This window comes from Pelmatolapia mariae, linkage group LG10_11, assembly GCF_036321145.2.
Source record: "Pelmatolapia mariae isolate MD_Pm_ZW linkage group LG10_11, Pm_UMD_F_2, whole genome shotgun sequence".
NCBI lineage: Eukaryota > Metazoa > Chordata > Actinopteri > Cichliformes > Cichlidae > Pelmatolapia > Pelmatolapia mariae.
Window position 1 is genome coordinate 7,397,788 of NC_086236.1, and position 207,257 is coordinate 7,605,044.

At 40.2% G+C, this 207,257-nt stretch overlaps 7 protein-coding genes and 1 non-coding gene across 16 annotated transcripts; 4 read left to right on the forward strand and 4 right to left on the reverse strand.

Annotated features, from left to right (window-relative positions):
* Positions 1–6,364: 6,364 nt before the first annotated feature.
* On the forward strand, positions 6,365–6,528 carry LOC134638046 (U1 spliceosomal RNA). Its single transcript, XR_010095220.1, has one exon. It is a non-coding gene; the product is annotated as a U1 spliceosomal RNA (small nuclear RNA).
* Positions 6,529–8,789: 2,261 nt separating this feature from the next.
* On the forward strand, positions 8,790–29,754 carry rsf1b.1 (remodeling and spacing factor 1b, tandem duplicate 1). Of its 2 annotated transcripts, XM_063486091.1 has the most exons (17): positions 8,790–8,955; positions 11,255–11,346; positions 13,989–14,081; positions 15,144–15,349; positions 15,432–15,523; positions 18,935–21,195; positions 21,518–21,565; positions 21,668–21,949; positions 22,476–22,580; positions 22,876–22,955; positions 23,934–23,988; positions 24,089–24,201; positions 25,355–25,422; positions 25,631–25,844; positions 25,942–26,153; positions 26,734–26,913; positions 28,158–29,754. In XM_063486091.1, exons 1-17 carry the CDS (start codon positions 8,802–8,804, stop codon positions 28,721–28,723), a joined length of 4,821 nt encoding a protein of 1,606 aa, XP_063342161.1. In that variant the 5' UTR covers positions 8,790–8,801; the 3' UTR covers positions 28,724–29,754. The 2 variants fall into 2 exon arrangements, with proteins under 2 accessions (XP_063342161.1, XP_063342162.1); XM_063486092.1 differs by lacking the exon at positions 21,518–21,565.
* Positions 29,755–33,204: 3,450 nt separating this feature from the next.
* Positions 33,205–36,634, reverse strand: LOC134636682 (aquaporin-11-like). The gene is made up of 3 exons (XM_063486782.1): positions 35,889–36,634; positions 35,347–35,463; positions 33,205–35,076 (listed from the first exon to the last, which is right to left on the reverse strand). Exons 1-3 carry the CDS (start codon positions 36,475–36,477, stop codon positions 34,970–34,972), a joined length of 813 nt encoding a protein of 270 aa, XP_063342852.1. The 5' UTR covers positions 36,478–36,634; the 3' UTR covers positions 33,205–34,969.
* A 7,836-nt stretch (positions 36,635–44,470) lies between these two features.
* Positions 44,471–60,962, forward strand: LOC134635875 (glycerophosphodiester phosphodiesterase domain-containing protein 5-like). Of its 2 annotated transcripts, none has more exons than XM_063485510.1 (16): positions 44,471–44,576; positions 45,544–45,730; positions 47,511–47,614; positions 47,794–47,887; positions 49,774–49,833; positions 51,199–51,297; positions 51,408–51,501; positions 52,000–52,145; positions 52,797–52,879; positions 56,120–56,270; positions 56,912–57,136; positions 57,273–57,430; positions 57,513–57,660; positions 58,922–59,004; positions 59,122–59,201; positions 60,781–60,962. In XM_063485510.1, the coding sequence occupies exons 2-16, from the start codon at positions 45,575–45,577 to the stop codon at positions 60,861–60,863; spliced, it is 1,764 nt and encodes a 587-aa protein (XP_063341580.1). In that variant the 5' UTR covers positions 44,471–44,576; positions 45,544–45,574; the 3' UTR covers positions 60,864–60,962. The 2 variants fall into 2 exon arrangements, with proteins under 2 accessions (XP_063341580.1, XP_063341581.1); XM_063485511.1 differs by having other exon boundaries at positions 44,494–44,583.
* Positions 60,963–62,291: 1,329 nt separating this feature from the next.
* Positions 62,292–113,618, reverse strand: myo7ab (myosin VIIAb). Of its 3 annotated transcripts, none has more exons than XM_063485507.1 (50): positions 113,344–113,618; positions 112,054–112,156; positions 106,351–106,419; positions 103,711–103,824; positions 102,215–102,367; positions 101,307–101,491; positions 100,959–101,080; positions 100,708–100,850; positions 99,632–99,745; positions 98,755–98,908; positions 98,585–98,661; positions 98,322–98,441; positions 97,480–97,622; positions 97,174–97,384; positions 96,953–97,088; positions 94,783–94,889; positions 93,876–93,917; positions 93,153–93,290; positions 92,148–92,306; positions 91,338–91,430; positions 90,429–90,523; positions 90,123–90,207; positions 89,470–89,688; positions 86,122–86,439; positions 84,591–84,800; positions 83,315–83,491; positions 83,140–83,229; positions 81,992–82,119; positions 80,802–80,928; positions 79,528–79,647; positions 77,821–77,994; positions 77,304–77,531; positions 76,367–76,537; positions 76,168–76,285; positions 75,942–76,068; positions 73,633–73,802; positions 73,357–73,544; positions 70,825–70,949; positions 70,582–70,739; positions 69,847–70,000; positions 69,216–69,371; positions 68,830–68,935; positions 68,513–68,626; positions 67,628–67,715; positions 67,413–67,519; positions 67,005–67,190; positions 66,008–66,124; positions 65,770–65,853; positions 65,205–65,324; positions 62,292–64,727 (listed from the first exon to the last, which is right to left on the reverse strand). In XM_063485507.1, the coding sequence occupies exons 3-50, from the start codon at positions 106,366–106,368 to the stop codon at positions 64,635–64,637; spliced, it is 6,582 nt and encodes a 2,193-aa protein (XP_063341577.1). In that variant the 5' UTR covers positions 106,369–106,419; positions 112,054–112,156; positions 113,344–113,618; the 3' UTR covers positions 62,292–64,634. The 3 variants fall into 3 exon arrangements, with proteins under 3 accessions (XP_063341577.1, XP_063341576.1, XP_063341579.1); XM_063485506.1 differs by having other exon boundaries at positions 73,357–73,547; XM_063485509.1 differs by lacking the exon at positions 93,876–93,917 and having other exon boundaries at positions 62,293–64,727; positions 73,357–73,547.
* Positions 113,619–115,965: 2,347 nt separating this feature from the next.
* On the reverse strand, positions 115,966–180,885 carry capn5b (calpain 5b). 4 transcript variants are annotated; one of them, XM_063485462.1, is made up of 14 exons: positions 180,679–180,885; positions 165,026–165,199; positions 154,162–154,293; positions 142,138–142,346; positions 140,837–141,029; positions 134,736–134,929; positions 131,853–131,930; positions 130,703–130,898; positions 130,496–130,618; positions 130,211–130,407; positions 128,661–128,782; positions 128,499–128,552; positions 126,950–127,086; positions 115,966–123,580 (listed from the first exon to the last, which is right to left on the reverse strand). In XM_063485462.1, the coding sequence occupies exons 2-14, from the start codon at positions 165,188–165,190 to the stop codon at positions 123,398–123,400; spliced, it is 1,983 nt and encodes a 660-aa protein (XP_063341532.1). In that variant the 5' UTR covers positions 165,191–165,199; positions 180,679–180,885; the 3' UTR covers positions 115,966–123,397. The 4 variants fall into 4 exon arrangements, with proteins under 4 accessions (XP_063341532.1, XP_063341533.1, XP_063341534.1 ...); XM_063485463.1 differs by lacking the exon at positions 128,499–128,552; XM_063485464.1 differs by lacking the exons at positions 115,966–123,580; positions 128,499–128,552 and having other exon boundaries at positions 126,956–127,086; positions 128,639–128,782.
* ompb (olfactory marker protein b) lies at positions 145,053–145,535 on the forward strand. Its single transcript, XM_063485466.1, has one exon. It carries the CDS (start codon positions 145,053–145,055, stop codon positions 145,533–145,535), a length of 483 nt encoding a protein of 160 aa, XP_063341536.1.
* Positions 180,886–184,878: 3,993 nt separating the features above from the next.
* LOC134637043 (cullin-5) lies at positions 184,879–202,643 on the reverse strand. 2 transcript variants are annotated; one of them, XM_063487365.1, is made up of 19 exons: positions 202,593–202,643; positions 197,254–197,363; positions 197,065–197,164; positions 195,009–195,185; positions 194,766–194,907; positions 193,335–193,480; positions 193,028–193,108; positions 192,370–192,463; positions 190,987–191,117; positions 189,690–189,797; positions 189,540–189,604; positions 189,315–189,447; positions 188,890–189,021; positions 188,532–188,655; positions 187,842–188,017; positions 187,230–187,391; positions 186,954–187,072; positions 186,070–186,193; positions 184,879–185,915 (listed from the first exon to the last, which is right to left on the reverse strand). In XM_063487365.1, the coding sequence occupies exons 1-19, from the start codon at positions 202,614–202,616 to the stop codon at positions 185,721–185,723; spliced, it is 2,343 nt and encodes a 780-aa protein (XP_063343435.1). In that variant the 5' UTR covers positions 202,617–202,643; the 3' UTR covers positions 184,879–185,720. The 2 variants fall into 2 exon arrangements, with proteins under 2 accessions (XP_063343435.1, XP_063343434.1); XM_063487364.1 differs by having other exon boundaries at positions 192,325–192,463.
* Between the last annotated feature and the right edge of the window lie 4,614 nt (positions 202,644–207,257).

A 207,257-nucleotide genomic window follows, 5' to 3' on the forward strand; every position in this document is an offset into this window, starting at 1 on the left:
AGAAGAGAAACAAAGAAACTTTATAGGATCAGATTATCCTGCTTGAAGACATGCTCAGGAAGGAAGTCAGCAGGCTCCAAAAAGAGGTCATATAAATGGACGAGCTTTTCAAAGGTGCCTAAGAAGGACGGCTCACACTCAAGCCAACACAGACCTCCTGTAGGACCGCCTGAAAAAAGAAATGAAAAATTAAAGAGAATCAAACTTATCAGCAACCAGCTGCAGGTATGCTGCCTTGACTCATTATTATACCTTACAGTGATGTCACTTATGGTCGTAATAACCTGTTTCAGACTGATTCACTGTTTGTTGGAATATAATATACATTGTGTTTCTTTCTACAGAGGAGCTTGCATCTAATAAAAGCAGCAGGAACAAACCCAGGAAACAAATACTCAGAAGGAAAAAGTGAAAAACAATAGTGTCTCCCATTCAGAGCAACATTTGGAAATTTGACATTTCAAATCTACACATGCTGCTCCCTCTGGTGGTTACTGCACTACATTCAGCCCCAGACCTTTACTGAGTTTACAGAAAATGTTGCACTGATGAAGAACTGTGATCTATATCCTATTATGTAAACAAAGTAACACAAAGTAACACAATGCCCTTTCAAATAAATATGCTAACAGTAGACTAAGCTTTTATTTTTCTTTCATTAACTTAACTATAAATTAGCATAAATAAATATCAGACGCCTAATTAACCTGTTAAGCCCCAAAGGGCTTTCTGAGCTTCCTGCTCAAAAATGACATGCCCAAAATAAATGGAGTATTTCTCTGCAGTTACAAACTGTGTAAACAATTGTGGTATCAAAATAAGGCTAACACTTGTGAGATTTCATCAGAGGTGTAAATATTACACCAGATGTTACTGCGTGAAAGTTACTGAGGCTGGAACACAGAAAAAGTAGATCTTTTCCTTCGCCTAATTTATTTGTTTATTTCTTAGCATATAACCCCTTTAAAATGTGCTTTAGTTCACATTTTAATCCAGTAAGTCAGTAGTCAACATATAAACATCATCTGTGCAAAGATGTATGCTTCTGAAGTGAAACAGTGAAAAATGACTGCACTTTTAATAAATACATATTCAGGCATTTTGCAGTTTGTCCAATTTTGGAAAACTTTGGATACCATGTGTGCTGCCATACAGCAGAAATGATCCCCAGCGGTCTTTTATTATCACACTAAACCTTGAAGAAGGCTAAATCTTGCATTGGAGTAAGTAGTTCGGATCTCTCCCACAAGTTTCATTAGATATTAGTGAGTATCAGAAGCGTGCCATCTAGTCTAACCTCCCTGGTACCTCTCCTAGCCTGTGCAACATGGGCTTCCTCCCATCTGTAGGGTTGCAGCGAGACCTAATGCTTGCTTCACCTTTACATAATATCACCCCTTATCATAAAACTGAGTGACTTCATGTCTAATTTTTGCAAACATTAACTGAGCACAAAAAGTGAGACAGTTAGTGTTTGGTCATTTTTTTTCTTTGTTGTAAACATGCTTCTTGGCAATAAATCTTATACTGCTGGAAAGCCTGTTTATTTCCCCTTAAATGGTGTCACATTTGTAAGGAAAATATGGGTTGAGCAGCAGAGTTGAGTATGTGGGTTGTGGCCATGAAAAAGTAGGGGCCTCAGTAACATGTGGAAGAACCATACACAGCCGCAACAGCCTGGCACCTCCTCCTCATGCTGGTCACCAGCAGTGTGTGACTGAGGTTGCGTTGGTCACTGTGTTAAGTGGAGTTGAGATCAGCCATCAACATGTGTGTCCTCGTTTTGTTTTTTACATTTTTGGAAAAACCAAACTGCAGGTACAGAGAGTGTTTCAACAACAGCATGTCATTGATATCTATGATTAACTACTTATTCCAAGACCAAACCAAGTTCCCAAATAATATACTAAAAGATATTCTGAGTGTAGATAACATCCGAGATGTGGGGCCTAAATACCCCCATTATGAAGTTTTACCAGAGTATTGCACTCAAGCTTGTATCTTGTTCTGACTTCCACAAGTTCATTTTTAGATCAGATTTATCCTCAAGCCTCAAACACAGTCATTTTATCCTGTTTTCCTACAACAGAAATATTTCTACACTTACTCGACACATTTTGACACACTGATGAATGCTTTTATTTTCAAACTTGTCAATCCAGGAAAGCCAAATGGAAAACATAAAGTATAGATTTGATTTGAACAATAGAGTCAGCGTCTAATTAAACAAAAGGTTTTTAGCCCATGAAGCAGTTCAGCAAACATGTAAAGCAGCAAAAATGCACTTTAGGTAGTAAAGTGTTTTAAATAATCAATTACTGATGAAAGACTCACCCTAGTTTCCTTAAGTTAATTTATTTTATTCAGCCAGAAAGGAAAAAGAAATGATGAGGAACAATGTTCCCTCTAAGCTGCGCACGTGCGCAATTGCGCACTGCCGGCACGGTCTCTGCGCACAGAAAATCTGCGTTGCGCACAGAAAAAAATCTAACCTGAATTGAAATTAAAATTAATACTTAATAATTCTGTTTTGCAGTGTTAGTCAGTAAGTGACTGGCTGCTCCAGTATGGGATTAGAACGATGCCACCTTATCCCATAGTCCAGCCAATGATGCGATTCACATTCGTATACGCAGCCAATCAACGTCGTTGACAGGCTATGACAGCGTCCTTATGTGCCGACACCGGTGTTTTAGCAAAGCGGCGTGGCTGATGTGGAGTGAAGCCACGTTAATGACAACGTGTACAACCATTGGAGATGTGAGCAGGACAGACGAACAATTGACGGAAAAAGTGTGGACTTTATACCAGTTTTTAAACTGTGTTGATAGGTCACGTAAAACCAGAGTTATGATAAAAAAATATGCAATGTTTGGTTTTCTTCCTGAATACTGTCGTTGTTTATATTTACTGCGGGAAGAAACGGTAAAAACGGCGTTTTATAAGAAAAAAGGCTCGAAAGCACTCTCCGCCTCTGAGCAAAAACAAACCCCCACCCCCTCTCTCTTTCCTATTCGTCCAAAAAAGTAAACCTGGTCGACCAATCAAAAAATGGTATGGCAACGTGGCATCTAGTTGTTAAGAAACGGGGGGAGGGAGGGGGGGGAGTTTTAGGAGTGACGGCGGTGTTTTGAGATGTGAGAGATTTGAGGCGTTTAGCGCAAATCTTGTGTAGTTAGTGTGTAGTGTAGTCAATAGTTTTGTTGTGTGTGTCAGAACAATGAGGCGACTGCTGAATGTTACAGGTGTTACAGGAGTGATACATCTGCTGTTGTCAGGCCTGCAGGTATCAGGCTGTTGTTCTCCTTTATCTCATAGTGGACAGAAATTATTTTTTGGAGTGGCACAAATAATTTGTGTGGCATCAAATTTGATGCAGAACAGCTGATTGTTCTGTAAATAGTTTGAAATGTTTATTTAAAAACGCATTGGCTGCATTAAAAAAATAGCTGCAAAAAACTTTGTTGTTTGCCAAACTGAGTTACTTTTTTGAAGAAGTAACTATATAATTAATTTCCCAACATTGGTCATTATATACTGTATTTTGCAGACAGAGAATTACAGGACTCTCTCCCAGACCACAGACTCATACTCATAATACAAGTCAGAGCTTTATAAAAAAAAAAAAAAAGAAGAAGAAAAGAATAGAAAGAAAGTTGTGTTTTTCGAAATTGGAGTTCAAGTTATTTTTACTTCCAATAGTGTTAACATACTACACAGGCCAATGGCTAGATTTTTTTTTACATTTTCATTGTAAATGGGCTAAAGAAGTTTAAAAGTAGTCTAACATAAATGTAAACGCTGTAATTTGATTATTTTAATAAACCATGTAACTTGGATGGATTAAATGCTGGCGTGACCACAGTGCACACGTCTGATGTCGCTCACAGTGGTCCAAGGGACCGCTCAGGGAGTTTGTGTGTTCGCTCAGACACATGAAAAATTAGAGGGAACATTGATGAGGAATACTTTAAACACTCATGGAGTGGTGTGAACATAAACCAAACAGCCAACAGGTGGTATCCACTACGTGAAAAATGGCGCCATCTTGTGGCCTCTTTCTGTCACTATAATTCATTCAAAGCTTTGTGGAAAATGTTTCACCTGTAAAAGTTTCAAAGTCACCGGTGACATTTTTTCACCAGCAGAACGTTCAACGGCTTCATCAAAATGAACCTGACTCCGCGCTCAAACCAGCGTTCCTCCCTGTCCAGGATGTGCGGAGTCAAGGAGGCCATTTATGTGAAAAGGGAAAGACCATCTCTGAATCGAGGAGGGGGCCTAAGGTTACATCTTTCGCCATCTTACAATGCTGTGATTGCAGCCATTTCCCAACTCTCTGTGAATGGTACTCATGGCCATTGATCAGTGGTTGTTGATCAATGGTCATGAAAATTTCCATAATTATGATGAAGGAACTGACCTCACAGCCCATTGTTCCTTCAGTGGTGCTAGTTTCAGTCATTATGCAAATAATGCATTATGCTGTTTATAAGATTGGGGAAACCTGCAGTCAGCTGAGACTGATGAAGTCACTTGGATGAGTGACGAAACGTTTCTCCCACTGAAAACACTACGCCCAGATGAACAGATGAATCAACTTTTGGAGATTTACTTATCTGGATGACTGAGCATGCATCAAGACCATTTAAAGCTTTGTGGAAAATGCTTCACCTGTAAAAGTTTCAAAGTCACCGATGTCTTTTTTTCACCAGCAGAACATTCAACAGCTTCATCAGAATGAACCAAAGTCGATGACATCACAAGAGTCAGAACACAGAGCTACCAAGAAAATCTATGACGTTCATCTCTGCATCATTTAGTTTGGATGTAGTTGGTGGAGAAATATCATTAAACAGTTTGCAGCGTTCCTCACAGCACTCAGTGGACACCGGGCTTGGACACAGTCAAATCCGTATGTGGGATAGCTGGCTGCTCAAATAAGTGTTCTCCTTTTTCACCAGGCTCATCCTCCAGCTGTGATTCCTTCCCTGTTCTCTTTTTTCCCTTCTTTCTCTACTGTATATTTATAAACACAAAATTAGCTCAGGTTTAGAGAATAATTCCAAAATCTTGGTAGTGAGAAAAATATCAAGATTTATTTCACACAACGTGTTCAAACCACAATACACAAATGAAAGAAGCTCAGTGAAATAGAAAAAACAATGTTCAATAAGTTGAAAACCAATAGAATACAAGTTTTGGTTGTTGTGTCTTTGTTTTTGCTGTCAGTCCCTTTGTTTGTCTAAGGCAAAAAGAAAGAAAAAAGAAGAAATGATCATTACTGAAAGTCTTTCAGGTCCTCTTAGAAAAACTGATGGGATCCAACAAATAAACATGTGCTGCTGACATCTGTGGACAACCCGTTCTCACTCCCAAATCGTAACATTTTACGCTAGGTGACAAATCGTCAACATATTACGTTTTCGGGCACCCAAGGCGTTCCTACGTCACGACATCGGGAAACTGCGGACACATGAGAACCGTTTGGACTCAATCTACACATCTTCGCTTTTTCCCTTAAAATCGCTTTAGAAAACACTATTTCACCTCATTAAAGTGCTGGTTAAGGTTAGGAATAAGGTTATGGTTAGGTTTAGCGATAAGGTTAGGTTAGGAATAAGGTTATGGTTAGGCATAAGGTTATGGTTAAGGTTAGGCATAAGGTTATGGTTAGGCTTAGTGATAAGGTTAAGTTTAGGGCTGCAGTACAGGGCTGGAAACCGCCGCGTACCATAACAACGTGGAAGGTCACCTTTCGCGTTCCTCAGGAACGCCGCAGGACGTGACAAAACGTCGGGATGTTACGCCTCGGGAGTGAGTCATTTCATCTGCCGGGTGAATATCAGATGTCAGAAATGTATTAAACTTTAGGTATTCTGACATCATCGACCATGGCCAATCACAATTATAAACACAAACACAACTACATCTTCAAAACTACAATTCATTTCAATAAAAATAATATATAAACAAATTGTTTCACGTGTGCATTTGTCCTGTGCGGCTCAATATCCAAAGTGTTGTTCCCACTCTAGAGCAGCAGGTGCACCATGACACAAAGTAAGCAGAAGTCGCTATACTGGGATTATTCTGCTTTTTTATTTATCTTTATTTAACAAAAGATGTTGATTAAAGAGTTTTTTGTTATAGTTTAACCTAACTTGGGTTCAGCTGAACTTAATGTCGGGCTTTTATTAATTGCTGAAGAAGCCACAAAGATTATGTTTCTGATATTTCCAGGTTAGCTGTAGAGTTTGAAACACAGCACTGCATGCTGGGAAACGCTGTCTGTAGCCTCTGAGCACCATCAGTCAGCGCTGTGTGCCTGTGATGGAGTCCCCCATGAGCGAACATAATACTTTTACTTATCTGACAGAGATGATACCGTGATCATGAAGGTGATTCATCCAAAGTGAGGTTCTCCTCTCACACACTGGCTATTCTGACCTTTGGGAATTCTCAAAACGCGGGACTGTCAACTGCACAATTTATGTTGGTGGGGAAATGCGTGCGCGCTCTCCCCCCGCAATCATGTCTAAGACAAGCAAGTGTTAATTGGATGACGAACCATCGTTCTTTTATGCTGTATAGCCAAGAAATTTTGCTGTAAATGACCACATCCGTTGATAGAAGTCATTTGTAATGACAGGTAAGAACATTTAAGAAAGATGAGGTGGAAGAGGAAGGGTTAGATCCTTCACCTTTTATCTTGCATTTTTATTTTCATTTTATTGTAATTCTGAGCATTTTGTTGTTCCTTTTGGTGTTTTGGGAAACTGTAAATATTGACCAAGAGGCAATAATAATAACACAATAATCATAATTATAATAATTAATAGTATTAGAACATTTCTCTGTTTCTCTGTCTCATGGGGGCTTTCTTCCTGGGTTTCTCTTGTGTGCCCAGTAACCTGACGTACTGAGTGCGTGCAGCTCTGTTTTAAATCACACTAAAAGTTACGATCTGTACGAAACACAGGAGATGTTTGACTAAATAGCACCCCGAGATATTTAAAGCCAGCATCTTTAAATGCATTTGCAAGATAAGGATTTCTTTGTGGAACATTACTTCGAAAAGGGAGATGGAGAAAAGACAGAGATTAGTAGATAAATAGAAATAGAAAGTCTCTGTACTTACTCCCCGGCTACAATCAGTCATGCTTGCCATGAGGGTGCAGCGTCTGGATGTGCATGCACACATTTGATTAGCAGCTGACTCTTCTCTGGCTACGAGTCAAACTGCCTGTAACAAAGTTAGAAAATGCTCTGGTAATGTGCTGTCTGGGGCAATTTGTCCGTGACAGGGTCGCTGAAGGTACACTGGTCCAGACTGAGTGTTATTCAGAAAACTCCAAAGGAAAAAAAAAGCGAATTGAAGGATGCTGATGCCTGTCTTGTGAGACAGGTTTCAGTGATCCAAACATGACCCTGTGTGCCCCTTAAGCCTAATAACTGGTTTTGCCACCCTTGGAATAAAAGAACTGCAGTTAAGTGTTTGTGATAACTGGCAATGAGTCTTTCACATTGCTGTGGAGGAATTTTGTCCGGTTCTTCTTTGCAGAATCATTGTATTGCAGCCACATTGGAGGATTTTTGAGCATGAACGGCCTGTTTAATGTCACGACAAAGTGTTTCAGTCTGATTTAAATCCAGACATTCAATAACAGTGCTCAAAAACCTTCCTTTTTAAATTGTATTTAATTGTATTTTTTTTTTCTAGCCATTCAGAGGTGGACTTGCTCGTGTTTTGCATATTTGTCCTGCTGCATAACTGAAGTGTGCACCTGCATTTTGTATTCACTCTGGTTATTTTTGACCAGCAAAGAAAATTTGTTTAATGATTTGAAAAAACCCCTAACAAAACATTAATTAATGAGGAATGGGGCGAATCCTTTTTTTCACACGACTTTATGCTTTGTAAAAATGTTTCTCTTAAAATGCTTAAACCAGAATTAACTGAAGATCAGTAAAGACATTACAGTTCCAATACAGAGCATGAAACTGATATGGATTTGTTGGACTATTTAGTACTATACCTTACATTACACAAGGACCACCACGGTAAAATCTGCTGCCTGGTAGAAAATAAATTGCATAAATTAGCCTCATTTTAGAATTGGAGGACAACTTAGGCCTAACCTTTGCTCAGATACACCATACATACATACACCATTCAAACTATTGCAAAGGCAATAGATTGTGAGTTGTGAGTTTAAAAAAGCATTCATGATTATTTTGCATGTTAGCACACTTATAAGAGACAAATATCGACAAAATTAAAACAACAACAACAACAACAACAATGTAAAAAGGAATAACTTATATAAAAATGATATATTTGGCCTACAACTTGGCAAAAATGGCTTTTGGGAGTCCTCAAGAACTTTTTTGTATTTTAAATCATATTTTGGACCAACTTTTAAAAAAATAGGTTTACATTTTGTCTCTGGACGAGTATAATTTTTTTTTTAATGTATGTTTTTATTTTTCTGTGCATGGACTGCTTTCAAATTCACGGGTGGGATAAAAATGCAACTGTAGAATTAACCATTAATAATCTGATGTACACCTTTAAATACGTGATTCTGTTGCATAAATGACATATGTTAAATAGCCAATGCAATTCAAGCAACTTTTTTCTGATTTGACACAGAGGAAGTGCAACTGTAAATAAATAAATATTAATGCAGACGGAAAAATCTGTCTTTTCAGGACAGGTTACAATCCCAGCGTCTTATTTTGGTAACACTCGGAACTCATGCATTTAATTCCGGCTGGCTTGCACTGGTGTGGAAAAGATGGCTGCTTCGGCGGCAACGGCGAGTTCTTCCCCCGGTTTGTGTCCAAATTACGCTGTGATTTGCTCTTTTCTTGAGCGCTACGGAGCGTTGTTGGACTTGCCGGAGCTCACCTTTCCTCAGCTGGAGAGGTATCTGCAGGACACATCCTCAGGTAGGGCAGAAAAAGGTCCCGCTGCTCACGGGGAGGAGGAGGAGGAGAGACTTCACCGCTGCATTAATGATAATGGTAGCGAGCTAGCACGTAGCAGCTAATGTTAGCTGGCTGTGTTATTGTGTTGGTTTTTTAACCTTCTCCTTCACTTAAATATAACTTAACTCCGCCCTGAAGCTGCCATTCGAGGTAGAAAACATGTCTGTGCTCATTCTGATAGTTATTCAGCTGCAAACGGGCCGAATTATTCGAGGTTTTCTGTCACTTTTTTAGCTTTTGAATTGGGCTTAATTTTTTTCAAAGCAGCCTTTATCTGCCGTTGTAACGTAAAACAACACAACACGCACACAAACATGCGGCCGTGACAGTGCTCGCGAGGCGGTGAACGTGAAGATGGCTCACACAGCGCGGCGTGGATTCAGTTAAGTGGTCTCCGAAGGTGTCAGTGTGTGAAACGAGCACGCATTTGTGCACTTTATTTACACTTAAAATATTTTGCCTTGTGGTGCTTCGCGCAGCTACCGTCAAGCCACACAAAAACAGAGGACAAATGCGTAGGCGCTTTCAAAATAAAATAATTTAAAGCCTTAGAAACGCAATAGTTTTGCTGGTTACTACGAACTATATGCGCGATTTTGATGTGAAATTAAATTAACTGTGACTTTTATTGTTTCCAAACTCTTAGCGATAACCACATCATAGAAAACGGTGTTTAAGAATTTCACGGTAATTAAGAAATTGTTTTCTTCTTCCGCTCCCGCTGCTAATTGTGGTCGACTTGACTGTTTTTCTTATCCCGTTGCGTCGATTAGCGCATGCGCGTCCTCATCTGAAAGTGTTCCTGATTGAGTGTGTATTAATTAGCATGTGCCATCACCTCGTGTGTTTTAAAAGGACACCACGGACACATTTTTTCTACGTTCGATATTCCCATTAATTATTGACAGTTTCAAGCTCAATGCTTTTATTTGATTCAAATTAGACTTTTTAAAAATGTATATGCTTTTTCAAATCGAGGGAACAATATATGTTGTTATAAGGATATAGTGTGTATTTGTATTTATCCTAGAGACCTTCCAGTGCATGTTGGTAAACAGCAAAAGGCGGGCATGTGTAAAGAATAAACTTGTTTTATGTGAAAAACAAAGATAAATAAGGCTCTGTAATGTGTTGACACTGATTCCCGCACAGCGAAGGCTAGCAGCAAGAGTGAAAGAGAATGTTTACAAGGCGGTAGTGAGACGTGCTATGATCTATGCACTAACAGAAAGATAGGAAGCAAAGCTGAAGGTGCGAAGAGTGACCAGGATGGGCAGGATTAGAATGAGTACATCAGAGGAGAGGCGCGCCTGAGATGGTTTGGATATGTGCACAGAAGGGATAGTGGATATACTTGATGAAGGATGTGGAAGATGGAGTTTCCAGGCAGGAATTAAACAGGAAGACCACAGAGAAGGTTCACTGATGCAGTGAAGGAGGATGTACAGAGGTTCAGTGTGGTTAGTGAGGATGCTAAGGATTAGGTGAGATGGAGGCAGTTGAGCTCCTGTGGTGACCCCTATAAAGAAAGTAGGAGATGAAAATGAAGTATGTCAAATATTAATCCTATTTATCTGCGCATTTTTTTTGACTTCGTCCTAGATATATTTTATGTTAAGTCAAAGGCTTTTTGCTTTGTTTTTGGTTTAGATGGTTTGCTGCAGATGCTCTGATAAATGATTCTTTTGTTGTCAATTAAAACTCTTCATGAGCATCAATTAGAGCATCTCTCAGACTTGGTTTGATGTAAATATCACAGTGAGGAAACACTTGGTGACAAGTTTAATTGCAAAATAATGTTATAAAATAAAAAATGTATTTAATTAATGAAATGTGAGCTTTTAAAAAAATGTAACCGAAGATGAAAGGATGAAGTTAATATCAATAAAATGGGCAGAAGTTCAGTTAGAAAAACATACAAGAATCAGAGTTTTTTTCTTCTGCATTCACATATTAGAAATTGTCAAAAGGGCCATATATAGCATGAAAAGCCCAATAGCGTTACATAGACATTGCATACATTGTTGCCTGGCTGTTTTTGTCTGCACTCTGGTTTTGTTTTGTTTTTTTGTTTGTTTGTTTTTTTTGTCAGCTTTTCCCACGATTCGATAAATTTCATTTCCAGTCACAGCAGCTGATGCCGTTACCAGACAGTGTTACTTGCTTTACGGCTGTTTTAAACTCTGCTCAACAGTTGTAGCATCACACCTAAAATGCCTTTCAGACGCTAACGGGTTTCTCTGTTTTATTGTTTCCGCAGTTCCAAAGCTGCTGGTTGATCTTCACGTCAAGTTGCTGAGGAAGATCGGCAAATCGGTGTCTGCAGACAGATGGGAGAAGTATCTCGTCAAGGTAAGCGGTTGACACGCAGCACAACAGAACAAAAGAAGTACCGCCACAGTATTTTGGCACAGGACAATCTAGAATATTTATTTAACATTTAAAATAAATAGAGCCATATTCAGACAGCTCCTACTTCATCCAGAGTACCTAAAAGGGCTTCTTTCAGGAAGCTGAAATGTTCTTTCAGACCATTTTCTGTCTGTACTTTCACAGCCATGAAGATTAGCCAGACATCCAACACCCCCCCCCCCCCCTTTTTTTTTTTTTTTTAACATACAGCTTTCCAAAAACGTGCTTTTTAATAGAAAATGCTTCCCACATGGTTATGCAGAGGTCTGGTTTTATAGAGATCATCTGGTCATTTTACAAATTTGGAAAATAAAACCCAGTTTAATAATCTGATGGACAGGTCTGTTTTAGCAGAGAGACCCATCCTGCAGTAACCACCCTAGGAGCTGGAGCTATTTGCATGAATAAACAGCAGTAATCCCAGCGCTCAGAGTAGAAAAAGGTACTCGGGGTGATGTCAGCAGGTAGCATCAGGGTAGCGGGGTGGGCTGGTAATTTTAGCAAGGGGCCGCAGGAGAAACTGTGGCTGTTGTGGAGCCCACACCAATAAGGTGCTCAATATTAGTGAGATGTAGATGTCACAGTTAGACAATGAAAATGTGAAGCAGGCATAGTAAAGTCATAATTTAATCAACAATTGAGAACAATGTGCGTGTTTCTGCAAAATTATAAATATGTTATATTATAAATTATACAAAGTGCTGTTGCTATTTTGGCTCCAATTACATGTTCTCCAGGTATTCAGTTTTTGCTTTTGTTTCGTTTTCTTCTTGTTAATTGAGAGAAATTTGAGTTGTTGTTTTTTTTGGCTTTAACAAGTGCTTTAAAGTCAGGTGCAGTGTCTGAGGTGTAAATGTGGGCAGGTGACTGTGACTGAGAGACGATCTGTGTCTGGATTAAACTTCATTACTGAGAACGATTGTTCACATATGAAGGCAGATCCAAAGAGAACCAACATCTTTTGAGAAGGTCTCCTTATGTGTAGAAAGTTTTCGCCACCTGCTGTATAACAGATACAAAGATACCAGTTGCATTTATGGTTTCATTTATTTCTCTTTATATTACATCCACTTCAGAAGGCCAAACATTTTTCCTGTCAGATTTGAGCAGCCATTGGCTGGAACACCTGCCAGTTTGTCCCATTTCAGCCATAGCCCTTCCAAGCAACCGTTTTACCTCTGTGAAGAAGTCGCAGTCCCTTTCACTGACTGCACTGCTGCCAGTTCCTCTGTGATCTTAAGTCTGTCGCTTACCACATATAGAAAGATGAGAAACTATGCTGTGTAGTCAGACAGCACAACTCTCATCCACAGTCAAGGAGAAAAAAGTCACAATAGTCTGTTTTGTTTTTAAACTGGAGCTCCAGATTTCCTGCAGTGTCCTCACCTCAAGCAGTCTTGTTATGGTTCACCTGGATTGGACACATTCTCAAATGCTTCTTCTGAAAACTTCTTGTATTTCTGGGTGTTTAGTATCATAATGGTGATTGAAACTGCAGCCCTTAAACACACCAGTCTGCTGTCCACAGACTAAACTCACAGCTTGACCTCCGACTTCAATGGATAAATACTTAAAAGTATTTAAGTAGTGTTGTTGATTAAAAAAAAAAAAATCTTTCTTTCTTTCTTTCTTTCTTTCTTTCTTTCTTTCTTTTTTTTTATCGTGAGCTGACTTCTTTCGGGGCTATTACAGTGTATTTACAGTGATGCTGCATTTGCTTACTCACACATGAGTATGTAAAAATAAATTATCAGTCACCTTCAAAATCAAAGCAGTAAAAATGTGTTGTCCTTTCCCACAAAACTGCAAAAAACAGTAAGCCATTCTTTGATGGGGAGTTTATCAAAGAGTGCTTGGTGACTGAAATGAGACAAACTGCATGATGGATACTTACTTATCTTTGAATCCTAATTTCACACTGACGTCACACTGGCTGGTCAGGGACAGCCAAAGGGCCGAATGTGCCCCACAGGATGTACAATGCCCGGGTCTGCTTTTAAGATAATTTTTTTAGTAGATTAAAAAAAGAAAAGTACAGGGACGGTTAACAATTTAGAAAAAATGAGGGAGAGGAGACAAATGGTCCCAGTAAACCAGCATGTGATGCTCTAAGGTGGTTGCCTCTGTTGTTATTGTTTGCTATAACAATAAAGAACAGTTAAACACAAACATGCAAAAACATTGTGAAATAAAAGAAATGGGCATGACACACATTACGGCAGTGTATATGTGTAAAATTTATGTTTTAAATAATCAGAATAGAAGTAACAAAGTTTTACTGGCCAACCTCATCCTCTCACTCTTGCTTTGTGTTTATTTCTCTGACCAAAAAATGTAACCATTGTTATATTAAGACTTGAGAGCCTGAAATATCATCTTTTTTTTCTACTGTCTCGGAAACATGGCACTTTAAGTCATCTAAACGGAGGCTCTTATTTATTTTTTATTTTTTTACTCAAGAAGTAACTGTGTACCCTCTATTAATTGACTAATGTCTCCAGTTTGACTTTTTTCTGAAAATAAAGGTTAACCATGTGATGTATTTTAATGCCACTTTGTTGTGTTACTTGTTTCCCTTGCAGGTCTGTCAGGAGTTCAACACAACCTGGGCATGGGAACTCGAGCAAAAAGGATACAAGGAGTTGACGGTGGAGTGCAAGACGGGGATACTTAAAGTGAGTTTTTTGTTGTTGGTGGATGTCAGGATGGCTGTCCGGTTTCCTCTCAACTCTTAGATATTATAAATGAACATTTTCTCCTCCACTGGCCCGCTTTTACACACCCATGCACATGCTGCAGGTATCACCCAAACATAGACGAGTGGGACAGCTGCAAATGGAGCAAAGTTCTCAAGAAGTCAGTCAGATTTAAAGATGTAGGCAAACATGTGTTTGAACTTAATCTCCACTTGTTGCTTTGTAAAATAAGCCAGGGGTGGGAGGAAGCAGCTGAAAAAGATTGCCTTTTGTCTCGTTTTAAACGTTTAAAGGTTTTGATTGTGATTATTAACTGTCTCTAAAAAATATTATTTGTCAGTTGAGATATGCTCGCTTCCTCAGTTGTGGCACTCATCATTTCTAGAGGCTGCATCAAGCTTTTTATAGAGAAAACTGAGGCTTGAGTCTTGTATTACTGCTTCCAGGCTACTATAGGTCTCTATCAACGGTAATTATTTGTTTTACTTATGGAACTAAAAAGCTAAAAATTGTGACTATATTATATTTGTGTAGTGAGTAAATACAGGAGCAGTAATCAGCTGCCTCGTCTCCTGTGGACAGACGACAGCTCCACACTCTTGAAGGTTAGCTCGAACCGAAGTACTGGTTCTTCCCTACTCAGTGTAGCTTCACCAACTCTCCGCCTGTCGAAGGTTCTGGTCGGGGCAGAACGCAGACTGTGGCCACATAGTCAAAATTTCTGTAAGAAGTTCCTGAGTGAATGAAGTGACCCAGAAGTAGAAGTGGTAGCCTTTATAAGACCTGGTTGGGTTAATACATAGTGACGCAGTATCAAACTATCAGCATAACTTAAATGATTCAGTCCATGTAAATGTTAAATAATGGTGTATTTTCCCTTTCACACAGGCTGAGGTTTTGAACCTTCAGCTGAACCATGAATATTCAAGTTTCTGCTCTAAAATCTTTTTAAAATATAATTCTGTGCCTCTGTGAGGTAGTTTTGACTTTCTTTGTGTCTGAATAAACTTTCCTTTATTGGGCCTTTTCTTTTTTCTCCAGTATTTGTGTGAGTGTCAGTTTGATGACAACGTCAAGTTCAAAACTGCCATCAACGATGAGGACCCAGATAAAATGCGCCTGCAGCCAATCGGCCGGGACAAAGACGGACAGATGTACTGGTTTCAACTGGACCAGGACAACAACGTGCGCGTTTATGTGGAGGAGCAGGACGACTTGGACGGGTCATCGTGGAAGTGCATCGTCAGGTAAAACGGACAGAAACGTCCTACAGGTGTGAAATAAACATTTTTTTTGTTTTTAAATGTGTGTTTGTCTCTCTCCTTGCAGAGATAGAAACGATTTGGCCGAGGTTGTCGCTCTGCTGAAGACGCAGATTGATCCTGCGCTGTTGAAAAAAGAACAGGAAACGAAGCCTGAAGGTAAGAGTTTTTCAGCAGTTACAATTTTTTCTGGATTGCATTTTTAGTTTAGATTGTTGCAGAAATGTTTCGACTTCATTAGGAACCTACACCTGAATATTTGAATAATAATATCTTTGATCAGCTTGAGCTGCTGGCATTGCTCACGCTCAGAGCAGTGATTATCACACTTCAGTTGACCTCTCTTGTCCAGTTAGATCATAATTTTCATACCCCCTTAGCAGCTTTTTTCCCTGTTTTTTTTTTTAGAAAGGCTTGGTGCCTTAAATAAAGAACTCCAATTCCTCTTCAAATGACAACTCGAAGTGCTGAGAGATCTTTTAAAAAAGGAATTTGGAGGTCTTGCTCTTGAGATTGCCAATAAATTTCCCAAACCCTGAATCTACTTGGTGCCCATGTGCACTTGTTTCTAATTTAATGCTGGTGTATATACTTTTCTCCTTCATAGATGTGTATTATTGACATTGACTAGTGTCTAATTATCTATATAAATATATAAATTTGGAATTAATCTATTAAAAATATGGTTTGTGGAGGCCACCATCTTGACGTGCCATCTTGAATACAGTGGCTGTTTTGCTGTTCACGTTTTATGTTTGTGACTAGAGACTGGCCACATGCGTAGTACACCAAAGGTGAAGAGGAAGAAAACTCGTAGGCATCCCTATGTATTATCATCTGAGAAGGAGGCCAGCACCTGAATAAAAGCTCAACCTCATCTCCTGAACTGAAGTCAGGGCTTCAACAAAACATGCTCGCTTATTCCTGATATTGTCACAGCTGTCAGCAGATTAGACCTGTGAGCCTCCCGTCTCTGGTCGTTTGACAATGAGGTGGTTAAACAGCAACTGGTTAAATGCTAACATTATGTCAGCTAATGTCAGGCTGGAGTGTCCTATAAATCGTACCTTACAGTTTATTTGCTAAGTATCTGATTCCAGCAATGTTAGATCCAGTGGCTAACAGCAGCTAACCGAGGCTAACAGTGGCAAAAACAGCAGCGCTTACCAACAGAAGTTCAGGATAATCTCAACAACTCACCTCAGTATCGCTGTCAGAAGTGAGTTCTGCTGACTAATTGACTTGTATCGGACTTTCACATAGTTTTACGTCCCACAGAGTAAATGGATGTGGACACCAGTCTACACGCACTTAAATTAATTGAAGCCAGAGTTCTTTGTCTTACAGTGGCCACCGTAGTTGGGATTATGTGCTTAAATGGGAGAAGTCAGAAAACAAAACTCTGTTGACTTTAATGTGCAATCTACTGACACCATTGTGTCTTTAACACTAAATTATCTATGTTGATACATTTTACATGTACAAAATGATAAAGAAAGAAATTTAATGAAATTCCAAATGATGTGATGGCTTGAAATATTGCTTCAGACTGTAAAGGCAGAAAAGAGGCGGAACAACCAGAGTAAAGCTTTATTTATAGTAAATGATAAACAGACTGGCACTTACTTTAATTAATCACTCAAAGCTTTTACTATAAGTCTTATTCATCCAGCCACACACACACATTCATACAGCAGTACTGAGCACCTTGTCTAACACTCTAATGAATGAACTGGGAGCACCTCAGGGTTTGGCATCTTGCTAGTTTAGACATAAGCAGTTTTCTTGTTTTCATAACTTGGATGACAAGTATAAATGTAAACAAGGAAAGCTTATACTCCACAAGGATTTAACGCAGTAAAATAATTTAGCCCTGCAACAGACTGCGACAGACTGGCGACCTGTCCAGGGTGTACCCTGCCTCTCGCCTATGGTAGCTGGGATAGGCTCCAGGCTTTTTTTGTGCTATCGAAGTTCGCTGGCTTTCATTCAAAATCTGTTTATCATGAGCACCTACACATTGAGCAACTTAAAAATGATAAATGGCTTCAAGCTGACATTGACACCTGTGGGGCACTATCAGCCACTAAGACAACAGACAAACTTAAGTGTTTTAATATATGATTATTTCATACTTTAAGGCTGCCTGTTTATTTAAGGGAGATGAACGATACATTATAATTTTACATAATAATATCACAGATGATAGACTAAATAAATAGATTTTAGGTAGATGCTTGTGCATTCTCAAAGTCTTATATGTTGAATTGAACTGAGTATGTCATCTGTTCAAAGCCTCTCCCAGTCAGTGCTGTTCTCTATGCCTGTCTCACTGTACATGATGTTATTAGCACAAACACTTTAAAATGATCATTTAGGACTTTAACAATAATACAGACAGCAGTGTAGTCAAACATCTCACAGTTAGTTTTATTGGGAATTAACTTTAACCTCTTAGGCCCCCAGGAGTTTTCTGAGCTTTCTGCTTGGAAATGAAATGACCAAAACAAATGAAGTATTTCTCTGCTATTGCAAACTCTGTGTAAACAGTCTGGGTATCAAAATAAAACTAACACTTGTGAGATGTCATCAGAGGTGTAAATATTATTGCAGCTGTTACTAAGTTACTGGGACTCAAACATAGAAAAATTTGATTTTTTTTTATTTGACTCACCTAATTTATTTAAAAGTATTTTAAAGCATATAACACCTTTGAAAATATACTTTGGTTCACATTTAACTCCAGAAAATCATAAATCAAAATATGGATGTTACCTGTCCAGATTCATGGTGACGTAACTGCTCTTTTAACTGTTTGGTGTCTTTGCTTTGTTTGGTGGTTGTAGAAATGGTTTACATGAGCTTTTAGCTGAGATTCAGAGGTTTCTGCGGACACTACTTATGTCAGCACTTACATTTTTGACCTCTTGTTATAACTGATTAAACATGATCTCCTCCCTTTTGCCCCCATTTTTGGGGGCATGGGTGCTTAACTAGTTAAAAAAACAAACATCTGTCTCCTATTTTTGTGTCACATAGGAAAGAAGCATCAATATCTGATGAGAAGACTTAATTTAGCCTTGCTGTGTATTATTGTGGTGTTTGGGGCAGTTTTCTTGTTTTGTGGGGTGGTTGTTTTTTTTCCCAAGTGGAGATGAATATCTCTAACAAGTTGATTTGTTCACGTTTGCACATCGTAATTTTTAAGAGAAATGTGTTTTTTGAGTTACACTATATGCATATAAGGCAACCATTTCCTTTTTCGGTATTTTTTTTGTGTGGTGCATTTTTCTCTGTTTTAACAAAAGGGAAAGAAAGTTTATTTAAGTCGACCTAAGATGATTTGTTTTAATTTTTACATGGTCTTAACTGAGGTGATGCAAAGTGAAACATGCATTTGTTTTTTTAGGTAATGTGCTAGAAAAGCTTGAAAATGGACCTTAAAAGTTTTTAAAAAGTGCTTGAATTTGACCCTGAAAAATGTCTACTTACTTTGAGTATTTAAGTACATCAAAGCTCCTAGGAGCCATTTAATCTTTTTCTCTTTTTTTTGTATTTATTTTGTTACAGGTGAGACCAGAAAGACTGAAGATACATCAGATGAAGACAGCAAAGACTCCACCAAGTCAGTCTCTCCAAAGACGGAGAGCAGTGAAAAAGTAACACAGAACACGAAATCGGAAAATTCAGAAGCAAAATCTGCGTTAAATGGTGTCATTGAAGGTAAAGCGGAGGCAGAGCTTGACTCAGAAAATGTCAGTAAAAAAGCCCAGAACATCAAAGAAGAGCCGATGGAAGTTGTAGACACTAAATCTAACTCAAGTGAACAAACACCGGCCTCTGAGACGTTGTGTATATCATTAAAGGAGGAAAAAGAGGAACCGAAGAAGACCAGTGCAGAGGAAATGCAGCAAGCCATGAAGAATGACCAGCAGGCCAAGATCCCTTTGAAAAAAAGGGGAATGAAGTTCAGTGAAGACTTTGATAAAAATAATGCCGTTATAGTGCAAAATCCATCTCTTTCTAATCTGAAGGAGGCTGCAAAAGACGACTCGACTCCTGACCAATCAAAGAAAGCGTTGGGTATAAATGATCATATTAATGGTGAAGTTACCCAATCAGAAAAAGGGTCACCAGAGCGAGTAACAGAAGCTGTGGAGAAATCTGTTGACATTAAAGAGAAAGACGCTCCGACCACCGACGAGGAGGTTAAAAAGGACAAAAAGGACGAGCCACAGGGAGTCACCTCACACCAAGCGGATTTGGAGAAGAAAACTCAAGATGAAAAGGAAACGGAAAAAAGGGAAACATGCGAGTCTTCGCTGCCCCCGACAGAACCGACACCTTTATCTAAAGAGATAAATAATGCAGCAGAGAAATCCTCTAATCATGAAGAGCACGAAGAAATGAAAGAATCCAAACCAGCAGACACAGAGGAGTCTTGTAAGGTGAACAAGACGACATTAAAGGAAAGTCATAAAATATTAACTGCTGATGAGTCAGGGAACCTAAACTTAAATCACGAAGTCGAATCCAAAGAAGCCGAATCAAAAGTTTCAAAAAAATCAGAGGAAAAGCTAGACTGCACAGACATGGACACGTCCGAGTCGAGTCAGACTGAAGAAGCCAAGGCGCCCGAAAATATAACACACAAGCAAACAGATACAAGTGACTCTAAAGAGACTGGATCATCTGAGGGTAATTTGGAGAAAACTGATAGCTTTGCTCTGAAAGAGAAGCCCGAAAGCTGTAAGATAATGGAGACACAATCTGCAGACACACCAGAGAAATCTGTAGACTCTGAAACCTCGGAATCAAAGTCTGTCACTAAAAAAACAAGTGAGAAAGTGGAGGAAACAGCCAACACTAAGGAGAGCGTGGACCAGCCTGTTATCGAAAAGGTCGACAAGTCAGACTCATGTAAAGCTGCAGAGAAGCACGATAGCATCAAAGATGCAGAGATGGCTCCCACAGTCTGTGAGACAAAGACGGAAAAGCCAGAAGACATAAAGAAAACTGTCAACTGTGAAGATGGTACGGTACGTGATGCTTCCAAGATAAGCAACTCTGAGTCTGGGCCTGTGGCTGCAGAGGCACAGGGCGCAAAACTCGATGTGACAAAACCACAAAAAGATGACAAAGCTGAGATGAACTCTGTCGCACAAAAGCCAGAAGAGCAGCCATCTGAAGGGCAGGATAAAACGCCCAGCCCTGTTGAGAAGACGGATGCCTCCGATGAAAAACCTGAGACTGAACAAGAGAAGGATTCTGAGAAAAACCCCAGCGCAATCGAGGCAGAGCATCCATCATCAGAAAATAAAAAGGATGCTGACAGGGAAAGTGAAAAGGACACTGATAAAGAAAAGCTTTCAAACTGCAAAGAGGACTCCACAGCAGATGAACTCTCAAAAACTGAGGAGAGTAAGGGCAAAAGCGAGGATGTGGACTCTCAAGCAAAAAAAGATGTGGCGAATGGCGGTGAAGCTCCAGCAGATGTTCAGGAGGAGGGTGTCTGCCGGAAAAACAAGCGCCCAGTCCACCGAAGGAAAGTTGAGTTCCAGCGGGAGGAGCGACAGGTGGACTCAGAGTCCGACACAAACGTGGGGAGATCCCTGCGAAGATCGCCGAGGATCTCTAGGCCGACGCCAAAGGCAGTAGAGATCCAGGACAAGAAGCAGGAGAAGTCGCAGGCGCCTCAGAAGCGTGACGAGGAGAAGGGTGAGAAGGAAAAGTGTGAAGACGAGGAGGACAAGGAAGAGGAGGTGGTGAAGGTCGTTCAGAAGAAGCCAAGAGAGAAAAAGACGGATCAGGAAGGCCAAACCAAACCCAAGGTAAGACCAGGCATTCATTCCATGTACTGTATATAAAAGATGGACATAGCCACTGTGACATTATTCCACATCTGAAACTTAGAGGTGAATGAGAACCTGAGGGACACCGGCACTCATGGTAGTCAGGAGTTAAGCCCACCCTAAGGTGTAACCTGCTTCATCAGCCTTTCTGACTTTTATTGGGGAGTTTAAATTGATGACCATAAGAAAAGATATTAAGACTTGAAATGTCTTTCCTGTAGATTTCTGTAGTAGTGGTTTCTACCTGGTGGGCCATGAAGGTCCTGCAGTCCTTAAACTTGGGAATAACCTTTTTTTGCAGCCAGTGGAGTCGCCCTCTGCTGGCCACCAGAAAGAATGGAGGTTTAAGGTACTGCAGCCTTTGTCCATCTTTTATGTAGAGACTGGTCATTTTCCAGATTGCACAGCTCTATTTTTCCTCCGTTAACATTTTCATTACTGCTTGTTTTAGGCGAGAAAGAGGCGAAGGGTTCGGTGGTCCAACACTCGGACGCGCCGCAGAAAGAAAGACTCGGAGGACGAGGACGAAAACAGCGACGAGGAGTCCAGCGAAGAAGACGAGAGCGAGGAGGAAGACGACAGCGATGAAGACTACAAGGTTGAGCGTACAAGAAAGAGGCGGAACCGTAACCGAGAAAGGCGAAGCTCGGACTCCTCGACCTCATCCGACGAAGATCTACCTCCCAATGACGACCCTTGCAAACACTGCGGTCTTTCAAATCACCCAGAGCTGGTGGGTAAAATCTGTAAAATCTCACCCGCATATATTTATATTGAAAAGAGACTCAAATTATAACAGCAAGGACAGACTGGAGTATTATCCAGGAAGGTTTTAATAATGAGACTGTGAGGGTGTTATTGAATCGGGGGCAGTTTTTAGCCGTGAGGTTGGAAAATAAACAATTTCTGAGGCTCCTCCTAGTGGGGAGAAGGCAGAACAACGCTTGTTTTTTTTTGTTTTTGTTTTTTAAAGATGTAAATGTAGCCCAACATTTAATATCAGTACAAATGTGAGAGGAAACTAGGGCAGCTGGGGAGTTTTTGGTTAGAGCCTGAAGCAGAAAAACACCTTCTAACCGACAGTGATTTCACATAGAGTAGCATCAACGTCACTTTTGGCAAGCAGGAAAAAACAGCCACTGATTTATTTCCTCAATACTGTAATTTGATTCTATGGGTTGTGCTAACTTTGCACTCTTCTTTCTTTGTTGAGAGAAATACTTTTGTTGTGTTACGATCTGCCTGTATCTCTTTCTCAGATCCTGCTGTGTGATTCGTGTGACAGCGGCTACCACACAGCCTGTCTGAGGCCTCCGCTCATGATCATCCCCGATGGAGAGTGGTTCTGTCCACCCTGTCAGCATGTACGTACCAGTCAGTGCACTCAAAATTAAATGTATAGTTAGCTCAGTGTTTCTACATCTGTGGGGCGTCAACGACTGGGAGGAAAAAGGCAACGTAAACCACGAGTAAATGTGTTTTTAATGTAGATTAAAATAATGCAACAAGAGTCCACTGATGCTGTTTTTCACGGTTTTTTAAGAAGTCTTAATGATGGCTTTAAAACTTGTGTGGTGTTTGATATCATGAAGCTGAAGTGCAGTTTGAGAGCTACTAGATTAACTAAAGTTCAAATGTATCACTCTCCCCCCTCTGTAGAAGCAGCTCTGCGACAAACTCGAAGAGCAGCTCCAAAACCTCGATGCTGCTTTGAAGAAGAAGGAGCGGGCTGAGAGGAGGTGAGACAGTTTGTGTTTCAGCTGTTGTTGAATTTAACAGTTTGTTTTACTTTGAAGCCAGTGGTTCCCAGTTTGGGTATGACTTTGAACCATTCCACATTACATACATATTTTTAGGGAAGGTAAACAGTCCTTTAGACGGTCTGCGTTTCCGCTGTGGCACAGACGTAGCAACAGCATCTTCCCACAGATTTGAGTGGAGATGGACAATAAAATACAATTTGAAAGTAAAATTTAATCAATTTTTGTTCTATTTCCTCTCTCTGATTTGAAATCTCTCTGGACTTCAGCAGTGGTGTAACAGGTCTTTCCAGAAAGCAAAAAAGAAAAAAGCTTGCACCTGTTAACTGTTTGTTTTTCACCTGGCTTCATTTGGAGCTTGTTGCAGTGGTTTTCCGTTCAGTCGAGGAAGAAGGATTTTGTGAACGCGACCTACTTTTTACCTACAAATTACCTACAGTGATGTAACATCACAGGAACCATTTGTAAGTCAAATGGTGATTGGTTGGTTGATAAGTGGGCTTGACAGGAAGTAAGCAGCAGTAGAGTTCACCATAAAGGGAAAGCAATTCACAAAAATGTCACAGAGCTGCTGCAGAGGAAAAATTTTCATTGGTTTTAACATTTAGAAGCTAAAACAAGAATATCCCACAGGCATGTTTCCCTGTACATTTTTGACACTGCCCCCTGGTGGTATTGTACAGCTGTGCACAACACTAGTGCACACCCATGGTGTTGCCTTGAAGGTGCAGGACTCCCAAAAACCATTTTATTTCCTGTTCTGGAAAAGATCTGTGTTATGTAGTGTTATGAAAATTCTGTCCACTTTCTGTAGATGTGAATTCCAGCTTTTACTCTGAAATTGCAGCACTTTAACTAAGCACTGCAAAGCTTTTACAAGTTTGCACTATTTGACACACAGAGGACACTCGGATTAACTTTTTTGTGTGATCATCTTACTGTGTTTTTCTTCTCCAGGAAAGAGCGTCTGATTTATGTTGGAATCAGTGTCGAGAACATCATTGCGCCCTCTGTGAGTACTTAGTGAGGTCATGGGGTCTTAAATAAAAACACAAAAAACATTGACCTGCTGCTGATGTTTGTGAATGTAAGTGACGCTGAACTCTTTCCAGGTTGAGGTCGAGGAGGAAAAACCAGAGATCATTATCAAAGAGAAGAAAGAAACAAAGAAGAGTAAGAGCTGGGGTCGGAGGTCAACGAGGGCGAAGAAAACCATCAGCTACAGGTACGAGACATACTATTTTGGCCACACAGCTGTATGTTCAGGCAACCAGTCCATGTCAGTTGATGTTGATGACATCAGTGTTTGTAGCTAGTAGCCAATCACGGATAATATATAATTTCTATAGAGCTGCAGTCATCACAAGAAAATCTTGCCTACTTCACAAACAGTTGATGGCCTGGGTTTGTTGGATAAGCTCGATCTGCCACAGTGTGGGGAGTTACATCTGCCTGCCAGATGTTTTTTGGGGTTTTTTTGTTTTTGTTTTTTTACCCTAAATAAATCATAAAAAGATTACCTATTATTTCCAGTATCTACAAAAAAAAAGGTTTTGTTTACTGAAAAGAGACCCTGGTCGACATGGGGGGTGCTGAATGTTCATCTGTGTGAGATAAATGTTATCACATCTCTTTTGCTGTGAGCCATTTAGGGTGTTTTCACACCTATAGTTGGTTTACTCTGGCCCGAATCAGTTTGTAAACTTCTAGCTTTTTCCTGTGATTTGGTTTGTTTTCACACAGAGAAAATTCTACATTAATGTTCAGTCTGCTTATTGGCCAGGAGTGTCTGGGCTGGACCAACAAAAGTAAACAGGAACAGGAAGAAGGTGCTGTGTTCTGGGACACTCGAGAAAACAGAGAATTTAGGTTCATTTCAAAGCTGGTTGCTAGCCTGTAAAGACCTTTGCAGCTCTGTAGTAGTAATGTACACCTAGTCGCACCTAGTAGTTGGTTCAGATCGCAGTCGGATCAGGTTTGCACCATAAACAATTGTGTGGACTTCATTTGAAACTGCATTAATACCACCCCCTCTAAAAACTCTCCGTGCGGTTGTTTTGGTCAGCACCTGCGTGTGATTGCCAAACCACAGTTTCATTTAAACGGACTAAACGCTTCAGGTGTGGAAACACCCTTGGAGTCAGTCGGCAGTTGGACAGGTGATTGTGTAAAGTCGACTTTTCCTGCTAACTAGTGAAATTAGTTGTTAACGCTCCTGATGGGTCCCTTCCTCCTGCAGGGCTCAGATCTGGCAAGTTAAATGCCTGTTGTTAGTATTTATTTATTTTAAATCCGGTGTTGTTATTATTGGCAGAGACGCATTTAAATTCTCCAGGCAGCAAAAAATATTCTTGTCTGTGTTGATGTAAACTTTGCAGATTTGATGAGTTTGACGAGGCCATCGAGGAGGCTATCGAAGAAGACATCAAAGAAGCAGAGGGTGGAGGTAGGAGGAGAAGAAACTGTACTGTGTAGTTTGCTGAAAATATTTCTGGCTCTGAAGATCAACCCAAAATCTGAAGCTCATTTAACATGTTGTATCCGGCTTGTTTGTAATGCAGAAGAATGTAGCAACTTGTCATATTTACACATGAAGCGGTTCAAATGTGAAAGAGATGTGAAGTATTTAATGTAACTGTGAGGTGTTTTTGCAGGAGCGGGTCGGGGTAAAGATATGGCCAACATCACAGGGCACAGAGGGAAGGATATTTCTACCATCCTACAAGCAGAGGAGGGCAAGGAGAACGGCCAGCCGCCGCGACCCAGCACCGGCCAGCGCAGGAAAAAACGCCGGCGACTCAACGACCTGGACAGCGACAGCACCGTGGACGAGGAGGAGAGCGAGGAAGAGTTTCGCCTCAGTGAAAGGTACAGTTTGACTTTTGGTTTCCAATCTCATAAATCTGTCAGTTTTGTTCACCAGACACTGAACTCTATCTGCGTTCGCTTGTTTGCTCGGATGCAGCTCAGAAGAAGAGTTTGTTGTGACGGACAACGACACGGAAGCTGAATCGGAGGCAGACTCCAACAACAGCAACGGTAGCGGTAGGCATCGAAAGTCTTCGCGGAGCAGACTGCTGACATGCAGACGGAGCTCCAGAAAGCGGCGGCGACCGAGAGGGTACTCGGATGATGAGGAGGACGAGACGGATGAAGAGGATGATGAGGATGAAATAGGTATATCTGTTTTACATTATACTTTTTTTTACTTATTCTCTAAAACCTGAAATAAAGAGGTGACTACAGGTTAAAAGGTGCAAGTTGTAGTTGAGTTGTCTGCCCCACAGTTTCCAGCCATCCACCCAGAGCATCTTTGCTTATAACCAGAAGTTTCAGAGCTTAGATCGCTTCTGAAACGCCGCTATTACAGTGCTTAAACCCAGAAATTACTCACAGAGACCTAACACAAATGTTTGAGGTTGGAGCCCCTGGTAAAACTATAAACAAGACTAATAATAAGCTCAACTAGTAACTAGTACACAAAACGGCAAAGAAAGTTAAGAGAAAAGACCAGTGCTGGTGCAGGAAAGAGACCCAGCATTAACCCTGCTCTTGATGGTGAGCCTCCTTAGGATGAACTACAGAAACAGAGCAGGTTAAAAAGGGGAATGTGTCGGGTTACACAAGCAAGTCAGAATTACAGTTTAAATGTCTGAGCACAATGTCATTTAAAATTTGTTTCTAAGAATATTCCTGCTGCAGGTCGTCCTCTGATTTTTAACCCCTTCTTTGTTGTTTTTTGTGCGTTTCTGTGCAGTGACCGAAGGCTCCAGTGAGTACAGCGACAGTGATCTGGATATGAGCCGCCGGCGGTCGAGGCGGAGCCAGAAGAAGCAGGTTAACTACTGTGAGACGTCAGAGTCTGAAGGCTCTCAGGCCGAAACCAACCGGGCCAAAACGAAACCCAGACGTCAGCAGGAAAGCTCCGACAGCGACGGTCAGTCAGAAACACTTGAGTGATTAATTACTAATCTAAATAGATTAATCAATCAGATGAGTTAAAAGTGTGGAGAGCAACTTTGGTTTCCACTAATTTATCTTAAAATATTTCAAACTCATTGGTTCTGTATTAATAACAAATCCTTTAAAACAAATACAAAAGTTTGGTGTCTTTCTAAAAAAAGAACTTTTTCATCCAGTTTTGATAATATTCAGCAGATTGCAGTATCTAAGCTTTATTAACTCCCTCCTGTACCCATGACATCTCTTTGATCTTAAAATAGTTAAGACCAGAGTCACTACATAAATCAGTAGTGATTTATCACTAAATAAATCACACCGGCTTAGAGACTGGTTCATGACCATCTGGCACACCTGCCATTCACGAGGGAAAACTTCCGTGTGATTGCTTTGGTTGCTTGCACATTTACTGTTAGTAGAGGTGATGGACTTGCAAACGGAGCTGCTCTCTGAGCTGTAGTGAAACTCAAAAGTATGACCCAAACCATAAACTATATCTTGCATATCTTTTACTGCGAACGCGAGCTTTTACTGGTGACCAGCAGTAGTACACCTCAGTCTCCTTGTAGCCACACCTATGGTATCAATTTAAAAGTCTTTTTCTTTTTTCTTTTCTTTTTTTTTTTTTTTTTAAGTTGACCTCTGACCTCTCTGAGATTTTAACTCATCCAAGATTTTTGGTAGTTTAGTTTTTTAATAGTATCAATTTGAAACTCCTATGTGGCCTCATTGTTGATTTGGTGAACGACCTTTTATGGGTGAGGTGTTTAAAAACTACAGGCAACCCCAACAATCTGCTAGAAACCAAAGCAATCGCTGGGAGTTTTTTGGTGCAAAACAGTCTTTGCATCCAATTTCACCCAGCGAGATGGCAGACAACTGTCAAGCAATGAGATCTTGATGTCATGTGAGAAACTTCAGTTTTAACTCTGACAAAGTGCATTCACTTTCAGCACCATGGACAGCGACAGCAGAGAAGTGTTGGTTTAATGCTGTCTTTTAGAGATGAAGCTGATTCAAACTTTTCCTCAATTGATTTTATTTAAATTCTGACTGTTTGACACACACACACACACACACAGTCTTATTTCATTATTTGCATCAGTTTTAAGTTGCTGAGTTTTAACTGATTGAAAAACAAAACGCGTAAATGAGGCAATGTTGACGTGAACATGATTGATCACAGCAAGACTAAATGTGACTCTTGTTTTCTCTTCCCAGCGAGTTTCTCCAGAGACTCCGAGGAAGATTCGAGGGATTGGAGGTCGAATAGAATCTCATCGGAGGAAGATTCCCGGCAGCGACGCAGACGCCTAGCGCTAAAACGCAGGAGAGCGTCGGAAGATGACGACTCCGACGATGACTCAGACGAATCTTCCGAGGAGGATCGACCCATCCGTAAACGAGTGAACCGCATCGACTCGGACGACGACGATGACGAGGAGCAGCAGGAGGAGAAGCCGAAGGAGAAGAAAGCAGAGGAGGAGTCAAAGGGAACAAATGCATTGGACTGCGGCCTGGTAGAGCTGCCGCCCACCAACGGGCAAAGCCCCATAAAGAGCCTCGAGGGTATCATCAGCCGGCCCGCTGCCACCATCGCTACCATCACTGCTCCAGGCATTATCCCACATCTGGAGCCGCCCAAAAGCATCAGTGCCACACCGGCTGCTGCCATAGCACCAAACGGGCTGGTGGGGCAGGACATTGCGGCACAGGACGATGACGAAGACGACCTGTTAGGAGTCACAGACCTCGTGGACTACGTCTGCAATAATGAACAATTGTAAAAACAAAAGTGGTGTACTGTTTGTTTGGTTTTTTTTCTTTGTTCTTTTGTTTTTTTTTTTTGGTGGTATTGTATTTTTATATTGCTTAACTTTATTATTCCCTCCCATGCCAACAACTCCTCCTCCATGTCCGTTTTTCTCATGTCACCTGGAAGCCTGGACCGCACCCCCACACCTCCAGTGTGACGCTGTCCCCATGGGATCCTGCAGCCAATAAGGGCACCGACATATCATTCCTCCCAGTTGACCCGCCGAAGCACCGTCGTCCCCCCGGTTGTCGTTATCGTTGTCCTGTTTTCAGTTTTGGTTTTAATCACTTTTGGCTCTGAAACTGTGGGGAAAAAGTTGGTGTCTGTTTGAAAGCTGAATAACTTAAAAAAACAAACAAACCCCACATCATTCCATAATTGGCACCAAGTTCTGGACATCTGTTTATCATTTTATGGCTTTTTAAAGAAATGCAATCATATGTTGATTGAAACGCACTTCACCGGGCAGGGTTAGATGAGATGATAGACGCGGCCGTTTAGCTCGGCACAAACACGGCGCGATGAGCTACAAGGAAGCGGGTTTAGCTTGTTAGTCTGCTTTAATTAACCAGCTGGCACGCTGACCTTTCACAGCAGCTTTTAGCACCAGATGTTTTTTTAACGTTAACAAACATGCTTCCAATGTTACAATCGACGAAAGCCGGGGCAGTTGTGGTGCGGCACTAATTTAGAGGTTTTTGTTTGTTAATACTTTTAAAAAAATGTATGTTTAATTTCCTAAACATGATATTTTCTGCCACAAATCCACCTGTGAGCATTTTTAAAGCTCTTTAAAGCTCACTAATTAACCCTTTATGCCCCGTTTGTTGCAGGAGGAGCTTTAGAGGAGCTACAGGTGGATTTTTGTTTTTTCAGGCTTCGTGCTGAGCTAACATGAGCTGCTGCTTCATGTGAGGGATATATTTGATAAGCTATTGGTTCTTTCTGATCATATCCGGTGTGTACTTTGTTATTAAAACACGTTACTCCCCCCCCCCCCCCCCCCCCTCTTTTTTTTTTTTTTTTTTTTACCTCCATGCTAAACAGTCAAATATACCCCCCCCCCCTTTCATCGTATGAAGGTGTGAATGTATATATGTGACCAACCTTCGTTTCCCCCCCCCCCCCCCCCGAACCTAATTTTTTGTCATTGAATGTTAGAGTAGCTTTTGTATATTGTATACATATATAATTATTTTAACTACATGCGCACTGCCATCAGCATCAGAGGTTGAACTTTCAGGTTATAGTTTGTTTGGAGAAACCAAATCAAAAGGTGAAACTCTCCTTCCCTCCTGATCCAGACTAGCCTCTTCTTATCGCTTTCATGTGATTCATGGTTTCAGTAAATCTATTTTTTTGTATATCTAAACCTTTATTTGTTGTTGTCTCTTTGAGGAAATGATGTAAAGTGTCTTATTTTCTTTGTGGGTGGAGATGCCTGCAGGTCTTTAGATTTTTAGTATCTTTAAATGGATGAAGGAGTGTTAGGGTTTACATTAAAGAATGGGGTTAAAATATCCAGAAAAAGATCACCTAGTTGAAGCAAAATAACTCCCTAGTTTGACTTTTTAAAAGCATCCTTTGAATATATATTTTTTTTAATGTAGACATAATACTCCTTCGTTATAAACAACACTCGGCTCTGAAAGCCTGTTTTCTCTCTTATTCCCACTCCCCTGGATCTTCCTGTTTCCTCTGACATGAGCCGTTTCCAGAATCCTGAGCTCAGGTTCGGATCAGATCAGGATCATGAAAACCAAATAGTTTTAAAGCGATGTGTCGGGTTGCAGGGGAACAGGGGGAAAAAGACAAACCAATGACTTCACTGACCTCTGCTGGAACCAGTCTGTGTGTATATCTGTAGTTTTTGCTGTAATATATTTAGAGGCATTTTTTTAACCATGGAAAAATATATCGAGCAATTCTTTGGGATTGCATGAGTTTCTTATAGTTTTCTTTTGTAGGGAAGTAATATTGGCACAACAGTTTTTGTAAGAAAATCGCAAAAAAAACTCTGGCATGCTTTCAGGATCTCCTAACCTGGTGCATTTGTGCTGAAGGACTCGTGAGGTAGGCGTGTTAATTTGCAGTGAAACTGCATAGGGGGTAAGCATGCGCTGACCTGCTAAAGGCGTGTTACAGAAGCTCGAGGGGGAAGAACGGGACGTCGCCGTGGAAAATAATCGAGGACTGAGAGGGAGTGAAGCCTGTTTGTAAAATATTTTGTAAATTAGTCTCAGCATGGTCTTCAGAGGATAAACCACTCTATTTATCATACCGTTTTGATACTGGCCACGGCCAAAATATGACTTCCAAGACAAAAACCTATACGTGCCGCTTGCACAGCATAGGCATCTATACACGATATTTAGCTTTTAGATTAGCTGGGCAGAATATAGAAACCCGGTTCTACAGACGTAACAGAGGTGCGTGTCCTGGTGGGTCGAGACGGAGCAAAGGAGTATCTGTGTGCTGTGTGTAACCCTGTTTATATTCTCCACAGAGATAAGGAGAATGTATAAATATGTATCTCATGGTTATGAAATAACCCGTAGCGAGACCTGCATAGGGATGGAGAGAAATAAAAGCTTAATAAAGAGAAAGAGGAGGTCGGTGCCAATGACTGAAGTGTTAACAGTTTTCTATTTACCTCATGATGAATCTGGGAGGAAAGACACCCTGTCCACTGTGTATAGATCCTAGTAGACTGGTTGGTGATGTTTTGTCTGCTCCTTACATTTTTTTTTTTTTTGTTAACTTTACTGTTATTTCTTATGAATCCGATCTTGTACATTTGTCATAATAAAATGGCTTTTAAGCCTGATGTCGACTGTGCTCGTTTTACAAATGCAAAACATGCACAAACAGCTGACCCTTATAACGCTTAAAATACACAAATGATACATAAAAAAAATAAAAACATGCTAGAAACGAGTTGCAATTGCACCCTTTGTTATTTGAGCTGCTAACAGGACATGAACATGTACCAAAAAGCCCTTGACCTCCCTGCCTCACACACACAGATAAGAATAAATAAATACTGAAGCCACCACAGAAAAACATTAAAAACTGAACTGAGGAAGAAGAGACTCCCCGAAAACATTAAATAAATACGATAAATTCCAATGTATCATAAAGCAGTCTAAACCTGGAGTATTTATTGAACCTTGTGGAAATTTTTAAAAAGTAATTGAATATAAATATGCATATATGAGCTTTAATTTCTGTCATTTTTGCTACATCTGACATTTTGTTTAGCTTAAATAAACATTAACATATAAAGGGGTTAGGGTCAGATCTTCAGGATGCCTTTTCCCCAGACGTAGGTCACAGTGACAGATAAATTGTCTCACTGTGGGTTTTACCGCTGACTTTGGGGAAAATTAAAAGCCCCGACCTGGAGGATTCTGGTCCTAAAGTGCAGATGGCCAAGGTATAAAAACAGCTTTGTTCCATCTGTTGTGTTGACGCTTCTAATAGGCCCATAATATAAAAGCAGTATAAAAGCTCTCTGAAGATCCCCAGTATTAGACGGCACAGCTGCAAATATTTAGTGGTCTGGTGTTTGTGTTTATGCATTCACTTGCCGACCAAAAGATCACGGGATCAATAGCAGCCAGACACACAGATCCTCGTATCTCTTTTATATAATAAAACATGAAAGTCCACTTAAAGCTCAGAGCCACATAAAGCTGCTCGTCACCATCGTAAACGCTGCTGAGATAAAATAATCTCTTGTGTCATGTGAGTGAGGGTCAGAGTTTGTTGCGGCTGTGAACTTTAGCACCACTCTTCTAAAACGGCACACTGTGAGATAAACTGTAACCACGTCAGCAGGAGGAAGCTTGTTTACAAACCATTGAGCACGTGCCGCTCTGTCAACCAAGCAGCAGGTCTAAAGGAACGCCGTGCATTCGTTTAACAGGCTGAGGGGTCAAAGGTCACATGTTTGTCATCTGTTCTGCGCTGACGATGATCCATGCTGAGGAAAAACAGAGACGCTGGTGTTGGGCATTTGTTTGGAGAGTGTGAGACGGCCGAGGAAGAGGAGGAGGAGGCGGAGGAGAGGACACAAAGGTCGTGTTGTGTAACCGGCACCACGTGAGCCCTGGTTGGGGGTGTGGGGGGATTTTATGGGATCTCTGTTTCTGTGATAATCCAAACCTCAGAGAGAGGAGATTAACCGTCACTTGGTTGCGTGTTTCACTGATGAAAAGACCCCAAATGACACATTTACTGTATGTATGATATATAAACTACACTACACACTCATTCTAGGCAGTTTTTGTTTGGCTAGTCTTCCTATTGATCCTCAAATTTGATCTAAATGACTACAATTCCTCATCCGAGGACCCACGAATGTCTGAGTGGCTTCCAATAAAAACACAGCATTTAACATTTTTCAGACACATATTTTTAATCAAAATACTGCATTTAAATTACAACATTATAGAAAACCACTATACATTTTGTTCACAGACAAATGTTTTAATCACATTCTTATTTAAAATAATTATCCCAGTTTTACAATCAGAAACTCACACTGTAGGAGGTTTTTAAGATCAGTTGTCTTTATGCACAGAAACTTCAGATTCAGTGTTGTGCCCCAAAAATAAAATACCAAAGTCCCACCAGCACCACATACAGTATAATTCTAGCACCTGAACCTTTAAATACAGTAAACTACCAGACAGACACGTTATCCGAGCCAAACGTGAGATTAAACCAATAAAAGATCAAAGGTTTGGTCACCCAAAACCAACCATCACCATTAGCATGTCCTACAACTGAGGTCCAATTTTCTTTAATATGCTACATGAAGTAGAAAAGCAAGACATCTGAAGGTTTAAGGCTTTGAAAACATGGTTACTAAAACCAAACATCTGCAGTCCTTTTCTCCAACAACACCCAGTTTGGCAATAAGAGTGAATTAAACCCTTTTATAATGTTGTTTTATGGCATTTGGAGATTGCACGTGGCTGTATGTGTCTTAGATTCTTTCTGCTGCTCTCTTATTAACGAGAGATTGCCACAGCTGATCCATACACAGAATAACCTTCCAGGCACAACCTCAAATGGATTGGAGTCTTCTTCTGGTCTCGAACCGGGGATCTTTCTTCACACCTCTGAAAACATGTCCTTATATCAGTAATATCAGGCTTAAGAAAAGGCTTGGAATGTGGCTCCCCCAATCCAGAACAGACCCAGGCTATTGTACTCCTAATGGCGTGCCAAACCAAAATAAATGGAAGGGTCGTGTAAGCCGGATCCATCCGCTGTGGTGACGCTCATGGGAAATAAGGGAGCAGCATAAATAATTAAAGTGCTTCCAATTAATGGCCCACAACCCAAAAAGTCATGAATCTACCAGACTGCATAGAGAAAAAGATACATTTTAGTAGGTGCACCATCACACCTACTTGTTTGCATATTAACCACTTAGCTGCTTGTGCTTTGTCCGTATTTTTAAAATCTGTGTGCTTCTGTTGTTCTTCAGCTTCGTCACATGTGCGATGACATAAGCACAAATATACATTCAGCATAATAATAGTGCATACATTCATCGTTGTTGTGCTTATGACAATTTTCACGTTATTTTTTGGCAATACTTTAAATATTTGTGCTTAAATCTTAAGACTATAAGATTCATGAAAATAAAAAATGGCACTAACCGTGCATATCCACGGCTGTTTTCCTGTTAAATGTAGGGTAACTAGAAAAGCACACTAGTGTATTTTATGCTTTTTGGTAGCTGCAGTCGCATTATAGCTAACATTTAATTGCACATGAAGAAAGAAGAATTAAGATTTTAGGTCAACCTTAAGCCACAGAATGCATATGTTATTTTTAACATTTAAAATAGTGTTTTAACAGCAGGTTTGAGCCTCTGTATGAAGCACATTTGTCATCTTTTAGTGAGAAACTGAAGCCACTTTTGTGTTCTGATTAGATGCCAGCTTTCTAACAGTGTATTTGACATCTTAGCTGACATTTGCTGTTCAGTGACAATAAAAGTGCGTTTTACCCTGACAGTACCCATACATTACAGTGTGTATTGTTTTTTTATGTGTTCACAGACGTTTTGAAGGTGAGGCAACCCTGCACTGCAGCATTAATAACAAAAGAAAAACAAAAGCTGGCTGTGCTGCTGTTATCCGTTAAGACATGAGGAATAAAAAGCTTTAAAAACAGGCACGGTTTTTCCCACTCGCACCTACTGGGTCTTCTTTTTTTGGACGGCAGGAACGTCCAGACCAACGGTACTCCCACCAAACAGGAAAGGGATGATCTTCTCAAACAGCAGGATGCAGCTCACCACGCCTGCACACACACATGTTAGACACAGGACGTTATTTTGGCAACAACAAGCAGACATATGTCAGGTATGAGTCATTTAAATGACAGGCCAAGCTTCTTTATTTAGAGGACAGTCACCCTAATCGAACCATGGAGTAGCTTGTAGTGCAGGTCGGTCCTGAGCTCTTAGTCGGTTTTCTTATTTGCCGAGAGTTAGAAAAGACAACAAATACCACTCTCACATCTAAAAGTGGACGTGAGATCATAAAGAGTGGACTCCAGTCCGCTGCTTACCTAAAACTGGTCCCAGCCAGTACACAAAACAGTACTCCAGGTAGGTGTGGCCGCTGCAGGGGAACTGAACGGAGAAGGCCAATACTGGGTTGAAAATGGCTCCGGAAATCTCTCCACCTGCACAAAACAAAAGATGGAAGAATAATTAATTTACTTTATGCACATGGAACCATCTGCACTTTTTACCCACATGCTGAGGAGGGTAAATATGCATGCTTGCTGCATTTAATAATTGCACTTTTGCAAGCACAAAGGCTCACAGGATGGTTTAAATTCTGGATTTAGTAGGATTGTGATCAGTATTTTAGTTGTGCCGTTTAGATTTTGATTCTTGTGGGTCTATGTTGTGGTTCCCAGGACAGTACAATGTTTTTGACAGAAACCATGGCATGGTGATTGCCAGTATTCAAAAAGAAAGAAAAAAAAAGTTTTCCGTGTCTGTGTGGTGTACGGGGCACAAACTGTGACCCTTTCTGTTTAAAGGGGGTTTCATTTACTTGTTTAGACTTGTGAAGAGTGGGAGGTGCCCCTCATTAACACACCTGCATAAACTGCTGCAGTTACAACAGCAGCGATGAAGTGCACCTGGAGTCTTTCGTCCAGTTTGTGGACGTGCATGCAGGCAGCCTGGAAAACGAAGGCGCAGGCCAGCTCCACCACCACGGCCTCCAGCAGCGTCCCGCCTAGGGGATCGAAGCACCTGAAGTCAGTGCTCTGGTGCTGCAGGTGGATGTCGGAGAGACCCTGCGACCACACGGAGGCGACATAAGACTGCGCGGCGACGGCAGCTGCGAACTGGAGCGTAATGAGGACGCCGGCCGCCCTTAAGCTGCGGGTTCCGCGGCACACGCTCTCCAGAGCTGCGGTGGGGTTACAGGTCGCGTCCTGGAAAGTTACCACGTGGACAAGAGTCACCGTGTAGGTGAGAGCCAGGCCGTAACTGAGCTCCAGCTGGGCCGAGTCTCCCAGCAGTTTGAGTTCATGCGTACAGCAGCAGAGCTGGAATGTGGACGCCGCCTCCAGCAGGTAAATCCGGTAATCTCTCGGGAACAGACGCGCTGCGGAGCGGATCAGCTCGCTGAGGAGCACCGAAACCCCCAGCACCGCTACGGAAACCCACAGGTCGGTCATCTCCCGGCTCTTCACTGCCCCACACGGTCTGACCTCAATGCATAAGCCGCTCCTCGTGACGGGGGCAACTTTCAGGACTTATCTGTCAGAGTAAAGTCCACTTGATCCACGCTGCTGCGTCAAGGCGCACGGATTGAGACCGCCTTCAAAATAAAAGTGGGGATTTGCGTGCCTGATAATTAAAAGTATTTAGACTCAAAATACTTCAGTGCCAGCGAGGACACCGCTTTGTTCCACATGTTCAGTCAGAATATAAGCATGAAAAATGGAAACTCCATAGAGGTGTAATATGTTTGCGTGGTAAAAAGAAATAAATAAATCCACAGTGACTCTAAAGGCCAACTACTAAAAGTGGGCAATAAATGGGGAGCTGCAGTGATTGGCGGGATTACTCACAGCAAGCATCCTTATCAAACCGGTTACAAGAGTCAGCCTGAGGGCACTTTCTCTTTCAGTGTTTTGCCACCCGCAGTTCTAATTTAGTGTATTATTCTTTCATATATATTTAATTCTAAACAAATGAAAACCGGCACATACCTGTGACAGCATTAAAACCTGTATAATGTGATGTAAATGCAAAAAAATGAGGTAAAAACGCAGAATATTAATTATAAACATTGTAAAACATGACTGATCTCTGAAATGTATCGAGTCTGTTTTCAACGAGTCTCTTTAGATATGATGCAGTCATCATTTCTCCCATTCAAAGCTCAAATGTGGGGACAGTCCTCTTCTTTTGCTGCTGTAACTTTTTATGCAGGTCATGTTCCTGCTGATCACACCACACATGCCTGTAAAGACACATATTTCCATGCTCTTTCTGTAAGAAATGCTTTTCCAATAAGTGGCGAGGTTTTGTACAAAACCAGAAAAATGAGTCAAATTACCAGCAGCAGATTTTGTTTTAGTTAACTATACTCACACTGCTCTCTGGCTTCCTTCAACAGCCCAAAGACACGAATGTTAGCTTAACTGGTGATTCTAAATTGTCCCTAGACGTGAATGTGAGTGGGAGCGGTCTCTTTGTTGGCCTTTTGATGGACTTTTGCAAGTCAGAATTTTTGGATTAATAATGACATTAAATGTCCACCACTGTGGAGGGCCTCGAGTGCCAAAACAAGTTAAATAAACGCATAATTACATATTTAATAAAATGCATCAAATTACAATGGGAAATTGATTAAATATATAATTATGATTAAATAATTAAATATTTCCAGTTTTAATTGATACATTTAATTAACAATGTATTTGTTCATGTTGTCACTCATAGTCCTCTGTAACTACGAACTGGTCTGTTTCTTATAGCGCTTGGTTCCATTTCTGTCTACAAAGTGTTAAATAACAAAACAAAACAGGCATGATTTCATCCACTAACAGGCAGGGTGGAGTTACTTCAGCTGACACAGTTAAAGGCGGGGTGCACCCCAGACCTGCTGACTATTAATTTTCCTGTTTGGCCTCGAGTTATTTTTAGTGTCCCACAGGAACCCATGCTTTATTTTGAAAAGTCAAATCAGGAACTGGGAGGTAAATATTTTGAAGGGCTTAACATTTGACCTTGCTACCAGTGAGAAGTTCAGGCAGAGGCAGCAGAAATCAGACAGTTCATTGAAAACCTGTTCTCTGACAGGTTTTCATTAAACATCATGCAGGTGTGTGGACATGAACTGTAGCAGGAGAAAGAAAGGCATAGGAGCACTTTTCATACACCCTGTGCTAATATCCAGGGTGCAGTGGTGGTGATCCTCCACATGTAGAGGGGGGAGTTCCATGTTTTATGGATATGGTGTTACTGTGTAAGAGAGAAGTTTTCAACAGTCATGAAAACTGGTTTTCTGTTTGCACAGCATCCTTTGACCTATATTAACTGGCCACTTTATTAGGTATACCACGCTAGTGCCTGGCATAGACATAGTTCTGATCCTACCATCCAAAAGTCACAGCAGAAATGGAGGCCCATCAGATCAGGCAACATTTTTTGTCCAGTGTCGGTGAACTTGCCTTTGAGCTTTTCTTTTAGCTGGCGTGGTCTTCTGCCGCTGTAGCCCCTCTGCTTCAAGGTTCTACATGTTGTGCATTCAGACTGTTGCCTTTCTATTGGCTCAAAGTGGTCTGGTCATTGCCCAGAGAGCTGCACTCACTGGATAAACGCCAGGAGATCAGGAGGTTCTGAAATACTCAGACCAGCCTGCCATGTGCAGTCACTTTTCTGCCCCATTCTGATGCTTAATTAGAATTTCAGTAGGTCCTCTTGACCATGTCTATGTAAGACTTGCATAGATGATGAGATGTAAGCAATAATTCTATACAGCTGTGCTTATCTCTGCTTCACAGAGTGAATGGGTTAAATGCAGAGAGGAATTTCCCCACAGGGATCAATAAATAAAGTATACATTATGCATATTTGCCCCCAGTGTTCCCAAAAACACTGGATAATTGCTCCAGGGGGCTGCAGTTACACTAATGCAATATAAAAATGGAGTACACTGACATTGAGATGTAAGATTTGCATAGTAAGTAATAATTCAGACAGACAGTAATAATATACAGTCTGTCTACATCCCTCTGTCCTTTCTCCAGCTCATGCGGTGAGCTGTACTTCTGTTTTCTGTACCAGCTCCCTTTACAGGCCTCCTGTGTCCACAACCATTATGCTCAGCCATAATCATTGCCCATTATACTAATTAGTAACTCACCAACCTCATATTCTTCAGATACCAATTTTACCAATCCCTGTAATAAGGGCAAAATGATCACATTTCTACTTCCGGACCTAATAATTTCATTCCTGTGCCCTGTAAATCACAGCCCCCAAAACCTGACAGTTTAGCAGTTATTGGCCTGCTTAACTGCAGATCTTTGTCCAATAAATCTTTTACTCTAAACGATTTCATTATTTATTTATTTTATATTAAGCAGATTTGGCTGGGGATTGCTGCCCCCTTGTGGAACTTTGTCCACCCAACAATTTTTAAAGAATTAGTTTGCTCAATTGTTTATCAGCAGCCTCCTAAACCCCACTCTGAATTCTCCAAGTTCTGAAATCTGCTTTCATCTGATCTTACATTTAATCTATAATTCTTCTAATTGTGCAGCTCTTGATAATGTGGCCTCTTTAAAATCCAAATTTGCTCCAGCCGTTACCTTGGATCAATGATCATATTTGTCATCATAGATGAGAGAGCAGAAAAGCTGAACCTAGGTGGAAAAAACCTCCATGTGGGCTACCAGCACACGAAGTAGTTATTAACCTCGTTCAACTGACTTAAAAGATGCAAGAATATCCCGTTTCTCTGGCTTGATTAGCAATAATAGGCACAATCATTAGTTCCTGTTTAACACCACCAACAGGGTCTGGTTTTCCTGCCATGTTGTCTGATTGTGAAAAATTTCTTGTTTTTCTAGTAAGCTCCATGTATGAGAACAGTTCACGCAGACTGATTTTTAGTTTTGACAGCCATTAAGCAAAGATGCGATGATCATTTATGTCTGTTTATTCAACATGCCAAGTATTTGTCTTTCTGTGCAAGAAAAGCCTACACACAGTGTGATACAATTTTTCTATATGCATTCAACCTATAATGTGAGAAAATTAATGTCAGAAGTTCCCTTCAGGTGCTGCAGTGTCTTTAGAGTCCAAAGGCATGCAAGTTGCCTGAAGTATACATTTTCTGATGTTGCATCAAAATGACATTTCAACCAGGGATACGGAGTTATCATCTATCATCTGGGTGCATGCCAGATTACTTAAACAGCCACTGTCATCTGTTAACTTAAAAGAAAAAGCATCATAGATCCCACAGTTTTCGACTACAGGCCCATTTCCAAACTTCTAATAATTTTTTAAAATCCTCAAAAGCTGTGGACCATCAGTTACTTGGACTGGTTGAGGGCAAAAACACATTTTGATATATTTTCCAGTCAAATCATTGATCATACCATTCACTCTGACAGACTGGAGTTGGATTGGTTTCTCTGACACTTCTTTAAAATGACTTTTCATCATATTTATCAAATATTTCAGAAATCATAATAATTGGATAGCCTCATCAGTGACCCTCGGGGATGAATTTCTGGACACATTCTCTTTGTATGCATTTCTTATATTACTATGCAGACGATATGCAGTTGTTCTTTTCTGTTAAGACAAAGATTAGATTACTGACACTAGATTACTGCAGCTTATGTTAAACTGAGCAAAGCACTAATTAACCGATTTCATCTGGTTCTGCTGGACTCCTGACTAGTAGATGGAAATCTGTTTCCATTTTGCATATTAAATGTTATACGTGACTCCCTGCGATCCATAAGATCATTTTATTGTTTATATATGCAGATTGTTTTATACATGATTTTTTTAAATTGTCTAATTATATTTTTTGTCCTTACTATTGTTCTAACTGGTTCTTAATGGTTTTGTAAATGCATTTTTTATATCAGAATCAACCTTTTGGGGCTTAAGGTTAGGACTGATTTTTAATTGAGATGCTGTGGCATGATCCAAAAACCCGTAACTCATTCGATCAAGAGATCCAAACAATTGAACGTATTTTAGTCTGACGGGCAGCAACAATGAATGCCTGGAGGAAGTTTGCAGTGTTGGACATCAAATAGACTTTAATGACCAGTTTCCCTGCATTTGACATTTGCATCCACGCGTGTAGCTCCCTCACGTGACGTCTATAAAAGCTCAGGCCTGCAGTACAGAAGTGCTATTACCATGGTGGGATTAGTTGGGCCGCTGCTGCTTTGGTCTGGAATGTAAAATGAGCTGTTCCATCCATTAATTACCATTTGATTAGCATTTCAACGATGGAAAGAAAATGAACTTTGACTTAAAAAAAAAAATCTGCTCAGTAATATCTCATCAACCTCCCCTTTACTTTATATAAAGGCTGAACTCAAGCTGCTTTGCACTCTTAAATTTTCATTATGTTAAATTGAATTAGACTGCCACAGCAGCTTTTTCTACCATTGTCCTTCACATGCTGCTGCTTGTGATCTGCCTGACTTGGTATTTCCTATTTGTGCAGAATTTGTTAATATTTACAAAGTCTGTCCAGCAGCTGCAGTGGGAGTCAGTCCACCGAGTGGGAATGAAAGTTCAAGTAAAACGAGATGAGCTACTAGACATTTATTCTGTTTATGGTGTAAAAGCAGCTATTTATCTGCTTTAATAGGTTCATGTAAACAAAGCTCTATCTGCGGGGTGTAGATGTTAGTGAAGGAATCACTTTGTTTGGGCTTTAACTTCACTTGACATTCAGAAAGCAGAGTCCCTGTCTGGACCGGAGGGATGACACATTAGCCATTCAGGGGGCAGAAGAGCATGATGAGATGGAAAGCATGACCAGACTCAGGGGTGCACTGCAATCCGATGAGAACTCTGTACACACTGTTAACTGTTTCATTAGGGAAAAAAATGAATCAGGATGATTTTTTTTCCCCTTTTCTGCTCTCTTGTATTCAGAATGCATTCACCCCTTAGTTGTGCTGCTGAAGGACTCACCTCTTGTCACTCCCCTAGTGTTTTTATGCCATCCATTTGTGTCATTAAATTTTTCTCTTCTCTCTCTCGTGATGTCTGTGCTCTTTTCCTCTTCTTTACCTTCACCTCCAGATGAAGCAGATCCTGACCCTTACTGAACTTGCTGCTCAAAGATCATCTATTGTTCACTTAATAAAACTAAAGCACCTTAAAGCAACTGCTATGAACGTATGCAAAATCAATATAATTGAATTTCTACAGGTTTGCAAACAGATGACCAACGATACAGATATTCCAAGACTGTTCATTAATATTGGAAGGGGGAAAAAGACGTGCTCACCTAAATTTTTCTTCTGTTTGTTAATATTTTGTCATGCTTTATTGTTAAGGAGGAGGTGGTTCAGAGGAAGCGGGAGCTTGTTGCCATCATGGGCTCATCTGATCAGAATGAGAATGAACAGTCATCAATCACTTACAGGTTTCTCATTTAACTGAATAATCAGTATTGAAGGACACACATGGACTGCTAACTCTGAAAAGAAACAAAGTTTGATTTAAGTCATTCATTAACTTAGAATAATATGTGAACTGAGGAGAACCAAACAAAAACTCACCTCAGCTGACACCCCATGTGGGAATGAAGAAAGAGTGAGCTGTAGGTGACTGCAGTCCTTATATAATGTGTGACAGGTGAGTGCAATTAAGGGCAAGCACCAGACCCAATCAAGTGTGCTGAAAGGTGAGTCTTTACAACATTTATGATGGTTTCCTCATTTATTTTTTTTCATATAATGTAAAACAAGCTGAATATTTGTACAGTTTTATGTATAAAATACTTAAACAATAAATATTGGGTTTGTCTTTCTTGAGACCCCCATCTCTGACATGAAACTGGATGAATCACCTAAATTATAGTGGATAGTAGATGTTTTCATACCAGTAACATGGCTAGCCGGAGTAGCCTGGGATGGACTCGGATTGATCTTTCAGTGACCTGTGAAATTAAAGATTTATACATGTGTCTCTTAGGCAGTATCATTAGAAGTCATAGCATACATTTTCACTGCTATGCAGATGACGCCCGACTTTGCCCTCCAGTAACACTGTGAGAAATCTCGTAGTCATTTTTGACCAGGATATGTCCTTCAGTACACATATTAAAGAAATATGTAGGACTGATTTCTCCTCTTCGTGCAAAAGAGTCTCAGAGTGACACTAAAAAACTAGTTCATGCATTCTAGGCTGGACTACTGTAATTTGTTATTATCAGGATGCCCTAAAAACTCCCTGAAAAGCCTTCAGTTGGTCCAAAATGCTGCAGCAAGAGTACTGACAGGGACTAGAAAGAGAGAGGGCATATTTCTCCTATATCGGCTTCTCTTCATTGGCTTCCAGTTAAATCCAAAATAGAATTGAAAATCCTGCTCCTCACATACAAGGTCTTGAATTATCAGGTGCCATCTTATCTTAATGACCTTATAGTACTGTATCACCCCATTAGGACACTTCGCTCTCAGACTGCTGGTTTGCTTGTGGGTCCTAGAACAGGCACCATCTCTACTTTTAAGGCTAGGCTTAAAACTTTAATTTTTGAAAAAGCTTATAGTTAGGGGTGCATCAGGTGACCCGAATCCTCCCTTATGCTGCAATGGGCTTAGACTGCTAGGGACTTCCCATGATGCACTGAGTGTTTCTCCTCTCACCCGTTTTCACTCACTATGTGTTTATACACCTCTCTGCATTTTATTATGAGTTATTATGAAACTATGGCTCTCTTCCACAGCATGTCTTTGTCCTGTGTTCCTCCCCTCACCCCCAACCAGTCTCACCTGGTTCTGCTGGAGGTTTCTTCCTGTTAAAAGAAAGTTTTTCTTTCCCACTTTCGCCTAAGTGCTCGGTCATAGTGGGTTGTCTGATTGATGGGGTTTTCTGTTTTCTCTGTGTTACTGTTGGGTCCTCACAATATTAAGCGCCTTGAGGCGACTGTTGTTGTGATTTGACGCAAAATAGAATTGAGTTCCTTTACAATAACTGCCCCAATAAATGTTTGGAAATAGTTTATTTATTTCTTTATCTACTCGCTTATGGGACCTGTGTATTTTAAAGCCAGCCTGCAAACCAAGCTTTCCTTGGGATGACGACGACGACGATGATGGTCGCAGTGTCTTTCCACGACTGCGGCAACAGGTGGCGGTGGATGACACAGAGGTGCAGGACATCAACAGCACTAAAGCAGAGAAACATTTACAATCTTCTCATTTCCGTGTTAATTTCAAAATAAAGCCGCTCTGTTGCCTCATACTTGAAAATATTTACTAAATATTCTCGATACATATAAAATCTCGCTATGGAGTGTAAATAAAAGCTAAATGGGGAAAAAATAATGCACAAGATTGTATAAAACAGCTAAAACCCTACTGCAGACGTTTTTTAAAAAAATGTGTGCCTGTATTTTTGAAGGCAGGGCCTTTCCTCTGGTCCCCGTGTTAGTAATTCCCGCTGACTTGACCCGTTTTCCGAGGCCACCTGCTCCGGACGACCACCGAGGAAGGGCTGCACACTGCGGCTTCTTGTCTGCCGTTTACCCGGAGGGAGAACCGGCCTGGAGGTAGGAGGTCTGTCCTTACGACATAACAAAAAACAGGCTGAAGTGGAAGCTGCACAGTGTTTTTGTAACGATCCGCTGCTCGCTTGAGCTCTGAACAGGTCCCTAGGTCCCGTTCTTTGTTTTATGGAGCGTTCATCACCAGAATGCGTTAAATAAATGTACAATTTTAATATTTTCATGCTGGTTTGCGAACGCGCTAGTGTGTTTTACTCATTTAGCACTGTTTATGATTAAATAGAGTCTAAATCTTTAATTCGGCCACGATACAACACACGAAGGAAAGCGTTAAGTGAATCAAAAAAGTGAGATTTGAGTCGGATTAAAAGTTTGCAAGATTTAGCACCATAATCCCAGGTTGCTTGTCTTTAGTTTCGTGATGACTGGTGGATATTTTGTCATGTCATGTTTTTATGATTTCCAAGAAGTGCACCCATGACAGACAATCTGGCATGAAATGCCAGTAATCCGGAAATCAGGAAACCATTGTTTCTTTATTTCAGTCAATACACAAGTGCACTATAAGTAAATCTGCCTTAAAGGGGGGAAACACAACTAGTGAGACTTTCTTTGTTCTCCTGTAGTGATAATGACCCACTTGAGTATCATATAAGAAGAAGCCTGCCAGTGATGGACAAAACAGACCAGTGAGCTGTGTAACTTTAGCTTTCTGGGAGCTGAGCCCAGAGGAGTTAGAAGGTTTCTCTTTTATCCTATTTAAAAAACAAAACAAAACAAAAAGACAGTAAATAATGAGCTCAGGTTTAGCTTGCACACATTGTATGCTACAATACACCCTAAAAGTGATGCTTTAGTAGCTATTGGACAATTCCAATGCAAACTTAAGACCCTTTTGGCCTCTGTTTGTACCTGTTTTACTTGATTTGCCTCTTTTTTGATGTTTTAGCTTTAATTCGAATTTGTCTCGTTGTCTTAGTCGATTTTTATTTCTGTGTGTGCATTGGAGCAGGATGGAGGCTGTGGTTGTGTGTGTATGAGCCATGGCGTCCACGTTGTCGCAGTGGTTTCGTAGCCTTCGTGTGAAGTTGCTGCAACGTTATGAGCACCAGCCTTTCGTGTCATGTTTGGCTGGTTTGTACGGCTGCCAGTGGAGACACTACAAGAGGAGTCAGCCTGAGGGCTGCTGCTGCAACAAGGTCAGGAAGCAGCAACACAAGAGCCACCGTCTGTTTATTATCACTGGAATTAATGAATCATACTGTGGTTAAGTTTACAGGAGTTTCAGTGTTTTGTGGGTTTTTTATTTTAAGTTCTAGCGGTCTTACCAAAATTAAAGTCCAGGGAAACTGAATGTTTTGGAATTTATTTTTGAAAGATTCAATATAAGAAATCAGCACAGAACTCTAGGCCCTATACATAAGCCGTCTCTGTGGCCCCCTTTCCTTTCTCGAGTCATACAGTGCTCTGAAAAAGCATGTACCCCCTTCCTGTTCTCTTATTTTTTGTTTTGCATGTTTGCACCCTTACATGTTTCAGATCATCAAACAAATTTTAATATTAGACAAAGATAACCGGAGTAAATAGAAAATTCAGGTTTAGGGAAAAAAGCTATCTTAATCCACAAAGGCTCAAATATATACATACACTCACTTACATATTTGAATAAGTGGTCCTGAAGGTTCAACAGTGTCCTTTAACTTAATGAGGCCAAGCCCTATTAACTTCTAATTGGTGATCATGATTGACTACAGCTGGTAGTTACAAGCATAAAAAGGATTTGTTTGACAGCACTCAATGGATTGATGAATACTCAAAATAATAGGGAACTGCAAGGAAATCCGAGATCTGGAAGAAGATCCAAACTGTCACCTTCAAATGTGAGTAAACTGGTTAGGATGTTCAGGAGCAATCCAGGAACCACCAGGGCTCAAGCCTGTAGCAAGTGTCAAGCATGGTGGTGGTAGCATCATGCTTGGGGACTGTGCAGTGGTTGGAATAGTGAACCTCCAAATTCTCCACTTTCACTTCAAATCAACAACCAACAGGACATTGATCCCAAACGCACAAGAAAACTATTTTTGGAAGGGATAAAGCTGGATGGATCAGCCTTCCCAGAGACCCGACCTCAACCCCTTTGAAATTTTGTGGACTATGCCTAAAAGCCAGGTCTGTGCAACAAATTCAAATGAACTCAAAAGAGTCATCAAATATTTACCCAAAATTATGCCAGAAACTTGTTGATGGATACCAAAAGGATCTAGTCGAGGTACAACTTGCTAATGGACATTTAACCAAATATTAGTAGGAGTCTATGTGTATGTTTGAGCTGGTGTATATATATACTTTTGACTCTGTGGATTAGAGGGACACACTCAAAAATTGAAACCGGTGCACCCAATTCTTTTTCTAAAGCCATCTAAAGTTGAGATGCTGTGTTTGGAAAGAGAGAGGAGTAAAAACACTCAAAATATGCTGAAAAAATGCAGAATAATTAAATTTAGAGACACATGTGTTACACATTATGTGGTCAGCAACATGAATTTTATTGTCAAACCAAACGGCAAACAGGAAAAAAAAACACTAATAAATCGTTGTGGGAGAATATAAATCAGCTACAGTTGGAGGAAAATAAAACAAATCAATAAAAAGAAATGAGGTAAGGGTGACGTGTCAGTGTGTTGATTCTTTGTTTTGTTTTCTGCAGTTATTGACTTCAGTATTTGCATTTCTACAACTGTAAAAGTCACCAAATAAGAAATCATTTTCAGACATTACAGTTAAACAACTTTATTTCACTTTTTTATTGTGCTGATGCTGAACAGAGCTGTCCAGTTGGAGCTCCTCAGTCTCTGTAAAACTCAGAGGAAGTCTTAAACTGCCACAAAAACAGAGCGGTAAACAGTGCGGGGGGCTGGATTTAACTCGGGGAATAACAAAAACAAATTTCTCTCATTGTTTCGTCTCCCCTGTCGTCAGTTGGAGGGTGCCAGCTTTGCTGTGCTTGTGGCGGCTTTCTGCTTGACGCTGCTGTTCCTCTACTTCTGGGGGCAAGCCAAGAATGACTACAATGACTTTGACTGGTGGGTGGAGCGACTCCTGCACTTATAGTACTGTCGTAGGTAAACATAGAGCTGTTCACATTAATCTGCTGCAGGAATCATTGGTGCTAAATTTACGTTCACATGTCTTTGTTGACTGAACATGTAACAAACGTTTTTCTGCCTTCATGTCTGTTGTGCTTCCTCTCATTTGGCTGAAGGTTTAACTTCGGGAACCTGGGCTTCTGGTTCCCGTGGTCTGTGGTGCTGCTGGCTGTCGCTGTGGTCTTCTTCACCTACGTCACAGTGCTAGTGGTGAGACACAAACGCTGCATTGGCTTTTCATCTCTCATCTCGATTTGTTCTACTTGTCTTTTTAGCTGATTGGATAATTTATTCAAGTGGTGTCAACTTTTTACTGTTGCTTTTTTTAATCTTATTTTTTAGTGTTTTTGGAAAGTTTTTTTTTTGTTTTGTTTTTTTTTTTAGAAAAAAAGTCTTAAATGAACAGTCTGTGGTTCTCTTTTATATTTTATTGATACAACATCATTAAAACATGCAGGTAAAAAATAAAAATAGGAACCTCAATCGCTTTTAGTAATTTCCTTTCAAACAAAAATTTGAAGCAACTGATTGATTGTTTAAAACCCGAAAAATCAGAAAAATAAAAGCAAACACTTAAATATTGTATATATTTAAGCCATCGTCACTGAAATTCATTTATCTTGTAACTTGTAACTGCAGTTGTTCGCTCCAGCAGCCACCCAGATTTGAAACATTCACTCTGCTCACTTCCTCATCCTCAGGCGCTGCACCGACTATACGGGGAGAGAGAATAATTAGCACTCTGGGTGTACCGCTCACACCAGCTGATGCCATGCCCTTAACCATCCTACCCTATCTCTCTCCCACAAATCATACCCTCCCCCCACCACAAGTAGATTCATGGGAAATCGATTGATCTGCAGCCCCGCAGCAGTTTTACGTTGGTGTTTTCACTCATTTCTGGGCTACTTTGACATTTTGACACCTTTGCTTTGCTGCAGAGTTATGCAAGAGGATCAATTTATTATTGCTCTCATAAATATGCAGGAAAAGCTGGGAGGCTGTTAGTCATAAAGAGTGGAAACATGGGAACCAGTAAGCCTGCCTTTGTTCGTAGTACAAAAATACACCTATCAACATTTCTACACACTTCTGACGTCACTAATCGCTCCTGTTTGGGATTTGCATATTTTCCCTATACTTTTAATCCTCCAGGTAGGCCAGCTTCCTCCCGCAGTCCAAAGGCACGCTCATTAAGTCAGTCATAAAGTGCCCACAGGCCAGTGAAACTGTGGTAGTCAGTCTTTCCGTGAGGTAGTCTAGTTATGTCATGCAACTTGCCTTTCTGTTTTCTTACCCCACAATCAGTCCCTGGTTCTGCTGGAGACCTCCTCCTGTTAACAGGGAGTTCCTCCTCCCCACTGTAACCATAAAGGGCTTCTCTTTCTAGCACTGCAGGGTCTTTATCATACAACATAAAGCTGCTCGAGACAGCTGCTGTGAAGTGGTAGATTAGAAAGCAAGTGCGTAAATGGTTCCAACTTATAACTCCAAACTGATGTAACACTTTCTTCTTCTTCATGTGCAGATGAAATACATGTTAGTTTCAAAATTTAAGTGGGTATTTGTAAATTTAAAAGAAACAAGATTCACTGTTTGTGTCTTTACTTTAAGTCGACGAGCTCATGAGAACCTGGCCAGATCATAAGTGTGAAAGCAGTTTTACAAAGGCAATGAAAGGTCAGGTTTTTATATAAACTCTGCTCTGGCTGCTTTAAACTTTGCCAAGCACCGCCCTTATGCATTCATGTGACGTTCCTGTGTGCAAGAGGAGTTTTATGTGCTCATCTTTAAACCCATAACCATGCCCACTTTGTTATGCTGTTATCTTATGTCCTTTCCTGTTTACAGTTAATGATAAAGATGGTGCAGAACCAGAACACAAAGAGCACAAAACAGGCTTGTCTGAGCACAAAAGTCAGTTTTATTATGGGAATTTTAAAGCCAGTACAGAAATGCAAGCATTTGGTGAATGCATTTATTAACTATATCTCACATAGACTTTGAACTATTCCTCAGACTAGCTCAGACTTTGTCCAGAAAGTCTCATCATCTCTTCCCAAGTTTATTTTGTCTGTGCTTTTCTGTCTCTGCAGCTGCTGGCTGTGTGCTTGCTGTCGGAGGGCCAGAAGCTTTATTTACACTGGAGTCACAAGGTAACTCAGTGATGTCTCTCATAGTTTTTATGGAATGTCGGGTCAATGCAGTGTCACTGGAACTGGCCAGCAGCTTTTTCATAGATTTTTGTTTGCAGACTTCAAATTCAATTCTGAGCTCAGACATGAATGTCTGCACAGTAATTATGGTGGATAATTACTGTGCTCAGTCTTAAAGGGACTTTTCTTTATTTTCTAGGTTAATAATTAATTTTTTGTTAAGCCACTTAACACTGACCTATGAATCATTCAAGCACAGTAAAATCACCTAACATATAGGGATGATCTAGTATCTACACATAAGAGAACCGATTTTAAATTTAATCTCCTGGCACTTTGCTACTAGCAGCCTGTGGCAAAAACATATTATTTGTGTCCCCATTACTTTAGCTGGATCTATGAAAAATTGCAAAGATAAAATAGTTTCAATGTCTGAAAGTCATTTCCTTAAGAAGTAGGAAAAAGAGAGAGAGAGAAATCTGGACCTTCAGTTGATTCATCGACTGCTCACTGAAGTCTATCAGAAAAAGTCTCAGTGGAAGGGTGGCCGTAACGAAGCCATTCTTAAGGAAGGTTAAAAAGGCTGAGGTATGCCACATTACTCAAGAGCTGGACTGAAAATTAGTGGCAATAGGTCTGATGGAGATAAATTTTTGCTTAAAATCGTCAGTAAGTACAGAGGAGGTCAGGATAGAGAGACAACAGCGAGTGTCTTCAGCTGTATTTAAAACACAGTGGATGCTCGGCCATGGTTTGGGCTGCATTTGACCATAGTAGTGTTTGGGACCTTTTCAAAACCAATGAAAAACGCCATCAGATTCTAATCCACCATGAAAAACCATCTGAAAACGTCTGATTGACAGAAAATTTCAGCATGGCAAACACACTGCTAGTGCAGTAAAAACATACTTGGATAGAAAACTATACCTCATGGATTGGCTTTCCCAGAGGCCTCAATATTATTGAATCAGTGTGGGATCATCTTGACAGATAACAAAGGCAGCCAACATCCAAGGAAGAGCTTTAAATGTCCTTTGAGAAGCCTGTCGAACTGTTCCTGAAGACTGCTTAAAGAAATTGTACCAAATATTGACTTTAAAGCTTGTTAGAATTGCACAAACTCTGTTGTTGTCATATATACTGCGGTTCCATGTTTGCTGTTCTCCTTATATTCACCCAGACGTCATCCTTAAAATTGACCTGCTAATTCTTTTCTCTGAGCTTATTAGGATGTTTTATTCACTGGATGCTAAAGAAAAAAATCACCAGAATGAACGAATTCTAGTCAGTGTCGCCAAATGAAGATGTTTTCTATCCATATGAAACATTTTTCATATTTCTACACTTTGACACTGTTTTTTGCAGATTGGGATCCTGGTGAGCCTGATGGTCTCTGTCATCGCCATGGCTGTCTTGTCCAACCTTTGGAGTAAAGAATGGAGGACGCTGCTGCTGTCCTTCCAGGTGACGCTCTTCTTCTCCTCCGCCACCCCTTACCTTGTTCTGTGTGTCCATGATTTCCACTTCTCGTGTTAGATTTTACTAGATTTTTTTTTTCTCTTCTTCCTGACCAGGTAACAGCACCTTTCTTACATGTGGGCGGAGTCTTACTGATGACATCACTGGCTTGGCCTGTTGCTTTGCATTTCTTTCGCATGAAAAGCAGAGGTGAGTCTCAGACGTGCTTTTAAAATGTTTGTTTTTATTCTGATATATGAAAAGATGATAAACATAAAAACTCATATTTAAAGTAAATTGAAAAATAAGTTTTCAAGAAACACAACACAAGAAAAGCACAATATGGGCAAAATACAATCAGCAGACACTTTCTTAGGTACACCTGATCAACTAACCAATTACATTAGAGCAACTCCGTGTATTTAGGCATGTAAAGGTGTTTAAACTGAGCATCAGAAAGGGGATTTAAGTGACTTTGAGTATTTCAGGAACTGATGGTCTTACTGGGATTTTCCAACTCATCCAAACGACTTCACAACGCTTCACTTCTCACCTATACATCCACGAACTGTGAAGCAGGTTAGATAAATACTGAGGGGAAAAACACACACACACACAGATTCCTTCATTTATTAGTTAGGAGCCCTCAGTTGTTTTTAATCTCTCTCTCTTCTTGTTTATGCTTTATATTGTGTTTTTGTGTTTTAGTACGGCGAGGCCTGATCATGGCCATGTACCTGACCATCCTGTTGTCCCTCTACTTGGTTCCCCTCGGGTTGTATTCTCCTTGTATCAAAGAGAAGGGGACCCTGGGCCCTGCACCGGCTCTCATTGGCCACAGAGGAGCCCCTATGGTGACCAAAAACACACTTACTGCTCTGTAAACCATTAAAGCTTGGACTTGAATCCCTTTTTAGCTTTGTTTTTCCATGATGCATTAAGTGTAAAATTTGATCTTTTCTATAGAAACAAGATAAACTTTAAATGTGCAAATATTTCACACATTTCTATTTATTTATTTATTTATTTATCTTATTTATATCTTCTACTACATGGATAGGTTTGATTTTTATAAATTCCCCATTGTGTCCTTTGTCTTTTCTCAGTTCTTCCTGTACACTAAAGTGAGAGAGCAGCAGTATTTCAATTGTCCTAGTGTCACATATGACAAAGTAAAACACAGAATTTTTCTTTCTTTGTAACAGAAATAAGCAGATTTTGATTTTCTTTTCATAAACAAACAGTTACTGTTCATGAGAGTAAAGGATTTTTTACATGCTGTTGTAAAACTTTTTGGTCTGTAAAAGAGTTTTAAGCCTGAATGTAACACAACATAAATTAGTGTAATGTGAAATATGTTCTTGGACACCGCTCAGGCCCTGAACTGACACAAAAACAAAGGAAAGCTCACATCCTTCCTGTGTGTTTTGTTCAGAGCTGAAAGTCCCCTGCATGCACTGACTGCTGCTGCAAGTTGCTGTTCTCTGTTGATTCTCATTCTGCAGCTCGCTCCAGAAAACACCCTGATGTCCTTTGAGAAGGCGGTGGAGGCTGGGTGTGACGGTCTGGAGACGGATGTCACCATCAGGTCAGCGAGGAGCTCTCTGCGAAAGCATGTGTGTTCAATTATGGTACAATGGCCCTGAGAGCCCAGTGCAATGCAGCCTAAACAGTATTTAGAAAACATGCTGCAAAGTGACAAAGCAATCACATGTCAGCAGCTTACCTTTTCACATAATCGCTGCACAGTCTCTCAGTTATTGTAAAACACTTTCAAAACTCTACTGAGCAGAGTACCCTGGGCTTTATTATGCAGGGTACTTTTTTTTTAATGTGATTTTTATTCTGTATTTATTGCTCATTTAGTGACTGTTATGTAAAGTGTATATTTTGAATAACTTGTTCAGCACTTCGGTCAGCTGGGGTTGTTTAAAATGTCCTGTAGAAACAAACGTGGCTTTAAAACCGCAACCAAATACGCAGATGCTGCAGAATCAACAGTGGGCGTGGCCACTGACTGTCTCGATTGATCATGTGACCAAACATTTGTGGATGTCTTGCCATCTTGTTTCACTTCCTGTTAATTGTGGTGTTTTTTCTGCTGATGACTGATCTGATTTCAGATTAATGTTACAAAATGTGAAACTCTGTAATTGCAACAGCTGCAACAATGAACCACAGTCTTCTTTATCTAATAGTATAACATTCATGATTCCTGCAGCGTTGGCTCTATTACTTTTGGTTCTTTTTGTGGCGGACACTTTTCTACCACATGGTATTTAATTATGTGTAAAATACAGTCAGATCCAGTGACATTTTTTGTAGTTTTGCTTCTCTAAACCAGCTCAGATTTAAAACCATTCAAGACTGTTTAATGCTTAGATCCATTTTGAAATGCAGTCCTCCATTTTTAGAGGCTTGACAGGAATTGGACAGTTGACTGATACGCAGTAACATGGGTGAGGGCTGTTCTTGTCCTTTTAGGGAGATAAAAGATCTGAAGTAGATTCCAAATCCGGTATGTTTTCACTGGAACATTCAATATGAGATCCAAAGAGATACTGCCAACGGTTGCTCCTGACTGAACCTGCTTCTGCCAGAGGTGTCTTCCTGTTAAAAGGGAGTTTTTCCTTCTCACCATCGCCAAAGTGCTTGCTCATAGGGGGTCTTCTGATTGTTGGGGTTTTCTATGTATTATTGTAAGGTCTTTACCTTACAATATAAAGAACCTTTAGGCAACTTTTTTAATTGATTTACAGTCAGGTCCATAAATATTGGGACATCGACACAATTCTAACATTTTTGGCTCTATACACAACCACAATGGATTCCAAATGAAACGAACAAGACATGCTTTAACTGCAGACTGTCAGCTTTTATTTGAGGGTATTTACATCCAAATCAGGTGAACAGTATAGGAATTATGACAGTTTGCAAATGTGCCTCCCACTTCTTAAGGGACCAAAAGTAATGGGACAATTGGCTTCTCAGCTGTTCCATGGCCAGGTGTGTGTTATTCCCTCATTACCCCAATTACAATGAACAAATAAAAGGTCCAGAGTTCATTTCAAGTGTGCTGTTTGCTTTTTGAACCTGTTGCTGTCAACTGCTAGGATGAGATCCAAAGAGCTGTCACTACCAGTGAAGCAAGCCATCATTAGGCTGAAAAAACAAAACAAACCCATCAGAGAGATTGCAAAAACATCAGGCGTGGCCAAAACAACTGTTTAGAACATTCCCAAAAAGAAGGAACGCACTGGTGAGCTCAGCAACACCAAAAGACTAGGAAGACCACGGGACACAACTGTGGTGGATGACCAAAGAATCCTTTCCCTGGTGAAGAAAACACCCTTCACAACAGTTGGCCAGATCAAGAACACTCTCTAGGAGGCAGGTGTATGTGCGTCAGAGTCAACAATCAAGAGAAGACTCCACCAGTGTGAATACAGAGGGTTCACCACAAGATGTAAACCTTTGGTGAGCCCCAAAAACAGGAAGGCCAGATTAGAGTTTGCCAAACGACATCTGAAAAAGCCGTCGCAGTTCTGGAACAACATCCTATGGACAGATGAGACCAACATCAACTTGTACCAGAGTGATGGGAAGAGAAGAGTATGGAGAAGGAAAGGAACTGCTCATGATCCTAAGCATACCACCTCATCAGTGAAGCATTGTGGTGGAAGTGTCATGGCGTGGGCATGTATGGCTGCCAGTGGAACTGGTTCTCTTGTATTTATTGATGATGTGACTGCTGACAAAAGCAGCACGATGAATTCTGAAGTGTTTCGGGCAATATTATCTGCTCATATTCAGACAAATGCTTCAAAACTCATTGGACGGCGCTTCACAGTGCAGGTGGACAACGACCCAAAGCATACTGCAAAAGCAACCAAAGAGTTTTTGAAGGGAAAGAAGTGGACTGTTTTGCAATGGCCAAGTCAATCACCTGACCTGAATCTGATTGAGCATGCATTTCACTTGCTGAAGACAAAACTGAAGGGAAAATGCCCCAAGAACAAGCAGGAACTGAAGACTGTTGCAGTAGAGGCCTGGCAGAGCATCACCAGGGATGAAACCCGGCGTCTGGTGATGTCTATGTGTTCCAGACTTCAGGCTGTGATTGACTGTAAAGGATTTGCAACCAAGTATTAAAAAATGAATGTTTGATTTATGGTTCTTATTCTGTCCCATTACTTTTGGTCCCTCAAGAAGTGGGAGGCACATTTGCAAACTGTTGTAATTCCTACACCGTTCACCTGATTTGGATGTAAATACCCTCAAATAAAAGCTGACACTCTGCAGTTAAAGCATGTCTTGTTCGTTTCATTTGGAATCCATTGTGGTGGTGTATGGAGCCAAAAATGTTAGAATTGTGTCGATGTCCCAATATTTATGGACCTGACTGTAGACGTCACTCATTAATAAACTACTGTTATAAGTGTTATTCCTTACAAAAAATATTGTTTATTAAAGTCGAGTATAAAGAATAAAAATCAAAGTATCCAATAAATCCAAGGATAATCGACTTTTTGAGGAATTCATTGGCATTTTAAATTCCCCAAGTTTGTCTAATAGTGAATGTAAAGTATTGATAAAAGAATTTGAGCATTTGAGCCAGTAGCTCTCTACATACATGCTGTCATGACATTATTATGTTCCAGTTCTGTTTCTAAAGACAATCACTGAAGACCAAGCACTTAGCCAGGTCCCAGTTAAGCCTATTAAACTTTAAATACAATAACCTTTCAGGCGAGCTGACTTTTCTGTTTCTGAAAAGCTCCCTGCCCCATTTAGAGTCTCATACTGTTGTCCTGTCCTTGTCCTCTAGTTTTGATGGCGTGCCTTTTCTGATGCATGACTACACTCTGCAGCGGACCACCAACATCCATGAAGTTTTCCCAAACCAGACCAATGCTCCAGCTGCCAGGTTCACCTGGAACGAGCTGGAGAGCCTGAACGCTGGGGACTGGTTCCTGTCTGTGAGTCTGCCATTTAATGACACCTTTCCCATGATAGTCATAGCTATTCTCTGATGTTTGAAAAATGTAACCATAGAAAAAAAGCTCTAAAAAAATAAACAAAAGGAAGAAGTATTGATTTTATTCACTGCATTTTTTTGGGGTCAGCTAATAACCTCTGATATTCTTTTACCTGCTGTTTACCATAGATGGGCTCAGAGCACAGCTGCTAATCTTTTCTATTTAAATAAGCCATTTGAAGTGTTTTGAGCATGTCTACCTGAGAGCACACACTGGGGCAAACCCAGGACATGTTGGAGAGATTGCATCACTTGGTTGGCCTGGAAATGCATCCCAGAAGAGGGTTAGAGCGGGAGGAGGTAGCTAGGGAGAGAGAACCCTGACCCAGATTAGAATAAGCGGCAGAAAATGGATGTACAGATGTAATGAAATGCTGAGAAAAAAGAAGATATTTGTTTACTATATTTGAGGTTTAAGAGTGTTACTATAACTACAGAATGGAGTTGAGCATGTTTGGACACAAATGAATTCCTCATGACAACAGCCAAAAATGGAAAAAAAAATCAGCTGGCCAATGAAAAGCATATCACATGTCATGTGAAATCACTGTATTGATTGGTTATTGATGGTCACCCCTGCAGCACAACCCATTTGGCACGGCTGGCTCTCTGAACGCAGACGACCGACAGCGAGCTGGAAACCAGTCGGTCTGTAGCCTGCAGGCCTTCCTCCAGCTGGCAGCTCAGACGGGCAAACTGGTGATCTTCGACCTCTATCGGCCACCCAGAGATCACCCTTTCAGAGACACCTGGATCCAGCGCACGCTCGAGGTCATCCAGAACGAATCATCCATCCATTCCTCACAGGCGAGGCTTATTTTGTTCTCTATCACCAGACTCCACTGTGAAATGTTGTAATTTAGCATTTTACCGTTTGAAAAGAGTAAAGAGTGCAGTTACTGTGAGTGAGCAGTAGGTAACACTGCTTGCGTGCCATATCTAGGTGCTTTGGCTGCCATCAAATCTCAGAGCTCTGGTCCAGGAACTCGATCCTGAGCTCCAGCAGACTTCAGGCAGTCGGCTCCCTCTAGAGGAGCTCCAGAGTAACCACATCGTCAAACTCAACCTGGACTACACTTTCATGTCCGCTGAGCTCATCAGGTAACACAAGTGTGTGTGCGTCTGTACTGTCCTCCTCCTTGTGTTTAGTAATATTCATGACTTTCTCCTCTCCTGTGTGTAGGGAGTACACTGCAGTAAACATCACCACTAACTTGTATGTGATCAGCCAGCCATGGCTCTACTCTCTAGCCTGGTGTGCTGGAGTGCATTCAGTCACCACTAATGCCCCCCAGCTGCTCAGCACCATCAGTTCCCCTTTGTTTATCATGGTGAGTTCAAGCAATGCGCTTCATTTCTGACATCGACCTGTTCCCTCTCTTTCTTACTGCAGAAGCTTTTATTTTGAAACACCTGACGTATTGATGATACCATATAGTTAGCAGTGGGGGGTAAGGGTGCCAATTTTGAGGTAGTTTGGATGAGGTGCGGTTGTAGTATCATGTAGTGGGGCTTTACCTTTTATGGTCCAAGCTGCTGAAGCAACCTACCAAATCATATCAGTCATCCAGCATAATCAGTGATTAAACCAAACTCATAGCAACTCCTATTTAACCTTCAGTGGTCCCGTTTCTGGTTTTAATGATTATTTTACCCTATTCCTGCTTGTTTAATGAATTGCAATTTTTAGGTTCTAATAATTGTTCATGCATGCGTGTTTTAAAGTGTCCTGCTGTTGAGTGTCTTATGTTTTTTATCTGTAAAAACACAACGTACACCGTGTATATCGTGAGCTTGTGCTACATAAATAAAGTTTTGCTTGCTTTTGCTGTAACATTTGTTTCTTAAATGTGTTTTAATACACTATTTAGTCATCTAAAGCAGCGGTCCCCAACCTTTTTTGCGCCACGGACCGGTTTATGCCCGACAATATTTTCACGGACCGGCCTTTAAGGTGTCGCGGATAAATACAACAAAATAAAACTAGTACCGGTACCGAAAAAAAGAAGATTTATTCATAACACACGTGAAAAGACCCAGGAAAACCGAGTTAACGATAAAAACGATAACAAAATAACGCTGAAAACCGATAAAAACCCTGAAAACCATACATTTCACACCTGAGCCTCAACTCTCGCGGCCCGGTACTAAATGACTCACGGACCGGTACCGGTCCGAGGCCCAGGGGTTGGGGACCGCTGATCTAAAGCACATCTGTAGCATGTTAAATTATGCTAAAATACAGATTATTACATACCATTGGGCAACTGTTTTACCAGAGAGGTGTTGTAATCTTGTCAAGTGTGTGCTGGGCTTAGATTAACTTTTGATATTTATTTTTCTAGTACTACAGCCGACAGGCCTCCTGGTGGAATAAGTGCTTGGTTACGTTAACTTGCGGCACCATCTTGTGGTAGAAATTAGTACTACAAGCTACAATCTGGGAACCTTTTAAACCATATTTGAACACAGGAATTTACAGAATGCTAAAATGAACTGTGAACTTTTGCCTATTTATTATTGTTTCATATATAAAAGATAATAATATTCACCTGTTTGCTTCCACACGGTCTCTTCTGATCTGCTTCTCAGACTCCCGATGAGTATAAACTGACGTGGATTCTTACTGATCTGATGTCCTTTGTGCTGATCCTCCTTATCTTCTTCTTCCACAGGTGGAAAACACACACACATGCACACACACACACCTACCTCGCATCCAATACATCCAACCTGTATTCTGATGTAATCGCCATGTTTCGCTCTCTATCAAGATGAAAATGTGTTTTCAGATGGAGAGAGAGGGAACTGGCCTTCTGCACGGGCAGCAGGATCAAGATGGAAGGTGGCACTTACAGCAAATTTAAAAAGGGTAACTTACCATAAAATAAACGTCAGACTTAAAAAAACAAAAACAAAAAAAAACTAGAAGAAAACTGGAGTCTAGATATGTGACGCACACAGACATTTTCATCTCTAGGCTAAATTAAAATCACCCCATTGAGAGTAAACAATTTTTTCTCTGTACATTATATTAAAAATCTGGTGTTTAAAACCCCATAAATACATCAAATTAAAGAATTAACTAAATGGAAACATAACCATCAGATTGGTTAAATTTCTCAATAAAAAATGAATTTGTCATGAACTATGTACTTTGTATTTATACATGGAGAAAATATAATATAGTATATATTGGAAAATTGCCATTATAAGGTTGTTTTCAGACTTTGTTTTCACAAAGATTTAATTATGAGATGAGGTATTAGACGTACACTGTAATCAGTGCAAAACAAACAGGTCTAACATCTTATTTGAAATGCAAATGCAATGATTATAAATCAACAATTGTTTTTCACAGTTGCAAAACATTTTTGGGGAGTCCTGTGTTAGTGATGGAATTAGTGTGATTTGTGATTATTTCTCATCTACCTCCTGTAGTTTAAGGAGCTGGTTTGATATTTCACACTGAGGACTGAATTAGAGGACTGAAAATGTTAACAAGCAAGAACAAAAAAGAAATAACACAAACAATTGTGTGTATAATGTTTCCAGCTTGTAAAAAAAAATGAGGATTACATTTTTTTTCATGGGGGTGTTTGAACTGTTGGTCAGAAAAACCAAAACATCTAAGATGCCACCTTTGGCTCAGAAAGTCTAAATGAGATTTTGTAGATTAAATTATAGAAAAATACTTTTACATTTTTGTTTAATTTATAGTTAAATTTATAGTTTAATACCCCCTTTAATAACTCCATGACCTTTTCTATAGCACCTTTCATTCTATTTAAAATCAATCAGTACCTCCCATCTGAACCCCTCAGAATCAGCTGATTTTTTTTTAATGACAACTTTAGTATATTTAATGAAGCCACACAAACCTTTACCTTCATACTAAGAAAATATTCCAAGAACACAAGGCTGGGTTGGACTCATTTTCATATTATTCATGTTTTTCCAGCATTTTGTGAGTTCTCATAACGTAAATATGGGAGATATCAATATGAAAAAGGGTTTTTTTTTAGGGCTAAAAAACACAGTTTAAAAAATAAACCGCGGATAAATCAATTCCCACTGCCACAATATATGTATCATATCCTGAGAACCTGCCTCTTTGGAGCTAAAAGAGGGCACCCAAAAACATGAGATATCATTGGAAAGATCAGCAGGACTTATTAGGGTAGCTCAATTAAGTCAAAAGATATAGACCAAAAACAAATGTTTTTGGTCCTAAATGATTAGGATCCGTCTTATGAGGATATAAGTAAGTGCATAAAAATGCCATATGTAGCAACTTAACTTAAAAATTGAAAATTCATATATGCAAAGTGAGATTTAATGGGGGGCTCCAGAATGATTTTTCTGGTCCAGGCTTTATAGGGCTAAAAACCCAACATTTTGACTTATGGACAGCTAATTTTTCTTTCTTCTGACTGTATCTTCTCTCTCAGAGCTGAGTGATATCTGGTCGGTCTCCAGTGGGAACTCGGCTGCGGAAAAGACGCCCAGCCTGGCGGCTGTAACAGAGCACTAATGTCTGCTGAGCCTTCGAAGCCAAATCACACACTGTCAACCTCGAAAAACTTCTGTGTCTTAATGAATTAAAGTGGCTGAAACAATGCCTCACTCTGTATTTATCTGGTTTAGCGTTTTAAATCATTTTACCGTTAGACTTCAAAAGGTTAGCAACAGCTGGCAGCTTAGTTTAGCTTAGCATAATGACTGGAAACACAAGGGAACAGCTAGCCTGGCTCTGGCTAAAGCTAACAAAAATCAAGTGTCTTATTAGATTGCGCTTGTTAAACCTTTCCCACAGGGGCCGTTTTAGTCAACCTGATTTTATATTCCTCTATTTAAATTAATGAGAAACTCTTTATATTGAGCTGTTCACATCTCCCTTCTGAAGACAGGCTGTGTGGACTAAATGTGAAATATCGATTCCTCCGATACCAGTCATTTATGTTCTAGAATCGATTCTCACATTAAACTATCGATATTTTAGTAATTTAGGGTAAATTTGTAGTTTATCATTAACAGGAACTCAGTGGAAAGAAACTATATCATTCGGATTGTCTACATTGGATGGAACTACTTCCTCTTCCGCCTTTCATAGTCATGTGCGAAATACGGCTGTATAAATGTGACGCAGCCCCTTGGTGTGCGCACTCACAACAATGGCTGAGCGTAATTGGAGTTATGTGCGGACGTATTTTACATCCACAAACGTGGTTTGCGATACATGTGGCAAGAAAGTGAGGTGTTGTGGCAACACCACAAATTTGTCAAACACCTCAGAGTAAATGATATCACAGAATATGACGAGCGTATGTTGAGGCGAACTGAAGAGGAGGAGTGGACAGGGACAGGTGCTGCTAGGGGGAGACACAATAAATAAAATACGTTTTTGTACAAAGTATCTGTATCGGATCAGTATCGTCGATACCACCCTGAATTTTACTTGGTATCGGATCGGAAAGGAAATCTGTGGTATCGCACATCACTATATTAAACAGTGTCAAATAATCAGGCGAGCTAGTAATGTAAGCCAAAAGCTCCGACTCCAGAGCGGTTAGCTCAACATGCTAACTTTTTTTCAGTGGCAGAAACAATCATCAATACTAATTTGGTTATGTTGGACACAAAAGCTAAGCCCACCTGCTGTTCAAACCAGTTTGTCTTAGGGAGCCAGTCAGAAGACAGTTGGCTTAAATGGGAAGAAGCTAAAACGGCACATGAGATGCTCATAATCCTGAGTATCCCTATTTGTATTTGAAATAGATTACTTTTAATTAAAATTTTGTAATTTAGACATGATTGTAAGGATATAGCTTACAAGTAAATATCAGAATGAAAGTTAATTTATAGCTGGATACTTGGATGTCTTTGATCATGCAGGGAAAATTCTCTGGCATCTAAAATCTCATGTTGCAATTTTCTTTCTTTTTTTAAAGAAACCAACCACACAGGACTCTTTGGAAAATGTTATTTATTCATTTCTACAGCATAAGATATGTGGTCGTATGGATGAAACAATTTCTGCTTCATAAACATCATCCAGAACAAACATAAAACCGTTATGACTTACAAATTAATACTAAATTCATATATTAAAAAAAGAAGAGACAAATACGAATCATTCACCAGCTACAGTACACATGGAGACACTGAAAAAAATCCCTACTGGATATAAAGAGTGCTTGAACTTTGTGGCACACACACGGGATGCTAACGATGAAGTAAAAGCAACATTACTCGTATTTCCTCCACACCGGTGCTATGTTCAAGTCCAGATAGTGTTCACAGGTTTGGAGATTGTTCCTGATGTGGCTGAGGTTGACTGCGAAAATTGGCAAAGTGTAACAAATCGATCAAATCAAAGAAGAAGAAAAAAGGAAGACATCTGAAACGTAAAATGTTTTTTTAAAATGTCATAACATTGATTTAATAACCTTGGGACAACTGTAAGCATAAATAGGAACACTACCTACAAGTTAAATAAACAAAAAGAACCAGAGGACTAATGTTATGGGGAGATGTTGCTTCAGAGAGCCATAGTTAAGTCAGGGATGAATGAAGCATCACAGAATCTCTTGGGATTATAAAGATTTGGGTACAATAACGGCACAAATTAACCCATTAATTCAAAAATAATGCAGCATCATTTTGACTTGACCTGCAGTCAGTCCGGTGGGGTTCCCAAGGTTCAAGTAGAGTCATCATTGATATTTATTAGTCCTTTATTTATCTAGGTAAAAAATCTCATTGAGATTAAAAATCTCATTTCCAAGAGAGACCTGGCAAGTCTTAAGTCTACAAACTTGTGAGTTGTGTAAATATCAGATTTCTAATGTTATTAGTCTGCCTAAAAACATATTTTTGTGATGAGGTTAGTGGCATTTTCCTTTGAACCAACTATATTAAAGAGACGCTCTGAGGCCGTGGGTGCTACCTGTAAAAAAACAAAAATATGAATCTTTTTAAAAAAGAATTTTCAAAAAGTGAGGCGGAACACCTTTACAAATTTTGAATATGCAGATAAAAAAAGAGTAGCTCCAGAGAAAATTCTGCTCAGAAAAGGTTTGGAAACGCCCCTAACGTCATCAGAAAAATAATTTGATGACCAAACTAGAGATGCAGAAGTTAAATTTGGCAGTTTTTCTGTGAGAAATATTATTGTAGTATTATTGAAGGGTCTGTACCTTACAATATAAAGCGATTTGAGGTGAGAGTTGTTTATCTAAATGAACTGAAGTGAATTTAGGAAGTGTATTATGATCCTTGAATTTTTCAGTGGAAAACAGATGGTGAGACTGGGAAATTTTCTTATATTGGATCATTTTTTAAATGTCTGTGAAGGTTCTCAGTCATCCAGGTCATCGTAGTTTGAGGAGCTTGGAAAGAAAAGCATCTGGAGAATGCTTTTCTTTCCAAGCTCCTTAAATCAGTTTCTAAAGAATGACTCTAAATTGTATAAATGGGAGTTTGTTCATGCCTTTAGGATTCTATTTGAACTTTTATGCCATTTTATATTCTTAATGAATTATAATCAAGAATATGATCTATACAGTAGAAGCAATTCAAAGATCTGCAAAATAAAAACTGTTGATTTGACACAAGAAGTGTGCGGGCATAAATCTCGTGCATACCTCTCTGCGTAAATATCACCAGGTCCAAGATAGCAAGATTTCTTTGAGACCAGGATGCTTCTTCAGATTTGAAACCGGCATGTTAAGATGGAGATTAATAGGACAGAAAATGATCTAACTGCTATTTCTTTTCTAACAGAAACACTAAAAATGACTGGCTCCAGATTTTAAATGTAGTGTTTTAAGGATCGGTTCATCGATGATGCCAAACAAGACATTTAACTGTGCTCCCCTAACACAGTTAAACAAGAACAGTTGCATTCATCACTTTCAGCCTATGTAGGACCAAGTTCCTACTTAGTGACACTTTATAAATACAGGCCCAGCTGTTTCAGTGCAGATGTTAATAGTATAAAAATCTTCATGGTCAGTTCAGTCAAGACGTGTGAAAAGTGGTTTCACTGAAAGTTGAACGTGTCACACTTTACAGCACAGAGAATAAACGTCACTGCTAATCACTGCAATTACACAAAGTCCAGCTTCAGGTAAAAGTCATTTAAAGGCAGCGGGTGAGTTTTAAGACAGGACCGATGTTATAGTGTGAAAACATTAGAGCGTCACAGTCAGCCATTAGCGCGTTTTTTACATTCTGCCGTGTGGGTGTGGGTGTTTGTGTCCAGCTTCGATCAAATGGGATCAATGACTTTCCAGCCTTCTGCTCACTTGCTGTTGCCCCGGGACGTTCGCTGTTTGGTCATCGTCGTCAGCATCTGGCTGATGTAAGAGGTCAGGAGGTCGTCCATTTTGTAGCCCTGATGGATGAGAATACATTAATGATTGCTTTGTGGGATGTGCGGCTCTTTTCACTGTATAAGGATCTATTATTATTCACACAAGATCACCGATTTGATTTTCTCATAAGTTTTCCTGTGACGTTAGAACTGTTACTTCACCCCTTTTCTCTGAGCTGTAATTAAGTTTGAAGTTAAAAAGAGAGCACAGGTAACCATGCAAAATCGTTTCAGACACCACACTCAAAAAATACTTGATTACACATGAAATAAATGAGCGATTCAAATGTGAACGCAAAGATTTTGCTTCCTGCAGAGCGTAATCTTGTTGGTGGGACACGTGATAAACGAGAGAGTCTACAGAAAAGACAGACAATTAAATCTGCTGGCACGCTCCTTTCACTGCTCAGGCTGTGCATAATCACATTAAAAGCAGCTTTGTTTGGAAAGCTAAATGCTCACACTCTTTGTTTCATGTTATAAAAACTAAGAGCTCACCAGGGACGTTTCACACAGCAGCTTGCTGCCTCGCACCAGGTTTCCAATGGTGATGTGAAAGTACGTGTTGCCGCTGCTCCAGTTGGAGATCTTGGTGAAAGGGTGAGTGATGAGGATGTCCTACAGGAAATTTTGATAAGCCGGATAAGAGAATAATCCAGTGCTCAAACTCATTCAAATTAGCTGAGCATAAACTTCACATACAAACAAATATTTCCAGGTTTAAATCAAAACTAATTGCGAAAAAAAAGTGCTTTGATTTAATTCAAAGGAACGGTCGCCTCAATGTGCTTTATATTGCAAGCTAACTACAATACAATAATACAGAGAGAAACTACAGTAATAGAAAAAAGCACCAACAATCAGAAGATCCCCTATAAGCAAGGACTTGGCAACAGTGGGAAGGAAAACCTCAGTTTTAACAGGAAGAAACCTCTGGAGGAAAACAGGCTCAGGGAGGTGCATCTATCTCCTGTGACCAGTTGGGAGTGAGGGGAGGGAACAGAGTAGTAAAGCGCTTTATCAATACAGATCGATTTAAATATCAAAGATAAATGTGTTCCACCTTAGACTTGGGATCAATCAGACTGACTCCATGTTTGTTGATTGCTATCAGGAGGGTTTCTGGGTAATTAGGATCAGTTGTTTGCTGCAGAAAAAGCAAAACAGAAAAACAAAAAATGTAAAGTTTGTCACAGTGTTGTGCTGCTTTTTTAAAAATGAAAGTAGATAAAATAGAGCAGGAAACAGTGAATGCAGAAGTTCCAAGCTTTCATAAACTAAAGAGTCTCTAGCGTCTTTACCTTGACTTCGAAGAAGGCAGAACCAAACGTGGGCCACTTGTAAATGATTTTGAGGAAGGAGAGTTTGGCTTCTTCCCGAGTCTTCCCTGAGTGCTTGTTGAACAGCGACACGATGGACTGAGACACACAACAAATGGAAGATGAAACACTCATTCATTCTTTTTGCACACAGACTTGTGATTACCTATAAAAGTAGCAAGCAGCTGTGGGTTATGTTTTGGATTTTAATGTTTTTAAACTCCTAGAGAACTCTGAAAACAGTAAAGCCTCTTTTTGGGGTTTGGGATGACGTCAGAGAGGGAAGCTGACGTGCTGCTACAGATTTAAATCTCTGCATATCCCCTGGTGATTGTCTCGAGTTCTTTTTAATCAGTACAATCAGCACACAACTTTTAGTTTGTTTCAGTTTTATAGATCATTTTAACTCATTTGAAACTTGAGTACCTACGACTAATTAAGGAATGTGCATTTAGCAGCATGGCTTAGGCCAAAACTCCTTTTTCAGGCCTCTAAAAATAGCATTTTTCTGAATCCGGTGCTTCAAAGGATCCTGTAAACACATGAGGTCGGCTCTTTTACAATAAAAGCTCCTGCATAAAACATCTGAGTCACCTAGGAGTTTTAATGTGCGATTAAAAGTTTGTGTCTCACTAGATTTCCACAACAAGTTCAATCTAACTTTTGTGTTTTTTACTTGTTGAGTAAAACTTTAACTGCCCAGCATAGGAGCCAAAAAGCACCAATCACCAGACCTTATTTCTGGATTTTTGAATGAAAGCATGAAAACATCTTAAATATGTAAGAACTGTGATCACTGAGGAAAGGTTATAAATGAATGAACACCCGAGGATTAAATCCAAATCTGATGTTTTAATTCTGCATCTGTGGCAACAAACTGAAGAGGAAATGATTTTTTAACGTAGTCATCATCAGCATGAGGCCATTCCTGCATCCAGACATTCAGTTTTTTACCATTTTTAAATCTGCGTGTGCTCACCCGCTTCCAGTCGTCGGGGGACAAATGTCTGATCTGGTCCTGGGGGACAAGCTCCTTCAGGATCTTGGAAATATTGTGGAAGTGGGATTTATCCTCCTCAAACTTCACCCTGTAGATCAGCGCTGCCAGCTGGTGCACCTCCTCCTTTGAGCACTTGTGGTAGCCACGCAGATACTTCGGCAGCTCCTGCAGAGAAAGACAACAGCTGGTCAGAAACCGATACCACACACAGATTTTCTTTTTTGAAGCTTTGCACAGCTGGAGGGAAGATAGAGACAGAGAGCTTTCAGCATGATTCAGAGTTTAGTCTACACCATCCATTCTATATCAGGCAAGTTTAAAATGTTTTATCTCAACATTTAACCAAGTAAGAGTAACCAGATATACTGATACTGCAGAGGGACTAACCTGGTAGTAGTGGAAGATGGAATCAGCCATGGAGTCCTTTCCAGGAAGTGTATTAGTCCACAGCTTCTTCATGAAGAACACCTGGTAGGTCAGAGAAGGCACTACACCTGCACACAGCACAAAGATGAAAAGACAAACTGGTAAAGAAAGAAGAATCAGCAAGAAGATCAAAGATAATCTGAGCTTCAATCTGAATCTGAGCTGATGGGCTTTACCATCTTTTACATGTCTGGCTTTCTTGATCCAGTCAGTCAGGTGCCTCACAAAGTCAAAGAAGAAGTCGCCGTCAGGCACGCTGATGACCTGGAAGTAAGCGAAGGATTTAATTGTGTAAAGAAGATCCATCTTGAATGGCTTCATGATCCCTTTTTCCTCAAAAATAAAGCTAATATTCAAAGCAAAAAGTTACGATTACATGTAAACGAATCACACGTACAGGCAAAGTCTGTACAGTTGAAAGCAAAGCAAAAAAAAAAAAAAAGTTAAATAAAAATAATTACAAGCAAACTGAGCAGCAAAGGACAACCTATGAATACCCCCCCGGAAAAAAAAACAAACGAGTACTAAACACAAAAGGAACCAGGAAGTCACGAACTGACAAGAAATCAATTAACTGATTACAGAGAGGTGGTAGAAGAACTTAAAAATGCAAAACCACTAAAAAAAAAGAAATAAAATGACTACAAACACACTAAAAGAATGATTAACAAATGCAAAATAACCACACAGAATCAAACATCTGCAACGAGACCCAAAACAACCAAGAGAAGACTCACAATTACCACAAAACAGGAAGAGGGTCAAACCAGTGAAAATAGGATGCAACATAAAAACGAACTGACTCCAAATTAATGAAAAATGACCAAAAATGTTACTTTTTATGAATCTGAAACAACAAATTCTTGGTAGAGAACCAAAGGTCTACCAGAAATATGACAGCAGAGAGAGCAACAACTACAAACACCACAACAAGAAGAGAAAGGTCATCAGCATAGAAACAGAAAATTATGGCTTTTTTGTCTAATCTGTCTATTTGCTGCCCCTGAGCTGAGCTTGTAGTGAATACGTTTGTACGATCGGGCTGCGGAGGGAGGTGTCACCTTGTCAGTGATCTTGACGAAGAGACTGAAGCCCTCGGAGGATTTGAGCATCAGACGTCCGGAGATGTTGTGGCAGAAGTCTTTGGCTTTCGTGCTCGACTCCACCTCAAACACCTGTGAACACAAACATAAACTAAAGTCGAGCTATAAGCAGAATATTTAGTAAATGTGCAGAAAAATGTGAACGATGCAAGTTCACTGTTTGTTTAAAGAGGTGGCACGTCTCAAATTACAGTTTTTTTGTCCTTAGTGTATAAAATGCACAGTTGTAAAATACCACATAACAATGTACTTTTTGAATGTTAATTGTCACTGACCTCGTCTGAATCATCAGGGAAGTAAACTTTGTGGAAGATTTGAGTCGTCTTGTGCTGGATGGCCTCCACCTCCACCAGGTGAGGAGGGTACTTCCTTGATCCGTTTCTAGCACAAAGGGCAGTGAGGATGAATAATGAATAAAATATAATAAAAACAATTACTAGGGGTAAAAATTGTAATTTAAAGCAATCATTTAATCACACACTGGGGTAATATGCACTATACAGTTTCTGTAACTGAGCTGTATGAACCAGCTGGAAACTAGAGGCTGCTTGCAGGTGCTTTTCAACTGAGCTAAAAAAGTGGTGTGAGACTTAAAGTTGTAAAAAGCAGCAGTGAAGAAGTTTTAACAGGCGTTAACAACAACTGTGTGTGTTTGTGTTACCGTAAGGCTTTCTGCAGCCGCTGCATGCAGTCTGGAGCCAGAGGATAGTGTTTCTTGGCTTGCAGAAACTTCTGGACGTGAGGCAGCAGGATATTACTGGGAGGAAACAAACCAGTGCAGAGCCACAGCAGCTCCCAGCCCTTCTCCTCACTGTACCTGCACACAAACACCATGACAAGGTAAACAGTGCACAAACTGAGGGTCAGGATTTTGGCTTTGTGGCACAGGAAAGAAAGTGTCCTTTAGTGAGAAACATCTAGAAGTCAGAAATCTTTTATGCATGTTCATATTCCATCATGCTTATATCATTATTTTCTTGCTCCTACCAGGCATATTTATAAGTGTGCAGGGATATGGTTTGTGGTGATGGTACAGCAGGCGAAAAATGTTAAACACCAGTCTCTGTGTGGACAATGAATAGTTTTGTTTGCTTGTGTGAATTTAATGAATTTCAAGCGGCAAAAAGACTCTAAGGGTGCTGCAGAGACTGTGAAAGAACCGCTGGGGTTACCAGGAAGGTGCATGTTACAGATGTAAGAGGTGAACACTCACAGCTTAAACTGTGAACACTGAGCTAAAATATTGATTATAGAAGAAGAGCTAGAAAAGACTGTTTTTTTCTTGGACTTACTTAATGTGATTGTCTGTCAGCTGTTTCAGAATCTGGCAGAAGATTTCGTCTTTGAGCGGCTCGGCCTTCAGGGCTCCTTCGAATATCTGATCGGTGAGCTCGTTGACAGAACGCACTCGTTTGGACGGGTAGTCGCCCATATACTTCATCACAGGTGCAAACACAGTCAAGGACCATTCACATAACGACAGGCTGGTACAGGTCAGGCAGTATGGCTGACTGGAAATAACCAAGCAGCAAACTTCCTCTGATGGCCACTTGGCTGGCTCCAAAAAACCGAGTTCATCCCTATAAACTCTCATGTTAAAATTACTAACCTACCAGCATTAAAAAGCATGTTTTCTTTGTATAGAGCAGATTAAATATTACAGTTTCAATCGCCACTACGAGACTAAAAAAGCAGCTAGACCTTTGCTAGCGATGGAGCAGTCAAGACCAGCTTATGAGTCCCATCAAAATCACAAACAACAGTGAGAAACTTTTGTGGGGAGTTTGGTCGACAGGTGTGACTGCAGGCTTGGATACCTGCAACATCCACTCTTACCAGTAGCAGTTTATAAAGACACAAAATGAATATTTATCAGAACTGAACTGAGCCCTTCACAACACTTCCACTTTCTCATATGGTCCCTTGGGAAAGTTAATTACCCACTCTGAAGTAACAAAAGCACCAGAGGAAAAAAGCAAACAAGAAAGCCAAACAAATGATCAATCACGCCCTCCGCTAAAGGATATCTATGAAGGCCAGAGAGGCCTCCTGGGAGAGCTCGTCGTGAGCCAGGACTTTTTTCAATAGAGGCTGTTTGAGAGGCTCGCGGGTGCAGCTCCACAGACGCTCCTTCCCTCGAGCTTTCGAGATCACCACCCTGCTCAGAGTACTCTTTGGAGGAGGCCTGAAGAACAGCGGTTAGAAGAAACTTTCACGCATATTTTTAACGTCATTTGTACTTAAAACAGCCTCACATTACACTTAGTCACCTGAAGTAGTCGTAGGAAAACTCCTCCAGAGTGTAGGCCTTGGATTTATCCTCTTGGTCCGAAAGGTTAATCTGGGACAAACCGATAGACTCGCGCCTCTGATCGGGAGTCATGGTGACGAGAGCCTGAGAGACAGTAAAACAGGACGAGGGTGAAAGAGGTAAGATTTGATTTTTTTTTCATATTTGACCCTTCCAATTGGTTAATTCAGCAAAGTACATCAACATATTTCAGAACATTTTCTAGGAAGAAAAAAAATGCTTTTGGGAATTTAATTTTCCTTTTAATGAGCAGCCAATACCTGGAGTTCAACAACCACATCCCTGTCAAAACCTTCCTTTCAGAATCCATGAGTTTTTTGTTTATAGCGTGTGGTTAAAGCACTTTTTTCTGTTACAGTATACCAAGCAGAAAACTAGTGATGTGCTTTTGATGATAATACAATGTGCAAATTCAATATTTTTGTAGTATTTTAGTGTTTGACACTTTGTAGACAGCCATTAAACACACAGCTGGCTGCACAGAGAGACTAGCATATATTTATTTTTGTGTTTTTTGTTAACTGGGGGAAAAACTGCTAAAAAAAATGGTGAACAGCTAATAGCCAACAATTGGAGAGACAGCAGCTGCTCACATGCTGCTTCAATCAGGTTGTTTTCACACATGTGTTGAAAATATATGTGCAGTGAGGATTTTTTGTGTGTAAATTTTAATTAATAGATGACTGGCAGTTTGGTTGACATTAATTAAAAAAAATAGCAAAGCTGGAGTGTTGACAGGTCAGATCAGCAGTTTACACAGTTTAAACGTCATGGTCATTTTTATTTTAAAGGATTTGTTTGACAGCACTCATTGCATTGGCCAATACTTACAATAGGAAACTTCAAGGAACTCTGTGAAACTCTAAGAGAATTTCAGGTTTACATAAGTTGGGAAGGCCTCTTGGAGCCATTCCTGAACAACTGCAGTTTCCAAAACCACCAGTTCACATAATTTTATGTAGGTACAAGCAGGGCTGGGCCATATCATACCGTTCACAGTAATACCGGTATAATGTTGGGCAATGATAAGAAAATGAAATATCGCGATAGAATATGGGTAAAACGCGCATGCGCAGTGCCTTTGTTTTCATACGCACATGCCGGAAAAAGCACGGCGGTGACGGAGAATGAGAAGGGCGAAAGCGGATTGTTGAATGAAATAGATGAACCAGAATTGGTTTGTAAAAATGCTGCAACTTCAGTGGTGTGGCACTGGTTTAGCTTTCGTCCCTCAGATACACAACAAAGCACTATTTTTGGTAGAGCATGCTAGCGGGCCGTCGTTATTACCATGTTGTTTGGAAAATACGGCACACTTAAAATCAATCCTTTGATTTTTCTGAAAATCGACAGTGCCCCTTATAATCCCGTGTGCCTTATGTATGAATTCTGGTTGTGTTTACTGACCTCAAAACGATTTTATGTGGTACACGGCGCTCGAAAATCTGTCAAATGTTTTAGTACGACTTTGCTAAGCTACGAAGCCGCACCGCTTGATGGATTGTCGGAGTACTACAGCTATCGTAGGCAGGAGCCTCGCGGAGTGACACGTACTGTGCTTCAACATAATATTACTGTATTGTATGTGTATAACCTCTTTTTAAGTTTTGTGGATATTATACATGGTTATGCTGAGGATATGTTGGCCAATTTCCACTGGAAATGCCTTTTGGTTAAACTGTCAGCAAGGAATTTGCATTTGCACTGTTAAATTTTTATATAACTTTAATGCACATAAAAAACAGCTGCTTGTTTAAGTGAAAATACATTAATGGGTTTTTTTGCACTAATAAAAGTTGTGGAGTTGTAAAGTATTTTGTCTAGTGTCAATTATATCGTCAGTTATATCGTTATCGCAAATTTTCTAATGTATATTGTGATAAATATTTTTGGTCATATCGCCCTGCTCTAGGTACAAGTTATTCGGATATGTAACCATGTTGCCAAGTTCTAGAAGAAGACCCAAACTGTCACCCTCAAAAATGAGAGAAAACTGGTCATGATGTTCAGGAACAATCCAGGAACCACCAAGGTTCAACCTGTCTCTATGTGTTAGCCATGCGACAGAGTGGCGGCCTGTCCAGAGCGTACCCTGCTTCTGGCCCTAAGACAGCTTGGAGAGGCTCCAGCGCCCCCGGGGCCCTAAATTGGATAAGTGGAAGAAAATGGATGGATGGATTGAGAAAGTACCGAACATTAAAGAAGCCCCTGACACCTTCAAGCTTGACTGAAATTTGCAGCTGCCCACGTGGATAATCCAAATGCCTCCTGGAGAAAAGTTTTGTGGTCACATGAAACAAAGATTGAGCTATTTAGCTACAATAACCAGGTATGTCTACACACTGTTGCACAGGGACATCCTGAAATCACTTACTCTGGAAGAACTGGTTAGACTTCCAGTTCTGTCCTGTAAAAACAACCTGCTGGATTAAAAAAAAAGACCTTCCTACAGAATCTGGAAGACAGAGATTATTTTTCTGACCGCACTTACCACTATATCATACTGTGGTCGGGTGATAGTAGGTAGCACATAGACACAGTCAGCAGGGAAGTCCCCTCTCTGTTTGGTCCTGTCATTGATGCCGTGTGCCCAGCCAGAGTTCATCACATGCTCTCCGTCATGTTCGTCCAAGATGATCAGATCTCCTTTAGCAAAACTCAGGAAGTTGGAATCTACCCCTACTGCCAGAGAGATGACAAACAGATTAACCGTTCTGCTCCTAAAATCACCTTTTTATTTCTAATTCATCATCATCATTCATCTTACCTGGGTTCAGGCAGTCTAGCAGTCCCACCACATATTTGGATCTCTTCCTTAGTCCCTCGAGGAAGGTGACCACCAGGTCGCGGATGTCCTCTGCATTGTTGGAGGTGAACGTATACTCGTCTCCTTTGATGGTGGCCAGGGTGAAGCTCTGTCCCTGGAGCTTACCCCCTCTGCAAAGTTAAACTTGATACTTCAAAATATGGACAAGATGCAGTTCTGACAAGCAGAAGATCCCTAAAAACTTAAAAATGATAAAACTATTGTTAGGGTTCAAAATATTAAAGGAGGGATGCAGGAGACAACTCAAGATAACACTCTTGGTACAACGAGATAAGGTCAAACGAAGATTTTAATGAACACACGTGTGGGAGATTAATACTGTACGCAGACAGCATCGATCTCGAAATGATGGAGCATTGCTCAAACTCTTATAGCCTCTAGTGGCCCCCACCTAGTCATACAAGCCTAAACATTCACATTCTTTCTCTCACCCGGCGCCTAAGTTATGACCTCGGCTCCCTGTTTATCTGCTTCCAACAAGGTGGTGGGGGTAAAACTCCTGTGGAATGTGGTCTGTCTCCTCTGCTATCAGAACAGAAAGGCCCTGACTCTCTGCACACAATATTCTCTTCATGATTCAGCAGTATGAAATGTCAAGAAACAGTGTAACACATTCACAGCAGTATCGGATAATGCAAATCAATTTAACTAATGTAATAGTTATCACCTTCTTCTAATTCTGGAGAATAATGCAAACTAAAACTACATAATAGTTTCCCAATCTTTACATGGCATAAGATAATACAATAATCTCACAATTCCCCCTTTTGATCTCTTTTTCAAAGAGATCACTTACATCTTGCAATCCAATATTACGAGGTCCATTTCTTCTTGCCCTCCAGGCCCTCTGTCCCCCTTTAACGGGTGAACCATATGTGGGATGACCTCTGTGTTTGTGCAGTTCAGATGCAAGAAAAACTAGATTTACGTCAACGACAGTAGTTACAGACGACACTCCCATCGCTCTCCAGTTCTCCCACAGTTTTATTTTGGTGCTCCAGTTTCCTACCCCCATTTTGGTGCCACCTTATACCTTCAAATGTACTCAGACTAGAACCTCTGTCTAAGGAGCTTTAAACCTTTATTTTATTGCTGCAGCTACCAGGGTCTTCCAGTTGGGTGATTCGCTGCTCCTCTTCTTTCTTCGACCTCAGGGGTTAAACCACCCTTCAGTCGTGGCACAGATCAGGGGATTATTCCACCCCAATTTCAAACAAAGATCTGTGTATTCTGGGGTCACCGCCGTGTCCCCCTTTTTACCAAGAGCCTCTCGAACCTCGTTGGTCTGGTGTTCCTGGATTTCTGCCAACCCCTTCATGGTTATCACTGCACCTCTTGGTGTATTAATTAATACATGCTTACAATAATTTGTATCAGCACAGAAGTGAAGAAAGTCTTGTTTGGAATTAAACGTTATGTATGTAAATATTTTTTTTAACGTATTAAAGAGGTATTAAAGAATGATACCTTCTCTGATTATCATGGTTCCCACCCAAAATGGTGTGGCTTGAGAATTAGCAAAACTGAATTTAGCTAGCTAGGGTTGAGGATCAAACCCTGTTTATTCTGGCTAATGTTAGCTAAAATATAGCTTGCCTGCTAGCATGTGCTAGTATTCATTGATTTGAGTCCCCATGACAGAACTGATTGAACACCTTGAATTTTCCACATCTTGTTTTGGGATGAAGTATGTAAAAGAGATTTAATTCAGATGATGCTTGAATGTCATTTTTAACCTGATATGACAAATGAGAAACCCATCTGATACTTCAGGCTTACATGTCTAGCAACTTGTCAATCACAAGCTAGACCCACTCTAATTCATACTATGACCTATTCTCCCATTTTATCTAAATGGGATGAGAGTTTACAAAATACACATCATGCTCTGTTCAACCAGAGGTGAAAGCAGCGATTAAGACCATGAACTCATCAGGGAAGGTTTTTCTGAGGTCATAAAGCAACACAAGAGAGCCATTAGGCTGTTTGCTTATAGACTTCTATATAATCAGATTTCTTCAGCTTCAGATTTAGAAGTTGTTGTGGGAAGACGCCATTAATAACCAAGATTTTCCTGATGTTAAGACAAACAAATCGATCGTTTGTTTGTAGAGAACCTTTAAGGTCAATATAAATGCCACGAAACCTGCAGCAACTAATTCACCTATTAACTTTGTACATCTCAAATATACTTTGTACTTTATTTTGGGGTGCCTGTCATTTGGTGCATTTGTGGCTGTTTGTCATACCTGCTGCTGGACACAGCCGTGATCTCTGGGAAAGAGAGCTCGAGAAGGACCTGCTCCTGTTCATCCACAAAGTAAACGCCGGTCCAGTTCACCGCTACGATAACGTCATTCTTGGGCAGGCTAGGCCCTGTGAGCAGATGTGGTCCCATCCATTAAAAAATATCCACAAACACTGATGGGAACAAAGCATCTAGTAGTTTAAAAAGAGGTACAGTGTTTTACCAACCAGAGAATTTGAAGGCCTCGTAGAAGCGTGAGAAGAGTAAAGGCCACTTTAAACGAGCAAAATCCACCACATCCTCCTTCACCTTCTGCGTGTTTACCCTCCTTTTCATTTGTACTCCCTGCACAGTGAGCTATAGTTAGATTCTCCCAGAACACAGCACAAAATTAAGACTGGTTTTCATCACTCGACCAGCAGGTACCTTTTTATGGGCACTGATGATGAGCTGAACCCACTTCTCTGCAGTCTTAGTGGAGGTGATTTCTCTGTCGGGGATGTAGGATGGAATGAGGCTGAGCAGACGATCCTGGAGGACCTCGGAGCCGTAATCCACATAGTACTGCTGAGAGGCCAGTTCTGCCAAGTCCTCCTCCTTCAAGACAGACACAGGGTGAAGCGATGGTCAGGAGAAAGCAAGCCCAACACCTGAAACCTGCCATCAACTGTTCTTTCAAGTAGATAAGATCATATCAGGAGAACCAGATGGGCTGATCAATATACAGTACTGTGCAAAAGTCTTGAGCTACCCCTCCATTCTGTATATTTGTAAATATGAAGTAGTTGTCTGTTACTCTGCGTTGGCCCTGCAATAGACTGGTGCCCTATCCGGCACTGGATGACGACCCTATGATCGGATAAGAAAACTGGAAGAACAAAGATGGATGGATGCGTAGATCAAAAAGCTGCAAAACTAGCTCAAGCTCTTCTGCACAGCGGCCTCTGCACGTCCCCCATCCTCTTTGCCTTCAGTCTGGCAGCTCCATCCTTTGTCCAATATCCACTATCCCTCCTCTGTACATGTCCAGACCATCTCAGTCTTGTCCCTCTGATACACTCAAGGCCTTGTCTTATATTGTTATAACAAAATGCAAACCTCGAGGCTTTAAAGTGCAAATTCCAGAAACCAGTGGGTGATACTACTGTCGTCACAACCATACATTACATAATGGTGCTTATAAAGTGCTTTTCTACTCTATTTAAATGCTCAAAAACTTTTCTTACTACAAGACTCATTCTCCCATTCAAGTGGGTTTAATGTAATATTCCCACAGTCATACTCCAGTGGATCCATATGGGGCGAACTCAACGTTCAGTAACTCACGCTCTTTTACACAAAGCAGCACAGCTCAGCAGCTCACCCTCTCACAGCGGTACTCTCCGAATTTCACCCCCCGGACGATCTGCTGATAAATGAGGTTTGTGGCAACGTAGTCCTCGGCAGGGTTGTGCCAGGGGCTGAAGATCTCCTTCCTGAAGAACAGCCTCCAGGGAGCATTCCTCTCCTGGGCGCCCTGCTCCTTTGCGTACTGCTCACACTGCGAGATGGCGTCCATGACGTGATCGTTACCGCTGCCCAAAGACGACACCTGATGAAAACATACTTGCAGTTACCTATAAACCCCATGAGATCTGAACAAACTGACTAAATGTTTTCATTTTAAAAAATATTGTTTATTTAAATTTAGTTTCAGTTAGTTCCAAGTATGAGTTTGATCATTTCACTTAAGTTTGTCTTGTATGTAAGATTTAGGAAATTCAGAATACACACTCATGTCGTGCAGACGTCCCAGATGAGCACCAAAGCACGTTTTCTGACAAACATCTTAGTTATAGTTTACTGACAGCGAGGTTATAACAGTTGAGCCTGTGTTTTACCTTGTCAAACAGAGCGATGTACAGCGAGAAGCCAAAGCGATCTTTCAGGTTGATTTTGTCCGCCAGTGCGTTGCACAGCTCGCTGGCTGTGGTGGCCGAGTCTGCGAGGAGTGTCTTTGTGGTGCCGTCCATGAATGTCACAGGGAGCATGATGGGCTTCTTAGACTTTGTGGCCTGGAGGGAAAAACAATGAGACTCATGTTCAGACAGGCAACAGTTAAGATGTCCTACAGCTGTGCAGCATTGTGCTGTTATAGGCTCACTTCAAAATATAAATATTACAACCTCTACCATCCAACCACCTGTAAAAAAAAAACCCCATTATTAATATTAAAGATAACTAACCTGTAGAGATGAAAAAGTATAACAAATTATAAAAAAAATCAAATTTAATTTCAGTTTTTGATCAGTCATTACAGATTTATTTTTTTTGTTAAGGTCTTTAATTTGTGATGTTTGATTGTGGTTATTTTGTTTTGTAGTTATTGGTTTTGTGTGTAATAAATAAACTTTTATCCTTTATTTTTGATGTCTGCCTCATGTTTTGGTTACTGAATAGGAGAAAGAGCGAGCTGCCTCCTGAGAAACACGAGTCAGAAACTGCTACAGTCCTCTTGATCCAAACTTTAAAATCCATCCATCCATTCGCTTCCGCTTATCCTTTTCAGGGTCGCGGGGGGCGCTGGAGCCTATCCCAGCTGTCACATGGCGAGAGGCGGGGTACACCCTGGACAGGTCGTCAGTCTGTCGCAGGGCTAACACACAGGGACAGACAACCATTTGCACTCACATTCACTCCCGCATTCACACCTATGGGCAATTTAGATTTTTCAATTAACCTATCCCCACAAAGTGCATATCTTTGGACTGTAGGAGGAAGCCGGAGTACCCGGGGAGAACCCACGCAAACACGGGGAGAACATGCAAACTCCACACAGAAAGACCCCGCCCTGATGGTGGAATTGAACTCAGGACCTTCTTGCAACAGTGCTAACCACCGTGCCACGTACTTTAAAATTCGATAAATAAAATTAAAATTAAAGAAGGACCGATCGCTTCTTCCAGAGCATATGAGTTGATGTTTTATTGAGAATTTAAGAGAGAATAAATATAGTAAAGAACACTGAATTTTAATAAACTAGCTACATTTAGCTGTTTTTTGTAAAGTTTTACAGTTTATGGTAATTTGATGTAAAACATCGTCAGGCTTTCTAGATATTTCTTCACATATGTAATGTAACATTTAAACACCTTAAAAAAAAGTATAAAAACAATTTTAAAATTATCTCCGTTTTCAAACCAAAGTATGAAAACCAGTGGAATGATATGAAAATATTTATTATAATATCATATTTAGCTCTCAGTTATTTTCAGCTAATTCTAGTTTCTAATATTTAATGCTGATATTTATTACAGTTATATAGTTATAGTTGTATTTCAACAAACAGTTATTATTTAATACAGATTTTAGCTAAACTGGAAACCACTCCCTCAGCACACAGTGAGCTTTGTAACTGTTAATCAGTGATAACAGTGATAGCATTAGCTAAATGCTCTGTAAATTCCTAAAAACCACAAACAAAACAACAAACACTGATCATCCCATCAATTTACTGTTGCAAATGCTTCCAGTTAAAAGATGAGACACTTGACAAACTGGATTCACTGGCTGGACTTGACGACACAGAGCAGAGAGACTTTTGGCACCTGCAGTTCCAACCAAGACGGCGGCTGCATCCGAGTGCGGTTGACGAACGTCCTCCTCAACCTCTCCTCGCAGTAGGGAGCGTAACCCGGAGGACCGTTTTTCAAAAATGTCCGTAGATACTGATAAAAGAGCAGAGAGAAGAGAAAATATTCATCATATTACTGACATAAAGGCTGTTTACTGTACTGAGCAGATTAAAGGTTAAAGGTGTGACATACCAAAGACACTGACACACTGCATACAGCATTATATTTGTCCTGTTTACATAAATGAAATCAAACTCATAACTAATTTTTTACTAAAATCAGTCAGAAAAAAGTTCATTAAAAGTTTCTAAAGCTAAACGTGATTTTCAGATGTAATATTATGTTTTGAGTCAGACCAGAAAACTTTTGCTATGTTTTTGTTAAAAATTAATTCTTGCAATGATCAAACTGCAGATGAAATCTTTGAGATTCTCCCTTTGACTACTTTATTTTAAGCTTTTACTTCTTCTGTGTCTGAGGACTTAAACTGATTTTCAGCCATCAGACCTGCTGATGGTGATGGTGGAGACGGACAGGCTGCTGTTTACTGACTGAATGCGAGTGTTTCGAGTTACAGATCTGTCCCATCTGCTCTCCTGGACTGAAATCCACTGCCAGAAAACAAGAGATTATATCTTTGTTCTTAGTGTATATGACTTTATCTTTTACACATGTCTGCTTTGGATTAGCTGGCTGATCAACATTAGTAAAAAGAAAGAAACATTGTTAGGTGGCTGATTAGAAACATCAGCCACATTTTAAACCCGGTCATGTTTTTTGTTTGTTTTAATCATTACATTTATCCTTAATGCACTCACATCCTTTATACCACTTTTTAAAAATTTACGTTGACATGCTTATTCATTGCAGTTTACCATTATTTCTTTATTTTATGGTCAAATTTAAATTATCTGTAATATATTATTATTAAATGTATTCTCTCTTAGTTCTTGACCTTTCATCTGTAGTACAATTACATGGATGAAAATAAAGGGACTGCAGAGGGCATAGGGCAGATACAGTGAGTACCACAAAACACTTTAATCAGGCAGTGGTGGGCAAATATTAGTAACATGAAGATACGAATGAAAAACTGAGCGTATAAAAGTGCAAAAATGGTGACACTGCAGTTACAATTGTGGTTATTTTTTCCCATTTCAGTTTTTTAAAGGTAAATGAGTTGCAGTTTTTGCCATTTAACCGTGAGGTTTTACCATTAAGTTTTCCATCAGAAATAAGTTTCTTACTTTGACGAACTTCTCGGAGGGGGCGAAGCAGCCCACGCAGAGGGACAGCAGGATCCATCCGCGGGCGTGGCTGCTTTTGGACGGGTTCTGGCTGAGCTGCTTGCAGATCTGACAATAGATCTCGTCTCTGAGGCAGAGGACAACATTCAACAAACAGATCAGAGGCCTTCTTCAATACACGAGACAGTCACCACAGCTAAATCAAATTAGACCCCATTTAAAAAATGTTCCAAAGAGGATCGGCCAGCATCTGTATGTAGGGACTGTGTTCCTGCAGCGAGGTGATCTATAGCCAAATATTCCATACAGAACATCCTCCAGGTCTGCTATGCCAACAGCATAAAATGGTTTCTATTTAACACTTACAGAGAAAAATAAAGTTGAATTAAAGTGAGAATGGACTAAACACTAATGTTTCATTTTGCCAAACATGTGGCCTGCGGGCTAAAACTAGCCCACCAAAGGGACCATTCAGGTCCACTAGAAGTTTCAGAAAGTAAGAAAATAGCAGTCGAGTCTTTAATATTTCAGATATATAAATAAAATGCATTTCTGTTGGTACAGTGTTGATACTCTGTAACAGTCATTCTCAACACACTGTTTTTACAAGCTTTGGTCATTAAGTGCGAACATTTCCAGAATGTGGATCTTTACAGTGAATCCACTAAACAAGCATTATCAGGCCAGACCTAAACATGTGAAAGGCTGGGTACTCGGCTCACAGCTGTGTCTTTAAATTGCTAAAGCCCAACGAACCCGAGCTCAACAGATGCTGAGGCAGGACTGTAGTAAATGCACAAGCCAGAATCATCTCAATAGCTTTAAATAAATAAGATATACTTTTAATAATCATGCTATGAAAGTAAACCTCTCTCCACACTAACTGTTCAAGCTCCACAATCACAGCATTAACGCTCTCCACACTCGAATTTAGCCGAAAAAGCCATCTGATTTCAACAAACCCATTCATTTTACTTCAGTGTCATCTTCAAGACAAAATCTACAATCAGAATAAATTTTGAAGTCTACAGTGAAAGTTTTTCATCAACTCCAGAGAACAAAAACATCAGTGCGTCATTTGCTTGGTCCAAAAACACCCATAAAGCATCCTCATGCTGCCACAAGCAACATCTTCATCCCTCGCTTCTAGGAGCAGCCTCTATTTAGTGCCGATGACACTCATGGGTCACCTGAGGGTGGGCCGCAAGATGCCGTTGCCAATGATGAAGTGAAGTTTCTCCAGGTTGGAGGTGGGTCGGTCTTCCAGCATGCTGTTTCCCTGGAGACTGTAGTCCCCCTCTGTCAGCCGCCTGGTGACCTGCCGCCAGCGTTACAGAGAAAAGCATTCATTTGAAGCTTTTGAGCTTAAATTTGCAGAATCCAAGAAACGTTTTGATTTTTTTTCAGTCTTTGGGCTGTCGGCTATAGTGGTAAAAAACTTCCCAACAAGAAGTCTACCCCAGCTGTCGTGGTTAAGAGGTGGGGTACACCCTGGACTGGTTACTGATCCATCACAAGGCTAACAAAGAGAAAAAACATTCACCCTCACATCCAACTGAGAAGCACCAGCTAACCTAACAAGCTTGTCTTTGGATATCTATGTTATCAAGTCAGACATTATCTATGTAGGTACAGGGAAAATATGCAAACATTACAGCAAATGTAGGACCTGCTCAAGGTGAGGTAACAGTGCAACACTGCACCGGTGTGCCACCTTGGCAACTCATCAGTTTCCCGGTGTCCAAGTGTCCCAGTGCTCAAAAAACCCCAAACAGTAATGCCTATAACTTCTGTTCCCTGAAGGAAAGGAATGAGGTACAACACAAATAACATGGGATATCACACCTCTGCATGTCCTGGCTGAAGAAATCTCTATTTGCAGCTTTAAGGCAGATGACCTGTGATGACATGCACACAGGCTCACCTGCACATATACCCCATCATCACAATCATCCCTCAGTTTGATAGCAGTCTTCACCAAGCCAAGTTGGGGCGGGGCAATCTTGTGTTGTACCCCGTTCCTCTCCTTCAGGGAGCAGAAGTTATAGGCATAACTGTTCATTCCCTTTCAGTTGATTGACTCGGTACAACACATATAATATGGGACACATATACACACCCCATAGAACAGCCACCAAACTGGAGTCTCCACTGACGGTACTGACTACACCGCCATTTTTGTCCAGTTTCTCCCATTTCTTTTGTTTAAGTTAAGACTCTTTTAAGGTTTGGTTATATACTGTTATCAGGTCACCCTGTGATTAAAAGTGGAAAACATGGGACATGTTAAATAAACTATTTACTTAGATCAGCTGAAAAGAAGTGATGTGTTTCTCACCTCCTCAGTGATCTTGGACTTCCTCTTCAGGGTGAGTGACACGAGTTTATGCCTGACGCTGTTCCTCTTCTGGCTGTCTATGGAGCTATTCTGTAGGTACAAACAGGAGATGACATTTTGGAGGCTCTGACCTGACAATCTGTAACGACTCATACAATCCCCAGCATCCTCTCACCTCTCCCTCCACCTGCAGCTCCTGCAGCTCTCGCTTGTAGGTCCTCTTGCCGAGGGTTTCATAGATCTTTGTCATGACGGGGATCTTCTCGCTGCCGTCGTTGATGACCATTGGGCATTTGGGTTCCGGGAGATCGCCCATGAACCTCAACACAGTGATCCATACAGCTAAAGCCGCCTGGAGGACAGGTCAAATATGGCAGATAAGAAAAACTTTTTTTCAAATCACCTGATTTTTCATTATACACGTTAGAGTGATTTCAAAATTATTCTACAGCATTATCTCTGATTTATAAAAATAAATAAAAAAATCACCAGCTTTGAGACTCTTTTTGTGCAATGTTCTTCCTCCCCACCATTGTGAGGTTATTGCTCGTGGGGAATCATCTGATCTCTATGGTTTCTCTCTAACACCGTGGGGTCTTTACAGTACAGTACAAAGCACTTTGAGATAAACTGCTGTTCTAAACTAATTTTGAATTCTGAAATGTATAACTGTGTGTGTGTTTTTGGTGAACTCTTATTGCTATTGGGGAACATTTTTTGCATGGTTATTTATTCAAACTAAAATTCTATGATTGTATTACTGCAGATCACAGATCAGCTGATCTCCATTACCAAAAAAGGCCATGACATTAGATACATTACTGAAAAGACACTGATAGTGCACTTGCTTGAGACACACATGGAAAGTGTTTGTGTGCAAATCAATCAGTGTCTCCATTCTCAGTTTTAGTAGTCTGGTGCATAATTATGCACTTTGTTTTATTCAGCTGCTATGCTGTAGGTTACAGCCTATATTGTAGCACCACTAGCAGTCAAGAGTAAAGCATTGCAAACATTTTTGTAGGCCAGTGTTCGAAGCTCAGAGGATTTTAGTTGATCCTTCACATGTCTGAACTCTGACTTTCTGCTAACGAGGAGTTACAAGGTCCCTTTGTGTAGGTGTGACTGTTTGCCGTCTCAGTAAGAACTTTCTAAGATGACTGGATTGTGTAATGTGTTATAATAAGAAAATTAACTATTTATTCATACCAAAACTAAACTGAAAAACCAACATTTTTGGTGATATGGTTGTGTTCTCTTCTTTTTCCAGAAAAAGGACAAAAAGAGTGACAGTTTAACTTGGTTTTTTCGCCCAAAACATATTGGTAATCGGCTCAGCAGCCGGTACGTGTGTAAATCTGCTGAGTCCATTAACACATAATACGAATAACTTAAACAGATGATCGGGGGCTGTAAAAGGCTTTGGGATTGAGATCGAAGGTCAGCCTCACCAGCTGGTCTCCTTCGTCCTCGTGGAAAAGCAGAGGTTGTTTCAGTGGCCGTCTGATGTAGGTGTGGGTGGAGACACCCTGGAAGTAGGTGGCTGCAAACTTGGAGAATTTATACTCTGACAAATCCTCCTCTTCCTCGTCAGGTAACGGGGGAGCCTCGCTCAAAACCTCCTCTTCAGCTTCCTCACCACGAGGCGTGTTTTCCAAATCCTGAGAAACAAAATTATATGTGAGAGAAATTTCTAGGAGACAAAAAACAGAAGAGCTGAAAGGACAGTGAACTATTTAAATCAGCCAAAGACCAGAGACCAAAACACTGAACACTGTTCTCGGTGAGGACCAAACAAACCATCCACTTCCTACATCTAAATAGTACTAAAACCCTCAGTGTAGACTAGGACCATGGCATCACTAAGGATAGAAGACACGCTGTGGAAGAGAGCCAGAAATTAATAACAAGTATGATTCAACACAGAGAGGTGACTGAAGAGTGAGAAAGGTGACTGAAGAAGAAATACTCAATGCATCATGGGAATCCCCCAGCAGTCTACACCTATTGCAGCATAACTAAGGGAGGATTGAGGGTCACCTGATCCAGCCCTAACTATATGCTTTAGCAAAAAGGAAAGTTTTAAGCCTAATCTTAAAAGTAGAGATAGTGTCTGTCTCCCGAATCTAAACTGGAAGCTGGTTCCACAGAAGAGGGGCCTGAAAACTGAAGGCTCTGCCTCCCATTCTACTTTTAAATACTCTAGGAACAAGAAGTAAGCCTGCAGTGCAAGAGTGAAGTGCTCTAATGGGGTGATAAGGTACTACAAGGTCATTAAGATGAGATGATTATTTAAGACCTTGTATGTGAGGAGCAGGATTTTGAATTCAATTCTGGATTTAACAGGGAGGCAATGAAGGGAAGCCAACTAAGAAATATGTTCTCTCTTTCTAGTCCCCATCAGTACTCTTGCTGCAGCATTTTGAATTAACTGAAGGCTTTTCAGGGAGTTTTTAGCACATCCTGATAATAATGAATTACAGTAGTAGCCTAGAAGTAATAATGTGTGAACACAACCACACCAGTGGCCTGCAGGAGGTCATTTTGTAGCTCTGGCAGTGCTCATTCTGTTCCTCCTCGCACAAAGGAGCAGATACTGGTCCACTGATGGGTTAAGAGCCTTCTATGGCCCTGTCCAGCTCTCCTCGAGTAATTGCCTGTCTCCATGTTCTTGACATTGAGATAGGAGACACAGCACACCTCTTGGCAATGACATGTATTGATATTCCATTCTGAAGGAGTTGAAGTATTCATGCAACCTCTGTAGGGCCAAGATTATTATCTTTATATTATTTCCATCATAAATGCATGCAGGGGCAAGCACAGATTACCAGAAATTAAGGAAATTACATATTTGACATTTCCTGGAAAAAAATCCCAAGAACCCCATGTGTCCCCCTCAAAAACCGGAGGGGGGAATCCTAGCTAATGGATGATTTAATCAGACATCTTTTCGGGACTACAAAACCCACATATACATACTTCAAAACCAGCTGGTGCCTGTCCATCCTGGTTGGGCAGCGGCCCGGAGTTCCCCAAGAAGCCAAACATACGGTCAACCATGTCCGAGTGGTCGACTGGCTGCTCCTTCTCCCTCTCCATCTGCTCAAGCAGCTCCTTCTTCCTCCTCGACTCCTCCTTTTCCTCCCGCTCCCTCTCCTCTTGCTGCTGTGCCAGCTGGATGAGCCGCTCCTGGTGTTTCCTTTCAGCCTCAGCCTTCGCCCGCCGAACTGTCATCTGGTTTCGCAGCTGCTCCTCCTCAGCCAGGCGCTGGCGCTCAGCTTCCAGTCGATGCTGCAGCTGTAGAGGGAGGTGAGAGGAGGAACAGAGGGACAAGAGTTCACAGAGGAAGATGGAGCATTATGCTTACATTTTCTCTGTTATCTTATTGTTTGTCTTGCTCTCTATTAACTGTTAGTCAAAACTAGAGTAGACACTAATCTAACAAATCATTATCATTAGATAATAGTCGACAAAGATTATGAATATTGTTTAAAACTGAACACGACATGAAGTATGAGCTATTCACAGAAGAATAAATCTAAACTTCTACACACTAACATAACCAACAACGAATAAAAACAGCGCAGAGGTCAACACTGTAAATCTCTGACACATGAACACGTTTAACATGATAACACGCAGCAGCAGCCGCCTCTGGTCTGTCACCCGCTCTGCTGTGGTGCTCCTGGAGAGCTCACGCTCTTCGCTTGAACTGCAGACGTGTTTGAGAATATTACAGTTCCCTGAACGTTCAATTTAATAAGAAAATGAGATTAAGCAAACATTTACAAAGTACAATATTTTATTTAACTTCAGGGGAAAAAAATCATATAAAAATAGCAATTTTACCCTGAAAAAGTTGAAAAGCTAACAAACATGTTCATATTTTACAAAAGCTGTTTTCATGCATAAATTCTGGACAATTTCAGGATATTACCCACAGTTATGCTCTCAAAGATGTAGCACACAGCGGGAAATAGTCTGCACCGAGCAACTGGAAATACTCCGTGAACCAGCATGTCAGTGCTGGCAGGTTAAAGACTGGATGACATCTGACCTGACAACATGGGACATTTGCATTCTCACATGTGAATCCATCGAATGGTGTCTATCACAGCTCAGAGCTGCAGTGCATGTATGAAAACAGCTTTACAGACTTTTACATAAACTCGCTGTAACATAATGTGTTAAAAATAGTTTTATGGTGACATATTTTAGGCCAACAGAGTTTAATACAGAAAGAATAAATACAAGAATATACAAAGAGAAGTGAAACAAAACTTTGCAAAATATATAAAAAATCATATAAACTCACACTGACAAATCCTGGCTCATAATGGGCTTTTGAGCCATGACTACCCTTGTAAACCCAATAAAGGCCAGCAGGGGCAACTCATCACGCCATGCGAGGGTGGCTTGGCAACTTCCAGGACCACCACAAAGATGACAACCCCACTCAGAGTTAAATACCCAGGACTAATATTTTCATCTTATGTCTGACCACATGATAAACCAAAATGTCCAGCCTTTATTCCAAGACGGCTGGACGCTGTGTAAAATGTAAATAAAAACAGAATCCAATGATTTCTAAATGTCATAATCCCATATTTTATTCACAATAAAACACAAAACAAATCAAATGTTTAAACTGAGACATTTTACTGTTTAATGAAAAATATTAGGCAATTTTTAATTTGATGGGACCAACATGTCTCAAAAAACTTGGAAAGAGGGAAACAAAAGGCTGAAAAGTAAGTGGCAATAAAAAGAAACATATAGAGGAAAATCTTTACAACTAATCAGCTTATTTGGCAACAGGTCAGTAACATGATTTGGTATAAAAAGAGCTTCTTAGAGAGGCAGAGTTTATTGGGAGTAATGATAGGCAGATGTTCTCCAAAAATTGCATTTCAAAATAAAGTTCCTCAACGTAAAATTGCCAAGACTTTGAATATCTCATCTTTAATGCACATTATATCATCAAAAGACTGAGAAAAATCTGGAGAAATCTCTGCGCAAGGGACAAGGCTGAAAATCAATAATATGCCCATGATCGTCAGGCCCTCAGGCACCACTGCATTAAAAACATGTATGAGTCTGTCAAGAAATATCTGCATGGTCTCAGGAACACTTTCAATAATAAATGTCCCAACTTGTGTGCAAGTTGGGGTTATACATTATAACTGAATAAATTACATCCTAACCAAGCATATTTAAAAACACACACACACACATTAAACATTTTCATTGGAATGACAGGGATTTCCTTTTGAATCAAAATAAGGAAATAAAAAATAATTTACAGTGGTGGGTGGTCGCTTTTTTAAATAAAGCCTGACATGACTGATACAAAAATCAAAAGGTAAGATTGAATTATGGATTATTTTGCTACTTCACTGAATAATTTTGCTCATTGTAGCAAATAAAATGATTGGTGATTAGAGGCCTCTTATTTATCAAAGGATGAAATCAAAGGATTTTTGTAATGGCACGCTGACGTTTATATCAACTCCCTAATTCTTTAGTGGCTGTTGTCGTAATTAAGTTATTCACATAATTGCTATTCTCATGAAAATGTGAAGCCAGAGCCACCAGAGCAGCTTAACATAAAGAAATAATCCAGTTTTTTCTGAATGTAACAAAATCAAAAAGTGTTATTTTTAAAAATTATTTTTGCATTAAATAAGATAAATGCGCACTAATAAGCGAGTTATATGTTTCTGACTGAGATTCATTTGGATATTGTTAGTACAGACTGTATACAAAATGCTGATCAGCCACAGTGTTGATAACCACTGCTTACTAAATAGGACTCTTAATGTGATCTTAAGTTACAAAATTGACATTATTAAACAAGGTATAAAACTAGTGACTGAGGCCATAAACTCATCAAAAAGTGTTTAATGAGATCATAAATCAAAAGAGGCTATGAGGTTTTTGCAAACACAGGACCCCCTGCTCTGGTCATTACAAAAAAAATATGGAGGTTTAAGGCACTTCTGCATTGGCTTCACTCTTTGGAGCTGGTAGCTATGTAGATCTATATTAAGTCTGTAACTTTTGAACAGAAGCTAGAGGTGAACCCTTTTTTTCCACTTATTATGCTAAGCTAAGCTAACTGGGTAGACGTGAAAATGATATCGTCTGTCTCTTCATCAAAGTAACAAACTTGTTTTCAACTGCATCTAACACAGATGAAATATAATAAAGACACCATATTATCTTTCACCTCCATCTGTCAGTCTGCCCTCAGCACCAGTGTTCTCGTCTTCCTGACCCGCCTACAACATGATTTAGGTAGCAGTAGTAAATGTAGTAACTATTTACCTCTGCCCTGAGCCTCTGGCAGAGGCGTCTGGCTATCATGCCCCTGGTGTAGGCCTGGATGGTCAACACGGCATGAAGACGCCGCCAAAATGCCTGCCGGATGAGGAAGCCGCGGCAACGAGCTTGGATGAGAGTCACGCGAAGGCGAGTCATCCGGTAGCTTCGGTAGTACTTTCTCGACCTGTAGACGGCCTGGAGGCGCAAGAAGCCAGACTGCATCTGAAGGAGAGGAACGCGTTTGACAGGTCAGGGATTATTGTTATGTATTTAATTTGTTTTTTGTTGGTGTTGTAATTGTGATTATTCTGACATAATCATTATTGACTTGTGTTTATGTTGGACACCGTGTGCTGAGGCTCTCACATGAGTACATCTTGGGGAAGGAATGTTTTCATATGTGTTTAACATTTGCAAGAAGCAAGACTGTAAAAACGACCAGGCTCAATTTTATGCAACTTGGAATAAAAGAAAGAAAGAGCTACCACTGCACTCTGTCTCGATTTAATCTGATTTAAGAAGACCTTGCAAATTTGAAAACAAAAAACGGAGAGAATAGATGAAAATTGGGAGAAACAAATACATACTGAGGCTTTCAGAATATTTCAGTGCATAAAAAACTACAGAAAAACAGGCTGTTGATGTAGACGACTCACAATTTGGTAATTCTTTCTGCATCGGTAACCCCTCCAGACCTTCTGAATAACAGTCACAGCGCCCCTCAGTCTGAGGAAGTTTGTCCTTGGAGGAGTGACAGAAGGAAACATAAACTAGATTTCAAACCTTTATCTTTGTAGGTTAAGACAGAAATCTCTTTTCATTACTCCTTTTCTTCACGCTGTGGTAAACCAAAGATATGTATATATGCTGGACCTAATTTTACACTTTAAGGAAGAAGAGAGCATTATTCCAATGAGCTACGAACACTTTTGATATTTGGGAATCATCTACAAGTCGCTTACCTCTCTTTAAGCCCACGCACAGCCTTCTGGATAAGGATGACCTTGTCGGTGATGGCCTTGTCCCTCTCTATCTCCAGCTGCATGTCGTGGTGATCCTGAAAGGAGACAAAGTGGCAAATAAAGAAAAGAAAAGTTATTAAATTATAATATGCAACAAAAAGGCACAGTATCAAGTAGAGCCCTTTTGCCAAAACTACGTTTAATAACTTAAATAAAACACTTGAAATTAGCTTTATAGGAGCTTGTATTTTTGCCTTGGGGACCCGTACTGAGACAATTTGGCCCATTTTAAAAAATGTATACCTTCATTAGGAATGACTGAGGCTGAGAGCTACACTCAGAGTATGGAAGGAAGAAAGTCTAGAGGGAACAAACTTGAGCTATTAAACTAAAAAAAGTTCTTGGTCATCAAAGTTTTTGGAGATTTTGCTTTTATTAGAAAAGAACAGTAGAAACAGCCAGGAAGTATAGCATTTCCACCGAGTGTATACCCTAACCACATACGATTGATGTGCTAGGATGGTTTGCCCCCTCAAAGTGTCTGGTTGGGGATGACAGCAGTGAATGTCATTGACTGATTGAGCATGCTTGTGTTTTCTCTTTTTGCTGCTATGTTAAAAAGAACCTGCAAAATCAAAAAAGTTTATTGAGCTGCAGAAGAAACCCTGTGATAAATTGACTGAAGACCTTGTTCAACATTTACACAGATGAAGACTGCAGTGAGCTTCATTAAGAAGGTCTAAAACTTTTTTAAGGCTATCAATGTTTTGCTTTGTTGTGCATAAAAATGACAGCAGAAAAGCCTTTTGATACATCACCAGCTGCCTAAACTGTCTAATATTCTGCCGAATATTCACAAGTCTTTGGATCAAGGCCTCAGTAAGCTAACTTTCACATGAGGAAACCAACCTTTAGAAAAATTTTAGTCTTTCCAATCTGCCAGTCATCATGTTTTCCCAGCCGGGCCTGGACTATTTGCTGACAGGTTCCTCGTAAGTCCTCCTGGAAAGAAAGAACTAGAAATAATGACTCCTGACATGAATTTGTACTTTGTTTTAAGGTTTATCATTAAGATTTTCATCAGAATTAAGGAAACGTTGAATTACAGTCAGTTTAACTCTTTCGACCTTAGACACCTACTGGGGTAACCCTCGTTTCTCTTCTCTGAACTTTCTGAACTGTCATATTAGATTTCCTGCCTATAAAACAAAATGACTGATATCAGGGGGATCTTGGAAAAATCCAGAACAAACCACAACTTTACTGATATATAGTGAAAATGTCAAAACTCATCATTAACGCTACAGGGGAGGTCATCAAATGTTGTCTCAATGGGGGAAAGAGTTAAGAAGTGGTCTAGGTTATATAAGTTTTACATTTAACAAACAACTATTAAATATACCCAAATGTATTTATTAAGTAAGTTAATTTAAGGTCAAAATTAATTAAAGACAGCTTCAAATACTTTCCAAACCATATTCACATTTTTAAACAATGGTATGCTGCTGTAAATATGCCGTAATTATATTTGATACAAGACTGAAAGCTCAAATAGCCTCTACACCATGTTTTATATGCTGTATTAATGTGGATATATGCTCTAAAAATCCCTCATTCTGTAATTTAAGTAAAAGATTCTTTAATAATAATGATAATATCTCAGTTAAAATAATCTGTCAGGACTAAGCAGTGAAACAGATGACTGATTTTAATGTTGACCTGTATGTGAGCAGGTTTGACGCCAGGCATCAGGACTCGGTAACGATCCACAAATTCGGCAAAGGTGTATCTGATTGGATAACCCGCCCGCCTAATCCGGATGGTCTCCATCATGCCAGAGTAGCGCAGCTGACGAACGCACAGCTCTCGATCAAACAGCTGAGAAGGAGAAACAAGCATCCAGTGTTAAAACGTGAGTTAACCCTTTTCTGCAGGGCCTCCTGATGTGCAAATGAAGGCTTATAAAGGTTTGGGGTTCAAACCAGAACTAAATCTCCATCATGCAAAATTAGTCCACACAATCACTGGTGAGCTATAAGCTATGAATACGTGAAATAAGAAGCTTACAGGCCCAGTTTTATTTTAGTTTCAAACTAATGTTTGTGATGCTTGTGTTTTAGACCATTTCTATAATTTCAGGAGCGTTAGTTAGCTTATCGTAGCTAACTACGTTTCAGGAAGATAGTTTTTCCAGCCAAAATGTAGTCCTACTGATAATCTTATGTTGCTGCAATAATACTTTTTATGACTTCTGTATGTTCAGCATTACGAGTGTTGAGTTTTTCATGAGTTTACCTTCAGACAGAGCTAGCGTTTTCATGCTGTAATAAGTTTTTATGCCGGGTATATGCTAAGCTAATTTAGCATCATCAGTTTTCTCATTTAACTCTACAAATACGAGAAAGTTTAATATATATATATACATATATGTATATATATATATATATATATATATATATATATATATATATATATATATATACATATATGTGTATATATATATATATATATATATATATATTGTGTGATAGGAAGTATTTAGACTCTTTATATAAGTAAAAATCCTACTTTAGTAGCCTAACAGTATGAAAACTTTACTATATAATAGAGACAGTCTGTTTTCACAGGGGGGCGGTGCTATGCCGTGGCTGCACTCTGAACACATCTCTGTACTCTGGGGCATTGCAACACAGAAGCGCATACATAGTAATAAATCATGCTCACCATGGGTTTTTTAAGTTCGTTGGGTTTTATACAGCGAACGAAGAACGGCTGACACACACTGAGCGTCCTCATTAGCAGCTCCAGAGATCGCTTGAATTGACTGCTCAGAGTCGGGGAGCGCTTCCTCGTCTCAACGCCCTACGAACACAAACACATACAAAACAGATAGTTTCAGAATGTTTGCACTGCAGGTAAAGGCATGCTATTGATGCTGCTGTAATGGGACATCACAATGGTATATAAAACACCCTAAATGGGAATTTAATTTTGAACGCCTACAACCATAAATAACCAGTGGCTTCAAACTCTTAAGATCCACAAAGCAAACACAGATTGCTCACATGTTATTTCTATTGCACACGACGGACAATTAAAAGAGGAGGCAACACAAAATCTCTGACACCAGTTGTCACTGTGATCCTGTGAGTAAAGCCAAAACACAATTAGATTTAAACATTTTAAAAGCATGCAGGAGTTTTCGTCTGTGTGCAGGACTGCCGACTGTGTCAGAGAGTTTGAAAGCTTATTTTTCATTAACTTCACGCCAAATCTCCCCTCATCAGCGCAATGTTCCCCTCTGCTTTTGGCACACCTGTGAAATAAAAAGAAGGGCTGAGGGGGAGCAGAGGGATGCTGCTAAGCACGTCATGGATAATTGGACTCGGCTTAAGAGAACACACACGGGGTTGGAGGGACCACATGTGGCTAAAGGCTGGTGATTACCTTGGGAGCAGGTGTGCTGGGCTGCTGATAGCCACACAGAAACTGATGTCAGGAGGAAAAGAAAGAGGAAAGAGAAAAGAGAGCAGAGTGAGAGGAGGTGTTTGTCATTAGGAGAGAAGCCGAAGGAAGGCAGAAGACTGCAGCGATGTTAATAACACCGGTCTACAGATTTAAAACGCTTCAGAAAGAAACTGAAAATGATGCAATGTGTTAAAGTAGGATTGCTCAGTTATGGTAAAAAACATATTCATGATCATTTTGATCAATATTGTAATTTCATAAGTACATGTTTAATCTAATTACTTACCATCTTAAACATCATGCAATTTATAAATCTTTAAAACAAATTAATAAAGAGAGAGGTGGATGCGGTGTGGGACATTGGGTCATCAGGTAGGGAGCTAGGACCTTTAGCTTGCCTCACAAGGGCAACTCACAGTCCCTGCAAAGCTGCAGCCAAACCAAAGAAAGACAAATAAAGACAAGGGGTGGCAGACGTGCACATCGTGGGAGATCTGTGCAGTGGGAGAGTGATGGAAAGCCACAGTCTCATGTTGCTGACAGGGGCCGGGTAAAACAAAGGCAGCTGCTCAGGCTTAATGTCTTTTACTTCTTCTGACCTACTCCTCTTGCCCAAAGCCTCTCTTTCTGTCATTGTAGCTCAAGCTGAACAAACAATCAGTGAGGCTGAACTCTTCGAGAGGCGTGAAGGTGCGCTGCTGTAAAAGCCTTCATGAGCTTTGTAGTGAAAATTAATCCAAGAAAGTAATAATTTCTTCCAGCTCAAAGCCAAAATCATAAATGAAGTGAATATCGATTATTTACCAACCCTACTTTAAAGGAATAACAAAACAGAAAAAAGATACAACATACAGTGCCATGATTTTAATGCATTTATTGGTCTCACCATGGCAACATCAGCCTGGAAGATCTGCTTGATGAACTTATTCTTGGACGAGTGGACGAGCTGGATGATGTCAGTGTGGAGGCTGTCTCGGTTTTTCTCCAGGAAGCCTGAAAGGAGGGCGTAATGAGAAAAAGCAAGACAGTGGACTGATTATATCTTTTTTGAATCAACATTTTTACAGCACTGATTATTGCACAGAAATTTATTTACAAAAAAATATCACTATATTTTGGTCATGTTTTCAACACTAAATTGAACTGAAACGTTTTAATCAATATCTTCTGTGAGTGTGACAACTGCTAACTTTCTTGAATGACCTTTTCAGATTAAATGAGAACGCAATGATTTTAAAGGAACAAGCTAAACTTCATACAGCAGCACAGTATCGTGCATGATCAATATTCAATTCAATTTTATTTATATAGCACCAAATCACAACAATCACCTCAAGTTGCAATACGTGTATTTAAGAGAAGTTTAGGTTTTGCATTCACATCAAAACCAACTGTTATCATTAAATATCCAGCAGCTGAAGGGAGACAACACTTGGTTGTGTTAGCTAAGAGTCTGATTCACAATTTTCAACAATTTCCAAACAAACGCAAACAAACCAAGGGATATTTTCCTGAGGATGAACCGACATGTTAGTGAATTCTGTTCAAAGCTGGTCTGCATGTTGTAGCTTAGAGACATTAAACAAAGTGAAAGGGACAATGTTAAACTTGTTAACATTGTCCCTTGTTAAACTTAAAATTATATTATGATAACCCCTCAAAGTCACTAGAAAAGTAAACTTCTGTTAAATAAAAAAATAGTTAATCCACACCGGAACCAGTCACACAGGACAAATAAACACTGGGAATGGGAAGTGGGCTGGTCCTGAGTTAAGGAGTGTGTTGAAGCTGACGATCAGCCACTAGTGGACATTCCAGGCTGTGGTTGTCTAGGTAACCCTATGTATTTACCATGATCTCATACGTCCGTCAACACTATCCTTCACTCTCATGTGTTGAGGCTTCAGTGTCTTGTCTTGAAGTTGAGAGGCCAATGGGCGGGTCCCCGTAGTGCCCGTAGTCACTTAAAGTCGCCGAATGTAATTGACTTTCAGTGGCCTCTGGACGCTACATTGCTGCTAATCGCTTCCTGTGTGGACGCCCTTTTAAACTTTTCTCAACTACCAATGAGTGTGAAGGATGTGACATTAACTTATGACAAGTTGGTAGACATGTTAGATGGTTACCAGGCAACCAGAGCCGACTCCCAGCATCAAAACGATGCACGACGAGTGAATCGCTTCCTGTGTCGATATCCCTTAAGACCGGAACATCTGGCTTAAATGATTTCTTTGTAACTATTCTTCTGACATCTAAACTCGAAATTCTTGCTTTGATTTTTGCATATGAAGAATTTCTGATTGAAACCGATATTTATCCTTAATATCCTCTTTAATGTAATTCTGAGTGACTCTTGTGACACAAAGTGTTCAGTTTTGGACCAGCTCAGAGTATGTGATAATGATTAGTTTCTCCAGCAGCTGTAAGAGCCTGAGAGGTGAGAGCTCTGGTCAGATGTGATGAAGCATCTATTAAGACTGCTGTAGCCAAACACCCTCCATGAGACCCTCATCCTAACTGTCTGTGCTTCCTCAGAAAAAACTTCTTCAGACCAAAGTTATTTTTTAATCAATATCATCTTAATGTGCCTGCTGGTAACTTTCCCTACTGACCTTTTAAAAGTAATAAGAACTCGGGAAGAACACATTCGTTTTGAGGAAACAAGCAAAATCCTGTCAGGACAGGTTGATTTCAGAATCAATATCCTTTCAGTGCGCCTGCTGCTAACTTTTCTGAATGACCTTTTGATAGAATGTTTATTTCACCCACTTGATTGAAAGACTCGGGAAAACAACCTTCAAAGGCCAAATTAGGATCTGGAGCTACTGGAAATTTATGCTTTAGCGGGAAATCAACGTTGTAACCTGATGTGCACCTCCCTAGAAATGTAACTACATGTCAGGTCTATGCAACTTTTGTGACTGGCCTGTTCAGTACATCTGATTCCTGCTGGCATTTTTAAACGTATCAGTGAGAGAATAACAATCATTGCTTCAATATAAGTTTAAATCAGACAAACAACACAAACAGAAAAAATCTAATGAACAGGGACGTACCTCTGGTCTCGTAATGCACCACTCCTGCAAAGTGCTGGATACCAAACTGGGTTTCGTAGCAGTTTTTAGGAGGAATGTAGTTGGAGTTGAGCTTGTGCTGAGAGTTGAGCTTATACAGCATCGTAGCATCAGTTCCCTGAAAAAATAAAAAAACGCACATCAATCAAAGCCAAATTCAGTAAGACTTATCTTTACAGGTATCTACTAAATATCTATTGCACCTTGGGAAACTTGCTCTCTTCATCTATGAGGGAGATGATGTTCATGGGTTTGTTGGCGATCATGTCCAATGCATCCTGGTTGTCTGTGAACTCAATGTGCTGCCAGCTGATGTCCTCCAGGTTGTATTCTTCCTGCTCCAGTTTAAAGACGTGGCGGACAAAGAATTGCTGCAGGTTCTCGTTGGCGAAGTTGATGCACAGCTGCTCAAAACTACAGTGAAAAAAGAAGAAGAAGAAGAAGACAGCATTAAACTAATAAAGTAGCATAAATGATCTACAAAAGCACTCTTTTACACAACTTCTCACCTGTTGACGATAAAGTTCTCAAAGCCAAAGATGTCCAGCAAACCGATGGATCTTCGGATGATGTTACTCTCGCAGGAAGGAGGTCGGTATATGGCAGCATTAATCTTATCCACTATCCAGATAAACAACCTCCCGTAGATCCCCTGGATGACAGAATTCATGAACTTTGCTGAAGCAGACTTGCTCACCGCCTCCTAAGTGTGATTCATCACCATCATTGTCTTCGTTGTACAGCAACGTCATTAGCGTCATTAAGGTTCGGAGAGTCCCAAAAATATTTTCCCACAGACCCTTTCCCAGACTTCACTCCAACATAAATACTTAATAGTTATTAGGAATGGGAAAATGTTACACAATTACCACCAAAGGTGTAGAAATAACCAGCAGTGTCCCATCCACCAGCATAGGGGGGTAAGTGGAGGGACACATTTTAAGGTAAGCCAGCACCTTCCAGGTCTGTGTGCATCGCACCTGTGCAGGCTCTCCTAAGCAAGCTCCATAAAACCATCATGACAGTGACAACAAATGTCCATGCCTTGTAATAATATCTAGGGTCTTAAATTCTCGCCTGCTCTGCAGAATAAGTGAGTCTTGCATAGTTGTACATGAACGAGCTCTCCAACTTGCAGGTAATGGCTAAATTGGCTCTTTAGCTCACAGCAGATCTCCTGGAGAGTAAGTCAAGGACTCTTTTACCAGCTATAGCTGTAGAGTGTGTCTGCAGAAAGACAGCCTCATAGAAAGAAGAAGTTGGAAGACAAATCTGGAGGACAATCACAACATGATCTGTGAAAGACTCGGTGATTACGTGTATTACCTCTAAAACAGGACAAAATCGGTACCTTAACAAAGGCGTCCCTGACATCCAGGCCTTGCTCCACACTTAGAGGGGTGACAACACTTTCACCACGTGTGATGAGGGTTCGTGTCGTCAAACACACCATCACGTCTTTAGGCTCCACCTACGGTTCACAACGACCAACAAAAGCATCACCAAAGGGGTGATGCCAGATATCAATTTGAAAGAGATTTAAAGCCACTCTTTTCCAAGGAAGAACAGTAAAATGGTTGTGTGTCAATCATGTGTGTGAGAACAATTACAGACCTCCATAAGCGACGCAGCGGTCACCAGGTCAGGAGATCTCACAACCACACAGGCGTCCAAATTATCATAGGTACGAGCTGAGGGAAGCAAGACAGAACATCGTTTTCTTCACAGGTTTGTAAAGTTTGTAAATTTTCTGATTGATGCTTCAGATTTGTGTATTCACGCACCCTCGAATCGCAGGTTTCCCATATGCAGGATGGCAGCCAGAAGCTTGGAAATCTCCCAGGTTTCCGTCTCGGTGAACATGAGAACCTTCATGGCTGACAGGATGCTGGAATAATCACTCAGGTCATCACGACCGTCACACTTTGTGCAGCTACCCTGTGATATAAAAGAAATCCAAGTTCAGGTCTGCTGTTTATGAGCAGAACCAGGCCAGCGGCTCCAGGTAACTGCAATGTGGCTTAATGGGTTTCACCTGACAGCTCCGAGTGAAATGCTCTGGGAAGCAACTACGTGCTGCTCCTTATCGGAAAAGGTAAATTAACTTTACATTATTATTATATTACTTATGATCCCTGAAGCTTTGTGCACAACATTTACTGCACCATTTATGTTTCTGTACTTTAGCTTCATTTTACCATCAGGACACAAGGGCACAGTCTTTTTCCACTCACTGTTTTTATTGTAACCTCATGCATTAATTGAGACATACTTTATTATGATTGGTAATTTTTTCTTTTACTAAAATAACACTTTGTTAATCCTTTGGTTGTGGAGGACCGGAGAGGGTGCACTACATACTGGAGCAAGAACATAAAGAGCTTTAAAGACAAGAGAGTGATTTTAAAAGCAACATGTAAGCTGAAAGGCACCAGTGTGTTCTCTCCTTCCGGGCCTAGTAAACACTCAGACTGTAGAGGTTTGAAATATATTGAGGTTAATTAAAAACATTTTTAATAGAGCAGATAGCAGAGCACTGCAGTATTCTACCCTGTTATAAACAAACAACACAGTGATGTCCAAAGCTGTATGATGGGTACATCGATTTCTTAATTACTCATTTTTATCACTAAAAATGAGTAATTAACTGGCAAGACTCACCATGGTGAGGTAGGAGTAGTCTGTGGCAAGGCCCAGGCCCAGCTTTGACTTCATTTCAGGAGCCATGCCCTTCAACATGCAGTAGAAAATATGGTAGTTTCTCTCATCTGGAGCCTGCAGGAGCAAGAAAGAAGCAAACCCTGTATGTCCGACACACAATATGCTATGCACATGTAAGCAGCATCTACGTGATACTGTTTACGTATCATAAAGAGTATACATTATTAATCTTGGACCAGTATTTTTTTTTTTTTGTATGTAATATGTCCACATATGCAGGGAGACTGAATAGTTCAACTGCCCCTGTTTAATTAATGATAAATAAATGACTAATTACACACTTTGATTCAACTGTGAAGAGTTTGATTGTTTATTAAATATAACAACTCCTGTGACCACCAAAGTGGAAGCAGCTGCTGTATAAACAAATAATAAATGACAAACTAGTAAAACATTAAGACAGGTGAGACTCCCTCCTGTTAAAAGGGAGTTTTTCTGATTGTCTGATTGTTTGTTTTCTTTCTATTATCGTAGGGTCTTTACCTTACTACCTTGCAATAACTTAGGCAACAGTTGCTGTGCTTTGGAGCTATATTAAAAAAACTGAATTTAAATAAATTGAACATGATCACAAGCCCAAACAGACAAAATCACCATCCAACGTTTTGCAGTTTAATTTAATTCTTCAATATTTATTGCAAATATGCTCACAATATCTTTTTATTTGTTTATTATTTGGTTAATGTGTCATTTATTTTAGTAGTAAAAACAGTCATCATGTAAACTTGAGACTGTATGTCTGTCATTGATGTCAGACTTTTGATTTTGTAAAAAATCTTAAACTGTATTTATCTAAGGTTCAGAAGCGGGATCACAACTCCTAGACTCGCTGTCAGACAACCTCTACCAGGGGATCTGTCAGCCCAGGAGCAGCCATCGATTTTCACTCAGGCCCATCCCAAACTGCATTCTCAGGTCTAGATCATTGCTTACCATCCATCTGTCTACAAATGTTGACTAATTGTGGTTGAAGTTGTGAAAGATTTAACATATTTAATCTGGATCTGGTTTCTCACCTGTCGACACACACGGGACTTCTCCAGCAGGTACTGCTCTATTTTGGCTCCTTCAATGGCCCCTCGCTTGTTGAAGTGGATATCTATGTACTTCCCAAAGCGACTGGAGTTGTCATTTCGAATTGTCTTGGCATTGCCGAAAGCTGAAGAAATTGACAAACCAGACGATGAAGGTGACCCATGACACTTTCTTCCATGTTCACTGTCCATTCGTGGACTGAAGGTGATCTTTTTTGGAGTTTAATGCTTACCTTCGAGGATAGGCGTGGCTTCTAGGACTTGCTGCTCTATCCAGGAGTGCTGCCCGCTGATGGCAGCGAGGAACTGCAGAATCAGCTTTGTGCTCTCAGTCTTCCCAGCTCCAGACTCACCGCTGCCTCATAAAGAAAACAGTGACACAGTCATGCAATAAACACGATGATTTCATTACAAATAAACTATTCAAACAGCAGCAGCACACAAAGGATATTAACTATGACCAGCCTCGTTCTCCCTTTTTAACCAATAGAGGCTTGCAGATTAACTGCAGAGTTTTTCCTGTTTAGAAATGGCGCACGTCCATCACTTTGAGTTCTTATGAAATGATCGTGCACACAAACCTGATGATGCAGCACTGGTCCTTGTTGTTCCGCTGCATGTTGAAGTAACAGTTGTCTGCGATGGCGAATATGTGCGGCGGCATCTCGCCAATCTTCTTATTGGTGTAGAGGCGGATCTGGTCTGGAGTATAGATGGGCAGCAGCTGGTAAGGGTTGACTGCTACCAGTATTGAGCCTGTATACGTCTGCAGAAACCCAAAGACAGACGAAAGTCGATGTTTTAAACACGAGATAGATCAAACACTGAGGGATAAAATATGTGAATCAAACACTACTAACATGGTATAAAACAAAATTTTATGCTCTCCAAAATATATGAGATGATCATAAAAATAATGTCACTCTATTATTCCTATTTAGTGGTCTTAACTTTGACTTACTAGCATTTCTAAGATTGGGTGTTTTACATTTTTTCAATTACATTTTTTTCCTGTGTAATCACACAATTGGGGGGATTGGTGGTAAGGTTTACTGAATGCATATGAGTGGCTGTTTAACATTTTTCCTATTAAGATTTTTTTCTACTCAAACATTTATGCTGTGTACAGTAACGCCTGCAATATAGTTCTTAATGACCCTGATGAAGGCTAGAGGCTGAAAAGCAGTAGTCAAGTCATAAAGCTGTTCTTTATACTACAAGTACAAATGCCTGTTTCTATCAGTGAACCTCCGGTCAAACAGCAAGGAAGGGACGTTCTGTTTTATTTATAGCAACATGTAAATGCTGCTGTTGCTGGGCGCTTAAGGTACAAGTAAACAGATTAACCCGAATAAGACCTTAACTGGGCCAAAGCCAGTGGTTCCTGCTTTGCTGAACACGCGAGTAAAAGTCCTGGAAGTTACAGAAACTAATTGCACCTCAGGCGATCGTAAATGCAGCTGCGTTGGTGCCACAAAGGGAAACTTACGTAGATGACGCATTCATTATAGCGGATTAGCAGGTTACGGAGGATGCCAGCTTCATTGAGGTCACCCAGACGGATCATGTCCTCCACCCCATGTATGGAGGTCGGGTGCATGGGTTTGATGTTGGTGGCATTTTGAGGGGAAATCCAGTGCTCCTGCATTGGTGAGGAAAGAGGAAGCAGATCAGAGAAACAAAGGCCACATGAAGTCACACTGACTCATCCTTCTTTGGCGGAAACAATTAATTGGCAGTTTTGTGTCATTTTAAAAGGACAAAAAATATCTGTATGCTACCTGTCTTCTAAACAGATTCAGGGTACAGTGGTGTTTAGACGGGGAATGAAAATAATAATTATAATAAAATGAACACTGGTATCAACAGTAAGGCAGAAGGATTATGGTTTAGAGTTAGAAAGAAAGAAAAAAATATCTAAAATAAAATTCAATAAATCCGATAACATTCAAGTAAAATTTTGTCTTTAATGCTGCAAATCAAGACGACACAGAACTTGATTGTTAAACAACTTGACTTGTGCACTTCATCTCGGTCATATTAGCACTGTCATGAATACATTGGTGAGGACGAACAAAAGATGAGAGTTTATTGAGGCTGATTTGACAACCCCCCCCCCCCCCAAAAAAAAAAAAGACAAAACAAAGTTCAAAAGCCAAAGGAAACCATATCAGGAACACACTAGAAACAAGAGATCAGAACACAGTACAACGTAACAAAGAACACAGGCAAACTGAGGCTAAAAATACACATGACACAAGGAGGTAAGAGGAAACAGGAGGGGAACTAAACACAACTGAACACAATTAAGTTAAATGACAGAAACTAAAACTAGAGATAATGCATGGGAGACTAAGTAAAACAAACTAAATAGAAACACTGAACATGAAGCAAGACACTGATGGATCAAACTCTAATACAAACAGAAGCTCGAACTAAGAAACAAAGGCTCAAAATACTAAGGGAACACATGAAGAAAAATGAAAGTAATAAGTGAACTAAGAATGAAGCAAATACTCAAAAAAGTTAAAACCATTTAAAACCCATGACCATGAAAAGCATTACAAGTTATTGGACGCAGATTAGGTTTAATGGTCTAATACAATACAAGTGTGCAACAGCAAAACACAGTCTGAGTTTTGGACTCTGAATTCAGGTCTATTGTTAACTATTCTTGATTTATTTAGAATCTAAGCTTGGGCGTTTAGAGCTCTTAGTTTATAAATTTCAGATTTTTTCCTCTGTTTTTGGCCTTTAGTTCTTATTACTTGTGTTCTCTGGTTTTTGTCGTATCCTGTCATCAAGTCCTCCCTGATTATACTCTGTGTGTGTATATAGGGTCAGTCCACTTTCAGTCCTTATTACAGTATCTACGCAGTCTTCCTTGTTTTCATATTTGAAAAACCTAAATTCTAGTTTCTCTTGTTTATGTAGTCTACCTTGGAGTACTGCTTTCAGGTCCTTCCTGCTTTTCTGCAGACTTACCCGGCCTTCATCATCCAGAACCTGGATCTGTCCAGAGTCGCACAGTTTGACCACGGCTCCCACGGGGACGTCAAACTCCCGGCCCGTTTTAAGATCCAGCCACACATAGTCCCCCTGGATTACAAAACTTTAGTTAAAGACTGCAGGAAGTAATAGAATAACATCATAATATCAGAGCAAACTGAAGCTGAATGTTATTTTTTTATCTCTCTGGGAAAGTTCAGAGCACTTGTTAAAAAAATTCTGTAACCAAAGATGTCAACTGTTTGTAATCATATAATTTCTTATCTCATACTTATACTTTAACTCTTTTTATTCCTAGATGTTATTTTGAAATTTGAGCAGAAAACATCAGGTTTTCCCCGTAACATCTGCAAAACCTGATGAGCTGCATGTGCCTTAGCTGTACATGACATTTGTTACGGTCTCCTTGTCTGCATTCAACTATTTGAATATACATGTTGGATAACCAGGAAATATCAGTTGCACCACACACCCAGTTACCCAGTTTTTCAGCTGCCAACTAGTTACATTTTTGAGGATTTAGCCTGAAAAAAGGATTTAAACTTGACCACATCCACCAGAAAGGCCATGATGTAACATTGAGACTTAGGTAACCCTATGTAACAACAAATAAGGCTTAATTTTCCTGAGGTGGAACCAACACAAAAACCATGCCTGAGCAGGTTGCTAAAGCAGGTATTAAAAATCTACAAAACAGTCAACCAATCATGGCACTGACTGTGCCATTAGACATACTATGAAAAGCAAGCCTCCTGGAGATGAACACAGTCGACCCTAAAAAAGTGCATTTATCATCTTAGACGTGTCAGCACAGAGGTCATTTTGTGTTTTGCCAATGAATGAAAAACACGATGTGTCATTTAGATGTAAATCAGAAGGGGAGCTGGTATAAACCTCATCATAACACTGCAGCACGATGCTCAGTGTTCATCCCCACAGTCTAGACTGTGACCTTAAAGATGCTATTTTTGCTTCCATTTAACAACATCCAGATGTCTCCCACTCGAATGAGATTCATAGCCGTGGCTCTGAGCTGAGATTGAAACGGTGCAGGAGTGTCTGAGTCGTGCCCTGCAGGACTCTCGGGGGAGAAAGGCACTGGCATCTAGTTATTGAAAGGGAAACTATTGATGGCCTGATATGAGGTAACTGCCCAGCGTTTTCTATATTTAGTGTGTCAGGACTGTGGAGCTCACGCTGAATAAATCATTCTTTCTCACAATTTGATTTTCAGTTGTTTCATTTTACATTTTAATTTAATTTAAAATCATTAAACCTGCTGGCTGGTGTTAGGATTCATCCGATTCAGGATTCAGTCCGAGCTCACACTGGCCCACCATAAGACACTAAAATGTCAGGTTAAACTGACCTACTTGCATGAGTTGATGCTAAAGAGACCTAAACTATGCTTTTTGTGTTAAAGTAGTAGAGCCACAATCTGGATTTTAAGTTGATCTTTTATGAACAGAGGCACTGGCAAGGTTGATGTAAAGATTATGGCATCTCATAATAACAATATGGAAGAAGAAAATGAATGAGTTCAGTAACCTTCCGCCCTCCTTCAATAAATCCCAAATGATCCTTCAGACAGACAGTAAAAAAGTGCTGCTGTGCTCAGATATTCACCTACTGACTTCTGAGCCCTTACAAAATTGAGTTTAATTTTCCCTTCTTTAATAATTAAACACAGAATACTGTGTATCAAGTTTGTGGTTATGGCAGAGGCTTAAATCATTAGGGAAAGCTCTGTACCTCAGTGGAAAATCAAAAAGAAACCTTCATAATACAAATGCACTGAAGCTTGATCACCCTAACCTCAACTCTAACCCTCAGCAAAAATAACTTCTCCTGAGTCTCTGCGATTAGACAAAAAATAAAATCAATATTCTAACTGACATACAAAAAAATAAAAAACACTAGTCTGTTTAGCCTTTCTCTAAAAAATAATGTTATGGTAGAGTCAGCATCTATGAAGACTTAGACCTCAGACAATTAAAGCATCTGATATGAAATAACTTGAAATTTCAAATTATTTTCTCAAAATTTTGAGATAGTAACCCAAACGTTTGACTTATGGATCCATGCAATTTTTTTTTCTCCACTGGCAAAAACACTGGTCCACTGGTCGCTACGAGTGATGCATTGAAAAGTTCCTTGTAATTGCTTTGTACTTCAGTAGATTTTCGTGATATCAACTTGAGTGCAAATACTCTCCAAATACTCGCAGAGAGGTAGGGAAACTGCAAAAAGTGTGATGCAAACCAGAAAGTGAGACTATTTTCCTTCCAAGGAAAATCTGTGCCTCTCTGCTACAACTAATAAACTGCTGATGTCAACGTCTAACCAGGCCCCAGTACAACATGGACACCAACAGAAACTCCACCTAAGTTTAAAAATAATAAATATCAGCAAAGGAAAAAATATCACCTGACTTTTTCCATTAATGTCCATCCATAATTCCCACAGAACGTTTGTACAGAAACGAACTTAAGAACTTAGTTTTAATACACAGACAGGACAAAGAGGTTGTAAGTGAATGTCTACAGATGAGGGTTCTGTAGACATTCAGAAACTGCTAAAGAACAAACAGAACCATTTGTATGGTACAGGACTCACCTGTTGCAGAATGACCATGGTTCAGCCTCGTGTTGATTCCAGGTCATCAGAAGTCACCATATGAGGGCTCTAAAATGAAACCAGTCACAGACATCACATTAACTTTGAAACAACAGACTGCATCTACTTTGTATGTATGAATTACACATTTTTATACACACAGTTTGAGGGAAAGTCACCAAAACAAAGACTGTTCAACAGGTTTCTTTGGATGATGGTTGACGAGATGAGAGAACAGATGAGGGGGAAAAAAAAACAGGATACACAAGTTTTTCATGTTCTTTGACACGTGGGGTTGAGACCAAGAAAAAAAAAGTCTACTTTTAATTTATTATGATATATTATGCTTTTTTCCACCTCTATACTATCAACTCTACTCAAAATAGGCACTTCCCCTCATTTTAAGCCAGCTTTCCTTTGATTTGCTGCTTCCCCCAGTCTGAAACGAGCTGAAACATGGATGATTTTTGAAGACTAACAGTTGCCAACATGAGAGTATGTCAGCATTAGCAATGTACACAAAAGATATCTAAGTTTATATTGTTGTCAGCCTGTGCTGCCGTCATCAACCTCTATTTATTACAAACCATCTACAGTATTTTTACAGGTGCGTAGGATTGAAATTATGACTGCGTTCATTTATTTTTGGAGCATTTAGGAGCAAATCTAAGCTGTCCTGACACAAACATTAGGCTTCTTATCACCTACAAAGCTGTTATGGTGAACATTTTTGGCTACCTCTCACCAATACAGAGCAGTATTATCATTATTATCTGTCAGTGCGCCCCAGGGCAGCTGTGGCTACAATGTAGCTTGCCATTGCCAGTGTGTGAATGTGTGTGTGAATGGGTGAATGACTGAATGTAGTGTAAAGCGCTTTGGGGTCCTTAGGGACTGAGTAAAGCGCTATACAAATGCAGGCCATTTATTATCATTCATTTAGATTCATGTTGAATTTTAGACTCTGTTTTGGCTCTGTTTGAGCCTCCACCCATTCCTAATGAAAACATGTCAGTCTATAGCTTCAAGAAGCTCGACTGATCTTAAAGGGCAATGGACTGCATTTGTGGTAGAGCTGTGTGCCATAAAAATCACTCAGACCTCTTATGGTTTTAGGAGCCATAAGAGGTCTGAGATCTAATATGAGGAGGCGAACAAAAAGTCTGATTTTCATTTCTGACCACCATCAGTCCTTTCAGAGCCGAGACACACAGTCCTGTGGTTCAACCAGTGAAGGAAACAGGGGGCGGGTGCAGAGTTTAAAGGGTCTGATAGGGGCTGTTAAAGGCTTACTGGGATTCCTGGGGCTAATCCCATCGCTTAAGTACGAGGCATAGTTGTTGCAGCTATGATTTTCCTTCCACATGAGGCTGTCTTACTGTTTTTGTACTCATTTATATTAAAGGTGATGTGGCTGTTACATATAGTGGGATACGTGTTTATAGCGGCCTTTTTGTCTCAGGAACTATAGAAGAGGAATTGTTAGTCTTTAAAGGTTTGTATTTTGAAGCATGTACCGACTATAGCACACACAGAAAAACTACTAGAGTATGAGTGACACAAGCTAATTAAACAGGGCGAGGTTTGGAGCTGTTAGAAAACAAATAGATTGGTTTGAATTAATAAAGGCAGGATGAATGAGGTGGGCGAATGGAGAAATAAAACTAAGATGACTGCTTCTCTGCTAATTCATTCTGAGGAAAAACAAACACGTTAGTAATATAAATAGCCTGTGTGGCCAGAAAAGAAACACAATGACCCAGAGGATATGAGTGATGAAGATAAACCATGTCACGGGGGAGGGGCTAAATCTATTAAATACCCATTGGAGCACTAATAAATCTATTAACATTTATTTAGACTTCAAATCAAAGAAAACTGTATTAAAGTCTGATTATATGCACATAAAAAATAAGCTTCATCTGGTGAAGTGAAACTATTGAAGGGCAATAGAGTTGATGATATACAGTTAATTACCAGTCACAATATGTTCAGCTTAGACCAAGACAGAGCTTCTAATCCAGAACCACAGGGTGCCAATCTGGCAACCGTCCCAAACACAGACACTTAGCTCTCCACCTGACTTAACAATGTGGACTGGAGTCATTGTGGCCTCACATTTTCCACTAGTTTTTATTTTTATTTTATTTTAATTATAAGTATTTATTCAAACACCTTTTCTCTCTTTTTTAAGAGTGAAAGAGAAAAAATTTAATAAAAAACAGGAACAGGACTTAGTAAAGATATAAATACAATTAAACAATAAAAAGAAAATAAATAAGGTACAGTAAGTAATGCAAAGATACATTTGGGAAAACTATGATGTAATGTCATGGAGAAGGTGAATCTTTCCATTGTAAAAATTGGTCTCACTTTATAATACAGCCAGCAACTAAGGGCGTAATCCCACTGTAATCAGACGAATTTCAATGCATTTTATTTGAAGTTACATGTGATTACATCTCCTGAAAAGTAGGCAAACTAGAATAAAGGGGTCCTGAGTGAAGCTTTTACAGGAAAAAGGAACTTACTAGAATGTTATGTAAATGTAAGTACTGTGCAAGTTGTTTTAAGTAATGCACATGCAATTTCATGTTATTTTTGCAGAAGAACAAACACTATTTCCCCATTTTTATTTTTTTTACATCTTTATTTAGTATTCATTATGTCAGTGTGCATGACGGATGTTCTATTATTCAACTGTCCTGAAAAGTGCAGTGTATTTACAATGTAAGATGAAGAAATTGTTTGTTTTACTGCAAAATTACCTTAAAATTAAAGAGTACTTAAATTATTCCCAGATTAATTTGTTTCTTTTCCTGTGAAATACCTGAAGTTATACAACGTTTAAGCCACTTATACACTGCTAAAAGCATTAACAGGCTGATTTCTGTTGACATATGCTGACAAAAAAATAAAGAAACCAAATAAATTTCCTGTGTATTTTTATGTTATTTTAATTTTGTAAGTACACACACTTTATTTTTTTTTACTAATATTCCAGTTCACTAAAATATTTTCCTCACTCAGTTTTAGTTTTTAGTTTAGTTTTCCGCTCACGTTTCCTGAACCTCCGAGGTTGATCTCTTAAAAGGCAGAGAAAGATTTATTTTTTTTACCTAATTTTTGCTTTTAAGAAAAATAAGAGCCACATATGAGGATATTCGTTTAAAATTTTGATAGAACAGTAGCAGTATAATGTCCTCGTAAGTGGATATCAGGCCCATGTAGAGCAAAATTGAGTATTTTAGTCTAAATAACCCAAAATGTGATATCCACATATGTGGACGCCAGGTCCTAGGAGGTTAATGTACTTTGCAATTCCTGGGTGTAAAAAGCAATATATAATTCAATATTTCTTGCCTGCTTACTAACACTGCCTTGTTTAATAAAAAAAGTAATAATAATATAATAAAGGATCCAAACCATTATCACAGTAACCTATGTAACTGACACGCTTTTGCATTGAGCTGCTTATGAAGAGGATGACACAATGTGATCTGTTGGAGGTAATCCCCATTTATTCTGATAGCAGCAAAGGATAAGCAACACCATGTAAATAAACTGCCTGACTTTGAATTTCTGTGCAGAAACAGCGCAAAAGTTGTCTCAATTCCCCAGAACCTGAACATATTTATGAGCGAGACATAATACTGATATATTGAGGTAATACTGAAAATAGGAGGGAAAAAATAAGTACAAAAAGTTCCTAAAGTAGAACCTAAATCATTTATAGGGAGAAATAAAAGAGAAGATAAAAGTGTTGTGGAGCTTAGAGGACAGCCAGGTGTATGAAATACTTTAGTAGTTCAACAGATTTTGCTCACAAGAGTACAAGAAATTTTACAACACCACTTAAATCCTTATCACTAAAGTCTTCTTCTTTCATTTGCTCCCTGTTGGGGTCACCACAGCAGATCATCTGCCTCCACCTCACTCCTGCCTCACACAAACCCTCTGCATGTGCTCCTTCACTACATCCATAAATCAATCCTTTGACCGACATATCCACTCTCCCAACTCTGTACATGTCCACACGATCTCAGCAGTCCTTCCCTAACTTTGTCTGCAAACTGTTCAACCTGAGCGTTCTTTCTGATGTAATCAGTTAAACTGTCCACTCCCAATTTAAATCTCAGCACCTTCAACTCTGCTACCTTCAGCTTGGCTTCCTCCTGTTGTCCTTAATCCATACATCATAGTACATCTTAGCCACTCTTGCAACTACCGAACCCTCGCTGCACACAGCAGACAAGAATAAAGAGCCAAATCTTAAAGGAACTGTTCCACACAGCTGAGGCACAATATGACATGAATCGTGCCCAATATATTATGACAGGATGCAAACATTAGGCTCATAAACAGGTGAGAAAATTGATCATGAAACCATTAAAAAGTAGGCCAGTCTTGAAACTACAGTCTCTTAAGAAAAAAACAAAACATAAAACAACCCTCATTGTTGATATATTTTACCAGACCAAAAGCTGAAGTTGCATAGCATATAACAACCATTGGGGAAAAGTGTGTGTATCATGCATCGTGTGACAATTCTAAGAGTTTTCAAAGAGATGAAGCTACTTAATGTGCTAAAAAAAAAAAAATCATGTTTTTGTATTACTCTTATGGGTTGTGATAGATCTCAGCTGATCGCTCATTTCAAATGCACCATTTTTAACTACTGGTTACTACTAGATAACGACATTTCATCATGATGCTGGTGAAAAAAAATCACTACTTCTTAAATAAATGACATCAGCAATAGTGTATAAAAAAATTGTAAACACCCTTATCTATTCTTTTGTTTATTATTATACATTTTCTGCTGAGTTTGTTCTTGACTTTTTTTTGATAGTCCCTCGACTTCTCTTCCATGATTACTTTCAGCTGTGTTCCCCTGATGTTTCCCATCTTCCCTTTTGTATAATTAAACCCTCAAACTGCTTGTGTTCTTATTCTGTAACACTGACTTTTTGAACTTTTTATCTGCCAGTGAGTTTTCCCCTCATCTGCAGTCTGGAGTTTTGGACTCTTGCCCCAATAAAGATGTGGGTTTTTTTGTTTATAAGTTTTGTTGTCTATATTTGGGAGCATTTGACCGTGCTGTGGTGTCTGCCTTTTATGATAGGGAGTACTGCAGCATCCCACCTTCCCACAGCCTTGCTGATAGATACTAGGATATTTAACTAAAACTAAAAACACGAAGCTCATGTTTGTGGCTTCAGAGGAAAACACTTAAAAATTCAATGGCAATGTTGAGATATTCTAATCTGCATGAAATCAGGGGACTGAATAGAAAACCAACATTAGCGTCATGGTTAATGAGGCTACAAACCGGCTGATAGGCCACAAAAGGCTGACAGATCTTGATTGAATAATTAAGCACCTGCCAGGTGTTGTTTGTGTCTTAGTCTTATAATCAGCTCTCACTGGGCAACTGAAAGTTTATTGTTAATTTTTTCTCTTTTTTTTTCCACTTGCCAAAATCTAAAAAGGTTTACTAATAGAAATTAACTTTCCTGCTGTTTTTCTGCATAACAACTATTTCTTCAACCTCTTCTTACGAGACCCAGAGTCACTCTGGTCTGAGATTTTCATGTAACGGCTGAGAGAAATCTTTAAGTCCCCGGCTGCTAATCTGTGTGTGTGGCCTCTAATGCTATTCGAACAAGTGTTTGCACAGCACATGCGTCCGCTGTGACTCACATGGCAGGGATTCACAGGCTCCGGCGCACAGGGGCGCGCAACGTTCATCATCGATCAAGAGAGTTCAGGAGACTCATTTCCATGAGGTCAAGTGCTTCAGTGTCTGCAAAACACAACATAGGAGAACCTCAAAAGTAAATAATAATACTCAAACGGGGCACGTCAGCAACATCTAAAGGTACTTTTTACTCAGCTGTATCCCTACTTCTAGGATCTACCTTTTATATGTCAAACATATGGTGCGCCAATAAAATTGATTAAATTGTGTATATTGGTGCCAATTTGACAAACCACAATCATATAGTTCTCTAAAGACTGCAATCTCTGAGAAGGCCCATGTGTGTTGTATATGTGCACAAATGATTTATGTGGTAATGCATTCAAGCATGGCCCAATCCAACCCAACACTGGGTCACAGGGTGACAGGTACGGTACACCCTAGAAAGGTCACCCGTCTGCTGCTGGTCTTCTCACTTCATATTTAAACTGACCTAAATCTAAATCTATTTAAACTCTTTACAATGAAGTTGTAAAGGCCCAACCCTTTGGTTTGCTAATAAAAAAAAAACATTTTTCTTATAATAGTGTTAGATATGTTTGCTCTCTTGGATCACAGGCAGACTCGCTGGTTCAACTTTGCAACTTCTTGGTGTTTTCCTCACGTATCCCATCTTGATTTTGCATAAAAATTAAATTATTGAGCTCTGAAACAGCTGTTAAATCCCCCCCAACTCAGAATATCTACACTTTAAGTCCATTTGGTCTCATAAATGTGGTTGAAAACCATCCAAAATGTGCTAGAAAAGGAGCACCTTGAGTAAAGAGCTGAAACAATCAGTTAATCAGTTTGTGGATTATCAAATTAAAAATGCCATTCTCTAGTTTCAGCTTCTTCAATGGGAGAACCTCCTGCTGCCATAATTGAGTTTGAAAAGCTCTCAGCGTTTGACGTTTGTATTCACTGCTCCTCTCTAACCTGCTGTAATGCATGAATGATGTTCCTCTGTGCCGCTTTCATTGGTTTTTGCTCTCAAAGAGACACTTAAAAACGTTCCTATGTGACAAGAGGTGATCTCTAATCTAATTTAGAAGAAACCATCCAGACTTCATGGAATAAATACACAGTGCAGCCAGATCTATTTATTTTGAGGGAAACACAATGGCTGCTTTAAGTGCTGGCACAGGACGAAGTGAGCAATAAGAGGCTTTGGTCTAAAGCTATAGCAGAGCAGCGGCCCTCTGGCCTAATAAGCCCTCAGGCCTCAACCCATGTTCGTCTGCCCCACTTACCTCTCAGCACAATTCATAAGATCCACTATTCTTCTCTTCTATCCTCTGTTGTCTTCTGCCCAAAGTTAACAGGATGGCTGAAGAAGGGCTGGAGAAGAAACTGGAGAATTAAGTAGTTTTCTCTGCTCCTGTCGTTTTCTTAGATCTTTCCAACAGACTTCTGCGCTTCTGGTTGAGTTGTGGTCGCAGCCTCCTGCAGGTGGCTTGCAGCCCTCTCACAGTCTGATGTCTGGGTCAGTAACAGGGCTCTCGAGACTCTCTTGCTGCGTCTCATTCATGGCTGCTGATCCTGATTAGCTGGGAGGGTGGAGCCTGTTGGTGGCACATACTGTACAGGGATCAGCTGGGGGAAGGAGGTGAAGAGGGAGGTGAACCAGGTCATGATTTCCAAGTTCTGGTTCTGGTATGAATTTTAAAGGGAATGCAGATCGTCTGATGCGCAGGTTTTAAATTGTGTAGATTATCTGCCTTTTCGTGTCTTGTTTATGATCAGAACCTCCCCTGTGTCCCTTTGTATACTGTTTAGACCCATTCATCTAACCCGAGGGTGCAACACACAGTGGTGGGTGAGGTCTTTCAGGTTTGTAATGAATCTCAGTGCTCCATGACAGATGCATCCATGTAAACAACACTGCTTTAATTTAGCTCTTAATAAATATATTATATATGGCAGGGGTGTCAAACAAGGTCCAGGGCCAGAATCAGCCCAGCAAAAACTGAATTTGACATCCCTGATATAGAGTTACATTGTTACACGTAACTGTATGAAGGGATTCCATCATATTTTAATCTGAAAATATCTGGCTTTTTAAATTTCCTGTTCTGAAAAATCAGTTTTTAATTTCTGTCATGGAGAATAAAAAGCAGGCACCGGCTGAGAGCTCAGCGTATACTTTTATATAACACAGCAAAGTTCAATTGATTATTCACAGATTTTGTTATTAATTATTCATAACTTACATCCAAGTTTTCTTGTCTTCTTCACCGTTTGCCTGAGTGTGTCAGAGTGCGCTGAGCTGATATCAGGCCACTTTTGTGTTTCTTAGCAGCAAGACCTCCTAAAATGATCATGTGTCACAACTTCACTGTTAATTTAGATTTATTTTAATAGTTTAAATATATTTCAGCAAAACTTCTGCTGTGTGATGATTTTCAGGAATCATCAACAGCTAATACAGCGTGTCTGAAAGGACCCTAAACTAAAAAACTATGGCTCAGTTTTCAAAGGACTGAATAATCCACTTATCAGTAGTGTAGATATCAGTGTCAGTATTGTGTTGGATCGATATTAGAGGAACAGGATCGATGCTTTAATTTGGTCTTTTTCTTCCAAGTATCGACATTGCTCTTTTTTCATGAAAAGGCAGCTCTGTTTGTGCAAACATCGCTCCCCCCATGCATTCACACTTTCTTTAAGTAAGGGTGCGATCTTTTTCGTATTTTATTCTCCAGAGCAGGTTTTGTTTTTATAGTAGCTTTCTATCTGCCTCTTTTTTAAATTAAATTGGTGTAATGTGAATGGCCATGATGGAGGTCTTTATCATTCGGAAAAGCTACAAAACTTACAAAATTACAATTGTATTCCGTTACGTTACTCAATGAGAGTAACATATTGTGAATACTTTGGATTACTTAATATATTCTCATGCTTTTTACAACTACATGAATGTAGCCTACTATTGCTGTGTGATTTATTACTATTACTGGAGGTTATTCGCCATACCAATACCAACTAGATTTTTAAATCTTAATATAAAATGAGTAACAGTAGGGTAGACATAGGTAAGGCTGCTTTTAGCAGTGATCTGGTATAGTAAACTATACCATGCTATATTCTGCGCGTATATAAAACAGGTCCGCGGCTCCGAACCGTAGTAAAGGGACCTCTGGCTAATACGGTTCTGTGTTGGGCTCGTAGCTGAAAACTAGCTTTGCTTTGCTGTCTGGGTCAACTTTGCTAGCGAGAGACAGAGAGAGGCGTTGAAAGGCTGCTCCAACGGAACTTATTGTTTCGGAGGAAAACACGAACACAGTGTACAATCGAGTCTTAATAGCTTACTTACAACTGGGCTCGTCAGGCACTCTTCTTGGCTGCAGTGGTTATTATTATATTTACATGCTTCCGTCTCCCGTTTCTGGTAGATCTTTTTTTGAATAATAATTAAAAAAAAATATTTCTTCACCTCATTATGCGGGCTGCAAGTAGGGGTGACATGGGCCGCGAAAATTGAGACACAGCCTCTTAATGCGTGTTTCGTTTGAGTTTCCACCAGCGTGGAATTACCAAAAATAGACAGGGCATAGAAACATATGAAACAGGAAAAGACCGCCGTGTAATCCATTTGTTTCAACAAAGTAACTGTATTCTGAATACCACCTTTTTAAACGGTAACTGTAACGGAATATAGTTACTCATATTTTGTATTTTAAATACGTAACGCCGGTACATGTATTCCGTTACTCCCCAACACTGCCCGTGTCTATTTGTTGTACTAAATTGAATTTTTAAATGCTGTAAAAAAAAAAAAAAAAAAGAAAAGAAAAGAAAAAGAAGAAGTACTCATCGAGTTAAATTTGCAAAAATTGCAAAAATTATGACAGACCCAGAATAAGTTTTCCCGTTTTATTTCAAAGTCATGCCACAAGTTGACATTAAATACAAAAGAAAAAATAATAATTTCAGATCTTAGCTATAAAATAACCACAGTGTAACCGAGAACCAAATTAAAACGAACAAGCGTTAAAAAAAACAGAACAAAAAGTAAAGCTCACGCTGAAAAAGAAGACACAGACAAGCACACAGTACAGAACATACAGCACGGCTCTCTGATACCTAGCTATCAGTAAACACAGCAGTTGGGAGTGGATATATAAAATTAACAAGGTTATAAAATACTGATAAAAGATACTTGTTATAAAGACCATAGCATCTTCTAGAAGAGTCACCATGCAGTAGGTATTCCAGTCTCCAGTTAATAAACAGCAGAAAAATACAAGAAGAATCACAAGCTCATTCCTTGAGTGGACAAGACTTTGAGCTCAGATTAAAAATGTCAGAGTGTCAAATTCGGTATGGCCTACATGATGCTGTCGTTAGGATGAACGTGATATCTGGTGCAGCCGCTCCTTGACTCCAATTTAGACTCATGCAGCAAGTTGACGAGGCTGTCTAGAAATGATAAGCGCTCTAAATCCAACATGTTTTCACTTGATTCCTACTTCCATTGAACCTTGTGTGCATCATGACTGCAGGTGTCTTCGCTCTTCTTAAAGATTTGGGAGCCGTAACTGCTTATTCATACCAGAGAAGAAGAGAAGGATGACCTAAGAGATGAGGCTCACTCAGGCTCTTTTGTGCTGAACCATCAGCAGTCCTGACCTCTCACGCATCTTCATTTTCCCTCTCTCCGCCTTGCATCTATGCTCTCCTAAACCTTCTTTATCTCTGGATTGTTCCCTTTCTTCTGCATGTATGAAAGGTGTGCTTGATCATTGTGTAGTCCTTTCAATTTCACGAAACACCTGCAAGCTTGAAGTCCCCAATCAATCTATGTCATAAGTTTCTTATGCCCCTATTAGAGGCAGGTGACTGGCACTTGGACAATGACACAGATTTTGTAATTTTGTTTCTCTACACCACCTCAGTGAATTTCTACATCAAATAATCAAGATGTGACTGAAGTACAGACTTAGAGTGTAATTAAAGGGCTTTACTAAAAGGGCTGTATTAACTGTTCAGGACATTTTTATACATAGTTCCTCATTTCAGAGGCTCAAAAGTAATAGAACAGTTGATTGATGAGCTGTTCTGTGGTTTTTCATGACAAATCAAGCAGATAAAACATCCTAAGAACCTCCAAACTTAGGATTCAATCAGACCCACAAATTTTTTTGTCACTACTTTTTTTTTAACCAATCAAAACATGACTTCAGAAACCAGTAGGTGACATCACAGAAGCTACGTCCATATTTTTTTTAATCCTAAACATGTTGGTGAAACTACTGTGCAGTGGGCATGTCTGACTTCCAGAAGAATCGAGGCCCTGTAGTTTTATTGATGATGGGACTGCTGATAGAAGTAGCAGGATGATTATGAAGTATAGAGGGTTATAGTCTCTGCGCGAATGGATAACGGCCCAAAGCAAACCCCAAGAGTAAGAAAAGTTTCTGAAATAATGCAATTCTGTTGTTAAAACTCTTGAATTAAAGCTTAAAGTGTGCACTTCAATCACATCTTGTTTGCTTGATTTTAAATCCACTTTGGTGGTGTACAGGAGTAAAGAAACAAGATCCGAATACTTATGGATCTAACTGTAACTCACACAAGGCATTATGGGAGAAGGAATAAGGGAAACAATCTGATTCCTTTACACATTCTAGCTGATCACTAGAGGTTGTGAACACAAAGTGCATTCACTTGAAATGAGTGTCTAGGATATAAGCGTCCACCAGAAAGATGGATCTCATGATAAAAACTAATAAGTCAAGTTCCTGCTACTTTTATATACATACTGTATACTGCTGGATACTAAATACAAAATATTAGAAAACTGGTTACTGTTTCCATGCATGCAAGTGTGCAACACAAGCCTTTTACTTCACACAGTATGTTTATCAAAGTAGCAAGTGAGTTTTTACGGCACTCTGAGAACTGAAAATGAACACTCTGTGATTCGTGTTGGCGCGAGCAGATCTCAAGTGTTTTTGCTACATGCACTGGCATTTTTGGATTCGTACAAAAGTCGCCGCCGCTGTGACTAATTCGGCTTCATTCAAACAGTTTCTTCAAACCTGCTTTGGCATGGCCATGCAGAAAATCTACACAGAAGACTGATACGCTTTACAGCAACTATCAAAAAAAGGTCCAGACACTCCAACAAAGCCTGGTCTGTGTAAGTGTGTGTTAGTGTGTGCTTGTGTTTGTGTGTGCGCGTGTCTGTGTGGTGGTTAACAGTGAAAGCCATTAAACACTTTTGGCAAAAGGATTACAATGTGCAACAATTACAATGATCGACACGGTGACAAAAGGCAGAAACAAAACTGGGCATGTAGTGAGGAACAAAAGCATTTGTCCAACTCAAACACTCCATCACCCACAATGCATCTCTTCAAAATAAAACACCTTTTTTTTTTTTTTGGCACATGAGTTGGGGCTCGGACTCCGTACTCTTATGATTGCTGACTCTAGTGCCTAAATACTCACATGTGTCGCAGCTGTCAACTTCGGTGTTAGCCGTTATATTTCTGCGTCACTTCTGTATGAATAAAGAAACAGCCGGAGCCGCGAACCACTGATTGGAAACCTCACAGTACAGAACTGGCATCAGCCGAAGGGACACTCAGAGGGAAATAAAATCCAGGTTGGCTGATGGGAAGCTTGTACTTCTGAATACAAATAATGTCCTGTTCAGTCCCTGTCAGAGTTGATGAAAAATAATCTCCCTTCACTTATCTGCTGTTATACTCAACAACAAAAAAAATAAGGGCCATATCTATCCATCCATTTTCCTAACTGATTATCCGAATCCCAGCTCGCACTAGGTGAGAAGTGAGGCACACCCTGGACAGATGGCAGGTCCATCGCAGCATCCCCGAGTCTCAGGCCATGATGGAAAAGGGTGGAGTACTACTCCAGGAAGTGGTGGAGTTTAAGTATCTTGTGGTCTTCTTCACGAGTTGGAGAAAAGCAGAGCAGTCTGTCGCAGTAAAGACAGACCTGAAGGTATTTATTTACTTATCAATTTGTGTTTCTACCCTCACCTATGTATTCAAGTGGTAGGAACGATCTTCCTCTGAAAAGTGCCAGGAATTTATAGACACGCTGAGGAGCTCAGGCATTTTAAGGTTTGGTCATTTCTTGTCTTCCAAACACATCCACAGCCATCCATTTCCCATTTAACATACACATTTGTGCAAGTAATGCCAAAGAAATACTGGTTTCATCCACAGGAATCACAGATAAGGAACACTGCTGGGCAACAAGCAATGCATTTCGTGTCAACCTGCAGTAAACAGACTGATGATTGGAGAGGGGGAGGGGGACCATATGGGCTAATTGAGTCCCATGTGATTTGTCTGTAAGCAACCTCATTGGTTAAAACACCAAAACTACAGCCCGTCACAGCAGCATGTTTACCAGGAGAGGGTATTTGTCTGATTCCAGCTTATATCTTTCATATCTGACAACTATATTTCACTCACAGAGCAGAGGCTGTGTTTTCTGAAAAATAAATCCCAGGCAATAACTTTAAGACCCAGAACACTGACATTTAAGGTTGCAAAAGCATTTCCAGAATCCTCACATCTTGAACCATTTCAACAAAAGATTTTTAGTCTCCTGCACAGTAAAAGAACAATAAAAAATTACTTTCAAGATATTTTCTATTCGTGAAGCCTTGCCAATTTTGTTACTCAGCATCAGCATAGTTTCTTATGAAGTCTGGTTAATTTTGCATTTATTTAAGAAGGATGCAGGTCATTTACATAGTCTGTATATAAAGATGGAAATGGACACGGTTTAGTTTGTAGATTCAGCATTTTTGAAGCCTTCACATCAGAGTTTTGGCCACGACTATGGTATTTTATTGGAGCCAGAATTTAGAAAAGACGATGGAGAGGAGTTTTTGGATAATCCATTAAAATGCATCAAAAGGCACCAAGAGCAAAAACAAGGTCGAGTGATTTAGTTTGGTGGCGGTGAAGTCAGACAGCTGCTGACTACAGCTGTTGTCTGCAAACAAAGCGACCACATCCCTAAATTTTAAGCATTACCAAATCCAAACAGATGAGTATGAACATTCACCTCGCATTCATTCGATACGAAGACAGAAATCGTGTTCTGGACTATACACACTTTCTTTTTTAACTCTGTAAACATGGGCATTTTTAACAGAGCACAATGACTTGTATTGGAGCCCCAAGTGGCCGATATATGAAATGCAGTTTTTGCCTTAATGTTTTTTTTCTAATTTACATCTGCAACTTAAAGGTTGAAAATTTTTATTGTGCGGGAAAAACAATATCTGGTGGTTAGAAAATACTTTAAGGATTCAGAAAATACCCAAAAGATCAAAAGATACTTCTTTTTCAGGAAAAATAAAAGCTCTGTATCACAACACCTGTGCACACATTTGGCACTGATAATCTTCCGCAATAAATTCATTTATCTGAGCTGTCTGAATTTTTTTTTAGCACATAGACAAAAAAGATCTTTACACTGTTTTGGACAAAGAGAAACTCATTTTAACCAAACTAAATTAACCACAGCTGGGACTTCAGTGCCTTGCAGTAGGCCACTCTCTGTGTGAGGGAGGGGGAAAGCCTTCTTTGTTTACCCAAACACCTCTTTTTCACAGTAGGTGTTGGTTAGGAGGGAACTCTGCATCGATACCACCGGAGGGCCAGCCTTTATTTAAACACGTTCAGGAGCAAAACATAAAGTGGTGAAAGCTGGAGTAACCTCTGTTCTTCCCATAGTCACAGGTTCCAACTTCAGGATCAATTTTATGTTGCAGAGCTTGCCTGTTTTCAGAGAAGTGTATGGAACTGGTTGGCAGAAAAAAGAGGAAATAGTCTGCAAATAAAAACCGGCAGTCTGTCTAATCTCACACTGCTCTGCACAACAGTCTCCAACACCGGCTGTTTGCACTGTTAACACGCTTCAGATTCATTCTCGTGTTACGTGATGTTCACTTTCTTTCTGAGTGAAACCAACAAAAAGACCACAAAGAAGATAAATAGCACCTAAATAGTCGTTGACAACTGCTGCTAATGGTCACAGATGCTAGAGGCATTATGAATGCATCACTGTAGTACAAGACACAACTGCTTCAAACAGACTGATATGATCAGACTGACATGAGGTGCATTTTAGTGTAGACATGCTCACTGCTCAAAACTAGCATTTCCAAGACTTCTGAGATAGAAAGAATAAATATATAGAGTAACAATTGAACAGTACAATACAAGGCTGTGGATATCTTGGAAAAATAACCCATGCAAGACACATTTATAAAGATGCTGTACACGAACATGTGTGACCACTTAAATGCCATGAGTGACAGTTCAAGTCATGGAAAAGGGCACTGAAAAAAAAGGGGGGGGGGGGCTTGATATTTTGTCTGAGAGATTAGTCCACTAATGGTTTACATTCAAAGGAAATGTCTTAAAAATAACCATAAGTTACATTTTTCAAATTTTAAGGGGAAAAACGTAATAACCAAAAGTTTATAAAACTTGGATTGCACTTTTGAAGAGAAACAAAAAACACAGGCTGTTATTTTCTGTCACAAGAAGCCGACTGGATGGTAAAAGGTCGGATCGGATGGCCACATGATCTACGCGAGAAATGTCATCAGAGAAAAGATTAAACTGTACCAGTGTTGGTTCAATATTCAAAACCATCTGAATTCAACAGTTCGTCCGAGTTGTTTTCCTGCTGTGGAGGCAAAGCCAGGAACAAGGCGATGGCACAGGTTGTTTGGCAGGACGTCTCCTCTGCTAAAGCACTCCTCTCTCTCCGTAGTCTCCGAGGGTTTTTCTTTTTACCCCTCAAAGCTAAAGAAATAAAGTGCAAGGTGTGTTCTTTCCCTTCAAAAAAGGTCCCTTTTACTATTCGGTTCACACCTTTCCTTTGTGATCTTTTTCTTTCAGGTATAACATGACATTCACTCAAACACGCACACACACATAGTCTCACACACTCACGCTTGCAGAGCTGCTGTCTTTCGGGATCACGTGGCATGAGTCTTTGGCCCGGGCCGACAGACTCAAGTCAGAGGAAGCGTCAGGCAGTGGTGTTGCCGTTAAGAGATGATGTGGCACAGGGGGTGGCGGTTTGTCGCTAGGCTTGGGCCGGGCTGGGCCAGGCTAGGCCGGTTTGAAAAGGGGGCCTGGCTCCTCTTTGGTCCCATAAAGCACTTGATTTATGTCAGGGTGAATCTTTGCACTCCACTGGACTGGAAAGATGTTTGCATGGGGAGGAGGAAGGGGGTAGCACTATCGGAAGCACCGGCTGCTAAGCTACGACTAGAGAGATGTGCAGCACAGGCAGAGAGTTTTGGGGTTTATTCGTTTTCTTTTTAAAAGCCATGCAGTTTAGAGATCGTCCATAGCAGCCGGCGACGGAAAGCATTCTCGAATGATGCTAGTGATGGAAACCGGGAGGCAAGACTTCACACACGCGGGTGCGCTCACAGAACAACACAGAAAAAGCACTGAGTCGAGGGGAGAGAAGAGCTGCTGTTGGCTTTGAAGTCCAACGTAAAAAGTGACAGACTGCTGCATGCTCTCCAAAGCACCGGCAAACTGCTGAAGACTTGAGGTGTCTGGGTGGTTGGGCTGGCTGGCTGGGCGGGAGGATTATCACAGTCATAAAAGAGCATTTGGGAGACAGAAGCTGATAACACGATGGCAAAAAGCAGGGCTTAATGCAAACTTTTAGAGACAAAGAAAAAACTAAACCAAGGCTGTGCTAAGATAAATAGTATTCAACATAACCCACCTCCCCTCGTCTCCTCAAAGAGGAGAGACAAACTCAGCCTTAAGGCAATGCATAGCCCTTGGAAACAGTGGCACATGCATGGAGAGTGCAGAGATGTCTGCATATGTATTATATTCATGTATAAGTGTGTGTGTGTGCGTGTGAGTATAAGATGAAATAAAAACAAGTCTGTAATTAAGGGTCAGAACAGCAAAAAAATCTGGTAAAACTTCATCAGTTTCTTAAACTGTTGCTCTGATGGAGATTTCTGCTACTTTAAGAACAAATTTGTGACTGATGAACAATTTTGACAGGAATGTATTTAAAAATAGTCTGTACAAACCCCCTGTACAGCTTCCATCAAGATATACAGATGCAGGCCTTCAAAAATAAAACCCTGTGAATCTAAAGGAAGCAAAGGAAAACAGAGACACACAAAGAGCGCAAGCGGCAGGAAAAAAAAGACACAGTGAGCTCCCGCGATGGTTAAAAGATGAACGGCGAAGGTGAACGGCGGGCACGGTTCGTACGCCACCTTGAGCTTCGATCATTGCAATCGTATAAACTGCCGCTTCAGATGTTGGTGAGCGTGGTGGACGTGATGAGGCGCACAGTGAGCGTGCCTGGGAGGTCGTTGTCCTGGCGGCTGCCCTTGTCGCGCAAGTGAAGCGTGTGCTGCTCCTGGCGCTCGTTGGGGTCGCTGAACAAGATCACCTGACCCAGGAAGGTGTCCACGATCATGTTCTTGTTGTAGATCTGTTGGCCGCTCAAGGGAGGAAGTCAGAAAGGAAAGAAGGAAACAAAAAGACAAAAGGCAGTAAGCACAAAAAAGGAGGAATCAGTGAAGGAAATACACCAGAGAGAAAGTGACAGAAGACGCTAGGAAGGAGAGAAGTAAAACACTGAGGAAACAAGGCAGAACGAAGAAATATTGAACCTTTTTTCCATCATTCATTCACACAGGTCGTTTGAAACTTATATGTCAGAGTATATGTTTCAAAAAAGTTTTTGTGGTGGTATAAGGGTACCCACACTATATATACTACTTAACAAAGTTATCAAACCACATGTCACAAACAGCGGTCCATAACCTTTTTTGCACCACGGACTGGTTTAATGTCAGACAATATTTTCACGGACCGGCCTTTAAGGTGTCGCGGATAAATACAACAAAATAAAATGATACAACCAAGACAAAAACTGTGGTATTTTGTAAATATAATAATAAACGTGAATTCACTGTGTAATTGTGTAACTTTATTAGCAGCGTCCTCCTGAAATGCGCCAAAAACATTGAAAGTAACATCCTCCTCTCTGACCCTTAATGCTTTCTGGTCGCTATGGTAACGTGTAAATATTTCTTTCAAAATAAGACACACAACTACAACACGGGAAAAGACCTAGGGAAACCTGATTTAAAACAATAAAACAAATATTTTTGAAATCTATTAAAAGCTTGTTTAATAGTAAAAAAATGTTATTTATTAAATAACAAAATGAAATGAATAAAGAGTCCTTATTCACACGTTAACCAATAAACACAAAGGTAATTGTCTCTCAGTGATTGTTTGACATTTTATAATAGTAAAAAAAGGGATACTGTATTCATACGTATACACACATTACTATGCAATTACATCGTATGAGAGTTTATTCTCAAGTGTCAGACTTTAACAAAAGGTACAGCCACTTCAACGACAGTTTCGCTAACCTGGACTAACAGCAGCTAACAGAGGCTAACAGCAGCTAACATCAACAGAAATGGCAGTGCTACCAACAGTTCACCAAATCCTCAACAGGTTCTCCAACTCTATTGGACTGCTTTCAAAAAGTTTTACAGCCTCTTCACAACTGAGGAAAACAATGGAGTGACAGCCTTCAACAAACAGGGAAAAGCCTAACAGTCAGATCCATTCCAAACAGTAGTACAAGCAGGTCAGCCGGCCACAGCCATCATCTCTCGTCTGTCTAAAACATGTTTGTCCTATAGCAGCCACAGTAGCTAAGATTATGCACTTAAATTAGAAGGGCCAAGAAAACACCTCAGTTGACTGCAATCTGAAATCTTGAAATCCTGAAAACGTGGGACGTGTAACTGGGATTAGAGTGACTGAATTTCCAAAGTAAAAGCGAGAGGACTGGCCACGGATGAATAGTGAAAATGATAAAATGAATCATTAAGTACACTTGGGTTTTTAATGGAGCTCTACTGGACAAATTAATAAGCTCAATGAAGGTCTCTTTACTCAGTTTTGAATTGATCTATCTTTTAGATTGTTTGGTGAAAAACAACATGAAGGATACCTCATGTGATCGTCTAACTCTCTTATTTATTTAAATGAATGATGTCTCTCTCTCTGATGCTAACAGTGTGAAAATACAGATGATTTACCAGCTCTAATTCCCACTCCTCATGGTTTCATTTCACTGTGTTACAAATAAAACAATTTCACAGCTCTAAACGAGCAAATCCAACATCATATTACTATTAATAACCTCCCTCACAAATACACTGGTTTACACGTGTCGCCTGATATGGAGCCTGTAACTGATTGGTTATGGATGCTCTGCAAACATCCTTAGCAGCCTCATTCTCACGTCCCGTAGGCTCAAAGAGAGAGTTGATAAAGGGAAAAAGGACTGAAAATGAGACAAGCGATGAAACGCTGTGAAACTCTGCATGAAGACAAGTGCCGCGGGACTATCAACCCAAATTATTCCTGCAGCTAGCTCCCACTTTTCTGCAGCCGTCACTGTCGACTGTGTATTTAGGTTCTTGCTTTCACTTTGCGAATACTTAAGATGTTTTGACATATCTACAAATATAAGAAATATATTATTCATGCCCTAGATCGTCTACATCATGTACTGAAGGAGTCAATTTTTTTTCAACTTACAAGACTCAAATTTCCCACGTGTTCAGTTACAAAATGCTAAAACACACACACATACAGTGCTGTCACACAGGATGTCAACGTGAGACCAGAGAGCGATGGATGTGGCGAAACGTAAGGTTTTGCAACATTTTATTTCAACATATGTAACAGCCGTAACTCCTGAACCACTTGCTCGATAAAAGAATTCCAACAGTTCCTGAAAGCAGCGGGGAACTGTTGCTTTTCAGTGATATTAGGATTATTACAATAATCCCAGGAACAGTGTCGCAGCAGCCTCGCTGAATGTGGCGCCCTACCTGGGATTACCGTCACGACCCTCATATCACTGATAAAGCACAGAGTTGATGCTTTCAGGAACCGTTGGAATTTTTCAATTGCACCAATGGTTAAAGAATTACGGTAGTTTGACCTAAATGTTTTACCTACTGGGTTAATAACAGTTTGATGCCCCTGAGGAAAACTTAAGATTTGTAATTATGAACATTTATTTCTCAGTAAATGTGATCAATACTTAGTATTGGATTTTTACTGGCTGGACAACCCTATATTTTGAATTCTACGGCTACTTTTTGTTTGTACACAGCGTATATTATGTCTGCATAATAACATGTTTGTTCTGTAGGTTTATTTTTATTTTGTTTATATATAAATTATTTTACATGTAGTGGCGATATGAACGTGAGCTTTTTTCCTTTTCCTGGAACATTGTTTATTTTAATCTTGATATTTCTTTTCCTTTTATGAAACACCTGCTGGTGTTTAAGTTTTTGCACACTTTCCTTTGATATAGGTGAGTTTATGCTTTAATCTGATGATTTTTAAGACCCTATGTGCGTTATATAACAACTCAAATGGCTAGTATTTAATTTAGAGTGACCATGTGTTTGTCAGAGCCTGATGAAAAGAGGTTACAAAATGGTCTGATCGCAGAATAAACACACATTATATAGCTAGACTTCCTAGATTTTGTTTTCTCATCCTGTTACCTTGATTTGATTTTAGTGAAACTATGCAATGGAATCCAAAGTAAGCAAACAGTAACCTTTTAGTAACCTTATAGCATCAGAAGATGTGCACTTTACATTTTGGTGCCATGTATAAATGTGAAAGTTGTCAAAGGCCACTGGCCAAAAGCTGTAGTTTCTGAGGGATAAAGAACAAATCAAATTTGAAGTTGCATTTTTTTTCTCCAACCTTTCACACTACGGACTGCAGAGTGACAGCTCACCTCGATGTGGATGCCCTCCTTGGGCTTCTTGCGGTAGAACAGGCCTTTGATGTCAAAGTTTGGGCACCGTGTGTCCTTATGAACTGGTGAACGAACCCTCTCTCCTTCACAGGTGATGATGACGTAGGGATCTACAGCTGTCAGAAAAAAACGAACAAATATCTAAAAGTTTAAAATAGTTCTGCTGGGATAAAACCAGCAAAATGTCAAAAAAATGTATTAAAATAGGACACTGATTAATAAAAAACAGCCGCAGAGGACATTTTTCTGTTATTAACAATGTGCATTTTGCTGATAATACCTCTGGACTTCTACATTTGAAAATACTATTTAATTAAAAAACAGCAACAAAAAACTAGTATTTCTGCCTCCACTTATGCTTTATAAGTATGTACCGTACAAAGCAGTAAAGGTGGGCGGCTCGATGATAGTATTGATACCAATGTTGGTATTGGTATTGGACTGACACTGGCATTATGAATTGATACTTTGTTTCTATCCTCTGTTCAGCATGTAGCCCACTGAACTGAATAACTTTGGGGGGAAATGAAAACATGCATTATGAAAAACATCTGAGCCCTTTTGAACTGACTGTCAAATCTATTTTTAGTAAGTGTCTGTCTCTAAGAACTAAAGTGCTTTAGAGACAGACACATGGTGGTCATTAAATGTGTTCAGAATTTGGAAATTCATTGATTTATCTCTTAAGTCATGACACACTGCTATCCCCTACATAAGCTAACTTTATAAATTTAAAGTAAAACCAAAACTGGCCCTTGTATTTACTTGGTATCCGAACAGTTAATGACCCCCTGTTGAGTGGCTCCTTACTGTAGTGGTTTACACATTTGCCTAACAATTAAAAGATTTGAACAGTTTTTCTCAGGAAGGGTAAAAATAAAGTAAAATCTGTCGCTCTGGTGGCTCTTTGTGGAGTAAATGTAAATAAAGCTTGACTTTTTGGGGGTGGTGTACACTGACTGCTCAGCGCTGATTTACTTATTTAACAGAAGCATACTATAAGACGCTACAATCACATGAACTTTTGTGTTAAAGTTACAGCAGTTAGTTCACACACACACACACACACACACACACACACACACACACACACATGTCTGGTTTGCTATCCTCGTGGGGACATCCCATTGACATAATGCTTTCCCTAGCCCCTTACCCTAACCCTAACCATTAAAAATGAATGCCTAACCCTAACCCTTACCCTAAACCTAACCATAACCTAATTGTAACCCTGACAGTAAAACCGCATTTTGAGTGTGAAAATTGCTTTCAACCCCGAGGGGACCTGGATTTTGGTCCCCACGGTGCAGAAAGTCCCCACCAGGATAGTAAAAGTCAGATTTTGGTCCCCACCAGGATAGTACGAACCCGTACACACACACACACACACACACACACACACACACACACACGCACAAACACACACATGCACACACACACAGTAAGAGATTTAAGCCATAACTGCTGCACACTACAGGCAGTAGACACTACACTAGCTAAATTATCTCAGCGGGTGGTGCTGAGGTACCTCGTGCTTTGCTCTGGGCTCTCGCTCTCTTTTTGGGATTGAGGCAGTGCAGCTCTGTGGGTTTTCACAGCACTTCATCATTGACATGCAAATACAAAACACAGCACTCAATGTCAGGCAAGGTTACGGCTGCTACGCACCGACTGGAGTCCTCATACCGACCTCCATTGGAGTCCTGTCCCTGCAGACCCTCAGCGTTCAGTACATGGACCTGAGTGACCAGCTGAGGGTAGCCACACATCCCCGTCCAACATGTCTGAGGAGGCTCGTCCAGGGTCAGCTCTCTGAGTAAGATGGAGACAGCACAGGTACATGGATGTATGAACACAAATATGCCTCATGTTGGAGTGTGACAGGCCTCTATAACGCTGCCAGTGCTTCAGCAGCAGGTTCTGGTCAGCAGAAATAGAGGAAAATCCAAAGTTCTGTACTTCTTCTGGATGTCCTAATGAAAGCAGTCCCAAAAGCAACAGGAAATAATAGGTGAAAAATTATCTACTATCTGTTACTGTGCTGATGTATCAACACAGCGTGAAGCAGTCCTTCTCTTAAGCTAACATGAATGATTTCCTTGGCAGAATTTCTGTGGTTGAGTTATTACAGGAATCAATCTGGTTTAACCTCCTAGGACCTGGCGTCCACATATGTGGACATCACATTTTGGGTTATTTAGACCAAAATACTCAATTTTGCTCTACAAGGGCCTGATATCCACTTACGAGGACATTATACTGCTACTGTTCTATCAAAATTTTTAAATGAATATCCTCATATGTGGCTCTTATTTTTCTTAAAAACAAAAATAAGGTAAAAAAAAAATCTGGTAATGCTTTGTTTTTACATTCATCAGGCCCCAATATGCCCGAATATCAAAGAGAAATTAAAAATGCATGCCGTGGAAGAGTTCGGGTCTTAGGAGGTTAATGAGTGTAAATGTAGGACTGTAACTGTCCTCATACACTGTATAAATCATTTTTAAAATTAAAGACAGGAAAATATTATATATAAATTATATATATTTTATATTAAGACTTAAACAGTGTTTATAATGGCTGAAATACAGACATTCTGGCTTTGAGCAGAAGACTAAGCAGGACACCAGCTTCAAAAGGCCTAAGATACAACTGGAAATGTGCACCGCACCTAACAGCAGCAGGGGGTCTAAGACTGATATGAACAAAGTGCATCGTCCCAGAAGAAAAAATCAAGAGCTCAGCAACAGAAAACCAGGCACAAGAAATTTGAAATAATCCAGGCACCTAAACCTAAAAAAAACCTAAACCAAGGTAGCAATCAAAATAAGCTGGGGAAGATACCTGAAACCCAGGCATGAGATGATTGAAATAAGCTAGATAGGACAACACTGGTATGAGAAAATCAAAATAAGCCAGGCAAGGAAGGAAGCTGATAATAAACATGTCAGAACAACACAGAACCAAGCATTAAGCATTGTTCCCCTCATTAAGCCCATGATTTGTCCAGATGTGTAGGCAGATGTTTAGTGATTAGTAACTATTGATTAAATGGGAGGTCTTGGAGCGAGTATTGAAACAAATTACTTCTTGCAGAAGTAACTGTGTAAAGTGACTGACAGGAAGTACAATTTCATCCAATAATGCATCCAATTGCATCAGCCTCTGCCGAGACTTTAAAGATGTAAAGCCTCCGAGTGTAGCTCTTTACATCCAGATGTAAGACTATCATACACTTACTTGCAGTCTGAAGGCACATCAGTGAAGACACGGAGCAGGAAGTCACCCTGCTGCCCGGGGTCAAAGGTTGTGGGAATGATGACGTAGCGGCCCTCCTTCAGCTCCTTCCTGAGGAAGACGCAGCGTGAGTTGATGTAGATGGAACCTGCTACTTTCTGCTGGGCTGTGTGCATACGGTACTTCCGATTTAGCTCCACCTGTGAAGGAGAAGATCCAGATCTATCACAGGTTTACTTCCTGGTTCCGCTTTGTGAAGATTTCTCGGTTACGTGTGCGTGTTTCTACCCTGTGGATATCGAAGCCTATTGCGAGATTTTCTGATTTGCCCTCTTTTGGTGTGGCTCTCTTCTCTTTTTGCTGTAAGCAGATCAGCACCTCGTCCTCCACCTTCTTCACATCAAACACATACTAGGAGGAGAAAAAGAGGACGGTGCATCACAGTCCAGCACTGATCACACAGTTCTTAAAGACAAAACCACGACATGTACCGACCTGAGGGTTCTGCAGGAAGGTGGCTTTGTGATTGATGCAGCCTCCGGATCGGTTGCGTAGGGGATCCTGCCGGTGGACCCAGGAGCCCCTCATCACCTCCTCCTCCCAGGTCTTGTGGATGCTCAGGTAGGAGGTGTTGATGAGGCGGCACAGGATCAGGTCAGTGAAGTACTGGCAGAAGTCATCAAATGTCATCCTGCAGGAGGGCAGCAGGAAAAGAGGAGAGAAGAGAGCAGAGAGAGTGGATACCAACTAGAGGGAAAAGCTTGAAAGAAGAAGATCTTGAACAGGTACAAAAGCAGAGGAAACAAAACCAGGAGCAAAGCAAACGGTTAGGATGTACAGAGCTGAGATAAAATGAGCCTAAAGTTTGAGTGCCGAGGGCTTCTGAAGAAGAACTGCATCATTTTATTTGACACGATGAAGATAATCTTCTTAATCTTATGTCTAATTTGACCTCTTTCTTTAGTGATACATGCAACAAAGCAACAAAGTAATAAATAAACTAATAAATGAGCTTAAGCCAGGCTAGCTTATAGTCTTGATGCTTGGCTAAACTACCCACCTGTAGGTGAGATACAGAAATTAATTAGTTTCACTGTAAGAGCCATTCATATGCTATGTATTGAGTTGCTACAATATCAGAGGCGATTTGAAGGCCTTATTCATGTCTCTGCCTTCCCCTCATCATTCTGAGGTTGGTGCCAAAGAAAAGGACAACACAGAAATGCATATACTTTTAGACCATGTTTAATTGCTTAATTATCTTTATGCGGTTCATTTACATCACAAGGAATTAAACAATAAAATACAGGAAGAAGTAAGTTTCACATTCTAGTCTTCCCAGAAGAGCAGTTCTGAAGTTCAACCCCTGCAACAGATACATTTCACATTGGTCCTAACTTTGGGTTTGTCAAAAATATAATGTCCTTAGTATGTATGAGCATCTACCTTTGTAACAGCAGACATTATAGGCCACCTGCTTTAGCTTTGGATCAAAACATCAAAAATCTCAGCAGGAAGTAAAATAAGCTCAAAATGTCAAACTATTCCTGCGGCCCAAACATCAGTGCCTGAAAATAAAAGTGCTGTAACCTTTTTTTTTAATGTAACAAAATGACTGTGGGTGTATCTTTTTTCAGGCTCTCACCAGAACTCGCCGTCGTCCTGTACGGTGACGCCCAGCTTTTCTCTCTCACTCTTGCTCACCTTGTTCCACTCCTCCGAACTGCAGGGAGCAAAAACAAAAGAGCAAACAGGCTTTTATGTGAAACGAGCTTTTGTTAGAGGTAGACTTATATTTTGTTGTATAAGTGTGTCAGATTTTTGTAAAAGGCCTCACTGTTTCATGACCTGAACCCATTTGGACCTGCTCTGGGTGACGTCTGTTGTTGACACGTTATCTTCTGTCTCATGTGTTGGTTTTACACAACCCCTGCAACAGAGCCCGGGGGGCTCAGGTGCTGCACATGGAGGGGGATCCTTGAGCATTTTCTTTTTGAGCTCATCATTTGTGACAGCTAATTTCCCCCTGCTCATCATCAATTTATTTCCTCTGTGATGGCAGCACACATTACAGGAGCCTTCACAACCTCTTGCTGGTTAAACGGCACAAACGAAACACCTTTAAGCCTCTAAAAGACCAACTATAAATGGACCATTGGGCGAGCAAATATCAAGCCTACGAATGTGACCTCAAAAAATAATGTCTGAACACGTAATTATACTTTCAAGTAACCAACATCCAACATTGTTTTACTGTTCTCATTCAGCTTAGGTGCTGCACAGAGCCAACTGCTCCCTGTTGGAGTCCAGTATGACACTGCATTTGTAGTGTGGAGATGAAAGCCCACATCTACCTGTCAGAGCTGCTACTATCAGCAGGGGGGAGTGCCAGAAATATGTACAACAATCAGTGGGAAGACAGAAGTCGCCATCCATAAAGAACTTCTTTGTAACGAAATGACACTGAATGTTAAAAACAATGAAAATTGTCGCCCGCAAACGCTGCCTATGCTTCTTAAGCACGCTTTATTGATCATCCCTTTCCTGGTCGAGTCAGCATTTGACTTACATAAACCATGTTGTGTTTAATACTATACCACCCCAAAAGAGCACTTTGCTCTCAGACTGTAGGCTTACTTGTGGTTGCTAGGATATTTAAAAGTAGAATGGGAGGCAGAGCATTCAGCTTTCAGGCCAGCTCAAAGTTTGGATTCGGGAGACAGACGCCTTGTCTACTTTTAAGATTAGGCTAAAAACATTTGTCATTAGGGCTTAATCAACTGCATCTGAATCCTCTTTTAGTTAACAGGCCTATTAACTATGACTGTTTCTTCTTCACGCTTGTCTTCTCCATCACCCGTGTTTAGACATTTCTCTGCATTTAATTATTAGTTATTATTAAACTCTTGCTCTCTTCTTGCCCATAGGGGGTCGTCTGATTGTTGGGGTTTTCTCTGTATTACTGACTTTACCTTACAATATAAAGCAACTCGAGGTGACTGTTGCTGTGATTCAGCGTTATATACTGTATATAAAATTGAACAGATGTACTCATCCCTGCGTTACCATTCTGTTTTATAAATCCTGCCCAAGTCTTTAATTGTGAGGAAAAACCTGCAATCTGTTGCTTCAAACATGTCTTTGTCACTCAAAATATTTCAATTTTTATTTTCTGCACCTTTCAGTGCAAAATTTCCTTTCATAGCTAACCTTAAGTTACCCTCAGAGTACTCCAAATAATCCCTAAGGGTACTAGTAAACATATTTACATAAGATTAGCAGATTTAAACCATACAACATTAATTTAAGATGCGTACAGTCATACTAGTAAAATAATATACATCTGCCTGCTATGAAAATGGTGGGACCTCAAGTATGGGGAAGAGGAAAAACATTTAAATTATTAACAGAATATTATAAATATTAATTGCAAGACTTTCAGCTGTGACTCCTTATAACGACCACAGCTATAAAGTTTATTTCTGAGTAGCTGTATCGAGTTCAGACAAATGAATCGCGTGCGCGTCTCTCCCTCCTGAGCTCTATTTTAAAGCACCAGTCGTGGTATTTATTACCGTGTGAATCATACCTGCACATCAAGGTTTCCTCTGTATTCAGTGCTCAGGGGAAACACAGGTGTTTTACTGGATGCATTAGCTCTGTGTTTATGTCTCTGTTTATGATGCCCTGACAAACGTCCAGCGGTCTGTCAGCCTCCATTTACAGTAACGGGTTTTATCAAACCATGAATAAATTATTCAGAGACAGTGAGTGAATGATGAGGGATGACTCACGTCTCTTTAATAACAGCTGTCTCTCTTTCAGCCTTATCAATAATTCAGAGTCTGTTATTATCCGGCTTTACCGGCTCCCTGTTTGTTTCACCGAATTTGCCCGTTCACGATTCAAAGACAGAGACGAGGAGGGAGCACATTTATTTTTCCGTTTTACCCACTCCTGTGAGAAGAATAGCGTAGAATAAACAGGCGAGCAAAGCAGAAAGCACAAAACTGAGCTGAAACATTTTTCTCGAGGACGTCTGAGCTGCTTTCATAAACAAGCGGCTCTCCGACTGGGCTGAATTTAGCCGTTCTTCTTTGCACTGCGGCCCATTAGCTTGATTGCATTTCCATTTTTCATTGTCTACATGACATTTCCCATCGTCCTCCTCTTTTCTCTGTGTCCTGGACCTTATGTATGGATTGCTTTCTGTTCGGTCGTTTGGCATTTAATCATTCGTCATGTTACGTCTCTTAGAAACCTCGTGAGTCAAATTCTGAGGGACTGGCACACTTTGACATTTTCAATTTATGTAATTGGTTAAATTGATCGTGACACGGTCACGTATCCTATTACGGGCAAAATACATTGTTTTGGGAATGCTCCACATCTGACTCACAGAGGTAAGATGTCTGCTACGAGTAATGATAGATGAAGACAGCTCAATTACCTTTAACAGGGTAGGATTTGAGACTGAGGAGCTTCAGTAGTTTATCTTCCTGCCTGCAGGTGGCAGTGTTGTGATTACCTGTCACTCCAAGGGCCACTCCACTCCTTCTCCCCCCAAGGGTTCCTCATGCGGATCATGTGCAGCTTCTCCGACTTGAAGAAGGCCAGCAGTCCGTGACCTAGCCGTACCTTCCGTACATCTGTCACGGCGTAGGCGTGGCCTTTGACCAAACCACAGTCCAGCCGCGCCTCCATGTCTTCTATCGTGGTCGCCTGGAAAGCAGAAAACACAGACGCGTCTGTCAGTCTAGACCAGGGGTCGGCAACCCTAGGCAGAAGGGTTAAGTGATGGCACGACCACAGCTGGACTGGCCATCGGGCATATCGGGCATTTGCTCGGTGGCCCGGTGATTTTTTTTTTTTTTTTTTGTGACGGTATAAACAATGAAAGGTGGTGGTTTGGCCAGATGCTGGTCGGTGTGTAAAAATAACTCAGTTGTTTGGTGGTGGCTATGGCGGAGCTTCCACAGATTCAGTAACATTAGCAAGTGGTGGAGGCCAGCAGGTGGATGAGGGAAAGGGGAGGCGGAGGAGGAGAGACCCGAGGCGGCCGCCGGTCCGAGTGTCAGGTGAACTGAACTTCAGGTAAGAAGTTATGACCTGCAGTCTATCTGGGTCAGATATAAACCAAGTTTAGGTGTAGTTTATTTTCGTTGTGCTGACTTTTTACAATCACTTACAATAACTCGTACTGCGTACTAGCTAGCATGACGGAGTTTCTATACAGCTGGGTGGGTGCTATGATGTTACTGATGTTGAACTTTATTTAATTCATAAGGTTAGTTAGTAGAGTTGCCAGCCGTCCCGTAAAAAGATGGATTCAGAGAAAATATTACGCGTTTCGTTTTGAGCTGAGAAGGGACTGAGTTTGTCCCGTACTTCAGCTAGAATGGAAAAAAACACAAAGCTGGATTTATTCTGTCGTTACGCTGCACAGCTGCCTCTTCTGCTCTCATTCTCTCCCCCTCTCTCTCCTGTTTCTTCTTCAATCATGAAACTGATTGATGATTGATACTGATACAGTATTTCTTATTCTCATTTAAAATGTCTGGCTTTTATTAAATAATTATCTGAAGCTTACAACCAAAGTTTTTATCTGACGTAAAATGTATAGAAATCATACAAATACCAACAAGACTGTACATCACTGTCACAACAGCATTTGTTTTCATTCAAAGGCTTTATGGCTTTAATACCTGGTGATCCGGTCTTTAGTCAAAATGCCCGGGCCAATTTTTTGTCCCAGTCCAGTCCTGGGCACAACACGCAGTGAATTAATCTGAGAAGGTGCATTAAAAATAAATGGCCACGCCAGCGGTGCACATCGCAAATTAGCTCCCATAGACACATTAGTTGTGCCTCTTCTTAATGACGGTATCTTAGCTAACAAACCCAACTACCAGTTTCAACTTGTAATTGGCTAAAAATAACGTTGTTAGCTTTCCACATTCCGACACTTCAAAAGCTTCAGGAGCTGTCCGCTCAGCGCAGCATCAGCACCACGGACATACATGGATACATCTGTAGACTCGAGACAGAATTCACAATGCATTTTTGGGACTTTCAGGTGTATGGACCAACGTTTTATTTTCTGATCAAACCAGAAATCTTTAATGAGCAGCTGGATTTGTCTCGCATTAACTGGCTGAGTTAATGCCACTTAATGCAACATCGAAGCAGCTGGAATCCATAGTTGTGCGTGTTCATGGAGCTGCATTTTCACCTGCTGGACATCACTACCTGACAAGGTTAACTGTTTTCAGAACATTGCAGAGGCCTTATTGACAGTATTTGGCTCTACATATCTGTGTGAGCAGATTTTCTCTCACATGAGTGTCCTCAGGTAGCCGTCTGAATGCTGGACACTCGGAGACCTGTGTCTCTGAGTGGGAGACCAGAGATCACATTAACATGTGTATCCCTGTATTAACAAACATGCCATATTGGCCCAGTTTATTTTACTTATCATTGTTGTGAGGAGACCATAAATAGCATTTGTATTTTCTGTCGTACAGTTCATTTGCTGTTATGGAGTTCTTGTTATGGATAAAAAGTGTCTTTTTTTTGTTTCAAAATAGCTGATAACTATTCACTAATAGCTGCCAACATCTGCAAACAAATATAATTCTATAAAGGAGTTCTATATAGTGTGTAACTGTTAATATAGAGTTATTAAATTTATTGCTAATGCAATCATATGGCACACTGACTTCTGAGGAAATTTTAAATGGCACTCGTCATCAGAAAGGTTGCCTACCCCTGGTCTAGACAAAAGAAAAGAATGCTAACAAACAAAGCTAACACAAAAAAGCAGTTCCTCTGGCGGCCACTTGAGGCAGTCTACAAAACTAAGTCAAGTCGAGTTTGGGCCTTTATGGATCGTTTTCCCCATAATAATGACCCTGAACTCATCCACCTGGATAATGGAGGTAGGAGCATAGCTGATTTGGTTTTCAGGTGTCCAAAAACAGGGAAGCTGGAGTCAGTCGGTGCCTGCTAGTCCTCATCTGTCACTTTGAGTCTCTAAAGGGACCTCTTAAATGTGTTTTTGTGCTGTTGTTCCCTGTTAAAGTCTTTTTAAAGGAATTCTCACTAGTATTATCCCATCCCTGAGGTTTGTGCTTCAGTTTTGGTTAGTTAAAAATTTATTTTTTAGTATTTTATTAGTCTGTTAATTAGAACTAATTAGCAGCAGTGGTGATAAACAGGGTGATAGAAGAGGTCAGGCAGGAGTATCTGTGGACTACGATGTTTGCAGATGACACTGTGATCTGTGGTGAGAGGAGGGACCAGGTGGAAGACAGCCTGGAGAGGTGGAGGTATGCACAGGAGAGAAGAGTATGAAAGTAAGTAGAAGCAGGTTTGAAAGTTGAAGACGCAAGGAATAGAGAGATTTTAAATACCATCCAAAACAACAGACAATGCACCAGAAGGGTGAAGAAGAGAGTCGAGGCAGGGTGGAGTGGGTGAAGATGATTGTCATGGGGGATTTGTGGCAAAAGAAGAAAGGAAGGTTTGCACATACAGAGGGCTGATGTCACAGAGGAGCACGGTAGAAATAGGACAGGGTGAGATGGAGGCAGATGATCTGTTGTGGCGACCCCTAAATGAGGCAGCCGAAAATATTTAGCAGATGTGTGTGTGTGTATGTGCTCCACCTGTATAGTTTATGAATGCAGCTTTGGTAAATGCTAGGTGGTGTTAGCTGATATATAAGCTTCTGGTTATATATCAAATTAATGCCCCATCATGGTGGCAGACAAAATGCTAACGCTGGAATGTGGAAATGTAGTGCAAAACCAATGGGTGACATCATATAGGCTATGTCCATCATGTATACTGTGACGGACCGCCATGTCAGTATGTTCAACTTACATACCAAATATGATCAGTTTTGGTTAAAAAAGAACAAAGAACAAAATAAAGCAAGCTGCAGGGGCCAAAAAGCTAGAAAAAAAAAGGCAAAAAGGTGAGACTTCAAAAAGCGGTCTCGAGTAACCAACATCTGACATCTTTTACATGAAATATATGCTCGCAACAGCTTTTACTATTTTGTTCTTGCATAGAGGTGAGTCGGCTTAATGTTTTATTGGAAGAACTGAGCTTTGTAGAAAAGCTGCTATATTGATGTCTAAACAGATGGTGGCAGGAGAGCAGCAATTCTCAGTTTACTGGAGGTTCAGACAGCATAAAAGATGGACGTAGCCTCCTGGTCTTAAAAGTTAAGCACCTGAAACCTGAATTCTTAGGTGCATCTTGTCCTGTGCCCTCCAGCCGGCCCCGTCAGACGGGAAAAGGAGGTTTCTCCTTTCCGCTTGCTCATAAAGGGTCGTCTGATTGATGGGGTTTTTTTTTCTATTATTGTGAGGTCTTAACCTTAGAATCTCAATCGCCTACAGGCGACTCTTGTTGTGATTTGGCGCTATATAAATAAATGCAAGTGAATTTAATCTTTTTAAAAGGCCAGCAGGGGGCTGCTTATCTTATTGTAAAAAGACTTTTGGTTATACAGAAGTTCATGGGAAAATGGCCCTCAGCTCCCTCTGGGACCTCAGTGAGCACTTTCCTGATGGCTTTATGGGCTCGTGCTCTAGTTTCAGATCACACTGAATAAAACATTAAGTTCATTTTGCAAATTACAGTAACCCACTGCTACTTATATAGTGTCTTTCTACTCAATTTTGAGTCACTTGCTGATATCTATACCTAAGCACTTTTATCTAACATTTGCACACACCCACATTACAATGAACGCATCAGGGTATTCAGTTCAATATCTTGCCCAAGGATACATCAACATGTAGACTGTAGGAGGCAGGGATCAATCCACCAACGTTCTGATTGGTATACGACCTGCTTTAACACCTTTTAGTGTCAAAAAGAAGGATTATCAATGCTATCCTCATTGGCCAATGACTGCCGACGTCACAGTCAGATCCAACCTTCATCATCTTTAGTTTCAAAACATCAAGATGTCAACGGTGAAAATGCTCAGCTCGAGGTGCAGAACAGGATTTCAGTAACGAGTGGGTGACATCAGAGTGGCTACATCCATGTTTTAGGCTGTCTATGCTTCAAAATGACAGTCTTAATAAGAATGTCTTAGCATAGACTCTATTAAGATTTATTTGACCCATTTATTGTACTCAAATTAGTCTGACTTTCTATTTTCCAGTGTTGCAAATAGCTGCAGTGAATATCTGTTATTTTTCCTCCTGAATATTTTCAAGTGCTTGCTCAAAGGGAATGTAAAGTGCCCTGAAATGAATGTTGTTGTAAGGCTGGTGCTATTTAAGTGAAAAATAAATTGACCCTAAATGAGTTCCAAGAATAAATTTTACTAACAGCAAAAAAATAGGAATGAAGTACCGATTTCTGTCTCCTTAAATTATTCAAATAAAAACTGAAGCTCCTGTACTCAAACACATATGAGCACACACACATATAACTTGTAAATTAGAGCCAAAAAATAAATACATAAAATAAAATAGAGACTCATAGAAACTTCATACACAGCCCTGAAGTTTGACTGTTGTTACATTTCCAGCACTAGTACCTTACAGCTACAGTTATGTGCCGTCAGGGTGGAAATCCTTGTGTGTCATTTCAGTATAACTCTAACAGCAGAAAAAACCCAAATTAGTAACAGAACGTGATTTTAACTGACTATTCACGTCTTTACATTATAACTTTAATACAAATGGCCATAAATTATTCCTGGTTTATAAGTGAGTTTTTATTGGCTTCTCTTTTTCACTGGAATGGACCGTTTATTAATCCCCACATTAAAACCTGCTTTTGCTAACAGGAAGCCTATAACAATACCCGGGTCTGGTTCTTCAAATGCTGAGGACAGGAAAAGACACACAGGCACAAATCTGAAATGTTGCGCACAATGGCACCTCGTTCGCACATTAATTATAGCACAAAGTTGAAGAGCCTTTGAGAAGAGCTCATTCGGAGATTCTGAGATGGCTGCTATCTTTGCCAGACAATTGAATGTCTTTGGAAAGTCATTCACGACAGGCAGAGGTTGGTTATTCATCCCTGGATTTTAAATCAGAATAGAAAACGTTCTAATTATTAAAGGGCTCTGGGGCACAGGAGGTCAGCTGTGGGGGATTACACAATTTTCAGACAGCGGGGTTTTGAATGCTGTTGAAATGCCAAGTGCGAGCTTCCCGATGGCTTTGTTTCAAAAGTGCTTGAATGCATCTTTAATTGGCACTCTACTTCTGTGCTATTGCACCTGGATAAAGTGCAAACAGCAGAGACTGACATCCTCTGACTATTGGAGTGGGATGAGGTTTAAGTTCCGACTAAAATGACTCCATCAGCCGGTTGAGCTGCAGTTTAGACCAACATCTTTGACTCTGACCTCCAGTAAGAGAGTTTTTGTGTAGTAATTAGTACATTAATTACTGAAGTATGGCCAGAAATTGAACTGTAATCCAAATTTTAGTCTTAACAAAGAAAATCAGCTTTGATTTGAGGGCTGTGTTCAAGGTTTTCTTTTGGTGCTTCATATTCATATATGTACATCCAACAAACACAAGCATGTTAGGTTAACTGGTGATTCTTAGCGTGTTCTTTAAGCTGAACCTTTCGCACGGTTCTTACCCTGATGGAGCAGCTGATGAGGCCGTCTCTGTTGTGGACTTTGAGCACTCGTTCAAACAGCTGGTTACGGGCCGCCTCGTCTGTGGCCATCTGACCCTCCAGCAGGTCCACGGGCTCAGAAACACCACCCGTGAAGTCCACCAGTGCGTCAGCCGTGTTCCCCCCATCCAAAGCCTCGTAGCAGCCGTAAACCCTGCAGGAAGAGGGAACAATTTCATATACAGTTCCTATTTTTTGGGGACTGTCACAAAAACAGGTTACTTCTGACTGGTTAAATGTGGTAACAGAGATAAGGCCATGATGTGTTTTGTTTTTGTGTTATTTATTTAGACAATTTTCCAATTTAAAATCGAGTTACAGATACCGGTTACAATTAAATGACTAAGTGTGAGCAACAAAAATAGTTCAGCAAATCTATAAAATCAAACTGACGTACAAAATACTGAGAAAATGGACATCACATCGAACTGTGCAATCACATCTTTTAACTGATTTATCTCTTTTCCATGAAAGAACTAAAAGAGCAAACTTGTGCATATGAATGAGTGTTGATCTCTGGAGTAATCTGCCCACAGATGTGACTCATAAGAACCTTTTTAATATGAAAGACACATAAGAACCGCTGACCTTCATAAAGTAATGCACTTTTATTTCCAGTCTGTTTTTTAGCCGTCTTATGCTGTTGACTCTAAAACAGATTGTAGAGTTTTATGTTTTTTGTTTAAAAATCACAAAAAAGTAATAAAGAACTGATGCCATGTTCACAGGTGTAGCAACAGAAATTTACACTTCATTTTTTTACACTTAATTCCTGCATTTTATTTACATTTTGCTTTCAAGCTTATGGTAAAAATGTCTATTTATTAATGACCAAAAAAGGCAGAGAGTGTTTTCCGCATAGCTTTAAAATTATTTTTGTTATTTGATATCAATGTTGAGTCATCCATGTCTAAAAACTGATGTACTCTTGTGTCGTCTTGTGTTTTATGAAGGACATAATAATTCTTTTGTATCGGGCTGCTTTTGGTGTTTTTGGTTTGTGGACAGAAACCTGCTGAAATGTGCTCGTCTCGCCTGTTCACTGATAAATGATAAACGTTCAGCACAGTTTAACACATCTTACAAATTTCTGTGTTGTGGGATGATTTCTAGGAATAATGAATGTATCTGTGATGTGAAAAAAAGTGTTAATGACACCAATATGTGACCACACCCTTGGTGACTCCGTACAAGCTTGATAAATCTGACTCCGATGGATTTATAGCTGAGTTTAAGTAAAATCTGCTGCCTCTGATGCTCACTTGGCATAGGCTTTCTCCACCAGGGCGCTCCAGAACTCGTTGCTGTCGTTGGAGTGGCAGTAGACCAGCTGGTTGTCCACCGTCGGTAGCCGGTCATCAATCACCACGTCCACCCACTCCCCGAAGCGCCAGAAGCGAAAGTGGAAAATCCCAGCGTAGGAGTCTGGTTTTTCTGTATCCCACTCCTGCTCCTTCCAGTCTGGAATGACCTACATGGTGGAAGAGGACAGGGGAGCAGAGGGGCAGGTAAGCCAAACAAATAGCCGTTGGTCCATGGAGCACAAATAATATCATAGTGGAGTGGGCAGGCGAAGCGAGACCACCGTCCCCCTCATGTCTGCTGTTGCGTTCAGGATTAGGGGACAAATTTATAACCTTGGCTTTCTCAGTCATAAATCCAGCTGTAATAGGACATGGGTGAGAGGTAATAACTGTTTGACTGCTGTGTGTGTGTGTGTGTGTTTTGGCTGCCTGCATTTGCTCTGGCCCAGCGAAATGCCCATAACCAGACTCCACTTTGTGAACTGTAGTTAGTTTTTTCACAGGGGAGGTAAAACAAATACACGTATCAGGAATTTCTTGATGATCTCAGAGCCCTGAGCAGACACAGAGCAGTGTTTCCTGCACAGAGACGTGGCTCAGCAACCCAAGTTTGAGAACTTTTGACCTCCTTTTGACCAAGAGAGCAACATTACCTGCACTCATTTATTAGTTTACAGTCCTCTTATTTTCAAAGTTCAGTTGTGCTCTTCCAGGCTCAGGTCCCTCAGGTCTTTGATATCTTTCAGCTACCTCAGCTACGGTGAGAGAGACTGACTCCACCGTACTGGACTGAAACCGGTCACGGCAGTCGTCCTTCTGATCTGGAGAGCCCCTGTGTGCTGGAGGGTCCCTTTAACCACACCTGCAGCAGGTGAAGAAGTGTTGCATCTACAAGAAGCTCACAATGTCTGCCACCACCACCTTGCAGTCTGAGACAGTGGCGCTGGAGTCGGTCCACACAATGGAGAGGCAACTAAAAACTGCCCTAGTATCACAAAGTGCATATAGTTATCACTTAACTGATTTAAGAAAGCATGCACATGTGTATGAACGCAGGACTGCATATGTAAATATGTATTTGATATATAACTCGCCATTCAGAATACTGACTCAATGCAGACAAAAAAGCTTGTATTTCAGTCTTGTCTTTCTTTAATAATGAAACCATCTATTATCTTAATCACACCCAAATTTCCTAAAAAAGTGCAAACCAAAGTTAAATGACAACATTTTTGACTGATATCGATTAAAATAAAGAAATATCTGCAGCAGACAGATTACAGCCTTTGTTAATATTATGGTATTTCTATTATAGCCTCTCATTTTCCTTCTGTTATAGAAACAATGCTGTGCCAGTCCAGCAAATTTTGGTTCCTGACGCATTGAGCAAATTTCCTCCCTTTAGCTCTACTTTAGTCTACGGTAGCTCCCACTGTATGTTTGAATTTCACTCCCAGCTGGTCCGCATATGTGTGGCGAGCAATATTTTATCTCAGTTTTTTCATTGAACACAACTTCCTGCTGCAGGAAATCAGTCAAACAGCCAAAATAATGTTAATCCCAACAGACTGCAGACAGCAGAAATAAACATGTTTACATCCTGGTACAAAGAAGAGCTTTGTTCTCTCCTCCTCATCAGCTGTTCTCAGACTGATTTGGTTCTATAACTCACATATTTAAATTATGATTATCTTCATACTTTCTTCAATGAAATGAAATCAGTGACCGGACAGCATCCAGAAATGTACAAGGGGACACAACAAGTGATTTCTAAACTATAGCGTGGTGTGATTGCTCTCATCTTTTATGAAATATCATTTCACCGTGATCCCACTGCGGCTCAGAGTCATAACGGAGCACCTTATGAACACCAGAAGTGACCTGCAAAAAGGGTGTCTGTGAAGCCTCTATCAGCATGAATACAGTCTCCGATAAAACCTGCAAATGATGCAGAGAGCGACAACATGTGTGACTGACTGTCCCAGCGGGAGCTCTTGGAGATGTCAGGGTGCGCTAACTGAACAGCAGTTACTGTCAACCCTCTCTGCAGGAGGTGACACCCGCTGATGGAGAGAATCTGGCCCCTCCAGAGCTCTGAGAGGCAGCAACAGCTCCTTTTACAGGCAAGGAGAAGGAAGAAACAAAAAAAACTAAGCACCACACCACAGAGTCATTTCGTAATCCTTCGGGAAGCAATCTCTCTTGCACTCCACCTTCGCTGCTACTTAGTCTCTGTCTCTGCAGTGTGGATAGTGGGGGGTGGTGGTGGTGCTCCATCTATCTCAGCTTTCAGCTGGGCAGTGCTGCTATACAGCAGCTGAACTCTGGAGGGAAAGTGACCCAACGACTGACCAGAGACACAAGCACAAAGCGCCGCAGGTTTCCCCTGCTGCCACATAAGAGGAGTGAAGAGGCTTTCTTAACACTCCCTTCTTCTTATCCTCAGATGATAGAAGCCCACCCATTATATGTGAGGGACCACCTCACTCTTACTTCTGGCATTCACATTTGTTTTGCCACACATGCAGGCTTCCAAAATCTAGACGACACTTCATGCAATAAATGTGTTACAGTTAAGAATCTGTATCTAAGGAAGCAGAGACACAAACGAATGTGACAAACAGCATTAAGCACAGCTCCCTGAGGGCTAACCCTGCACTGTGGTTGCATCTTGTTTTCTCTATCTCCTTCTGTAGTTCTAAGTAAGACCCGCCTCTGCTATCAGTAGTACATGCTCATGTGTAAGCCAGCAGAAAGGAGCGGAGCACAGGAGGGTCTGGACAGAGATAAATTAGCTTCGACATAGCTGCCGATCTAATCCAGCCTTGCAGTTGGTATTGACCTCTCTGCCTGTCAAGGTGTGCCCTCTGAGCATGTCTAAAGAGGTGAAGCTGCCCTTCCGGCTGGACGTGGAGCTGACGGAGGTGATGCGCCTGCGGGTTCAGTCCCTGCAGCAGCGCGGCCAAAAAAGGCAGGAGGGCGAGCGCCTGCTGCAGGGCAATGAGGCCGTGTACCGGCTGGACTTCTCAAACCAGTCCCTCCAGTTCTCACACTGGAAGGTGTGGCTGGCCCAGCCGGGCCGCCTCACCATCATGGGTACCTCGCAGCTCTGGACGCCTGACCTCACCAACCTGATGACCCGTCAGCTGCTCGAGCCGGCAGGTGTTTTCTGGAGAGCAGCGGGCGATGGGGACGACGCGCCGGTCCAGTGCTACGAGGCTGACGCTGACGAGTTCGGTGAGAGGATCGCAGAGCTGGCCAAGGTGAGGAAGGTGATGTACTTCTTGTTTGCATTTTCAGAAGGCTGCAGCCCGGAGACGGTCGACTGCTCCATCACCTTCACGGTGGACAAATAAGACTCGGCGTGTAGAATACTTGGACTCATCTTCAGTGCTTGTGTGCTTTCAGTTGAGGAACCCGCTACTATAAAGCCAGCCCTCTGTCTCCTTTTATGATTCCTCCCCTCCAAAATATCGACACAGGCCAGATGACATCCTTTAAGGACTCAAAAACACTTTAGTGATCAAAACAGGTTGTTGTTTCATAACTTTGTATCAGATCATTGAAATAAATCCAATCATTCTAAAAGGCATATCTGCATTTTCTTAAGTGCTTTGGGTTTGAGTGTTGAACAAAATTGTTATCCCATCTCTAACTCACAAACAGCCAGCCCTGAAGGGTTTGCTGGAGCCGATTCCCACACGAGATAATGCATAGAGACAGTGTTTACTTCTGTGGATGGGTGCAACTATTCCCCAGCGGATGAGGGGAACAGGTTCCTGCCACCTCATCGGTCTCTGTCTTACATGGTGACCCTGACAAACAAGTGAGGAGATGCATGTGGATTTCACCTCTCTGCCTCCTCCTCCTCCACTTCTTCCTCCTGCAGGCTCGCCCTGACTGCTTTCAAACTGCCTCAGGGGATGAAATGCTAACTGTGAATGAGAAGACAAGTGTCTGGAAAAGTGTGAGAGAAAAAGGAAAATAACCCAGACGTCAGGAGGATTTAGACTCGTTTCTTGTCAGTACAAAGCGTGTGACTAACATGCAACTCAGAGGCTCGGTTTTGCTTAAAAAAAAAAAAAAAATCTAACTCTGCACATTCTCAAGAGTCTCAATTAAATCGATCTTGCCAACAGTGTTGAATGCATGAATATGAATTTTCACCGACTGTCCTCGCTGGTATGTCTTCTCTGCTCACTCTTTCCTGTCGCCCTGTGACTGAGAGGTAAACTAATGCACCAGAGAAATAAGCCCACCGGTCATCCCATTATCAAGTGAGGATTTTTCTCATTAACACAAATAAAAGAACATCAAAAATTACAAGTTAAAATATTTCCAGAACTATTTGAAAGAACTTTAAAAGCTGGCAGCTTTTTGCAGGTAATTAACTGGTACAAAAGTACAAAATGTTTTGAAGTAGGATCTCAGGGGAGATGTGTCTGCTCCTGGGAGACTTGGACCATTTACTTGTTTTGCTCTCACAGGAAGTAAAACTAGCAGGAAACTAAGTAAATGAGGATGGCTAGCCTCGCTTACAAGACCTGACACTGGCTACTTAATGCATTCAAAACTTGTGAATTAATAATAAAGGATTCTAAGATTAAAGCCTAATTTTTCATGAATTACATGAATTATCCTGCCCAAAAACGAAAAGAAAAATAAACCTGTTACTTTGTTTCCTGTACATTTACATTTAAATTCACGACATTTTTATATGGTTAGCTTTTAGATGGCTTGAAAGATGTCTCAGCTATACTTTGTTGACACATTTTGGTTTATAGGGAAAACTTAAACTAAGCATCCACCTGGAGCTGATCTGGACTTCCTGTGTGATGACCGGTTAGTGTTTCGGCACTAGAGCCCAATCAGGTTGGGCGGTATGCCTATCATCCCCCCCGTGAGATTAGTAATAACTGCTAACCACGGGCACAGAGAGAGTCAGTAATGTCTACTCATTAATGCAGCGCTATCCACCCTCCATGCTACGCAACAGACAAAACCAGAACAGGGCTAGTGCTACTGAGAAAGAGACTAACAAGGGATTTTTTTCCACTTCGAGCATGAAAAAAAAAAGAATGTAGACTATATCAGTGGGAGCACCCCAACAGCTAAAACGGTGCATAGTAACAACTAGCTCATTCAGTCTCTTGATATATGTGTAAAATGGCCCACCTGTCTCTCCTCCAGTCTCCACCACGACCTCCTAACACACAAACACAAAAAGCACAGGAAAGGACACAAACCTGTATGTCTGTGGAAGCACAACCGCATTAAATCTCTATTAAAAAGACACAAAAATCCTCCTCCTGTTTACACTTGTTTTGAGGCAATGACTGATCGGTTTAAGTGCAACCATGAACTTTTGCCTGTGAGTGGCAAGTGTTGGTTATATTCAAAGGTGCTGACATGAAACTATAGCAAGGCAGATTTTTTCAAATAAGAATAATGACGATATGAATTTCAGTTTACTTCAATAAGTAAGGCATCACATGAACCCAAATAAGTAAAACACTTGTTGACAGTGGGAAGGGAAAACTCCCTTTTAACAGGAAGAAACCTCCAGCGGAACCGGACTCAGGAAGAAGAAGGAAGACGGGGCAAAAGCCACACTATGGAAGACTAAACTAAGCCAGAGATTAATAATAGCTAACGATTAAATGCAGATGCAATGTTTATAAACACACAGTGAGAGAAAAGGTGAGTGAAGAAGAAACACACAGTGCATCATGGGAAGCCCCAGCAAAATGTGTCCCTACACATTTTCCCTACACATTTTTACTCAATAAAATGTGTGTCCAAAATGAAGCGAAAAGAAGAAACTCTGGTTCCAGGACTGAGTTAGTAATAAATGTTTTAAAACCTGGATGTATTTTTTTTAAAGTGTATTATAATTTATTATGTAACAAATTCTAATGACGAAGAACAGGAAACAAGAAAAGAATGAACAAGTGGCAACATCTTGGAAAAAATACAACAGCAGATGCTGATTGAAAGTTTCCTTTAGCAGCTGCAGGCGACGCTCACTGAGGGGTGGCAGCACGGAGCGGACATTTTCCAAATGACCCTACGTGTCTGTTTTCTTTTCTGTTGAGCTGTACTTTCTTGCAGGTGCTGATTGGAGGGTCATCTGCGGCGTAGACGACACCTGGGCCTGTGCTGAGTATGCTCCGGTCCATAAAAACTTCCTCCTGCCTGCAGATTATTTCATGAATTTACTTCCTTTTTTCTCTCCACGTTTACCATCACACAAAGCATATGTGCTTTACATTACTAACATACTGTTATTTAAACACTGCATCTTCTTGTGGTTTTTTGTAAGAAAAAGAAGAAGATGTTTTTCTCAAGTCAAGGTGCAAAAAAGAATTTTAAAACCTCAGTCCAGATGAGCACTGAAGTACAGTGTTAGACCTAATCTCTGTCTACATTGGCTCTGTAATGACTAATCTAATCGTTTCCTTGGACAAACTGAAGTGGAGCCGCTATGAGATCTCACTCAAGTCATGATGGTGGAAAACATAGATTAGGATTCGTTACAAAACAAATTCATCATATGTGGCGAATAAACCAGAATAACATGAAGGGAGTGTGACAGAAAACAGACAAAAATCACAAAACACATGTTAACCTGGTTTGAATATTTTGATACTGATTTGAAACTGAAGGTGCTCTAAAATTAGGTGCAGTTACCTCGTACCGTGCACGAGTATGATGGACCCTCCTCTGGTCTGTGTTTACACTGACTACACTTCGTTTTGCATATGAAATACTCTCTCCTATTCAGGCAGGACACAATTGAGTTTATGATTTACAGCATTTTGTGGCTTTACTGGAGTAATTCTGGAAGAAGTGCCACACTTTTATATGCCTCACATATTTATTGATTGCTTAAAGTGATTTCCACAGAGGCAGCTGTCACTGAGGAAGTGTTGGTGCTCTATGCCCCAACCTACAGTGGCCCTGAGAGGTCAAATACACTGGAATTTAAGCAAACACCCTGTTTATTTTGCACCTGCCGTGTCCAGTCTGTCCTAGCCTAGTCTTTATGTTTTTGTCCTCAGCATCTCCTGTGAGAAGTCAGTTGCGTCCCCGTGTCTATCTGGTTTCTGTGTCCCTGTTTAGTTCTGTCAATTTAGTATGTCTTAGTCCTTGTCCCAGTGTTAGTTACTTCCCGTTTTACTTTGACAGTCCCTCATCTCATTAGATTCAGTTCATCTGTTTCCCCAGATGTGTTCACTCTGTCCCAATCTCCTCTTGTGTATTTAAACCCTATCAGTTTTCTATTCTTTGTTGTTTCATCCCTTGCAGTTTGTCTTTTGGAAGATTTGAAGGTTTGGTTGGATTATTTGTTCTTGGCTTTCATCTTGTTTGTTTTGTAAGTGCCTCAGCAATAAAAGTTTTAGTTTTATAACTTCTTTGCCATGTGTACGTGTGTAGGCAGCACTCTGAAAACTCTATTTTAGTAGAACTAAAAGACCAGGTGGGCTCCAGATATGAATGCAGGGAAAGCTACAAATTTCACACAAAAACCTAATTCCTGTATTTGTGTGCATGCATTTTAAAATTGCATTAAACAAGCCTACAAGTGCACCTATCATTTCAGAACGCCACCTGGGGCTTCAAAGAAAGGCCTACTGTGGTGATAATGCACCTACAGGTGTCTGATAACAACTGCAATGCACCAGAAAAATGGCCTGTGAATTTTAGCTGTTAAATTACAGGAACAATACTGCAGGTAGATGGCAATAATCAACATAAATGTGCATTCAACAAGCTCAGGTGGATTAAGGGAGATTTACAGTGATTCTAATCAGACATGTGGATCATTTAAAAAAAAAAGAAAAGACATTAACAAAGAAGGAAAAACCAGAACAAAATAATCAGCCAAAACTAAAGACCTAAGAAGGGAAATAAGCAGCAGACATGCTGTTCCTTGAGGGTGGACCTGATCAAGCTGCCATGTAAGCATGCCCATGTGTACTCGGCCTAGTCTTCCACAATACAGCATTTCTCTAGAACAGGCTGAGGCATCTTGTTTCAAATCCCATTAAACCTCACTAATCACTTTGTTTCCTCTATCAGCACGTGAAAGAACATCTCAGAATCATTCTGACGCCAGAGACTTCAAACCAGCTACAGAGCTCAGCACAGTTCAAATAAACTGCTCTTTATTGACAAATGCTGCAAGTTTGTGTGCTCGAGCTGGTGATAGTGGATGTGTGATGCCAATCAGGATGCAAACACTTGTTTATTTAAATCTGTGTTTAAAAGGCTTCAAATTGACTTTTCATTGCAGCAAACTACATCTCTCAAAGTAAGGACAGCTGAACGAAGCTCTCTGCGGTCCATTTAAAGATCTCCAATGCACCTTTATTCAATTAGCAGAGGTAGTAAACATTGGGCGAAATCTGTTAAAGCACTGTTGCATCTCCTTACAACAAGCCACAATGCTGGACAACAGCTATGACTGATTAATAATGTCATCCACTTTGCTGCATGTCACCCCCCCCCCCCCCCACCCGTCTTTTTCACCTATTACCCATCTTATCAAATAGAATCAAAATGCCTAAAAATAAATCTTGAAAAAGACACCTGCTAAGGCTGATCACAATGCAGAACAAACATGAGAAAATCAGGGAAAAAAATCATATTTTTTCTGCTTTAAACTTTTTTTACCCAAATTATAAATCTGCCATAGATGTCGCAAAGACAGAAGTTCCACTTGTGAATTAATTCTGGATTTTTATTACCGTGAAAAAAATACTAGCGGCTGCCAGTGCTACCCCTGAGCCTTCTAGTAGATGCACCAATGAAAGTCTTAGGTGACACACAAGAGCACAAGATTTTCAGAAAACCTGACCTCTGACCTTGACCTTATGATTTTTAGTAGATACACATATGGTTTTTGATTAATTTGAAAGTCCTACGTCGCCTCATTTTCGAGTTATCGCATTCACAGACTTGGATGTCCACACCGCCTGCCAGTCACAGCGCCAATAATACTCCATCAGCCTCCATTTTATGACTGAGGGGAATGAAATGTCTGCATTCACTGGTGAAGTAGTCGCCACTGCACAGCTTGAATACGCCTCACCAGAGCTAAAATGCTAATATTGCTACAGAGCAGGAACCTCTGAAGTCAAAGTGGAAACGCCAAAAACTGCAGTTCCTTCAGTCAATTCTAAATTTTTAGATTACTCATTGATTTAAACTGTATTCAAATCAGGACTATTTTGAGTGTCAGTTGCATACCTTTTGACGCATTCAAACAGGCAGGTGTATTTGAATGCTAGCTAACCACTAATATTTTAAACTGCATTATAAGAGCATTATAGGTCTTGTTGCTTTTCGTTTTATGAATTGGCTAAAAGGCAGACAAGGCACTGAATCCCGAATAGTAATCTATATTATAGGTTGTGTAGGCTCTGTGATAGCAGGTTATATAATTGTTATGCGAGTGTATTTCGAGCCTTGGCCTCTTCTCCATGGTTTGATCATTCAGGTTAGCTGAGGGGGTTTACCGTGCATACATTAATGGAGTGCCAGCAACTCTCCATAATGCACAACGTGTGGTCCAAACACAAAAACCACAAATGTACTCTCCAAAGCTGTTGTGGTTCTACAGCACAAACACACACCCAGTAGAGGAAAAAAGACAAGAAGAAGAGATAAACAAGCAAAACAGGTTCCTCTGATTTAAATTTGGATGCAAATCGTGTCTTTCTGTTTTTATAAGATAAGATAAGATAAGATAAGATAACCTTTATTAGTCCCACACGTGGGAAATTTGTTTTGTCACAGCAATTTTGTCACGGGAATTTTGTTTTCCCCCAGATAATGAATCAGTGTAGCTGCTACACTAATGCACATTTGTATCAAAGACAGATGAGCAGCAAGCACGATATTAGGTTGTTATGATATTAAAACAATTGTTTTAATATCATAACGTTAATCGGTGATGTTGACTGTTCTGGACTGAGCAGTTAATGAAGCTGTAACACTGTCAAACTTTCCATTTAAGTCTTACTTTGGGGAAAATGTACCACACCTCTGAGCTGTATTGAATAACTGCCCAGACACATTGCAAAGACGGCTGCCAAGTGACAGGATTTGGTGTTAGAAGGGCTTACACTGATCAGGCATAACATAACCACTGTCAGGTGAAGTGAATAACACTGATTATCTTTTCATCATGGCACTTGTGGCACATATATCAGGCAGCAAGTGAAAATTTTGTCCTCAAAGTTGATATGTTAGCAGCAGGAAAATAGGTAAGTTTGACAATGGGCGAGACTGTGATGGATAGACAAGCTGGAGCCCTTGTGGGGTGTTCCCAGTCTGCAGCTATCAGAGGCGAACCAATGACAGGGTTCTTTTTATTTTTAGTTATTTAATTTGTCCAATCACCTTTGAGCCCCTGAAATGAAGGGACTGTACTAAAAAAAGATGCTTTAGTTCCTCACATTTTATCGACTCTTTGTTCAACCCACTGAATTAAAGCTGTAAGTCTGCACTTCAACTGCATGTTAGTTGTTTCATTTAATAATTCAGTGTTGTAATGTATGGAACCAAAATTAGATAAAAGTTGTCTCTGTCCAATGTCCAAATATTTATGGACCTAACTGTGTTCTGTCTTCTTACTGCTAAGTGTGCCCCTGCTTGCTTTAGCAGTGCAGAAATGCCTCTGCTGGTTAACCATGTAAAATAATAATTTAAAAAAAACCCTCACTAATAAAAACCCATTCAGAGGACATCCATCTAGCCTTAGTGCTTCCAGTCTGTCCTCAGAGACTCCACATTAGACTCCCCCATTCAGACTTCTACTGACTGATGCAGTCTGGTGTTTACTTCTTATAGTAATGTTTCCTAATGGATGCTTAAACACAAAATATGGACGATTTACAGTCGAGCATATGTTGCATCCCTTTTTTCCAATGTACTGTGCACGCTTTTGCACAGTACAAAAGCTCTTCAAATATGCCTCCATTACCTGGCCGATCCTCAACCAAAGGGTTGTGTGTGGTTTGTTTGGTAATGCTGGCAACTGTTCAGTGAGAAGAAGTTATCTGACAAAAATGGACACTCAGCCATTAGAGGGAGCAAAAATAAAAGCAAAATGTAGTTATTAGAGGGAGCAAAAGAGTACAGCAGCTTTCAACTGGCAAGCAGCTGCAGTCATTAATTTATTCTGTTTTAAAGGAATAGTTCGATATTTTCATAAGAGGTGGAGAAATGCGTGGGGAATTGGAACTTGAATAATTACAATTTGTAACACTACTCATTTATAAAATCACAAATCTGAAAAGCATGCTGGGTAATACTAGCTAGCTAGGTGGGTTTCTTGCTACATTCAAGATCCAAAAAGACATGGATGATGAAAATCAATCGTGGCTCAAGTTGGACTGACTGTAAACAGTTTGCAAACACACTGCAATCAGTTTGAGTCAGAACAATTTGTCTGCGACTCGTCTCTTTGCATTAAGGAACTCAAATTCAACTTCTTGGATTCTGATTATCTTCCAAGATATAAACGAGGTTGCTGAGTGGCTGTCATTTTACAGATAAATTGCTGTCCCACAGCAACTATTTAACAGATGCATTAACTGCCAACTTGACTGAATTCTATCACAAACCGATAGCAGACCGACTCCATCTTATTGCTGTTTATCGCCGTCTTGATCCACCAAACTTGCTTTGAAGATGACTGAGTGGTTGAAGCAACGATTTCAAAGTTACATTTCCATAATCTTAAAAAGATCCTAAATGCATACCACCCATAGCTAATAACAAGCTTGGTCTGGAGTTTAAAAATACTCCCACCCACACTTTATTTAAAATCATTTAAGTGCAGATTTACAGTAACAGCAGACACAATTCAAACCAGAAGTGTTTCATCAGTAGGTTTATGTTTTCAGGGTTTAATACAAGATTAATCCAACATTGTGATCAGGAAAAAAGGCAGAGGAAAAAAGATGTTCTTACCTTTTGCCACAAAGACTCTCGGGAGGCCAGGCTGGAACACGCTGCGACAAACCAGCAGTTACCCAGCTGTCCCTGATGCAGATCGTGTGCACTGATGCCATCTACAAACAGGTGAGGGTCCTCACACAGCTCCTACACTCCCAGAGAAAGACAAAAACACTTATGAAACATGCTGCACAGCCAGTACATGAGTAGAACCCTTGCAGGAACTCATACTATTATTTATATGTGTTTAAAAAAATAATTTTAATGGGGGAAAAAAAAAGCAAGTTATTGTTTCAAGGGTGAAGCGCCTCTGAAATAAGGTTTCTGGTTAATAAACTGTGTGTACAGCCCACAATACAAGGCACAGAGGTGCATAAATAGGTTATTGAGTTCATGAATCAGAAAGAGACCATCTGTCCTTATGCATCCATGTTTCACAGTCATGATCATCTACCCAGGAGTCGGGAGTGGGGGGTGATGGGTGGGCTGTGTGCATTTGTGAAATCACATTTGCTGCGGCTGCTGTGTCGAGGTCCATTTTCTGGCACAGTGTGTACAGACAGCCTATTACTGCTAACAACACGTTCAATGAGCTGCTCACGCTTTTTCTCCTGCGTGTAAACTGGACTCTGCACATCTATCGGCACGCACAGCCAGATCTTCTGTGGGGCGATTACAAGAGGCTGTGTGCTGTCAGTGGACACTTTTACTCTCGTCCATACACGCTGGCTACACAAGGTTATCTGCACCTTTTAAAAATCAAATACAATCCTGTTTCCAACAAATCTGGGTCGCTGTGTAAATGGTGAATTGAGTGGCATTTATGGAGCTTTTCCACTCTCACTCAGCACTCAGAGGGCACACTCACACAGTTTGGAGTTCAGTATGTTATCCAAGGACACTTTGACATGTGGACAAGAGGAGTTGGGGCTGAAACCACTGAGCTTTCAATTACTAGAACACCAGCTCTACCTGATGATGACAGCAACATGAGATGGGCATGTTTACCACAGTGTTGCCTCACCTCTGCTTTTAAAGACTCTCTGGGAATTTACTGAAATGGGTGCCAACACATAGGAAACACTTTATATAAGGCAACAACAGTGTCAAATTCTAGCAAGCTTGAGAGTTAATGTGTAGTAGTATTCTTCAGCACAGTTTGAACTCTTTAAGACAAGATTTTCTCATAATTTCGTTAAGTAGTCTTCAGGAATAGTTCTCCAGGGTTCCTGAAGGGCATTCAATGATCTTTGGATGCTGGCCGCCTTTTGTTCTGTTCTCTGTAAAGATGATCTCACACTTCTTCAACAATTTTAAGGTGTGGACTCTGGGGAGGCCAATCCATGACTGATAGTGTTCCACTGTGTTTGTTCTTTTTAAATCCTAGTATGTTTTTACTGCTTTGGCAGCGTTTGAGATTATTTTCATGTTGAAAAATGAAGCTGCTGACAATCAGAGACTGTCCAGGGACACTGTGGATCAAACGGTGTTGTTTTGTTTTGTTTTATTTTTTTACTGGGATTTTAATTCCATCAATTTTCACAAGAAGATGGAGGCACTCCTGAATCCTGCTGATCCATGTTTTTTCTTTGCATTACAGCAGAAAACTAAGTTCCCTGACACTCTTTCTATTGCAGCTCAATAATAATGTAGTGATAGTGGGGTAATAATATGGAAATAAGAAGGTAATAATATGGAAATACGAAGCTATTACTACTTAATTATCAGGACAATGCCTGAAGATAATAATATGGACACAAATATATTAGTAATAGCAGAGTAACATTTTTGTAACAATATGATAACCAGCTGGCAAAAAAATGGTAATATCAGTGCAGCACCAAGCTGTTGAATGCAGGTTTTTGGCTTATCAGCCTAAATTCAGTGGGCCTCTCTTTTTCTTTTAATGATACTATGCACCATAGATTTTACAGTTTTCTCTTACTTCATATTATTCTAAACATTTCTTAATTCTAACTAGGGCTGTTCGATATAACGATATATATCGGACGATGATATAAAAACATCTATCATTTCATTTTAAGCTATCATTTGTTTCGTGGTGTCGCAAAATAAACTGTTTACGGTAATATTATTTCATCGTTTTGATGGTCACTGTAGTGGCTATATTAATTTCTTAAAGTTCTCTTTCTCTTATATTTAATATGACCACACTACGGATGGACAAGCGCCTGTTTTTATGCGTTGTTGTTAGCAACAAAAATGGAAAAACCATCGCGTGTCCGCTTGTTTATTTTCCACATAAACCTTTCACAATAAAGCTCAAGATCCTGTTGAGACTTTTCAAAATAAACTGAATCACGTGAAAGATGCAGAGTATTTATGGATGAGAAGCAAAAAGGAGCCATCAGGTGCTAAAAAATAAACCTTAGACTCAAACGTTAGAACAGGCTTTTCCCCGCAGCACGCTGTGTAATAAATACTCACAAAGAAAACGGCGGCCGTTACAACCTATGTCTAAAAATGTATCGTTTCATGCATCGGTTAAAACACTAGACTCCAGGTACACGACGCCCAGCTGGAAACACTTGAAGCAAGTCAAGCTGCCTGAGATTCACAGAATTTACAGAAAATGTTACATTTTTGTGATTTATATCGTTATTGGGACGATAGATGTCGCATATCGGGATATGCGATTTTGGTCATATCGCACAGCCCTAATTCTAACCTGGCGTTCTTGCTTTCAGTTTGTATAAAATCATCTAATGCACTGACTAAAAAGAAAACAAAAAATTAGATCATCCAAGCTTTAATTTAACCTGATACAAAATATGAGCCAGCTTCATTTTTACTGCAGAGCTGTGCTTGCAGTGTTCTGGGTGTGAAGCCTGTCTGTTCTCTGCTCTCTGCTTTATGGGACCAGCGGGTCGATGAGCACCTCGGCCATTACTCAACAGGCAGCAGCAAGCATGGGACCACTTAGCAGCTCTTTATCTTTACACACTGGCAGCACTCAACTAGGGTTAGAAAAGTAAAAGAGGGGGCAGGAGGGAGAGAGCATGGTGCAGGTTGAGCTTTTAGATACGGAAAATTTAGAAAACGGTTACACTCGTTTTAAACCTTTGTTACCAATTCTCCAGAATCCACATTTAGGAAAGATGTGACTGATGCTTTTTAGTTCACAGTAACTTGTGTGCATCTGCTCGCCAGACCTGACTTTAATCATTGTTAGTTTTCCTTGACCGTATTTAGTTTTCCACTTTGCTTCATTCCATTTTAAGTGAGCCCAGAGAAGATGGTGGTATTTCTAGATCATGTTCACATCTGGCTTCTTCTTCGCATGATAGAGCTTTAACCTGCATTTGTGGACAGCATGGTGAACTGTGTTCACAGACAGTGGAAGTGTTCCTCATTTTATGCAGTGATTTCCATGACAGAATCATGCCTGTTTTTAATGCATTGCCACCTGAATGCCTGAAGATCATGTTTATCCGATATTGAATTATAGTAAGTGTGGAACTTTGTGATGTTTTGGACCTTTGTTTGAGAAAATTTTCTCTGGACCTTCTTAAATTTTAATTGAGTATCCCTGTAATAGATTAATATTTACTATATTACCAGGTTAAGTTCTATTGATCTTGTTTATGGTCACAAGGTATGATTGTTTTGAATATGTGGACTTTTCTGTGAGCCACACTATGTAGACCACCTACACATTACACCTACAGGAAACCCATGCCACGACGCTCCAGGCACACGGTTTCTGTGATGATGTTAATGTCATAGGACGTCTGGAGTTCTGCAGCTCATTTGGAAGTTAAAATATTTACATGCAGGTCTTTTGGTGATACACATACCCACCCACCAAGAAGAGACTCTAAACCTGAGGCAAATCCCGGTAGTCTGCATACTGTTTTACAGTCTAAACATGGCAGCTGAACAGAGACTTAAAGTGTGTGCCCTAGGGGTGATTGTAAGTATGACTGAATCAGCCCTCTAATAGCCAATCCAATGTGGGCTGGGACGGCCTCAAGCACACCATTTGACTTTAATCATAAAGATTAGTGCTATTATCAGCCTTCACGGCTCATGTGCATGTATATAAAGGCAGATCACAGCATACAGATACACACAAGTGTGTGAACCTAAAGCTTGCAAGCGCGTGCACACACACAGGACACAATAAGGTCAGTCATTTGCTGACTCTGCAAAGCTGTATGCTGCAAAAGCAAACTTTTAATCTGAAGCAGAGGCCACTGCAGTGCTCCCCGGGGGCCTGCAGTCTCTACCAGCAGGATCCTCTCACCTTACACTGACCAGCACCAGAGCTTCCTGTCTGAAATCTCTCTGTACGTGCAAGTCGGCAGAACTTTGTGAGGCAATGTTTTGATGTTGTTCTGTGAAACTGTGTCTGAGTTAAGATATCTAATCACGTTTCTTCTCCCTGTCCGCAACAACATTGATTGGTGGAGTCTGAGCAGCGGTGAGGGCTCCCTGTGGTGGCCTGCCATCCAGGGACTGGCTCAGGTGGAAAAGTAATAGAGTATCGATCAGTGCCCAGCCCTGCAGTCTCTGAAGTAATGTGAATATTGTGGCTGAGCACAGGCTAATCATTTACCCTGCCATTGAGAACCTTTCAACCGGCTTCATAGCCCTCCTCAGCACCATTCATCAGCTGGTAAAGGAGACATGAGCCACGAGTGCAAAAACCCAGAGAATAAAAAGTGCAATCCAGCAGTGAGAATCCAAAGTAACCCAACATTTTAGAAAAAAATGAAAGCTTGGATTATTTACACACAAGTTTGTCAGTTCACATTCTTCTTCCCTACCTGCATTCCTTGGCACTACTAAACTGTCACCACTTGTAACAGTAACGGCTGCGTCCATCACCATCAGCTTTGGCAGTTTGGACCAGTTTAAAGCACAAACTCGTGTATGAAGTTTGATTTATTAGCAGTTATTGATGTTCAAGGATGAGAAATAGCAATGGATCCCAGTTACCCCTGTACAGGAACTTAGGACCGAGGTCAGCATTTCTGATGCTACGATTATTACCCTAGGTTAGGCTATGCAGAGACTAACTTAAGCCGGTATCAAGGACTCTCACCTAGGACTTCCTACATCCAAATGCCCCCCCCCAATCCTCTGATGATAACAAACTACCAACCCAAACAGTTAGATACAATCATGCCTGCTAACAGCAGCTTTCCTCATTATAGAAAGATAAATTGGCTGAAAGTTAGTACTTTAGAGGACAGGAAAATAGGCCCCAGGGATCTTTTCATTTTCAAGGACCAGAATAACCTGTAAGAATTAGAAGACCATTAAAATACTCCTATACATTCTAACCTTACATGAAGACTCGAGAAGGGAATACCCACAAATTCAAACTTTAAATGAAGAGTTTAAATAAAATATCCTATGTGAAAAAAAGTTTACTGCTAGATGTCAGTATATTGTGAATTGTAGTCAAGTGAGTTCTGCTTGCGTGCCCATCCCAATTCCTAGCTACAGTGGGCACTGTAGGACAAACATGTTTTAGTCCCCCAAGAGAAATCAAAAACACTGAATGTGAACTGTACCTCGTAACAGCTGTGGCCAGCCGGCGTATTTCTGCTACTGTTTGGAACAGATTTGGATCTACACAGGAGTTTTTCCCTATCTGTGGAAGCCAGTCAGTCCACTGTTGATCTCAGATGTCAATGCATCCACGTTTACTCTAGAAGAGGCAGTCAAACATTGTGAAAGGAGTCCGATATGGATCAATGAGTCAGAGAAGCTCACTTCTGATGACAGCCATACTGAAGTGAGTTGTTAAGGATATGCTGAACCTATTGCATATAAGAGAAAAGGTTACTCGATGCAGAGCTGGGTCAAAAAGACAGAATCAGAGCAGAATCAGGAGATGATCAATTGTAAATAACACTAAAAACATTCTAATCCTAAACAGCGTCTTTGACCTAAATGTAAACTTGAGTTTGCAGAAAAGCTCAGTACAATGAGTGTGCATACAGTATTTTAAATGAGCTTTTGTCTGGAACCTCATAAATTTTGATTGCTCTGAACATTTCATTCTCTCACAGCCACTCTGCTCCTAAGTAATTTGATGTTTAACTTCATTATCGTGCACTCTCCCTTGAACGAAATGCTGCACTAAGAGCTTGCAGAGAGAACAGAATCAGCTTTTGTATTAACAAGTTAAAACAGAGCTCTGCTTTGTCTTGTAGATTTTTGGGTTTGGGTTTACATTCTTTACTTTTTAAAAAAAAAAAGAAAAAAGGATAGATTGCACCAAGAAGAGCCACAGCAACAATCACTGGTAATGCTATGGGAGATATTGATCTGCAAAGTTGGTGGTGAAGTCCCAACTCTTTTGAATGCCGCCGCACTCATTAATTCAAGTCTGGCTCTATGCAAGCACCACCCACTGGCAGTTAAAAATAATTAAACTACTTCATCAGATAGTACTTCAAAAGGTGACCTATCATGCTCATGTTATCTCGTATTCGAACAGCAGGCATTGTGGAAAGGTTAGTTTAGGACTTCTAGAAAAAGATGATCAGTGTTATTCACTTCATCTGTCAGTGTTTTAAATGTTTAATATTAAAGGATGATTGGTGTACAGGGAGGTGCTTTTACAGATTCTTGAGCAAAATTAAGAAAATCCCCAATAAAAATCACTAAAGCACATTATTTTTGCTTTTTTGTGCTTCAATAAAACCTTTAAAAATAGCTGGGCTAATAATGGCTTGCTCCGGGTTCCTAACCTCCTCACATAAACCGCTGTCAGTGACGACACAAATCGTGTCCTGGCAAAAATGAAAAGGATGCTCCTCCCGCTTTCTCTCCCTTTGACTTCTTCCAGTTTTACGTCTGCATGACTGACATCAGCACAGACCAAAACATATAATCTGTGTGACCCAGTTTCCATGGCAATGCACGCTGGCTGCATGCTGCAGCGGTACACAGGCAGAAGGAGGTTACAGCATCCAGAACCACGACGTGCTGTGAGAGGAGGATAACAGCGGCAGGGGACTCGGCTCAGTAAATCCTGAGGCCCTACATCTGATATCATCCACCACCAAAAGACACGCGCGGTGCCAGATTATACAGGAGACTAGAGAGTGCAGTAGAGCAATGACTGATTACAACTGATGTTAGTGTTGAATTATAAATGTTTAGTCTTTCTCTATGTCACAAAACTCTTGTTCTGCAAGCACCTTTGGCACTGATAACTCCCCAATGTGAGTGTTTTTACAGGTGCAAACACTGCTCATTATTTATGTCCAGAATAAAATATTGCTGCAGGGCATCGGCTGTGCCTCACTGACTGTCCAGGGAATAGGTTGTTATTTACACGCATGTATGCTGAGGAGTAAATTATTCTGAACATATTAACTGTGAAGTTGTGGGTAAAGTTTCTTGTATAAGAATTGAATTCAGATTGCATTTTGTAGATTTACCAAATTGCATGCTCGAACCCAAAATTTTAGCTCTTGTTGTATTTGCAACAAGTTTGCAGACGATACGACAGTCATCACACTTATAACTGCTAACAATAGGCATGCATACAGGGACATCATCATGAATCAATAATAACTTGGTCTTAAACATCACAAAGAACAAAGAGATATAGATGTAGGGCTGCAAAAAAAAACCCCACACACAGAGCTCATGGTGTCTTCAGCTTTAGGTTTCATCTTGCCTGGAATGACAATACCTCAGCAGTCATGGGTAAGGCACAACAGTCCTTTCATTTCTTAAGGAGGTTAAGGAGAGCCAACTTTGCCTAAAAACTGCTTGTCAGCATTTACAGATGCACAATAAAGCGATCTGTGTAACAACCTGGTACAGTAGCAGCACCAAAGCTCACAAAAAGGCCCTCCAGTGTGTCATGAAATAGCACAAAACATTGCCGGCACAGACCCATGCATCACTCGCAAATCTCTACAAGACATCTCTACACACCCTTGGCACCATTTGGTTAAGCTTCTCCCCGTCTTTTCAGAGCGCTCCACACACACACACACACACACACACACACACACACACACACACACACACACACACACACACACACACACACAAACACAGCATCTTCCCAAAAATCTGTGACACTGCTGAACTGTCAGTGACTTCAGTGCAATCCCAATGTGCAGTATGTTCAGTTTCAAACTGCACAAAGAAATCAAACCACAAATGTCCATTAATGAAGTTAAAGAAGCTCCTTTCCATGCATGGAGGGTTTCACCTCAAGTCCAGGGCCCTGAGACTGTATGTTAAGAGGAAGGAAGGTCTAGTGAATTTCAAAACCACTATCCAGGATAAAACAACAACGATCTATGAGTACATTAGGAAAGCGGCCATGGCTGATAGTGTGCTTAGTGAATACCTCAGGCAGCAGAAACCTGAGAAAGAAGAGGAGTAAGAACAGGAACCATCAAGGAAGAATAGGTCCCTGCGAGGCATGTACCACTGGCAAATAGAAGAAGTAGCTGACGTCGAGAAATCCTACCAATGACTGGATAAAGCTGGACTTAAAGACAGCACAGAGGCACTAATCATGGCAGCACAGTAACAAGCTCTAAGCACAAGATCCAGGCAAAACCCCAGGTGCACACTGTTCAAAGATCCCCATGAAACAATCCAGCACATACCAGCAGGGTGAAAGATGCTAGCTAGCAGGGCATACATGGAGCGGCATAATCAAGTGGCTTACATGGTATACAGGAACATCTGTGCCGAGTGTGGCCTGAAAGTCCTGAGGTCAAAATGGGATAGGTGGTTGAGAATGTCTTGTATCTAGAAGGATTTTAGCTCAGTCAAAGTGGTGATGGCTAACCAACCGGACATAGTAGTTGTAGATAAGCAGAGGAAGACGGCTGTAGTGATAGATGCAACGATACCAAGTTAACATCAGGAAGAAGTTACACAAGAAATGAAAAAAATACCAAGGGCTGAGAGCGGACCGATAACAATAAAAACAATGATTAAATTTGATCATTAAAAATCTGCTATCTGGTGGGCTAACCATTACAGAAACATAAAAAATGATTTTGACAAATATATACACGTCTTTTTATACAAGTCAATAATTTATACTTATTTAGATGTTACACATCATGTGAGGTTAATAGAAATCTCATTTTATTATGCTTGCATAATTACTGGAATACCATAATATTTTGAACTACAATGAACTGCGTATAATTAGAATTAGAAAGTAGAATAATTTAAACTTACATTTAAAATGTAAGTGTGGAAAATGATAACAGTAATACTCTAGAAAAATTCAATAATTCTGCACTCTACCACATTAAGAGTTAGCAAATAGAGCATGTAACTGTGGGTTAACACATAGATTTACTGAAACTACATGTAGCATAATATTTATAGAAATAGTAATTAAATGAAAATATATCAATAATAAAAAAATAAGAAAGAGTTAATATGGAGTTAATATTTAGTAATAGTAGCTAGCTATATAATATCCAATGCGCAAAGTAACTCAAACACTTGTATTTATGTACTGCAACCAATGAATATTTACATGTATTTAGTTGCATTCACACTTAGACAGTTCATCCTCATTTCATGAAAATCTGGGTCAACCCTGTGGAAATACAGTGATAAATGTTACTACTACCAAGCACCAACAACAACAGTTAGTTAGCAACATCTTAGCACAAATTATTTCCAGAGATTCAAACGCACATCGCTCCCACATATCTTTCAGTGGGTGAACTGATCTTGGACCAAGAATAACAGCTTGTTACTCCTTCTGTGTGAACATACATGTTAGAATTACTGGAGTTGCTTTTCCACAGGCATTTAAATAATACAGGCAAAAAAAGAGGTCGAATTTCAGTGAAGCTAAAGCTTATTGAAGCTTCTTACTGGTAGAATTGGAAACACTGGCCACAAATGCTGATTGGTTGAGTCCACAAATGTTTGTTGTATTTAGTGTGCCTAAAAGGAATGAAAGAGTTAACTGTAAATAAGTTAAAGTGGTGGTTAGGAATGTTCGGTACCATTTATCATATTTGAATCTTCTCAGATATCGCAGAGTTTGTATTCTACCTAAACCAGCTTGAGTCTGTCTTTTTTCTTCTTCTAACGAAACTTAATAATATCTACCATTGTGGTCAGAAATGTACATTTGTTCACCAAGACGAATGTCTTGGTAATTTGAGGCTTTTAATGATTTGTTTGAACTGTTCTTTTTTCATGGTGGAATGATTGTACAGCTTTATTATTTATTGACAATTCATATCTGGACACAGACACTCTACGCCTTAGCAGTTTTAAAACTAAACAATACCTAAAAAGCACCAAATATGTTACTCGAAACTAAGTTTTTATGTCATTCTTTATGGTAATTATATTATTAGCCAATCAGTAACCAATCCATGAGGTTTGTTTTTATCAAAATATAAGTACCGAAAGTAAAAGTACTAATTACTAAGAATAATATGCATTACAGACCATATTATTTAATCTTTAGATAATTATTACATCACTTTTGATTTTCAGCTGGAGATTATTTTAGTTTCTTATTAACTGCTGGGTAACTTCAGCTATAAAAATATAGTGTAACATATTTTTAGATCATCTTATCCAAGGGGCGGTGCCACTCTGTTCGCCCCCCCTCTGGACACGCCCCTACAATCCAGTGATTTCATCCAGTACAGCACAGATATCAACACTCTTGTTTGGCTCAGTGCTTACCTATAGATACTTTTCCTCATACAAAAATAAATAAATGGATTTAAAAATGCTAAAACTCATTTCATTAGCAGTTTGGTGAACTGTAAAATTAATACCTGTATATTCATATTCATCAGCAGCAGTAAACCTTTAATGCTGCACTTTTAATCAGATTTATCAGTTTTTGTTTTGCTGAAACAAGCCGACCTACCCGAGGCCTTTTCCAGACGACACGTCCAATCCTGTTACCCTGGTAAAAGAGCGAGTCGTCTGTGGCGGGGAAGCGGGGGTCCTCGAAGAGCAGGCCACTCTGCAAGCACTGCCTCTTCAGGGTGGAGTACTGCTGCCCCTCGAAGGCCTTCACTGAAGTGAACATGCTGCAGCCCTGGAGGACACAACGCAGATGGCAATGAAGTACAGATCTGCATCCTGTCATCACACCACCCTCCTGCTTCTATCATTGACTTTCACACACACATTTCAGCATCCTCTCTGAAAAAGCACCATCTTGTGTAATTTCTGAAAATAAATTTCCTTCCTGCTCATCTGGTTTTCAACTCACAGTCATCCCAGTAGACTGACAGCCGAATCCAGCAGACGGTAATACCTTAGCAGCGAAAGCTCTCAGTGGAAACAGTAAGTCGATGTGCGCTGCTGCCTTGAGCACAGCCAGGCTTCACTGGGTCAAAATGATTAATCTGTCAATTCACTGATATCCTCCTGGGCCTAATTATCACTGCTATGCATTAAAGGAGTCATATATACATTGATCAGCTCTGGGCAAGCAGGGGAACCGGTGAGTGAGTGAGGAGGCAAACTAAGAACTATTGAAGGGATAATCAATACTGAGACACTGAATAAATGGCACACCGTTCTACACATCACTAAGTGCTTACTTAACATACATCACTAGGCTACACATCGATACAAAATGAACAAAATAAAACACACATTTATTTACACATTAAGCAAACACAAAACAATGTTATAATTTATTTGGAGCCACATTTCTTTCATACTAATGAATAAAATACTTTTCTTCATTCTTTTTAGCTCCATTTTGGTCTCCACCAGCGATTTAAAAATATCTTGTTTTCTAGCTGTTCGGAGCGTCCACCTCACACTTCTGTCTGTTACTCCTTCACACTTCAGATTAATATTTTTCACAGTGAAAGCAGTCAAATATCAGTATCAGCCCCAAAATGTGTGGCATCGCTAAGCCTTAAGAGCTCAAATTTCTGAGCATCAGCACAAGTAAAAATATAATATATGCCACTTTCAGGTAGATATGGCCCCTTAGGCTATGTTCACACTGCAGGTCTTAATGCTCAATTCCGATTTTTTGATCAAATCCGATTTTTTTGTCTGCTTGTTCACACTACAAATAAAATGCGACAGCAAACGCTCTCCAGTGTGAACGCTCAAAGCGGCCCGCATGCGCAAAAGAAGACGTCACACACAACGCGCTCTGTTTAGACCCAGACCAAACAATATTGTTTGACTGATGGCCCTTAATATAAAGACTTCGGACTTTACGTTTCCCAATTTTTGCTTTAAGTTATTTTGTTATTTACATAATAATGTAAATAAATTAATAATTATCCTTATTGCTGTTTTAGAGGAGCGGTGCTTCAAAGGATAGTTGCAGATTTCGGTCAGAATCTGCAGATTATACAGTACAAATAAAATGTTCATGTTTCTCCAACGTTGTCGTCCCAACAGTTTCACTAACATCTACACTGGATGGCCAGGAAGCATTCGCGATGTCTTCTCGGGCGCTTCTCCGGCGCTGATAATTGGCGTCTGTCTCGTGTCAGTGACGTAAAAGACGGATTTAATGCGACATGACCGTTCAAACAGCAGTCGCTTTCTAAAACATCGGATATGTATCGGATTTAGTACCACATACGAAAGTGACCCAGATCGGATTTGAAAATATCGGATTTGTGCCGTTCACACTGTCATACCATGATCGGATATGGGTCGCATAGGGTCAAAAAAATCGGATTTGATGCGCTTTCGCCTGCAGTGTGAACGTAGCCTTATTGATAAAAGACACAATAACCAAAGGTGACATCAGTTACAGCTAGAAGTGCATGTTTTCTTAGCAAATTACTTATTAAATGTGATCTATTATTATCGTATCCATATTCTTTTTTTTGGAGTTTACTGGAGTAGCTTTGCATCAACTTTGTGCCTGAAATAGTCATATTAGCGTTATGCCTTCTTAATGACATCATAAAGAGCCAAGAGTAGAAAAGAACTGTCTGAAACAGAGCCTTTTTGACTCACAGAGATTACTTACACATACATTGTACATATGTGTAACTTGAGCCTCCACCACTGTAACTTATGTACACGATAGAAAATAAAACAACAAGGTTTTAAAAGTACACAAGGTCAACTTTAAAAGTCCGACTTTTAGGACAAATCAGCAATATCTAATAGGGTTTTAATCTTATCAACTGTTTTTAAATAACTCATCATATTTATTAGTTTTACTGTCAGAATGTCAGAAGAGGTAGCTATCCCTTAGCACTGGACTCAACACAACTGACAACTCTTTTTATTTAATTAAAACCTCAGAAACAGTCAATATGCTTTTCAGATGCACAAAATTATTCATGTCTGAACTTTTCATGGTCAGCAATTTGCTTATGTCCTTTTCTATCAGTGTCACATCATAATCAATACCTCTGCCAGCAGAACTATTGACAACTTATGAAATCAGAGCCTCGCTGTAAGGCATTTAAGGCAAAATCATACTGGCTGATTAGAAACTGAGTTTATTGACTGGTGATAAAAATATATTTTTGTTATTTTGTCTGACGGCAGAATTTTTTAAATTATTATTGATTAACTCACCTTATTATTTACCCAGTTACAGTGTCACAAAGTAGTTCCTCTGATGTTTCCTGAAAACACTTATCACTGCATTTGAGCCAAGTAAAGATTACAAGTTCAAAGTTCTTATATCGTCTCACCTCACATGTCTAATCATAATAAGCTAATCTAATACTTCACACAGTAAGAAAAGTTGGAAATAAATATCCAAAGTCTTAATGGTGCAGCTTAACCTTGCGTACCCACGAAGAGACTCTCAATCCCCACACTGGAAATCATTGACTTGAGATGGGATGGCATTTAGCTAATCCGTAAATTGGAGGCATACACCTCTGATCAATTCATTTTATACGTTCCAGTCTAAGAGCAGTAGAAGACTGCACACTACCACTGCTCTTACATTGTTATTACACAGACTCTGTGTGCTCGGAAACTGGCAGGTTAAAGACTGTTTTAATGTTGAATCTAGCTGTGGTTGTACCTCAAATTAGTAAACTATGGAAAACATTAATTTTCTAAATATTTTGTTCTTATAATGTTCTTGATATTAATTAAGAACAGTACTGCGTGTGTGGAAAGGTCTTATTGACAGGTAGAAGTCAGGAGAAGACAAATGCAGATCAATAAGTCTTGTTGTACTCAAGGTTAATGTGACATCCTGCTTTATTTTGATTGATTTGCCGAGATGCACATATAATTAGTACAGTGCCATGAACCATTATTAGACCCTGAACACTTATCAACTAATAAAATTACTGCTGGCATGAAGAAATGTAAACAAAGAAATATCAACACCAGGAGAAAAACATAAATATTAATAATTACAGTTGATGCTGATAAGCACTGGATTAGTATTACTATGGTTAGAGCTGGGCGATAGAACGATAACGATATGTATTGCGAAATAACTTTTTCTCGATAGAAAAATTTAACTATTGCGATACGCCTCATCTCTCTTGTCCTCTTAAAAAAAAAAAGAACAGCCAATCCAAATTAAGTAGCGCAGAGCCGAACCAATCACAGCCGCAGCGTCACGTCACGTGACTTGTTACGTACAAGTGCCAAGGCGCACATGTGTATTTGTTTTTGCAGCCGGGCTGCCCAGGTAATGGAGGAAATGAGTTTGCCGACTAGAGAAAAATCAACTGAGAGCGTGAGCGAAGGTTACCGAAGGAAAAACAGATGCTGGTTCCAATGCCGGAGAGATTGTCGAACGGAAGGGCCATAGAAGTTCCGTAGTGTGAAGGTATTTCGGCTATTTCAAGTCTTACAAAAAACAGAGTAGCGCGCACTGTAAATTGTGCCGAAAGCAAGTCTGGAAATACAATAAACCGGTGCATGCTCAATCTCTGACTGAAAGCGCTAATTCGTCATTCGGCTTTTGTCAGACTAAAGTCACTGTTAAAACTGTTTGAAAAGCTAAGCTATACAACAAGGAGAGATTGAGAATTTCCTTTTAGTTCTCAGTTTATTTGATATTGACAAAAGTTAGTCAATTTTGTCTGTTCTTCTGTAAAACAAACTAAGATTTATTTTTAGAATTAAAATTTTGTTTCTAAGTGGAATTGACAATTTAGTAGTCTGTTTTGTTTGTTCTATTTTGAAACTTAAATGCTTTAGCGGCTGCCTTTTGTGTAGTTTGCAATATTTGCCTTTATTTATCTGAAAAAGTCTCATGTTCCTTAAGTGCATCTACCCTGTTGAACTTATTATGGGAAATAAATATTTAAATCAAAACAAGCTGCAGATTATTTCACATTTTACTTGTGAGCAACGGCACATTTAAATCTTACAAATATAGTTATTTGGCTTATATCGTGATATATATCGTTATCGCCTGAAATGAAAAAAACATATCGTGATATGAAAAAATCTTATATCGCCCAGCTCTAACTATGGTTGTGGTCAGAAGATAACATGCACTCATCATGGACATGAAGGTCCTGATAATTTGGGGCTTTTGATTTGATTTTGATTAATTCCTTGAACTGTTCTTTTTTTCAAGGGTGCAATGATTGAACAGCATACATCTTTAATGACTTCAAAAAAAATTGGGTGCACAAGTTCGAATTTATTTTGGATTTTCTATAATCCACGCAGGATCAAAAGAACACAGACTCAAAGATATGCATCCACATATTTGGTTAGATGTCCCTGTGCATCGACCAGACACTTATGGTAGCCATCACCAAGTTTCTGGGTGGGTATCTGACCTTTGACCTCTTCTTGGCGGAATTAATAGAATTTATTGATTTTGTTGGTTTCCTAGCATAGATGTGGCCTAGCATAGTTTGGGGCCTTGGAAGTGTTATTCCGCAAGCTTAATGTTAGCCAGTTTTATCCATTCTAAAACCAGTTTTAATATGTGTTTGGAATCATTACCCTGTCTGAACAACCAAATCTGTTCACATTTTATCGAGCTGAGGGGAAGCTGAAGTGAAGAATTTGGAGGTAGTCCTTATGAGTGGGTTTTGATAATCGATTTTCCGATTAAAATCGATTCTAGCTTGAATAACGTGATATCGATTTATTAAAATCCTGAATCGATTTTTAAATAGAAATTTATTTTGCCCGAAATGCCAGAATCTCAGGTTAAACCTCACAAAATTTTGACAACCACCAAACAGCTAAAACAGTAAATGAGACACGGATACACGGATTCTGCACAAAGCACAGACCCGCCGACGTACCAGAATCAGTGAGATGTCGGCTTTCTCACCCGACGGCACATACACGGACACGCCATCGGGGCTGAAAGCCGACATCCCACTGATTCTGGTACGTCGGCGGTCCGGTCTTTGTGTTTACGTCTTTTTTGCGCTAGATTCTGAAGCTGCAGGTTTCATCGCTATCCAACCAAACCAGCAGCAAAAGATGATCCAAACTACGCTTCACATTTAACTTCACATAAACATCGTCATGAATTCCCTCTTACTCTTGCTGTTTTGCTTCCACCACGATAAAATAACACTTCATGCACAACTCTCTCTCTCTCAGTGTACTTCAAGACAGTTTCCCATCTAAAAATCTCTGTTTTCTGCATTATTCGCTTGCTTATTACCCACCAGTCTACCATTATGTACAGCGCTGTCGGCCACTGTTTTGTTTTTTTTTTTTAATTTAACTGACTTCCGACAAGAAAGTCTCATTTCTGCTGTTCAATACTGAAGAAATTTAAACTTTTTAAAATTATGCAAAATTGCAAAACGCTTAGCTGTGTCTCTAATTAAACCTCTGTAACTTTGCTCTGCTTCACTTCAGCAGCATCTGGTAATGTTTATATGTTGATTCATGGTTTTCTTTAGTTTTTGTTGTATTGCAAAATATTTTTAAGGTTTTCTGCTATAAAAAGCCAGACCAGGAAAATCTCCTTCATGTTTTTCTGTTTTATGCTCAGTTACTTTGACACAAAGGCATCTGCTGTGATGCTTACACCTTTGATAAAGTCTCAGCAGTGTCAGCTTTCTTTTTATAGATATAAAAATATGGATATGTACTAATAAATGATCAGAATTATAATATTTCTGACTGTCTGAGGCAAAATTTCCCCGATTCAAATCGAATCGATCGAATCGGGACCTTGTGAATCAGAATCGAATCCATTCTAGAAATCAGTGACGATACCCAGCCGTAGTAGTCCTCCTTCATTTATATACTGATACTAGCGGCTGCAAAACAGCCCCAAAGCATGATGCTGCCAACACTATGTTTGACAGTGGGTACAGTGTTCTTAGGTTTGAAAGCCTCACGTTCACTCTTCCAAACATATCTCTTGCCATTGTGGCCAGATAGCTCAATCTTTGTCTTGTGTGACCACAAAGCTTCTTCAGAAGGCATTTGGCTTGTTCATGAGGGTGGCTGCAAATTTCAGTTGAGCTTGAAGGTGCCAGTTTGGGTCTCCTTCCTGACTTTGGCAAAGTGATGACATATCCAAAAAACTTGTACTTACATACAGTTGTTTGAACTGATGATCATTGAATCTGCAGTTGTTTAGAAATGTTTATAAAAGACCAGCTTGTGTAAATCTACAAAGTATTGGTCAGTCCAATGAGTGCTGTGAATCAAATCATTTGAATGCCACAAAGAGAAACTAGTAATTGTAGTCAATCATGATCACTAACGAGAGGTCAATAGGCCTTGCCTTGGCCATTCAATAAACACTGTAAACCTTCAGCATCACTTGATAAAATATTTAAGTGAGGGCGTGCACATATTTGAGCCTGTATATTTTAGTTGCTTATACTTGGCAGATCAAACAATACACATAACCTGTCAGATGCACTCTCGGGTGCATTATGAGAGCCTGCTGTTTTAAAGCTAACACGTTCTGAATGCTAAAAAGACACCAGTGTATAATCCGGCTGCTTGAGGCACTCGAGTCTTTGTAGGGCTCAGCTTTTAAGTGACGCTGTGCTCCAATACAGAGTCAAGGGGGAGATGTTCAGATTAAGTGGGAGGGCTTATTCCGCTACAGCTTTTCAAACTCATCTTAAACTCATCTTAAAACTCACAGATGAAATGCTCCTGTGATGTTGTTTGGATCATGCTGCAAACAGAAGTGTACGGAGAAAAACCTGCTCAGAGAAATGGAAATGTATCCCTGTTAAACTTGGTACTGAACCAATCTGCATCTGAACAAGGTCAACTCTGAAGCAGTAAATCAGCATTTTTTGCCGAAAAATGACCTAATACATTCAACAACAACTGAAGACCGGAGAACCAAACATGTGTGCATATGCCTGTGGTATTAATGTATAATGTAAAATGTCTCAGTATTTCTCAGTATAGTAAAGTAATAAAACCAAATCCTGCTCAAGTCTCTTTATGCCAGATTACTACGCAGCACTGCTATTAACATAAAGTGTTTTTTAATTGGGCTGAGATGACCTGTTCACCTTCCAGCAGTGCTCAATGACATCTAATATCTTTGGGAAAATGAGGAGAACAGAAAATTGAGAGCAGCCCCACTGAAAGTACGTCAGCAGATAAATGAAATCCAACCACAGCACCTTTCAAACATTATTAACCTGAAGGATTTAAGGACTAACTTTTTCTGACACTTTGAGAAATCTCATGCTTTCAGCAGACATTCATATGTTCAAAGCAAATAGGCAGCCCAACAGCGTGAAACCACTTTAAACATCCTGCTGCAAGTGTGGTTTTCAGATATGTCACATTACCTACAGCCTGTATCTGATTAGTCTCTAACCTTAATTAAAGAAAATAGCCAGTAAGTTCACTTTGGAGGAATTAACAAGCTATCTGACTCTTGAGTGAGTGATAAAGTAAATTCCTGAGGGAATGAGGAGTTGTTGTCGCAGTTGGAAGCAAAGTCTGACAGATGGCCTGGTGACTTGGCTCGTGACTGCAATGGGGAAAACCATGCTGTCATCTGGCCTCTGTGGACTGCCAACAGGATCACCTGCAGAGAACGAATCCTGAGGAGCTGCTGGGCTGCATTTCTTCACTACTGTGGCAAGAACAGCAACAATCACTGCTGAAAATTAAAGCTGCAAGGTTTCTACTATGATTATCTGTCAGTGTGTGGTGCATTTAAATCTAATTTTCAAACAAATTCTCTGTTCCGTGAAGCAGGATGATCCATAAACTTGACGCCTGCACTTCCCATACAGTCTCCTATGCTGGTACATTTGCCACCTATTTTAGCACTTTTGCTTCTTTTTATTCGTCTGAGAGAACAACTACTGCTTTAATCCGCTACTGGATAATCCATCCATACATTTTCTGCCGCTTATCTGGGTTCGGGTCATTGGGGGACACCAAGACGTTCCCAAGCCAGCTCAGACATAATCTCTCCAGTGAGTCCTGGGTCTGACCCTTGGCCTCCTCCCAGTAGGACATGCCCAGAATACCTCACCTAGGAGGCTATCAGGTGGAATCCTAGTCAGATGCACGAACCGCCTCAACTGACTCCTTTCGATGTTGAGGAGCAGCGGCTCTACTCCAAGTCCCTGTCGAATGACTGAGCTCAGCCACTTCTTCTCCTGGTAAGACAACACTAAGCCATCCTCGTCAGATGCCCAAACCACCTCAGCTACATTCAGCTCCCTCTTCACCATGATGGGCCGTATCTAATGTCCCTATCACAAAATCACTTTCCAATATAACTATATGCACATATACACACACAAATACCCAACCCCTTTGACAAATACACTCTAAAGCTAAGGTAAACACTTGACATACTATAGAAATTTCATGTATGTTTGTGGCAACTCCAATGAAGAAGATGTTACAGCTCTACATTGACATTAATGAGCTGCACAGCAACAGCAGCAACAGGAGAATCAGGATGGCAGAACATCACCATCACTTAGGGTGGCTCACCCCCTTTCCCACCACTCTGGACTAACATAGTTGCATCACTCTGTGTTGTTGTCTTGCTGCTCCTCCACATCGAAAGGAGCCAGTTGAGGTGGTTTGGGCATCTGACAAGGATGCCTCTTGGGCGCCTCCTGGGTGAGGTTTTCCGGGCATGTCCCACCGGGAGGAGGCCCCGGGGCAGACCCAGGACACGCTGGAGAAATTCTATCTCTCGGCTGGCCCGGGAACGCCTTGGTGTTCCCCCGGATAAGCTGGAGGAGGTGGCTGGGGAGAGGGAGGTCTGGGCTTCTAACTGACACAGGTAGCAGGAACTGACAGGTGAGGACTTAAGATTTATTTCAAAAGGATCACTCTGACTGGTTTATTGGAATCACCTCTTTCTCTCTGATTGATAAATGATGAAGATCAGAAATAAAACATCTTCAGGTCTGGTTCTTTTCAAGCTGCCACAGCTTTTACTTGAAGTATAAGGCTCGGGATCCTTTCTTGTAAATGACACTTGTGGTTTTCATCAATTGCTGTCCCTAAATATATATTTTAATTTACATCTTTGGTACAATCCTGTGTTGCTGTGTCTTCCTGATCAGTCTAAAATTAAAACTCATCTTCTTCGTTGGTTTTTTGGACTGTTACCTATACACACATCAATCTGACATGGAGCTGAACTGAGCTGAACTCCAGTTCTGGCACAGATAGAGGATGAGCTAATGGGCTGCATCAAGCCCCACTGTAAAAGTAAATCAGGATTATTTAGAACTGTGAATCTTGCAGAGTTCTCTCTAGCAGAAGAATAACAATATGGACCTAAAAATGAGATTAATAGGCCTCTCTTTAACAGTGGTTCTGTTCCATTAAGTGTCCCCCTGAGCAATGACAGCGAATCAGTGTACACAATAGCAGGGCCCTCCCTAAGTGGAGCACAACCACCATTAATGCACATGTGATTTTCCCGTAATGACATTTGAAAACATCTGCTTTGAAAAAGGTCTACTGGTGGCCACAGGAGCTCTGATGTGGAAGAAATGCTATTGGACTGCAGGCAGATGTTTGGGAAGACGTGCTTTATGATGATTTAAGACTTCAGCTCTCCTACGAGTGCGGAAAGAAAGCAGATGGGAGGTTTCTCCAATGGAAACTCAGTAAGAACTGCCTACGCTATGGGAACAATGGGTGAAGCAAGCGAGTGGAGGCAGGGCAGACTCTGGTAGTCATCAAGAGGCTAAAAGCAGCCCATTTGGTTTCTCTGCCTCTTCAGAAATTACAAAGACAACACAACCAAGAAACTGTGAATATTAGGAAGATGGCATTTCCATCATTCAATAGAATTATCAGAATTCAACCATTAGAAGTGACCATGGCAGATTTTGTTTGGAAGTGAAAGCAGTCAGAATGAATAAATGAGGTAAATCCTGATGCAGCTGAGGATTGTGGAGGAGGAGGAAGACTTTTGAAAGGACAAAATGACAGTTAAAGAATTCCCAGCTGACACAAATCTCTCCCCCAAAACAATGGAGACATGATTAAGAAAACGACGGCTCATGCACTGGAGAGAGGTGAAACGCTGGAGGGAAAAGTCAGCCAATCAGCGATCAATAAGAATGACTAGAAGGAAACAAAGGGCCCTTTCTGACAAATGTGAGCAACGCTGATGTAATAACAACATGTTGTTTAATGCATTGCTTCCAGCAGCAAATATTAATCTTCAACTGCGCTCTAAACTGTTGATCTCGGAAAACAAATTATTCACAATGCTCGCTTTTTCCTCATTTCTGACACTGAGCTTGTTCCCCTGTTTGTTTACACAACAGTGTTAGAAGCCTGACATCTTGTGAGGTTACAGATTTTGGTGGAGAGGCCGCGGCAGTGATAATAAACTGATTGCAGTCCCAGAATGATCTATGATCTTCGCTGTAAGTGAACAACACACATGAACAAATGGCTGAATACGAGCAAAGGTGCAGACTGCCAGCTGCCCTTGCTTCATTGTGCTATGCCTGCATTACTGAGCAGGAAGAGCTGCTGGTCAGCAGATGTCAACATTGATGTCATTCGACCGGTGCTGCCCAGTGCTGGCCGAGGCATCGCAGAGTATCGATGATGGAAAAATGGCAAGATTTTGACATATGTGAATGCCAAACTAACTGAAAAAATAAATCTGCTGTTGGGTTATTATTGTAATCCACACTTATTGATTATTCATTAAGTTACCAACATCATGCAGATAACTGAATTCAACAACATGTTTTGTTTTGCAGTGATTTTCTTAAACTTCATTAATAGGAAACACTGTTAGGCTTCCTCCAGATTGATCTTACTGTAGGAATGCTCTCTTCTGCTTACATCAACCAAAACATTAAGCAAGTTTGAGCTTTAAGGAGGGGGTGAAAGAGCACCGCTGTTAAAGAAGCAGGTGCACTGGATTTATAATGAGAAAAAACTGACAGCCCTCTAGTGAAAAATTAATGCAGAGTAATATCGCATTATTTTGTTTTCCAACTCGAGCCTCCTTCTGTCAAGCCTCTTCTGCAGCACCACGAAGAGTATTCATCTAAGGACCACGGAGAGCTTCTGTTACACAGCACTGGGTGGGACCACACTGGAGATGAGCAAAAGGTGAAACAATCACAAAAGAGTCAATCTTTGTTCGCGTTCCTGGACACAAAATGTCACGTGTTTTTCTTGATAGTCGACAGGGATTTGTGGGTAATGTATTTTTAGCAAAAAGTCTGGCATATTTTCTTTCTGCAGCACATATTTTGTCCAGATAAATTGGGGGGCTGTGTCACCATGTCAACCAAGAAATCTGAGCTTTCAAACCATGACATTTCTAAACACTAACCCGTTAGTGTTTTAATCCATGAACTGCTCCAGCTGCTCTTACTGTTCTATATTTGTTCATATATTCTTTATATACTTTCTATATTGTGTATTTTGTTGTACAGTTATTTTATTTTTAACTTTAATTTTTATATTTTATCTTATTCTTTCCTAGTTAAATTTACCCTTTATTTTAATTTTCATATTTATTTCCTATTCCTATTCATAGTCTTTTATTTTAGGTCACGAGCAGTTGTCTAAGCATTTCACTGCATATCGTACTGTGTATGTGACAAATAAAATTTGAATTTGAATTTGATTTGAATTTTAAACCTAACCTAATTTTTTAATAATCACAGCAACCTATTTTAAGTTAATAACATATTAAAAATAATCAATGCAGACTCACATTTTTTAATTTACTAATTTCAGTTTTGTGGCAGATGCATTAAGCCAGAAAGAAATATCCTTCACCAGAAGAATTTCAGGACTTCTGCTTGGGAATAAAGTCAAAACTTCCAAAGATTTAAAACTAAGAGATATAAAACTCATTTGTGCCATCTGCTATAAGTAAATTCATTTCATTGGAATGAAATAAATTAGGGCAGCACGGTGGCACGGTGGTTAGCATTGTTGCCTCACAGCAAGAAGGTCCTGAGTTCAATTCCACCATCAGGCCAGGGTCTTTCTGCGCAACAAGTTTCCCCATTTGGGAAAATAAAGTCAAGTCAGGTTTTACATGATTTTTGAGTCCTTGAACACATTTTCTTCAGCAGTCCGCCCTCATATCTACAGAATGGACATTTTCCACTTGCATAGGAAAAAAAAATCTGCATTTGGAGGTTTGGTGGGTTGGTGATGGAGTGAATCGCTTTGACGCTCATGCCAGAGACAAAAGTTTACTTTTTTTGATAGCTTATTAATTAAAAGGATTTCATTTGGTTTCAGGAGATAAAACAAAGCTTTACAATGTACAAAAAGGACCACTTCAGGTATTTTCAATTATAGAATAATATCTAAATTATACCAACAATGAGGAGAACAGGAACTACAACACTATATGTTAAACAGAAATGGGAAAAGTAACGTGTGAGTATTTCTGAGGATGAACGGTTGCAAATACGGAGACACAACAATCCACTAAATCATCACATACTTCAAGAGAACGCGGTTTTCAAGAATTCAGTACAATTATTTGAAATTTTGGTGATTGCCAAAATACTGGGCTTTCATATACCAAGGTACCATATTTAGGTAATATGGAAGGAAATATTGTGTCAGTAGAAGAGAAGACAGACAGCTGTTTAAAATCTTGTTAGTAGCCTGTAAGAAATCCATCACAAAGCGATGCCACAAACCAGATCCACCAAGGCAAGATGAATGGCTGAAAATAGTGAGTGAAATATTTGTTTTGGAGCGACTGACTCTGATGAGTCTGATAAGACTGAGACTGAGATAAATGGAAGAGCTGGACCAAATTCAAGTATCAGTGACACAGTGAGGAATGAAAAACTGCACGGTCAGGTTTAGGAAAAGATAAAGGTTTGGCTTATAACACGGTTATAAAGTGGTTACCAGGTCTTATAAAGCAAAAATTACTTACACATTCATGCTCAATGATAAAAAAAAATGGTTTTTTTATCACCACTTCATGCTTTGCTACAAGTCTGTACTAAAACAATTCAAATGAAGTCATGTGTAGATCTCGAAATGCAGTCTTTGCACTCCTACAACTTCCAAATGAAAAGTTTTTCTGTGTGTCAGAGTAAACTCACAAACAATGACTCTACTGTACGTTTTGCTTAACCTTACCCACACTCAGGTTCTTCTTACTTTTAGGTAAACTGTTAAGTCTGTAGGCATATTTCCATTTAATCTGTTAGCAAATTAGGAGCTTGGGGCACGCCTACCTTCTTCTGTGGATTCTTGATAGAGGAGCCAATGAAATTACCTCCATATTATACCAGCAAAGAGACAGAGAGTTCCTTTAAGAGCATTAATGGTTAATGTTAAATGGACTGGTTTTTATATAAAGCTTTTCTACTCTACTTAAACACTGAAAGCGCTTTCTGCAAAATGTCTCATTCCCCCATTCACACCCAAGTGCTAGCATTTACGCACAGCAATCTAAGGACCACGGACAGCTCCTGGGACACAGCACTGAATGGCAACGCGTCTTCTAAGCTAGTCAGAAAAACACGTATCTAATCAGATCTGGGGGGAGAAGGCATCACTGAATAATGATGTGCAAATGAGTCCACACACACCCTGGAATCACAGTAAGAGGCTGTTCTTCTGTTCTTTTAGCTGTTGCTCACGATGCATGCAGGAAATTCACACACTAGAGATGATAAGGGTGTATGTAGAGCAGAAATGCAGTGTAGGTGGGCTGTAGCGTAGTTAACTTAAAGAGTGATGTGAGTATTGCACGTTTCCATCTGGTTTTGTACGGATAGACAACACTTTGAGTCACAAAAACAAAAAAAACAACAACGGAAAATAAAGATTATTGAACCGATTTGAGCTTAAAGCCGAGGCACCCCACAGGAAGGATGTGGTGAATGTGTGGTCAGATATCAGAGTGTGTTCAGGTGGAACTGGATGTGGTGGTGGTGGTGGTCAGGGAGTGACTGATTGAGTCTGCTTCTGCTGACAGACTGATTACGCTCTGAAGTGAACAGGGAGGAGTAATGCACCAGAACACCACGGAAAGAGAGGAAGAGAGAGGAGAGGGAAGGGTGTGCCAGACCATCCTTCATCCACCGCCCCCACCTCTCTCCTGCATCACGGAGGAGGGCTATCCCAGCTTCCCCCATCCTCCCAGCATCGTGATCTCCCCTCTGCAGTATCTCCTTGTGCTTCTGTGGGCTTGGCTATAACACACAACACTTATGCCCAAAGTCCACCCAGGCCGGACTGTTTCACTTTTAGCTGCTCATACGACACTTATATGATGGGATAGATAAATGTTACATTATGTGGTTTAGGAATATTATAAGGTGTTAGTTAAACCTGACAAAAAGCTGACATTTTTGAGCATTATCGTCTCTTTAATGAACAATAATGGCACATATGAAGTAGCGATTATTGGGTTTACGCAATTTACCTGGCATGAATCGGATTAAGGTTGAATGCCAGTAAAAACATGCTGAGAGTGTCCACTTTTAGACCCTGAAAGCTGGCAAGTGGTCCAAACATAGACTATTAATGTGCATCCACTCCCCTCTGGGTTCTCTGCAGAACAATATAGTTGTGCAATTACTAATTTATTACTCCGAGTGGAGTGGGGGAGAAAAACAGGCAGCACAGAGTCACGCAGAAAGTCCCTGTTTGAGAGGAAAACTTACTGAGAAAGGCTTTAATTTTTCAGCAGGAGCCATTATTACTGATGTGAGTGATATTTGGTGAGGGTAACAGCAGCTCGCTCAGATATGGCTCCCACACAGATTTACTGCAACTGTGGCTGTGCATTGTAAATATGAAACGAGAATGTAAAAGACTAAGCACCTTTGAAACAGTGGATATGCTGCAAGCCCTGAAATGCACAGGCAAGACCAGTAAAGCCTGGGAGAGCGGCTCTCCCGTCCAAGATGCACAATATATAGCGCTCTTTTTGCGCAAAGTAAAAGCTGCTTTCACACCGGTGCAATACGAGTTCACCCCCCCACCCTCACCTCTCGTTATCGGCAGCCCTGGACACAGAGGCCGTGTAAATCATACGATAAGTAAGTAACAGGATATCGAATCTACCGAGATTTAACTCGCTGATCGCCGACTCTCCATCTCCGGCAGCCCTTCACACAGCACCTGCCTGCAAGCGGGAGAGCAGCGTGAAGCGGCTTAAAACAGCACCCTCACCTGAACCGAGGCCTCTCCCGTGGCAACGTGGGTCTCTCTCGGGTCCTCCTCCGCAGGGGGGGGAGCGGGCGAGGGAGGAGGGGGATCCAGCCGGTCCGGCTCTCGCTCTCCGGGGCTAGGGGGGGTGGGGGCTGCTGGGATTCCTCTCCACGCTCTCCCTGGTCCGCCGACGGAGCTCCTCTCTCCTCCTCTCCTCTCCTTACCCAAGCAGCGTCAAGCTGCGGATGGAAAACGGGAAGTTCCGCTCTCTTGATTTCAAAATAAAAAAAAAAAATACGTACACACATGACCTGTAATATAGCCAGCGGAGCAGCAGGGGGCGCCATAAAACAACCCCAGCCCCTAATTAAGATGAGCAGGAGCTTAAAATTTACTTCTAAAAAATGAATTAATTACAAAATAAAAATCTGTAACTTTTCGCACATTATATTGTGTATTATACTGTGTTTGATTTAAATAAAAGGACACTTAGTCTTTAGTCCCTTGGCCTTTAGTCTTTCTTTCACCAAAACAAATTTTGCCCATAAATCGCTAGCAAGTGCATGCTAATTGGTACATTGTACCATTTCCAAGCCATAAGTCGACTCAAAGACCAGTTAAACCATAACATTAACTACTAACTGAGTAGAAGCTGATTACGACTGTTATCAAGACGGAAATGATAAAAAATCCTGGACAGGTGCCAGCTTCATGCCTGAAATCAAAATGGCAGATACTGTGATGTCCATAGAGACAGGTATTTTTACTTCCCTATTCGTCGGCTTAGTTATTGATATTTTAACTTTGAATTATTGTCTGTATATATTGCGCTTTTAGGATCTTTTAAAAATGTTTATCTTGAACTGACAACTTTGGTTACACTCCGTACTCACTTCTGTAAAACACCAAATTTTAAGCTTAATTTCCTTTTCTACCTCATTTTCCGTGTACTCCAGTACATTTAGCCGACTTTTACTCGGGAAGAAATAGCACCTGCTTTCTTAGTTCTACCACTAATTATAAAGAGGGTTTGTTAACACCGCGCTTCAGTGCGTTTTATTTTGAAGGTACAAATGGGAAATTGTGTATCTCCTTTGCTTCCTCGTAACAGGAATCCTCAATATTGGGCTGTACACAGTGCGCCTGCGCTCGGTTAACGGGCCTGCTGTAATCCCCTTTGTCACAAATAACAAGAGGACGCAATCTGCTGTAATTAAGGAAACCTATCCGCCCAATTACAGGTTTCCACTTATGTAACAGTTAAGGTCATTAAAACAAAAATAAACACAGCTAGGTTTATTTGATATTTAAATTAAATTAAATTAAAACACAAGATCTGCGCTTTGCAAAGTGCAATAAAATAATACCGTGCATTTCTTAAATGAACGGGACCGACTGCGACTGCGCATTTACTGCCAAAAAACGAGTCGTTTCATCAAAAAAGCAACAAATTCACACAGTAAGCCCTCAATTTCAAATGTAAAGCAAAAGTATTGGCGAGGGAATTTAATATAACAATTACCAAGTATTAAAAAGCAGATGATGATAAGATATTAATAGTCTTCACGAACTCTGCCATTGCTCATTTAATTTCCTAATTAACTGACTGATTTTTGAAAAACAGAAAAATAGTGATACGTGACCCAGAGTCAAAAGTGACACTTGTGCATCATTTGTGTTTTAAAACCAAATCTTAAAAATTATAAGTAATAACTATTTAAAAAAATAAAACGGAACCGCCTCACGTTTCAGGAGTTTTGGAGCTTTTTGCATGACAAAAGCATCACTGGATTTAAAAAAAAACAAAAAAACCTGTTAAAAATATTTCGCTCTTGATGAATTAACATATGAGCAAAAACGTTGGAGCTTAATAGTTGTTTTATTTTTCCTTAAGTTTTCCTGAGAGTACAGTACTTAGTTACATCGAGCCCGTGCAAGCTTACCTTACCAGTGAGAAACTGAGGTGAATTATACCTCCACAAGTGCGTGTAAAGGAGTTTTTTTTTTTAAGGTGATGGATTTTCATATGCACACTCACTGCTGTGTAGATTCCAGATTTTTTGCTGACGCTCTGGCACCATCTGCTGTTCAGTGACCACCTTTATAATGCTGCTGGGAATATCATTTATCTACAGGTGAACAAACTGCCTTTAACGTGAGCCTCAGATTTATTGATTGGAAGAAAAAACCACCATTTCGTTAAACAAAATCCAATTTTCATTTAAATTTCAATGCTCAAAATATCTCCATGTTTAATGAAAAGAAAATTTCTTGGTCCCCAGAGGATGAGTGCCACTTATTTTAAGAGAGCCAACTTGCCTTTCCTCCAGCATCACTAGTTGGTCAAAGTTTTCACTGATCCAGTGAAGTACACTATATGGACAAAAGCACTGGGCCACCCACATAGGAGCTTCTTGCCCATGGAAACACATACCATGAAGCTCCCATTGCACCGTTTTTGTGCTGATGTTAATGATAGGAGGAAGTCTGGAGCTCTGCAGACGCATTGGCGACTGTTAGGCACTATGCACCTCAGCACTGGTGACTCTGCTCTCCAACTACGTGGCTGGAGACTAGTTGCTGTTGCTTCCACTTTGCAATAAGGCTACTTAAATACTGTAATATCTCAGAGGGAGGACTTGTTGCAATGATTGCATCCTATTATAGCACCACACTCGAATTCTATGAGCTCTTTAGAACAACCTGTTCATTCACAAATGTTTGTAAAGGGAGACTGCATGGCAAGGTGCACCTGCAGCAATTCAAAGAGATAAATACTTTTGTCTATATAGTGTATGTTAAAATCAGCGTGATGTATAGGCACAAAAACCTGGGACAGCTGTTGTCCCAAGAGAATCTCTGCCAGAATTACTGGTGATCTCTGATTGGCCCTGGACTACAAGAGGGTACTACTTTTACAACACAACTGATTGAATTATTACTAAAGTTCATACAGATGATGTATTTTGGTCGCTTAATAACTTTTCACCTTGCATCAGTATTTACTGTTGGTTTTGGACCACGATCCTGCAAATTAATGAAAAAAAAAAGAACATTTTAGATGAGCTCGAAGTTGTACTCATTATACCAGCACTTAGCTGTAACATGTTAGATTTACTCACTATTAAATTAACTACCATACCAGAGTGATATCCGATAGGGGAACCTTGCGTGTTTATTAACACAAGAAACTGTAACAGCCCTCATGGCCTATAAATGGAGGCTGAAGGAAGCCTTTCATGATTAATGGTTCAAAATAAGTTTTACTTGGTTCATGCTTGATCCACCCATCAGTTCCACTCTGTCTGACACAGGGGGTGTGTGGGGCTTTTGTGCTCACATCCAGAGACGTATACCTGAGATGATCATACCATGGGTGTTTAAAGGAGTGTGAATCTTGAGCTCTCAGCTCACAGGGATTACTTGTACATGGCTAAAAATCGAAAAGGAGTACATGTATGACTGAAAATCGGTGGTGACGAGTGAGGAGAGAATCTGACGGAGAAACCGAGGAGCACAGCACGGCGACTGGCTCATCGTCCTTCTTTGTGATACTTCCAATGAGCACATTTTTAAACAGTGGGCTTCTTGTTTTATTCCAAACTAGCAACTGATCCCAGGAAAGTCTGGGTACCTCTGGGCTAAAGTAAACTTTCTGTAGTGCCAAATTATAAGAGACACTTTGTGTGAAAACAAAACAACTGGCAGTCTATTATAAACCTACACTGCATTCTCCACAGTCTCTTCCTGCTTGGTTACAAGGTGTAGCTTTGGGAAAAAATGATTCATTGATAGCCTCTTGGCACAGAATGGAGGTTTCTAGCATAACTTCACCTACTTCCAAGGTTCGTTTAGAAGAACCAAGGGTCTGAAGAGGTCGAGGCTCTAGCAACACTTGTAGTATAAACAGCAGCTTTATTACTTGACTAACGCGTTTTGGCCTGTGGTGCTGGTCAAGTAATAAAGCTGTTTTTTTATCCTAGTTTAGAGTTGCTGGAGCTTCAACCTCTTTAAAGCTTCTATGAACAACATATTTGAGTGAAGGAAGCGTACGCCGCTCTTGGCTCTGCCTGGAAACAGGCTTGTAAATGACTCCAAATATACCTCAATTGAGGGCAATTAAGAGGATTGTTAGGGCTTCCTTTTAAAAAAAAAAAGAAATCACCTAAACTGTTCATGTGATGAAAGACAAGCCTACATGTTGTTTTATAATAAGGTGCTGTTTATTTCATCATTTCATTATTCACATCTCACAGTACACTTTCTTATAGCTTTGAATTGTAGTTTTTACCACGTGTAATACTGACCTCAGCCTCCTCTCCCAGGCTTCCTGGCGTCACTCCGGCACCCCCACCTCTGTTCCTGGGTACATTTGGTCGCAGGGACTCGGATTCTAGCTTTTTACCCAGGGCCAGAGGCTTGAGGGAGTCTGGAGCAGGCTTTAGATTGTTGTCTGGTTCAGTCCTGCAAACTGTGAAGTGCTTATCTCGTTTTGTTTATTTATTCACACAAAGTCCAGATTAAGTGTTTGATCACTTTAACTGCAGAGCCGCCGCCATAAACAGGTTATAGCAGCCTTTGTGGGATGCGGGCAGCGCTTTATTCAATGTTCAGATGATGTGGATTTGGCATGGATTAAAAATGGACTGCAGGTACTTTGAGTTCCTCGGCTGTTTCCTGTCAGCATGCCTTCAGAAGTGTGCAAGCACTGAGCAGGAGTGTTATAGTGGATGCACCACTGCATCACAAGCAGACCATTAAAGATTAACAGCCTCATCTGGACGGCAGAGGAACCCCGCCGTAACTAAAAATACTTATGATCACTTGGTGCAGACTCCCACTGCAACTGGTCTTTGTTTTTTGTTTTTGTTTTATGTCTGTACAACTTTAAGGCAGGAAGTTGAATTTTTTTTTTAAATAGGTCTCAGTCTTAAATTCATTCCTCCCTGCACAGGATTTTTTGTTTTTTTAAATAAAGGACGGGGAGCCTGGAAGTATTCTAGTGTCCATCAGGCCTGATCCACTGAAACCAAAGTCAGAACAAGTCGTCCTAATGTGCTCTGCTATGCCATGTAGATGAAGGTGTTTATATCCGTCTCATCCCGCTTTATGTACTTATGGTCTATCAGCCACTCAATCTGCTCCTTGATCATCTTCTTCTGTGGTAAAAACATGTTCTTTAGGATTTCCACCAGCTCCGTCTGCAGCTGAGCGTTGTTAATGCGCTTCCTCATCTTCATTATTTGGATGATGGCCTCCTGGACGTGAGAAATGGAAAAGAAGAGGGTGGAAAAATAACAAAGCAGGTCAAGAAACTGCACTGTGAGGCTCTTTATTCACAGTAGGTGGTGTTCAAAACAAATGAAGATGCACCAGCCTCTCCACCTGCATGCTGCGAGCTCATCTCTGTACCTGTGTTCTTAGTATCCTGAGTTGGACAATGCCCTCGTTCTCCTCCTCTCTCATTCGCTCCGTGGTGAGCTGCAGCCGACCGATCAGGTTGATCTTCCCCCTTTTCTGAACCTTGGAATTTTTTCTGTAAAGTTGAATTTGAAAAAGAAATGCCGGGTCAGCGTATGGACCTGTGGTCTCTACTAAGATATCTGGTCTGCAGTGTGACCATTTAATCACCAATTATTAACACCATCATCACTGGTCTGTTCGCACTAACAGCAGTGACGCAGAGAGGCCCGGAAGAAGCTGCTGCACCTCTGCGCACCGCCATGTTGTCTAACCCTGCTTACCTAAGCTATTATTTATTTAATAGGTTTTTATTTATAATAATATTATTTGTATTACCATTTGCATATATTTTTATTTTATATTATTTACTATTACTAGTTTCAAATCACAAAAATGTTATTAGACAAAGATAACATGAGTAAATACAAAAACTCTGTTTTCTCCTTTATATAATACATTTTCATTTATCACTGCAACAATTACTCGCGTTTGTAGTAAAACTTCATAAAAAATTAAGGGAGCCTCAAGATTTTTGCATAGGGCTGCACATTTAAAGCACATCTAAAATCCTATTTTTGGAATTTGATAATTTCATTCAATAACCTCTCAGCATCTCTCGTGTCCCTCGAGTACATCTGATGCTATAAATTTGGTAAAAGTTGAAACACATGCAGAGAGCTACACTTCCAAACACTCAAAAGTTATGTAATGGATTTTATGAGTAATTTGGAAACAACAGAGTGTGCAAAATTATATTTCTTCCTCACTAAGACCGGACTGCATTAAAACTTCACAGAAATGAAGAGAGAAACAGGGTGAACGTGATCACTTACATGAGAGAAAATTCCTGGTTGACATAGAATAACGTTCCTTCTGCAAAGTCTTTTGGCGAAGACACTGCCGGGTCATAGAGCAACACCTGCCTCTTGAGTTTGGGAAATGCTACCAGAGACTGGGCGAACAGAGAGGTTTAAGGAGGGAAACAGAAAATTTTGTATTAATCAAACAAAAGAACAAAGTGTTTCTCATAGAAAAACAAACTTGTTTGTCTAAGACGTGATAGAGACAGTCATCTACAGTTCACAGGCACTTCTGTCCTCGTTGTTTACCCAGAGAGTGCGTCGCAGCTCTGCATCAGGCAGCTCAGTGGCTAATTTGAGGTTTTCAAAGCTGATCCGCTCCCTTGGTCGCTGGTTCCAGGCAAACAGCACCGCCAGCTGGAAGGTGGTCACCTCCAGGTCATACTGGCCCACCTCGTTCTTAAACGTTATCTGAAGAAGTGAAGGACATTTTATTTAGTTTGATTACTAAGTTCAAACAATAAAGAAATAATAGATCACAGGAGGAGTACATGTGCACGGTCGAAACTCTCCTTTGTAAAAAGTTTGAAGGAACTGCCTGGAAAATGTTCAATACAGAATTAATATGCTAATGTGGTCACCTCAGACACACACATGCTTTTCTAACCTTGGGCAAATAATCAGAATGATGCTGGTTTGAAGGGAGAGGAGCTGACTAGCTTATTTCAGACAAGTGGAGAAGTGGAGAAGCTGCTGAGCTCAGTACTAGATAAAAAAGGATTATTCTAATCTGTGAAATATGCAAAGCTGCACCAGTGAAAGTTTTCCAGTAAATTGCTTTGGCCATTACACTAACTGGAATGGTGCAATTTCACAGTTAAGTTGCTTGTGTGAGTTCCTGTGCAGACATGTTAGACTCACGATGCCGTTGGACATGAGGTGATGCCAGTGAAGCTTCCTGCCACTGTGGTTCTTCTTATAGAAGTCTTCTACCTCGGGTATCAAATCCTCCAGCTCCGTAGGGAGAGACACAAAAACCTTCTCGCTGCTCCTCGACCACGCTCCAGCATTCAGGATCTTTATGTTGACCGAGTCAGCTGCAAGGGAGCGCACCAACATGAGAAAGTTTACAGTTATAGCACATCCCAGTCAAAAGTACACATTACTGCACCTTGCTGGCTAAAACCAGCTACTAGTTAGCTTAGCATAAAGAAAGTCTTTAGGCTTTTGTGTTATCTAACGTTAAAACAGTATTTGATGTCTGTCTATTTGAACACTGTGCTCACTGTTCTCGTGGAGGATGTAGATTGCAGTGTATTGAACTGTAAGGGAAATCCCCTTTGGGGTTGTGTCTCCTCCCAGGTAATTTACATGTTATGTTACTTTTTTATTCTACCCAGAAGACAAAGTCGTAGGGATTAGCCGTTTCCCCCATTTCCAGCTTCTATGCTAAGCTAATCTACTGCTCATTAGTCTTTGTGTTTAGATTATACATGAGTGACATCAATCTGCTCATCTCAGTGGAGAAAAGCAAGAAAGTAAATGTACTTGCTTCCCCAAACTATCAAACTCTGACATCATTTTATTAAATAAAACATTTTCTGACTTTACCTGGTAAAGCAAGCTTGTTATGTTTATGCATTTCTTTGAAGGACTGGTTGAGGTCCTCTGACACCTTGATGTCTTGGAACATCCTCGCTAGCTTGTTGACATAGTCGGCTGGCATTCCTACTTCCTGTTTGGACAAATGACATCACAGTAAAGATTAATCAATTAATCGTGTTACTAATTGTGTCTGTGTTAATTTGCGAGCAGTGTCTCATTATGATGTTCTGTCTGTGATACTTGTGATGATAAATGAAAAGGAGACAGCCCCAGATGTCTCTCTGATGAAAACATTTAGTAAACAGAGTAAGGTGAGCTTCGTAGAAGGAAAAATAGAACGTAAATGTTCCCCGTCAGCTCCTACCCTGAGCCACTCCACCATGTTCTCCTCTATCTCGCTGTCGGCTGAGATGTCCAGGATGAGCCGACGGGTCAGGTGGGCTTTGTGGTAGCGCATGAAAACATCTTTGTTCTGGACATACTTCAGGACTAAAAGCTGCAGGAAAACAGATAAATAAATTTAAATAAACACCGGGTGGAAAGGACTCAGCAGCGACTTTTGGTGTTTGTTGCAGTTTCTTGAGAATTCAAACACGTAGGAATATTTTTCTGAGTTGGCCCAAATTTGTTGAGGTTATTGCTCTTTACTTCTTAACGTTCCAATAAAGTCAGAGCTTGCCTGTTTCATGTTCTTCCTGCATGTTCTCTCAAGACTTCCAGAGCAATAACTAACAGTAGATCAGATGCACTAACGCCAGTTTAATAAACTAACAAGAATACTAAACTTACCACTTCCTTGAGCTTGGCCTCGATCTCTTCAGAGGTGAGCTTCTTGCTGAGTGGAGTCTTCCTCAGGAGCATGTCACAGTAGTTGGCTAGCAGCTCTGGACACTTGGACTCAGGCTGAGTTTTCAACCCTACCCTGTAAACACAGGTGAGGAGAGACGAGTGCAATCAAGCTGTCAGGCTGCTTTTATCATTCGGAGATGAAGTTCATGCAGGCAGCTCTCTTACCCTTTCTGTTTCATGGGAAGCTCTAATTTAAATATTGTGGCATCATTCACAACCGCTTTATAGGCCTGCAAAGAGGATTGAAAAAAAGTTCTGAGGATATTCTGAGACAGGCATCCTACAGTTACAATGGAACTTAGAAGTGTGACTCACTTTGTCTCTAGCAGTCAGGAAGCGTGGATCATCCTGAAAGGCCTCTTTCACCAGTCGACTGAAGCGGTTAAACAGGGTGAGCAGCTGCTCCACGTATTTCTCTGAGTCCTGCAACAAAGACCCGATGGTGCAACCACTCACTGAGATCAGGATAAAAGTTCAGATTTACATTAACCAAGCTCAAGGTCCACAAACTTACAGTACGTTGAAATTTTATCTACAGGCCTTAAATTTGATAATTTAAGCATTAAAAATCTAAACCGTTAAAAAAGGGGCCATAAGGACAACCTGTAATACCAGTTACAAACAGGTACAAATGCACTATTCTTAAAATTAAAAACATTTATAAAACCCCCCATCTGGTTCATTTTCACACTGCACAAATTATGTAGAAAGCAATAAACTTACTCCCTGACAACACCCTTTTAGTGTTTCTTAAAAGAGAAGGGACATACACTTTGAGGCCAGTGGTACCCCTCAGCCTTCAAGCAGACACACCTACGGTATCGATTTCAAAAGTCCAGGTGAATATTGCATCCACAAGATTTTCAGAAAACGTTACTTGAGGTCAAGTTCAAACTCGTCTGAGGTTTTTAGTAGATACACCTATGGTATCAATTTCAAATTCCTACATTGCTTCAATCTCGAGTTATCGCATTCACAAACTTCGATGTCCATCGTGCCCACTTGCCCACCTGGCAGGGTGACAACGACACCCCCCGATGGGGTATCTAAGGAGTCCAAGGATTTGTGTAGATTTGCTGTACCACATCTAAATTTCTAAATTAATTTATTAGCATAAAAAGGACTGAGTGTAAGATGAGAATTTTTCAGCTTAAACAGAAGTGTGGAGGTGTAAAGTGAGGAAAATGTTTTGCAATATTAAAAAAACAAAAAATAAAAATCTAACATGTTCTCTGTTAGCCCTGCGACAGACTGGCAACCTGTTCAGGGTGTACCCTGCCTCTCGCCCTGTGGTAGCTGGGATAGGCTGCCCTCCCAGCAACCTCTTCCGCTTACCAAGGATAAGCGGAAGAGAATTGATGGATGGATGTTTAGTCTTCATGCATAAGATTAACTCATCTGCTGCACACCCATTTCCTTTCCCAACCCCAACGATCTCTCTCTGGATCATTATCATGCTGGCGTTTTGATTAATAAGAATGACGGCATCTCAGCATTTACTGCTGTCACTGAAACGCATCTCAATGTTAATACAAACTGTAATAACCTGCAGTCTATTCCTGCTAACCTCCCACCATCACCAGTTTGGCATGTTTGTCTGTGCAACACTCACAGAGGTGATCGTCTCCGCCGACGCTACCATATCGGCCAGCCCAGCACTCATGATGTGCTCCTCTAGGTCCTTCAGCATGGGCTCGATGCCATTGGGCACTTTGTCCATGAGAGAAAACATCAGGTGCAACTCTGTGGTGAAAGCAAAGGCATCATCCTTGCTTTTTAGACTATGACTCAGAGTTATGCAGCAGTCAACAGCAAGGAGGTGGGCAGTGTTACTGCTGCAGAGAGACCCTAAAACAGATGATATACTGCAAGAAATAACTCTGTGATGCCCCAGTCTTTACCAGAATCAATACATCTTAAAAAATTAAGACTGAACTAAATCCCTAAATGTGCATTTCTGTACTAGTGACATGTCTCTAATGTTCATTTTGTAGCTACATTATAACACGAGCAGAAGATGAGCTACTTTAAAATCCATTATTGTGGAAGGCCTTTGTCAATTTCATGAATTAAAACACACACACACACACACACACACACACACACACACACACACACACACACACACACAGATCCATTAATAATACGGATGGGTGGTTAATGCAGCCCAGGAACTTGACAGAGGTCTTAATCACAAAACAATTCTCCGATACAAACTTTTATGTATTCTTAAGATTTTCCATATTGGTCATTTACATTGAAATCGTGAAAAATGTCTGGAAGAAAAATGCTGCATAATCTCTGGGTAGGTTTAATGCACCAGGATGTGTTCATCTAAAGTGAACAGCAATGTGAGCAAAAGAAAAGAACAAGATGTGATACCAGCAGCTAAAATATCAAATTCAAAACTAAATGCATCTGTGGCAATGAGCACAGACTACCTTTAATGTATAAAATTATTATTTTGATATAAAACCTCATGAATAAGTCTCAAAGCTTGGGCACAGATACAAGACTTGAAAGCCTCTTATTATTAAAAAACAAACAAACAACAAATTCATGTCTGAGTAACGAGTTTCAAATCCTTATTTTTGCTTTTACTTTAATCTGAACAACTTCTGCACTTCCTGCATTCAGTCTGTGTGTTTTCAAACCAGCGCGAGAATCAGTTATGATCCACTGAATACCTCTTGTTATTAACGTTATGAAATTTGGTGTATACTATTTAACCAGTCCCCCCCTCCCCCAAGTAAAAGCTTTGGATCCCACAGGACACTCAGAACATCGAGTGCTGTGACAGACAGATCTACCGTGACGAGCTTCCACCTCACACGTCGCCTTCTGTGTAAACCTCCGACTTGGTTTTAGATTAACGAGGCTGGTCATACTATCACACAGGGATGTTGTACAGATGCAGAGAGATTTGTTCAGGCTATTTTCTAGTGCAAACCTGAGCTGGCTGAGCCTTTGGTGGGAACAGTCCTGCCGTACTCACTCTCTGTCTCATTTCGTTTGATCATGCCCGGACATTCGGCTAAGATGGTCTCCTTGAACGATGTTACTAGCGCATTGACGCAACACTCCATTAACTGCAAAGATAAGCAGAGGCAAAAACACTCAGAGACAACACACATGCAGATATCAGAAATCAGCATTTTTGGGACGATCCTTCAGCATTTTCTTTCCAAGAGTAAGAGGAGAAGACCAAACTTGGAATAAGCCCATCAAGGAATAATAATAAGAGGAAATGTGAAATAGGCTTTGCATGAAATAAACCAAAGATTAAAGTAAAAGGAAATATGTGAAAGGAACGCCTGGCCACATCTGTATACTCACTATACTACAAACAGCAGTTTGTAAAAACAGTAAAAACTGCAGTTCAAGGGAAATTTACATACTCTAAATATTTATTTGCAATCTTTTAATCACACAAAGTAAACAAGGATATTTTAAAAAGTTGTTTTTTGTCTTTAATTTGTAGAAATCTGGGTGAAAATCATGAAATATGGCAGAAACTGGCACAATGATTTTTACTGTAACTTGAAAAAGAAGAAAAGCTTAAAAATTAAATAGAATATAAACATTTAGAGACCACAGAAATTGATGTTCATGTTTACAAAATTTCAAACTAAACCAATGGAGCTTATACTAACTGCTTGTACAGAGTTGCAGTCACGTCTCGTCTCTAGGTACCGCAGGGCACGTTTCTCCTCTTCCCTCAGCTTCGAATCAGCCTGATGAAAATAAAACATATATATGCAATATTTATGCATGTTAGAAAAAGCTAAAAGTAAACATTTAAAGACGAAAAGCCTGTAAGTTTTAAATGTTTATAGTTGGTATTTCGCAAATATGGGATAAATAAAGGTAGTTATACCAGCAAGTAAACAGTGAGCAGCAGTTCCATTAAAATAAACAGAAACTGGGAAATCTGTTTTCTGGCCCAGGAGTGTTACTCACATATTTCATGTAGTTTTGGACGCCGTTCTGCTGGAGGTAGGCCGGTGCTTGTGTTCTGTAAAACCTCTCAGTAGAATCCATATACGCTTTTTCAAAGTTATCCCTGTAGATCTGCAGCTTGTCGTCGGGGTTGGAGCACAGGTTTACTGCGCAGGACAATAAAAATCATCACACAGTGAGATTCAATACGATTTTTTGAGCTTGAGTGACTCAAATGTTAGTGTTAAGTGGTTAAAAAAAAGTAGTACAAAGCCTAGACATAACAAGACTGTTGATTTCCATATCTGTGGTTTTTCATATTTTTCTCTTCCTGGTCCTGTGTTTTCTTACAGATGGCGATGCATTACATTTTCTACTGCGCTCCATTTTTAAAATATATTTCCTCCAGTTTTCTCTTTTTTTCCTGTCTGTCAATGTTGACTTTTTTTTACACATGTACTGTAAATTATAACAGGAATATTAATAGAAATGAATAAATAAATAAACAAAGAAAAAGACAATGAAAAACACGAACAAGAGGAGCCTATAGAGAATTTGGGCTACGTCCACACGTACACTGGTATTTTTGAAAACTGAGATTTTCCATTTTCGTTTAAACTCCAGTGTGATGTAAATGCAAAAAACAAATTCAAACGCTGTCAAGAAATGCCAAATCCTAACCGTGTAGAAATGTTGGCCAATCAGAAGTCTAGAAGTTTGGGAAGGAAAGAGTAAACAGGCTTTTGTGCCCTCACAAACCCTTAAGTACTTCTGAAAAGTTTGTGTTTTTCTGGAAAGGCAGCTAATTTTGTCTTACTTTTCAAGTGCCTTCATCATTTCAAATGTTAATAACTAAAGACAGTATTTTGGATTTTGTCTCACTTGGTCTCTCGGCCGGAGTTTATTCAATAAAGAAAGAAACAAAGAAACTGAAAATTAAACCACACACACAGAGTTTTCGAAAATCTCCACCCTGGCAGGAGTTTTTAAAAATCTGTTTTCAGTGATCAAAAACGTTGTTTACGTGTGGACGAAAGGCGCAAACGCATAGAAAAAGCTGCGTTTTCAAAAATACCCGAGTAGGTGTGGACATCGCCTTAAAGAGTTTGTATGTTTGGTGCATTCAGATCATTGTTCTGATTGCAAAAGCAAAGAAATACGAAGAAATGAGGGGTGACTCAAGACTTTAGAATGTATAACACAAAGAGTATTTCCAGTAGTCCAAAAAGTGTGAAGCAGACCATCTCCAGTTGTTGTGCATTCATAAACAATGACTGCCATGTAGAACAGGAGACCTCAGCCTCAATACCAAGCTGCTGAAACCAAAAGCTACTACGCTGTCATTCACGAGCAGTCATATTTTCTACCCTTCCTGATCTATGACTGGACAAACAGAACCTTCAGACTTCGCCTGCAGGATCCAAACAAAAGGTGTGTCTCGGTTTTTCTCACCGTATGACTCCCGCACTCCGATGACCAGCTGTGAGTCAAAGGCCTCCCCCAGCCTCTCGGCATGGACGAGCTTCATGGCACTGTCTTGTAGCCTGTTTTTAATGTTGGAGAAAATGGACTCGTTCCATGTGTCAAGCATGAGCTGCAGTGAGCATAGAGAAAAAGTGTTAAACACAAACATGCACACTGATGAATGCTTCTTTGGATCACAGTAAAAAGACACAAATAAACAAACCCACTCACCTTGCGGACGATGCTGTCCTCCATGTTGGACTTCTTGTTGCTTCCTTGCTTACCCATCAAAGTGATCTCCAGCTGGCAGAAAGGTTTGGGCAGAATGTCACACTGTGTGAAGAACTTCCTCCACTCCACAATGTACGCCTTCAGCAACGCCGTGTCATCCTGGTGACTCAGCACCCGCTAAGAAAAGGAGAGACACAAGTTAGGGTCAGTTTGCACCTGCAGAAATAAATTGGTAGCCGATATTTAAAATTAAGATACACCTTAAAGAATCAGCACGAACACTGATGAGAAATTTAAACTGATGTCAGAACAGAAAGTATTTTTTAAATGTCTGGAGAAAAAAACATAGCCTGTATCTATCATTCAAACAGACACAGATAATTTTAAATCTCTGTCATAACATTCATCCAACAATTAATGGAGCAGTTCCCAAAACGGTCAGCTAACAGGTAAAAAAAGGAGAACTTACACAAAACTTTGGGGAAGAAGTTGACAAATCTCAGTTTGAAATTGAGACTAGGCTAGATTTTACTAAAGTTCTGTAATACTTATATCTTTTAAGTATTTTATTACAAATGCCATACCATATTAGAGAAAAAAAAACCTGTTAAAGGGAAACCTACTCTTTAAACGCTGGATGGAGGGACTCATTTCAGCGTGACTTTAAAGCTCTGAGTACTAGAGAGCAGAATGCCGTCCGGCCTGACCGGGTCATCTGTCAGGGGAAGTTGGCTAATGTTGGGCGATGATGCTGCCAATTAAGCATAAAGGGGACTCTCAAAACCCAAATGTCCCTTCTGAGAGAAGAAAGGAGCAGTTGATCTTCAGAGGACTGTGTGAAAGTGTCAGCTAAGGCAGTGGGGCCAGGTTTTTCTGCTACTGTAAAGTAGAAGCAACCTCACAAATAACTGAAAGTCTATGTGTGCTGCAAAAATGATGAAAAGAGGAACTCATGACATGAATCTATTTAATTCTAGCTTCATTTATCCCAACAACAGCAATCAGACTAGCTACAAGCAGACGGACGTGAAAGATGCAACAGTGGCAGCATGTCAACAATCACAACCATGGACAGGTGTACTGGCCGCAGAGGGCCATATTTTATGCTACAGTCACACAAAACAGTGGTCTGAGATGAGAGGTTTGCAATGGTTGCTTTGAAGAAGGGATCATTTACTGTCAGTTGTCTTCTTCAAAGCATCTTAGGTGTGTCACAACAGAGTTAAAACACCAATAAGATGCAGTCGGTCTGCTACTCATCTGTGACGGAATGAGGTTACGTTTGCAATTATATGCAATCTGTCTACGAAGATAAAGTGATTAACTGTAATAAATTGACAAAAAGTGCAAATTTGTTGCTGTCTGCATCCACAGAAATTCATGTCAACTACTTACATTCAGTGTCCAGCCAGAACCCCGTAGATACAAACAGAAATTGCTCCACAAATAGTGAAGCAGTTTCTCCAATACAGCAATTTATTGTGAAACGACAATGTTGCTTTTATACAGGAATATACCCAGAATACAACAAGCTGAGTGGAGTCCACTACTGCAAAGAGACCTGTTGCAGACTCAGATTGATGGTAATGATGAAGGCATCTGTCTGCATTTACAAATTAGACACCAAACCTTCCCAATCTGTGTGAGAGTGACTGCAGTCAATATAAGTCAAACTGTGACTGTTTAAAGACATGTTGCCTCCCCTAGGCAACCTGTGAAATCACCTTGCGATCAAAAGTGATTGCCTGGGATGGAGGATATTTGCTCGTTCAACCTCTGTCTAGAAAAATTCAGTGCAAACACTGGGAAACTGCCCATTCGTCCTCGTTGCATAGCCACAGTAAAGGAAGATAAAACTACAATATTAGAAAAATACAAAGATGTTAAACAGGAAGGCTTTCTCATCCACCAGATAGATACAAAAACATTTACAAAACGCTAAAATAAGTCACAAAATATACTTGAGTGTTGGGTAAGATGCTTGTATATGCTGTCCAAGCAACATGTATGTGTAGGAAACACTGAACTTAAATGAACTGGAAGACAAAAAGCTTACTGCTTGTGCTTGTTTGATGAAATCTAAGATGTCCTCTTTGAGGGCCTGATGGATCTTAGCTGGACCTTTGTCGTCCCACAGGCACACAGCATGGACGTCTCTGTAGAAGCAAAAAAAGGAGACGCATCATCACATCTAAAAACCAAAGCCTAAGGTGAAAGCGCAGAGGTAGAGTCACCGAAAACTTACGAGAACAGGTCAAACCACTGTTGTTTGGTGACGGACTCCTGCCGCAGGAGCTTCAGTACTATGGGGCGCATCAGGTCCCATTTATCTTCAAACTGAAGGGAGCCTTTGTTCTGGAAACAAGCAGGAGAGAAGAAGAGTCAAATTATATGAATCACTAAAACAAAACTTTAGGGTGAGCTACAACTCAACATTAATCTGCTTCCAAACACTTGGCAATTTAAGATTATTTATATATATATATATTAGGGGTGCAACGATACTCGTATCGATATTGAACCGTTCGATACAGTGCTTTCGGTTCGGTACGCATGTGTATCGAACAATACAAAATTTTTAATTTATTTTATCAACTTTTCTTCTGACGATGCTGTGGATCTGCGTTCGACTACTCCGCCTAGGCTGCACTGTCGAGCGCAGATCCACTGAGCGCAGCGCAAGCTAGCAAGACAGAAGCTTAGCTCATTGCAGCATGGCAAATTGAACCTCCCCCACCCTCATTCAGATCTGGCCTTTGGAACTATTTTGGTCTTCATGTGAAGTATGACCCTGAAGGTAAGCGCATCATGGACAAAAGTAAAACAGTATGTCGGATGTGCCACGCAATGCTCAATTACATGGGTGGGAACTACTGCGTTAGCGCAGTTTGCTCGTTAACGTGTTGACGCTGTCCAGCCCCGCGCACGGGGCGATCCGCGGTAGCTCGTTAACGGAGATTTGCCTTGTTGTGGCGTTAACGTCATTTCAGATTAACGCTGACAGCACTAGTGGGAACACAACGAATATGACTGCACATTTACTCCGACATCATCCTAGTGCAAAGACAAGTGGAAGCAGACAAAAACAACAAGCACGCATGCTACAAACTTTACCCGAGTCATTTAGACAGCCGTTAGCACATGATTCTCCTTATGGGGACCTGATATGTTTAATATGCTGCTGAGAGTATACCCCAGAAGAAGCGTATAGTATAGCTTTTATTTTGGAAAGAGCCATTTCTCTGTAATAAACTCTCTTTTCCAAAGATGAGGGATTTCTCCATGAGATATTTATTTTTTTATTACTTTGTCATTTCAGCAACATTAAATTTAAAAACTGTACTTTTGAGTTAAAATATATATTTATAATTTTAATAAATGACAAATTAAAAAAGCATGAACATTTTTTTGTATCGAAAAAATATCGAACCGTGACACCAAAGTATCGAACCGAACCGAACCGTGAATTTTGTGTATCGTTGCACCCCTAATATATATATATATATATATTTAAAAAAAACTTTCTGTTTTTCTCTGTACAATGACATCACTTGTGATGATTTATCAAAATGGACAAAGCTGCCCCTCCTCAGCCACAGAATAAAACATGACTTCACGGGCCGACCATAAAGCCTGATTTAGGAATTGGAAAACACCATCACCATTCCTGGAAAACTGCTCTGACCTCAGTGTGCTGACAACAACAGTCTTTGTCTTTCCCTGGTGAGCAAAATAAGCCTTAATATAGATGATCCAAAAACAGGAAGTCTGAACCTTGTACTTCTGTACCACATATAAAATCTGCAAGTAGGCTAAATCTGCATGTCAGATCCTCCCTGTTTCTTAACAACAAAACTGTGAAGTCTGTTAACTTACACACTCTGACTTAAATCGGCTTTATTCTTATATTGCTTTTCAGTTTTACTGACTTTCATGCAGTGCTCTTCCCCTCTCTTCTGATTGGTCAGATGCTGCCAACTTCACCTCATAACTAGAGTGATAAACTCTGTATTGACTTATCGAGTTGTAAAGCAGTTTTGTGTGACCACTCAGCCTGATTGATGATGTTAGGTGAAGTGAAGCCAGATAAGGAAAAGATATCTCAGATGTGTTGAACTTCTTTTGCAGTGGAAACCCCGGGAAGCTTAAAGGACTGGATGCTTGTTCAATTCACAGGGTTAAGATTTGTACAAAAAGTCAAAATAAAAGCATTTGGATTTTAATTTAATCTCAGCTGTTTTTCATTTTGATAGGTCATATAGTGACTCATTCAAGAAGCGCTGCAGTGCTGATGGACCTTTGGTATGTCTGATATTATTAATGCCAGTGCTGATATTGATTCAGTCTGCAGTGTGTTAGCTTTTTTGTTTCTTTTTTGTTATATATCATTCAAAAAAATACTTAAAAAATGACAGGAGGTTTTAGAGTGGTAATTATTGCACAATGACTTGATAATAGTGCAGATGAGATAGACTAAGGTTAGACTACCAAAACAACAAAGTGATCTACCATCTAGTTGCACAGTTTAATTTGTGGCTATATAACATTTTATTACTTGTTGATTACCTTGTGCGGGTTCTCTGCGTCAAACTAGTTTAAATACCTTTTTGATTTTAGTGTAGTTGGTCACAAATCCTGGGATCATAACAACCCTAATATTTAAAATAATGCGGCTGATCAACTATGCTAGCGTTTTACTGTTTTCGTTTTAACCTCTTGTGCCAAGGAAACCAAGAAAAATAACTGATGTGACAAGAAATAAATATCTGCCTCTGACATCAGCAAATGACATTATTAGCAGACATCAATCACCAGTATATCACGGTTTCTCTGGCAATCATCAAAAGAGTTTTGGCCTTTTAATAATCTTGTCATTTTTGACAAGGTTATTTTTAAAATTCCCTACAGCTTCCCCTGCCAGTGGCAGACGCCCTCAGACATCGTTGGTGGTTCTTTGTGTCCAGGGATGGGCGTCCGGGTACACACCGGCTCACTCCTTGGTGGCTGCTTATCGGGGCCTGGAGCCTGGGGCTCGCTTGGGCCACTTCGGGGGTGGGGTGCCCTCAGCCTCTTGGCCTGGGGCTCGGTCACTCTGGCACAGCTGGCTGCCGGCGGAACTCACAGGCACGTCACTACAACCCCCCCTGGCTTCTGCTCCGCGGCTGCTGAGTGACCCCTCATCTGGGACTCTCCTCAGCTCTTTCTGGGATAGTGGCGCGGCTGCCCCTCTGTTGGTCTTCCTTGGTCTCTTGTGTTCTGGGGGCCTCTGGATGTCTGGAGTTTTGATCTCCTCCATATCTGCTTCATGCCCTGGAGGACGGGGCAGTGGCCCCCCACACCCTCTAGCAGATCATTACATGAAGGAACCTTTTAAATACAAGCGCGCTCATGCTCACAGGTGTACACACAGGTGATCACACACACAAACTACACGCTTTTTGGCTCCTACCTCAAAGCACACTGTGCGCTGTCGATCTTACGTGCTGCACAATAATGTTTAATATTTAGTATTTACTGTTTTATTCCCATAGATCATCGTGATGTTGTTTATTATGTTGCTCTTTTTTTCTTCTGCTTGTTTTCTCTTTTCTTTCTCAACAGGTGATCCAGGTGATTGACATATGTATTTTTTGTCTGCTTATTTTGTTGGTTTTTGTTTTTTGCCCTTTATCCCCGTCCCTCTTCCCCGCTGTTTTTCTTTCCCTCTTTCTTTCTCCCCTTTCTTTTCCCCAGTCAAGTCTGTCCCGTATTTAACAAGTGAAAATAAAATAAAATAAACAATAAAAGGTGAATCAAATAGACCATTACGGCAAGGCTGGGATGGTCCATTTGGTAAAGTAAATCCGTTGGGCATCTTTCTCCGCCTTTAGACAATAATTCTGATGGCAAAAGAGCCAAACGGGACAAGCAAAAAAAAAAAAAAGAAAAAAGAAAAGAAAATTCCCTACAGCTGGACCAACCACTATTCCAGTTTCTTACTTTTTTGCATATTTGTCACACTTCAATGTTTCAGATTATCAAACATATTTTAATATTAGAGAAAGATATTTGATATAAGATCAAAACCTACCTGGTCCTATATGAAACAGTAACTGCCTCTTAAAGCTAATAACTGGTTGTTCCATGCTTGGCAGCAAAAACTGTAATCAAGCATTTGTGATACCTGGCAATGAGTCTTTCACATTACTGTGGAGGAATTCTGCCCACACTTCTTTGCAGAATTGTTTTAATTAGGCCGCATTGGGGAGTTTTCGAGCTTGAACGGCCTGTTTAAAGTGAGTTCAAAGCATCTCAAGTTGATTTAGGTCTGGACTTTGCTTAGACCACTGCAAAACCTTCATTTTATTCCTTTTTTGAGCCATTCAGAGGTGGACTTGCTGGTATGTTTTGGATCATTGTCCTGCTGCATAACCCAAGTGAGCTCGAGTTTTAGGGCAAAAACTGATGGCTGGTCATTCTCTTTTAGGATTTTCTGGTAGAGAGCAGAATTCATGGTTCCACCTGTACAACTTCCTGAAGCAGCAAAGCAGCCCCAGACCATCAGGCTAACACCACCATGTTTGACAAATACTTTATCACACAACTGTATGTGGCCTATTTCTTGCTTTTAATTTGATTAATATGCACAAACACAGGTTGATCTCAAAATAGTCTGCATAGCTTTTTTCACCCTCTGGTGTCCCATTTCTCCTTTTACCTTTCACCTTTTGTATTTTTATGACCTTTTGTTGGCATTAAAATAAGAGGAAAACAACGAATTTTCTTACTTTTTACTAGATCATTTCATAAATGCAAGAAAACATGGCATTATGGTAAAGAAGTAAAAAGCTAAAGGACCAGATAATCATAAACAGCTCACTGCAGAGTGGTCACATGTAGCAGATTTAATTATTTACACCTATCATTAACCTTGCGTGTGAGGGCCTTCATAATAAAGATCCACACAGATTCTGTTTTGGTCAAAGAATGTTCATCTGACAGTAACTGTTGAGAATCACTGAGTTATTTCCCTACTGAATAGACAGTTGTTGCATAGGCTGCTTTCTGTCACTTAACTATACCTAGCCTTCAGCTCTAGCCTGTGCCTGCTCACATCCATAGGTGTCTGACAAGCGAAGCTTTGTTAGCGAAACAGTAGCTGAAGATTACAGGAGCCACCAGAGCAGACAGAGCAGCTCCAAGCAGCCTTTAGCTTGGCTGCAGATTCCTGAGCCACTGACAGGTAGAGGATACGAGACCTGCACCCAGCGCGCACACACACACAGACTGTGGTCGTATTTTAACGCAGGCTCATTAGAGAATACATCCCTGTGACTCTGCAGCTCCCCCGTATCTGCCGTTTCCCTTCACATTTAGCAGTGTTGTAGCTTTTCTGTGTAGCCAGCTAAATCACTGATAAGTGGCTAATGTTAGCCAGATGCAACTTAACTGCTCCACGCTGAAGTAAACACCGACAGGACGGCCGTAAACGGGTGCAGCGTGCTGTTCGTTAACACCGGAGCTAAACGCCCACAGCACACTGCACACATGACAAGCAATTCCACGGACGCTGAGTACAAATAATTGAATCGAAGTGGATCCTACCTTTAGCAAATTAGACGTCGCCATGTTCCCTCAACTTATCCTCTCGTAAAATCTCGCGCGAACAACAGGACCTACGAAGATTAACCTTATCGAAATATCGCTGTTGTTAGGGAAGTTTTTTTTTTTCAATAGAAATATTTTAAGGAGAAAAGTATCATTTTAACCACTTTCTTTTACATATAGTTGTACTTTATTAATATGTATTAATAAAGTACAATTATTTTTATTTATTAATATTTACGTGCATTTATTTACGTTTTTTGTTGTTCCTTAAAGCTCAGCCTATGTCAGAATGTCTTTTTCTGGTGCTCATTTTACGTTTGTTGTATAATTTAGTCTCACCTTCATTAATAACAGTATTTAACAACGCTCTGTAGTGGAACGTTTATAGTATCACATAAAAGGTTTATTTTTAGTTACAGTTAGTTTATAATGTAGCCGTGAAGAAGTATTACTTGTTAAAGTATATGTTATGGTTTTCATGTTTCCTGCACTCTCCTTCTCCTAAAACTTTTTTGTTTATTTTTATGTTTTTGATTTTTTTTTATTTTTTTTTTGTGTGTGTGTGTGCTTTTTTTTTTTCTTACAGCAACATTAGTGTGGTAAGTGTAACGGAGGCTTTGATTTTATTGTCATTCGTAAGTTGCTGGGAATTAATCCACAGTGGACATCTCATTTTAACAGGTACAATCAATTTTTGGAGTGTTATTGTGTGTTCCGAAATTTGTAAGGTCACATCGAACGAAAAAAGGCACTATGAGATTTAATCATAGTTTGTACCTGACCAAAATATTTGAATTATTTTAAATGATTTGTGTGTTTTGTTTGTTTTGTTTTAACATAAAATGATTTTTAAAAATGAATGATATTACAACATTGTAGAATAAACAGATTATAGACATTAGCTAAAATATTCTCAGGCTGAATATTATTTATTTATGTTCACAAACAACATGAGCAAAGTGTAATTTGAGCAGGTATACTGCACTACTTTTGCCATCCGTAAGGGATTATAGTGAAAATGTGGCGGCCCTAGATCTCCTGTGTCATCTTTACCATACCTCCACAAAACATTGCTTTTGCAAGTTCATAAAAAATAAATAAAGAGTCTAAAAAACAAAGTCAAAGTAAATAAAAATCTTTTAGTTTGCTTAATAATTACTTTACGTTAACTTCAATCAAAAAATCAGGTACGGTGTCACGTTTGTGAAATTTTTTTTTGAAGTTCATCATCTGCAACTAACTGAAGTTTTTTTTTAAGTTCTCTAAACCTTTTTAGATTTACAGAATTTATGCATTTAGGACTAATAAACCACAAAAAATGGTTCCTGTACAATAATGTATAACAAATACAGCTAATCAGAGACATTAGAAGGTATTTTCTGCCATACTGAACCATATAGCACTACCTCTGCTGTTTTAGTTCACTCTCACTGCCTTGTAAATGATATGTAGGAAAAGTAAAAGGAAACATTTGCCACATATCACACTGAGAGCAGAACTGGAGATAGGAAAATATTTGTACAGTCTCAGGGCCAGTTATTGTTTCACTGTCAGCATGGTCTTTATTATCATTCCTTCCCTGCATGACATGAGGGAGAGAGGAGAGAAGTACAACAACATTAATAACAAAGGGAATTTTGCTCAGTCACTGCTGGGCTTTTTCCATGACAAGATCATCCTGAGGAAAAAAGAAAAGCTTGGAGAAATCAAACCTACATTCTTTGAGTAAGAATGTAGGTTTGATTTATAAAGTGAAGTGCTGGGGACATTACTTAGACACATTATACTGTTACTGTATAACATTTTCTCCACTCTGGTGACCCTATAGGAAATATGACAAATTAAACATTTGCTGCAAACCTCATGAATAAACAAACCCGCTAATAGTGATAAAACATTACCTTTTATACAAACTTCTGTGTTGTCTACAAATGTTTTATATTAATTATAGCCTACAAATGAAGCGGGAAAATAATGAGAAAACGAAAAATCACAGGCGAAATGTTCACCACTCTAATAAACAGATTGCTGCATATACTGGAGGTGGTGAATTGTGTTTATTTACTCTATTTGAGCACTCAAAAAGGATTTCTGCATGCAGACTAGAGAAGCTAGGGATCAAACCACCTACCTTCTGACTGATAGATGACCTGCACTACCCTCCTGAGCCAACATTCCCATTAAATCCTTTTGGTAAATAGATAGAAACTTTTGGGTTAGTGTATTTCTGTTCACCTCAAATGTATTTCAATTCCAAAATTCCAATTTGCAACAACTGCCTGGAGTTACTTTATATTACAAAGTGAGAACCCTAAAATCAATCCCTTGATTTGGATCTGAGTTGGTCACACAATGTTGCTGTGATCACAAAAGCAGCAAGCCAGCGGCTCTTCTTCCTGCGGCGCCTGAGAAGATTCAGCGTGAACTCCAGAATACTAACAAACTTCTATCGAAAACATTACCATTGAAAGTATTCTGACTGGCTGCATCACCATCTGGTATGGCAGCTGTAATGCTCTGGACCGCAAAGCTCTGCAGAGGGTGGTGAGATTAGCACAGCGCATCACCAGGACTGAACTGCCAGCCATGCAGGATCTCTATAGACGGTGCTGCATGAGGAAGACACAGCGGATCCTCTCTGATCCCAGCCTCCCCAGCCACAGACTTTTCACACTTCTGTCATCTGGCAGGCAGTTCAGGAGCATCCAGACCTGCACTAGCAGACACAGAAACAGTTTTTACCCACAAGCCATCAGGCTTTTGAACTGCTGACACTCTATACACACCATTACACACTCACTACAATTACAGGGCTCTACACACTGTCACTTCAAAAAATGCCACTTAAATGTTCATTGCACAAGTTTTGCACAACCTGTAAATACTTTTGCACAAAATTTAAATACCAACTTGTCTTAAATACTCTAAATATTAATACTTTTTCTTTCTTGTATTATTATTATTATTATTATTACTATTATTACTGCTATTTTCATCTTATTTTCTTCTTAATATAACTGCACACTTTCTATATGGTCATGCAAAGCTGAGGAGCACGAGCCAAAGTATTTCATTATGGGTAAATGTGGCTACACTGTTTATCTGTACATGACAATAAAACTTGAAACCTGAACTTGAACTTTTCAGCAGCATTTGGTGACAGTGGAGAAGAAGAACTCCCTTCCTCTCCTTTCCTTTCCCTTCCTTTGCTTTCCTTTCCTTTCCTGTCCTTGCCAGAAAACATATCTTGCAGGACCAGGCTTAGCGAGGGGCAAACATATACTGGTTGCGAAGAGAGAAGAGGAGAGCATAGGGAGACCATAGCCAAAACAAATACTAGAGATGGGTAGAGAAGGCAAACCTCTAAAAATACTGGTGTAATCCAGTGCTACCCCTCCTGGCAGTAGAATCTTTAGGTGGGACAAATCTCCTGGAAGTACAAGTTCTAGAAAGCCTGCCTGATGGGTCTCCCCTAATGCACCTAAGTCACCTAAAATGAACATAATGTAATTAAAAATCAATGGATGAATGCTTTCTTAATCACAATGCATTCTTGCTTGCACTGCCATGAGAGCATACATAACCAGTGATTATACTTGATTTCTTGCTACTTGTCAAAGGTCTAGTTAAACACGTCTTGCATTCACAGGACTTTTCCTCTGATAACAATACCCTAAGTCTTTCAGGATGAGGGATAATGCCACGAAGCAGCGGAATGGCCGGGGGACATAGGAAGCCATGGGAAGAGTGTCTGTCTCCAGAATCCAAATTGGGATCTCCTTCCACACCAGAGGAGCCTGACAGCTGAAGACTCTGCCTCCCATTCTACTTTTACAAACGCTATGAACCACAAGTAAGCCTTCAGGCTGAGAGTAAAGTGCTCTATTGGGATAAAATGATACTATAAGGTCTTTAGGGTATGATGGACCCATTCGGGGCTTTTATGTGAGGAGAAGGATTGGAGAGATTTCGCAGGTCTCCACTCCACAACGAAGACTTCAACTGATCAAACACACACATCCACACATTTGCAATAGCAATAACACTAAGTGCAATACTCTTTTCTGGCATCGTTGTATTATACTCAATTGTATATAGCATTTGTATTCTATTTTATTCGATTGTATATAGTATTTTATTTTTATTTTATTTTATTCTATTCTATTGTGTACAGTATCTCACAGATATATTATTCCAGTGTTTTTTCTCTAATTTTTCTATGCAACTTTGCACTGTCCACTGCTGTAACAAAACAAATTTCCCACACGTGGGACTAATAAAGGTTATCTTATCTTATCTTATCTTATCTTATCTTAAAAGGGTTTTAACAGGAAGAAAATGAAGAGAGGCTAACACGGGAGAAATGTAATCTCTGTTTCTAGCCTCTGCTAGTAGCCTACTTTTGTTGATAACTGTCACCCTGTCTGCTCCTCTGTCTGGTTATTTCCTCTTTGGGTTTCGGATCAGCAACTTTTTTAAAACATAAAGTGTGTGTTGTTAGACTTACATGCTGACTTCTGCAAAAAATGTGGAACATTATGTGGAACTCGTGAACAAGGCATAGAGATGCAGTGCTAGCCCATCAGAAAAATCAGAAAGGCAGATCTCCACACCGCATACCACAAGTATGCGATCAGCAAGTAGGACTTTATAAGCATGGAA

Coding starts and splice junctions, on each gene's coding strand:
- rsf1b.1 (XM_063486091.1), top strand. CDS start 8,802: ATGGCTGCTTCGGCGGCAACGGCGAGTTCTTCCCCCGGTTTGTGTCCA. Junction 14,082..15,143: donor GCAAGACGGGGATACTTAAA/GTGAGTTTTTTG, acceptor TTTTTTCTCCAG/TATTTGTGTGAGTGTCAGTT. Junction 21,950..22,475: donor TTTCAAATCACCCAGAGCTG/GTGGGTAAAATC, acceptor TCTCTTTCTCAG/ATCCTGCTGTGTGATTCGTG.
- LOC134636682 (XM_063486782.1), bottom strand. CDS start 36,477: ATGACCGACCTGTGGGTTTCCGTAGCGGTGCTGGGGGTTTCGGTGCTC. Junction 35,464..35,888: donor AACTGCAGCAGTTTATGCAG/GTGTGTTAATGA, acceptor TGTTTTGTGCAG/GTGGAGAGATTTCCGGAGCC. Junction 35,077..35,346: donor CTGGCTGGGACCAGTTTTAG/GTAAGCAGCGGA, acceptor GTGTGTGTGCAG/GCGTGGTGAGCTGCATCCTG.
- LOC134635875 (XM_063485510.1), top strand. CDS start 45,575: ATGGCGTCCACGTTGTCGCAGTGGTTTCGTAGCCTTCGTGTGAAGTTG. Junction 47,615..47,793: donor GACTACAATGACTTTGACTG/GTGGGTGGAGCG, acceptor ATTTGGCTGAAG/GTTTAACTTCGGGAACCTGG. Junction 57,137..57,272: donor CATCCATCCATTCCTCACAG/GCGAGGCTTATT, acceptor TGCCATATCTAG/GTGCTTTGGCTGCCATCAAA.
- myo7ab (XM_063485506.1), bottom strand. Junction 97,623..98,321: donor TCAGGGACGCCTTTGTTAAG/GTACCGATTTTG, acceptor TCTGTCATCCAG/GGGATCTACGGGAGGTTGTT. Junction 70,950..73,356: donor GACCACAGTATGATATAGTG/GTAAGTGCGGTC, acceptor ACTGTCTCTCAG/GCTCTCGTCACCATGACTCC.
- ompb (XM_063485466.1), top strand. CDS start 145,053: ATGTCTAAAGAGGTGAAGCTGCCCTTCCGGCTGGACGTGGAGCTGACG.
- capn5b (XM_063485462.1), bottom strand. CDS start 165,190: ATGTTCACTTCAGTGAAGGCCTTCGAGGGGCAGCAGTACTCCACCCTG. Junction 131,931..134,735: donor AGTGGCCCTTGGAGTGACAG/GTAATCACAACA, acceptor TGCTCCCTGCAG/TTCGGAGGAGTGGAACAAGG. Junction 128,783..130,210: donor GATGTGCCTTCAGACTGCAA/GTAAGTGTATGA, acceptor CATCTTACTCAG/AGAGCTGACCCTGGACGAGC.
- LOC134637043 (XM_063487364.1), bottom strand. CDS start 202,616: ATGGCGACGTCTAATTTGCTAAAG. Junction 197,165..197,253: donor CAGTGGTTTGACCTGTTCTC/GTAAGTTTTCGG, acceptor TTGCTTCTACAG/AGACGTCCATGCTGTGTGCC. Junction 189,448..189,539: donor CTTCCCATGAAACAGAAAGG/GTAAGAGAGCTG, acceptor CTGTGTTTACAG/GGTAGGGTTGAAAACTCAGC.